At 39.7% G+C, this 288,358-nt stretch overlaps 1 protein-coding gene and 1 non-coding gene across 2 annotated transcripts; one reads left to right on the top strand and one right to left on the bottom strand.

Moving 5' to 3' along the window:
• Window positions 1–42,228: 42,228 nt before the first annotated feature.
• On the bottom strand, window positions 42,229–42,303 carry TRNAS-GGA (transfer RNA serine (anticodon GGA)). Its single transcript has one exon. It is a non-coding gene; the product is annotated as a tRNA-Ser (tRNA).
• Window positions 42,304–82,518: 40,215 nt separating this feature from the next.
• PEAK1 (pseudopodium enriched atypical kinase 1) lies at window positions 82,519–250,741 on the top strand. The gene is made up of 6 exons (XM_052659771.1): window positions 82,519–82,582; window positions 88,838–89,000; window positions 181,316–184,572; window positions 206,933–207,126; window positions 225,802–226,547; window positions 246,771–250,741. The coding sequence occupies exons 3-6, from the start codon at window positions 181,430–181,432 to the stop codon at window positions 247,926–247,928; spliced, it is 5,241 nt and encodes a 1,746-aa protein (XP_052515731.1). The 5' UTR covers window positions 82,519–82,582; window positions 88,838–89,000; window positions 181,316–181,429; the 3' UTR covers window positions 247,929–250,741.
• Window positions 250,742–288,358: the final 37,617 nt, after the last annotated feature.

Here is a 288,358-nt window from a genome sequence, read left to right as displayed (position 1 = left end):
GCCAAATCTTGTTGCCTTGTTCTAAAGGCAGTAGTGGTTTTGAAAGTGGTTTTGAGCAGAAACCTGTGTGGAGCCCAGTAGTGAGTTTAATGATCTTTTAATAAATCTACTAGACTTGATTGCCTCCAAGTTTATTCCTTCCTTTTGTTGTATGGCCAGAGGATTTCTTTAAAACCAAAATCATTATCACATCCCTGCTTGAAACTTTTTAGTGCTTCACACTTTTATTGAGATAAAGGCTGAACTCCTAACATGGCTTCAACATTGTTGAAGATCCTTTGTGCCCTGTTCTGGTCGTTGCTTACTTTTACTGTTAGTGAGCTCTGTTGTTGCCCTGACAAACAAGTCCTCTTTTCTACTTATGCAGCTTTGCATATGCTATAGGTCTGTCCTACTCCCCTTTCCTCATGAACAATCTCTAGTGTATTTACCAAACTCCTGTGCTACCCTTCAGTTGAGTCTGGCTCTTCGCGACCCTAAGGACTGTAGCCCACCAGGCTCCTCTGTCCATGGGATTCTCCAGGCAAGAATACTGGAGTGGGTTACCATGCTCTCCTCCAGGGGATCTTCCCAACACAAGGATCAAACCCACATCTCTTATGTCTCCTGCATTGGCAGGCAGGGTCTTTACCACTAGCACCACCTGGGAAGTCCCTACTCATCCTGTAAGTCTCTGTTAAAATATAGTCTGACAAGCCTTTCTTCACTTCCTAAGGAAGAATTCAGTCCTTCCCCTTCTATATTTCTGTTGTGATTTGTACACATTACTTTTATAGTACTTGTTGCCTTATGTAATAATTGCTTTTCTGTAAGCCATGCCCTCTGCTTCTAAAGGCAGGAGCTAATTTGATTCAGCGTGCTATTTCCTGTACTAATAGTGTGTAGTACACAATAAATGCTTAATAAATGTGTGCTGAATGAAGACTGTAATTAGTGGAACACATTGTGAGTTGCTCTAGAGGACTATGTTTGCAGTAAACTGCATAATGAAGGTGATTGAGAAATGGACTATTTCAATAATTGATCATACTGCATAACAGTCAATTTCAAATGATTGATTTTAGATAATTTTAAGGCAGAACAAAATGGACTGTACAGAATTTATCTGTATTAATCCATAAGATGCTTCAGCATGATCTTTCTGAATCGTGTGATCACTATTCCTAGCTAAGAAAGCTATGGGAATCAGTATTATCTGTACTGTTGCTTTTTCACAAGCTGGGGCCTTGTTTTTTCAATTGAATCTCTAACACATTTACTTAATGGTTTGTCTACCTAAAAAGTATACTATAATATTAGCACTAGGTAAAAGGGATTCAAAATTGTGTTATTATCAAATGTAGTTTTTAAAATGCTCAGAAGACAGACAAGCAACATACCTTAGAGTGTAAGCACAATCTCAGTTTATCAGAAGGCTTACTCTTCTACGTTCAGACTGTGCCTTTTGGATGACAGTCCTTGATGGGTCCAAGTGAAATGTTATGAACTGAACTAAGCTGTTAATGTGATGGTAGTCTCTGGCCATAACTATTTCAAGTGCTTGATCCCCACCCAAATTATGTTCTTCTCTTATTCATGGGAAAATAGTGTGAGTGACTGCTGCTCATTTGTATATTAATTTAATGATTCTCTTCTCTCCCTCACCCAAAAGGCAGTATTGCCAGTTATTAGTTGCAAAACTCAGAAATTACTTTGATGCACATGGTCCTTTATTTTCACATCCTTGAAAGTGGTTTTGAGCAGAAATCTGTTTGGAGCTCAGCTAACATGTTCTTATTTGTACAAGCGATCTGAAAACCATCATAAAGACTGAGCTCTGACCTCCTCCATTGCTGTGCCACGTCCTCTTTTAAACCTAGAAATCTTCCTTCAAAGCTTGATCTTTTTAAAAGCAAGAATTTGGAATATCAAGCAAATTTATATATATTTTAACAACGTTCAGAAACGTGTAAATGTGACTTACTTAGATGATGTATTTTCAATTGGCTCATCTCCATTGAGCCCTTTTAATCAGTTTCCCAGCCTGTCTGTCCCTTCAGCTGCATAATAATGCAATGTTTGTAACATGATTATTTTGCAGATGTGAATCATCTTTAAGTACAAGAGTTGATTGACCTAAGGGTTAACTACAAAATCTTACATAAAATAAAGAACAATTTATAGGATTGCTTAAGTAATTTTTAAGAATGTGAATATTGGAATCATTAATGATAGAAACAACATACTGCTTGATTATGATAAAATATTCAGCAACACACTAACCCAGCTGTCCTGTTTAAATAATCTATGAATAAACAGAATAAAAATAATTCTTGGTACTGTGCACTAGACCAATATCTACTGAGGTTTTAGTTTGGGATGTTTGTCAAAAAATTTGTCTTTGATTTGAGTATTTTAATGTTAAGAGGCTGATTCTGTTAAGTAGAAAATGGAAACATTTATGTCTTTGTAGTATGACTTTAAACATAATTATTAACTGAATATGACAGTGTGATTGCATGCTGAGACATAGTTTTTTCTGTTAGTCAAGTTATGAGTAAGAAAGACTCAGTCTCTGTTTTAAGAGAAGCGGTATTCAGTGTCCCAGGTTTTACACATGGTTCCATCATCACTAACTCACTGGCTGACTTTGGTGCTTTGGATTTTCTCATGAGGCAGATTAACTACCTCACAGTGAAGATCAATTAGATCTGGTTTGTGAAAGTGCCCTATAAAACATATGCCACCTTTAGTAGTTAACTAAGATTTTAGCCCCTTTTCTGCCTGCTTTTTAACTTCAGGCTGGTCATTCAAACTCCCTGAGCTTCTGTTTCTTTATAGGTAAAATACAAGAGTTTGGCCATTATATTCTGGAGGAGTACTATTTACATTGTATTCATCACTTACAACCTATAATTTATAATAATCTTTCTCTCTCTCTCTTTTTACATGTGCTTGCCCGTATTCATTTAATGGATATTGGGATTACCCTGTAAGACTGGATTCCTTTAATCTTCACCTGTTACATTTCATTTATTTTCCTCTCAATCTTGTGAAATTAGGTGATATTCTGATTTTACTGATAAGGAGAACTGAGGTTCAGTTTAGTGTTAGAGATGGGATTCCAGTCTCTGATGCCAGTGTTCTTTTTTTTTTACTAGCATGTAGCTTAGTGAAGACGCTTTGCCACATACATCATCTAGAGCAAGCTTTTGATCTCCATTATTTTTCTATTCTTATTTCTCAAAATGAATAGAGCCTTACCAAAATACTTTTATAGAGAGATGTGCCTATTCAATAGCAGTAAGCATAATTTGGCAATTTTTACATTATAGCACCATTAGAAAAAGTCTTGTTGGCATTATGCAACAGTGCAGTGTTATCTGGGAATCCTTCAGTGCTAGAAAATATAGTTTGTCTTTCAAATAAAATGAGTTCTATTTTAATACATGTATTTTATTTTTAAGACATAGCATTGTTTAATATTATGATGCTTGTAACTTATATCTGTGCTTTCTGTAGAAGGAAAACAGTCGATTTAATTACTTATGAAATGTTTTTGTTTTTAAAATCCTAATTTATGATTAGGATTAGATCTGGTTTGTGAAAGTACTCTATAAAACATATGCCACCTTTAGTAGTTAAGTAAACTTTGACTGTGTGGATCACAATAAAGTGTGGGAAATTCTGAAAGAGATGGGAATACCAGACCACCTGACCTGCCTCTTGAGAAACCTATATGCAGGTCAGGAAACAACAGTTAGAGCTGGACATGGACCAACAGGCTGGTTCCAAATAGGAAAAGGAGTATGTCAAGGCTGTATATTGTCATCCTGCTTATTTAACTTATATGCAGAGTACATCATGAGAAACGCTGGGCTGGAAGAAGCACAAGCTGGAATCAAGATTGCCAGGAGAAATATCAATAACCTCAGATATGCAGATGACACCACCCTTATGGCAGAAAGTGAAGAGGAACTAAAAAGCCTCTTGATCAAAGTGAAAGAGGAGAGTGAAAAAGTTGGCTTAAATCTCAACATTCAGAAAACGAAGATCATGGCATCTGGTCCCATCAGTTCATGGGAAATAGATGGGGAAACAGTGGAAACAGTGTCAGACTTTATTTTGGGGGGCTCCAAAATCACTGCAGATGGTGACGCAGCCATGAAATTAAAAGACGCTTATTCTTTGGAAGGAAAGTTATGACCAACCTACATAGCATATTGAAAAGCAGAGACATTACTTTGTCAACAAAGGTCCGTCTAGTCAAGGCTGTGGTTTTTCCAGTGGTCATGTATGGATGTGAGAGTTGGACTGTGAAGAAGGCTGAGCGCCGAAGAATTGATGCTTTTGAACTGTGGTGTTGGAGAAGACTCCTGAGAGTCCCATGGACTGCAAGGAGATCCAACCAGTCCATTCTAAAGGAGATTAGCCCTGGGATTTCTTTGGAAGGAATGATGCTAAAGCTGAAACTCCAGTACTTTGGCTACCTCATACGAAGACTTGACTCATTGGAAAAGACTCTGATGCTGGGAGGGATTGGGGGCAGGAGGAGAAGGGGACGACTGAGGATGAGATGGCTGGATGGCATCAATGATGGTTGTGAGTCTGAGTGAACTCCGGGAGCTGGTGATGGACAGGGAGGCCTGGCATGCTGCGATTCATGGGGTCGCAAAGAGTCAGACACGACTGAGCTACTGAACTGAACTGAACTGAACTGAGCTGAATTTGTGATTCTAGAAGGAGCATTACCCATGGCAATTTTCTCTAAAATTTCTATTTTAGGTGGGTTATGTTTTATCCTATCCATTGTTTATATTTAAATTTCAAAAAGTTCTCTGAACTATCTGAAATAAGTAGATCTGGCAGGGATTAGGAAAAGCATGTCCAGAAACATTCATTTCTGTCTAGAGTTCATATATGAGTTCTATGTTTTAACATGCCAGCATTCGATATTGATCTTACTTGGAGCCTTATTGCTCTTGCTGCTGCTGCTGCTGCTAAGTCGCTTCAGTGGTGTCCGACTCTATGCAGCCCCATAGACGGCAGCTCACCAGGCTTCCCCATCCCTGGGATTCTCCAGGCAAGAACACTGGAGTGGGTTGCCATGTCCTTCTCCAATGCATGAAAGTGAAAAGTGAAAGTGAAGTCGGTGACTGAAACACTGATTCAGCTAGGCCTCTGATGTTGATCCTTTCTGATTGAGAAACCTTTGCCCTTGGGACGTTCCTTAACTCATGTTTGTCTTCTTTTTGTATTGAAAGTTTCTGGGTGGTCATTACTAGTCCAAAAGAGAATTCCTATGAATAGCTCTTTGGTCACAGTTTTATTTTTATCTTCCCAAGTGATGGCTTTGAAATGACTGTGGCATTTTGAGGAGACCTTATCTGCTGCCATTCTTAACCCTATTTATGAAACTCTAGTCACATCAGCCTTCTTTTATGTTCTATAAAGTCAGTCTAGCTTCAGGGACTTCTGCGATTATCCCACTGTGGGGAATGGTTTTCCTCCAGACTTGCATGGCTTTATCTTTCTTGTCATTTAAGTCTCAGCTTAAATGTTCCTTCCTCAAAGAAGTTTTCCTTAATAACTCACTGAAAATTAGTGTTTCTCTAACATTGGGCTTCCCTGGTGGCTCAGAGGTTAAAGCATCTGCCTGCAATGCGGGAAACCCAGGTTCGTTCCCTGGGTCAGGAAGGTTCCCTGGGTCAGGAAGATCCCCTGGAGAAGGAAATGGCAACCCACTCCAGTATTCTTGCCTGGAGAATCCCATGGAGGGAGGAGCCTGGTGGGCTGCAGTCCATGGGGTCGCTAAGAGTCGGACACGACTGAGCGACTTCACAATTCACAACACTATTAAATGGCTTTATTTTCTTCTTAGTACCTAATGACTAGTTGATATTTATTTCTTGTATATTTCCTCTGATGGGGACAGAGATATTCTGTTTTATTTAATGCTGTATCCCCAGCACCTAGAACAGTGTCTGCCGTAGTAGTTATTCCAATAAATATTTTTTGAATGACCAAATGAATGCTTTTTCTATTGGCTATTTATAAAATTTTTTAAAAAACATTTTCCTCTTTTTTTCTTACCTTTCTTACCTTTTCTTACCTTTCTTTTTTTCTTACCCTTTTGGTAATCAGGAAGGTGCTAATTATTTTGCCATTAGTGTTTTTTTGCAATTAATATTTCTGTACATTTTATGTTTTTCTTTTCCTTTGCTGTTCTGTTCCCTAGTTAAATTCTTTCAGAAAGGAGAAAGCCTTCTAATTTTCAAACTCTGAGATATGACTATTTCGATTTATCTACTGCTTGTCAGGTGGGTGTCTGAGCTGGTGCAGCCTAGTCACAAAAGCAATTAACAGGTAGGAAAATTGGCTCCTAACAGCTGCTTCAGTCCTGCTTGAGTTGGCCTCTCCCCCAAGGGACTGTCACTGTCAACTTAGCAAAATGAAATTGCCTTCCCATAAACATTTTTTTTTCCCCAGGATTTTAGAACAGAAATAAATTCTTGCTTTATAAAATGAGTTAAAATGTGTCAACAGAATAGAACAGAGTAATGACCTGCTGGTGCAATTTGGGTTCTGAGGCATGGCAGCAACGTTTACTTTCAGAAGAGTTGACATTGAAACTGTAGCACTTTTAGTTCTATTGAAATGACTTTATTATGCCAAAAAGGTAGATTTAGTAACTTATTTATTGATGTTGGTGAAGAAAGAGACAATTCTATAAAATATAGTTTTTAACCCTCAACGCCTTGGTTTGTGGCATAGTTTTTGAGTCATTGCTCCTTCATTTAACTCTGTGGAAAGGAGAAGGTTTTATAAAGACTACAGCTTGATTTCCTTTCCAATTCACTCTGCTACTCTTAATTCATTCAGTATGGATTCTATTTGATCATTATAGACCTTAACCATTGTTATGTGCTGTAACCAATGGATCCATTTAAAAATGGATTTAAATGGGTTTTATATTATCAATATGCCAGTTCTGGGCTTTATATTGACATAAGCCTCAATGTTGGCAAATGTGACATTTGTTTCTTTTGTTTCTTTTTGATGACTCTTATTTGATATGATTTCCAATCTGAGCTAGTTGTGAAGTGTACTCCCCTTGAAAGTTGTCCTCTAATAATACTCCCTTTCTTTCCTTCCTGTTATACCACTGGCCTCTTTTGAAGCTAAAAGTATGTGTCATTAAACTCTGCTTTCGGTATTATCTTAGTTTTTAAGTGAATAAGATGTGCTTTTGTTACGTTGATATGCCAGTTCATGGTGTACCTTTTGGTGACTTTAGGATGGGGCCTGCTCACCAGAAACATCAACCATATAATTAGAGGGTTGGGACTTTGGGCCAATCTAACACCAAGATGGGCACTATAAAGGACAGAAATGGTATGGACCTAACAGAAGAAGATGTTAAGAGGTGGCAAGAATACACAGAAGAACTGTACAAAAATGATCTTCATGACTCAGATAACCACCATGGTGTGATCACTCAACTAGAGCCAGACATCCTGGAATACAAAGTCAAATGGGCCTTAGGAAGCATCACTACAAACAAAGTTAGTGGAGGTGATGGAATTCCACTTGAACTATTTCAAATCCTAAAAGATGATGTTGTGAAAGTGCTGCACTCAATATGCCAGCAAATTTGGAAAAGTCAGCAGTGACCACAGGACTGGAAAAGGTCAGTTTTCATTCCAGTCCCAAAGAAAGAATGTCAAAGAATGTTCAAACTACCACAAAATTGCACTCATCTCACACACTAGCAAAGTAATGCTCAAAATTCTCCAAGCCAGGTTTCAACAGTATGTGAACTGAGAACTTCCAGATGTTCAAGCTAGATTTAGAAAAGGCTGAAGAACCAGAGATCAAATTGCCAACATCCATTGGATCATAGAAAAAGCAAGAGAGTTCCAGAAAAATATCTACTTCTGCTTTATTGACTATGCAAAAGCCTTTGACTGTGTGGATCACAACAAACTTTGGAAAAGTCTTCAAGAGATGTTCCCACCTTACCTGCCACCAGACCACCTTACCTGACTCCTGAGAAATCTGGATGCAGGTCAAGAAGCAACAGTTAGAACTGGACATGGAACAATGGACTGGTTCCAAATTGAGAAAAGAGTATGTTAAGACTGTATGTTGTCATCTTGCTTATTTAACTTATATGTGGAGTACATCATGAGAAACGTTGAGCTGGATGAAGCACAAGCTGGAATCAAGATTGCTAGGAGAAATATCAATAACCTCAGATATGCAAATGATACCATTCTTATGGCAGAAAGCAAAGAGGAACTAAAGAACCTCCTGATGAAAGTTAAAGAGGAGAGTGAAAAAGCTGGCTTAAAACTCAACATTCAAAAAACGAAGTCATGGCATCCAGTCCTATCACTTCATGGCAAATAGATGGGGAAGCAGTGGAAACAGTGACAGACTTTATTTGGGGGGACTCCAGAATCACTGCAGATGATGACTGCAGCCATTAAATTAAAAAATATTTGCTCCTTGGAAGAAAAGCTATGACCAACCTAGACAGAATATTAAAAAGCAGAGACATTACTTTGCTGACAAAGGTCCATCTAGTTAAAAGCTATTGTTTTTCCAGTAGTCATGTAAGGATGTGAGAGTTGGACCATAAAGAAAGCTGAGCGCTAAAGAATTGATGCTTTTAAACTGTGGTGTTGGAGAAGACTCTTGAGAGTCCCTTGGACTCGAAGGAGATCAATCCAGTCAATCCTAAAGGAAATCAGTCCTGAATATTCATTGGAAGGACTGATGTTGAAACTGAAACTCCAGTACTTTGGCCACCTGATGTGAAGAATCGACTCTGTGGAAAAGACCCTAATGCTGGGAAAGATTGAAGGCAGGAGGAGAAGGGAATGACAGAGGATGAGATGGTTGGATGGCATCACCGACTCAATGGACATGAGTTTGAGCAAGCTCCAGGAGTTGGTGAAAGACAGGGAAGCCTAGTGTGCTGCAGTCTATGGGGTTGCAAAGAGTGAGCCACAACTGAGCGACTGAAGTGACGCCAAAGCTCAGTGGAGAATGTTGATTGGTGAAGACAGTTATATGTTGGGCGGATGATGCACCCTGACTCATAGGGAGAGGGCTTGGAAGCCCTTCATTCAGGGCCATCTCAGAGCTTTCCCTGTGTGTATTATTTATAAAAAACTATAACAATAAGTATAATGCTTTCCTGAGTTATGTCAGTTGTCTTAGCAAGTTATCAAACTGAGGCAGTCATAGGAATCTCTGAGTATGTGGCAAGTTGATTAGAAATGCAGATAGTCTGGAGATCCCTGAAGAGTGGCTGGCATCTAAAGTAAGTGCAGTCATATTTGGGATAATGCCCTTTGGTTTGTGGATACCAGACTAACTCTGAGTGGTTAGTGCTGGAATAGAATTACAGTACACTAATTTAAGGTTGAAACAGAATAGTGAGTGGTACATTTGTTACAGTTAATGAACCAATGTTGATAGATTATTATAAACTAAAGCCCAAAGTTTGCATTAGGATTCACTCTTTATGTTGTACACCTTCATGGGTTTTGACAAATTCATAATGTCATTGGTCTACCATTATCGTAGACCCATGGCAAATAAAATATTGCCTGCCAAATAAGCTGTTAACATTTTAGCCGATAAATATACAGATTATAGAATCATGGTAATTGAGACTCCTGTGAATCCCTCCTAGTCTCATCCCTCTCCCTGTCTCAGAAGTAATCAGTTTTAGGAATTTGATATTTTTCAAATCTAAGCATGTTTTTATAGTTTACTAAGTATTTTATGGGATTTTTACAAGTTTTTAAATTTCACATTAACAACACTACGTATATTACACTTATTTCATCAACTTGTTTATTTCAAAACTCAGCATTGTGTTTGCAATTTATGGGATTTTATTTTTACTATAGGAAAGAATATTTCTTTAATTAAAGATTCATTTAATGTTAAATAATTTGTTAACAGTTATAATTTTATATTGGCTTCCTGTATTAGTGTAAATAGACAGTACTGACCTGTGCATTACATTTTTCAACCCTCAAGAGGTTTACTGACTTGAATCTAAAAAGCTTTTTTTTTTGGCTGTATGTGTGAGGCTCTTAGAATTCAAACACAAATGACATTAGATCGTTGATATCATGTTCCACAGCTACCCTGTTAAAAATACTCAACAGAAGCCAGAAAGACGTAATTTAAAGTGAACTGCTAATTGGAGATCCTGCCTTTTATAGATTTCTTTCTGGGGAGTCTTTTTTTGTTGGTTTTTTAATGAAGAATGTAAGATCTTAGTTCCCTGACCTCAGATAAAATCAGCACACCCTGCAGTGAAAGTCCCTTTGGGGACTCTGTTTAAGTTGTGTGTTTCCTTTACTATGGGCTTCCCTGGTCTCTGTGGAAAAGAATCCACCTGCCATTGCAGGAAGTGGGGTTTTGATCGCTGGGTCAGAAAGATACCCTGGAGAAGGAATGGCATCCCACTTAAGTTTTCTTGCTTGGGAAATCCCGTGGACAGAGAAGCCTGGTGAGATATAGTCCATGATGCAGGAAAAGAGTTGGACATGACTTAGCAACCAAACAACACAACTATAATCATCAGTTCTAAAAGAGAACACTGTTTCTAGGATAAATCAAAAGGTCCCTACAATTCAAGGTAGAGGTAAAGCTATAGCTTTCTCCCCCAGCTTGAGAAAAGTTACCTTATTTTGTTTGGTGAATGTACAGTTGAACCTAGTTATTTATGCTGATGTATGCAGCAAGTTTCATCTAGTCAAAGCAGAAGCTGTCAGATCTTCGTAGAATTTTCTGTGACCTAAATTAAATCTGCATTACACAGGACTGCAGTCTTTAGAGAAGGCTATTCCCATTGTCTGCTATGTTAATTGTGCATGCTAACCTGTCACTGTTGATTTGGTTATTGTTGCTCATTTCACATCCTTTGGTGTATAGTTTGAGTTCAGTAGCAGAAAAAAGCTTGAACCCATACTATTTTGTACATTTGAAAAATAATGATATCCCTCTTCCTCAAGATCATTTATTATAGGTTCCAGAAAGCTATATAATTGCACTTCCAATCCAGATTGTTTTTTTATTGACATCCTGAAGAATCTATTATATTATAAAGCATCATTGTCAGATTCAGTTGTAATTTAATAAGAATAGACCAATATGCCAAGGGAAGTGATTTTTCAAAAGTTCTTGCTCAACTCCATTGCATGAAATGCTAAAATAGTTTCCTCCTCTTTGTTCATTTCAAAGATGAAGTGTGCTTCAGATTTTTTCTCCCTACCCCTTCTATTTAAGACTGTGTTTATATGGGTGCTATACCAATAAAGGCAATGGCATCCCACTCCAGTACTCTTGCCTGGAAAATCCCATGGACGGAGGGGCCTGGTAGGCTGCAGTCCATGGGGTTGCGAAGAGTCAGACACGACTGAGCGACTTCACTTTCACTTTTCACTTTTGGCAACCCACTCCAGTGTTCTTGCCTGGAGAATCCCAGGGACGGGGGAGCCTGGTGGGCTGCCATCTCTGGGGTTGCACAGAGTCGGACACGACTGAAGTGACTTAGCAGCATACCAATAAAGAGGTACTGAGAAGTGACTTTTTCCTACTGTGTTTTCTAAAGTTTATGTGATGCCATGGTTTTAGATGTTATTTCATTCACAGGATTTGGTCTATGGTAAATATTTTGTAACATGATTTCCATGACAGATGTGTAAATTAGAAATTGAGTTTGTGGAGATTTCCTGTGCTGGATTTATAGTGTTTGGAATGTTATCTTCAGGGTCTTCTATGGTCAGTATTGTACTCAGATTAATCTTGGGATGTTATAGACCTAGTAATTTCAGATAAATCATCAAATTCTCAGTTTGGTCATATAGTTACTTTAGATTATTGACTATAAAATCCTAATGATTATACTTTCTTGATTTTTAAAAAAATCAATATTTACTGAATTTTTTTCTAAAATATGTGAAATATTCTTGGCTCCTTTTAAAATAAATGATGTTAATTTTGTATAATCATACTTAGAACAGTTTTTGTTTACATGGAACTCTTATGATTATACTGGCTCAGTTGAGTTTATTTGGATTTCCTTTACTCCCCTATCTCTTTCCCAATGTTTAGGAGAAGAATAATGCTTCTCATGCTGGCATCCCAAGGGCTAGACCTGTATCTTGATTGGTTATTTTGTTGTCTTTATCGCACTTATTTCCCTATCTCTACTCATTTAGCTTCCTTTCATAAGTACCCACTCTAAGGTAGTTAGCATACATCTTTAGATATTTCTATATCTTTAGAAAATACGTAGTGTTTTCTGTGTATAAATTTATAATTTTTATAAATGACATTGGGCTATACATCTCATTTTATTTTTTTCTTTTTTCTTCTTTTTTCAAAGTTTAAACTTTTTATATTGTTTTTTTAAAAAATTCAGCCTTTCATTTAAATGATCTATCCTTGTGTTGCATATAATTCTGATTCCTTACTTCTAATTGTTGTACTCTATCATGTACATACTCTTATCTGTGACTACTATGTATCCATCTTACTTACACTCATCTATTGATGTTTATAGTTTATAAAATGTGTTAAAAGCATTCATGATATATTTACTTTTTGATCCAACAATTTTATTTTAAATACTTTATCCTAAAAAACTACTAAAGCTGTGCAAGAAGGTATATATTCAAGGATATTTGGTATATATGAGGATATAAAAGTATGTACAAAGATGTTTATGATATTATAAATTTAGAACAACAAAATTTAGAAACAACCTAAATATTCAAAGTAGAAAATTGAATATACTGTGGTCTATATCTATAATGGGATGTTATGTGAAAATTAGGAATGCTTTACCAGATAATAATAGTAAATGATAAAGGCTGAGTATAAATTTTAGGTATAGTCTGATCCCAGTTGCTCATGCAGTTATTCAGCCCTTCACTTACAAATAGTGACAGTCCAGACATTGTTTTAGAATTTAGAGGTAGAGTGCCGTGTGTGTGTGTGTGTGTGTGTGTGTGTGTGTGTGTGTGTGTGTGTGTGGCGGGGGCGGGGAGGGCAGGGGTGTGTGTGTCAGAAAACAGATTCTTTCTTTGCCGTCATAAAATTTGCAGTTTAGTCAGGAGAGGCAGAACCATAAACAAAAAATTTGTCAGTTGGCGATAGTGCTTTGGAGAAAAATACAACAGGGTAAAGGTAAATAGGAAATACCAAGGAAAAAGAGAAGGAATTTTGCTACTTTATATAAGGTGAGTCAGGGAAGTCTCTGAAAAGTGACATTTAAAAAAATTTTATTTGTTTTACTTTTGGCTGTGCTCAGTCTTCATTGCTGCTCGGGCTTTTCATTACTTGCAGCGAGCAGGGCCCACTCTCTGGTTTCGTTGCTCAGGCTTCTCATTGTGGTGGCTTCTCTTGTGGAGCCCAGGGACTCTAGAATGCGTGGGCTTCAGTAGTTGTGGTGCTCAGGCTTAGTTCTCTGAGGTATGTGAGATCTTCCTGGACCTAGGATTGAACCCACGTTTCCTGCACTGGCCGGCAAGTCTTTACCACTGAGCCACCAGGGAAGCCCCTCTGAAAAGTGACATTTGAATAGAGACCTGAAGAAAGCTAAGGAGAGAGAAAGCAAGGTTTTATCTGGGGCGGGGGGTCGGGAGGGAAATATTCTTGATGAAGGGAACTGCAGGTCCAAAGACTGCAGGCAGAGAGATGTATGTGTTCCAGCAAGAGCTTAGAGGTCAGTGGCTGAGTCAGATAAAGTGAAAATGAAAGTCACTCAGTTGTGTCCAACTCTTTGCAACCCCATGGACTATATAGTCATGGAATTCTCCAGGCCAGAATACTGGAGTGGGTAGTCGTTCCCTTCCTCAGAGGATCTTCGCTACCCAGGGATCAAACCCAGGTCTCCCGCATTGCAAGCGGATTCTTTACCAGCTGAGCCACAAGGGAAGCCCTGAGTCAGATAGACCAAGGGATAAAGTGTGTAGGAAATAAGGTAAGAGAAGTAGAGATTGGGGGTGAAAATGGAGGGCCATTGGAGTTATCTTATAGGTCATTATAAGCACTTTGGCCTTTATGATTCTAAGACGAGAAGTCATTGTAGGATGTTGAGCAGAGAAATGAAATTTGATTGACTTTTAAAATCATTTTGGCTGTTTTGTGTAGAATAGACTAGAGAGGAACCGTACTGGGAAAATGGAGTTAAGAGGCTATTGTAATAACCCGGACAACAGATGATAGTAGTTTGGACCAATGATGAGAAGAGGTTTGATTCTGGATTTGTAATGTACACCCACAAACACCTTTTTGAAAAAATAACTGTGTATGTGTTGATATATTAATATATATTTAATTATCTCTGATGGAGTTACTGATGACTTTTTCTTTATACACATCTGTGCTTTTCAAATTTTCTGTAACTATTTTATTTATTTATTTTTAATTTTATTTATATATTTTTTTATTGTGCTGGGTCTTAGTTGCTGTGCAGACTTTTCTTTAGTTGCGGAGAGTGGGAGCTACGCTCTCATCGTGGCCTCCAGGCTTCTCATTGCGGTGGCTTCTCTTGCTGTGTAACAAGGGCTCTAGGCAAGTGGGCTTCAGTAGCTGCTCCTGGGCTCTAGAGCATTGGCTTAGTTGCTTCACAGCATGTGGGATCTTCCCAGATCGGGGATCAAACCTGTGTCTCCTGAACTGGCAGGCGAATTCTTCGAGAATCTGCCTGCCAGTGCAGAAGACAGAAGAGACTTGGGTTCAATCCCTGGGTCAGGGAGATCCCCTGGGGGAGGAAATGGCAACCCACTCCAGTATTCTTGCCTGGAGAATCCCATGGGCAGAGGAGCCTGGTGGGCCTACAGGGTTGCAAAAAGTCGAACACAACTGAGCACACACATAGACACACACCAGGGAAGCCCCACTATTGCTTTTAAATCAGAGAAAAAAAGTTTAAAGCAACTTTTGTTTTTTCCCTGATTACACACATTTAAAAGTATTACACACATTTAAAAATTTGAGTTGTATTTTTTTCCTCTTACTGTTTGTCATTCCCTTCTGTCTGGTGATTCAGACAGTGAGCAGGCCCAGCCCTTAAATTAGAACCAGGATGTTAGTTAACTGACTAGTGAAATTGATTGAGGAAGGAAATTACAACTTTTTTCAAGCCTGGGCAGACTGTAGTCAGCATTTCCCCTGTCACCCTTGTTTTCCTTGGTGAAGTAAACTCTTAGAAGACGGCATTATTACGTTTTTTATAACTTTGGTGTGGCTGGGGTACATTTTTGCTTATATGTTCTGCTGTTTTTACATCATCACTGATGCAGAATAACCCAGTGACAGAAAACAGCAGTGTTAATCAACAGGATGGTCACATCTAGGTCATCCTAGCTAATGAGTGTGAGTTGTGTTGCTGATTTCCTGAAAATTATTTGTGCAAATCGTTAGAATGTACTGTGAGTTTTCTCCTCTGACTTATCTTTCTGATTTGCTTGATTTTATCAAATATTAGAACACTTGAAAACCAATTTACTCTAAACTAGGTAAAAGTTGTACTGATCTAGAACATGTTGATTTGCAGAGAGAAAAAAAAGACTGGAATTCAGTCTTGGTTATAACTGAGTGGTTTTTTTTTAATTGAAGTATAGTTGATTTACAGTGTTGTGTTAATTTCTGCTATATAGCAAAGTGATTCTGTTTATATATATATATATATATTCTTTTTATATTCTTTTCCATTATGGTTCCATTATGATTCCATATGGTTTATCACAGGATATTGAATATAGTTCTCTGTGCTGTAGAGTAGGTCCTTGTTGTTTATCTATTCTATATGTAATAGCTTACATCTGCTAGCCTTAACCTCCTACTCTATCCCTCACTCACTCACCTTCCCCTTGGCAACCCCTGGTCTGTTCTCTATGTCCATGAATCTGTTTCTGTTTTGTAGATGGATTCATTCATGTCATATTTTAGATTCCATGTATAAATAATATCATATGGTATGTGTCTTTCCCTTTCTGACTTCTCTTAGTATGATAGTCTCTAGTTGCATGGCTGAGTTCTTAAATGATAAATCAATAAAACTCTTATTACCTGGAAGCATAACTTGAGTTTCGTATTGCAGGAAAATAGTAGCCCTTGCTTTGTTGCTTTTTTATCCCTTGCTCTGATTGGCAATGTTTAGTCCTCTAACATTACCTGGAAAATGGAGATTTTGGCTTTTTGATCCGAGGAGCAAGTATCTTTCCAGATGATGCAAGGACCACAGTGGCCATGATAAAAGTTTCTTTTGCTTTGTATTTTGGTTTGAAATCACTGCTGCTAAGTCGCTTCAGTCATGTCCACCTCTGTGCGACCCCATGAACTGCAGCCTACCAGGCTCCTCCGTCCATGGGATTTTCCAGGCAAGAGTACTGGAGTGGGGTGCCATTGCCTTCTCCTGTAACTGCATAGTGATACGCCAATTCAACTTACTGCTATGGGGGAAAAACACCATTTTAATGAGACATGAAGACAAAGCACAAACCCGACTAGTAAATTGCAAATATGTAATGGCACTTGTTTTAAAAATAGCAAAATTACTTCATGGCCTGTTGGCTATACTTTAATAAAAAATAAGTATGTTTTTTTTCTTCTTTATAGAAAGAGAAATATCTTACATTTTAGATATGAAGAAATTTAATCTATGAACTATTGTTTTTGTAGTCTGAAAAACTGTCTATACCTCCTAGATCTTTGTATACCTATTAAGCAACATGATGGTAAATATTTTGCTATGTCTAACTTTTTTTTTTGTCTAATGGGCATGTTGGTTTTTTGGTTAAGTTTTCCAATGACCTAAAATTGGTATTCTTCTTGTTCCCTGAATGTTTAAGTGAGAATAATTCCTTTGCTTCAAAAACACCTATCTTCCCTAGTTTATGCTTTCTGAATTTCCTAATTACTTTTCTATGAATTTCGTGCGGTACTGTGGAAAGAAAATAGTCTGCCATCATTCAGACCCCCATGAATCCCAGCTCTGCCACTGAATAGCTCTCAGAGCCTTAGTTTCCTCATCAGTAAAACTATAATACAGATTTGTTGTCATATGTTGCTAGCTTTGTGCCTAGTGTGGTAATAGGTAGCCAGTAAATATTATTTGTTCTGTTTTCTTTATGTTTTTAATTTGGCTCCTGTATTGACTAAAACCTTTGATGGTTTTGTTACAATGTTAGAAAGCTTTTGTACAGAATACTGTACAAAAGAATGTCAGTTACTAAATTTGGTCTGCATGATGTTAGATCTTTAACCCAGGTGTTGCTTTTTTTCATTCTTTTTAAAGATGTTTAATGTGCAGTTGTGTAGTATATTTAAAACATGTAATTGTGCCAGATACCCTGCAAGTTCTCTGTGCTAGAAACTTTTTAAACATCGTCTCTAATCCCCACAACTGTTTAAGGTTTATACACTATTTTTTTCACTGAAGAGAAAGCTTAGGATCATACTTGGAAAAGTTTTTAAAATGTGTTTGTAATAATGGGCCTATCATTATGGATTAAAATCCATATGGTTTATTGTAAACTGATCTTCTGTTATTGGAAAGTGAAACTTCCATTATTAAACTAGAGTCATTTCCACTGGACTGCAGGGTAGTGGTTGTCAAGAAGCTGTTAGTTGTGGTATTAAAATGTCCTTGAGGTCATTGTGAACTGTTGGAGGGCTCTCTCCTTTTCCCATAAAGAAAAGGAAAGAAAGAGAAGTCACTCAGTTATGTCCAACTCTTTGCGACCCCGTGGACTGTAGCCTACCAGGCTCCTCTGTCCATGGGATTTTCCAGGCAAGAGTACTGGAGTGGGTTGCCATTTCCTTCTTTTCTCATAACCTGTTTATCAATTAATTCTTTTTTTTTAGATTTTATTGAAATATAGTTGATTTACAAAGTTTAAATTTCTGCTCTACAATAGAGTAACTCAACAATATATGTATATTCACGTATGTTCTTTTTTGTATTCTTTTCCAGTATGACTTATCATCGATACTGAATATACAGTAGGACTTTGTTGTTTATCCATCCTGTATATAACAGTTTGCATCTGCTAATCAACTCCTAGTCCTTTCCTTCCCCACCTCGCTCCTCCTTGGCGACCACAAATCTGTCCTCTATATTTGAGAGTCTGTTTTTGTTGGTAGGTATGTTCATTTGTGTTGTATTTTAAATTCCACATGTAAGTGATATTACATGGTATTTGTCTTTTTTTTTTTTACTTACTCTTCTTAGTATGATCATCTCTAGTTGCATCTATGCTGCTGCAAATGGCATTACTTCATTACTTTTAATGGCTGAGTAATGTTCCATTGTATATATGTACCACATCTTCTTTATCCATTTCTCTATCAGTGGACATTTAGGTTTTTTCCATATCTTGGCTCCTGTAAATAGTGCTACTGTGGACATAGTGAGGTGCATGTATCTTTTCAAATTAGAATTTTCTCTGGATATGTCCAGGAGTGGAATTGTTGGATCATATGGCAACTCTGCTTTTAGGTTTCTACGGAATCTCTACATACTGGTTTCCAGAGTGGCTACACCAATTTACATTCCCACCAGAAGTGTTAGAGGGTTCTCTTTTCTCCACATCTTCTCTAGCATTTATTATTGGTAGACTTTTTAATGATGGCCATTCTGACTGGTGTGAGGTGGTACCCCATTATTCTTTTGATTTGCATTTCTCTAATAATTAGTGACAGTGAGCATCCTTCCATGTGCCTGTTGGCCATCTGTATGTCCTCTTTGGAGAAATGTCTACTTGGGGCTTCTGCCTGTTTTTCAACTGGGTTGTTTATTTGTTTTGGAGGGGTTGTTATTGAATTATAGGAGCTGTTTGTATATTTTGGAAATTTAGCCCCTGTCTGCTACATCCTTTGCAGATATTTTCTCCTAGTCTGTAGGTTGTCTTTTCATTTTGTTTATGGTTTCCTTTGCTGTGTGAAAGCTTTCAAGTTTGATTAGGTCCCATTTGTTTGTTTTTGCTTTTATTCCTGATGCCTTGGCAGACCTAAGAAAACACTGATTTTATCTATATTTTCATATAGGAGTTACATATGGTCTTTTTTTTTTTTTTACTTTATTTTACTTTACAATACTGTATTGGTTTTGCCATACATTGACATGAATCCACCACGGGTGTACATGAGTTCCCAATCATGAACCCCTCTCCCACCTCCCACCCCATATCATCTTTCTGGATCATCCCCGTGCACCAGCCCCAAGCATCCTGTATCCTGTATCAAACATAGACTGGCAATTCGTTTCTTACATGATAGTATACATGTTTCAATGCCATTCTCCCAAATGATCCCACCCTCTCCTTCTCCCTCGGAGTCCAAAAGTCTGTTCTGCACATCTGTGTCTCTTTTGTACATATGGTCTTATATTTATGTCTTTAAGCATTTTGACTCTGTTTTTGTGTATGGTGTGAAGATGTGTCTTAGTGTCATTGGTTACATGTGCCTGTTCAACTTTCCCAGTTACACTTGCTAAAGAGATTGTCTTTGTCTTTGCCCCACTGTATATGCTTCTTTTGTTGATGATTAATTGTTCATGTGAAGTGAAGTCGCTAAGTCGTGTCCAACTCTTTGCGACCCCATGGACACCAGGCTCCTCCCTCCATGGGATTTTCTAGGCAAGAGTACTGGAGTGGGTTGCCATTTCCTTCTCCAGGGAACTTCCCGACCCAGGGATCAAACCCAGGTCTCCCACATTGTAGACAGATGCTTTCCGTCTGAGCCACCAGGGAATAGGTGTGTCAATTAATTCTTATATCTTCAGAGTATAAATATCTTCCTTAATTATCATCATTTTAACCTTTGACTTTTGTAGTGACATTATGTTTTTCCCACTTAAAACATATTCTTTTTAATGATTCTGATTATATCAAAAAGAATATCTAGTGTATTTTATTGATATAGTGGTTTAGTTTTTCAGGATTAACATAAAACAATTCAATCATAATTGATATTTAATTTTTTCTTGTTAAATAGGAATATTTAAGTATGGCCTTAGTGTATTTTGTAGTTATTGACATAATGTTTCACTTATGTTTAAAATTGGTCAGTTGTTGAACATATTTATATGTTATAAAAGGGAACTTGTTTAATAATTATCTGCCTCTTATTTACAAAGACTGTGAGTGTAAAAGAAATACAGACATGTTTTGAATACATTAGAGCCAAGTTTGAGTTTTTATCTGATTGGCATAGGAATTTATAATGATTCATTGGGTTGTTTCTGTATTTAACTGACTGGTTTCAATTTAGATGTACCCTTCTCCCAATATTGATTTGCTTAATTTAGAATAGTAATCTTATGAATGCAGGGAATAGTTTAACATCCAAATATTTGATTTTATAGTTATTAAAAAATGATTAAGCTATTCACCATTGTGTTGATAATCATTTGGGAATACTTTTTAGTAGAAAATCTTTGGTTCTTACTTCTAAAATTTGGTTGCTTATTTTTGGCCTTAATGACATTATTCATTTCTGTGGGAAACAGTGAGCCCTATAAGAAGTATTTGGATTTTTGTTGCATATTTTGAAAGTTTACATTAAATGATAGTTGAATATCATTATTATTGTAAAAAACATTCTTGGATGTAGTTTGTTATTAAATACATTTACTTGAGGTAAATAATCGTAGCACCCATTGGGATTATTTTGCTTACTAAACAATTTCTGAGAATTTTCAAAATACAGTGTACATAAAGTAGTTTATCTTCTGTCTACCTCTATCAAGAACTCATTTGTCACTGATAATTTTTTAAGTACATCCCAAATGACAAGCTGCTTCCTAAACAGAATAATATCAAGAATATACACTGTGAGTGATTCTATATTTTGGGGTAAATGAGATCAGTTCCAGAACCATCTTACTGTCTTAGGGAGTTGTCTTTCTACCATTACTAGGCAATTGGATTGGGAGCCAAGAATGATTTTTTTCCTTCTAGAGTGCCACCAGAAAATTTCTATGATGAGGGAAATTCCCTGTTAGACAATGCTGTCATCAGATGGAAAGTACAAATTGAAATAAAGAGAGAAGGAGTCTCAAAACAAAGCTTTCTAGCCCTGTGTTTCATTTATACCAGGAGGAAATGTAGATTAATCTTCATTCTAATGAAGTGGGTATAACTTTGTTTTGAAATGGTTCTGGCATTTATGTTTTTATTGGAAATACTTTGTGTCCTTCCTTTTATTTCTCTTAATTTAAAAGTTCTGTGTTTACTCATCTGTTTGAAAGATTGTTAAGACCAAAAGTAAGACCCAGAATACTGTAGTTTTTTATCACAAGAGAATAGTTGAAAGTGTTTGTTATCAATATTTTAGAGTCCCTTTATCAAAGTTAATAGGCCACTAATGATGAAGTTCATTATATCAGTCTCTAAAATCCAAAGATGAATCTGGGTGGGAGTAGGGCGGGGAAACAGGAGAAGGATGCTTAGATAGACAACTGAAATGGCTTAGCAAATGGGGAGATTTTATCTCTTATAGTCTGTGGAGAATATTTTGAGATCATATTTCTCTTAAAATTTAGAACATTTAATAGACAAATTTCTAACTGTATGGTATTAGATTTCTAAACTGTAGAAGTTAGGTACCGTCTATAGTCATAGTTTATTTTTGAAAAATTACAGTTATCTCCAGTTCTCTGTCCTATTTATACTATTATCTTCTATTTGTACCTATTTTTAAATCTTAATCCATTCTTCATAATGACTTCAGCTTCAAATAACTTAACATTTATGTTGATCATATTCATATCAAAGAATCTTGGTCACTAAAGGGAGAGAGATTTTAAAAGAGCAGTGAGAAAGATGCAGGTGGATTTCCAGATCCCAATTAGAAAAATCATCTTTAACTTATAAACCAAGAAAATTTCATCTGTATATTGTTGAAGGAAAATAGATCTAAAGACCTCACGAACATCTTTTTAAAATCACTTCCAAAATAGAAAGGTGGGATTTCCGCTTGAGAACTTTAATTAGCTGAGAGAATGTAGAGTTTATAAGGAGTTTAACTGCTTCTGGCTCTTCTGTGGCCCGGTCACTGCTCATTTATCCTCTCAATATAAAACCACATGACTCAAAACCACAATGAGGTACCACTTCACACCAGTCAGAATGTCTGCGATCCAAAAATCTGCAAGCAATAAATGCTGGAGAGGGTGTGGAGAAAAGGGAACCCTCCTACACTGTTGGTGGGAATGCAAACTAGTACAGCCACTTTGGAGAACAGTGTGGAGATTCCTTAAAAAACTGCAAATAGAACTACGTTATGACCCAGCGATCCCACTGCTGGGCATACACACCGAGGAAACCAGAATTGAAAGAGACACGTGTACCCCAATGTTCATCGCAGCACTGCTTATAATAGCCAGGACATGGAAACAACCTAGATGTCCATCAGCAGACGAATGGATAAGAAAGCTGTGGTACATATACACAATGGAGTATTACTCAGCCATTAAGAAGAATCCATTTGAATCAGTTCTGATGAGATGGATGAAACTGGAGCCGATTATACAGAGTGAAGTAAGCCAGAAAGAAAAACACCAATACAGTATACTAACACATATATATGGAATTTAGAAAGATGGCAGTGACGACCCTGTATGCAAGACAGCAAAAAAGACACAGATGTGTATAACGGACTTTTGGACTCAGAGGGAGAGGGAGAGGGTGGGATGATTTGAGAGAATGGAATTGTGACATGTATACTATCATGTAAGAATTGAATCGCCAGTCTATGTCCGACGCAGGATACAGCATGCTTGGGGCTGGTGCACGGTGATGACCCAGAGAGATGTTATGGGGAGGGAGGTGGGAGGGGGGTTCATGTTTGGGAATGCATGTACACCCATGGGGATTCATGTCAATGTATGGCAAAACCATACAGTATTGTAAAGTAAAATAAAGTAAAAATAAAAGACAAAAAAAAAAAACAAAAACCACATGACAACTCAGCTCCACCTGTTTGCTGTGGTCGCACTAAGGCAGGGGTTTTCCGAATGTATTCTAGCTGGGGTATTTTTTCCTCTTTTTTTTTTTTCATATTCAGATTTTACTCTACATAGAACTTAGGAACTGAATTCAATTTAATATATCACTGCTCTGTACCAAATTGCCTTGTAAACTCTAATGGGACAAATATTTTGAGATTCTTCTACATGGATTATGGGTACAATATTAGGAATTATTTTTAGACAGTATGGAAAATACACTGTGGATCCGTTTAATAATGCCTGTACTCAGCAAACATTTATTGAGCTCGTATTCCATAGCCAGGAACTAGGAGTATAGACATAAATAAGATGTGATTCCTGCCCTCGAGGAGGTCATTGTCTGCCTCTGAAGTCTTAAATTTTGACACAAAGAAATAAGAGACTCAACTAGCTAGTCTCCTGGATGTAAAAAATAATGAACTGCAGCGGCAAAACACAAGTTGTTGGATGCTGCTGTTCTGTTTTATTTAGTCTAGAAAAACCTGGAAAATAAAATTCTAGTAAACAATGGAGAGTTTTGCCATGATTATTAAATGTTTGGTAAACATTTCCCCAAGGCCTGCTATGTGCAAGCATCATGCTCAACACTAGGGATAGAAAATGTATGAGATAAAGTGTTTTATTCTAAATGAGGACAATGGAAGAGAAAATTACGTATACAGATAATTACAATATGGTAGGAGTAGGCAGTTTATTACCAAATTTTTTATTTATTAAATAAAACTGATTTATTAAATCAGTTTATTACCAAAAGATTTCTCTTGGTTGCGATGACAGTAGGGAATAAGGAGAGACTAAGATCAAGAAGTCAGAAGTCACTGCTGACTGAAGGAGGAAACCATTTTTACCTCGGAGAATCTTTCTAAAGCTTTTCTTGATTTTACATATGTGTCGGTGACAATTACCAAGAGAAAAATCAAAATATATCATAAAACGTGACAATATTTTTGTTACAAAGATGCATTTTGGTTATCATAATAAAACCTCATATTTTGGCCTTGCTTTGGAGTTGACCCTTTAAAGATGCTTTCTATTGGGAGCAACTTCCTATTTTGCAAATTTAAAAAAATGAAGAAAGAAAGAATAAAGCACTACCTCTAGTGATACTGCTAAAAATGACGATCAGTTTGCTTGGCTCTGATTGGGTACATCTGTAAATTTGGTGTTAGCAGGCCCAGAATGTTAGGACAGATTGTCCCATGGAGTAGAACAGCTATTTGAGAGGATGTAATGATGGACCATATTAGAAAACAGAGGTCTACAGGAGGTACACATCTGATATTTTTATTTTATTTCTCAGCTAGCTGAAGTGTTTGGTTTTACCTTTTCTTATTCTTTAAGACATCTTAAGAAACAATGAAATTCTTCAGAGAACCTTTTATCTCTGTGCTGTAGATCTGTTTATTAGCTGAAGTCTGTTCATTGGAAGGACTGTTGCTGAGGCTGAAACTCCAGTACTTTGGCCACCTCATGCGAAGAGTTGACTCACTGGAAAAGACCCTGATGCTGGGAGGGATTGGGGGCAGGAGGAGAAGGGGACGACAGAGGATGAAATGGCTGGATGGCATCACCAACTCGACGCACATGAGTTTGGGTGAATTCCGGGAGTTGGTGATGGACAGGGAGGCCTGGCGTGCTGCGATTCATGGGGTCGCAAAGAGTCGGACACGACTTAGCGACTGAACTGAACTGAACTGATTAGCTGAAGTGTATTTTTTCTTTAGTATCATGAGCTGCTCCTAAATTCTAGGTATTCATCAAAGTTTTCCTATCTGGCAGTGACAGCCAGTTTTGATTCCCTTTGCTTTCTTTAAATTTAGAATCTCTCAAAGTTAGTTATTAATATTAACTCTTCAGTTGTCAGAGATAATAGTTTTAGTTACTAAGTATAAACTTAATTTTCCTATTTGAGATTTTCTTTTTTATACTCCTTTTGAAATTGAAGTGTTTTTAGAACGCTCAAAAGATTTAAAGTCTTGAGCTTTATACTCAAGTGGTACTTGGGTATACTTTTTTCGTTTTGTTAACTGAGTTTGGGGCAAATTATTGCTCACTTTGTGTGTGCTAAAATTTCACCTGTTATAGGCCAAGAATAATTTCTCACCTTTTCTGTAAGAAGAGTGTGAAAGGTAAGACTAATTTATTTGCAGTGATAAAGTACCATTACTATTAGGTCATTAGATCAGAGTGCCTATTAAATTTCATAGTATTATCATAGTGATTATGATTACTGTTGCAGCTGGAGACAGTCTTCTCTAGAACATATTAGGCTGTTAGTCTTCTCAGTCTAGCACAAGGTTTGGCAAAGCTTTATTTTGAATTAAAATTTATAGTTTTGCCATTATTGAAGATTTTATAGAATATGGACTGCATTGTTAGGAGGTATCAACTTTGACTAACTGGCAGTGACTACCCAGAGTATCAGTTAACAGTTAGGAGGCTTCCAGGGGACATTTGGCAGAGAAGGCAGTGGCAACCCACTCCAGTACTCTTCCCTGGAAAATCCCATGGACGGAGGAGCCTGGTAGGCTGCAGTCCATGGGGTCGCACAGAGTCGGACATGACTGAAGTGACTTAGCAGCAGCAGCAGCAGGGGACATTTGGGAAAAAGTGGTCAGTTTAGTTCCATCACTCAGTCATGTCCAACTGTTTGCAACCCCATGGACTGCAGCATGCCAGGCTTCCCTGTCCATCACCAACTCCCAGAGCTTACTCAAACTCATGTCCATTGAGTCGGTGATGCATTCCAATCTTCTCATCCTGTCATCCCCTTCTCCTGCCTTCAGTCTTTCCCAGCATCAAGGTCTTTTCCAGTGGGTCAGTTCTTCACATCAGGTGGCCAAAGTATTGGAGCTTCAGCTTCAACATCAGTCCTTCCAGTGAATATTCAGGACTGATTTCCTTTAGGATTGACTGATTTGATCTCCTTGCAGTCCACGGGACTCTCAAGAGTCTTCTTCAACACCACAGTTAAAAAGCATCAATTCTTCGGCACTCAGCTTTCTTTATGGACCAACTCTCACATCCATACATGACTACTAGAAAAATCATAGCTTTGATTAGACAGACCTTTGTTGGCAAAGTAATGTATCTGCTTTTTAATATTCTGTCTAGATTGGTCATAGCTTTTCTTCCAAGGAGCAAACGTCTTTTAATTTCATGGTTACAGTCATCATCTGCAGTGATTTTGGAGCCCAAGAAAAAAGTCTGTTACTGTTTCCATTGTTTCCCCATCTATTTGCCATGAAGTGATGGAACTGGATCCCATGATCCTAGTTTTTTGAATGTTGAGTTTTAAGCTTTTTCACTCTCCTCTTTCACTTTGATTAAAAGGCTCTTTAATTTTTCTTCACTTTCTGCCGTAAGGGTGGTATCATCTGCATATTTGAGGTTATTGATATTTCTCCCTGCAATCTTGATTCCACCTTGTGCTTCATCCAGCCCAGCATTTCACATGATGTACTCTGCATATAAGTTAAATAAGCAGGGTTAACAATTAGGAGGCTTCCAGGGGAGATTTGGAAAGGAGTGGTACGATCTCATAATGTCTGATACGATCACACATTGGGAAGAGAGGGAGTGGGATTTGTGTTACCTATCCCATATGTTAGTCAAACCTATAAATGGTGGCTTAGAGTAGATATTTGTGTGTGTATTTGTCACTCAGTCATGTCCAACTGTTTATGACCCCATGGACTATAACCCCCAGGCTTCTCTGTCTATGGAATTCTCCAGACGAGAGAATACTAGAGTGGGTTGCCATTCCCTTCTCCAGAGAATCTTCCCAATGTAGGACTCAAACCCTAGTCTTTCACCCTGCAGCAGATTCTTTACCATCTGAGCCACCAGAGAAACCCCACTTAAAAAGTAATATGAATTACTCTTACCGTATCCCTTACCATATCTTACCATATCCCTTAGGAAATCATCCTCTCTTTGTTGAAATACCTCCAATGAGGAACTCCCTGCCTGCTTGAGATCCCATTCTGTTGTTGTACAGCTCTGCAATGTCATATTTCTTCCAATCCAGTTATTGCTCTGTGTATTGAATATTCCTAAAAACCTGATACAAAGGGTTTCAGGCAAGGGCAAATTATGAGGGGTTTGGTTTTGTTTTGGTATCATTTATCAACCTTTTTTTTTGGCCTATTTTAAAAACTTTTCATTTCAAATTGGTAAGCATTCACAAGTTGTCAAAGTAGTACAGAGTTCTTGTGTATTCTTCACCTAATTTTCCCCGATGGTTGCTGCTGCTGCTGCTGCTGCTAAGTCGCTTCAGTCGTGTCCGACTCTGTGCGACCGCATAGACGGCAGCCCACCAGGCTCCCCCGTCCCTGGGATTCTCCAGGTAAGAACACTGGAGTGGGTTGCCATTTCCTTCTCCAGTGTATGAAAGTGAAAAGTGAAAGTGAAGTTGCTTAGTCGTGTCTGACTCAGCAAACCCATGGTCTGCAGCCTACCAGGCTCCTCTGTCCATGGGATTTTCCAGGCAAGAGTACTGGAGTGGGTTGCCATTGCCTTCTCCGTTCCCCAATGGTAACTTCCTACAAAACTATAGGACTATAGCAAAACCAGGAAATTGATATCCATACAATCCATAAACCTTATTCAGATTTCATCAGTTTTACACGCATTTCTTTATGTGTGTATCCGGTTCTGTGCAATTTTATCTTGTGTAGCTTTGTCTAACTACCACTGTACCCCCAATATAGAACTGTTCCATAAGCCCAAAGAGCTCCCTCATACTACCACTTTATAGCCACACCCAGTCCTCTCCACCATCCCTAGTTCTGGCCCAGCGCTAATCTGCTGTCCCCCTCTGAAATTTTGTCATTTCAAGAATTTTGTGTAAATGACATATATAACCTTTGAGATTGACTTTTTTCACCCAGCCTAATTCCCCTGAGGTTATATCCAAGTTGTCATATGCCTCACTAGTTAACCCAGTTTTTAAAATTACTATTGATGTCTTCTTAGGGCCACAATAAATATTTGTCTATATCTATGACATTTGAAATATTATAAAAGTGATTAATTTAAACTTGTAGAGCTGTTAAGGCTTCCCAAGTGGCGCTAGTGGTAAAAAAAAACAACAACAACAAAAAAAACCCATCTGCTAATACAGGAGACATAAAATCATGTGGGTTCGATTCCTGGGGTGGGAAGATCCCCTGGAGGAGGACATGGCAACCTACTCCAGTGTTCTTGCCATGGAAATGTCATGAACAAAGGAGCCTAACGGGCTGCCGTCCATAGGGTTACAAAGAGCCAACACAACTGAAGCAACTTAACACACACACACACACATACACATGCACATGCACATGTAGGGATAGCTGTTAAATTCAAATTCAGTTGTTGCACAGTTGTTGTTGTTCAGTTGCTAAGTCATGTCTGATTCTTTGTGACCCCATGGACTGCATCATGCCAGGCTCCCCTGTCCTGCACTGTCTCCCAAAGTTTGCTCAAATTCATGTCCATTGAGTTGGTGATACTATCTAACTGTCTTGTCCTCTGCTGCCTCCTTCTCCTTTTGCCTTCAGTCTTTCTCAGCATCAGGATCTTTTCGAATGAGTCTGCTCTGTGCATCAGGTGCCAAATATTATAGCTTCAGCTTCAGCATCAGTCCTTGCAATGAATATTCAGGGTTGATTTCCTTTAGTATTGACTGGTTTGATCTTGAAGTCCAAGGGACTCTCAAGAGTCTTTTCCAGCACCACCATTAGAAAGCATCAATTCTTTGGAGCTCAGTCTTCTTTATGGTCCAACTCTTACATGCATACACAACAACTGGAAAAACCATAGCTCTGACTTAGACCTTTGTTGGCAAAGTGATGTCTCTGCTTTTTAATAGGCCATCTAGGTTTGTCATAGCTTTCTTTCCAAGGAGGAAGAGCCTTTTAATTTCATGGCTGTAGTCACTGTATGCAGTGATATTCTAGCCCAAGAAAATAAAATCTGTTACATCATACACGTGAAATTTCAGCTTTCACTATTTATTGTTAAACTGTTAGGGCTAGTAAGGAGTGCACGACTGTCAGGAGACACCATTCCTCTGACAGTGTTTAACCAGCCACATGTTCATATTTAACCTTTTATTGCCACTTCTTCTGTGGCTAGGGGCTCTCTACCTGAGTGGGTGATTATGTGGATGAAATGAGACATAGAACTCAAAAAATATAAAATTGTCCATTCCATAGCAAACAAAAATAAGTATGTAAGGTACAAATGTTAATAGTGGTTGTATTTGATATACAGAGATTGACAAGAGGTATATATTCTTAAAAAAGAACTTGTCTTTATTTTCCAACTTCTCCATAATGAATGCATTTATCTTTGTTTTTCTACTTATAAAAATATGCATGCTTATTAAAAATTGAAACATGACAGCTATATATGTTAGAATTTGAAAGTATACTTATATTTCTCACCCAAAGTTGTGTTTATTTTTTTATGTGCATCAAGTAAGCTTTAGTTATTACTATTAAAAATAAAAATTTCCTGTGTACATTGTTGTGCATCTTTCTTTTTTACTAGGGTATCTTGAACATTTTTCCTTATCTGTTCACATGATTTTAATAGTTACTTTGCTGTGTACATGTTCTGTTCTTCCATTTATTTAGTCACTCTTCTTTGAATGCCTGCTGTGCCCAAGGCACCATGCTGGGGAAATTGTGATGAATAATACATGAAACTTATATTTTAGAGGGAAGACAGACATTAATAATGATTAATTTTCTCAATTGATTATTTGATTAGGAATGTAATATGCACTAGGAAAAAGCAGTGTAGAAAGCCAAGTCCATGCCATCAGAGGGACTTAACCAGGTTTGGGAACCAAGGAGGACCTCTCAGATAATATAACTTTTGAGCTAAGATCTAAGGATGGCTATGTATGATAAGGACATGACTGATGAAGGAGTATGAGTAGACGTTAATGTATTTGTTATTTAATTAAAATAAAAAGAAAAGCCATAAAACTATTGGATGTGTGAATGCGCATGTTCATAGAGGAAAACAAACCTGGTAAAATATATTTCAAAGTGTTACTACTGTGGTGGTATTACAGGTACCATTTTTTTTAACAGAAAATTTTTAAGAGAAGCATTAGCTTTACTGAAAAATTGAGAAAATGGCGTAGAGTTCCCATGTACCCTACCCTCCACCACCAAAACACACAGACACACACATACACACACACACACAAACACAGTTTCCCCTATTAACATCTTAAAATAGTATGGGACATTCGTTCCAATTAATAAACCAGTATTGATACATTATTATTCACTACCCAGTGTTTAGTAAGGTTTTCTTAATTTTTACCTAATACACTTTTTCTGTTCCAGGAGCCCATCCAGGTTGCCACATTATGTTTAGTTTTCACTTCTCTTTAGACTATCGGCTAAGTTTCTCAGACTTCATTTTGATGTTCTTGATGGTTCTGAGGTATACTGGTATTTTGTAGAATGTCCCTCAGTTGGAATTTATCTGAGGTTTTTCTCATGATCTTACTGCAGTATAGGTTTTTGGGAGGAGACCACAGAGATAAAGTGCCATTCTCGTCACATCGTATCAAAAGTGCATATTATGAATGTGATTCAACCCTATTGATGTTACCCTTATCAGCTGGCTGAAGCAGTGTTTGTCAGGTTTCTCCACAGTAAAGTTATTTTGCCCCTCTCCTTTCCATATACTGCTTTTTACAAGGAAGTCTCTGTGCACAGCCTACATTTAGAGTCAGTTATGCTTTACTTCCTTGAGGGAAGAGTATCTACATAAATTACTTGGAATTCTTCTGCACAGAAGATTTATCTTTTCTCCTTCATTTGTTTATATATTCAATCGTGAGTATGAACTCATGGAGTTGTATTTTATGCTTTGGGTTTTAATTTAATATTACTTTATTTTATTGCCCAAATTGTTTAAGTTTTGAACCATTAAATTGGCTTTCAATTGCCTCTTGTGTGCCCCTTGGACATAGCCTCATTAACATGGTTTTGTTTATTTTCTAAGCACTTCCTTATTTTATGACACTGCAAGATGTTCCAGGCATTCTTGTGTATTTTCTGTCACAGACTTAGAATCAGCCATCTTTCCAAGGAGGCGTGCTTCCTTTTATTGGAGACTGGTGTTAGAAACCAGGTTTGGGGTGCTATCTTACTTTTCTCTTAATGTTTTTTTTTCCCGACTCTGGTTTTCTCTTTATCTCTTTTTTTTTGCCCTTAAAACCTTTGATAAAATAAGTATGAATTCTACCATGGCAAATTTAGATTGGCTCATTAAATATGTTTCCAACTACCTTCTCCCCCCTTCCTTCTCCTTTAGACATCTTTCAGCCAGGGTTGGCCATGTGACACAGCGCTGGACAGGGAGATGTCAGTACAAACATCCTGGGAAGGACTTTCTTTGCAAAACTGAAGCTCAGAACCTGAAGGGAGATATTTTTGGGCCCTTCAGCCTTCTTCCTGTCAGGGAAATGGAACCGATGCCTGGGTGTTGAGCATGAACATGAAAACAAATGCTACGGAATGCAATATAAGGAGAAGGAACCTTGTTCTATGATATCATGGCTTACTTAGGGTTGAACTATCCCTGGTCTGCCCAGCTCCAGACTACTTGTTACCTGAAAGAAAATAAACTCCTGTGTGTTTACCGTATCGTCATTTGGTTTGCCTGTAATTGCTACAGCTAAGCACACAGTCTTAGCCGATTCACATATCTGTTTGGTTGACAAAATTATTATTTATTCAAGACATATTTGTTGAGGACCTACCACATGTAAGCCCCCATAAATGGGGTGAAAAGAGAGGAGTTCTGTTGACATTATCCCGGTTCCCACTGAACCCAAATTTAATAATGGTATGTAGAATAGGATAATTATACCAGTAACTATGATGAAAGATGGAATATAGTAATATTTGTTATTTACTTGGTCACAGTTACTCATTGTCACTTTAATTTATCTTAATTCTGTTCCTTGTATCTGCAAGTGGTTTCACAGTTTACCTAGTTCCAAGACAGAAACAAGGATAGTCCTAATCTCTTCCTTTTCTCTAACTCTCCATACCCATTTGGTAACCACAGACTGTTTTCTTACCTTTTAAATATTTTTTGTCCCATTAAAAAAATTCCTTTGCTCCTCTATTAGTTCTGAACCTCATAAATTTCTGTCACACAGGTCACTATGACATGTCATACATAGTTGCCTTGTCCCCAGTTTACTTTGCAGTAGGGGTGGACGTGGCCCAGTGGGTGAGCTTTGTCCAGTTAGAGGCAGGAAAGCTGCTATGGGGGTACCACTGAGAGGGAGAGGGAGGCCAAGAAGCACCAGCATTTGTCCTCCTGAAGTCAGAGAGTAGAGGAAATGGCCGTGTAGGCGGTAATGAAGCTCCCTGCACTTCTGGCCTGCCAGTTCCTTCCAAGCTGTCCCCGAGAGTTGGCTGCATGCCCATTTGAACAGGTGGGCCAGCTAGGGCTGCCCCACTAGAATCCAGGATTTGACACACACACACCCCCATGTTCCCTTCACCCTAGTACAAAGAACATTCAGTGCCCCATTCTGGGACCAGAGATGCTGGACCCCTGGTTCACTCACCAGCCCTGAGGAGAAGGCTGAGATCCAGCTCTTAACACATTCTACTGGGAGGATCACCCGGATCCTCGCTGACCCAGCTCTTGGCTGTTAGAGCAGGACCTCTAGCCACCCCACTAAGGGTCTCATGCTAATGGTCACACAAAGAGATGCAGCCTGCCCTGCCCCTGTTACAACTTGGGAGGGCACTGCAGGGACCTGGACTGCAGCCAAGCTGAGGTTTGCACTGTCCACTAGCATATGTCAGCCAGGATCCGGGTGATCCTCCCAGTAGAATGTGTTAAGAGCTGGATCTCAGCCTTCTCCTCAGGGCTGGTGAGTGAACCAGGGGTCCAGGACAGGCTGAGGGCTCTGTGGGCACCAAGGCTGCCCAGTGGCTGGGCCCAGGACTTGGAGCATCAATAAACCTCTCCCCTACCCTCACCTGTGTGACTTAATGGCAGCGGAAGTCTCCATGGGTCACAGGCAGTTCCATGGAGGCCTCAGCAACTGCCATATGGACACTGCCATTGAGGTAACAGCTTTAACCAGCTTCACTCTTTCCATTCAAGTTTCAAAAATTGGTATAACTTAGATCAGTTGTCTACCCCTAAGAGGTGGCCAGAAGTCAGACTTAAGTTGCAAGGACATTGCATGTCATTACTTCAGGTCCACCTCTGTGGTTGGGGATATTCACAAAGAAGGGTAATTGTTCTAAGTTGAGAATTAACCTGATTGGTGTTTGCTACCTTGCCCTTTCTTGTCAGAACAGAAAACAACATTTGTTTGGGTGGAGCTTAACAGGAACATTATGACCTGACCTCAAGAACAAAGGCTCTGACACCAGAAGTTTGCAACAACTAACCACACCCTTCCCTCACCTTGCCTATAAAATGGCTTTGTGGACCGCTTTCAGGAAGTTCCGGAGTTTTTTAAGGCAAGAGCCACCCGTGGCTCTGCAGTAAACTCTTCTCTGCTCCAAACGCTGATGTTTTCGTATTGTTTGGCTTCACTGTGCATTGGACATATGGACTTGGGTTCAGTAACAATTTCTCCCCATATCACTGGCAAAGGAATCTTTCCAAAAGGCATATAAAATCTTGTTTCTGCCTTCAGTAAAATCATTTGTACAGTCTGTAGGTGAAATTTGATTCTTTTTTTCCCCTTGAAAGCCCTTTGGGATCTGACTTTGCCTGGCTGTTCATTTGCATCTTATGGCAGTGACCCAAACACAAAGGACACACCACCCACTGACTTCATCCTACACGTGTGACTAGTTCTGTCTTTAGTTTTCTTTGTCTTTATCTCAGAACATTAGTTCAAGCGGGAACTCTCATTATCTTTAATGCAGACCCCGGTTCAATCCCTGGGTCGGGAAGATCTCCTGGAGAAAGAAATGGCAACCCACGCCAGTATTCTTGCCTGGAAAATCCCATGGACTGAGGAGCCTGGTAGGCTATAGTCAGTTGTGGGGTTGCAAAGAGTCAGACATGACTGAGTGACTTCACTTTCACTTTCTTTCTTTAATGCCTTTAGTTCTTTAAGACTCAGAGCTGATGTTTTAGAAGACCTCTAATTCTCTCCCATCCCTCTCAAAAATCCCTGTACTCAACCTCTGTCATCACATTACTGGCTGTTATTCTTGAAATACTGTTGAATTCATCTACTTTCCATCACCATTACCACCGCTTTGTTTGTTCTAGACTACCATCATCATAACCTATTTCAGTGTTCTCTCAGATCAACTTTGGTAATTTGTAAAATAACATTCTTTGCCCAGTATCCAGTGATTTTTTCATACTCCGTATCTGATCATTATAACCATGTGCTTAAAACTCCTTCCCTGATTTCATAATGATCTAGGCTATGAAGTAAACCCTAATATCTCCTATAATGTACTGTATAGACTGGTTTCTGCAAACCTACTTCTCTAGCCTCACTTGTTTTCATTCTTTAAATATACTTTGCTCCCTTTCATCGTAGGGTCACACATGTCAGTCTCTTATCTGAAACATTTGTCACTTAGATCTCAGCCTTCCAGTCTCAATACTTTCTCAGGGTATCTCCACCCAGCTCTATGTCAGATTCCTTTGTTATGTGTTTCACTTACTCTGCCTTTTGCACAAACTTGTAGAATTGAGCAAGGTGGAGAGCATATAGTTGCATTTAATTTTCAACAATGATTATAGTTCCTTTCTTTATTCTGCATCCACCCTTCTAGAAACCTTCATTCCTTCTGTACAAACTACTCATTTCCCTTGTGTTGTATCTGGATTTCATGATCAATTCCTTAAATATGGCTCTTGTTGGAACTCAAGGTTCTTTTGCAGTTCTTTTACAGCCTGACCCATTTTTCTCTCCAATTTTTTACTTTTGGTTTATTCTGTTTTTCATGTTTTGGTAAGAAACTCATAAAGAAAGTTAGCAGTTGTTTGCTTGGTTCAGAGTAATATAAGCTCTACTTAAATGGGTGCTGTGAACAAGCTGGAGACATTACAAGGAATGACTCAGCCTGCATTCTGTTTCTTACTACTGTGACCCCCAGTACCATTAGAACTTTGTGTGATTTCGTGAACTACTGTCGGACATTCAGATTTGATCATGATTTAAACATATATTTCAAAATCACAGACTCAAGAGTTGAAAGAGGCTTTAGGGGTCATTTAGTTTTAGACCAACCACGTCTCTATTCAATGTCATTTGGGTTCTGAGTGTTCTTTCCTACCCATACACAAGAGATTGTCTTATATACAGTGAACTGAAACCTGCCTCAGTGACCATCCACCAGCTTTACTTAGCAGTGTTTGTGGTGTGACAACTCATGTATCTGAAGACAGCCATCATGTCCTCTGTAAGTAGTTTTTCTCCAGGAAGAATAGCCCCAGTTCCTCCTGTATCATGGCTTTAAAATTCTTTTATCATCTTATTTGAATTTATAAAATCTTTATTTTTGAGTGTTCTAGACTATTTACTACTCTATCCACTTCCCATTTGGAGAAGGAACTGGCTACCCACTCCATTATTCTTGCTTGGAGAATCACATGGACAGAGGAGCCTAGCGGGCTACAGTCCACGGGGTTGCAAAGAACCAGACACAACTGAGTGACTAACTTTCTACTTCCCATTAGTGTAAATAATAATGTGATTGCAAATAAAAACACGTTGATAGGTATTTATAGCAAATGCAAAATATACACAAATGCAAATGAGTTGAGAGGACCTATGAAATACAGTTTGGTGTTCAGCTTACAGATCAGAAAAAACTCTTTTTCCAAACTTCTTTTGGTGGATTAAATGGGGAGTGGAGACAGAGAACATTTGGGTGATAGAAATTGGTATAGGTGATGATTTGTCTGATGTATGATCACTTCTTTAGCTGTATTATACCATTACATTTGCATATCATCATCATTTTCAATCTGTGATCAGTTGCTCAGTTTCATAAATACAATGTATCCAACATTTTGCCACACCAGGCATGTAGACTGTTGTTTTTCTAGAACTAGAAAGGTGTGTGTATGAGGGAGTTGTTTGTTTATTTGTTTCCCTTGCTGAAAAACTCCCTTTCTATCATGAATTGTAACTTGTGCCTTAACATGTCATTCCTCTTGTCTGTGCAGAGATACGGATTTACCAGTTGCTGCCTGAATTAGGAGCATCAAAAGTAGGGTGGCAGCTGAACTTCCTGTGAACTGTACAGCCCTGAGGATAATTTGTCGGGATTTCTCTTTAACTTTTACTTTATCTTACTCTAGGATCAAACCCCCCACAGATGAGAGAATACACATGCACCTTGGTAACGGCACAAACTTGGCACCTCTCTGGTCTTTTGTCACTCAAGTGCTAAAATATTAATATCCAGTGAAAAGTATAAAATGACTTTATAGCTAATTATTTTATTTCTAGCAAAAGAAAGAAACATTCTCCTCCTCTTACATGATGTTTGTGTTCTTACTTGTACCCCTAATCTCAGACATTTCAAACCGAATTGATATCTTTCTTAAGTATAGTTTTTTTTGGATGATTTTTTGGTTTTGAGTTTTAAACAGTAAAACTTTTATATGATATCATCTTATTGGCTGGACTTTAAGCAGAAGTTGCAGTGTTAATAGCGTCTCCTCCAGTAATTCAGCTTCTTTTTTTCCTTCTCTCTCATTCTAATATTTGTTGAGTTGTATATGATCAGAAAAGGTCCTTGTGTAACATAAGCAGGCATTTAATTAAGGGGTAGTGTCTATGGTACCAGGGTATGTGAAGTGAAACAGAGATGCTTAATTAGCCACAAAAGCTATTTACTGCTTCGTAAACTTCAGTGTCATAAATATTATTACTGTTTTAGGACCTCAGAAAAGCAGTGAAATATCAAAACTGGTTTTCTTCTCTGCTATTAAAATAGTAAAGGTATTCCTCTAATAGAACTTTGTAATGAAGCTAATATTTGAAATATTAGCTAATACTTGAAATTTTTAAGAAGGGATTTAAATACAAATGAGGGGTATGCTGAAAATGAAGCATGAAGAAAAAAAAGGTTTTATCTCCAAACGCTGAAATTATGTTGAGGAATAAGTCACATCATATTGCCATGTATTTGTTGAACACCTACTGTGGGGCTTGGGCTAATGGATAGTTTGTATATATTATCTTTAATCTTTACACCAATCTTGTAAACTAGGTTGGTTCCAATTTTAGAATGAGGACATGGAAGTGCAAAGACATTGTCACACAGGTGTGTCTGATTATACCTGTACTCTCCATTACTTCAAACTGTTTTTTAGATTAAAGCTTATATTGAAATAGTTACTTTTAAACTTTAATTCTGCTAAATACCCAATAGTATACCCAAGAAGTTAAAAGCTGTGCAGTGTTAATTCTCAAACTTTTAACTTTTTATTGTTCCATATTCAACATTTATTAAGCAGCTACTATTTTCCTAACGCTTGCTAAGTATTATCAGAGCTGTAACCAAGTAAGAAGACTCAGTCTTCCCCCCTCAGAGTTTAGAAATGGATAAATAGTTCACCCTTATATACACAAAATTTCAAAGTAGAATCAAAGCGAGCAAAGTTCTTTTCTTCGGTGTTTTGTGACTGTTTGCTGGACCCCTCCAAAGTTTTATCCATCTTGAGGAAGGAGCTCCTAGTTTTGTTAAAATGCCTTGATAGATGGGAAACTGTGTGCAGTGAGAACCTGGAGAGGTAATTAGTAGAAGACCTCCTCAAGCAGCAAAGTTTTGTTTGTTTGTTTGTCTACTTACGCTCCCACCAGCAGAGTAGGAGTAAGTCTATTTCCCCACATGGGTTACAATGAACTTTTTTTTCTTTTGCTTTTTAAAACTTTATTTCAACATAACTATACTTACAGAAATATACTCATGGGTTAATAGAATGCAATTTGACTTAACCAACACAATTGGGATCCAAAACCTGGTACTTGGTTTGCTTCAAAGGAAAAAAGGATTTAGTCATAATTCAGATTTAACAAATTATCTGATTCTTGGTTTGAGTAGATTTGGAATCTACACGTAATATTAACTAGATCAGATAGCTTTTATATTTTCACATGTGTGTTCAGCGGACTTTTGAGCTACAGACTGTGGACCCAGGATCCTGACCGTGTTAAGAACAGGACAAATCCTGACAATATGTACAGAGTTCTGCCTCCTACCCTCCCCTCCCCCAGCTCCTGCTCTGTGGCAATGAATTTTTTTTTAAACTAGAAGATAATCGCTTTACAGTGTTGTATTAGTTTCTGCTGTGCAACAGTATCAATCAGCTATAAGTATACATATATCCCCTCCCTCTTGAACCTCCCTCCCACCCCTTCCATCCCACTCCTCTAGACTGTCACAGAGCACTGTGCTAAGCTCCCTATGTTGTACAGCAGCTTCCCACTGTCTGGCTTCCTTGGTAGCTCAGCTGGTAAAGAATCCCCTGCAATGCAGGAGATCCCGGTTCTCTTCCTGTGTCAGGAAGATCCTATGGAAATGGGATGGGCTAGGCTACCCACTTCAATATACTTGGGCTTCCCTGGTGGTTCATACAGTAAAGAATTGAGACTGGGTTTGGTCCCTGGGTTGGGAAGGTCCCCTGGAGAAAAGTATTCTTGCCTGGAGAATTCCATGGATGGCAGGCTATAGTCCATGGGGTCGGAAAGAGTCTGACTTTTGCTTTCACTTTCCCACTAGCTAGCTATTTTACACATGGTAGTGTATGTATGTTAGTTGCTACTCTCTCAATTCATGCCACCTTCCCCTCCCCCCACTGTGTCTACAAGTCCCTTTCTGTGTCTGCATCTCTATTCCAAGCAAGAGAGGTTTTACAGAAAGATTGTTGTTCTTGCGCCAAGACAGAGGAAACCTGGTTAGTACCGAATCTAAAGGAAAGCTTTTGTTAAGATTCTTACATTTTATTAATCCAAATGTTTATGTCTATCAGTTGCTTATACTACTCTTACTTTGTGGTTTACTGTGATTCTGTAGATCATTTATTCCAGTAACGTTTTCAAAAGGACCCCACGTTCTTTGTAAAAATATCAGCAATAGAAGCTAAAAAGTTTAGATTATTGATGTTTAAGAAAATTTACCAGTCATTGTGTCCAGTCCCCTCATATTGCACACGAAGAAGCCAAGGCCCAAATAAGCTGTGATGTGCTTAATGTCAGGTACTGTAAGCATCAGACCTGGGACTTGACTTGGCTTATAGTCGTGGTTTCCATCCTTAAGGTCTTGTTGAAAAATGCATGAAGGTTAGTAGTGGTTTAATACTTTAAAATAGTTTATATATTTTTTTAATTGTTTTTCTTCATTGGCTTAGGGAGAGAAGTAATTGAAGAAACATGAAGTAATGGAACTGTTCATGATGGAATATGGACAATAATTTATTTAGGTAAAGCATGTGGAACCTTTACTTCAGAAAGTTCATCTTTCTAAAGTGGTGTCATTTAAATTCTGAAGATGGTTATGTACATGCCATCTTTATAGTATATAATACAGTGTGACAGTGGTGAATTGACTAAAAAGCCTTATTGTGCGAGGTAACAGTGGCAATAGAACTTGTAAACTCAGATTTATTCACACATTCTTCCTTTAACTGGCCTTTTAACTGAAGTGAAATTGATGGGAAAAGCATGAAGTTATAGAGTTTGGAATTGGGTCGCTTTTGGTTGACTGTGATTATCATAATGTATTTCACCCTTGAAACTGAGCCTTGGATGACAGAGGAAGTCGGCTAAGACATAAGAAAATGCCAGAGAGACAAAATAACCTTCAGCTAGTCTATAAAAAAGAGTGATTAAGCAGTTCAAAATGTAAATGCCAGATTCTATCACACAGCCATTTCCTGGGATTTTAAATGATCATAACTGTTCTTTTTCTGAATCCGGGTGCACTTCAGTTCTGAATGGCATAAGAAAGTATTCTGGGTCTACTGTCAGCTTTCTTCTAGTTGCCTTACCCAGGAGATAGAATGTTCAGATAGAGCCAACTAATTTCTGAAAAACAATGCAAATGATGTAAGAGCAAAAGGATAAAAGATGTCCTCAGAATTTCCATAGTTAAATCCAAGGGAGGATTTAGACTTTTGAAGTATTTAAGAGGTCTTATTGATGCCATCACTTATGCCTTTAATCTCTGCCTGACTAGTTATTCCTTCTTCACTTTTCTTAAAAATACTCCAAAGCAGTTCAGGACCAGAAAAAGAAAATGACTGAGCAACAATGCTCATGTTAACTGCAGTTACAATTACAGCAAAGCAGATGGTGTCCTGCGTTTCACTCATCTATTATACTGGTGTATATATGTTTGCTGGTGAGAATAACCTTCAGTGTATGTAAAAATTTCTAAGTCCCTTTCATGTTCTAAAATTCTTACAAAGAACCTCATCTGTTACACAGTTCTGAGTCCTTCCATTTTCCATTTTATACTGCCCTATCAGTCATATTAATTTCCAGAAAACCTACATTAATTATCAATTTCTTTATCTTTTAGTGGCCCCTCACTTATATGTAATTGGGTACAAATCTGATTCTAACCACCTTTCCTACCCTCTTTACAAATCTTCCCCTCCAGCCAGTTTTGTTTATTTAACATCCTTCAGTTCTGCTATGTGTACTCTAAATAGTTTCATCCCCCAAATAAAATTTTGTAAAGTGATTTAATTTCTCTGGAGTTTAGTATCATCATCCTTATGAAAAAAATGACGGACTTAATGAACTTATACTTGTTTAGTGATTTCTAGTTTGCATACAGTTTTTCCATATATTGTAATTTCTTCTTTACAGTAACCCTTTAGATTAATGAGCACAGGAATTATACACATGTGCCAATAAGAAACCCCCAAGTCCAAGTAGATTAAGTGATTTATATGACCATTCTCAACTTTTTAATCTCAGAAAATACCATTTATAATAGACTCCGCTGAAATGAGATACTCATATGTAATTAAGAAAATACAGACAGAAAACTATACACTATTGATTTTTTTTAAAAAGCAAGTTGAAGAAGGTCTAAGAGAAATATTCTGTGTTCATGGATCGGAAGGTTCAATATTGTTAAATGACAACTTTTTTTTACAGTTGATCTATAAATATGTGACCCCAGTCAAAACCCTACCAAGCTATCTTATAAATATTAACATACTAATTCTAAAGTTTTAATGGAAAACAAAAGACCTAGTATAGCCAACACAGAACTGAAAATGAACAAAGTTGGAGTATTCACACTAGCTGATTTCAGGACTTAATGTAAAGCTACAGTAATCAAGACAATAGTATGGGCTAAAGAGTAGACATATAGAATAATACAACAGAAAGGAAATAAAAAATAAATCCACACAAGTATTGTCAACTGATTTTTGCCATGAAAGCAAGACAATTCAGTAGAGAAAGGATAGTCTCATCAATAAATGGTGCTGGAACAATTGGATATCCATATGAAAAAGAAGTGAACTCAGACACAGACCTTACAATTCATACAATAATTAACTCAGAATAGATCATAGACCTAAATGCAAAATGAAAAACTATAACAGTTATTAAAGAAAATATACGAGAAAATCTGTATGACCTTGGGTTTGGCAGTGTGTTTTAAAACACATTAGTAATACAATTCATGCAAGAAGAAAGTAGATAAAGGGGCATATTTAAAATAGAAAACTGTTCAATGAAAGATATGAATGAAGAAAATGAAAAGATAAGCCAGTGATGGGGAAAAAGTATTTGCAAAACACATCCGATAAAGAATTTGTATCCAAAATATAAAAGAAATCTTAAAACTCAACAGTAAGAAAATAATCAACTTTATTTAAAAATGAGCAAACATTTTGAAGAGATATTTCATCAAAGAAGATATACAGGTGGCAAATAAGCATATAATAAGATGTCCCACATCGTGTCATTAGGGAACTGCAAGTTGCAACAATACTGAGATTTCATTATATATCATATCATATCATTACATATTATTACATTATATATCTGTTAGAAGTGAAGTGAAGTGAAGTGAAGTCACTCAGTCATGTCCGACTCTTTGCGACCCCATGGACTGTAGCCTACCAGGCTCCTCCCTCCATGGGATTCTCCAGGCAAGAGTACTGGAGTGGGTTGCCATTTCCTTCTCCAGGGGATCTTCCCAACCCAGGGATCGAACCTGGGTCTCCTGCATTCCAGGCAGATGCTTTAACCTCTGAGCCACCAGTTAGAATGGTTAAAATCCAAAACACTGGCAAAACCAGATTATGGTTCTTAATGCCAGATTATGGCATTAAGAACTTCATTCATTGCTAGTGGGAATGCAAAATGATACAGCTACTTCGGAAAACAGTTTGACAGTTTCTTACAAAACTAAGAGTGTCTTACCATCCAAATTAGCAAGCACGCTCCCAGATATTTACCCAACTAATTTGAAAACTTATATCCACCAAACCTGCACACAAACATTTACAGCAGCTTTATTCATAATCTCCCCAAATGGGAAGCAACCAAGATGTCCTTCAGGAGGTGAATGGATAAACACCCATACAATGGAATGTTATTCAGTGATAGAAAGAATAAAGATATAAGGCCATGAAAAGGCATAGATAAATCTTAAATGCATATTGCTCAGTTATAAAAGCTGAAAATGCCACTTATACCATGTGAGTTTAGTTATATAGCATTCTGGGAAAAAGTTAAAAAAAAAAAAAGAGTGAGTGAAAACATCAGTAGTTGCAGAAGCCTGGGGGAGCAGGCAGTTGTGGAAAAATGAAGCACAGGGGCTTTTTTTAGGGCACCACAACTATTTTGTATGATAGTCTAAGGGTGAATATAAGATATTAAGCATTTGCCAAAATCTATAGAACTTTACAACAGAAAGAGTGGACCTTAACATATACAAAAATTTTAAAACTCACTTAAAATCTCAAAGATTCCATGATTAAATACAAAATGTGACAAAATTGCAAATAAATGAAACAATATTACTGAAGGGAGTGGAAGAAAAAAGTGCTACCCTATGTAACCTTTGAAATGAGTGGAACCTTTAGGACTAAAACACAAAAAGAACTATATACATAAGCACTGTACTTTAGTTGATAAAGTTCTATTACACAGAAGGTGGGATATGGAGTAAGAATTCTGAAACTGATATACATGAGTTGGAAGTCAGGTTTCTCACTGTCATAGTGTGCAGGTAAGCAAGGAGAAGAGGCTAGAACCATCTGTGTGGTAATGGATTAGAGCTGGAGACAATACGAGTTCATGTTTAACTTAACATAGATACAGATGGTTACATATAGAAATGGTTATACAGGCATGCCTTGTTTTATTGCAGTTCACAGATATTGCATTTTTTACGAATTGAAGGTTTGTGGCAACCTTGCATAAAGCAAGTCTGTAGGTACCACTTTTCCAACAGTGTTTGCTCATTTTGGGTCTCTGTGTTATTAATACTTTATGGTAATTCTTGATGTATTTCAAATCTTACACCAGAAAAAAGATGATGATTCTCTGAGGGCCTAGATGATGGTTAGCATTTTTTAGCAGTAAAAGTATTTTTTAAAATTAAGGTGTGTACATAATTTTTTAGATATGATACTTTTGTGCACTTAATAGACTACAGGGTAGTGTAAGCATAACTTTTAAGTGCATGGAAAACGAAAAAAAAAAATTGTGACTTTATTGCAGTATTTGCTTTCCTGTAGTGATCTGGAACTGAACCTACAATGTCTCTGAGGTATGCCTGTAGGTATTTGTATATGTCTCCATATATAGATAGGTGTAGATCTGTATCTGATTGCTCTGTCAGCTGAGAGGGCCTAGAAGCAATGAAACCCCAGTAGCAATGACCACACCTAGTGTGCAGATTTTGGTTTCTAATACCATTCTCCATTAAGAGGAATCAGGACTTTTTGGAGACGTGGTTGATTCTCCCATTGGGGTAGGAAATATACAGGATGAGTCTAGAGCATGTTGCAGTGGCAAAAAAAACCCCCAAAAAACAAAAACATAATGGCAGGTGTATACCAAAGGGAGAAAAGAGCCAGCTGAAAGATCTTCCAATGACCAAAGCTGTAACAGTTTGAGCAACAAAAAAAGTAGTATTAGGTTAACACCCCAAGTGGAAAGTAAATATCAATGCCTCCATAGTAATATAAGCAAATGGTTAATGTTGATCTTGAAGAAAACTAGACAATCCCCCATAGAAGAATTCTAAATGATTTGTTTAGCCCTCCCACCCTCAGTGAAGTGGGATGTAACTCCCCACTGCTTAAGTTGAGCTGCTCGTAGTAACTTCTCCAAAGAGCACAGCATGGAAAGGGTGACATTATAGTGCCAAAACCTGACAAAATGTAACTCCAGGTAATCATGGTTAACATCAACAATGATAAATCATGTTGATCGTATGTACCCCTGATAGGGTATCATACAAGTGACACTTTGGTTTCTCTCTCTCAAATACTTTATCTCAGTCTAACCGTGAGAAATCAAGTCACACAGAATATCTGACAAGTTATTCTCAAAACTGTAGAGTTCATTGTAGGAGGTTGAATGGTGATGCTCCTCAAAAGATGTGTCTGTGTCCTAAGCTCCATAACCCGTGAATGTGATTTTATTTGGTGAAAGAATCTTTGCAGATGTATTTAAGTAAGGAATTTGAGCTGAGATCATCCCAGATTTTCTGGGTGGATAATAAATCAAATGACATGTCCTAATAAGACACAGAGGAAAAGACACACATAGACCAGAGAATAAAGAGGCAGAGACTTTAAGTGAGTCATCCACAAACTGAGGGATGGCTTTAAGCCACAAGCAGGTAGAAGAGGCATGGAATGATTTTTCCTGAAGGCCTTCAGAGAGTTTGGCCCTGCCGAGACCTTGATTTCAGCATTTGTTTAGTTGCTCAGTTGTATCCGACTCTTTTACAAGCCCATGGACTCTACCTCACCAGGCACTTCTGTCCATGGGATTCTCCAGGCAAGAATACTGGAGTGGGTTGCCATTTAGGGCTTATGGCCTGTAAAACTATGAGAGAACAAATTTCTCTTTTTTTAAGATGTTAAGTGAAGTTGAAGTGAAGTCGCTCAGTCGTGTTCAACTCTGCGAGCCCATGGACTGTAGCCTACCAGGCTCCTCTGTCCATGGGATTTTCCAGGCAATAGTACTGGAGTGGATTGCCATTTCCTTCTCCAGGGAATCTCTCCGACTCAGGGATCGAACCCAGGTCTCCCGCATTGTAAACAGATGCTTTACCGTCTGAGCCACCAGGGAAGTCCATTTTAAGATGTTAAGTTTGTGTTAATTTGTTATAGCAGTCACAGGAAACTAATACAGTCATCAAAGACAAGAAAAGTTTGAGAAGTTGTCACAACCAAGAATAGCCTAAGGAGACATAACTACTTAAATGTAATATGATGTCTTGGATGGGATCCTGGAACAGAAAAGGGATAGCAGGAAAACTGAGAATATCCAAATAAAGTACGGACTTTAGTTAACAATATTCATGTTGGTTTGCTAATTTTGACAAGTGTCCCTTAGTAATATAGGGTATTAATAAGGGAAACTGCGTGGAGGACACATGAGAACTCCACTGTCTTCACAACTTCTCTATACATCTAAAGCTGCCCTAAAATAAACAATGTATTTAGAAAGAAAGAAAAAGGAAGAGGCAACTTTCCAGGGAATACAATGAACCCAGAATGTTCTACTCCCAGAAAAAGTGTTTCCTTACTGTTGTAAATATGTGCTGGGGGAAGTTTGCCTATTAACCGGACGCCTCTATTTCTTAAACAGAGCATGTAGTCAGCCTTGCTATTCAAGGCAGATGAGGCTACTGGGGAAACAGACCTATCCAGCTACAGAGGGAATCAGTGCAAGTCACCCATTCTAAAGAAAGTAGTCCTTTGGCTTTCTTATTGCTGTCTTTCTTTCCTTCCTGAATAATTCAGTCTGGGAGTCGTGAGACAGGACCTGGGAAGGTAGGTGTTTGTGCTGGGGTTTCTTGAAGAAATGGCTGATTCTAGGGCTACTGTAGAGAAAGAACATACCAAGATATGCTGGACACATCATCCTGTGCCAGAAAGTAAGGAATTGCTCATAGAGTGAGGGGTTGTAACTAAAGGATACAGAGGTCACCTTCAAGTGGCACTTGCTGGCTGATCTTGGAACACAATGAACACCAAAATAATAATCCTTATCAAATTATAGCCTACTGAATAAAATAGAAATTTATAGTGATGGAATAAATTAATGGAGAGAAGAAATGGAAATTCTGAAATACTGTGACTTTTTATTCCCCCCAAATTGCTGAAAATGTTCGTTCTCTCTTATGTTGCTAATTCAATATGTAATCACAAGTAAACCAACGATACATCATTGTTCCATATTTGTCTAGTTTAAAATTAGCTAGATAATTTCTAGATAGCTAGAATCTCTGACAGCAGTACAGTTGTTAAACTATTTTAAAATGGCTGAGTTGTCCTAAAAAGTTTAAATTGAAAACCTAAAACAGTAAAAATAACTGCCTCCTTGGAGACCATGTGTTTAATAGTACCTTAAAATTGTAAACTGTAGTGCTTATGTTCTTTGGATGATTGAAGTACCTGGAATATAGTAGGTTCAATAACTAGTTGCTGTGAAATGAATGTTGAATAATCTAAAAAGATTGGAAAAGACTGGCATTAATTTCTCATTGAGAAAAAAGAAATGTCTTTCCCATATTATTCAGTTCTTATTTTCTACTCAGTAGAGGATTTGGGATGTGATACAAATGAAAGGTACTCATGTTAATCTTGAATTGAAATCACACAGAGGGAAAAAACCTAATCGTTAAATAGCAAGATCAATTTCATTTTCTTTGCCACAATTTTTAAAAAATGTAGCATGCACCATAGCTGCAGTTCTCACTGCCCATTTTAAAAGAGACTTTTAAAATCTATTACCATTTAAAAACCTCTGTTACTAAGTCTATGATGCTGCCAGTGGCTGGTGGCAAACTAGAGAGTGATTGACATGGTATATTACCTAGTTTACTTTCTTAGGTCATAGGAGACATCCTTTCCAGCTCATAGTTTGTTTTTTGTTTTTTTTTTTTACATTGTTATATCCCTGTGGCTGCCAGGAAAATAGAAAATTCTATTTATAGCAGAATTCCTTCTTTGCAACTGGTTTTCTTTTTCCTCAAGCCATCCTCCCCGGCCCAACTCAAAGTCAATATTATGAAAAGATTGGTATATCTGAGCTTGTAAGATCTGAAATCTCTCTGCAGTCAGTCCATCCAGGTAAACAAATACCTTGGTTATAGGAAATGACAGTAATGTCATGTAATAATTTCCTGTAGGAGCTGAAATATAGGAAAATTTTTTCCTATAGGAGCTGAAATATAGGAAAATGTGAAGCAGTATCACTGAGACTTTTGAGGTAAAAATGTAATACATTTCTTCTTTTTTTCCATCCAATCCTCAGATTTCATGTGCCTACAGATTTTAAAGAGTTGCTAGACATTGCACTAAGCGAATCCCCTGTGAGAAATATTTTCACCTGCTTGACCGGGACTATTGACAGAGTGATTGATTTCCTCCAAGGAGAATGTGCTGTTACGTTAGCTGAAGTGACAAATGCTTTGGGGACATAGCATTGACAGATGTTAGTAACACATTCCTTTGCTATGTGGCTAACGGAAGTTTATAAGAGCATACATTTTTTATTGCAGCTTAGAGTGAGTTTGAAATTAGAATTTTTACTTCACTTACCATTTGAAGCAGTGGAAAATGTTGATTTTAAGTGCTTCTGTGAAATATGTGTTTTTTTCCTATGAATGGCAGAAGTACTTCTCCATAACATCCATCAAGTCAGCAGCTACTCCAAGGAGCATTCACATTCTGTGTGTATCCTGAGAATTTTAAGAGATACAAGTCATACTAAACTCTTCCAAATTCAGTTTGATATCCTAACTGGGAATGACAGTGGAACATAGTCTAGACCTTTCAAATCTGTGTTTTTCACAGCTGATTACTTCTGATTAAGTCCAATTTTGTCCATTTTAGACTAGGCCGGAATTTTGATCTTTGGTGTCAAAATATGACAATGGTTGGTCTCCTGGTGCGTTCTCTCTACAGCTGTACCTGAGTGAGCAGTACCTGGTACTTTAGGTCAAAGTTCAAAGTGTGTGTGTGTGTATGTAGGTCCATTCCTCCCTCTCTTCCTTTCTTCCCCTTGCTGCATTCCTTCCTTCCTTCCTTCTTCTTTTTATGTTTTCTTCTTCCAATGACATTTATATTTTCCTTGTTTCCCAATGGGTCATTTACACTTCCCTCTCCCCGACCCTCACCCTCCTTTTAATTTTTTCCATTTTTTTATTGTGCTAAAATACATTTAGCATAAAATGTACCATCTTAACCATCTTAGGTATACAAACAGTATTAAGTACATTCATAATATTGATGAACCATCACCATCACCCATCTCTGTAACTCTTTCCATTTTGTAAAGCTGAAACTCTTTACCCCGTAAATAATAACTCCCCATTCACCTTCCCTCACCCAGCCTCTGGCAACCATCTTTCCATTGCTTTCCAGTTCTGTATAACTGGAATCATAGAGTATTTGTCTTTTTGTGACTGGCTTACTTTACTTAGAGGAATGTCTTCAAGATTTACCCATGTTCTAACATGTTGCAGAATACCCTTCCTTTTAAAGGATGAATGATACTCCATTGTATGTATATACCTCATTTTATTTATGCATTCACCTGTCAGTGGATGCTTAGGTTGCCTTCTCATTTTTTCTTTTATTAGTAGTTTTGCTATGGGTGAGTATACAAATATCTTCTCAAGACCTTGCTTTCAATTTTTGGGGGTATGTACCCAGAAGAGGAATTGCTGGATAATATTCTAATTTTTGTGGAACCATACTGTTTTCCACAGCAGCTCATATCATTTGAAGTTCCCACCAATAGTGCCAAGGGTTCCATTTGCTCCACATCCTCACCAGCACTTGTTACTTCCTGTTTGTTTCTTCAATAGCAACCATCCTAATGAATGTGAGGTGGTGTCTCACTGTAGTTTTGATTGATTTTCATTTCCTAAATAAAGAGTAGTGTTTAATTTCTCTTGTGTGTATTGACCATTTATATACCTTTGGAAAAATGTATTCAAGTTCTTAGCCCATTTTTGAACCGAGTTGTTTGGTTTTGTTGTTGCTGAGTTTTGAGAGTTCTCTGTATATTCTGGAGATTAATCCTTTATCAAGTACATGATATGCACATATGCAGATACTTTTTCCCACTCAGAGGGTTGTCTTTTAACTCTGGGTAGTGTTTTGATGCACGAAATTTAAAAATTTTCACAAAGTCCAATTTGTTTATTTTTCCTTTGGTTGTCTGTGCCTTTGTTGTTATATCTAGAAATCACTGCAAGATCCAATGCTGTCAAACCTCTGCCCTATCTTCTACAAGTTGTATAGTTTCAGGTTTTACATTTAGATCTTTGGTCCATTTTGAGTTAATTTTTGTATACGGTGTTAGGTAAGGGTTGAATGTCATTCTTTTGCATGAGGGATATCCAGTTTTACCAGCATCATTTGTTGAAAATACTGTCGCTTCCCCATTGAATAGTCTTGGCACCCTTGTCAAAAATTGTTTGACCATGTATACAAAGGTTTATATTTATTGTGTTCCATTGGTCTTTTTGTCTTTTTTAATGCTAGTGCCATACTAGCATTGTCATAAATTTTAAAACCACAATGTATAAGTTCTCTTGCTTTGTTCTTGTTTATTCAAGATTGTTTTGGCTCTTCAGAGTCCCTTGAGAACTCATATGAATTTTAGAATGACTTTTTCTATTTCTGCAAAAATATTATTTGAGATATTGATAGAGATTGCACTGCATCTATAGATTGCTTTGAGTAGAATGGACATCTTAACACAACTAACTTTTCCAACCCATTAAGATGGGATGTGTTTCCATTTATTGAGTTATTGCTTATTTTCATTCAGTGATTTTTTTTTTTGTAGTTTTCAGTGTACAGGTGTTTCATCTCTTTGGTTAATTCCTATTTTATTCCTTTTGATAGTACCGTAAATGGAATTGGTTTTGTTTTTTTCTTTTCAGATTGTCCATTGTTAGTTTATAGAAATGCAATTGATTTTTTTTTTGTATGTGTTAACTTTTATTTCTTTCTCTTGCCTAAGTTACTCTAAGTAGAACTTCCAGTACTGTGTTGAATAGAAGTGGCAAAAGCTGACATCTTTCATTTATTCCTGATCTTAGAGAAAGAACTTTCAGTATTTTGCCATTTAGTATGTTGTTCCCTGTGAGGTTTTTTTGTATATTGCTTTTGTTATGTTGAGATTAATTTCCTTCTGTTTTTAGTTTGTTGAGTGTTTTTATCAAGAAAGAATGCTGAATTTTGTCATCTCCTTTTTCTACATTGATTAAGATCATATTTTTCCCCCCTTCATTCTATTAATGAGCCTCCCACCCCGTGGCTCAGCAGGTAAAGAATCCACATCAATCACTTGTCATATGTTGAATGGTCCTTGTGTTCTAGGAATAAATCTAACTTGGTCAAGATGTATCATCTGATTAATATGAATTCGGTTTGCTATTTTGTGGAGGATTTTTGTTTCAGTGTTCTTTTAAGAGAGATTGGTTTGTCATTTTCTTTTTTGTAGTGTCTTTGTCTAGCTTTGGTATTATGGTACTGCTGACTTTATAGATGAAGTTAGGAAGTATTCCCTCTAATTTGATTTTTAGGAAAAGTTTGAAAAGGACTAGTATTAGTTCTTATTTAAATGTTTGGTTGATTTCACCACTGAAGCCATCAGGCATAAGGCTTTTCTTTGTGGAGAAATTTTAAATTACTGATTCAATTTCTTTACTGTAGGTCTACTCATATTTTCTATTTCTTTGTGATTCAGTCTTGGTAGGTTTTATGTTTCTAGGAATTTGTCCATTTCAGGTATGTTATCTAATTTGTTCACAGTGCTTTTTTATAATCCCTTTTATTTCTGTAGAATTGGTACTAATGTCCCTACTTCCACCTCCCACCCCATGGCTCAGCAGATAAAGAATCCACCTTCAATCCAGGAGACACAGGAGATGCCGGTTCAATTCCTGGGTCAGGAAGATCCCCTGGAGAAGGAAATGGCAACTCACTCCAGTCTTCCTGCCTGGAAAATCCCATGGACAGAGGAGCCTTGTAGGCTCCAGTCCATGTGGTCCCAAAGAGTTGGACACGACTGATGACTAACTACAGTGTCCCCACTTCCGTTTCTGATTTTAGTAATTTGAGTCTTCTCTCTTTTTTCTTTGTTCATCTAGCTAAATGTTGGTCAGTTTTGTTGATCTTTTTAAAGAACTAGCTTTTGGGTTCATTGATTTTTCTTTTTTTCTCTACTTCATGTGTCTCTGCTCTAACCTTTATTATTTCCTTCCTTCTGCTAGATTTAGTTTTAGTTCTTTTTTTTTCAGTTGTAAAGTTAAGTTGTTAATTTGAGATCTTTTCTGTTTTTAAATGTAAGCATTTATAGCTATAAAAATTCCCTGCATTCCATGAGTTTGGATATGTTATGCTTTCATTTTCATTCATCTCTAAGGATATTCTAATTTTCCATGTGATTTTTTTTTTCTTTGATCCATTGGTTGTTGAAGTGTGTGTTAATTTCCACAAATTTGTGGATTTTCCAGTTTTACTTTTGTTGTTGGTTTTTAACTTCATTTGTGGCCTAAAGTATGGTCTCTTCTGGAAAATGTCCAATATACACTTGAGAAGAATATGTATGTATATTCTGTTATTGTTGGTTAGAGCATTCGGTATTTGTGAGATGCAGTTGGTTTATTGTGTTAAATCTTCTATTTCCTTTCTTACCTTCTGTCTGGTTGCTCCTGTCCATTATTATGAGTGGGATATTGAAATTTCCAACTATTATTATGTAATTGTCTATTTCACCTTTCGATTTTGTCATTTTTTTCGTCATATATTTTGATAGTCCATCAATAGGTGTTTAGTATTCATAATTGTATCTTTCCACTGTATTGAACCTTTTATTAAATATAATATGCTCTTCTTTAAGAGAAAATAGTATTTTAAAAAGCAATGAATCTTTAAGTTAATATACTTCCTCCTCCATCTGTAAAGTTAGATATTTTAAAAAGTTCTTAATTCTAAATGTATCACTTATAACTCTTGTATAAACATCGACAAATAATTTATTGTTTATATCAAGTACTTCAAAATTCTTATTGGAGAAGTATTCACTGTTGAAGTTTTAGCTGGTAAAGGTATTTTTGCAGATAAAACAGGAAGAGAAACATTGTGTTTCTCCCTGTTTAAAAATAAGAATCAAAGTTGTTGAAACTGGGTGAATGTAGCTGTTAAACATAAGCCCATTTTCACTGTTCTAACTAACATTTTGGTTTCTTATTAAAATAGATGTTCCTCCTGTAGACATAACTAACTGTACAGTAAGAAATCTGACCCACTGTTGGAATTTTTCAGTTCTGTTAATGACCTAATGATGCTTTATGCAGTGCTGTGCTGGAATTTAGTGGCCTACAATCTTGATGCAGTTTTTTTTTTTTTGTATTAAGATGAGTCAGTTTTCAGTATTAAATAATTCCATGGTAACCTACACAGAGAATAGTTTCTGCTTAAATGAATTAGGAAATGGTAAGCCTTTAATAATAATAAGCTTAAGGTATTTGAATGTTTGAAAAGTGAGAGTTAATTAAACAGACTTGTCAGAAGATTGTATTTTTCTTCAAAGCAGCTGTTGTCTCCAAATCCAATAAAAGTGAAGATGCAACAGTTCTTGCTATAATATTCCAAGGAGACTTTATTGACTTAGAACTGTCGTTTTTCTCTTCTTCAGTACTGACCACTGTTTTTTTGTTATGTTTATGCAATTCTTCTTATAATGTAATGTTCTTTTATATGAGGAAATATACAGCTTAATAAAAACCTGGAAAACAGGCCATTGAGGTTATAATTTATTAGACAGTTCTCAGCACCAGTGTTGCCTGTGTGTATGAGCTATAAGGTCACCTTAAGGGGTATTCTTTATAAGCTCAATCAGGGTTATTAAAGCCAGAGGAAAATTAATATTCAATGCTTCTACTGTTTTATGTCTCACTTGACTTAGAAGTGCTTTAGGACCTTGGCCTACTTTAGTACTATTCATTTGTTGGTAGTAATTATTAATTGATGCATTGGGATATGATGTCATCTGTTCTTGTTAACTAGTTTATTTTGTTTTTCATATCCTGCTTTGTGTGTATTATAGAATTGCATTGAGACACCAATTTTATTTTTATAAAGCCTTCTTTCTTTAATAGGTATAAATGTAAAGTACAGTTATTAGTTTACTTCCCTATAGTCATGAAAGAAGCGGGGCCAAGTCCAGAATCTCATCTACCCTTGGACTAATGCCCAATATCCATACTAGATATTGATAGTGTTTAATTTTTAATCAATACTATTGGTGTGCTGGATGGTGTATCACACTGCATATATTACATAAGAATTGTAAGTTTCCTCTCAAGACTTAACAGAACCACTTTTATAATGCATATGTTTATAGTGTTTTATATATTTTAGTATACATTCATATTATTTATATTTACTTTGTCCTCAGAACAGCCTTGGGAAATAAACATTATTATTTAGGTAAGCTGAGGTTCATCATGATTGAATGTTTTGCTTGTACAGAAATTCAGTTCTCTTCTTGTCTCCTTGTTAATCCTCTGTTTGGTTCTCTATAGAGAAAGCAATAATTATAAAATATTTCATGATTATAGATGTCAAGCTGCTGTAATACTAATAATCCCTTTTTGGTATAGCACTGGTTATTTTTAGAACACTTTTATTATATTACTTAACAAAAAAAGAAAATTAGGAAAGCAGAGTTTGTGTTACGATACTTGCCACTGTTTTCTTTATTAGACTCATTCGTTCATTAGATACAAAGAACCTATCTCTGTGCCAGGTACTGGATTGGTTGCTAAAGTACAAAAACAGTCTCTACCCTCAAGGAGACCAGGGTATTAAGACACTGTTGGATGGCCTACCAGCCATGGAGAATGTGATATTCTCACATGGCAAGTGTGATGCTGAGGCCACTGAAAAAAGCCTTTGTTTTTCCTATTAAAGAGGTAAAGGTGTGACTGACACTGTCCTTTTTCTTGCCTTGAATGCAGAAGTAATACCTACGTGTACAGCAAACATCTTTGAAGCAACAAATCAACACAATTAATGGAGCAAAAGAAAGAGCCTTGGTCTTTTTTTTTAATTTTTATTTTATATTGGGGTATAATTAGTTTATAATCCACAATATATATTTTTATTTTTTTATTTTTTTTTAATCCACAATATATATTTTTAAAACCATTATACAACTTAATAGAAAAGCAAACACACAACTCAATCAGAAAATGGAGAGAAGATCTGATTAGACATTTTTCCAAAGAAGATATTTGAATTCCAAGTACAGGAAAAGGTGCTCAACATCACTAATCATCAGGGAAATGCAAACCAAAACCATAGTAAAACATCACCCACACCTGTTAGCCATTACCAAAAACGAAGAAATAGCAAGTGTTGGCAAGAACATGGAGAAAAGGCATCCATTATGCACTGCTGGAGGAAATTTCAATTAGGTAGTTATTATGGAAAACAGTATGGCAATTCCTCAAAAAATTAAAACTAAAACTATCATATAACCTAGCAGTTCCACTTCTTGGTGTTTATCCAAAGGAAACAAAATCACTATTTTGAAAGTATGTCTGCATCCCAGTGTTCAATGCAGCATCATTTACAACAGCCAAGACTGTTGTAATGGAGACGAGAGATGAGATTTTTCTTTAAAGTGGCATGTATACAATTAAATATTATTCGATAACGGAAAGAAGGCAGTCCTGTCATTTGTAACTATATGAATGGATCTTCAGGGCATTATACTAAGTGAAGTCAGACAAAGACAAATACCAATACTGTATGATCTCACTTACATATGAAATCTGAAAAAAAAAAGTCAAAAACAAAAACATGAAACCAAAGCCATAGGTACAGAGAGGAGATTGATGGTAGCCAGAAGCAGTGGGTAAAATGTGTAAAGGAAGTCAAAAGCTGCAAATTTCCAATTATAAAATAAATAACTCATGGGGATGTAATATACAGAAAGGTGATTATAGTTAATATTACTCAATTTGAAAGATGCTAAGAGATTTTTTTTAAACCGGTTATCTTTTCAGTTCAGTTCAGCTGCTCAGTCGTGTCTGACTCTTTGTGACCCCATGAATCGCAGCACGCCAGGCCTCCCTGTCCATCACCAACTCCTGGAGTTCACTCAGACTCACGTCCATCAAGTCAGTGATGCCATCCAGCCATCTCATCCTCTGTGGTCCCCTTCTCCTCCTGCCCCCAATCCCTCTCAGCATCAGAGTCTTTTCCAATGAGTCAACTCTGCGCATGAGGTGGCCAAAGTACTGGAGTTTCAGCTTTAGCATCATCCTTCCAAAGAAATCCCAGGGCTAATCTCCTTTAGAATGGACTGGTTGGATCTCCTTGCAGTCCAAGGGACTCTCGGGAGTCTTCTCCAACACCACAGTTCAAAAGCATCAATTCTTCGGTGCTCAGCTTTCTTTTCTTTTTTTTTTTTTTTCAGCTTTCTTTTCTTTTTTTTTTTTTTTTTTTTCAGCTTTCTTCACAGTCCACCTCTCACATCCGTACATGACCACTGGAAAAACCATAGCCTTGACTAGACGGACCTTTGTTGGCAAAGTAATGTCTCTGCTTTTGAATATGCCATCTAGGTTGGTCATAACTTTTCTTCCAAGGAATAAGCATCTTTTAATTTCATGGCTGCAATCACCATCTGCAGTGATTTTGGAGCCCCCCAAAATAAAGTCTGACACTGTTTCCACTGTTTCCCCATCTATTTCCATGAAGTGATGGGACCAGATGCCATGATCTTCGTTTTCTGAATGTTGAGCCTTAAGCCAACTTTTTCACTCTCCTCTTTTACTTTCATCAAGAGGCTTTTTAGTTCCTCTTCACTTTCTGCCATAAGGGTGGTGTCATCTGCATATCTGAGGCTATTGATATTTCTCCCAGCAATCTTGATTCCAGCTTGTGCTTCTTCCAGCCCAGCATTTCTCATAATGTACTCTGCATAGAAGTTAAATAAGCAGGGTGATAATATATAGCCTTGATATACTCCTTTTCCTGTTTGGAACCAGTCTGTTGTTCCATGTCCAGCTCTAACTGTTGTTTCCTGACCTGCATATAGGTTTCTCAAGAGGCAGGTCAGGTGGTCGATTGGGTGTTAATTCTCCATTAGTCTATGAAAGGATTCGGGGTGCTCGGCCTGTATCATGGTCAGGAATGCAGAGTGTGCCTTCTTCAGTGGTACTCTCTTGGCTGCTCTTGTTTAAGATCCTTGTAAGAACAGCCACAGTTGAAAAGCACATAAGCTGCCAGCACCATAGAAAGGCCAGTGACACTCCCATTCTTCATGTTGAAATACTTGTTGTAATACCAGTAATAACCTCTTTGCAATATTCAAGCAATGCCTTTAGGGATGAAATCTCACATTAGTATCCAGCTTGGCAGCTCCCTTAATTTGACATCTAGGAGTTTCTTCTCCTTTAGTAGTACAGCTGACGCCATCTTGGAATCCTGGCCGTCTGCTCCAGTAGGAACTCTTCCCTGTTGAGCAAGGTTTAAGGCACACACAACAAAAAGCCTTTCCACGTTCTTCATAGGCTTCCTCACCACTATGAATTCTCTGATGCAGAAAAAGAGATGCATTTTTTCCAGATACAAGTGTTTTTCTGTCACTGATTATTTTATAACTTGAATCCAAATCTGTATTCCAGCTTGTTTCTTCCCCCACAACCATCCAGGGGTCTTTTCCTTGCTCCAATAACACAATTATGTCTGGTTTAGAAATGAAATGCCCCAGTGAGGCCAAGTTACTATAGTTCTCCATCATCCCATCTTGGTACGGTTTCTTCTGAAGAGGGTCAAATTCCCACTCATGAGGAAAGAACTGCGTAACCAACATCCCTAAATGTTACTGGCCCACGGGCCATGGCTTTAGATCTACAAGAGCTGGTCAGTCCTCAGAATTCCTTTACCAGAAAAAAAAAATAGAGTCCAGGAAACCCAGACTATCCCTCACAGACTCAGGCTGCCTCTGACACAGTTGTTTCCATGGCAGCCTACTCTTTTCTTGCTTAGATGGATGCTACTCACAAGCCATTGGCATCAAGGAGCAGGAAAAAACCCAAAGTGAAAGTCACCTGTTCCAGTGTAGGAAGTGCCATCTCAGAGCCTTGGTCTTTGATGAACATCTTGAGCCTCTGTACCAACCCTTGACTACCTATCTCTAGACTTCTTATGTGGGGGGAAAAAATCAATGCCCTATTTGTTTAAGTCACACATAAGTCAGGTTTTCAATTGTTGTTCAGTCCCTAAGTCATGTCCAACTCTTTGCAATCCCATGGATGGTGGCATGCCAGGCTCCTCTTTCCTTCACTATCTCCTGCAGTTTGCTCAGGTTCATGCCCATTGAGTTGGTGATGCCATCTAGCCATCTCATCCTCTGCTGCCCCTTCTCCTTTTGCCTTCCATCTTTCCCAGCATCAGGGTCTTTTCCATTGAGTCAGCCCTTCACATCAGGTGGCCAAAAGATTGGAGCTTCAGCTTCAGAATCATCCTTCCGATGAATATTCAGCATTGATTTCCTTTAGCATTGACTGGTTTGATCTCTTTGCAGAGCAAGGGACTCTCAAGAATCTCTAGCCCCACAGTTCGAAAGCATCAATTCTTTGGCACTCAGCCTTCTTTATGGTCCAACTCTCACATCTTTACATGACTACTGGAAAAACCATAACTTTGAACATACGGACCTTTGTCAGCAGTGATGTCTCTGGTTTTTAATATGCTATCTAGGTTTGTCATAGCTTTCCATCCAAGGAGCAAGTGGCTTTTCATTTTTTTCTAACTTTCCTTTAATGGATGTTTAACACGTACACTACAGTACACAGTGATACAATGAATTCGCATCACTACCCAGCTGTAATAGTTGTCATTATTTGACTAACCTTGTAAATTCTCACACTTTCTCTGTTAATAATTAGAACTTAAGGAATTCTGTAACAAAAGTATGTGAAAGTACTGTGGAAGCACAGACAAGACTGACTAACTTGGCCTGAGGTGGAGGGAGAGGCTTATCAGGAGAGATTTCACATAGGAAGTAACATCAGCAGAAAACTTAAGGGCAAGTAGAAAATGGAAGAAAGAGATTGCTAGTAAAATTTAAAGCATTTATAAAGGGCCTTTATGATACAGTCAAATAATGGGAAATAAATTGGTGTGGCTAGAATATAGAGTTTATTAGAGAAGAGTGTCAGTACGTGAGTTTAAAAACATGATTTGATGCCAAGTCATAAAACAACGTACATACCATACCAAGAATTCTCAGGGTCCTCTTACAGGTACCAGGAAATGAAGAGTGTAATTAGGTTTGGAAGAATAACACTGACGGTAATATCACCTGTGATTCTGGGGTAGAACACAGAGGAGACAGTACACTTTACCAATGGTCCAAATGATAGAAAGGGCTTCCCTGGTGACTCAGATGGTAAAGAATCCATCTGCAATGAGGACTGCAAAGACCTGGGTTCGATCCCTAGGTTGGGAAGAATCCCTGGAGGAAGGTATGGGAACCCACTCCAGTATTCTGCCTTGGAGAATCCCACAGACAGAGGAGCCTGGCAGGCTACAGTCCATGGGGTCACACAGAGTCGGACACAACTGAGCAACTAAACACAACAAATGATAGAAAGGCATTTAGTGATAATTGTAGTGGATTTGGGCAGGGGAGATAACTTTACAAGGTATTTCAGAGGAAGAATTAACATGATTTTTTCCCTGGATAGGATGTGGAAAAGAGAGTCAAAGTCATCATGACTTGAGGAGATAAGATGGTGCCATTATTGGAGAAGTAATATAGCAGAAGACAGGATTAAGCAAAGTGCAGAAGATGAGCTTGGTCTTTGAAGTCTGAAGTGCTGATAGAACGTTCAGGTGGAGGTATCCAGGGGGCCCAAAGGAAATATAGGCCTGAACCTTAGGACAGTTTCAAACCAGAGAGTCCCGTAACTTGTCTTTTCTGCCACATATTGCATTTGTCATATGTGTGTATGTTTACATACACATATATGTGGATATATATCCACATTTGATCCTCATTATTAGTGGATTCCATATTTGCAAATCCATCTACTTGCTAAGATTTATTTAAACTCCCAAATCAATATTTGTGCTGCCTTCACAACCATTTGCAGACATAGGCAGAGTGACAAAAAAATTGAAATGCCTGAGGTTTACATTCTCAGCTGAGGTTGACATCTTGCCCTCTTGTTTCAACTCTCATATTATAAAGAAGTGTCTTTTTTGCCATCTCCTTCTTGCCATGTTTTTCACATTTTTAATGCTTTCTTGGTGGGTGATTTCACTGATTAACTTGGCCTCTGGGTTCTGTGCAGAAGTACTGTGTAGTGTGCCTGAGCACAAGAAAGTTGTGATGTTTACTGATGGTGAAAATACGTGTGTTAGATAAGCGTTGTTCAGTCATGAGCTATACTCTTGGTCATGAGCTATACTCTTGGCCATGAGCTCGATTTTAATGAATCAACAGTATATATTAAATAAAGTATCTCTAAACAAGTACACATTAAAAGAAATTACATATTGATAGGTTGATAAAATGTTGTAAGCAGAGGCTTGTAGAAACTTAACCCTGTTTTCCATTTCCTAGAAGGGATGAAAGTATAGCATTCACCAGTTCAGTGTTGGCAAAAACTTTATAGAACATAACTACCGCACATTGCAAGAATCCACTGTGTGTGTGTGTGTGTGTGTGTGTGTGTAAATCTGCTACTCTTTTATGAATAATCCTTGCATGTGTACAGTTATTAGTCCCAATTTGTGCTTGAGATTATGATCCCAAGAAATATATCTCTCTTTTCCTGTTAAAAAAATAAATCCGTTTCAGAGAAAAACAGTTTGCTTTTGCAGATGGATGATTCCATATTCCCTCAGCCAGTAGGTCTTTCATAAGATGGAATAGTGCAGAAACGTAGGTGACACTGACAGAGTCTAAACAATCATCTGCAGCACGCTTGGGCATGACATGTTTGTCAGCATCATATTGGTAGGCTGCCAGTTTCTTTTATAGTGATGCTTTCTCTTCAGCAAACCAGCAACATTTCCAGTCCCTATTCTCTTAGAGAAGTTTGTTTTTACAGTGGTAGTCATGTGTGCGGGGATTTTTTAATCCAAGACTAGTGTTTGTGCATTCATATCTGTCAATTTGCTTAAATACCACAGCCCAAAAGAATTTTTAACCTTTCATTCATGAATGTTAGTTCATATCAGTAGGGGTGTTTTAAAATGACAGGTATGATGTGAGAGTGAGAATCATCTATATCTTCTGATATAACATCAGCATTATGTTGCAAATTCACATTCACCTTTGTGCCTCTCTTTTTAAATTGTCTGCAAAGCTGAAAGCAGGGAATTCGCATTTACAGTCAAGGACAAGAAAACATACAACTCCATGCAAATGAATGTTAAGCTCCCAAATACTTCTGTGCTTGTTTACATAAATCTGTTTCCTAATCACCTTTTCTCTTGGTATAGAAGATGTGCCAGGGGTTGTTATTACCTAATACAGATATACTGTCAAGTATGTAAAGTAACCAATCAGATGTCCACTTCGAGATGCTTCAGTTTGGGGTGGCTGGTTTACTTGTTCTATTTCTTCTTCTAATGTGATCCTCTTCTGACTGTTGCATGGTTATCGTATTAGGGTGAGTCTTACCTGTTTTTACTGCAAGCAGTAGATTTTGTGTCTTGAAGTACAGTTCAGAAATAACAGCATTTCTTTCCCTTCTTATTCTTGGTGATAACCTTAGTTTTTATTCTTCATGAGTCTACCTCATGCATCTGTTCTTCCTCTGTATTATAACTAGTGTATTTAAGTTTCAGGATTGATATTCTTGAATTCTGCATTCAGAAAGCAGGGTATTTACAGTTGAATTGTGTAATTCTGTGAATTGACTCTGTGAATTGATGTTGAGTTTTCTATATTTTCATTTGCCACTGCTGATTTGGAGCAACCTAATGTTCCAATATTAATGAGTATTTAAGGAGATTGACCAGCCCTTGAACTAACTGAAAGAAAGTCTCTGTTACCTTGTTGCAATTTCAGTGAACTATTGTGCTATATAGAGATATGTTATAATTTCAGGGTTTTATGTAGAGTTCTTCAGTACATGGTAACCAAGTGGGAATACCTTCTGAGACTTATAAAAATGCAAGAGATTAACTAAAAGATGAAAATATCTTTCTCAATATCTCCCTAATTGAAGTACAGGGTAGTATCTATAAATGGCAATTAAATCATATAGTTCCAGAGAAAACTGTTTAAAAATCTTTGGTGATTTATTGGTTGTGTCTCTAAATTATTTTATATTGATGGCTGCATTCATGAGTTTATATTAGCTGTTTATTATCCTCCAGTCTTTTCTTACATGTGTCTCCTTTAATGTGTCCATTTCCATCTCTGTTTTACTCACTCAAATACTTTAATTTCTTTTCTTCAACAATCTGTGAACAATCTCTCCTAGTATCCCCAGATCAAGACTTTTTCTAAAGAAGTACTGAGTACTTGCCCTTCTCACTGGCTTTGTATGTATAAATTGTTTGCTGTTTGTTATTAGTTTGCTTAGTTTCAGTTCAGTTTAACAAAAATCTCCCGAGTGCTTGTTGTGATGATGTGTGAGCTTAGTGGGGTAGGAAAATGTACTCTGGAGGCTTCCCAGAGAAGGTGATCCTGGACCTGAATCTGGAAGAACAAGTGAGAATTTCCTATTCGTGGAAGGAGCATAAGTTTATATTGGCTAAGAGAACAGCATGAAGTCTGACAAGTAGTTCAGTATGGCTATAGTGTGATGAAGTGGGAGATAGGAAAAGAAGATGAAGAGATAGGCTTGAGCCAAGTCATGGAGGGCTTTATGTGTCATACGTGGGCATTTGTTTTGTGGGTGAACTTGGACTTTATCCTTATCCTGTGAATAATAGCTTTTGAAGAGTTTGACTGGTGTGGCAGGATTTTCATTTTAGAGTGATCATTTTGATGGGAATACGGCAAATGACTTTGAGGTAGGGTAAGAGTGCATGCATAGAGGAGAGTAAACCAGATAGATTACTGATTCAGTCATATTGAGAGACAGTGCCCTGGATTTGGATACCATTAATAGGGGTGAAGTTGAGGACATAGACATGAAAAGTGTTTAGAGTAGAAATGAATCAGACATTTAAAGTAATTGGTGAAATGTGAGATTACTGTCAGACTTTGATTTGAGTGTCTAAGTGGCTGTGGTGCTGTTAATAACCATAGCAGGGAATTTAAAGAAGGAATAGATGTTAGGAAAAGTTTTTGATGTATTGTACCTATAGTACTTTCAAGTGGAAGCATATAGAAAGCAGAATGTAGGCATCTGATGCTCAGATGAAAGGTTAGGATTAGAGATATTCATGTGGGGATCCCTTCTGTCCTGGTTGGAGCACAGAGAATGTGGGTAGATGTGAAGTAGGCAAAAAGCTGAGCCCTAAGGGGAAAGGAATGGAGAAGAAACTGGCAACCCACTTCAGTATTTTTGCCTGGAAAATCCCATGGACAGAGGAGCCTGGCGGGCTACAATCCAAAGGGTCGCAAAGAGTCAGAAAGACTGAGCAGCTAAATAAGAAAGGGAAAAGGGAAAGAGGAACCCAAGGCAGAAACTGAGCAGGAAAAAGCTCGGTGTCTTTGCTTGAAAAGAGAGCACAGGAGAACAGCTTTATCCTTTTGTATCCTTGGTAAAACCTTGAATAATATAGATACTTTGTAAATGTTTGCTAGTTATTTTATTTAGCTGGAAAGCACCTCATTTACTTTGAGATTTTATTTTATCTTTTACCCAGTTCCGTGACTTGACAAGAAATATTTTAAAATTCATATCGTTTCATGAACACCTACTGTGTAGCTTGCTTCTGCTGCTGTGCTCAGTCATATCCAGCTCTTTGCGACCCCATGGACTGTAGCCCAACTATAATGCCAGGCTCCTCTGTCCGTGGGATTTTTCAGGCAAGAATACTGAAGTAGGTTGTCATTTCCTCCTCCAGGAGATATACCTAGGCACTGTGTTAAATATTTAATACATGTTATCGGATTTTATCCTTCAAATAATCCTACAAGGGTAGGTTTTATTATTTTTCCAATTTGTTTTGAAGAACTTGAGAATAAGAAAGATTTAGTGCCTTTGTCAACTTTTTCATGTGTCATGTAACTCCAGATTTCATTTTCTTAACCATCAATGATCTATTATGTGTTTAGGCCAAAAGATAATTTGAAAGTCTCCTGTTCTGGTTCCATTGTGATAATTATTCTGACCCAAAGGCACTGATTTATACTAAATTCTGCCTTGTCTGTCTTATGTAGATTAGTATGGTAGTTGGACATGTCTTTGTTCCTGAGTGCAATACGGCTTTACCTAATTCTTTTTATCTTTCTGGAGCACTGTTTCTTTATTAGTATTAGCAGTTTGCACTAGATGACTGCTAAATTGCTTAATGTTGTAAAATCCTTTAAGTCCATTATTTTGAAAAATTCAAAAACAGAAGTTGCTTAACATCTACTAACAGATTTTAGAGATCTACAGGATAATTACTGGGTTTCATGACTCAGCTAAAATTATATGTAAAATATGATGCATGTGTATGCCTTTTTCTGGGCATGCAATTCGTAGCTTTCATCAGATTCTCATAGTTGTGTATAATACCTCACCACTCACCCTTCACTCAAAAGATTAAGACATAAAGCTCTGGAAACATCTGTGCATACTGCTTTGTGCAGTCCTATCCTGACTAGTTAAGCCCTCTTTAACAAAGTATTGTTACTCATTGAAAGTAATGTTTGAGGTAAGGTTACTTTTTTAAGGGCTTCCCAAGTGGCTCAGACAGTAAGCAATCTGCCCACAGTGTGAGAGACTTGGGGTTTTTCTTAAGGCTATTTAAACATATTATTTTCTAAAGTAAAACACCCTTTGGATATTTTATCTATTAAAAAAAAGTCCATTAAATAGAATGAGTGTTGTGGTAAGTACTGCCTTATAGTAAATTTTAAAATGCTCAATTTTAAAGTATGAGTCAAATGACCTTCACTAACACACATTTCCCATGTTGCATCATCCTGTAGGAAAAGAATACTTGAGGCCCATTCCTAGGAAAGAAAAGGAAGCAATGACATAATACCTAGAGTTGGTGCCAGTTAAACTGGGTTTGTACTTTTTCTTTTCTTAGTGTAACACGTTTATTCTAATCTTCGGTCTCTCTCTCTTTTCAGTCTCTTCCTTTATTCTAGCAGCAGATCTTATAACTGTAAACTCTACCTTAGTGTGGAAGAGACAGAGATTAATAAGATATGCCCCTTTCTAGGGGTTTGTCATATCTGTGCATATGAACAACAGAATGATAAAAAACTAGATAAAAGTCACATTTCCAGATAAGAAGCTTGAGAGGTCTGGTAAATTGCTCAAGGTAAAAAGATAGTAGGTAGTCAGACCAGAATTCAAATTCAGATTTGTTGACTCCAAACCCCATATGCCTTCCATTTTGTCACACTGCTCCTCACTTTCACTTTTCACTTTCATTCATTGGAGAAGGAAATGGCAACCCACTCCAGTATTCTTGGCTAGAGAATCCCAGGGATGTGGAGCCTGGTTGGCTGCCATCTATGGGGTTGCAGAGAGTCGGACACGACTGAAGCAACTTAGCAGCAGCAGCAGCAGCAGCAGCAGCAGCAGTACGACTTCTTGTAACTGAAGTGGAGGGACCAGGACCCCATATATTTAATTTAATAAACATTTCTGATAAAGTAAAAGGAGAGGAAACATTCTCTATTCCCCTAAAGTTTAGGAAATTAGAGAAGGAAAATAATATTTGTACAGCACTTAGTATGTGCCAGGTACTGATATAGGGTCTTAACATGAGCTAGATCATTTCAGTTCAGTTCAGTTCAGTTGCTCAGTCATGTCTTAACTCTTTGCAGCCCCATAAACTACAGCATGCCAGGCCTCCCTGTCCATCAGCAATTCCCGGAGTTCACCCAAACTCATGTCCATCGAGTTGGTGATGCTATCCAGCCATCTCATCCTCTGTCATCCCCTTCTCCTCCTGCCCCCAATCCCTCTCAGCATCAGAGTCTTTTCCAATGTGTCAACTCTTTGCATGAGATGGCCAAAGTATTGGATATTCAGCTTCAGCATCAGTCCTTCCAAAGAACACCCAGAACTGATCTCCTTTAGAATGGACTGGTTGGATCTCCCTGCAGTCCAAGGGACTCTCAAGAGTCTTCTCCAACACCACAGTTCAAAAGCATCAGTTCTTTGGCACTCAGCTTTCTTCACAGTCCAACTCCCACATCCATACATGACCACTGGAAAAACCATAGCCTTGACTAGGCAGACTTTTGTTGGCAAAGTAATGTCTCTGCTTTTTAATATGCTATCTAGGTTGAGCATAACTTCCCTTCCAAGGAGTAAGTGTCTTTTAATTTCATGGCTGCAATCACTATCTGCAGTGATTTTGGAGCCCAAAAATATAAAGTCTGACACTGTTTCCACTGTTTCCCCATCTATTTCCCATGAAGTGATGGGACCAGATGCCATGATCTTTGTTTTCTGAATGTGGCGCTTTAAGCCAACTTTTTCACTCTCCTCTTTTACTTTCATCAAGAGGCTTTTTAGTTCCTCTTCACTTTCTGCCACAAGGGTGGTGTCATCTGCATATCTCCTGGCAATCTTGATTCCAGCTTGTGCTTCTTCCAGCCCAGCGTTTCTCATGATGTACTCTGCATAGAAGTTGAATAACCAGGGTGACAATATACAGCCTTGACGTACTCCTTTTCCTATTTGGAACCAGTCTGTTGTTCCATGTCCAGTTCTAACTGTTGCTTCCTGACCTGCATACAGGTTTCTCAAGAGACAGGTCAGGTGGTCTGTTATTCCCATCTCTTTCAGGATTTTCCACAGCCTATTGTGATGCACACAGTCAAAGGCTTTGGCATAGTCAATAAAGCAGAAATAGATGTTTTTCTGGAACTCTCTTGCTTTTTCCATGATCCAGCGGATGTTGGCAATTTGATCTCTGGTTCCTCTGCCTTTTCTAAAACCAGCTTGAACATCAGGGAGTTCACGGTTCACGTACTGCTGAAGTCTGGCATGGAGAATTTTGAGCATTACTTTACTAGCATGTGAAATGAGTGCAATTGTGCAGTAGTTTGAGCATTCTTTGGCATTGCCTTTCTTAGGGATTGGAATGAAAACTGACCTTTTCCAGTCCTGTGGCCACTGCTGAGTTTTCCAAATTTGCTGGCATATTGAGTACAGCACTTTCACACCATCATCTTCCAGGATTTGAAATAGCTCAACTGGAACTCCATCACTTCCTCTAGCTTTGTTCGTAGTGATGCTTTTTAAGACCCACTTGACTTCGCATTCCAGGATGTCTGGCTCCAGGTGAGTGATCACACCATCGTGATTATCTTGATCGTGAAGACCTTTTTTGTACAGTTCTTCTGTGTATTCTTGCCACCTCTTCTTAATATCTTCTGCTTCTGTTAGGTCCATACCATTTCTGTCTTTTATTGAGCCCATCTTTGCATGAAATGTTCCCTTGGTGTCTCTAATTTTCTTGAAGAGATCTCTAGTCTTTCCCATTCTGTTCTTTTCCTCTATTTCTTTGCATTGATCGCTGAGGAAGGCTTTCTTATTTCTCCTTGCTATTCTTTGGAACTCTGCATTCAGATGCTTATATCTTTCCTTTTCTCCTTTGCTTTTTGCTTCTCTTCTTTTCACAGCTATTTGTAAGGCCTCCCCGGAGAGCCATTTTGCTGTTTTGCATTTCTTTTTCTTGGGGATGATCTTGCTCTCTGTCTCCTGTACAATGTCACAAACCTCATTCCATAGTTCATCAGGCACTCTATCTATCAGATCTGGTCCCTTAAATCTATTTCTCACTTCCACTGTATAATCATAAGGAATTTGATTTAGGTCATACCTGAATGGTCTAGTGGTTTTCCCTACTTTCTTCAATTTAAGTCTGAATTTGGCAATAAGGAGTTCATGATCTGAGCCACAGTCAGCTCAGATCGAAAACAAGCTCCCAATCTTGTTTTTGCTGACTGTATAGAGCTTCTCCATCTTTGGCTGCAAAGAATATAATCAGTCTGATTTCGGTGTTGACCATCTGGTGATGTCTATGTGTAGAGTCTTCTCTTGTGTTGTTGGAAGAGGGTGTTTGCTATGACCAGTGCGTTCTCTTGGCAAAACTGTATTAGGCTTTGCTCTGCTTCATTCTGTATTCCAAGGCCAAATATGCCTGTTACTCCAGGTGTTTCTTGACTTCCTACTTTTGCATTCCAGTCCCCTGTAATGAAAAGGACATCTTTTTTGGGTGTTAGTTCTAAAAGGTTTTGTAGGTCTTCATAGAACCATTCAACTTCAGCTTCTTCAGCGTTATTGGTTGGGGCATAGCCTTGGATTACTGTGATATTGAATGGTTTGCCTTTCCGATGAACAGAGATCATTCTGTTGTTTTTGAGATTGCATCCAAGTACTGCATTTCGGACTCTTCTGTTGACCATGATGGCTACTCCATTTCTTCTGAGGGATTCCTGCCCACAGTAGTAGATATAATGGTCATCTGAGTTAAATTCACCCATTCCAGTCCATTTCAGTTTCCTGTCAATGTTCACTCTTGCCATCTCCTGTTTGACTACTTCCAATTTGCCTTGATTGATGGACCTAACATTCCAGGTTCCTATGCAGTATTGCTCTTACAGCATCGGACTTTGCTTCTATCACCAGTCACATCCACTCCTGGGTATTCTTTTTGCTTTGGTTCCATCCCTTCATTCTTTCTGGAGTTATTTCTCTGCTGATCTCCAGTAGCATATTGGGCACCTACCAACCTGGGCAGTTCCCCTTTCAGTATCCTATCATTTTGCCTTTTCATACTGTTCATGAGGCTCTCAAGGCAAGAATACTGAAGTGGTTTGCCATTCCCTTCTCCAGTGGACCACATTCTGTCAGACCTCTCCACCATGACCCACCCGTCTTGGGTGGCCCCACATGACATGGCTTAGTTTCATTGAGTTAGACAAGGCTGTGGTCTGTGTGATTAGATTGACTAGTTTTCTGTGATTATGGTTTGTGTGCCGGCCCTCTGATGCCTCTCGCAACACCTACCATCTTACTTGGGTTTCTCTTACCTTGGACGTGGGTTATCTCCTCACAACTGCCCCTCCTGACCTCTGATGTGGGGTTGCTCCTCCCGGCCGCTGCCCCTGGCCTCCGACGTAGGGTAGCTCCTCTCCTCTCCTCTCCGCCTGCTCCTCTTGGCCGCCACCCCTGACCTCGGACGTGGGGTAGCTCCTCTCGGCCACGTCTGTGAGGTCTGTCGCAGCCGGCACGCTTCTGCCGCGTGGTCTGTCGCGCGGACCTGAATTGCCCTGAATTGCCCTGAATCACGTAGCTAGTAAGAAACAAAAGCAGATTTGAAACTTTATTGTGAAAGGTTAGATAGGATTTACATCATACCTATTGACTTAAAATTGAATGTCACACAAATCAAGTGAATAGCTGGACAGTTTGATCTAAGCTCCTTTTGTGATTTGTGTCATTTCTCAGTTCATTTCTGTTCACTCACTCAGTCATGTCTGATTCTTTGCACCCCATGGACTGAAGCACACCAGGCTTCCCTGTCCATCACCAGTTTCTGGAGCTTGCTCAAACTCATGTCCATCGAGTCGGTGATGCCATCCAACCATCTCATCCTCTCTCATCCCCTTCTCCTGCCTTTAATCTTGCCCAGCATCAGGGTCTTTTCTAATGAGTCAGCCCTTTTCATCAGGTGGCCAAAGTATTGGAGCTTCAGCTTCAGCATCAGTCCTTCCAATGAATATTCATGACTGATTTCCTTTAGGATGGACTGGTTGTATCTCCTTGGAAGTCCAAGGACTCTCAAGAGTCTTCTCCAACACCACTATTTAAAAGCATCAATTCTTCAATGCTCAACTTTCTTTAATTGACTAGCTCTCACATCCATACATGACTACTGCCAAAACTATAGCTTTGACTATACAGACCTTTGTCAGCAAAGTAATGTCTCTGCTTTTTAACATGTTGTCTAGGTTGGTCATAGCTTTTCTTCCAAGGAGCAAGTGTCTTTTAATTTCATGGCTACACTCACCATCTGCAGTGATTTTGGAGCCCAAGAAAATAAAGTCTCTCACTGTTTCCATTGTTTCCCCATCTCTTTGCTGTGAAATCTTGGGAACAGATGCCATGATCTTCGTTTTTTGAATGTTTTAAGCCAGATTTTTCACTCTCCTCTCACTTTCTTCAAGAGGCTCTTTAGTTGCTCTTCGCTTTCTCCCATAAGAGTGGTGTCATCTGCATATCTGAGGTTATTGATATTTCTCCTGGCAAAAAAAAAGTGTCATTTGTAAACATTCTTAATTGGACTGTTAACATTTAAGTCATCTTCACCAAAGTAATATTTACATTTTCTTAATAAGCTTTCCATTACAGTTTGTAAAGGTAATTGTTGAAACTGTAGTGAAGACAGTTTAAATTCACAAAACAGTAAATGGCATCACATGATAGAAGGGATTTTGAGGTAAGAGTCTGATCTGTGTCCTTCCTGCTCCCAAATTTCCTACTGACTTGTGTTATCTACCAGTCTCTTAGTCTACTTTTGGACTCGTTTTGTGAGATGAGAGGGTTGAGTTAATTGTTCCCTAAGTCTCTTACAACTATGAAATTATTGCAAGAGTAAATAGATTTTTTAATGTGCTTCATATGTAAATATCAATGCACTTTTAGAGATGAGACATCTTTAGAGATCATCGAACTGAATCCTCCCATATGATAGATACAGAAACTGAGACCCTTATGTTTGTATGACACTTTAAACATCCAAAACTCTTTCACCTACCTTAATCTCATACAAGCTTCACCACAATCTTGTATCTTTATTGTACAAAAGAGCAATTGAATTGGTCTAGGGTCACATAGCTGAGCCTAAACTAAATAAATTGACTAAACCTAGAGTTTTCTTTTTTTTCTTGCTGTAGTGGGATTAATTATATCTTTGTAATGAAGTCTTACTGCAGGAAAAAGTGAGAATTTAGTGGTTTATGAAATAAATCCAAGCAGGAAAAACAAGCGTTTCCTAGTATAAATGTAGTAATGACAAGCAGTATAAATAGCAGGAACAAAGGGAGAAGGGAATGGCAAAAACTCAGATCTGCATAGATTTAATCTTTGTTTTCTTTCTTTCCTGGATGAGGAGTGGGTGTAATGGACTTTTAATACTTTTGTGTTTAACAGTAGTGTACTACTTGAATTGCTTTCTCCACAATGAAGTAATTCATAGAGAAACTGTACTTTATAATCAAATACTTAATTCTCCTAAAAGAAAAGGGCAGAACGAGAGGGTAACAGGTAGGAAGGCTAGGGGTCTCCAAATGGAGGATATAGGCTGCAGGTGTCAGACATTTTTTTATCTCTCTCTTAAGCAGCGGGAGGAAATAAACTACAGGTGTCAGACTTTTGGCTTCCTTGGTAGGTCAGTTGGTAAAGAATCCTCCTGCAATGTGGGAGACCCAGATTCAATTCCTGGGTTGGGAGGATCCCTTGGAGAAGGGATAGGCTATCCACTCCGGTACTCTGGCCTGGAGAATTCCATGGACTGTAGTCCATGGGGTCGCAAAGAGTCAGACATGACTGAGTGACTTTAAATGTAAAAAATAAACTATAAATTACCTAAGGAAAACTTAAGACAGTTAAGTCAAAAGGATATAAGGCAAATGAGCAAATAAATATGTGTGGGAAGCTAAATTTTACTGAAAATTATTTCATTATTTCACTGCCTTTAGTGATGTGAGCTCAGTTTTCTTTCCTATTTCCACTTGGTAGTTTTGGGAGCATTAACTGTCCCCATGCCAGTGATCTTGCTGTACAGATCAGTAGATTCCTTTACTTTGGTAGCTTTCTGTAAACAATATATATATATATATATATATAATTTTTTTTACATAATATATATATTTTAATTGGAAAAAATTATATTAAAACTAGTTTATGGATGTTAGTCATTATTCTTTTACAGTTCTGGTTCCCCAATTGTCCTTCCTTTAAAAGGAGGTAATTTTCTAGATTACATGGTGTGATGGTGCTTACTCTATGGATATGAAAATTTGGTCATTAATAAAATCTCTTTTTTTATTCTATGTTAAAGTTGTTAATAAACTGTATTTTCTAGAACTAATAAATGGAAGGAGAATCTTCCATATGTTTTATCAAATGAAGAAAACAATAAAGGATGTAATAGATGTACAACAAAATTTAAAGCAACATTAAATAAGATTTTACTTAAATTAGAAAAGAAAATGTTCTTCTTGAAAGCTTTTTTCCTTAGGAGTCTTTAATTTTAAAGATTCTCTTGTCCTGAGAGCTGACGTTTCTCCCACATGCCCTTTCCTACAGAGCTCCACCTTTTAGCTAACTCCCATTCTAATACCATCAGATCCGTGGTATTCAGGGAAATGGCATTTGAGGAAAACTTAAATTCTCAGTTTTGTATCTGACCTCAAAACATGTGCAAGGGTATTTTTCAACCATTGCTTTTAAGGTTCTTTAAAGGAAAAAAAAATGAAAAGACCACTTCAGAGTAGGTGATATTTAGTTTTGGTTTTGAGATATCTCTAGAACTAGTCTCCTAGAAACTTTAATCATCTGACATATATAGTTTTTTATTGAATTGTACCTATTATAATATGACTCTGTCTTGCTTACCCAGACTACAGCAAGTTTTAAGGACTACAATTAACTTCTCATTGGCCAGCTATGATTTAGTGGTCATAATAAAGTTATGTTTAGCTGAGGGCTTAGAATTTTTTTTAAGTGATTGGACTTTTTTTTTCCCTGTGATTTGTCAGTTTCCTTTGTTTGGCACTGGGGTTAAAGAGCCAGGCTTCCAGTCTGGTGCCTCATTCATTTTAAAACATTCTCTCAGTCCAGGAATGGTTGAGAAGACATGGGTTTACTCCATTAAGCTTTTTAATTTCTTAAACTACTTCTATAAGAAAATTGGGCTCCCCAGTGGCTTGATGGTAAAGAATCTGCCTGTAGTGGGGGAGCTACAGGAGGCATGGATTGGATCCCTTGGTTAGAAAGATCCCCTGGAGGGGGCATGGCAACCTTCTCTAGTATTCTTGCCTAGAGAATCCCATGGACAGAGGAGCCTGGCGGGCTGCAGTCCATGGAGTCGCAAAAAATCAGACACGAGTGAAGTGACTTAACACACCCATAAGGACATTATTGAAACACTTTTTTTTCAGCCTTGTTTAGAAATTTGGTAACAGTAAAAAACTGTTGTGCAACGATATTGATTCAATATTAATATAGATTTGCTTTCTTCTATGGAGTTTAGTTTCTGTATCAGGGTACTTTCTAAGAATAAGATAAGTTCTTATAGATGTATGGAAATTTGAGGAACTCTCAACTCCTTTTCAATGTCATCTTTAGTAAATCTGAGGATGGCAGTGAGGGAAATAGAGATATTGATTTGTGTGTGTGTGTGTGTATTTACATGTGTGATCTCAATACTGAGGAAATTCAATAAAGTAAAATTTGCATCTTCCTTAAAGGTTAACATAGCAGTGGAATTATAAGGAAATATTAATTAGCTTTCCTTTTCCAAATGTACTGCTGTTTAACAGTTATATGTACCTCAGGACTTATTTTATATTTTAGTATATATCTTAAAAGAAGTAAATGAACTGATACATATTTTTTTAAAAGAAATATAGGTAATAAAGGAGAGTTACAGAATCTGCTGGGCTATATTTGTATTATCAGTTCATCTGTAGTTGCTTGGTTATTTGGATTTATTAGAGAAAAACAGTTCAGTCAAGCAAGTATAGTTAATTGAATACTTGTTGGGATATATGTGTGCCAGTTTTATTTTTCTTATTTCTCAAAATGAGAAAATTGGATGATTTTTCTAAGTATTCAAGAATTATTTGTTGGCTATAACTATTGTTGAAATAAATAATCATTTGTTCTCTAGTCTTATTTCTTTTATGAAACTCCATCTCAAACAAAAAAGAAAGAATTAAACCAAAGGCCATTTGAGATTGCAACCAAGGTTTTCTATGAACACTAAATTTGGAATTAAAATTATGTGAGTCCTCTTGCTGGCTTTGCTCATTCTTGTATGGGAACAAAGCATTTCAATACAAGACTTACTAGTCTGCAGGTCTTCTACAGGAGATAAGAAGGAGTAAAAGACTTTGGGAACTCTGAATTTTCCATACAAGGTAAACAAAAAAAAGCGCATTATTGTATTGAGTAAAACCATTTAAAATGGCTTGCTTTCTCTTCTCCAGTAATGCCAATACCATATGTCTTATAAAATTAGAAATAGCAGGTGTCATTTTGCTAGCATGAATGCTGGTTCACAGACTTTAAAAGCAACCTATAGAGAAGGACTGATGTGATGAAGGGAGCACAAATCTTATATAGTCCATATAGTCTGAGGCCTGGTTATTACTAATAGGGGAGAGTCCTATCTAAAGGTCATCTAGTCAAAGCTAATAACTAAGATTAGGCATTGTGCTCAGTCACTCGGTCGTGTCCGACTCTTTGTGACCATGAGCAGTAGCCCACCAGGCTCCTCTATCCATGGGATTCTCCAGGCAAAATACTGGAGTGGATTGCCATTTCCTTCTCTGAAGTTAGACATTAACAGCCCATAAAAAGATCACAGAAATAACACCAGTAGTAGAGAATATTGAAACATAGCCCACACTGTCTGAAGTAGGATTATAGAATCCGCTTGAGTGCATGGATGTATTCTGTGCTCCTTATTAACTCTGAGATAAAACAAATTTAACAGAAGCATGAAATAGGAATAGGTTTTAGAATAGAAGTAAGCTTTGGAGATCATTTAATTATTTCATTTTTCAAAGAGAAACCAAGGGTTAGAAGGTAAATTACTCAGTACCAGCTAGGTAGCGGCAGTAGTAGGAGCTGAATACAGCTGACCTTGAATAAGGGGGTTGATCCAGGTATCATGTATAGTCTTCCCTCTGCATTTCCACTTCCTCCACAAATAGAGATTCAACCAACTATGGTGTAGTACTAAAAAATATTGTGTACTGAATTTAGTATTGAAAGATATCTGCATGTAAGCGGACCCATACCATTTAAACCCACATTGTTCAAGATTCAGCTGTACTCTTTTTCTGATCTATCAGTTATTGGAGATGGGAGTTGAAAAGCTGTGATGGGAGATGATGGTTTTTATTATCATTGTTTTAAATTTTTACATGCAGTAAAATTGACTCTTTAAAAATTAGTTCTGTGAGCTTTAACATATATACAGATTCATGTAAACTACTACTACAAACTGGTTACAGGTAGACCCATCATCCCAGAAAATCCTTCAGACTGTTTCGTTTTGTTCAAAAACTCTACCTACATTTAAACCCCTGACAACTACTGATCCATATGTACTTCATTACTTTAGTTTTGCCTATTCCAGAATGTTGCATAAATGGAACTATTCACAGTGAACTCTTTTGTGTGTGGCTTCTTTCCCTCAGCTTAATATTTTTGAGATTCATCCATGTTTTGTATATAAGTGATTTATTCTTTTTTAGTTGCTAAGTAGTGTTCTATTGTACAATTACATAACCATTTGTTTAGTCATTCATCTATTAATGAACATTTGAGTTGTTTCCAGGTTTTAGTTACACGTATTATAGAAAGCCTGATGCTGCTGCTGTTGTTTAGTTACTAAGTCGTGTCCAGCTCTTTGCAACCCCATGGGCTGTAGCCTGTCAGGCTCCTCTGTCCATGAAATTTTCCAGGCAAGAGTACTGGAGTTCATGGCCATTTCCTTCTTCAGGGGGTCTTCCCAACCCAGAAATAGAACCCACATCTCCTGCTTGACAGGAGGATTCTTTACCACTGTGCCATCTGGGAAGCCTAGAAACTCTGATAATGAACTCTTAAAGTATTCACAATGGTGGTTCACTTTATACTCTGAAATAATTACAAACTCACAGGAAGTTGTAAAGATAGTACCATGTAGAGATACCCTCTTTACCATTCACCCAGTTTCTATTAGTTACATCTAATATAATTGTAGAATAATAATATCAAAATCAAGAAACTGATATTGGTATAAAATGAGTAATAGTTCTTTGGCATTTTATCACATATGTAGATTCATATAACCAAGACTGCAATCTCACCAGAAAAACTTCCCTCCTTCTGCCCCTTTATAGTCACACACTCACACACATACACACACACATCCTCCTCTCAACTACCCTTCACTCCTTGCAACCACTAATCTGTTATTCGTCTCTATGGTTTTGTCATTTCAAGAATGTCATATACATGGTAGTAACCTACATGTCTGTCAACAGATGAACATACAAAGAAACTGTGGTACATATATACAATGAAATATTACTCAGCCACAAAAAGGAACAAATCTGAGTCTGTTCTTTTAAGGTGGATGAACCTAGAGATTGTTATGCAGAGTGAATTAAGTAAAAAAGAGAAAAATTATATATATTAACACATATATATATGTAATCTAGAAAAATGTTACTGATGAACCTATTTGCAAGGCAAGAATAGAGACACCGTCATAGAAAACAGACTTGTAGACACAGTGGAGGAAGGAGAGAGTGGGATGAATTGGGAAGTTGCTGTATAACACAGGGAGCTGAACCTGGTACTCTGTGCTAACCTAGAGGGGTGGGATGGGAAGGATGGGAGAGAGGTTCAAGAGGGAGGGGATATATGTATACCTGTAGCTAATTCACAGTGTTGTATGGCAGAACCAACCCAACATTGTAAAGCAATTATCCTCCGATTAAAAATAAATTTTAAAAATAGTAAAAAATGTCATATTGATGGAGTTATATAATATATAACCTTTGAGACTGGCTATTTTCATTTAGCATAATGCCCTTGAGATACACGCAAATTATACTGTGTTCATTCCTTTTTATTGCTGATTTAGTATTTCATAGTATTGATGTACCGCAATTTGTTTAACCATCCATTGTAGGACATTTTAGTTGCTTCCAGTTTGAGTCTGTTGCATCAATTAAGGTAGTTATTGATATGTTAGGACCTAAATCTGACATTTAATTTTTTGTATTCCGTTTGTTTCTTCTTTTCCATTTTTCTTTTCTTTTTCCTGTTTTTCTGTGCATTACTTGAATACTTTTTAGAATTCCATGTTGACCCACTGTGGTGTTTTTAACCGTCTTTCTTTGTATAACTTTTTCCTCATTGCTCTAGATATTACATTGTATAATTAGAACGCACCACAGTCTCCTGTATCATGCTACCTCTACCACTGCTACATTTTAGTACTGCAAGCAAAGTGTAGCATCCTTACCTGCCTTTGGTCCCTTTATTCTCCCTCATTTAATTGACTTAATATTTTCATATATAGGTTATATTATTTATAGGTAAATATTATATGCATGTGCACATAATTTTGTATCTACTTGTTTTAAATATTTTCTTTAATACATTGTGAACCATATCAGACAGTATTATAATCTTGGCCTAAACAATCAGACATAATTTGGAAGACAAGAGAAGAACTATTATTCATAGTATAACTAGTATCCATAGTTTTTTATTCTTTTGGCCTTCTTCCTGATGTTCCAAGATGTCATCTTTTTTCATTTCCTTTCAGTTTGGAGAACTTTCTTTATCCATTCTTTTAGGGCAAGTCAGCTAGCAATAAATTCTCTTAGCTTTCCTTTACCTAAGAATATCTTGATTTTCTCTTCATTCCTCAATGATATTTTTCTGGAGGAAAAATTCTGGGCTGACAGTTCTTTTTCTTTCAGCTCTTGAAAAAGATTGTGCCAGTTCCTTTTGGACTCTATGGCTTCTTATGAGAAATCCACTGATAGTCAAATTGGGTTTTCCCTGTAGGTAAAGGATCTTTTCTCTCTTGCTGCTTTTAAGATTTTTTTTCTTGTGTTTAGTTTTCAGAAGTTTGACTATGGTATGTCTTGTTGTGGATTTCTCTGAGTTTACTCTGAAGTTTGTTCAGCTTCTTGAATCTATAGGTTTATGTCTTTTGCCTATTTGGGGAAAATTTTTCAATCATATTTTTTCAAATAGTTTTTCAGCCTTGCTCTTTTTCGCCTCACTTCCAAGACTGTGATGACTTGAATATTTGAACTTTTGGTATAATTTCATGGTTCCCTGAGGCTCTGTTCATTTGCATTCATTCTATGTCCTTTATGTTATTTAGGATGGGTAACTTCTATTGTTTTATCTTTTTTAAAATTTATTTTAATTGGAGGCTATGTACTTTACAATTGTTTTATCTTTTAGTTACTGAGTTTTTTTCTTCTATCCTCTCCATTCTTTTGTTCAGCTCATCTATTGAATTTTTAATTTCAATTATTATAATTTCAGTTCTGTAATTTTATTCTTTGTATCTTCTATTTTTTATAATAATTTTATTCTTTGTATTTCTTTGCTAAGACCTTCTGTTTCTTAGACTTTCTATTTTTCTTTTCTTTCCAGTATGTTAGTCTCATTGAGTGGTTTTCAGTTAAAACCTGGACATTTATTTCATGAGACTTTACATTTTATTTCAGTTGAGCAGGCCTCTTTTGATAGTACTCTGACCAGATATTGCCAGCTAGAAATTTAAGTGCAGGGTACCACTTACCCTCCACTGACATTTGGGAGAAGACTGCTGTTATGTTTTAGTGGGAGTGGAAGTTCCAGCTCCCCACTAAGTCTCTAATGATACTAACTCTGCTGGGGAGATATCCACGAGGACAATTGTTGGGTTTTATGCTAAGTTTTGTTCAGCTTTGAAAGAAGATGTCAAGCTTTTTTAAAGTGAGGGTAAAAGTTTACATACCTGCGAGTAATGTCTGAACATTTCAGATATTTTAATTTTATCCTCTAGAACTTTCTAAAATAATGAAAACATTTTATATCAGCACTGTCCAGTACTGTAACCACTAGCCACGTGTGGTTGTTGAGCAGGTTAAATATGGCTAGTACATTTCAGCAAGTTAATTGTTTTACAATTTTATTCAGTTTATCAATTGAAATTTAAGTGACTGCACGTGGCTGTTGTATTAGAGAGTGCATGAAAGCAGCTCTACGTCTTCACCGGTATTTCAGGACCACAGCTGTGTATCCTTACCAGTATATCCGAATTCCTAAATTTAGCCATTTAATGAGTGTGAGCTGGTATCTTGTGGTTTTTATCATTTAATGTAATTACTGGCCACTTAGCTTTTCTAATGATGTTTTTAAAACAGAAGTTTTTAACTTTGATAGAGTATGGTTTATGAGGTGAAGTAAAGTATGGTTTACTATTTCCATATTTCTTTTTTTATATGGTTCATGCATTTGAATTTTTGCCCATCCTAAAGTAGTAAAAATAACTCTCCCTGTTTTCTTCTTGAAGCTTTGTAGTTTTACATTCTACTCTTAGGTTTATGATGTATTTTCATTTAGTCTTTTTACATATACAAAATCTTGTCACATAGAAGAAAAATTCATTTTTATTCCATATGAATATCCAGTTGATTCAGCAACATTTGTTGGAATTTTTTCTTCCTGCATTGAGTTACCATGGCACTTTTAAAAATTAATTGACCAAGTATTTTATAGTCTATTTTTGGATTTTCTGTTCGGTTCCAGTTTTCTATATGTTATCATTAGGCTTTTACCAAACTATGTGGATTGCTGCAATGTACCAAACTATATACCAAACTATGTGGATGTTAACTCCAGAAATCAGATATTGTCAGTGTTCATACTTTGTTCTTCATTTTTGGTTTTCATTTCTTATTTAATTCTACTGTGATAAGAGAGGAGAAGGCAATGGCACCCCACTCCAGTACTCTTGCCTGGAAAATCCCATGGGCGGAGGAGCCTGGTAGGCTGCAGTCCATGGGGTCGCAAAGAGTCAGACACGACTGAGCAACTTCATTTTCACTTTTCACTTTCACGCATTGGAGAAAGAAATGGCAACCCACTCCCGTGTTCTTGCCTGGAGAATCCCAGGGACGGGGGAGCCTGGTGGGCTGCCGTCTATGGGGTTGCACAGAGTTGGACACGACTGAAGCGACGCAGCAGCAGCAGCAGCAGCAGCAGTGATAAGAGAATGTACTATGTATAGTTTGTTTTTTTTTATTTGAATTTGTTAAGACTTACTCCTGGCTCAGCAGGTGGGCTCTCCTGGTAAATGTTTCATGGGCAGTATAAAAGTTTTTATTTTGTTGCTGTTGATTGGAATGTTCTATGAACATCAGTTCAGTTGAGAGTGCTGCTCAAGTGTTTGCTGGACTTTCAGTGTACCTGTTCTTTCAGGTACTGAGGGAGGAGTATTGATGTCTCCAACTGTTCTGGGTACTTGTTTGTTTCTCCCCTTAGGTCTATAAGTTTTTGTTCTGGTATTATGTACATACACATTTAGAATTATGCCTTCTTCCAAGTGAAGTGATCCCTTGATCATTATGAAATATCTCTCATTATCTCTGATGCTGTTTTTATTTTGTCTTCCATCTTCTCTGATATAAATGTGGCTATTTCTTAAGATCTTTGGTTTGCATGGTATATTTTCTATCCTATTATTTTTAAACTATTTCCTTATTTTAGTGTGAGACTCTCAGTGTATATTTAGTCTTGCTTTTTTCATGTCTTTTTATTGGAGAATTTAGATAATTTACATTTAAATGTATTTATTAATGTGGTCGGGTTTAAATCTACCATCTTGCCATTTGTTTTCTAATAACCATTTTTTTAATTAATTATACTTTTGGAATCCATTTAATTTTCTCTATTGTTTTATTCCTTTATTTGTTTATTTTGTTCTTCTCTTTATTTACTTATTTTAATAGTTGCTCTAGGATTTATAATATGCCTGTTATTCCATTCTATTATCAAATAATTTTATACCACTTTTTAAAAATAATGTAATACATTTAAGATAGTTATCTTCCTTTGTCTCACAGTCATCTTTTACTCTCTGAACTTCATTTTGGATAGATTATATTACTCTTCAAGTTCACTGATTTCTTTTTTTTCTGCCGTGAGTGCTTATTTTATCCAATGAAATTTTCATATATATATTATATATATATAAAACCAGTCCATCCTAAAGGAGATTAGTCCTGGGTGTTCATTGGAAGGACTGATGCTAAAGCTGAAACTCCAGTACTTTGGCCACCTCATGCGAAGGGTTGACTCATTAGAAAAGACCCTGATGCTAGGAGGGATTGAGGGCAGGAGGAGAAGGGGACGACAGAGGATGAGATGACTGGATGGCCTCACCAACTCAATGGACATGAGTTTAAGTGAACTCGGGGAGTTGGAGATGGACAGGGAGGCCTGGCGTGCTCCGATTCATGGGGTTGGAAAGAGTAGGACATGACTGAGCAACTGAACTGAACTGAACTGATATATATATATGTAATCTCTAGAAGTTCTCTTTGGGTATTTTGTAAAATATTTTAAAAATACTTCACTTTTCTCTTCACTATGTTCCTATTTTCGTTTATATGGTGCATACTCATAATGCCCCTTAAAAATGTCTTTACCTGTTAATTCTATCATGTCTGTCATTTCCGGTCTGTTGTGTTGACAGGTATTTTTCTGGTTATGGGCCACATTCTCATACTTCTTTGTGCATCCAGTAATTTCTAATTGAATGTCATATATTTGTGAATTTTACATGTTGAGTTTTTTATTTTTGTGGTATTCCTTTAAAGTGTATTAGATTTTTTTCTAGTAGGCATTTTAAATTGCTTATTCACTTGATCTTTCTAAGCTTCCAAGCTTCTTTCAGGAGGGTCTAGAGTAACTTTTATTCTAGGACTATTTTCCCCCCTGTTTCTGTATGTGGGCCTTCTGGGGTCATTTTTTAAAATTTAAATTTATTTATTTTAATTGGAGGCATTTTTAATAGCCAGGAATATTCAGTGAGGTTCATCCCCTCTTGCTGTAGGGGAACATGTTGAAATTTTGGCCCTGTGTCAGCTCTGAGAATTTTTTGTTTTAGAACTCCCTGGTAGCTTTTTTTCCTTAGAAGTTCTTCTTGGCTGGTCTCAAGAAATTTTACCCTTCTCATGTACAGGTTTTTATACAACTAAATATTCAAGGGAACCCTCATTTAAATTACTGGAACTCTTTCCCTGCTCTTTGGAACTCTACTCCATAAATTCTAGCTTCCTTGACCTCCTGGTACTGTTTTCTCTGTCTCCTTAAGTCAATAAGATTGCCAGGCTCTATTTTGGTTCTTTCTGCTATACTGGAGTTGCTTCCTGGCTGAGAGCCTTGGATGATGGTAGGGCTTGCCTTCTTTACTTCCCTTTTCGCAGGGACCATAAGTCCTACACTGCCTGTGTCTGAAAATAGTCCCCTCCTGTACTTTATACGGTGTTCTAGTTGTTTTCAGTGGGAGGATTATTCTGGACTGTTTACCTACTCAAGGCCTCAAAAGCAGAAGTTGAATCATTCTAGAATTAGTTTTAATGCTAAAACAGTTTATAAAATTCTGAAACTCTCAAGCAATTATTATTTTTTATATAACAACATTTTATTCACTTCTCAGAATTATTATAAATGATATTGTATCAACTGTTGAAACTATTAATTATTTTTCAATTCAGAGATTCCACTGCACACTTTAAATCAGAAGCTGACCCAAAGAAAATGATTTATCATGCCTAATAAATTTCATAAATCAGGAAAGTGGATTTTTGGGTATACAAAAATTCTCTCAATATTATGGCATAGTCATTTTAAATATAGGGCTGTTACTTAATATTTCACTAGAAACATGAAAGACTATTATACTGGGAGATAAGGACCAAAATGAACCATTTGATCTAGTATTTTAAAATGTAAATCCTATCATTGTAGAGCATAATCGTGTATTTTATATCAGGAAGTGGCAGATGTTGTCTGGGAACGGCCAGATAGCGTACGTTTTAGACTTTGTGGGCCATGCAGTCCTTGTTGCCACAGTTCAGCTCGCCCTTTGCAGTACGAAAGCAGCCACAGATGATGCATTTTTAAACGTGCTGGTTGTGTTCTGATAAAACTTCATCTATAGAAAATGAAATTTGAATTTCATGTAATTTTTACACCTCAAAATATTTTTATTCTTTTGATCTTTTTTCCCAGCTATTTTAACATGTAAAAACTACATTCTTGCCTTGCAGGTCATGCATAAATGGGTGGCTGGTCAGACTTGGCCCCTGACTCATAGCTTGACAGTCGCTGTGCTATACGATTAAAAAGCTCCCAGGTAAGCTGCAGAATACCTGTTGGACTGTTATGGTTTAATTCTTAGTAATACTTTTACTTAAACATTCTCTACTGTTAAAGGGCAAAGTAAATAAGATGGCACACTCCTGAGCCTGTAGGGCTTTGATAGATTTTTTAATGGCAAAGGTTATACCAGTGGTTCCTTAGTTAATGGAGAATTTGGGCTAATGCCTAGGTTACCGTACTGTCAAACTGGCACCTTTTCTCTTTTAAATTATGCAAGATTAAATTCATTCGTTCTTATTTTGTGTCAATATGCCTACCTTACTAACGTTTCAAGATTAGCATATATGTAACCTGAATTTAGTTATTTAGTGATGAAGTTGCCCTGTGCTCATAAACAAAAGGTCCCCCAGCATTATGTCATATTTTACTTAATGGTGTCCCCACTAACAGTCAGTTCAGTTCAGTCGCTCAGTTGTGTCCGACTCTTTGAGACCCCGTGTACTGCAGCACACCAGGCTTCTCTATCCATCACCAACTCCCGGAGTTTACTCAGACTCATGTCCATTGAGTCGGTGATGCCATCCAACAATTTCATCCTCTGTCGTCCCCTTCTCCTCCTGCCTTCAGTCTTTCCTAGCATCAGGGTCTTTTCAAATGAGTCACCTCTTTGCATCAGGTGGCCAGAGTATTGGACTTTCAGCTTCAAAATCAGCACTTCCAATGAATATTCAGGACTGATTTCCTTTAGGATGGACTGATTGGATCTCCTTGCAGTCCAAGGGACTCTCTTGAGTCTTCTCCAATTCCACAGTTCAAAAGCATCAATTCTTTGGTGCTCAGCTTTCTTTATAGTCCAACTCTCACATCCATACATGAAAAACCATAGCCTTGACTAGACAACTCTCACATCCATACATGGAAAAACCATAGCCTTGACTAGACGGACCTTTGTTGGCAACGTAATGTCTCTGCTTTTGGATATGCTATCTAGGTTGGTCATAACTTTTCTTCCAAGGAGTAAGCATCTTTTTATTTCATGGCTGCGATTACCATCTGCAGTGATTTTGGAGCCCAAAAAAGTAAAGTCTGCCACTGTTTCCACTGTTTCTCCATCTCTTTGCCATGAAGTGATGGAACCAGATGCCATGATCTTTGTTTTCTGAATGGTGAGCTTTAAGCCAACTTTTTCACTCTCCTCTTTCACGTTCATCAAAAAGCTCTTTAGTTCTTCTTCACTTTCTGCCATAAAGGTGGTGTCATCTGCATATCTGAGGTTATTGATATTTTTCCCAGCAATCTTGATTCCAGCTTGTGCTTCTTCCAGTTCAGCGTTTCTCATGATATACTCAGCATAGAAGTGAAATAAGCAGGGTGACAATATACAGCCTTGACGTACTCCTTTTCCTATTTGGAACCAGTCTGTTGTTCCATGTCCAGTTCTAACTGTTGCTTCCTGACCTGCATACAGAATTCTCAGGAGGCCTGCATACAGATTTCTCTGGTGACCTGGTATTCCCATCTCTTTCAGAATTTTCCACAGTTTATTGTGATCCACACAGTCAAAGGCTTTGGCATAGTCAATAAAGCAGAAATAGATGTTTTTCTGGAACTCTCTTGCTTTTTCCATGATCCAGCGGATGTTTGCAATTCAATCTCTGGTTCCTTTGCCTTTTCTAAAACCAGCTTGAACATCTGGAAGTTCACAGTTCACATATTGTTGAAGCCTGGCTTGGAGAATTTGGAGCATAACTTTGCTAGCATGTGTGATGAGTGCAATTGTGTGGTAGTTTGAGCATTCTTTGGCATTGCCTTTCTTTGGGATTGGAATGAAAACTGACCTTTTCCAGTCCTGTGGCCACTGCTGAGTTTTCCAAATTTGCTGGCATATTGAGTGCAGCACTTTCACAGCATCATCTTTCAGGATTTGAAATAGCTCAACTGGAATTCCATCACCTCCACTAGCTTTGTTCGTAGTGATGCTTCCTAAGGCCCACTTGACTTCACATTCCAGAATGTCTGGCTTTAGGTGAGTGATCACACCATCGTGATTATCTGGGTTGTGAAGATCTGTTTTTTACAGTTCTTCTGTGTATTCTTGCCACCTCTTCTTAATATCTTTGGCTTCTGTTAGGGCCATACCATTTCTGTCTTTTATTGAGCCCATCTTTGCATGAAATGGTCTCTTGGTGTCTCTGATTTTCTTGAAGAGATCTCTAGTCTTTCCCATTCTGTTGTTTTCCTCTATTTCTTTGCACTGATCGCTGAAGAAGGCTTTCTTATTTCTCCTTGCTATTCTTTGGAACTCTGCATTCAAATAGGTATATCTTTCCTTTTCTCCTTTGCTTTTCGCTTCTCTTCTTTTCACAGCTATTTGTAAGGTCTTCTTAGACAGCCAGTTTGCTTTTTCGCATTTCTTTTTCTCGGGGATGGTCTTGCTCTCTGTCTCCTGTACAATGTCACGAACCTCCGTCCATAGTTCATCAGGCACTCTGTCTCTCAGATCTAGTCGTTTAAATCTATTTCTCCCTTCCACTGTATAATCGTTAGGGATTTGATTTAGGTCATACCTGAATGGTCTAGTCATTTTCCCTACTCAAGATCTAGGGATTTTTCTTCTTCATAGTTTTGAGAATATACTTTTCCCTTCATTACCTTTGCTTCTTTATTGTCTTCCACGTATCCCTGTTAGCCAGTAAGCACACAAAATACATTTTAAAGCATAATCTCTTTTTTCCACCTAATGTAGCTTAGCGTGCTGGTCCAGTCCCCTCTTAGACTACTCAGAGTTTTTCTAATAGGTACAGCAGTATTGATACGTGCAGTGGATGGTTTTGTTCGGTTTTATATACAGTTATCCCTTGAATGATTGAAAGCAAAAGTGACAGTCGCTCAGTTGTGTCTGACTCTTTGCGACCCTATGGACTGTACCTTGCCAGGCTTCTCTGTCCATGGCTGATTCTCCAGGCAAGGATACTGGAGTGGGTATCCGTTTCCTTCTCCAGGGGATCTTTGCGACCCAGGGATCAAACATGGGTCTCCTGCATTGCACACAGATTCTTTACTGTCTGAACCACAAGGGAATCCTGTGAATGATTAAGAGTATTTTCCTTCGTTAAGGTTTATAATTGAAGTTGTTCTTTAGCAATGTGCAAAATCCAGTGCTGTCAAAGTTCTAGAAGAGAATTTAAGTATATGCTGCTGTTGCCTCAGTGAGTGGGTAGTAACATAGCTCCATATACCTTCAGGGAATACTTTTCATGTCTACATGTCTTCATGAAGCTTTCCCAACACTCTGGTACATCATCCAGGGGAGGGGAAAGCAGGGAATTCATTTCATTTTACATGCAGAGAGAGAATAATCTTTTCACTCAATTATAAAATAAGAATTGGTTCTGAAAGAAGCTTTGAAGTAATAGAAAATTGTCATCCAAAGAGAATTCATGTAGTAAGTTAAAAAAAAATAGGTTAAGAATTTTTAGTAATTGTTATTTTATTGTTGTTGTTACATAGGAGTCAATAGTTTTAAAATATGGCCAATTTTCACATGTATTTTGAGGGATATGGTACCTAAGAGATTTTTCTCAAAAATTCCTATTTCGTTATTTTGATAATTTAGGAACTTTCCCATGAGCATTATAAGTTTATTCCTGTCTTACAACATGTATGTCTTCCTATGTCTGGAAAATTCACCTCCTAAATTTTTCCATGTCTGGCTCATTTCAACCTGAGCATCATCTCTCCTGAGGGCCTTCCTTTATACACTGTCTCAAACAGCACCTCCACCTTCCCAGCCTGTAACACCCAGTTTTATTTTCTTCGATGTATTTATCACCATCTAAAATTAGTTTGTTCATTTACTGACTTCTCTCTCTGTATTAAAATGTTAGCTCTCTGAGAGGAGAAATCTTGCCTTCCCTATTGTCTGTCTATCTCTACTTCTTAGAACATTTCCTTTCATATAGTAGGCCTTAAGTGTAATTTATGTGGTTGGAAGGATGAATAAATGAAAGTATGCCTAAGGTGTGATTTGTAGGAATATCTGATAGGCTAATGTGTATAGTGAATCACCAAGAAGAAATACGAGTAACTTTACCCAAATTTATTTCACTATATAGAACTACTTTTTCTTTAAACATTTAGCTGTATCAGACGTCCACAGCAGACATTTTGGAAATGTGACTGATGTACTGATATATTCGGAGAAGGCAGTGGCACCCCACTCCAGTACTCTTGCCTGGAAAATCCCATGGACGGAGGAGCCTGGTAGGCTGCAGTCCATGGGGTCGCTAAGAGTCAGACACGACTGAGCGACTTCACTTTCACTTTTCACTTTCATGCTTTAGAGAAGGACATGGCAACCCACTCCAGTGTCTTCTTGCCTGGAGAATCCCAGGGACAGGGGAGCCTGGTGGGCTGCCATCTATGGTGTCGCACAGAATCGGACACGACTGAAGCGACTTAGCAGCAGCAGCAGTACTGATATATTAATTTTTTTCTTTTATATTATAATAATACCAAATTTATATGCAAATTATAAGAATGATACAGATAATTTTTCCTGAATGAGAGTGAGTTGCTGACATTATACAGCATCACCACTGAATACTCTAGAGTGCATTTCCTACAAAGACATTCTGCCACATAATCAGGATAAAATAATCACAATCAGGAATTCAATTGGTTGTTTGGTTACTACCATCTAACCTACAACCTACAATTGGTTGATTGGTTACTACCATCTAACATACAACCAGTTGTTCTGGAATTCAGTGGTGAACATCCCTAGAAAGGGGAGAGTAGGCACCCTCAAAATTTGCATGTCTTTCCTTTCAGATCTTTGGCTGATTACTTAGGTTCACATGTGGAGGAGACTCCATAGGGCCTAGTGGAAGGTAATAGCAGACATGAGAAGTTTTTGAGGGGATATTTCAAATTTGAAGTTTGAGTTCTACCAAACACAGCAGAATAAAGCATTCAGAAAAAGACTATTTCAAGGAATGTATGGTAGATTATAAGAGGGTAATAGATCACTGCATTAGGAAAGAGTAAGGCGTTGTAGGTTCTCATTTCAGTTTTGTCACTAACCAACACTTACCCATGGAAAATCACTTAACTTCTCTCACACAAAGTACTTTTCAAGGTTATCACTACTTGTATGTCTGTAAGTTCAATTTCTTTTCATACTCAAATTTCAAAATAAAATAGGCATTGATTGCATTTTTCTTCTTTAAAAACTCATAATGGAAACAAGAATAACTGATTTTGCCACTGTTTTTGTGATGCTGGGCTTTGAACAAACTCTGGGAAACAGTGAAAGAGGAAGCTGGCATCTTGCAGTCCATGGGGCTGTAGAGAGTCAGACATGACTTTAGTGCTATATATATATTTCTTGGTAATATTTCTGCTACATGACACTCATCATTGTTATACACCACTTGAAGTGATAGATATAAACACTGTAAGAATACTGGATATTGTTTTCATCATGAATAACCTAGCTATGTCAGAGTTAGATATTGTTTGATGTTGCACTAAAGTGTCCTTTTTAAAATGTGCCTTTGTTGTCTTAAAATCTATTGAAAGGTTCACTTCTACAGTATGTAAGTGCAATCTGGAATCATTTAAAAGTTTTCACATTATCTTTTTCTTTCTTAACTCTTCTAGTTATTTTCCTTGTATTTAGTGTTATAGAAAAAGCAAATGAGGAGTTGGGCCTGTTTAAACATACATGTAATAGGTGCTCTAGAGTCAGAAATAGATAGGAATTTATTATTTTAATCTTAAGTGATATTTTGTATGCCAAATTATAAATATATTTTATATTTAAACCTAAAGTAAAACTGTAAAATGGCTAGAGAAATTTTTGTAATTGGAGATTAATACACTTATATTTGACAGAGGCTGTATCAAAGTTGGATATTGTCACTTAGAATTGAATTTTTATGAAGGTGAAGTAGAATTTTATGTTTCGTATTCTTTTATTTGCAGCCAAAAATAGAAATATATGAAGATAATCAAATGAGTCTTGGAAAGCTGCAAATGCGTCAGTACTAGTTTGATTCATATAAGTTGCTTGATTCTTGGGTGTGTCATGGATAGTTCTTGAGTGTGTAAGATTCTATCCATGTCACTTCCTAAGTAAAGAAGTTACTTCCTAAACAAATATGTCCAATTTTAACTATTGAGTAAGGGTAAAATTAAGAATATCCTAAATGAAAGAAAATGTCCAATATATTTAAAACTAGTTTGCCTCTCCAGTTTAGCTCTATTTTGTGCTGTTCTCTTGCAGTAAACACCACTATCTTCAGAAAATAAGGAATGAGAGGCAAGGAAGAAAGGACATTCATTCATCTTGGAAGAACCCAAAGCACTTTGAAATTTAAAGGAATGTAATTATAGCTGCTAAAACCACCTTTGTCACCGAAATGGATGAAGTACTTCAAATTTAAATGGTAACCAGAATTCTCATATCATGTTTCCACCAAAAACTTTAGATCACTTGAAAGGATTTTTTTTTTAACTTTAAATATTTACCTTAACAAATACCAAAGTGCAGATAGCTGATAATTTTATAACTTATTTAGGATAGTTAGGATTTTATTTTCTCTTTAAATGCTTGACCCTGATATTAGCCAAAAGAATTGTTGTTTCTTCCCCCAGGTTATCAACTTCTTAACATAGAAACAGATAAGCTTATTTGAGTAAGAATATGGCATAGTATTAGTATACTTACAGGTCTATCCTTTGCCAAATATTTTTTCCTTTCATAAAAGCAACTCGGACAACATAAATGGTAATATTCTATCACATGTGAAATTGTTTTATAATCTTATTTTCTGAACTTTATTTCATATTGTTTTTTTAGTTTCCTTATGTGACATCTGGTCTCTTGATCTTTTTCCTTTCATATCTGACATCTTATTTTAATTTAATCTTTATTTTATCCTCTCCCCCTCCTCCTTCTCAGGAATTTAGGGTTATAAAAGACACCAGGTTTTAAGTATTCTGTCATTAAAAAAAAAAAAAAAGACACAAGGATCCAAAATGGAAAAGGAGAGAGAAGTTTGAAAAAATTGTAGAATTATTTCTTATTGTGAAATCACAGTGATTGTTACATTGTAAGTAGAGTGGAAAGCAATTATAGGAAGACTTAAAATTCTTTGTCAGTCTTCTCAAATCTCCTTGATCTTAGACCAAAATTGTTTCAACACATGTTTTGTAAAAACTCAAATGTTTGCAACTTTAATGGCATCCTAGTGAACAATTAGAACTTTTGTTCATTGGAAAAGTCTATTAATTTGGTTTTGAGGGATAACCGTTTGCGTACTTGAGTCATTGTGTCTTGGTAGTGAATGAACGCAGTTGAGCAAAACTAGGTCCTTACTGTGAAATCAGAACATGTGAAAAATCAAATATAGTCCTAATCAATGACTAATCCAAATGATTCTGAGGAGTGTAGGACCTATTATTTCAGGAAAATGATTTATATTGGTAAGTGTAACCCAGGATAAGTAGTATGTAAGGAATGTTCCCTGTGCTAACATTAACCTGGATAGGAAATACCTTAACACTGATTTTTTTAAATTCTCCAATTAATTGGTTAAACTTCTACTTATGGCATAGTTAGGAATTTCCATATGCTTGTCACTATCTCCCAGCGTTTAGCATTTTTAAAATATTGAGCAAATTCTTTCTAGTCCTCAACTATTAAAAAATTATACAAAGTTGAAGAAAGTAACTTTTGAAACGTAGCAAAACTTAAAGTGCTGAATATTCAGTTATACAAGGGAATAGTACATAGAAAGTCACTGGGGAATTCCCTGGAGGTCCAGTGCTTAGGACTCAGCACTTTCACTGCCCTGGGCCTGGGTTCTATCCCTGGTCAAGGACCCAAGATCCCGCAAGCCACGTGGTACAGCTAAAAGAAAAAAGAAAGTCAGCAAACTTCCATGTCTTCTCCACTAATCATCTAAGTTTTCTTTATCCATTTGATTGTATCTGATTCTATAACCTCATATAACCACAGCTTCATTAATGAACCCAAAACAAACAATATTGTCAAAGTTTTTATTGTGATACATTTACCACTCCTTACCAAATTTTATTTCCATTTAAATTCATCTCTCAGTGATTTGGAGGGCTTCCCTTGTGGGTCAGATGGTCATGAATGTGCCTATAATCCAGGAGACCCGAGCTCAATCTCTGGGTGGAGAAGATTCCCTGGAGAATGAAATGGCAACCCATTCCAGTATTCATGCCTGGAGAATTCCATGGACAGAGGAGCCTGCTGGGGTATAGTCCATGGGGTTGCAGAGTCAGACATGACTGAGCGACTAACCCTCCCTTTCACAGTGATTTTTGGTAACCATGGATAGGATCATTGAAATCCACAGGGAGTGGCTTTTTCTAATCAAATAATTTCACTTTTTTCACTACTAAATTTGTTTTTAAGGGTCATAGTATTCACTTCAGTTCAGTCGCTCAGTCGTGTCCAACTCTTTGCGACCCCATGAATCGCAGCACGCCAGGCCTGCCTGTCCATCTCAACTCCCGGAGTTCATTCAGACTCACGTCCATCGAGTCAGTGATGCCATCCAGCCATCTCATCCTCGGTCGTCCCCTTCTCCTCCTGCCCCCAGTCCCTTCCAGCATCACAGTCTTTTCCAATGAGTCAACTCTTCGCATGAGGTGGCCAAAGTACTGGAGTTTCAGCTTCAGCATCATTCCTTCCAAAGAAATCCCAGGGCTGATCTCCTTCAGAATGGACTGGTTGGATCTCTTTGCAGTCCAAGGGACTCTCAAGAGTCTTCTCCAACACCACAGTTCAAAAGCATCAATTCTTCGGCACTCAGCCTTCTTCACAGTCCAACTCTCACATCCATACATGACCACAGGAAAAACCATAGCCTTGACTAGACGGACCTTAGTCGGCAAAGTAATGTCTCTGCTTTTGAATATGCTATCTAGGTTGGTCATAACTTTTCTTCCAAGGAGTAAGCGTCTTTTAATTTCATGGCTGCAATCACTATCTGCAGTGATTTTGGAGCCCAAAAATATTAAGTCTGACATTGTTCCCACTGTTTCCCCATCTATTTCCCATGAAGTGACAGGACCGGATGCCATGATCTTCGTTTTCTGAATGGTGAGCTTTAAGCCAACTTTTTCACTCTCCTCTTTCACTTTCATCAAGAGGCTTTGAGTTCCTCTTCACTTTCTGCCATAAGGGTGGTGTCATCTGCATATCTGAGGTTATTGATATTTCTCCCAGCAATCTTGATTCCAGCTTGTGTTTCTTCCAGCCTAGCGTTTCTCATGATGTACTCTGCATATAAGTTAAATAAGGAGGGTGACAATATACAGCCTTGACGTACTCCTTTTCCTATTTGGAACCAGTCTGTCGTTCCATGTCCAGTTCTAACTGTTGCTTCCTGACCTGCATACAGATTTCTCAAGAGGCAGGTCAGGTGGTCTGGTATTCCCATTTCTCTCAGAATTTTCCACAGTTTATTGTGATCCACACAGTCAAAGGCTTTGGCATAGTCAAATTTTGAGCATTACGTTACTAGTGTGTGAGATGAGTGCAATTGTGCGGTAGTTTGAGCATTGTTTAGCATTGCCTTTCTTTGGGACTGGAATGAAAACTGACCTTTTAGAACTTGACCTCTCTACAAAATAAAAATATTGCCTTCATTCTCCCATCAAGTCCAGTTCAGAAGTCATGTAATTCACATGCAGGAGACTACCTGAATTACATATTACTTATTTTTTCTGGTCCCATCTAAGCTGAGTGCCTCCAGAATCCTAAATCTATTGTGGCTTTTGTTGAGGGAATGGAATCAGGCTTCTGACTGTGCAACTGACAGAACTAAATTAGAAATTCACATTTCTAACTGTACAAACTATCATGGCCACCCTGAGTAGGCTAAAATTTAAAAGATAATGTTCTAGCTATGTTATAGTTGAATTGAACACCCAGTTTTATCTAAGTTCATTAGCTTAAAATTATGATTCTTGGGGATAGAGTATATTCTTGCAGATGGTAAGACCACTGCAAATAATGTATCTATAAAGAATCTTAAACTCATAAAGCTTAATAGGCTTCTTTTAGGAAAACTGTCCTTATGGAGGGAAGCCTAGGTATAATTTGCCCAGACAAATAAGAATTTATCACAATAGTAATTAATGTGTACTGAGTGATTACCATACGTGAAGCATTGGGATTTGTGTTTAATATGCATTATCTGAGACTTCACCACTCTATTTGACATAAGTCATATTATTAAATATCTCCGTCCTACATATGAGGAAACCCATTCTCAGAGAAGTTATTTAAATTGCCCTGCATCAAGTTGCTAGTTCAATGTAGAGTCAGCTCCATAACCTGAACTCTTAACCAGGAGTTTATTCTAGTTTATAAACATTTAATACTTCAAAACTTCAACTTGTTAAAATTTTTATTTACCCAGTGGCAGATAAGGAGAGGTCTTATTAGCAGCATTCTCATTTCAGTTTTGTGAAATTATGTTCCTTAAGATACTGTTTTTCTTTTACAACATCCATTTTATTCTATCTGTGATTTCTCATTGTTCTGATTATGTTCTTAAAGTAGTAGTTATTATTTAATAGAAAAGATACTTGAAGGTGATATCATTAGACCCACATTTATCTGAGATAGAGACAGAGAACAGAGAAGGGAAACATAGGTGAGAAAAAAATGTAAAACTGGCCTGTTTATTCAGCTGTCCTCCCTTAAAGTCTTACGTGCCTTTCTCTTTATCCTAAGAACATTCTTCATTGTTTTTCAGTCTCAGTAGCTGATACTATTACTAAAAACAAAAATAGTAGTGAATTTGGAGACGAGCTCATCTTGAAGTTTTGTTTTATATTGGAGCATAGTTTATTAACAGTATAGTTTCAGGTGTACAGCAAAGTGATTCAGTTACACATATACATGTATCTGTTCTTTTTCAGGTTATTTTCCCGTTTACGTTATTACAGAATATTGATCAGAGTTTCCTGTGCTGTAGTACCTCCTTGTTGGTTATCTATTTCGATACAGTAGTGGCATACATTTTCTGTTAAATTCATATATAGTCTTTTTCAAATAGGTAGTTCTTATTCTAATCGTAGAAAACGTCCCTGATAGCTCAGTTGGTAAAGAATCCATCTGCAATGCAGGAGATCCCAGGTCAATTGCTGGGATGGGAAGATCCGCTGGAGAAGGGATAGATACCCACTCCAGTATTCTAGGGCTTCCCTTGTGGCCCAGCTGGTAAAGAATCTGCCCGCAATGCAGGAGACCTGGGTTCAGTCCCTGGGTTGGGAAGATCCCCTGGAGAAGGGAAAGGTGAAATAGTTTTTTCATGTCTTTTGCCCATTTTTGAATTGATTGTTTTAACTGTTGAGTTCTGAGAGTCCTTAAGTATTCTTACCCACTCCAGTATTCTGGGCTGGAGAATTCCTGGACTGTATACGCCATGGGGTTGTAAAGAGTCAGACAGGGCTGAGCACTTTCACTAAGTACATTAACCTGTTATCAAGGTTTAAGATGATAAAACTTATCAAGACTCAGCATATTAAAGATATCAGTTCAGTTCAGTTCAGTCACTCAATCATGTCCGACTCTTTGCGACCCCATGAATCACAGCACACCAGGCCTCCCTGTTCATCACCAACTCCCGGAGTTTACCCAAACTCATGTCCATCGAGTTGGTGATGCCATCCAGCCATCTCATCCTCTGTCGTCCCCTTCTCCTTCTGTCCCCAACCCTTCCCAGCATCAGAGTCTTTTCCAGTAAGTCAACTCTTCGCATGAGGTGGCCGAAGTATTGGAGTTTCAGCTTCAGCATCATTCCTTCCAATGAACACCCAGGACTGATCTCCTTTAGAATGAACTGGTTGGACCTCCTTGCAGTCCAAGGGACTCTCAAAAGTCTTCTCCAACACCACAGTTCAAAAGCATCAATTCTTTGGCGCTCAGCCTTCTTCACAGTCCAACTCTCACATCCATACATGACCACTGGGAAAACCATAGCCTTGACTAGACGGACCTTTGTTGACAAAGTAATGTCTCTGCTTTTGAATATGCTATCTAGGTTGGTCATAACTTTCCTTCCAAGGATTAAGTGTCTTTTAATTTCATGGCTGCAATCACCATCTGCAGTGATTTTGGAGCCCTAAAAAATAAAGTCTGACACTGTTTCCACTGTTTCCCCATCTATTTCCCATGAAGTTATGGGACTAGATGCCATGATCTTCGTTTTCTGAATGTTGAGCTTTAAGCCAACTTTTTCACTCTCCTCTTTCACTTTCAAGAGGCTTTTTAGTTCCTCTTCACTTTCTGCCATAAGGGTGGTGTCATCTGCATATCTGAGGTTATTGATATTTTTCCCAGCAGTCTTGATTCCAGCTTGTGCTTCTTTCAGCCCAGCGTTTCTCATGATGTACTCTGCATATAAGTTAAATAAGCAGGGTGACAGTATATAGCCTTGACATACTCCTTTTTCTATTTGGAACCAGTCTGTTGTTCCATGTCCAGTTCTAACTATTGCTTCCTGACCTGCATACAGATTTCTCAAGAGGCAGGTCAGGTGGTCTGGTATTTCCATCTCTTTCAGAATTTTCCACAGTTTATTGTGATGCACACAGTCAAAGGCTTTGGCATAGTCAATAAAGCAGAAATCAGTTGTCCCTAAATTGATGTATAGGCTTAAGTCAACTCCTAAAATCCTGGCAAAATTTTTAAAATTTATGTGGAAAGGCAAAGAAATTTGAACAGCTAAAATGACTTTGAAAAATAAGGAAATGGAAGGAACCACTCTACCTGATTGCAAAACTTACATGGCCACAATACTCAAGACTGGTATTAGCGTTAGGATAGACACATAAATCAGTAACAGAGTAGATAACCCAGAATAGCCCCACACAAGTATAGCTGGCTGATTTTTTTTTTTTTTTTTAATGAAAGTGTAAAGGCAATTCAATGGAGAATGGACTGTCTTTTTATCAAATAGTGCAGGAGCCGCATGGCGCTAGTGGTAAAGAATCCTCCTGTCTATACAGGAGACACAAGAGAGGCGGGTTCATCCCTGGGTCAGAAAGATCTCCTTTAGTAGGAAATGGCACCTCACTCCAGTATTCTTGCCTAGAAAATTCCATAGGCAGAGGAGCCTTGTGGGCTAGAGTCCAGGGGGCTGCAAAGAGCTGGACATGACTGAGCAACTGAGGACACTTGAATATTCATAGAAAAGAAAAGAAAGCCTAATTCTCACCTAAATTCTCAGCCTAAATTCTCACCTTATACGAAAATTAACTTAAAATGAATCATAGATTTAAATGTAAAACTAGAAAACTTTTTAGAAGTTTTATGTAGGAGAAAATCTTTTTTTGTTTTCTTGTTTTTAATTGGGGGGAAATTGCTTTACAGTGTTGTGTTGGTTTCTGCCATACAACACAAATCAGCTATAATTATGCATATATCTCCTCCCTCTTGAGTTTATCCTCTCCTCCTCCATCCCATCCCTCTGGGTCATCACAGAGCACCAGGATGGGTTCCCTGTGAGAAAATCTTCAGGATCTGGAGGTTAGTGAAGAATAGTTAGGACAGCAAAGCATAACCATAAAAGAAAGAAAAATGGATAAGTCAGGCTTGATCAAAATTTAAAACTCTTACTCTGTAGAAGACCTCATTAAAAGGATGAGAAGACAAAAGAGTCATATGTAGAATACTTAAGGACCCTCAAAACTCAACAGTTAAAACAATCAATTCAAAAATGGGCAAAAGACATGAAGAACTACTTCACCAAAGAGGATATACTCTTAATAGTAGTGGCAGAGAAGTGCATTGAAAAGATATTCAATATCACTTGCTATTAGGGAAATGAAAATTTATGCCATGGTTAGTTATCACTGTATACCTGTTAGAATAGCCAAAATAAAAAATAACAATGCTTAATACTGATGAGGATACAAAGAAACTAGATCTTTCACGTATTACTGGTAGGAATATGAAACAGAACAGGCACTGGAAAATAACTTGATAGTTTCTTTTAAAACTAAATGTACACTTACCAGCAATCCTACTGTTGGGCATTACACCCAGTAAAATGAGAACTTAGGTTCACACAAAAACATGTGCCTTATTGTTCATACCAGCTTTATTTGTAATAGCCATGGATTATACCAACCAACATGTCCTACAATAGGTAAATGGCTAAACAAACTGTGGTACATCCATACTATGGAGTACAATAACAGCAATAAAAAGGAATGATCTACTGATATATATCACAGCTTGGATGGATCTCAAGGACATAAGGCCACATGATGTGTGTGTGATTCCATTTATGTGACATTCTCAAAATGACACAATTATGATGATGGAGAACAGACATTTGTTGCCAGAGATTTGGGAAGATTGGGTGTGACTATAAAGAGATAGCACCAAGGAATATCTTTGCAGTGATGGAATAGTTTGTATCTTGATTATGATAGCTAGAGTAATCCACATGTGTCATGAAATAACATTGACTATACATCCATTATACCCATGTCAGTTTCCTGGTCTTGATATTGTATTATATTTATATAAGATGTGACTGTTGGGGCAAACTTTCAAGGGTGAATGGGGCTTCTCTGTACTATCTTTGCAACTTCCGGTAACTCTTCTGTTTCAAAATAAAAAGGTAAAAAAATAACCCTATTTTAATTAATATGTATGGTCCAGAAAATTCAGTCCTGTAAAATGCAACGTTATGCTGCTGCTGCTGCTGCTAAGTCACTTCATTCGTGTCCGACTCTGTGCGACCCCATAGACGTTATGCTACTTGTGGATTAGTGAAATGACTAGGTTGAGCTACACTAGAACCTAGTTAGAAGCTCTGAGGGTGTGGCTTTGAGCTCCAAATCTACCTCCACCCCCAACCTCCCCATCCCATCTGGTAGCAGTTGTCTGCTTTGGTTTTAATATTGCCAAGGGCATTTCTTATGGCTGGCTGGTGGACTCCCAGGACAATCCCATTGATTCAAAGAATCTCCCAGTTAACAACTGTTTCATGAGCCACACCTAGGGAGACTGATCCAAGAAAGTACTAGGAGTGCTGAGATCTACCCTCCTGCTTCCTTAGGTTCCTGGGAGGGATTGCTGGCTATTTTTTACCAGGTTCTCTCTCCCCTCCATTGTATCATACTATCCCTCTTCTACCATAGGAACTATAAACATCCTTATTTGAGAACAAGGTGTTGAATCGACTGTTACAGCTAAGTGCATATTATCCAAACATGTATATGATAAAATGTTCCCCTTTTTGTAAGTTTTCAGTCCAAGGTTTAGTGTATCTTATGTTTCTGAGATTTTGCTTATGAAGAGTGTTTTATGTCCTTTGTAAAAAGCTATTGAGCCAAGCTTGCAATAATATGAGGAAAAATAATAGAAGAACCAGAAAAGTTATGTTATCCTTGCTTTCTAAACTAAAGGGCATAAAATTTGAAATGATCTGCAGATTCTTTTGGAAAGAATATTAAGCAATCATCTGGGTTATACCCCTACCATATAGTGGGACGATCAACATATCTGACTGATGGAGTAATTCCATGCCATTTTACATACTGACTTCATTCATAATCATTTCATCACATATTTACTTGGGGAAGACAATATTTGCAATAGATAAAAAATTTGAATTTACTTTGCGCTAACATTAAGTTTAAGTGATTTGTGTATATTATCTCTCTCTTGGAGAAGGAAATGACAACCCACTCCAGTATTCTTGCCTGGAGAATCCCATGGACGGAGGAGCCTGGTGGGCTACAGTCCATGGGGTCGCTGTGAGGGTACATGGGATACAAAGAAGAGTAGATGCAGGTGCCGGCATCTGTCTCTCTAACAGAGCAGACAAACATGTAAGTAGCAGTGTTCAAGAGATTAATGGGAATATGAGGACAGAGCTGTGACAGTGCTTTTTCTGTTTGGGAAGGGTGAGGAAAGACTTCCCAAAGCACAAATGAATCCTACTGCTGAATGTTACTGGTTAATAGGATTTTACTACCAGGGAACAAGCTAGAGGAAAAGAGTATTCCTGTTCTAGGCAAAAGGAATAACATGTGCAGAGATTTACTTCCTTTAGAAGAAAAAAAGACATAGACTTTTAAAGTTGAAGAGGTTATCCAAGGTATTTTATTTTGACATACTTACTTCATATAAAATTAAATGGAAGCTCTTGAAGGTAAATCTATTTATCCAGTATTTCTCAGAAATTACAGTATCACTTGAAATATTCTTTGAAATACAAATGAACTATGTAGTTCAGAACACATTTTGGTCATTATATTACTCTATTCCACAAAAGAAGGTGCTTCCTTGTGTTTTCTTTGCTTAGAAATCTGCTTTACTTTCAAGCTAAAATGTAATTAGGTATTATTTCTATTTCTCTTAAAATTTTTTATTATTAAAAATTCTAACAATTCAGAAAAAATCGGAATAATATTAAAAACATCTTTATCTTACCACCAAGAATTAATTGAACGCTAACATTTCCACCCCCCCCCCTTTTTTTTTAAAGAAATAAAACAATTTAGGAACAATTGAAATCCTCTCTGTATCTTTCTCCAATCTTATTCTTGTCATCCTTTTCTGGAGAAAATGCTGTGAGGTTGGTGAATATATATTCTTATGTATGTACCCATAAACAACATGAAATGTAAATAATGATATAATAGATGTACTTTTTCCATCTTTCATGATGTGTGGTATTCATTTAAATGCATTTTTTCATATGAACTCAAAATAAAACATAGCACAGGTGAGTGGACAACATACTATAGTTAATAGTAGAGATTTCTCAAGCCTCTCCTGCCTTCCAGGATGGTCTCCACTCTGTCTATGGAGTGTGTTTCTTTAGATAAACCTTCTTTCACTTAAAAAAAAAATAGTGGGGATTTGCTGTTGTGTTATGATTTTGTCCTCCTGTGTTCTCTTCTTGATACCTAAAATACCACTGTCTTCTAGTTAATTCTGCGTTGTGTTTTGGAAGAATGTAATTCTTTCATTCCGTAGGTTTTCAAATGTATTTTCAAAGACTTTTGTTGGGAAAATAGTTATTTCTGTGGGCTTATATCTCTCACATTAGCTCTTTTAATTCTTCTCTACTGAGATCACTGTAGCAGAAGTACTCTGTAGTAGAGTCAGATGACCAAGAAATGACTATACCATGTGGTAGGAAGTCTCCCTTCACACATGTATTGCTGGCAAGACAACAATACTAGGTAGTAAGAAGTCAGTCATGATGTGTGGGGAGAGTTAGCCTCTGAAAATGCCATGACAAGACAATCCAGAAAGAGGATGTTTATCTGAACTTCTAAAAGAGCTTAGAAGTCCTTTTACCAAGGACCTGGCCATGGCATAAGGGATGATAGAGGAAGAGATAGAAATCTTATTGTGGGAGAAAGGATTGCTATGGGTGTTGAGAACACATTTTTTACCCTTTGATTCTTTGTACCAAGTGTAATTAGCAGTAAATGTTTTAAGTTCATGACACTCAGCTAGAATACCACTAAACATATGTGGCAATTGAAGAGCATGATAAATACAAAGCATCTTCTTGTTTCTGTTCCTCACCTTCTTATAAGGGTGAGAAACTAGAAATCTGCACAAATGCTTGTACTAGGCAAGCCAGTTAGTCCTAACCTCACTGGTGTTTTAATTCTGAATTAATGGTCCCCAAAGAAGGGAACAGTGAACTTCTTCAGTATTCTTGCCTTGAGAACCCCATGAACAGTATGAAAAGGCAAAATGATAGGATACTGAAAGAGGAACTCCCCAGGTCAGTAGGTGCCCAATATGCTACTGGAGATCAGTGGAGAAATAACTCCAGAAAGAATAAAGGGATGGAGCCAAATTTAAAACAATACCCAGCTGTGGATGTGACTGGTGAGAGAAGCAAGGTCTGATGCTGTAAAGAGCTATATTGCATAGGAACCTGGAATGTCAGGTCCATGAATCAAGGCAAATTGGAAGCGGTCAAACAAGAGATGGCAAGAGTGAACGTCGACATTCTAGGAATCAGCGAACTAAAATGGACCGGAATGGGTGAATTTAACTCAGATGACCATTATATCTACTACTGCGGGCAGGAATCCCTCGGAAGACATGGAGTAGCCATCATGGTCAATAGAAGAGTCCGAAATGCAGTACTTGGATGCAATCTCAAAAATGACAGAATGATCTCTGTTCGTCTCCAAGGCAAACCATTCAGTAACACAGTAATTCAAGTCTATGCCCCAACCAGTAACGCTGAAGAAGCTGAAGTTGAACGGTTCTATGAAGACCTACAAGACCTTTTAGAACTAACACCCAAAAAAGATGTCCTTTTCATTATAGGGGACTGGAATGCAAAAGTAGGAAGTCAAGAAACACCTGGAGCAACAGGCAAATTTGGCCTTGGAATGCGGAATGAAGCAGGGCAAAGACTAATAGAGTTTTGCCAAGAAAATGCACTGGTCATAGCAAACACCCTCTTCCAACAACACAAGAGGAGACTCTACACATGGACATCACCAGATGGTCAACACCGAAATCAGATTGATTATATTCTTTGCAGCCAAAGATGGAGAAACTCTATACAGTCAACAAAAACAAGACCAGGAGCTGACTGTGGCTCAAATCATGAACTCCTTATTACCAAATTCAGACTCAAATTGAAGAAAGTAGGGAAAACCGCTAGACCATTCAGGTATGACCTAAATCAAATCCCTTATGATTATATAGTGGAAGTGAGAAATAGATTTAAGGGCCTAGATCTGATAGATAGAGTGCCTGATGAACTATGGAATGAGGTTCGTGACATTGTACAGGAGACAGGGATCAAGACTATCCCCATGGGAAAGAAATGCTAAAAAGCAAAATGACTGTCTGGGGAGGCCTTACAAATAGCTGTGAGAAGAAGAGAGGCGAAAAGCAAAGAAGAAAAGGAAAGATATAAGCATCTGAATGCAGAGTTCCAAAGAATAGCAAGAAGAGATAAGAAAGCCTTCTTCAGCGATCAATGCAAAGAAATAGAGGAAAAGAACAGAATGGGAAAGACGAGAGATCTCTTCAAGAAAATTAGAGATACCAAGGGAACATTTCATGGAAAGATGGGCTCGATAAAGGACAGAAATGGTCTGGACCTAACAGAAGCAGAAGATATTAAGAAGAGATGGCAAGAATACACAGAAGAACTGTACAAAAAAAATCTTCATGACCCGGATAATCACGATGGTGTGATCACTCATCTAGAGCCAGACATCCTGGAATGTGAAGTCAAGTGGGCCTTAGAAAGCATCAGTACAAACAAAGCTAGTGGAGGTGATGGAGTTCCAGTAGAGGTATTTCAACTCCTGAAAGATGATGCTGTGAAAGTGCTGCACTCAATATGCCAGCAAATTTGGAAAACTCAGCAGTGGCCACAGGACTGGAAAAGGCCAGTTTTCATTCCAATCCCAAAAAAGGCAATGCCAAAGAATGCTCAAACTACCACACAATTGCACTCATCTCACATGCTAGTAAAGTAATGCTCAAAATTCTCCAAGCCAGGCTTCAGCAATATGTGAACTGTGAACTTCCTGATGTTCAAGCTGGTTTTAGAAAAGGCAGAGGAACCAGAGATCAAATTGCCAACATCCGCTGGATCATGGAAAAAGCAAGAGAGTTCCAGAAAAACATCTGAGAGTTCCAGAAAAACATCTATTTCTGCTTTATTGACTATGCCAAAGCCTTTGACTGTGTGGATCACAATAAACTGTGGAAAATTCTGAAAGAGATGGGAATACCAGACCACCTGACCTGCCTCTTGAGAAATCTGTATGCAGGTCAGGAAGCAACAGTTAGAACTGTGCATGAAACAACAGACTGGTTCCAAATAGGAAAAGGAGTACGTCAAGACTGTATATTGTCACCCTCCTTATTTAACTTCTATGCAGAGTATCTCATGAGAAACGCTGGACTGGAAGAAACACAAGCTGGAATCAAGATTGCTGGGAGAAATATCAATAACCGCAGATATGCAGATGACACCACCCTTATGGCAGAAAGTGAAGAGGAACTCAAAGCCTCTTGATGAAAGTGAAAGAGGAGAGTGAAAAAGGTGGCTTAAAGCTCAGCATTCAGAAAACAAAGATCATGGCATCTGGTCCCATAACTTCATGGGAAATAGATGGGGAAACAGTGGAAACAGTGTCAGACTTTATATTTTGGGGCTCCAAAATCACTGCAGATAGTGATTGCAGCCATGAAATTAAAAGGCACTTAATCCTTGGAAGAAAAGTTATGACCAACCTAGATAGCATATTCAAAAGCAGAGATATATTACTTTGCCGACTAAGGTCTGTCTAGTCAAGGCTATGGTTTTTCCAGTGGTCATGTATGGATGTGAGAGTTGGACTTGAAGAAGGCTGAGTGCCGAAGAATTGATGCTTTTGAAGTGTGGTGTTGGAGAAGACTCTTGAGAGTCCCTTGGACTGCAAAGAGATCCAACCAGTCCATTCTGAAGGAGATCAGGCCTGGGGTTTCTTTGGAAGGAATGATGCTAAAGCTGAAACTCTAGTACTTTGGCCACCTCATGCGAAGAGTTGACTCACTGGAAAAGACTCTGATGCTGGGAGGAATTGGGGGCAGGAGGAAGAGGGGGTGACAGAGGATGAGATGGCTGAATATCACTGACTTGATGGACGTGAGTCTGAGTGAACTCTGGGAGCTGGTGATGGACAGGGAGGCCTGGCATGCTGCGATTCATGGGGTCTCAAAGAGTCGGACATGACTGAGCGACTGAACTGAACTGAAGCAGTAGCAACAGAATAATGGCAGGGGCGGTGGGGATTAGTTTTTATCATTCCAGCTCGTACATTTTGAAGATTAACAATTCTGGCACATGGTCACAGGAGAGCTTATCTAAAAATACCAAATTGTATAAATGAAAGGAAACACTCATTCCCTAAGAAACTCATTCTTCTTGGAGTCAGGCCCAGCTTTTGTTTCCTTCTGTTGGTTTAACATATATAGGAAGGAAAACATGAAACATTCTGGTACTTTAGAACTCTCTGATGTTAAATAATGCACCATTGTATAACTAGTGCTAGAATACAGGTGAGTTTCACATGGGGAATGTTTAAAAGGAAAGAAGCTGCAGATTTGTGTGTGTGTGTGTGTGTGTGTGTGTGTGTACATATATGTGTGTGTATGTGTGTGTATGATCAATTGATTTTTTACAAGGTTAAAAAGCAGTCTAATGAAGAAAGATTAATCTTTCCAACAAATGATACTGGAACAGTACAAACAAAGCCAAAAAACACCCAGAAGCCCTTGCCTCGTAACTAAACATAGGCCTTGAAGATAAGTGAAAGAGAGGAGATGGTAAGAGACTCACTGTATAGAAATGAAGTAATAAAACTCCCATGAGAATAGAAATATCTAAATGGTAGAAGGAATAACTGGAAGACAAATCTTTTGAGTGAGAAGCATTATGTATTGTAGGAAATGTGTATATGTTATAGCTAAATATTCGTTTAACCCACTGGCTTATTAAGCATGCTACTATTCACAGAGCAATCTAACTGTGTTAGATTGGAGGGGTATTATAAAGACCCTTTGCGGGACTCGTATGTAAACAGTTACAGAACATGGTACGCGCTGTCATGGTGCCAGGGAAGCTCAGAGGAAGGGACTGGCTAATATGTACACTCATCCTGAATGGGCTTCCTTTGCCAACCAGCTGAGCACTGAGCACACGGAAGAATGTTAGTTGATCCACTGTCCTTTTGAGCACTTTGGGAAATTGTCCATTTGATAGCTAAAATCCAATAAGGGATCTCTTCCATCCAGTGCAATTTGAATCATGATAATTACCTCAGGCTGAAAGAATAGACAAAGTGAAGGAACCTGACGTGGTTTCCCTTTATTCTTCCTTTGAACTGTCATTTGATCACTTTTAAGTGGGTAGTCTTTCTCTTGCCTCCAGTTCTGTACAGTGTCTATCACACAAGGAAAGCAGCAAAGGAATTTTTTAAAGACTGCCAAAACTCTATAGAAATGAAAGAATGCCTTTTTTTTTTTTTTTTTTTTTTTTTTTTTACCTAAAGGAATCTTTGTGATACTCTATGCACAGACAAAGGGAAGTTGGAGTTGCATGTGATCACTTTGGCCAACCTTTTGTGGATTTTCTAAGGCACATTCTCTTGCTCTTTGAAGAATGCAACTTGTACTCACACTTTCCTGAAAGCAAGTACTACTTTTATTCTCCCCTAGTCTCTGTCACATAACAAGAGCGTTGGTGGAAATTACTTTTCCATAAAAAGAACTGTGCCACCTACTCTTCAAATGCCACTGATTAAGAAAATCATTGATTGATTTTCCCTAGGGAATAAATTAGGCTTTCCCCTGAGAGCGGAAAAAATAAATAATGGGATATAAAGAATGAAGTTTGCTGTGTGTTATGGGGAAAATGTTTATGCAGTTGCCATGGAAATAACATGTAGGCATTTAAACCAGGAGCTTATGATATCTCTGTATTTGCCAAATATAAATCAGATATGAGTTGCATTCATTCTTTTTCTTGGCTCACATTTAGTCTGACATGTGTGGTTATGTAAAATATGCTCCTGCTTTAGCATATTTGCTTAATATTTGCAGGAAATGTATAATACAAGAGGCTGCCATGTTTTAAGATCGTATAATTAAGGCACAGAAATAAAACTAAGGGAAGCAATTCTCAGTAAATGATTCCTAAAAACAAATAGTAACAATCAGAGTGCTTGAGGCTGGATTTTCCTGTGACATTCATAATTAACAAAGCTAATTAATTTTTTCTTAATGAAACATTCACAATATTGGACCTGATTAGTGCTAGCTAATTGTTTGTGAGTAATGTCAGATGCCAAGAATGCACAATTTGAGACTTTATTCTTATTTTAATGTATGTGATTTCATTTCACAAGTGGAATAAAACACAACAGCCAGTGTTTCTGAATTATGACACTTTTCTGTCACACGACATCAGTTAGCCTTCAATTTCATGCCTTCTAAGGGAGGCATAGAAATCTAGAGAGGGCATATATGAATTTTGAAGATACAGAAAATTTGATACAATTTTTCAGTGCTTGAACTTTTTTTTTTTTTTTACTAATTCCGAAGATAATACAGACAATGCAAACTGTACCAGAAGCCACTGCCTCTTATGAGGCACACAAACCAGAACAATAGGAAAACCTAAAAATGATTAGAATATGCTTCATTCATGGAAAATGGGGGGTACCCAATTAATTCTAATAACTCATCTTTTTATGTCAATTTTGCTACCCATTTCATAGCCCATAAGTTTATTATTTCCTCACTTAGATTTCCTCTAAGATATCATGTGCTTTGTAAGCAGATAGCCTAGAGGCCTAATGTCTTATTAAAACAGTAATTGCTTATATGGTCCAATAAATATAATAGTAATTTAATGAGGCCAAATATTTGCACAGATGGAGCAATAGGAAAGGGCTAATCAGGGAAAGTTTTTCAGAGGAAGTAAGTTTTGAGTCAAAATTCAAAGATCTGTCTGAGGGCATTTTAGCAGTATATATCTATTTTTAAAATATGTATATATATACCTATAAATTTTAAGGAGAAAAGATGTTTGCAAAGATTTAATTAGAAGTATATTACTCTCTCTCTTTGTATATATATATATGACACATGTATTGACTGCATTGTGTACAGCATGCTGTGGGATCTTAGTTCCCCGACCAGCAGTTGAACCCATGCCCCCTACAGTGAAAACACAGAATCTTAACCTCTGGACCACCAGGGAAGTGTCCCCCAAAATATTTTCTAATTTCCTCTGAATATTCCTTTTTGCATAGATTGTTTAGACAGTTTCTAGGTATTTGGATATTTTCCTATCATCCTTCTGTTTTTAATTTCTCTTTTTTATGGACAGGGAACATTCTTGATTTCTATTCTTTTAAATTTCTTGAGATTTCTTTCATGACCTAGGATATGGTATATCTTGGTAAATGTTTCATATAAAATTGAACAGAATGTATATGCTGCCTTTGTTGGATAAATATCTATAAATGTCAGATTCAGTTGGTTGATGGCCTTGTTTAGGTCTTCTGTGTCATTGCTGTTTGTTCATTGTTGTTTACTGAGAGAGAAGTGCTGAGATTACCAAATGTAATTGTAATTTATCTGTTTGTTTCTCCTTTCAGATCTGTCAGTTTTTGCTTCATGCATTTTGAATCTCTCTTGTTAGGTGCATACACATTTAAAATTGCTATGTCTTCTTGGCGAATTGACGTTTTTTAGTATATAAGGTTACTCTTCGTTCCTGTTAATTTTCTTTACCCTGAAGTCTCCTTTGATAATATAACCACTCCAGCTTTATGTTTATTAGTGGCTTCATGTCTATCTATCTTAAAAAAAATAAAAGTTTAATCTACCTGTAAAATTATATTTGAAGTGTGTTTCTTGTAAATACCAAATAATTGAGTCATGATTTTCCAGCTCCATTCTGATAATCTCTTTAATGTGTATACTATTTGCATTTAATGTAATTGACATATTTTAATTTTATTTATTTGTTTTTGGCTGCACTGAGTCTCGGTTCCTGTGTATGGGCTTTCTCTAGTTGCAGTGAGTGGGGACTACTGTCTAGTTGCTGTGTGTGGGCTTCTAACTGTGGCAGCTTCTCTTGTTGCAGAGCACAGCCTCTAGAGCACAGGCTCAGTAGTTGTGGTGTATGGGATTAGTTGCTCCACAGCATGTGGAATCTTCCCCAACTAGGAATCAAACCTGTGTCCCCTGCATTGGCAGGTGGATTTTTATCCACTGTACCACCAGGCAAGTCCTTCTTGCTGCTCTTGTTATTGTTCAGTCAGTCATGTCCAACTCTTTGTGACCCCATGGACTGAAACATGCCAAGCTTCCCTGTCCTTCACTATCTCCTGGAGTTTGCTCAAACTCATGTCCATTGAGTCTGTGATGCCATCCAACATCTTTCTTCTGTCGCCCCTTTTTCCTCCTGCCCTAATCTTTTCCAGCATCAGGGTCTTTTCCAATGAGTTGACTCTTTCCATCAGGTGGACAGAGTATTGGCATTTCAACTTCAGCATCAGTCTTTCCAATGAATATTCAAGGTTGATTTCCTTTAGGATTGACTGGTTTGATCTCCTTGCAGGCCAAGGGACTGTCAAGAGTCTTCTTCAACACCACACTTCAAAAGCATCAATTCGTGGTCCCTCAGCCTCCTTTATGGTCCAACTTTCACATCTGTACATGACTAGTGGAAAAACCATACCTTTGACTAGATGGACCTTTGTCAGCAAAGTGATGTCTCTGCTTTTTAATATGCTGTCTAGGTTTGTCATAGTTTTTCTTCCAAGGAGCAAGCGTCTTTTAATTTCATGGTTGCAGTCACCATCTGCAGTGATTTTGGAGCCCGAAAAAATAAAGTCTGTCACTGTTTCCATTATTTCCCAGTCTATTTGCCTTGAAGTGACGGGACTGGATGCCATGATCTTCGTTTCTTGAATGTTAAGTTTTAAGCCAACTTTTTAACTTACCTCTTTCACCTTCATCAAGAGGCTCCTTAGTTCCTCTTCACTTTCTGCCATAAGGGTGGTGTCATCTGCATATCTGAGGTTATTGATATTTCTCCTGGCAATCTTGATTCCAGCTTGTGCTTCATCCAGCCTGGCATTTTGCATGATGTACTTACTCCGTGTATAAGTTAAATAAGCAGGGTGGCAATATACAGTCTTGACGTACTCCTTTTCCAGTTTTGAACCAGTCCATTTTTCCATGTCTAGTTCCGTTGCTTCTTGACCTGCATACAGATTTCTCGGGAGGCAGGTAAGGTATTCCTTAAGGTATTCTGAAAGATGATATTCCCATCTTTCAGAATTTTCCAGCTTATTGTGATCCACACAGTCAAAGGCTTTAGTGTAGTCAATGAAGCAGAATTAGATGTTTTTCTGGAATTTTCTTGCTTTTTCTATGATCCAATGGATGTTGGCAATTTGATCTCTGGTTCCTCTGCCTTTTCTAAATCCATCTTGTACATCTGGAAGTTCTTGTTTCACTACGGTTGAAGCCTAGCTAGGGAAGTCCTAATTGACATATTTGAATTTAGGTGTACTGTTTATCTTCTGTTTGTTATCTGTTTTTTTAATATTTTTTTCTCTTTCCTAACTAATTTGAACATTTTCTGTTATTCTGCTTAACTTACCTATTATGTGTTTTACTCTATGTCTTTGTAGACACTCTTTTAAGGATTACAATGTACATACTAAACTTGTACAACCAGTATTTTGCTATTTCAAGTAAAATGTGGAAATCTTATCACCATAAAAATGACTTCATCTTTGCCCCCTTTAGGTTATGTTTCTTATATATTACACTACATGCAATGAAAACTCTATCAGACCATATAATTTTTTGCTTTCAGATGTCAAACATAAGGAATTCAAGAGGAAAGAATAGTCTGTTATGTTTATCTAGATTTTTACAGTTTCTCTTCCTCTTTCTTTATTCCTACTTATCCAAACTTCCTACTGATAGCTTCTCTCTGAACAACAGAAAAAGCGATTATTTTATAGCATGTCTGCTGGCAACCTTTTCTCTTGTTCTCATTCATCTAAAGCATCATATCTGACCTTTACACCTGAAGGACATTTTTGTTGAATGTAGAATCCTTAGTTGATAGTTCCGTTCTTTCAAGGCTTTAAAAATAATGTGTTACTTCCTGTTACTATTCTCTGCTGTTTCTGGTGAGAAATCTTAAGTCATTCTGGTTGATTCCCTAAAAGTATTGTTTTTCTTTGGCTAGTTTCTACTTTTGTTTCTTAGTTTTCATCAAGTGTGATTATGATATCCTGGGTTTAGATATCTTTGTGCTTATCCTTTACTAAATTCCCTGGGCTTTTTAAATCTGTAGCTTTGTATCTTTTGCCAAACTTGAGAAATTTTCAGACATTATTTCTTCTCCTGTATTTTTAGCACCATATTCTTTTTTTTTTTTTTCACAATTCAAAAATTTTTTTTAAATGGAGGAGAATTGTTTCACAATGTTGTTTTGGTTTCACAATGCCATACGACAATGTGAATCAGCCATAAGCATACATATGCCACCTCCCTCCTGAGCCTCCCTCGCATCTCCCACCCCATCCCACCCTCCAAGCTATCACAGAGCACACTGAGTTCCCTGTAGCACCATGCTCTTTTTTCTTTCCTTCTGAGCCTCCAGTAACATTGATGATAGGCCTTTGGTTATTTTTGGTCTCTGAAGCTGTCTTCTTTTTCTTTTCTGTTACTCAAATTTATTTCTGTCATTCAGATTGTATAATTTTTATTAACTATCCTCAAATTCATTGACTTTTTCCTTTATCATCGGCTGTTGAGCCTTCCCAGTGGATTTTTCCATTTAAAATGTTGTATTTTTCAATTCCAAAATTTCCATTTAGTTTTTCTTCATATCTTCTATCTCTTTTCTGTGACTTTCTAACTTTCCATTTGATTCAAAAGTTTCTACCATATGTATTTCACAAGTATTTTTTAATGGGTAATTAAATGTCTTTGTCAGATAACTTTACCATCTATGTCATCTTGACACTGGCATCTGTTGATTGTCTTTTCCTATGGGGTTCTTTATATGCCAGGTAATTTTGAATATCATGAACATTTTGAATAGTATGAGTCTCTGGACCGTCAGTTATTAATATGTTCAACCAATCTGCTGTTTTTATTCCTACAACATGCACTTGCCTACAGGTTCTGATACCTGATGCATGACATGATTTTTATTGTTTTCCCTCTTCTCCCTCCCTCTCTAGACACTTGGCTTTCAGTTTCTCTGGTCTGCTAATTCACTTCATTCTCTCACAAATATTTATTTAGTACTCACAGTGTGCTGAGCATGGTTCTAGGCACTGACTATTCATCCAGGGATAAAACAGACAAAAATGCCCATCTTCGTGGAACATATATTCTAGAAGAGGGGAATAAACATCAACAATGAGCCTAATTATTAAGTTGCATTAGACATTATTAGGTGTAAAGTAGATGTTAATGTTTTATGGATAAAAGTATAGTATGATAGATTGGAAGTAGTAGACAGGTCATGGAAATATTAAATATGTTAGTAAGGATAGGACTCATTGACAAGGGAATATTTGAGCAAGAAAAATGTGTATGTCCAACCAAAAGTTCTTGTAAGAGTAATTATATAGGAAACTAAACAGAACAGTATTTATATGATTACTGGTTATTTATCCCTCAAGTTATTTGCTCTTGTATTTTCCCAAGTGAAATAAAAGATAATTTTTTGTAATGCAACTATAATCAATTTCTTCTTGTAATTTCTAAATCTTTTTTTGCTGTGTGTGTCCTCTTTAAGCAAGACCCAGAATAGTCTTAATAACTTGTAATAAGAGGCATCAGAATTTTTTTCTTATTCATATATTTATTTTTATTGAGGTAAAATTGATATAACATAAAATTAACCATTTTAAGGTCATAATTCAATAGCATTTAGTACATTCGCAAGGTTGTATAACCACCACCTCTGTCAAGTTTCAAAACATTTTCATCAACCCCAAAAGAAATCCCTTATCCATTAAGCAGTCATTCTTTATTCCCCCTCTTCACCCAGCCCTTGTCAACTCCTAATCTGCTTTCTATCTGTATGGTTTTAACTATTCTTGATATTTCACATGAAAGTACTAATATATGTGATCTTATATATGTGACTTCTTTTACTTAGCATAATGTTTTTGAATTTCAACTACACTTGTAGCATGCATCAGTGCTTCATTCATTTTTATGGCTGAATAATATTCCATTGTACATTATGATCTGGGGCTTCCCAGGTGATGCTGGTGGTGAAGAACCCACCTGCCAGTGCAGGAGACATAAGAGACTCAGGTCTGATCCCTGAGTCAGGAAGATCCCCTGGAGAAGGAAATGGCAACCCACTCCTGTATTATTGCCTGGAGAATTCCCATGGACAGAGAAGCCTGGTAGGCTACAGTCCATAAGGTTGCAAAGACTCAGACATGACTGAAGCGACTTAGCATGCACTTATTTTTGTTTTGTTTATTCATTCTGCATTTTGTTTATTCATTCGTCAGTGGACACTTGCGTTGCTTCTACATTGAACATAATGCCGCTGTGAACATTCGTATTGAAACACAACATTCATATTTGTTTGAGTCCCTTTTCTCAGTTCTGAGTCGGACATGACTGAGCGACTGAACTGAACTGAACTGAATGGTAATTCTCGGTTTAAATTTTGAGGAACCATCACACTGTTTTCCATAGTAGCTGTACCATTTTACATTCCTGTCAGAAATTTACAAGATCCATATGCTCACCAATTCTAGGTTGTTGGGTTTTTTTTGTCTTTATGATTATGGCCATGCTAGTGGATTGAAGTGGTATCTTATGGTTTTGATTTGCATTTTACTTGTAACTAATGATGCTGAGTATCTTTTTGTTTACTTGTTGGCCATTTCTATATCATTTTTGGAGAAATGTATTCAAGTCCTGTGCTAATTTTTTAATTGAGTTGCTTTTGTTTCTGCTGTTGTGTTGTGAGAGTTCCTTATATATCCTAAATACAAATCTTTTATTAGATATGTGATTTGTAAATATTTTCTCCCATTCTGTAGTTTTTTTCATTTTCTTGATAGTATCTTTTGATGCACAAAAGATTTAAAAATCTTTTCTTTTATTTCTTACATTTTTTGGTATCATATCTAAGTATCCATTATCAAAGTCAAAATAATGAAACTTTCCCGTGTTTTCTTCTAAAAGCTTTATAGTTTTAGTGCTTGCATTTAGGTTGTTGATCCATTTTGAATTAATTTCTGTATATGATGTGAGGTAGGGATCCAACTTCATCCTTTTACATGTTGATAGTAGTTTTACCAGCACTGTTTGTTAAAGAAACTATTATTTAGCCCATTGAATGATCTTGGCACACTTGTCAAAACTCAGTTGACTACCAATGTATGGGTTTATTTCTGAACTCCTAATTCTGTTCTATTTGTCTGTTCTTATGCCAGTACCACACTATGTTGATTACTCTAGCTTTGTAATAAGTTTTGAACTGGAGAAGTGTGAATCTTTCCATTTTTTTCCATCCGAGTGTCTTGGTTATTCAGGGTCTCTTGAGATTCCATATGAATTTTATGATTAACTTGTCAATTTCTAAATAAAGGAAACAGGTTTTGATGGGGATTGCATTGAATCACAAGATCAACTTTGGGAATACTGATATCTTAACAATATTAAGTTTCCCAGTCCACGAACATGGAATGCTTTTTTATTTATTTAGGTTTCCTTTAATTTCTTTAATTAATGTTTTGTAGTTTTTAGTGTACAATCTTGCACTTCCTTGATTTTCTTCCTATTTTATTCTTTTTCATTCTATTGTAAATGGAATTGTTTTCTTGATATCATTTTCATGCTCATTTTTAGTGTTAGAAATACAAGTGACTTCTTTTTGTGTAGATCTTGTGTCTTGAAACTGCCAAATTCTTGTATTAGTTCTCATAGTTGTGTGTGTGTGTCTATTCTTTAGGATTTTCTACCTGTAAGATCTTCTTGTCTGTGAGTTACGTGTCATTTACTGTGTCTTTCACTCCCACTGTTAAGATATTAAAGTTCCCGGGACTTCCCTGGTTGTCCAGTGCCTAAGACTCCACACCCCCAATGCAGGGGAGCCCAGATTCAATCCTTGGTCATGGAACTAGATCCCACATGCCACAACCAAGAGTTTACATGATGCAACTAAAGATCCTGCCTGGCACAACTAAGCAAAACTAAGATACTAGAGTTCCAGTTATTCTACATTCTCTCCAGTATTTGGTGTTATTACACTGGATCACTTTCGCCATTCCAGTGAACTTGTGATGGTATTTTATTGAAATTTTAATTTGCTGTTCACTGGTGACTAACGACATTGAACACTTTTCCATATGTTTCTTGGCCATAGAATTTGTTTTTGAAAATCAGTGTCAGATAGTTTAAGATGTTATTGTCAAATTGACTATTAGTATTGATGTAGGTCTAATTTTACAGTAAAGATTTGAGAAATTAAGTCCTATTATGTAATATATATGAACATTAATAACTTCTGGACATTTAAACATTTTACAGAACAAGGAAAAATAATTTTCCTTTATTGTTGATATGGGAATAATCATAGCTATGATTGGGCATGGGTTAACACTTTTTAAAGAATTCAGTTAATATTACTTATTAAGTGGTACGTTATGCCAAGTGGCATACTTGTGCTTCTGAATGATACAGAGATAGAAATATACACATTTACTTGCACATCACTGTAAATCTGCAAATGGACATCACTGTGTTTGGCTAATATGTCTGAAAATGGAGTTGTCTCCAGCTGCTTGCTGTAATTTGGGTTGGATTGTTTCACGCATTAGAGACACTCAGTTCAGTTCAGTTCAGTCGCCCAGTCGGGTCCGACTCTTTGCAACCCCATGAATCACAGCATGCCAGGCCTCCTTGTCCATCACCAACTCCCGGAGTTCACTCAAACTCATGTCCATCAAGTCAGTGATCCCATCCAGCCATCTCATCCTCTGTCGTCCCCTTCTCCTCCTGCCCCCAATCTCTCCCAGCATCAGTCCTTGGCCAACTCTTTGCATGAGATGGCCAAAGTACTGGAGTTTCAGCTTCAGCATCATTCCTTCCAAAGAACACCCAGGGTTGATCTCCTTCAGAATGAACTGGTTGGATCTCCTTGCAGTCCAAGGGACTCTCAAGAGTCTTCTCCAACACCACACGTCAAAAGCATCAATTCTTTAGCGCTTAGCTTTCTTCACAGTCCAACTCTCACATCCATACATGACCACTGGAAAAACCATAGCCTTGACTAGATGGACTTTAGTTGGCAAAGTAATATCTCTGCTTTTGGATATGCTATCTAGGTTGGTCATAACTTTTCTTCCAAGGAGTAAGCGTTTTTTAAGTTGATGGCTGCAGTCACCATCTGCAGTGATTTTGGAGCCCCCCAAAATAAAGTCTGACACTGTTTCCACTGTTTTTCCATCTATTTCCCATGAAGTGATGGGACCAGATGCCATGATCTTTGTTTTCTGAATGTTGAGCTTTAAGCCAACTTTTTCACTCTCCTCTTTCACTTTCATCAGGAGGCTTTTTAGTTCCTCTTCACTTTCTGCCAAAGGGTGGTGTCATCTGCATATCTGAGGTTACTGCTATTTCTCCCGGCAATCTTGATTCCAGCTTGTGTTTCTTCCAGCCCAGCGTTTCTCATGATGTACTCTGCATGTAAGTTAAGTAAGCAGGGTGACAATATACAGCCTTGACGTACTCCTTTTCCTATTTGGAACCAGTCTGTTGTTCCATGTCCAGTTCTAACTGTTGCTTCCTGACCTGCATATACGTTTCTCAAGAGGCAGGTCAGGTGGTCTGGTATTCCCATCTCTTTCAGAATTTTCCAGTTTATTGTGATCTACATAGTCAAAGGCTTTGGCATAGTCAATAAAGCAGAAGTAGATGTTTTTCTGGAACTCTCTTCCTTTTTCCATGATCCAGCAATTAGAGACAGTAATTTTGGTTAATTTGTGGGTGCCACAGCTTTCTAGTTTTTCATTGCCTGCAATTTCAAAGTACTCGTCTGCTTCTCACAAAATACTTAAATGAGTACAGACAGAAACGTATAACCAGTTTGCCACTATTATAAGCTGCTGTTTTTACTCTCAGAAATTGAAATGTACGAATGAAGAATGGCTCAGAAACCTTGTAATAGCTTAGAGAGTTATCCTTTGAAAAGATATGCATTGAAATAAGAACATTAAAAGAGCCCAGGGGTACAATAAAATGTGGTAGGAACACTCTGTAAATCCCACAGTCTTAGTTTGGAATATCTGGAAATGATCGTAAACTCCTATAACAATTTTGTGACTTTTGGTATTAAATTTGTCATTTGTAAGATTTTAGCATATGAAGGGATATCTATTTTACTTGCTCTCTTTTTTAATGCCATGGGGTTTTGTCTGCTTACTTATAAACATATTTAGAAGAGCATAAATACATTTATTAGTCACTTGCTATTTGTCTTGCATGTTGCTAGTTTCTCTTCTTATATTATCTCTAATCGTTACCATAATCATGTAAATTCAATTTATAGATGGGAAACTAAGGCTCAAAAATTTGTTTCTTGCATAAAGTTAGAGACCACAGTAAGTGATAATTCTAATCCTAAAGCCTGTAGTTTTCCCACCATACCAATGGTTCTTGCCCCAACCCAGTTAAAATGGCATTTTTGTTGTTAGATTTTAATATGTTTAAACAGCTCCCCCAGATTAATAATGTTCATCAGGGGTTAGAAAACACTGGATAATGCCCTGTGTTTACTGTTAAGAGACCATACTTCAGTAGAAGAGAAAATATAGGAAAAAACATCTTCCTTTAAAAGTATGTACAATATTGTCCATTTATCTGTGCCACAACATATCTGTTAAAAACTTCCAGTGCATGGTGGTACACGGAGAACATGCTAAAGCCTCCCTTTGATACTCTTTATTCCTAATAGGTTTCCCTCCTTCCTTCTCCAAAAAAGACACAGTACTGATCAAACACAACTGTGAAAGGAAAACAAAAAGCAAAATTGGCAAAAACTCATGAAAAAAACCTTGAAAAGGGAATGGGAATGCAGATGAGGAAACACACACAGAAGTGGAATACTGTAAAGATGTGTGATCATAAGGCTGTGTTATGTCTAGCTTGCTGGACGCGCATACATATGGATCTACCTCTCCCAAACTTTGTTTCTCCTTGGTGTGTATGGTGCAAAATCAGACAATGTGGGTGCTTTAAAAGCCAAAGCAGGGGCTTCCCTGGTGGTCCAATGGTTAAGAATTCACCTTGCAGTGCAGGGGATGCTGCTTTGATAGCTGGTCCAGGAACTAAGATCCCACATGGCACGGAGCAGCTAAGCTAGCACACCGCAACTACTGAAACCCACTGGCTCTGCAACACGTGTACCGCAACTGCAGAGTCTGTGCACTGCAGTGAAAGAACCAGCATGACGCAGTGAAGATCCTGTGTGTCACATCTAAGACCCAATACAGCCAAATAAAGAAATAAAACACTTTTTAAAAGCCAAAGGAATTCCTCAATGTTGCCAATATCCAGAAAGGATAGGTAACCCCCCTCCCCAAATAGTAACTATCCATGTTCACTACCCAGTGAAAGATTTTGCCTTTCCTCTGAAAAAATGCTTCTGTAATCACATCAGTCACAGACTAACAAGATATCTCTAAATCCTAAATGAAGATGATCCCACAAGTCAATATCACAAAATATTTAAAGAAAACTAATACCATGGTGGAAGGTTCCAAACTATAAAATGGAAGACCTAATACCCAAGGAATCAGAGTTAATAGAACAAAACAGAACTTTAGAATAAATATATTCTCAGAGACATGCAAGATGATATTACATTTATTAGAAAAGAAAAAAAAATTTTAGAATCTTCCCCCTTTTAAAATTAATTTGTTTTTTATTGAAGGATAATTGCTTTACAGAATTTTGCTGTTTTCTGTAAATTTGAAAGCTTTTTGAAGTTAAAAACAGTTTAAAGAGAAAGACCATAAAATTGGGAAGAGAAAGGATAAATAGGGAGGCATAGAGTCATCCGTTCATCTCCATAAATGCTTAGAGAGATATATGGAATAACATTCAATTAATGTTAGCACTTTTCCTTTCTGAGTGATGGGATATTGGTTGGTTTGTTGCTTACTATTTTGTACTTTTGTATTACTAAACTTTTTATGGATGTATGTTTCATTCCATAAAAATTAAGTCACTTCATAAATTAAATTAATGAATTAAATAATTGACTTAAAGATTAAGAAAGAAATGATAAAACAATTCAAAGAAGATAAAGGTTCAAATTAATAAGGGTGAAATCAGAAATCAGCATGTTTTGATTGATTAAAACATCGATAACAGATTAATATTCATAAGTCTAGAAAAGAAAAGATACTAATCAATATTAGAAATTAAAAAATAAGCACAATTGAAGATACAGAGATTTGTAAAGTGGTAAGAACTGTATAAATGTGTATTAATGAAATGTGAAAGCCAAGATTCAGTGGGTAGTTTTTCAGAAATATGACTTATTCAGTCACATGAAATAGTAAAAACCTTAAGTTAACTAATAATTATGAGAAGGAATTGAAAAAAAAATTAAAGATTTGTCCCTACAATGGCCAAAGTTTTACAGGTGAGTTCTAGGAAACTTTTACAGACCTCCTATGTAAGCTTGCATGATGTATAAAAAGATAGGACCCTGCCCAATTGGTTTCATGATGATCCTGTGACACTAATACCCAAACGAAACAGGGAGGACACAGAAAAAAGAGAGAGAGAGCAAGAAGTCAGCGAGCAGGGGAGGTGGTGAGAGGGGAGGAAAAACTACAGGTCTATCTTATTTCTAGAGATAGGACTAAAAAAAATAAATAAGATATCAAAATGCTGAATTGTTTACTTAGTATTTACACTAAGAACGCAAAATGGACCAGCACTGTAAAATCTATCTGTATAACTTAGTTAGTTATTAGAGGAGGAAACTGTGCAGTCGTCTCAGTAGCACCCCTAAAAAGCATTCAGTAAAATGCAGAAGTGTGGTTTTGGCATAGGGAAAGACAACTATATCAATAACAGAGTAAAGATTCTGAGACAGACCCATATCTGTCTCAGGTATCTGTATATCTCCCAACTTAAATATAGAATACATGTGATACTTTAAATCGGTATATAAAGAATGGATTATTCAGTAAATGATGTGCGTTTAGGAAAATATATGAAAATTTTCATACCATTCACAAAAATAAGAATTAAATGTAGTAAAATTTTAAATATAAGAAATACTTTGCAAATGTTAGAAGAAAGTGTTTGTGACCATGAGGTACGGAAGGCCTTAAAATCAGCTATCAAGATCAAAAACCATTTTAAAAAAATAGATGGCTCACTTAGATATGGCAAAATAAAAACTTCTCTATGACAAAAGAACCTTTAAACAAATTAAGAAGCTAAATGCCAGACTTAAAACATTTCAAATGGATAAAAAAGCACAGTAATATATTCATAATACAAAAAAGGGAGGAAGAAATAGAAAAATGGGCAAAGAATATGATCAGGGAATTAAAAGAAAAGAAAATACCTAATAAACATTGGGAAAGATGTTCAATCTAATAGAAATGCAAGTTTTTAAAGATAATGAAATTGTTTTTATCTACTGGATTGGCAGAAGTTTTTTGTTTTTTGTTTTTTGTTTTTAATTGGTGTGTCCAGTGGTGGCAGGTATGTGGAGGAAAGGATATTCTCTTAGTAATTGTGGGCTTGTAAAATTGTTGAGTCATTATCTAGAAGAATTTGGCAGTATTTTGCATACTGTTTATAATTCATTAAAAAAAACTCTGAAATACATTCTTATTTAATCCTGAGGCTGGTACTTTGTCCTTATTTTACCTATCAAAAATGAACTTGGTAGGGCTGGAACTCTTACCCAAGTTTCCTGATACCAGTGCAGTGTTCTGTGTATTCCATGATTGTTCCTAGGGTGAAGGAATAGCATGAGCCAAAGTTTAGAGGTAGGTCAGTCCAGTCATCGCTGGGGCATGCAGTCTTACATGATTAAAGGACAGTTGAAGGAAATGCACTGAGAGATGGGACTGAAAATGTAAGATGAGTTGAAATCATGAAAAGCTTTGAATATCTTAACAAGGGAGTTAGGTTTTGTTCCATGAAAACTGAGGATCTCACCAGAGGTTTTAGAGCATTGACTAATAACAGTGTAAAGAGTGACTTACTTCACTTAGTTTGGTAATTGCGAGGTCTGCCCATGTTGCTGCAAATGACATTACTTCATTATTTTTATAACTGAGTAATATTCCATTGCATGCTATGCATGTTAAGTCGCTTCAGTTGTGTCCAACTCTATGCGACCCCATGGACAGCAGCCCACCAGGCTCCTCTGTCCACAGGATTGTCCAGGCAAGAATACTGGAGTAGGTTGCCATTTCCTTCTCCAATATTCCATTATATATATCTATCTTCTTTATCAATTCATCTGTCAGTGGGTATTTAGGTTGCTTCCATGTCTTGGCTGTTGTAAATAGTCCTGCAGTGAACATTGGGGTGCATGTATCTCTTTAAATTTGAGTTTTCTCTGGATATATACCTAGAAGTGGGATCCTAGATCATACAACTCTATTTTTAGCTTTTTAAGGCACCTCCATAGTGTTCTTCATAGTGACTGTACCAATTTACATTCTTAACAACAGTGTAGAAATGTTCGTTTTATTCCACATCTTTTCCAGTATTTATTGTCTGTGGACTTTTTAATGATGGCCTCTCTGACCGGTATGAGATGATGTTCATTGTAGTTTTGATTTACATTTCTCTAATAGTTAGCATTATTGAGCATCTTTTCATGTGCCTCTTGGCTATCTGTGTGTCTTCTTTAGAGAAAGGTCTAGTTAGATCTTATGCTTATTTTTTGATTGGGTTGTTTGTTTTACGATATTGAGCTGTATGAGCTTTTTGTATATTTTGGAAATTAATCCCGTGTCAGTTGCAGTCTTTGCAAGTATTTCTCCCATTGTATATAGTTTCCTTTGTTGTGCAAAGGTTTCAAGTTTAATTAGATCCCATTCATTTATTTGTATTTCTATTACTCTAGGAGGTAGATCCAAAAAGATATTGCTGTGATTTGTGTCAAAGAGTGTTCAGCCTATGTATTCTCTGAGAGTTTTATAGTATCTAGTCTTAACATTTAGGGCTTTAATTCATTCTGAATTTATTTTTGTATATGATGTTAGAGGATATTCTAATTTCATTCTTTTACATGTGGCTGTCTAGTTTTCCCAGCACCACTTAGTAAAGAAACTGTCTTTTCTCCACTGTATATTCTTACCTCCTTTGTGGTAGATTAATTGACCACAGTGGTGTGGCTTTATTTCTGGTTTTTCTATCCTGTTTTATTGATTTACACGTCTGTTTTTTGGCCAGTGCTATATTGTCTTTGATTGCTATAGCTTTGTCATATAGTCAGAGTCTGAAGTCAGAGAATCTGATTCCTCCAGATCCATTTTTCTTTCTCAAGATTGCTTTGGCTAATCCGGGTCTTCTGTGATTCCATACAAATTTTTAAAATTACTAAAAGGATCAGACACCATGATCAAGTGGGATTTATCTAAATGATGCAAAGACTTTTTCAGTATCCACAAATCAGTCAGTGTGATACACCACGTTAAGAAACTGAAGAAGAAAAGCCATGAGGTGCAGAAAAAGCTTTTGATAAAGTTCAACATCCGTTTATGATAGAAACTCTCCAGAAAGTGGGCATAGAGGGAACCTACCTCAGTGTAAGGCCATAATAGCAAACCTAGAGCTAACATCGTACTCTGTGGTGAAAAGCTGAAACTAGTTCCTCTAAGATCAGAAACAAGACAAGGAGATGCCCACTGTCACCACTTTTATTCAACATAGTATCGTAAGTCCTAGCCGCAGCAATCAGAGAAGAAAAAGAAAAGGAATCCAAATTGGAAAAGAAAACTGTCACTGCTCACAGATGACCTGATACTATATATAGAAAAGCCTAAAGATGCCACCAGAAAACTATAGAGCTCATAAATTAATTTGGTAAAGTTGCAGGATACAAAACCAGTACACAGAAATCTTGCATTTCTATACACTAACAAGAAAAAATAGAGAAATTAAAGAAACAATCCCATTTACCATCACATTAAAGAGAATAAAATACCTAGGAATCAACCTACCTAAGGAGGCAAAAGACTTGTATTCTGAAAACTATAAGACACTGATGAAAGAAATTGAAGACAACACAAACAGATGGAAAGATATACTGTGTTCTTGAATTAGAAGAATCAATGTTGATAAAATGACTGTACTACTCAAGGCAGTCTTCAGAATCGGTGCAATCTCTGTCAAGTTACCAACGGCATTTTTCACAGAACTAGAATAAAAAAAATTTAATTTGTATGAAAAGGGTACTCTTTTTGCAGAGTTTCGTTGTGGAGGGTAATACAGGAGTGCTGCAGTACCTAGTGAAGTGAAAGTGAAGTCGCTTAGTCGTGTCCGACTCTTTGCAACCTCATGGACTGTAGCCCACCAGGCTCCTCCGTCCATGGGATTCTCCAGGCAAGAATACTGGAGTGGGTTGCCATTTCCTTCTCCAGGGGATCTTCCTGACCCAGGGATTGAACCCAGGTCTCCCACATTGCAGGCAAATGCTTTAACCTCTGAGCCTCCCGGGAAGCCCTCAGGGAGACATAAATACAGGGAAGGTTGTTTTTTAAAATGAGTGGGATTGGACTTCCCTAGTGGTCCAGTGGTTAAGAATCTCCCTTGCAGTGCAGAGGACACGGCTTCAATTCCTGGTGCGGGATGCTCTCACACGCCATGGGGCAACTAAGCCCACATGCCACAGCTACTGAAGTCAGAGCACCCCAGAGTTCGTGCTCCACAACAAGGGAAGCCACCGCCATGAGGAGCCAACGTGCACTGCAGCTAGAGAGTAGCCCCCGTTTGCTGCAACTAGAGAAAAGTCGATATGCAGCAACAAAGACCCAGTGCAGCCAAAATAAATAAAAATGTAAAAATAAAATGAGTGGGATTGAGGCACATCCACATGCCAGTGGGAATTATCTGGACTGAAGAAATTGATGATATTGAGAAAAGATATTGCAGTAACAATCCTTGAGAAGTCACAAGTGGGTGAGATTCTGACCACAAGTGGAAGGGTTGGCTTTAAAGAGGGACACAAATCCTTTTTCCATTATTAGGGCAGTGAAGGTATGTGAAGTCAGATTGGTAGAATTAATAGGAAGATGAGATAGAATTCATCTATTTGGATCTATTTTCCCCCTCAAGTGACTTCCCTGGTGGCTCGGACAGTAAAGCATCTGCCTACAATGGAGGAGACTCAAGTTCAGTCCTTGGGTTGGGAAGATCTCCTGGAGAAGGAAATGGCAACCCACTCCAGTGTTCTTGCCTGGAAAATCCCATGGATGGAGGAACGTGGTAGGCTACTGTCCATGGGGTTGCAAAGAGTCAGACACGACTGAGCGACTTCATTTTCACTTTCATTCTCCCCTCAAGTATGAGGCAAGGTCATCAGTAGTAAGGGACTTGGGAAAGGGATGTCAGAGATTTAGGGAGACCAGAAAATTGTGAAATAGCTATCTCAAAGTGGCAAAGTAGGTATATAGAAAGAACTGATTTGGATTCTGTTTCTGACAGTGTTAAGTCCCCATTTGAGACTTGTAGTTATACATTAATACATTTTAAGTGAAAGCAGTCAACAAAGTTGTATGACTTTTCTCTGGTAGTCATCTACTCAGGCTAAGAGGGTTGAAAGAGGAAAGAAAGGACTTTGAGAGTGTTGCAAAGTTGAAAGCATAATTCTTCATGGAATTTATTCTGAGTGAGAGAGAAGTAAGAATACTCGTTACAACAAAAGGGTAATGGTTTTATATCTTGGTGAGATCCAAGAATTGTTGGAGTAAAGATCTACATTTTGAGCAAACATACCAGGTGAGATACGAGTCATGTAGATGTGGGCCACTCTTGAAGAAGCATTTACAATAGTTTTGAGTCATAATGGTTTTTAGAGAAAATACCTGTTTTTGTTCAAATTACATAGTATATCAGTTTAAACACAGGCAGAGATGCTTGTAAGAAAGTGAATTTATACATATGTGGTGTAGGAAGACATTAACCATTGATACCTTAGAAGGGAGTAGATTAATGGTCACAGAAAATGAGTGTAACATTGTTTTATTATGCATTTAGCTTTTAAAATATATTGTAAAATTGAACATCTGTTACATTGTATCTGCATGTGTTTAAATTTTTCTTGTAAATTAATTGTTCAGATAGTCAATTTCTATTTACTTCTGAAATTTTGAATCTACTTGTATATTTTAATTACAATATTTTATCCACATATGAAAATAAAATTATGCTCTAAAATTTTGTTATTGCAAGAAAATTCTGAATTTTAGTTTAATTTGGGCCGTTTTTCAAACTGAAGACGCTGTCTTTAATTCCCTTTGTTAGCCTAATTATGCACTTGCAAATTGTTCTCAGTAAAACTTGGCCTTTAGTTTTAGCTGCCTTCCTTTGCTTAGGAAGCCATTGCAGTTTTCCATTATTAAACTGAATCGGCACCTGTCTTGGAAGACTTGATGAAAAGTACACTTAGTAGTCTAAACGACTGGAATTCTTGTTTATTGAAGTGCACATACTTTATTGCTGAGCTTTGGTGGAAGAAATGTCATGAAATTTGTGATGGGTATTGGAATATTTCAAAATACCAAATTTATATTACAAGAAAGGTTAAAATTATTTTCCCCAAATCTATTCTTTGTTAATTACAACTATTTTATACTGAATTTGTGGGCACTTTTTCCCCAACTGCCTTATGTCATTATATATTTACTATAATTATTATATGCCTTTGAACAGGTACCTTATTAATATGTACACTGTTGAATGCTTTTTCTAACAGCTTCAGTCAACTGCCAAATGTTATTAATGGCCAGAACTAGGTGGGGCTAGAAGAATACAAACAAAATACAAAATGAGGTCCCAGATGTTAGGACACCTTTTAGATGTTTATATTTTGCCCATAATTTTGCTTTTCACTTCTCAGTAGTACTACATGTTGTAAACCAAATTATACTTCTTGTTTTAGAAATATATTTGCCACTTTGCTATTTCTGTGTTTTTGCTGTGCTGTTTCTTTTCTACCTTATTTCCAATTCTGTGTCATCTTTCCTCATTAACACTTGTCTCAAATGCTATCACCTACATGATAAGTACTTCCTTCATCCAATAAATACACTGTAGTGGCACTTATGTTTGCCCTGTTTTAAATATTAATATATTATATTTTATTCTGCCCCTTGCTTGAAATTAGCTCTTCGAGAGTAGTGTCTTATTTTACTGCTCTTTGTATACACCATGTCATACCTAGCATATAGTAGTCAGAAAATATTATATTATACATTGAATTAAAAAATCAGAAATAGCTATAGAAAAATAACATATGTGACAAAAGTGGTCAGGAGTCAAATACCTGTGATCATGAGAGAAGTGATCAATGCTGAGTTACTGAGAGGATCGCACTTGAGTTGAACCTCATACCTGAGGACCCTAAAGTAAAATCAATCAGAGCAGGTGCTATGGGAATGATACATTCCATTTAAAATGACAGTTTCCATAAATTGAATTAATATTGGGAGATTTGATAGTCTTTGACTTTCCCTGATTGCAGTAGAGTTACAACTTCTTCCATTTTATGAATGATATAGCCTTTTTACATAGTGAATATACTGGAAACCAAACCATGTCTAGTCCAGAAAATCCTCTTAGAGTAAGGATGTCAGTATGGGTGATAACTAGCCATCCTGTGAAAGGCCATAAATCCCAATGAAGTGATCTGTCTAATATTCCTTTCAAATACATTTGGGACTCTGGAGATTGTTTCCATTCCCAGAGTCTTGGCAGCTGATCTCTGCTGAATACTGCAGACTCCCTCAGAATGTTTTTGTAGGGGACTTGACTGGTTTTGAATGAGGAAGTAGGTTCTGGAGAGCTGCTGGAATGAAAATCACTGGAATAGTCTGATAAAAGGCTGAGCTTTCTATGTCCAGTACATCCTAAGTGATAGAGAAGCCACGTGGATAGTGCCCTCTGGCAGAGCCATGTCTCCTGGAGAGAGTAAAGCTGGTTTTGACTGTCAAATGGGTCATCTAAAACCACAGCCATCTTATCCTTTAGTGCCCAGGACCCTCAGTACCTGTAGGGGCTCATGAAAATGTTTTAAAGTCTTTTGAAATCCAAAGGAACAAATGAACAAAATGTTTTAAGACCCTGTTGCTGGCAAAAATTGAAGGCAAAAGGAGAAGGGGCGGCAGAGGATCAGATGGTTAGATAGCAACACCAACCCAATGAACATGAATTTGAGCAAACTCTGGGAGGTAGTGAAGGACAGGGAAGTCTGGTATGCTGCAGTCCATGGGGTTGCAAAGAGTCATGCATGACAGTGATTGAATACACATGCATTAATATATTTGTCTTCATACCAAAAGGGCAGTAAATACAATTTTTCACTTTTTTATGGTGGAAGGGCCATGAAGATAAAGTGTTCTGGGCCCATAAAATTCATAGTGCAGCATTGCCTGAGATGTACCCACTTCTCAAGTTTGGTGCTAGACTGCAAAAAAGCAGCAGCTTTGGCCAGATACGTGATATTTTAACCTACTTCTTTCTCTCTGCATCTTAGTGCTTCATCTGTCTAATGAGGAATATGGATCAAGCATACTGTGAGGGTCTTGCAGGTCAGACTTTATTCACTGAAGTCCTGCACCAGAAGTTCTGGAAAAGTTAAAAGGCCAAAGCAGGTTATCTAACATGACCTTATTATGAACTCAGGTCCTGTGAGAACCTGTGGACACAGAACAGACCGGGTAACCACCCTATATTTTTTGAGTCCAGTTAGAAGTACAAGTTCAAAATGATAAAAGCATGATTAGAATGCAACTGGTAAAAAATTAGAGGTAGTAAAGTGTCTTGTGTAAGTACTCAGTAAAAATGAATGTATAAAATAATGATGTATGTAAAATATTAGCCTATTTTCTTAAGAGAAATCTGCATTTAACAGAAAAAATATTAACCTGTGGGATTTTTTTCTTACTGATGCTCTACAGAACAATAGCAGAAAACATTTTGGAGATGGTTGTATCTAAACTATTTAAATCTATGGACTTCCCTGACAGTCCAGCACTCTGTTTCCAATGTAGAGGCTGTGGGTTTGATCCCTGATTAGGGACTAAGATCCCCATGTCATATTGAGGGGCCAAAAAAAGTACTTAAATCTCATTTCTACAAATTGTAAGCTTCTGAAGATTGTTGTTATTGTTCAGTTGCTAAGTCATGTTCAACTCTTTGCAACTCCGTGGACTGCAACACACCAGGCTCCCCTGTCTTTCACTATCTCCCAGAGTTTGCCCAAGTATCATGTCCATGGAGTCTGTGATGCCATCCAACCATCTCATTCGCTGTCACCCCCCTTTCCTCCTGCCCTCAATGTTTCCTAGCATCAGGGTCTTTTTCAATGAGTTGGTTCTTCACATTCAGGAAGCCAAAGTACTGGAGCTTCAACTTCAGCATCAGTCCTTCCAATGAATATTCAGGGTTGGTTTCCTTTAGGATTGACTGACTTGATCTCCTTGCTGTCCAAGGGACTCTCAAGAATCTTCTCCAGCACCACAATTTGAAAGCATCAATACTTGAGCATTCAGCCTTCTTTACAGTACAGTTCTCACATCCATACATGACTACTGGAAAAACAATGGCTTTGACTGGATGGATGGACCTCTCTGGTTTTTAATACACTGTCTAGGTTTGTCGTAGCTTTTCTTTCAAGGAGCAAGCGTCTTTTAATTTCTTGGCTGCAGTCACTGTCCACAGTGATTTTGGAGCCCAAGGGGGGGAAAAATCTGCCACTGTTTCCACTTTTCTACCATCTATTTGCCATGAAATGATGGAACCGGATACCATGATCTTTGTTTTTTGAATGTTGAGTTTTAAGGCAGCTTTTTCACTCCCCTCTTTCACCTTTATCAGGAGGCTCTTTAGTTTCTCTTCACTTTCTGAGATTAGAGTAGTATCATCTGCATATCTAAGGTTGTTGATATTTCGCCCAGCTTGTGATTCATCCAGGCTGGCATTTCACATGATGTACTTTGGCGCTAGTGGTAAAGGACTTAGGTTTTACAGGAAATGTAAGAGACACAAGTTTGACCTCTGGGTCGGGAAGATCCCCTGGAGGAGAGCATGGCAACCCACTCTAGTATTCTTGCCTGGAGAACCCCATGGACAGGGGAGCCTGGTGGGCTATAGTCCATAGGGTGTCAAAGAGTCAGACACTACTGAAGTGACTTAGCACACATGCACTCTGTGTATAAGTTAAATAAGCATTGTAACAATATACAGCTTTGACATACTCCTTTCCCAATTTGGAACCAGTCCATTTTTCCATGTCCGATCTTAACTGTTGCTTCTTGACCTGCGTACAACTTTCTCAGGAGACAGGTAAGGTGGTCTGGTACACCCATCTTTTTAAGAATTTCCACAGTTTGTTGTGATCCACACAGTCAAAGGCTTTAGTGTAGTCAATGAAGCAGAAGTAGATGTTTTTCTGGAATACCCTTGCTTTTTCCATGATCCAACAGTTTTTGGCAATTTGATCTCTGGTTCATCTGCCTTTTCTAAATCCAGCTTGTACATCTGGAATTTCTCATTCATGTACTGCTGAAGCCTAGCTTGAAGGATTTTGAGCATTATCTTTCTACCGAGTGAAATGAGCACAGTTGTACAGTAATTTGAACATTCTTTGGCATTCCTTTCTTAGGGATTGGAATGAAAACCGACCTTTTCCAGTCCTGTGGCCATTGCTGAGTTCTCCAAATTTGCTGGTATATTGAGTGCAGCACTTTGACAAATCATCTTTTAGGACTTGAAATAGATCAGCTGGAATTCTGTCACTTCCACTAGGTTTATTCATAGTAATGCTTCCTAAGGCCCACTTGACTTCACACTCCCAGGATATCTGGGTCTAGGTGAGTGACCATACATACCATCACAGTTATCAGGGTTTTTAAGACCTTTTTTGTATAGTTCTTCTGTGTATTCTTGCCACTTCTTTTTAATCTCTTCTGCTTCTGTTGGGTCCTTGCCATTTCTGTCCTTTATTGTGCCCGTCTTTGCGTGAAATGTTCCCTTGGTATCTCCAGTTTTCTTGAAGAGATCTAGTCTTTCCCATTCTCTTGTTTTCCTGTATTTCTTTGCATTGTTCACTTAAGAAGCCTTTCTTAGCTCTTTTTGTTCTCTGGAATCTGCATTCAACTGGGTATATTTCTCCTTTCTCTTTTGCTTTTCGCTTCTCTTCTTTTCTCAGTATTTGTAAGGCCTCCTCAGCCAACCACTTTGCCTTCTTACATTTCTTTTTTGGGGGCTGGTTTTGGCCTTCTTTGTAGCCAAAGATGGAGACACTCTATACAGTCGGGAAAAACAAAACCTGGAGCTGACTGTGGCTCAGATCATGAGCTCCTTATTGAAAAATTCAGGCTTCATTTAAAGAAAGTAGGGAAAGCCATAGGCCATTCAGGTATGACCTAAATCTGAAGATTAAGCCCAGAATAAAACTGTTATTGTCTGTTTATTGTATAAGGTTTTATCATTTTCTGTCTAATCCAAAATGTGTGCTGTATTAAGGTATTAGAACAATATTTCTCTAACTTCTACCTCTACTGTCTCTATGTTATTTATTTTTTGGATTTTGGTAGAAAATGGTCAATGCCTATTTGATGTTCCTCCTATAGTAAATGGGCCTCTGTATCAGTTATACTACTCCAACCTCCTTATTTGCTTACGGATAGCATACTGATAGAAAACAGGATGATTTAATGGATGCCTACAAAATGTATGATTAGAAAGGTTAATTTGCTGAAAAACAGGTATTACAGAATGACAAAGAATTTACTTTTAGATTGCCTTGGGTTTTTTTCCCAGTCTAGTCTTTTGATGTGCATCAGAAACACCTGTGCTACCTTTTTAAAAAAAAGTAAAAATCTTTTGGTGCCATCTCAGACCTGCTGGTTTAGGAACTATGAGGATGTAACCCATGCATCTGTATTTTGAAAAAGATCCCAGACTCTTGTGGCAGGCACTGAAGGTTGCGAACTTCTGACGTATAGTCAAATAGAAAGAAGCGTAGACTTCAGACTTAGATCTGACTCCGTAGTCCAGGTATGCCACAGTCTAGGTATATGAAGCAGGACGTAGGTCTATGACCAAATTACTTAATCTCTCAGAGTTTCAATTTCCTTATCTATAGGACTGGAATGGTAACACTTCAATAAGGTAGATGTGGGACTTAAAGGAGATAATAAAATTTCTTGACAGTAAGTGATAGCTGGTATTGTTATTCTAACTATTCTGAGTTATCCTCAGTTTTCCTCTTGACTTATGAAGAGCGAGATTTCTCTCACAATAGTTCTTTTTCTGCATCCAAAAAATATTTATGCAGAACTTCCTCCAGCTATCTTTTAATTAGACAGATTTACTTTGGGTTTTGCACTTTCCTCCAAGCTTGCCTTTGGACTACTTAGAAAAATAATAGAGAAAATTGGTAGCATCTTGGCTTTTAGCTTCCTTACCATCCTCTGGAGTAGCTTATTATTTTGGATCTAGTTTCAAAGTTATTCACTGTCTTGTTTTAAAAATAGGAATATTGGTTTATCTTGAACTTGGGACATAACCTTGTTAGTTCCAAAATCTTTAGAACAATGGGTTTTTGTTAATGAAATAACATGTGGATGCCTAATTCTTTGTATTGGCAACTCTGTCATCATATGTTTATATGGTTAATCTCTGTAGATCTGTAAATGATAATGTTTCAAATTTCTTTTGAAACATCTCAGGTAAATTTAACTGGTAATGTAATGGTGGAAAAACTCCAGAAGAAAAGAGAAGAGGAAAGAGAACGTCCTGTTCTGGATAGTGGTCTTTCTACATGTATAATATCACCCATATATTTTATTTTCAGTTGCCACAGACTTGACAGAATTAAGGGAAAGTATTGATTTCTCTTTTTGTTTCATAGTTCAGGATTGATCAAATACTCAGAGCACAGGGCTAAGCTTGAATATTTAATTTACACAAACTTTGCCTAGGATTGAACAAGACTATGACTAGCTGCCTTCTCTCGTGAAATGTATATCACAGTGCCTTCTAGCAAGGGGCTCCCCCTTTATTTACTTTGTTGGCTTCATCATATATAGAAAACTGAGTGTATTAAAAGTTATTTTGAATTTAAGAATTGCAAGTGCTGGAGCTACATACCATCATGCTTGGTGTAGCCTTCCAACTTGTTTTATTTCTAGGATTGCCATTAAGAGTAGTCTTCTGTTTACTATTTGATTTTGTGTGTGTGTGTGTGTGTGTGTGTGTGTGTATGTATGTATGAATCTCTGCTGAGATTCCACCATTGTTTATTTCTGAACCACAATACCATTTAGGAATATCTAACACCACCCTATTGTTGGGGTTTGTTGGGGTTTTCCATGAAATGTTACAAAAAACCCAAATGAAGTTTGGGACCAACCCTATAGTAAGTATGGAGAAGGAAATGGCACCCCACTCCAGTATTCTTGCCTGGAGAATCCTGTGGACGGAGGAGCCTGGTGGGCCGCTGTCCATGGGGTCACACAGAGTCGGACACGACTGAAGTGACTTAGCATAGCATTGTCAGACAAGGAAATGCACAAGCTACAGCAGATGAGGATATGAATAGACAAAAACCAGTTTAACCACCTGATACATTCAAAGATCTAAACAATCATCATAGTGTAACACCAGTCAATGAAACATTAAGTTGTCTACTATGTGTAGGCTTTATGTGAACATACCAAAGAAATGGACTGTCTCTGAGAACAATGTAGTTGGGAAAAATATCCAGAGATCCATAAATGTAATTGCAGGGTAACTCCGCACACCAAGCTCTTAACAGGGATCATGTAGTATAATATAATGCTTGAGAACATAAACTTTGAAACCAGATTGCCTGGGCTGAAATCCCAGCTCCTCTGCTAACTGTGTGACCCTGGTCAAGGACTCAAAAGTGCTTCATCGGTAAAGAGGAAATAGTAATCGATCTGAAGTATGGAGAGTTTTGAGACCCAAGTTAAGAAATGTGGCTTTGATAACACTGAGAAACAGGAATTCATGGTAATTTTTTGAACAGACAGGTTACATGATGAAATTAATTGAAGAACATTATTTTAATGAGTGTATATAGATGGGGTGAGAAGGCCTGGAGGCAAAGACAGCAGCTGGGAGAATGCCAGAACATTGTAAACATGAAAGGTGCAACTGCAGAAGTGGAAATAGGTGGGAAAGGCCAGAAATCACTGTGGAGGAAAAAACAACCAGATTTCATGATGGATTTGATGTGTTTTTAAATACCCCTCTCCCTACAAATGGCATAATTCAGCAAAAGCCTAGAAAATGCTGGTGTAGCAGCTCAGTGGAAATCTCCTGTAAGTGTTGGCGGAAATTATAAACTCTGGGGACTCCAGCTGGTAATGTGTGCATTCACTTACAGCTTCCTTTGCCCCTTTATACACTAGAGCACAACAGGAAATATTGGCTTATCCATTTAGGACCTGTCTCTATAGGAGATGCTTACTGAACTGAACACATTTGTTTAGAACTAATTGACCTTTCTAAAGCAGTGTTTTTTTAAGAGCTTACTCAAATTAGACAGACTTTAACCATCTGATAAGTCAGAGACAAATCAGTCCTCTATTAAACAAAGCCAACAATCTTGTTAAAGGAGAAAAGCAGCAAAGATGGAAGGTATCATCAGACAAAAGAATGCTGTATTAGTGAAACTGGCCAATCACGAAAATTTTATTATAATTTGAACATTGAATTTATTACTAATCTTTTCTTGTTTTTATGGTATTATCTGGGTGACGCAGTCTTTTTTGTTACAGGATATAAGAATGTTAGATTTATGAGATTATAAAGTAGAAGAATCTAGAATCAGAAATAACATAATGTCTTGGTATCCCGAAGGTAAGGTAAGGTAAGATGAAGTCGCTCAGTCATGTCTGACTCTTTGTGACCCCACGGACTGTCGCCTGCCAGCCTCTTCCATCCATGGGATTTTCCAGGCAAGAGTACTGGAGTAGGTTGCCATTTCCTTCTCCAGAGGATCTTCCCAACCCAGAGATTGAACCCAGGTCTCCCACGTTGTAGGCAGGCGCTTTACCATCTGAGCCACCAGGTATCTTTGACTGGATTTATTTCTCTTCAATTAGAGAGATTCTTGAAGTTAAAGGAGAAAAAAACCAATATTCCATCTAATTTTTAAGCTTTTTGAGGATTTTGACTCAGATTTTTAAATTTTGATGCTTAATAAAGAATAACCCTGATAAAAAGTAAGAATGTCGGTTTAAGAGAATTCCCTTAAATTATACTCAAAGCCATGGATTTTTGACTCAGAGGCAGTCTTTCTTGTCCCATGTGAGTACTTTATAAACATAACAGTTGTAAATTGAAAGTTTTTAAAAATCTCTCAAGTGAGGCTATTGTTTTCCCCTTTAACACATTGTGGTCTGGTCAGTTACTTCAAGCAGGTTGGTTTTAACTATGTGACAGATCTCCTGTTTTCAGTGAGGAGAAGGATCCATCAGTAATTTTATGTTTTTGTTTCTGTAACAGGACATTGATAATTTTATTTTATGACCAGTCAGTTCCTTAATGGGTTTAACTGTGTTCTCTGTGTAATCAGATGCATTTTACTCTTCCCACTAATCTTATTCGTTTGGGTTGTGGCTAGATGTGTTAAAAAAAAAAAGTCTATTTTTATGAGATCTTTTGTCTTGACAAATGAACTCATAAATCCTTTCAGTTAGCAATGGTATTAGAGACCACTATTGAAAGAGAAAATTGCATTTTGTAGGGTAATATGCAGGTCACTTGCCACTATAGTTAAATCAAGGAAAACCTTGAATTCAGGTGAGGACAGCTATTGCTTATAAATGCACTTCATTCCTGCAGGTCATATCGTGGCTCTTTGGCCCTTATCACTTTAAGGTAAAATCTTGACTAGGCATGTGCTATTGTTTAGACTTGGATGTTTGCTAAGATGAGTGGGTGAAAAGTGAGAGATGAAACTAAGCTCTTACCAGGTAGGAAACAAAGGGTGGAATAATGACTTTAAAATTTGCTGCAAAAGTGCTCTTAGCAAGTGAAGCAAAAGCTACTGTTCACAATTTACAAAATTACATTATGGAAATGCATAAAAATACTTATTTTTCCAGAAAGTATTGTTGGCCCTAGGCTAATTTCTACCTCTTTAGCTTTGAACGTAATTTAGTCATTATTGGATTAATTATAATTAAGATAATTGCTCTCAAGCTTTCATGAACATTCTAACCTTTTAAATCACTGATTTAGGAGGTCTGGAGTGGGGCCTGAGAGTCTACATTTCTAACAAGCCAACATGCATGCATGCATGCATGCCAAGTTGCTTCAGTCATATCCAACTCTGTGCAGCCTTATGGACTAAAACCTGCCAGGCTTCTCTGTCTATGGGATTCTCCAGGCAAGACTACTGGAGTGGATTGCCAAGCCTTTCTCTAAGGAATCTTCCCAACCCAGGTATCGAACCTGAGTTTCTTACATCCCCTGTATTGGCAGGCAGGTTCTTTACCACTAGTGTTACCTGGGAAACCTCAACAAGCCAACAAGTGATACCAATGCTGCAAGTTACTGGACCATATTTTGAGATATGGTTGTTTAGTCGCTAAGTCATGTCCAACTCTTTTGCAACCCCATGGACTATAGCCTGCCAGGCTCCTCTGTCCATGGGATTTCCTAGGCAAGAATACTGGAGTGGGTTGCCATTTCCTTCTCTAGGGGATCTTCCCAACCCAGGGATCAAACCCATGTCTCCTGCATTGGCAGATGGATTCTTTACTGCTGAGCCACCAGGGAAGGAGGAGTCTAAACAATTATTTTTATTACCTTCCTGCTATCGTCTTCCTGTGTTTGCCTCCTCTTGGCCTATAAGATCTAGCTGTCTGGGGGACTTCTTTGGTGGTCCAGTGGTTAAGACTCGGTGCTGCCCCTACAGGGGGCATGGATTCAAGCCCTGGTCAGGGAACTAAGATCCAGGCATGCTGTGCAGCGCTGCCAAAAGAAAAAAAATTAAAGCATTAAAAAAAAACAAAAGATAAGCTGTTTGCTGTTTATTTGACCACTTCAAACTATTTCAGAATGCTTAATGAACCTATGAGAAAAACAACTGCATTTGAAAGATATGTGCCTTTATTAATGGAAAGTCCATGCTTTGTCTCAGGCCATAGTGGTCTTTTGTTATTTCTTCTTGTAAAAAATTGAATCACTGAGAGGAGTCAACTAAGAAAGATTTTTCCATTTAATTATGGTTATATGAAGAGGGCATAGGTCTTGGAGTGGGGTCTGGACAGTGTGACCTTGGTCAGATTACTTAATTCATTAGTCTATAAAATGAAAATACTTACCTACATAAGGTCATTGTCATGGTTAGTGATAAGCAATAATGTAAATGAAGTATCTGGTATAGTACCTACGGTATGGTTAGCAGTTAATAATAAGCATCCCAGGCACTGAATGGGATGAGAAAAGCATTGAAAGCCATTTAATTTTCCCCTGGAGAAGGAAATGGTAACTACTCTAGTATTCTTGCCTGAAGAATTCTATGGCCAGCGGAGCTGAGCAGGCTGCAGTTCATGGGGTCACAAAGAGCTGGACACGACTGAGCGACTAAACAATAATTTTCTTTACATCCAGGATTTCATTAGCAATGTAGCTAACATGGAGGGGAAAAAAAAAAAACCTGAACTGTTTTCTGTTAAGGAAAATTAAAGGTTAAAATTATGTTTTAAAAAATTTTTGTTTCTGTTTTGCTTTATGTTTCTTAAAAAATAACTCATTTGATTTCTTTGGGAGACTTGGAGTCAAACCACTTTTCTGAATGACCATTAGATCCCCATGATTCAGAGAAGAAATAAAATTTTAGATTCTCAACCTATTTTGAATAAGAGAATTAATTCCATTCTCTCCTGACTTGTCTGAATTTTTGAGGCCAAGATATGCCCACATGGTGACATTCTCAAGGACTCTTCTGTGTCCTTTTCCTCATTATAATAGCGAGGAGAATCATCAGGAACAACACAGCTGGCATCTTGAGGAAAATGACATAAAATTGGCATTGCACGCTAAGCCTGGAAAAGCCAACAGTTGTTCAGTTACTAATCTTTTTAGGCAGAGCCTTTGATTTGGCCCAAAACTACTTCAGCTTACCATAGAAGTATTTTATTTGCTGCCAAATTTCCTCACTAACCTTAGTCTGAAACACAAGCATGTAGGCTATACTGGGGTGTGTTGGTTTTTTTTTTTCTTCCCCTTCATTTTGATTCCCTTTCCTCATTCACATTAGCTGGTTTCCTTATCCAGGGCATGAAATATTTGCCCAGTTAGGTGCTTCATAACACAGATTCTTTCTAACGGCACATGTTCCAGGATAACCCATTAGCTATGTTATATAATTGGGAACTCTAGGTTAGAGTATTCATCTGAAAGAAAATATTCTCTCAGTACCCCTGGGCTTAGATCTGTGCTATCATTTGTTTCACTTCAAAGCTAATTGAAATCAGCCAGCCTGTGTTTCAAAATATCTACACATATTACCAACCATCTGGCTGCTCACAAATGATGAAGACATTTAATATAAAACCTGGTTAATGCACTAGCCTCTCACCCCAGAACAAATCTTGCCTAGGACACGACAATAGAGGGCGCTCATTTGGGTCCCCAAACTCGTAACAATTTGATGTAATCCCTCCCAGGTGACTGACCATGTGATAAACATTCAGAATTATCTTTGTTGGAATCATTGAGAGCTGCAGTGACAGAGCAGAAGGTTTCTGTAGAGCCATCAGAGCAAGAATATCTAGAGTACATTGCTTGTGGGTAAAGGGCATATGAGACTTTTAAGTAACTTGATGTAATTCTTTTCTTTTATGAAAGTGATGTTGAGTGAAATACACCTGTAATCTTGTAGTAGAAAATTTGGAATATATACATGTTCATTTGACATTCTGTATTAGTCTTTCAATCTTTTTTGTTAGATTTATGTGCATTGTTTTTAGCAAAACTGGGATTATCCTGTATATAAGTAGTCTTTTGAAAACTAGTTATGTTTTATAGATACTTTTCAATGTCTTCAAGTAACCGTCTCTATTTCATTAACTGTATAATATTCTGTCATATTGCCATGCTATCTTAAGTTACTAACCTCCAATATTATGGGATATTTAAGTTGCCTCTCATTTCCCTGTCAGAAATAACACTGTACTGAACATCCTGTAGAAATTAATGTGCATGAAAATTAATAATTGAGCATAGCATTGCCTTCCTGTAGATAAATTCTTAGAAATTGCAAGATCCAAACACATGTAAGGATTTAATGTGCTTTTTTGTTTTTATCTTTATTCTTTGTATATTTGCGGATGTTTTACGTATGCCTTATCACCCTTGAAAAGACCTCTACTTCTTGGGGGGGGTTGGGAGGCCCATGCCCTGGACACGTATAATCTTAGTTCTCCTATCAGGGATCAAACCCATGCCCCCTGCAAAGGAAGCATAGAGTCTTAGCCACTTGGACCACCAGTGAAGTCCTTAGACGTGTATATTTTTTGCACTTTTCTTAGGTAGTGTGTAGAATACTCCACAGTCTAACCAACAGCTACGTTGGTTTTGGTTTTGGTTTTTACATTTTAGAGTAATGCAATAGATGATTTATTGATTTCTTAATGTTTAATTTGAATTTCTAGGAATTTTAGTGAGGTAACCTAGCCTATTGACAACACCATAATTATTTTTGCTGAGATGTCTCAAATAAATTTCTTATATATATATAACACTTATCAACTCTAGTCACAAATTAATAAAAGGAAAGTATTCTTTATTCAAGGAACACATTCTAGGTAGTAATAAATAACAGGATTAAAAGACATTACATTTGTTCTGCTGCCTTGAAGCTTTGAGTAAAAACTGTCATCTTTAAATCAAACATCTCAGTTCAGTTCAGTTCAGTCGCTCAGTCGTGTCCGACTCTTTGTGACCCCACAAATCGCAGCCGCCAGGCCTCCCTGTCCATCACCAGCTCCCAGAGTTCACCCAGACTCACGTCCATCAAGTCAGTGATGCCATCCACTCATCTCATCCTCTGTCGTCCCCTTCTCCTGCCCCCAATCCCTCCCAGCATCAGAGTCTTTTCCAATGAGTCAACTCTTCGCATGGGGTGGCCAAAGTACTGGAGTTTCAGCTTTAGCATCATTCCTCCCAAAGAAATCCCAGGCCTGATCTCCTTCAGAATGGACTGGTTCAATCTCCTTGCAGTCCAAGGGACTCTCAGGAGTTTTCTCCAACACCACAGTTCAAAAGCATCAATTCTTCAGCGCTCAGCAGTCTTCACAGTCCAACTCTCACGTGCATACATGACCACAGGAAAAACCATAGCCTTGACTAGACGGACCTTAGTTGGCAAAGTAATGTCTCTGCTTTTGAATATGCTATCTAGGTTGGTTATAACTTTTCTTCCAAGGAGTAAGCGTCTTTTAATTTCATGGCTGCAATCACCGTCTCAATGCAGAGTAAATTTTTGTTCATCAGCTCTCCAAAACCAAGCAAATTTTACTAAGATATTTGTCATCTTTTACCAAATTTCTCATGAAGAATTTTCTTTTCTCTAAAGAGCACAACTTTCCCCCTTTTTCCTACTAAATTAACCATGGCTATTTTTTCTTCTTTTCCCTTTCACATTTTGTTTTTAAAAAGCCCAACTGTATTTTGCTTTTGTGACTCTTAAATTGCTAGCATTTATAAATGTGTTAACTCTTGTAGAAGAGGGAGGGGGTGTTGATGTCTGTATACTCTATACTCATATATATATGAAGTATTTGCACATAAGTCAGAATTAAGTAATGATTATAATGACATTAAAGTACTGCTTACTAATAAATGAATTTTAATATATACCATTTGGAGAAGGAAATGGCAATCTACTCCAGTACTATTGCCTGGAAAATCCCACGGACAGAGGAGCTTGGTAGGCTACAGTCCATGGGGTCACAAAGAGTTGGACATGACTGAGCGACCATTAGAGCAGAAAACTATATTAGACCCACTGAATTGAGACTCTTAATTAGTTAATGAGGGTAAAATGCCTTGAAGGTGGAGTATCTTCTAAGTGCTATGTATTGTTTTAGTTGGAGTTTTATTCTTTTTGGTAGCAATGGCTTCAAAGTCAATTTCATTTTTACAGTATATCAATCAAAAAGAGGTTTTAATTCTTTTCCAGTCTTCCACTCAGACTCTTTGGCTATAGAAGTATTGATGAAACTATAGTATGGACAGTCCCATAACTGGGCTTTCATTAATGGCAATTTTACATGCTACTGATATGTGGATATGGGAAATGTTTGATTTTTATCTCCTACTGTATAGTTATATCCTGATAGAATGATAATCTACTATATGGTATCTGAAATATACTACAGTCTGTAATTATCTGTTTCTACTCTGTGAACCAGACTCATACATCTAAGAAATAATTTTACATTGATTTGCTTTTATAATAGTCCTCACTATTAAATAAATAATGAAAGGGGCACCTACTGCCTAATAATAGGAAAATTTACTCTTTTATGGTAATCCATATTATTGCTGAATTTTAGGGTCATCAATAAGTCATTTGCTATTTCATTTCTATTCTTTGCTTCCCTCTGCCAGTAGCCAAGTTAAGACCTCATTACCTTCCACCTGCACTACTAGAACTGCTTCCTTACTACTCTCCCTACTTCCCATCATTGCAGTTAATTTTAAACAGTACAGATAGATTAATCTTGGACTAAAATATAGATATGAGTATATTATCCTTCTGCCTAAAATGTATATTTTATTGGGTATACTCCTAGCTATAGCTAGCATTCGACAACTTACATGATTTAATCCTAACTTAATATTTCATCATTATTTCCCATCTCAGTGCATCTTTCCCATCTAGGCTTTCTTACCTACATACCTTTCCTTCAGTTCAGTTCAGTTCAGTCGCTCAGTCATGTCCAATTCTTTGCAACCCCATGAATCGCAGCACGCCAGGCCTCCCTGGTCCATCACCAACCCCCAGAGTTCAGACTCACATCCATCAAGTCAGTGATGCCATCCAGCCATCTCATCCTTTGTCATCCCCTTCTCCTCCCACCCCCAATCCCTCCCAGCATCAGAGTCTTTTCCAGTGAGTCAACTCTTCGCATGAGGTGGCCAAAGTACTGGAGTTTCAGCTTTAGCATCATTCCCTCCAAAGAAATCCCAGGGCTGATCTCCTTCAGAATGGACTGGTTGTATCTCCTTACAGTCCAAGGGACTCTCAGGAGTTTTCTCCAACACCACAGTTCAAAAGCGTCAATTCTTTGGCGCTCAGCCTTCTTCACAGACCAACTCTCACATCCATACATGACCACTGGAAAAACCATAGCCTTGACTAGACGGACCTTTGTTGGCAAAGTAATGTCTCTGCTTTTGAATATGCTGTCTAGGTTGGTCGTAACTTTTCTTCCAAGGAGTAAGCGTCTTTTAATTTCATGGCTGCAGTCACCATCTGCAGTGATTTTAGAGCCCCCAAAAATAAAGTCTGACACTGTTTCCACTGTTTCCCCATCTATTTCCCATGAGGTGATGGGACCGCATGCCATGATCTTTGTTTTCTGAATGTTGAGCTTTAAGCCGACTTTTTCACTTTGCACTTTCACTTTCATCAAGAGGCTTTTTAGTTCCTCTTCACTTTCTGCCATAAGGGTGGTGTCATCTGCATATCTGAGGTTACTGATATTTCTCCCAGCAATCTTGATTCCAGCTTGTGTTTCTTCCAGCCCAGTGTTTCTTCCAGCCCAGTGTTTCTCATGATGTACTCTGCATAGAAGTTAAATAAGCAGGGTGACAATATACAGCCTTGACATACTCCTTTTCCTATTTGGAACCAGTCTGTTGTTCCATGTCCAGTTCTAACTGTTGCTTCCTGACCTGCATATTAAATAGCTTAGAATGCCCTATACTTCTTTTTCCATACTACCCTCAGAAATAACCCATACTCATTTGGAGAAGAGAGACAAGGAGCTGTGCAACTAAGTCCCTTTCAGCTAGGGACTAAATGCAGTCTGTGCAGTGCAAAATGGATGGCAAAGATGCAGACAGAGAAAGACCTGAATCCTTTATGGTCTGGTATACCAGAAAAGAGAAAATGGGAAACTGGGAATGCAAAAGAGACAGTGGTTTGCAAGGGAAAGAGCCAGAAAGATCTCCAGATTTTTATCTGCTTACATCTCTGATTGACCTCTGAACCATACATGCCTAGAATAGACTCAGCCCAGCCCAACTAAGGACTTCCCAAGTGGCAGTAGTGGTAAAGAACCCACTTGCCAGTGCAGGAGACCTAAGAGATGCAGGTTTGATCCCTGGATCAAGAAGATCCCCTGGAGGAGAGCATGGCAATCCACTGCAGTATTCTTGTCTATAGAGTCCCCATGGACAGGGGAGCCTGGCAGGCTACAGTCCATAGGGTCACCAAGAGTCAGACATGACTTAAGCAACTTAGCACACAGCACATAGCCCAACTAAAATGAAAAGATCTCCTACAGTAGAAAAAATGTTTACAATTAGAGATTAACCCCCCACAGTTTTTTTAAAAATCACTAAAACAAAGAAATACTGGAGAAAAATAACAGACTTCATGTGTGTTAGTCGCTCAGTCGTGTCTTTGTGACCCCACGGACTGTAGCCCACCAGGCATTGTGTCCATGGAATTCTCTAGGCAAGAATACTGGAGTGGGTTGCCATTCCCTTCTCCAAAGGATCTTTCCAACCCCAGGATCAAACTGGGTCTCCTACATTGCAGGGGGATTCTTTACTGTCTGAGCCACCAGGGAAGCCCATGTATGTACATAACATACAAAGTACCAAGAAAATAAAATACTTTCTCAGGAGAAAAGATGATCTGTTGTTTCCAACATCAAGATGAACCAAGTGTTGGAATTAGTATACAAGGGTTTCAAGACAGCTATTATAACTATTATCAGTGAAGTGAAACAAAATATGCTTTCAGTGCATGAGAATCTAAACAGATGTTGGCAGTAAAACAGAAACAAAAAAAAGACCAAATGGAAATTCTGGAAATGAAAAGCAGTTGAGTGGACATGACAGAGGAAAGAGTAAGGGATTTCAAATCGATCAATATTAGTTATCTGAGGGGGAAAAAAAAGAAAGCTTATAGGGGAAATGAACAAAGCCTCAAAGGTCTGTTGGCTGGTGTTTAATATTTGGCTTCTCATCAGAAATCATTGAGGACAGAAAGAGTAGGATAGTATCTGGAAAAAAATGAACAGTCAACCTAGAATTCCATACCTAGCAAAAATATTATTCAAGAATGAAGGATGAACTTATTGTGGTGATCATTTTGCAATTATATACTTTATTCAAATATCAAATTACACTGTACACTTGAAACTAATATTATGTAAATTATACATCAATTTAATGAGTGAAAAAAGAATACAATTTTTAGATAAAAGAAAACAGAGAATTTGCTACCAAGAGACCTGCTCCACAAGAAATGTTAAAGAAAGTTCTTTAAGCTAGAGATAATAATTCTAGATGGAAGCATGAACATTCAGTAAAGAATAAGAACTCAGACATTCTAAATATATGGGCAATATTTCATTTCTCCAAACTCCCAGAATTCTTTATCTATAAATCTTGGGATACTTCTCATTTTCTATGTTTCTGTATTTTGTCATTTTATCTGCATACTTCAACTCCCCTAAAAAATAGGCTAATTTTGAAGTCGGTGGAAGCAGGGATCATTTTTAACTTTATCTTAGGTCCCACAGTCTGACTTTTGCATATCTTGTTATTTATTTTCCTTTTTCAAAAGCAATGGTAGAGCATCATTCCATTTAATGAAGGATTCCAGTTGAGTGGATTTCAGTCTTTTCTGATTGCAAACATATTGCTTTGGATATATGTTTGGCTTAGGGAATTGTGATCTCTCAAAATTTACTTTACTGACAAAATAATTTCTTTTTTGTTTAGACTCATAGCTTATGTGTTTCTTTAAAAAGTTTCTCAGTTGATAGACAAAAAAGATGATTTTTGCTTACACTAACCTCTAGGAGATACTACATGGGTCCTACGTATGGGATATCGGGTATAAACAACACAAATAACTCAATGGGGTTTTGAAAAAGCTAGAAATGTTCTTGGATTAGATGTTTCTCGTAAGAAGCCAGATGCATAATATTAAGTCCAAATTCATTGAAGACCATTTCCCAGGACCTTGTGGATAATATTGCCCTAGTTTGGAGAAGGCAATGGCACCCCACTCCAGTACTCTTCCCTGGAAAATCCCATCGACGGAGGAGCCTGGTAGGCTGCAGTCCATGGGGTCGCTGAGGGTCAGACATGACTGAGCGACTTCACTTTCACCTTTCACTTTCATGCATTAGAGAAGGAAATGGCAACCCACTCCAGTGTTCTTGCCTGGAGAATCCCAGGAACAGGGGAGCCTGGTGGGCTGTTGTCTATGGGGTCGCACAGAGTCGGACACGACTGAAGTGACTTAGCAGTAGCAGTAGCAGACAATCTATATGCAAATATAGAGTTTAGAGAAGGGAGCAGATAATGAAAATACCCCTTGTTTGGCTTCTGCCAAAGAGTAGCAGACTTTCAGAGTTGGGAATAAATAAATTTTACCAGATTCTTCATGAGTCTTAGATATGCTTATATCCTATATTATAGAGTTCAAGTGAAATCAACATATTTTACATGATGAAATTATAATTGATATTTATATTTTTAAAATTTAGGAGGCTGATTTATCTTTTTGCCCAAACTTAAGGCTATGTCACATCCCGATGTCAAGTAACTAAAGGCAAGGCCAATCTTTAATTTTCTCAAAAGGAGATTTGAATCCAAAGTACTTGGACAAGTAGTCATCTGAGGTCCACATTTCTATACCAAATATTCAGGAGATCATTGACTCTAAAGACATTATTAAAAGTAGGAGAAGTAATGAATAGGGAATCTTAGAGACTGAAAACCCTGGGCTGAAGTTCCAGCTCAACCACCTAATAGCTCTAATGATGTAACCTTGGAGGGATGTTCCCTTGCCCCAAGCCTATTTCTTCAGTCGTAAGAATGAAAATAAGAATTCTTTGTTCACATGTTTATTTTGAAAATTCAGTGGTTATATGTTTTGGTTCCTGTTACCTCTTCACACCGAATACTTATTACTTGCTTTCCCCTTATTCAATCATAAGAAAACATGAGAAAAAGGTGTTTGCTCCCACTTATAAAAAGTGTTTACACCCACTAGGATAAGGTACTCAATAATTATTAATGAATAAATGCTTTATGAAGAATTATTTTTAATAATTATCAGTGTTTAACCTCAAAAACGACAGAATGATCTCTGTTCATTTCCAAGGCAAACCATTCAATATCACAGTAATCCAAGTCTATGCCCCAACCAGTAACGCTGAAGAAGCTGAAGTTGAACGGTTCTATGAAGACCTACAAGACCTTTTAGAACTAACACCCAAGAAAGATGTCCTTTTCATTATAGGGGACTGGAATGCAAAAGTAGGGAGTCAAGCAACACCTGGAGTAACAGGCAAATTTGGCCTTGGAGTACGGAATGAAGCAGGGCAAAGACTAATAGAGTTTTGCCAAGAAAATGCACTGGTCATAGCAAACACCCTCTTCCAACAACACAAGAGAAGACTCTACACATGGACATCACCAGATGGTCAACACCGAAATCAGATTGATTATATTCTTTGCAGCCAAAGATGGAGAAGCTCTATACAGTCAACAAAAACAAGACCAGAAGCTGACTGGCTCCAATCATGAACTCCTTATTACCAAATTCAGACTGAAATTGAAGAAAGCAGGGAAAACTGCTAGACCATTCAGGTATGACCTAAATCAAATCCCTTATGATTATATAGTGGAAGTGAGAAATAGATTTAAGGACCTAGATCTGATAGAGTGCCTGATGAACTATGGAATGAGGTTCGTGACATTGTACAGGAGACAGGGATCAAGACCATCCCCATGGAAAAGAAATGCAAAAAACCAAAATGGCTGTCTGGGGAGGCCTTACAAATAGCTGTGAAAAGAAGAGAAGCGAAAAGCCAAGGAGAAAAGAAAAGATATAAGCATCTGAATGCAGAGTTCCAAAGAATAGCAAGAAGAGATAAGAAAGCCTTCTTCAGCGATCAATGCAAAGAAATAGAGGAAAAGAACAGAATGGGAAAGACGAGAGATCTCTTCAAGAAAATTAGAGATACCAAGGGAAGATTTCATGGAAAGATGGGCTCGATAAAGGACAGAAATGGTCTGGACCTAACAGAAGCAGAAGATATTAAGAAGAGGTGGCAAGAATACACAGAAGAACTGTACAGAAAAGATCTTTACTACCCGGATAATCACGATGGTGTGATCACTCATCTAGAGCCAGACATCCTGGAATGTGAAGTCAAGAGGGCCTTAGAAAGCATCAGTACAAACAAAGCTAGTGGAGGTGATGGAGTTCCAGTAGAGGTATTTCAACTCCTGAAAGATGATGCTGTGAAAGTGCTGCACTCAATATGCCAGCAAATTTGGAAAACTCAGCAGTGGCCGCAGAACTGGAAAAGGTCAGTTTTCATTCCAATCCCAAAGAAAGGCAATGCCAAAGAATGCTCAAACTACCGCACAATTGCACTCATCTCACATGCTAGTAAAGTAATGCTCAACATTCTCCAAGCTAGGCTTCAGCAATATGTGAACCATGAAATTCCTGATGTTCAAGCTCGTTTTAGAAAAGGCAGAGGAACCAGAGATCAAATTGCCAACATCCGCTGGATCATGGAAAAAGCAAGAGAGTTCCAGAAAAACATCTATCTCTGCTTTATTGACTATGCCAAAGCCTTTGACTGTGTGCATCACAATAAACTGTGGAAAATTCTGAAAGAGATGGGAATACCAGACCACCTGACCTGCCTCTTGAGAAATCTGTATGCAGGTCAGGAAGCAACAGTTAGAACTGGACATGGAACAACAGACTGGTTCCAAATAGGAAAAGGAGTACGTCAAGGCTGTATATTGTCACCCTGCTTATTTAACTTATATGCAGAATACATCATGAGAAATGTTGGACTGGAAGAAACACAAGCTGAAATCAAGATTGCCAGGAGAAATATCAGTAACCTCAGATATGCAGATGACACCACCCTTATGGCAGAAAGTGAAGAAGAACTAAAAAGCCTCTTGATGAAAGTAAAGTGGAGAGTGAAAAAGTCGGCTTAAAGCTCAACATTCAGAAAACAAAGATCATGGCATCCGGTCCCATCACTTCATGGGAAATAGATTGGGAAACAGTGGAAACAGTGTCAGATTTTATTGAGGGGGGCTCCAAAATCAATGCAGATGGTGATTGCAGCCATGTAATTAAAAGACGCTTACTCCTCGGAAGGAAAGTTATGACCAACCTAGATAGTATATTTAAAAGCAGAGACGTTACTTTGCCGACTAAAGTCCATCTAGTCAAGGCTATGGTTTTTCCAGTAGTCGTGTATGGATGTGAGAGTTGGACTTGAAGAAGGCTGAGTGCCAAAGAACTGATGCTTTTGAACTGTGGTGTTGGAGAAGACTCTTGAGAGTCCCTTGGACTGCAGGGAGATCCAGCCAGTCCATTCTGAAGCAGATCAGCCCTGGGATTTCTTTGGAAGGATTGATGCTAAAGCTGAAACTCCAGTACTTTGGCCACCTCATGCGAAGAGTTGACTCATTGGAAAAGACTCTGATGCTGGGAGGGATTGGGGGCAGGAGGAGAAGGGGACGACAAAGGATGAGATGGCTGGATGACATCACTGACTCGATGGACGTGAGTCTGGGTGAACTCCAGGAGTTGGTGATGGACAGGCAGGCCTGGCGTGCTGCGATTCATGGGGTCGCGAAGAGTCGGACACGACTGAGCGACTGAACTGAAGTGAAGATAAATTATGATCAAATATGTTTATAGTAATTCCTAGTAAATAGTGATTACAGCAATGGCAAGTTATTACATTATTTTGCCTGACATGTGTATGCTGAGGTGAATGTTTTTGCTGTTACTAAATCAACATCATTTAGCCAAAGTTGCATTTAACTCCATGGCATCTTACTGGAGCCATAGTATCTGCACTGCCCAGAATTTCATCCATATTTAATGTTGTATGGTGCATTAGGCCGCAGTATTTCTTTATTTGTGTAATATTCTTAAAACTTTGCTGCAGGTTCATTTTTAAAATCTATTGTTTTGAAACAGTTTATTAGATAAATTAAGCTTCCATGCCTTGAAAAGCAATGCAGTGCAGTACCGGGATCAGCAATTTAATGTATAAGGTTCAGGTCATAATAAGTTAAGCTTTGCCACCCACATAGTCTCTTTGCAACTGCTCAGCTCTGCCTTGGTATCAGAAAAACAGCTCAGACAATATATAAATGAAGGGTGTGCCTATGTTCCAATAAAATTTTATTTACAAAAAACAGGTGGCAGACCCGGTCTGACCCATGGGCCATAGTTTGTTAATCCCTACTGTAACAAAATAGTCTGCAGGTGGAAAACCCAGGAGGGAATCTGTCTCTGACATGAACTGGCTGAGTGTTGATAACAAACCAAATCCATTTAACTTCCTTGTAAATTCCTGTTTCTTAGTAAAATTAAAAGGTGAGACTGTGGTTATCTGTCTTTCTATCTTTAACTTTCTTATCTTTTGTCATCAAAAGTTTTCTGGTATGTAAGGCACCTTTGCCTGAAGGATTAAAAAAAAAAAACTAAAGATGAAAATCAGTGCTGAGTTATGACTTTATACTGGGTGTATAAACTAGATTTAAAACAAATTATACACTTATTTTGGAGAAGGCAATGGCACCCCATTCCAGTACTCTTGCCTTGAAAATCCCATGGGCGGAGGAACCTAGTATGCTGCAGTCCATGGGGTTGTGAAGAGTTGGACACGACTGAGTGACTTCACTTTTACTTTTCACTTTTCATGCATTGGAGAAGGAAATGGCAACCCACTCCAATGTTCTTGCCTGGGGAACCTGGTGGGCTTCCATCTATGGGGTCGCACAGAGTCGGACATGACTGAAGTGACTTAGCAGTAGCATACACGTATTTCTTCTTTACTTCCCTGGGGCTCAGATGGTAAAAGCATCTGCCTACAATGCAGGAGACACAGATTCAATCCCTGGGTCCGGAAGATCCCCTGGAGAAGGAAATGGTAACCCACTCCAGTACTCTTGCCTGGAAAATCCCATGGATGGAGGAACCAACCTTACAGTCTGTGAGAACAAACCAGTGATGTCTATATAATGATAGAAGCTTTAATGCTCATTGCTTGTGTATAGCACATGGAAACTATCAGTTGCATGTATTGAATAGATTTTGTAAAAACAATTGCATTATACTGCCTTAGTGTAATATAAGAAGTAGTAAACAAATAATTTTAAAAAAAAAACACTGAATAACACCCAGCACTTATCCTATATGATATCTGTTGCATCTAATAGTTGCTGATTTTAATCCTCAGTTTCCAGGGGAAATTAAAGTTCAGAAACATAAAAAAACTTACCCAAGAACACATAGTTAGGTTAATTGTCAGAGCTGAGATTGATCCCAGTACATTAGTTTTCTATTACTGTTCTAAGAAACTGCAGTGGACTTATTGGTTTAAAACATTAGTTTATGGTGGCTCAGACGGTAAAGAATCTGCCTGCAATACAGGAGACCCAGGTTCGATTCCTGGGTTGGGAAGATCCCCTGGAGAAGGAAATAGCAGGCCACTCCAGTATTCTTCCCTGGAGAATTCCATGGACTGAGGAGCCTGGCGGGCTACAGTCCATGGGGTTGCAAAAAGTCGGACATGACTGAGCAACTATGCAACAACAACAATTTATTATCTTAACAGTTCTGGAGATCAGAGGTCTAAAATTAGTCTCAGTGGTTTAGAATCATGTTTTTGTCAGGGTTGCAGTCCTTTTGAAGGAGAGTTCTCTACCTTTTCCAGGTTTTTTTTTTTTAGCATAATTGCTTTACAGTGTTGTGTTAGTTACTGCTGTACAACAAAGGGAGTCAGTTATATGTATACATATATCCCCTCCCTCTTGAACCTCCCTCCCACTCCCCATCCCACCTTCAGAGCACCGAGCTGAGCTCCCTGTGTTACACAGCAACTTCTCACTAGCTGTCTGTTTTACACATAGTGGCACTAGTGGTAAAGAACCTGCCTGCCAGTGTAGGAGACATAAGAGACATGGGTTCAGTCCCTGGGTTGGGAAGATCCCCTGGAGGAGGGCATTAGAAGCCACTCCACTGTCCTTGCCTGGAGAATCCCATGGACAGAGGAGCCTGGTGGGCTGCGGTCCACAGGGTCACAGAGTGTGAGTATATATATGTCAGCCCTCTTCTCCCGGTTCACCCCGCCACTCCCCTTCCTGCTCTGTGTCCATACGTCTGTTCTCCACATCTGCGTCTCTATTCCTGCCCTGCAAACAGGCTCATCTATACCAGCTTTCTAGATTGCACACATATGCTTTAATCTACAATATTTGTCTTTCTCTTTCTGATTTCACTCTGTATGACAGACTCTACATCCATCCATGTCACTACAGATAAAGGCTGCCTGCATTCCTTGCCTTGCAGCCCATTTCCTTCTTCAAAGCCATCAGTGGATGGTCAAGTCTTTGTCTTACCGTATCATTCAGTCTAACCCTTCTACCTCTCTCCTTCGCTTTTTTTTTTCATTGTTTTCTTGATAAACTTCGTATTTTTAATTAGAGAAGAATTACTTTACAGTTTTGTGATGCTTTCTGCCATATATCAACATGAATCAGCCATAGGTACACAAATGTCCCCTCCCTCCCACCTCCCTCCCCATCCCACCCCTCTGGGTTGTCACAGAGCACTGACTTTGGGTTCTGTGTGTCATACAGCAAATTCTCATTGGCTATCTGTTTTACATTTGGTAATGTATATGTTCAATGCTATTCTCTCGAATCATCCCACCCTCTCCTTCCCCCAAACGGTGTCCAAAAATCTGTCCTTTATGTCTGTCTCCTTTGCTGCCCTGCAAGTAGAGTCATTAGTACTATCTTTCTAGTACTGGATTCCACATATATGCATTAATATGTGATATTTGTCTTTCTCTTTCTGACTTACTTCCCTCTGTATAATAGGCTCTGGGTTCATCCACCTCATTGGAACTGATTCAAATGCATTCCTTTTTATGGCTGAGTAATATTCATGTGTATATGTACCACAACCTCTTTATCCATTCATCTGTTGATGGCCGTCTAGGTTGCTCCCATGACCTATTGCCTCTGTCAGCATTAGGGTACATGTGTCTTTTTCAGTTATGGTTTCCTCAGGGTATATGTCCAGTAGAGGAATTGCTGGGTCATAGGGTAGTTTTATTCCTAGTTTTTGAAGGAATCTCCATACTGTTCTCTATAGAAGTGAAGTAGCTCGGTGGTGTCCTTCTCTTTGTGACCCCATGGACTGTAGCCTACCATGCTCCTCCGTCCATGGGATTTTCCAGGCAAGAGTACTGGAGTGGGTTACCATTTCTTTCTCCAGAAAGTGAAAGTGAAAGTGAAGTCGTGTCTGACTCTTTGCGACCCCGTGGACTATAGCCTACCAGGTTTCTCTGTCCATGGGATTTTCCAGGCAAGGATACTGGAGTGGGTTGCTATTTCCTTCTCCAGAGGATCTTCCCAACCCAGGGATTGAACCTGGGTCTCCCGCCTTGTAGGCAGACGCTTTACCATCTGAGCCACCAGGGAAGACTATATCAATTTGTATTCCTACCAACAGAGCAAGAGGGGTTCCCTTTTTTCCATACCCTCTCCAGCATTTATTGTCTGTAGACCTTCACATCAGTAAAAATGGCTATCTCCTTCACACTTTTAAGGACCCTTGTCATTACTTTAGGCACACCCAGGAATCCTGAATAATCTCTTCTCAAGATCCTGATGTAATCACATCTGCATAGACCCTTTTACTATATAAGGTAACGTTTTCACAGGTTCTGGGGATTAGGCTGATGGGTATTTTAGCAAGGCCATTATTCTGCCTAACACACCCAGTGAAGAAAAATTTTTTCAAATAATTCCACTTTGTCCTCTCGGTATCCCACAGAAAGGAGAATGAATTATTGTCATCTCTTTGGGCAGATAAAGGATCCTGAGGCAGAAGTAATATGTAACTTTGCTGCAGTTTTATAATTAGTTAGCCTGCGGGGTATGGGGGGAGGGAGTATCTTTTAAGTCCCAATACAGAAGGCTTTCTACTGGATCATACATCCATAACATTTTTATCAGTATTAGGCATTTGATGCTAATATAGGTAAATTGCTTCCATGTCTCTAGATAATCAAACTTGAATTCAACCCAAATTAGACTTGATTCAATGCCCTTGCCATCTGTTAGCTTGTTTGATAGTTTCTGGTAAAAAAACGGGGTTGAGGGGGAATGCATCTTTTCCTAAAGGATAAAGAAATATGCTAAGGATAAAATGGATTCAGACGTTTGGCTTTTATTGGGTACTTTGAAAAATCTCTTTGCTAGTGTTTAGACTCAATGTTTAAGGGTTTATGGAAGTCTTGAACTTTCTATATCATCTAATATATATGTCACAAATAAAATTTTAAATATTAAAAAAGATAAAAGGGTTGTCATACAGTACAGTTTTTCTTTGAAAAAACTGACTTCAATTTAAGTAGTTGAATCTGTACTGTAAATTTACTTGCTAGTAAGTAGACACCTAATTCTTATTTTCAACAATAGTAGCAATAGAGAGGAGATAGTATTTTGAAAATGAGTAAAAATTAAATGGAACCCTTTATAGAAACTTTGTGAAGTGGCAATGGAGGAGGTAAAGGACATGTGTTATTTGATAATTGCTTATGAGTTGGTTTTTTAGGCCATTACTTCAGTTTTTCATCAGTTAATTCTCACAGATACATGTTTCTGTTTTTTCAAAACCAAATATTTTCACATACTTCACATATTAGACTTCAACTGTTCCATAATCCATCATTTTTTATTGTTTTATTTGATTTTTGTTATTCTAAATAGCACTTTGATTTTTGAGCCATTTTCCTAGCTTTTCTCCTTGGGCAGGAAGGACGATGCTTTTCTTCTGTACTGTTACCTGCAACTCATGGATCTCCTAGTTAACATAAACAGTTAAACTAATAAAGCAGGAAGGAAGGATGGACACAGTAGTTAACATTGACTGATAATCTTCACCTTGAGGAGAAGCTACTAGTCTGGCCAGTGTAAGTCCCATAGAAACAATACTGAGAAGGGGGATATCATTTTCCCAGAGCTTCTGGTGGCTCTTGCTAAGAGAGTGGCCAAGTACAGAGTGGAATGGGATATGCTGGTATCAAAAACTAGTAAAGTGTTTCATTGGTTATCAAGGAATATAGAAACCACGATTTAATAGAATCATATGGGACTTAGATGTGAGTCAGGACTGGGTTCATGTTTCAGCTTACTACTAAAGAGCTGTGCAGCATTGAGCAAAGAACTTACTAATCTCTTCAGTCCCTCACTTCATTTATTAAAATGGTCATTCCTGCCCCTCAAGATTATTGTATGAATTAGGGACATGACATATATAGTATTAGTAGTAGCCCAGTAAATAGGCATTAAAGGATAAAAATCAGTAGATTGCAGTTGGTGGGCTGAGTCATAGAAGAGTTTGCCTCCAGTTGGCTTTTTCTCACCGACTCTGGCTAGAAGGTCTCAGGGAATAGAACTGCACTCAGAGCCTTGCCTCTCATTTCAGAGTAGCACACCATTTGCAGCCCAGCCTGGTAAAAGGCAGGCCTGCACTGAGCCTGGGCTGAGGGGGGGCCCAGTGAGAGTCCTGAAAGGAAAACTGAAAGCGTAACTGGAAATGGAAAACGTAGTACTCCTTGTCAGAAACCCTCTGTCTTCCTTCTACATTCTCCTCTAGTACCCACCACACTGCCCTGGGTCTCTCTGTTATGGACCCCTGTTGTTGAAGAAAGGACTCCTTTCTGTCTAGCCAATCAATCAAACAACACCCTTTTGGAAAACAAAGTCTCATTTAAAAATTTTAAACTAAAAAAAAAAAAAGTATGTGCCAACGTATATAAACTCAAATTATTTTACTGCTACACCAATTTAGTTGTGGAAAATTTCCATGTTTTTTTTTTTTTAATTTCCATGCTTATAGTTAACCTTTAATTAAGTCTCTTTTTTTTTTTAAGCATTAAAGATATCTATGCCCTTGATTTTTTTTTTTAATTAAAAGACCTTTTTAAGAGCAATTTTTGGTTTCCGGCAATATTGCACAGAAAGTAAGGAGAGTTCACAAATACCTGCTCTCCATACATGAACACATCCTACCCCACCAAGATCTCATACTAATGTGGTACGTTCATTACAATCAATGAGCCAATGTTGATACATCATTATCAGCCAAAGCCCAGTGTTTACATTAGGATTCATCCTTTGTATCGTGCATTCTATAGATTGTGACAATCTACCATTAAACAACAGTTCCACTGCCCTGAAATTCCCTTGTGCTCCACCTGTTCATACTTCTCTCCCCGAAAACCCCTGGCAACCACTAATCTTTTTACTGTCTCCATAGTTTTGCCTTTTCCAGAATATCATATACTGGTCGAAATCATATACCCATATGAAATATTTTCAGATTGACTTTTTTCACTTAATAATGTGCATTTAAGATTCTTACATTATCTTCAGGGCTTGCCAGCTCATTTTTATCATGGAATAATATTCCATTTTATCAATGTACCACAGTTTATCCATTCACCTATTGAAAAATATCTTGATTGCTTTCAAATGTTAACAATTATGAATAAAGCCACGATAAACATTTGTGTGCATGTTGTATTGGATGTAAATTTTCAACTCTTTGGGGTAAACATCAAGAAGGATGATTGCTCAACATATGATTCGGAGCATCTTTTCACATACTCATTTGTTATCTGTATATCTTCTTTGGTGACTTATGTGTCTCTTCAGATCTTTTGCCCATTTTTTAGTTGAGTTGTCTGTTTTCTTACTGTTGTATTTCAAGAGTTCTTTGGATAGCAGTTCTTTTCAGATCTGTCTTTTGCAAATGTTTTCTTCCATTATGTGGATCTTTTCATTCTCTTGACATTGTTTTTCACTGAACAAATATTTTTAATATAATGAATTCCAATTTATCAATTTTTCCTTTCATGGATCGTGCCTGTGGTGTAGTATCTTAAAAAGTCATTACTAAACCCAAGGTCATCTAAATTTTTCCTGTGTTATCTTTGTCCAGATCCCCTCTCTCCCTCCCTTTCTTTCTTCCTTCCTTCCTTTTCTTTCATATGGATTTCTGGTTGTTTCAGTATCATTTGTGGAAATGACTGTATTTTCTCCATTGAATTGCATTTGCTTCTTTGTCAAAGACTGATTTACTGTATTTTTATGGATCTATTTCTGGACTTTCTCTTGTGTTCCACGAATTCATTTGTTCATTTACCAGTAACACACTATCTTGGTTATTGTAGCTTTATGTTGTTGCTGTTGTTGTTCAGTTGCCAGGTTGTGTCTGACTCTTTGCTACCCCGTGGACTGCAGCACACCAGTCCTCTCTGTCCCTCACCATCTCCTGAAGTCTGCCCAAGTTCATGTCCATTGCATCAGTGATGCCATCCAGCCATCTCATCCTCTGATGCCCTCTTCTTCTGCCCTCAATCTTTCCCAGCATCAGAAACTTTTCCAGTGAGTCACTGTTCACATCAGATGATAAATTACTGGAGTTTCAGCTTCAGCATCAGTCCTTCTATTGAGTATTCAGGACTGATTTCCTTTAGGATTGACTGGTTTGACCTCCTTGCTGTCCAAGGGACTCTCAGGAGTCTTCTCCAGCACCATAGCTCGAAGGCATCAATTCTTTGATGCCTTTATAGTTAGTGTTAAAGATGGGTAGTGTCAATCCTCGGATTTTCTTCTTCAAACTTGTGTTGGCTTTTCTGAGTTGTGCTCTTAATTTTAATTCCATAGACTATGTTATGTTATGCAGGTCTGGAATAAAACTTCATCATAGTATTCTACCTTAGCTACATATCCAAGGAGCAGTGTACATTATTTTCTTATATACTATTTTCCCCAGATTTTTATCATCCCCATATTTTGTATTACTCTAAAACCTGCTATTCAAAGAATGGTCTGTGTCTCCCAACCTACTAAATCAGAATCTGAATTTTATAAGACACACCAGTTCTTGGAAAGCACGTAAAGTTTAAGAAGCCCTACTATAAAAAAACAAGCTTTATCTAACTGTGAATATGACATAGTAGCTTCACATTTTACAAGTTGAAAGTCCCCTCATGATTCAAAAAGCACATTCAGGATGTAGAAGGTTTTTGTTTCTTCATTTATTTTGAGAGTCTGCTCATTTCAGATCTACTGCTCAGCCAATTAAAAGACAACAGATAAACTAACATTCTGAATATTATCTTTTCATTATTTTGGGGTTTATCATTGGGAAAAGCTAATTCAGTCCATTTTGACACTGATATATTGATAGAACTTCTCCAAGGAATTCCAGGCATCTTGGAGGTAGCTTGCCATACTGTTTGTTGTTCAGTCACTAAGTCATGTCTGACTCTTTGTGACTCTACAGACTGCAGCACACCAGGCTTTCCTGTCCTTCTCCATCTCCTGGAGCTTGCCCAAACTCATGTCCATTGAGTCTGTAATGCCATCAACCATCTCATCCTCTGTTGCTCGCTTCTCCTCCTGCCTTCAGTCTTTACCAGCATCAGGTGGTAAAGAATTGAGTCAGCTCTTTGCATCAGTGGCCAAAGTATTGAAGATTCAGCTTCAGCATCAGTCTTTCCAATGAAAATTCAGGGTTGATTTCCTTTAGGATTGACCGGTTTGATCTCCTTGCAGTCCAAAGGATTCTCAAGAGTCTTCTCTACACCACAGTTCAAAATTATTAATTCTTTGGCTCTCAGCCTTCTTTGTGGTCCAACTCTCACATCTATACATGACTACTGGAAAAACCATGTGGACCTTTGTTGGCAAAGTGATGTCTCTGCTTTTTAATGTGCTATCTAGCTTTGTCATAACTTTTCTTCCAAGGAGCAAGCGTCTTTTAATTTCATATCTGCAGTCACTGTCCACAGTAATTTTGGAGCCCAAGAAAATAAAATCTGTCACTGTTTCCACTTTTTCCCCATCTATTTGCCATGAAGTGTTGGGACCAGATGCCATGATCTTAGTTTTTTGAATGTTGAGTTTTAAGCCAGCTTTTTCACTTTCCTCTTTCACCTTCATCAAAAGGCTGTTTAGTTCCTCTTCACTTTCTACCATTAGAGTGGTATCATCTGCATATCTGAGGCTTTACTATTTCTTCCAGCCATCTTGATTCCAGCTTGTGATTCATCCAGCCTAGCATTTCTCATGATGTACTCTGCGTATAAGTTAAATAAGCAGGGTGACAATATACAGCCTTAACGTACTCGTTTACCAATTTGGAACCAGCCTGTTATTCCATGTCTGGTTCTAACTGTTGCTTCATGACCTTCATACAGATTTCTCAGGAGGCCAGTAAGGTGGTCTGGTGTTCCCACCTCTTTAAGAATTTTCCACAGTTCATTGTGATCCACACAGTCAAAGGCTTTAGTGTAGGCAGAGAAGCAGATGTTTTTCTGTAATTCTCTTGCTTTTTCTGTGATCCAACGAATGTTGGCAATTTGATCTCTGATTGCCATGTAGCCGGAGGTGTAAATGATACTTCAGAGTTTTATCTTAAAGACAGAAGCAGAAGTAGGATCCCCAACCCAGTATTAGATGTCAGACTTAGTCCCTGGTGGCTCAGTCAGTAAAGAATCTGCCTGCAATGCAGAAGACAGCCTTTAGTTCAGGAGATTCAATCCCTGGTCCGTTAAGATCCCCTGGAGAAGAAAATGGCAACCCACTCCAGTATTCTTGGAAATTCCCATGGACAGTGGAGCCAGGGGCTACAGTCTGTGGGGTTGTGAGAGTCAGACAGAACTCAGCTACTAAACCACCACCACCACTGAAACCACACCAGCTCCCTTTACGTATCTGACTTATTTTGTCACACTCGGTATTTACTTCAGACCTGATTTTGTTCCAAATCAAGTTAAGCTTTAATATTAATGAAGGCATAGGTATACAGTAAACAAAAAAATTCTGTAAAGCAATTATCTTTCAATTAAAAAATAAATAAAATTAAAAAAAGAAAATAAAAAATATTAATGCAGTCTTCTAGTTAGAGGTAGGTAATGAAAGCGGGTGCTTCGTTTCACACTAAGCTATTCATACCTCTATGTTCAAGAAGCATTGTGTTTTCTGCCTTTTTGCTTGGATTTGATTTATGGGGTAATTGTGCTCTTCATAATTTAACAATAAGTTTTTGGAGTTGTCCAAAAGTCATCTTAGTTTCTACCTAGGTTGGTATAAATCATTGCTTTCTCTCCATTTAGGCAGAATTCTGAATTTTCTAACATATTTCCTAAGTATTTGGACTAGGAATTGTGATTGGTTTTAATATCTTGTCTTCTTCAGTTTGTCTTGTCTCAGAACACAAGACTCTTAAATACTCTTAAGAACTTACTGCTGAACACTCTACCAAAATATTCTTCTATTTAAGGGGGGAAAAGTAGAACCAAAATTTGAAAACTAATAGAAAATACCAAAATTATTAATTAAAATAATAGAAAAGATTTTAATTACTGAACCATTGCACAGAAACCTCTTGATAAAAATGTTCATGTTATTTGGGACTCTTAATTATGTCTAAATTAATTAAATTCTGCTTGAATAATTAATTATTTCTACTTCTCACTTTTAGGCAAGAGCCCAGGGAAAGGAATAAAATTTAAATGGTCTTTGCCATTAGGAAGGCTTTTGTAGTCTATTACCTATATATTTTGTTGTTTCTATTTTCGGTTTACCCTCCCCATGAATTCTTTGGGGTAATATTCTGATTTTAAGCAATTACCTTGCCCTACACCATAAACAAATATAGATTTCCCAAAATTCTGACTTCTAGGCTTAGTTATAAGGTAAAGTATATTGTGTTTAATTTTAAAGGTATGCCCTAAGATCACATTGTCGACCATAATCTCAAAATTCCCCAAATATATTCATATTTAGACTTCTCTTCATCTAGGTTTCCCTTCCTGTTGATTTTTTAATGAGCATACCAAAATTCTCCCTGCTATTTGTTATTATTTGGGGAGGGAACTAACATTTGTCAGTGCTTGCTGTGAACAACATGACATACGTGTGTCCCAGTACCCCCTTTTCCTTCAAAATCTAGGTTTTTTGTATGCTTTCCTGCTTCCTTGCCTGATAAGCCTCTCAGGTTTTAGTGCCATCAGCAAATCAGAAACTAGTCTCTGTCTGTAAATGTAGAAAGATTTTGGGTATTTGCTGCCATTAGAATATATTTGGAAGTATGGTGATCCAAGAGACTATATATGGGCTTCCGTGGTGGCTCAGAGGTTAAAGCGTCTGCCTGCAATGCGGGAGACCCGGCTTCGATCCCTGGATCGGGAAGATCCTCTGGAGAAGGAAATGGCAACCCGCTCCAGTATTCTTGCCTGGAGAATCTCATGGACGGAGGAGCCTGGTAGGCTACAGTCCACAGGGTCGCAAAGAGTCAGACACGACTGACTTCACTTCACTTCAAGATAATATAAAAGGAAAGAGTGATGAGTAAGAAGAATTAAGAAAATAAATAGCTTTTAGGAGTTGTTTCTCTAACAAATATTTTACCAAATCATACTTTGAGAGCTCCCAATAGATTATATCTTTCTCTCCAATGCTAACAATATTTACCGAAAACCAGAACATGGAAATGTCACGTAGGATTTTCTTTTGCACTGTTTTATTCCCCGACCTAGCAATGCTACGTTTTTCACTACCACACAGACAGATTGGGGGAAAAGGTAGTTGGCTCAGGAGCTTCATTTGATCTATCTCTCACCTGTTTGTCCACTTAACAAATGACACTGATAAGCTTATAAAATTTTCTCTTTAGTAGAAAAATGGTAGATCTAATATTTAGCTGACTCTTGCCTACAGAGGTCAAATAGTTTATAGAGGAAGAGCAGGGCTCATAGGCTGCTTAGCATGAAATATCGAGTGATCTAGAGGGAACTGCAAGAATGATGGTATTGCTGCTGCAAATAATTGCAGGAGACGCTTGTGAGTATTGCACAGTAAATCTGCACCTTCCTTGTGTACTCATTTAAGGGGAAGCATCCTCCGGATGGAGCATCAGCAACACGTGTCTAATAGGTGGATTCATTTTAATATGCTCATTCATCGAATAGGCCTGATGAATTAGTGCATGTCACCATCTGGTACTTAGTGAGGCTATTCATTTTTAAAATGTTAAAATTGCAGGGAATGGTGCACACCAATTAAAATCCTTTTAACTGGATTGTGTTAGTATAAAGTATATGTGTAGGAAGACTTCATTGGAATTCAGCATGCATCTAAGGGTATACAAATCAGCCTGAAGTCAATTAGAACAAAGGAAGTCAAGAGAGGAGAAATTCAAGAAGAGCTATCTGTTCTTTTTCTGAATGTGTCTGCTCATTTATTGCTTTCTCTCTGTTTTTTGGTCTTCCAGGCATGCAGTTTTCTTGACTGTCCTCCAGCCTTTCTTTTCTTGTTTGTTTCTTTTTGGCTGCACTTGGTCCTCATTGCTGCACAGGCTTTTCTCTACTTGCTGAGGGCTGGAGCCACTCTCTAGTTGCAATGTACAGGCTTCTCACTGTGGTGGCTTCTCTCGTTGTGGAGCACAGGCTCTAGAGTGTGGGCTTCAGTAGCTGTGGCACACTGGCTCAGTGAGTAATTGTGGTTCCCAGGCTCTAGAGCGCAGGCTGAATAGTTGTGGCACACAGGCTTAGTTGCTCCAAGGCACTTAGTTGCTCAGAGATGGAACCCGTGTCTCCTGCATTCGCAGGTGGATTCTTTACCACTCAGCCACCAGGAAGCCCCCTCCCACCTTTTCTTTATTTTGGGTTCCCTTTCTCTCTCTCTCTCATCCTCCATTTTATCCCCATTTCCTCATCCTTTCCCCATCCCATTATTCTTCAGTTATGCATTAAAACAAAAGCATTGGATGAATAAAACCTAAGCTCTCTATGCAGAGAACATCATGAGAAACGCTGGGCTGGAAGAAGCACAAGCTGGAATCAAGATTGCCGGGAGAAATATCAATAACCTCAGATATGCAGATGATACCACCCTTTGGCAGAAAGTGAAGAGGAACTAAAAAGCCTCTTGATGAAAGAGGAGAGTGAAAAAGTTGCCTTAAAGCTCAACATTCAGAAAACGAAGATCATGGCATCTGGTTCCATTACTTCATGGGAAATAGATAGGGAAACAGTGGAAACAGTGTCAGACTTTATTTTCGGGGGGCTCCAAAATCACTGCAGATGGTGACTGCAGCCATGAAATTAAAAGATGCTTACTCCTTGGAAGGAAAGTTATGAGCAACCTAGATAGCATATTGAAAAGCAGAGACATTACTTTGCCAACAAAGGTCCGTCCAGTCAAGGATGGTTTTTTCAGTAGTTGTATATGGATGTGAGAGTTGGACTGTGAAGAAAGCTGAGTGCCAAAGAATTGATGCTTTTGAACTGTGGTGTGGGAGAAGACTCTTGAGAGTCCCTTGGACTGCAAGGAGATCCAACCAGTCCATTCTGAAGGAGATCAACCCTGAGATTTCTTTGGAAGGAATGATGCTAAAGCTGAAACTCCAGTACTTTGGCCACCTCATGAGTTGACTCATCGGAAAAGACTCTGATGCTGGGAGCGGTTGGGGGCGGGAGGAGAAGGGGACAACAGAGGATGAGATGGCCAGATGGCATCACCGACTCGATGGACATGAATTTGAGTGAACTCAGGGAGTTGGTGATGGACAGGGAGACCTGGCATGCTAGGATTCATGGGGTCGCAAAGAGTCGGACATGACTGAGTGACTGAACTGACTGAACTGAACTGAAGCTCTCTATGTCCTAGAGCTATAATGAGTTCTAGTTGGCCAAATTTTTCTGGATAACTGTGAGTCTGAGCTCTTTAAACATTACAGGGCTTTTAGTTACAATTATCATTTGGTGCTTATGTGACCTACATTTGCACTACAAGGAGATCAAACCAGTCAATCCTAAAGGAAATCAACCCTGAATATTCACTGGAAGGACTAATGCTGAATCTGAAGCTCCAATACTATTCCCCACCTGATGTGAAGAACTAACTCATTGGAAAAGACCCCGATGCTGGGAAAGATTGAGGGCAGGAGAAGAAGGGGAAGACAGAGGATGAGATGGTTGGATGGCATCACCGACTCAATGGACATGAGTTTGAGCAAGCTCCAGGAGATGGTGAAGGACAGAGAAGCCTGGCATGCTGTAATTCATGGGGTCGCTAAGAATCAGACATGACTGAGCAACTGAACAATGATGACAACACTAAGATTTGGGGTGCTTTTCCTTTCTTCTATCTTTGTTTATTCCCCAAGTTTGCTATAATAGGTATTTATTTTATAATTGAATAAATAAACTTGTAAATAATAAAACCATTTATATAAAAATCTTTCTAAAATATATTTTAAACTGCTGTTTTCCCCCCTTTTGAAATACAGGATACCAAACATAGTTTAACATTTTCTTGATATCTTGCTATAATTAGTATCAGTGTCAATCACAGTGCTATTCTGGAAAATTTGGTGATGCTGTTAAGGGATATAGGGGCTTGTTTGCCCCACACTGAAATGCTGTTTGAGGTCTTAAATTTGGGGGGGGAGTATTATTATTATTTTTTTGCTGTCAGCAATCACTTGTCACTTGCCACTTCTGTCTGAATTCTTCTGTCCCCTTATAAGTTATCTTGATCTCTGATAATAAAACATCATTTATTCATCTGTTCAATAAATATAAAGTACCAAAACTATGTAAGAAATGTCTCCTGTCTTCAAGGAGCTAAGTGTAGTGAGTGAGAGAGAGAGAAAGTTGTATTCAAACAGTCATAAATACCATAGAATGGGAAATTTGAGGAGGAAACAGTTAATTCTTTAAGAGGATGATCCACAGCTTCACAGGGGAGTTGGCATTTGACTGAAGCATCAAAAGTTTTATAGAATTTTTGAACAGTTGTTATATGGTAGACATATAGAAGATGATTTTTTTAAAGGGTAAGACAGTATCTGATCACAGAAGAGCATTATACTCTAAAGAGTTCAAATGGATTGTATAGACATCTGAGAACCAGTCTTGATTTTATGAAGAAATCGGTAAAGTGGTAAAGATTAGTTTTTTAGAGGAATTAGGAGACAACAGAATACCATCTCAGTATTTCAAAGAGGAATAAAATCCAGCACTTAACCTGGCATTGATTGTATATCATATGAGAAGAACGAGGAGAGGGGTCAAGCTGACCTAGTGTAAATGCCTATGGAAGTTGTGATCCCATTAATTGTTATAGTGCTCAGAAAAAGATGGAGCATATTTTGGAGGAAAGATAACTAATTTTGTGTAGAGTGGTCTAACAGATAGTTGGAAGCTGAAGTCTGAAACTTCAGAGCACAAGAATAAGAAGTGGGGATTCTGGGAAGATATTGCACTCATATGTTTGGGAATAGACAAGGTTACAGAAGAGATGATTAGAAAGAAAGTCTTTTGTAAAGAGTGATAATGGAAAGGGCATCTTTTTGAAAGTGCAGTAGGGTACGCATAGCTCCATTCAAATAAATTAACATTGTTATCTCAGTGAATTCATAGTAAAGTGGATAGGGAGTGTACAAATCAAGGGCAATGTGAGAGAGTTATACTTCACCACTCATAAGTAGAGCATTCATCATTATTTCTGTACAAAAATACTGGCCTGAGTTGATCAAGTTAAATTGGTGTGCAAACGGAAGAGTCTAGAAGTGAGACCTGAAGGCTTTTTCCTTCTTTTTGTCTGGTTTTCAACTATGCCCTGAATAGGTAATCTTGCCAGATTAACTATGTCCATAGACAAGAGTTGTTTCTTATACATGAGAAATACTTTTAATTGTTTGAGGTTGTTGAAGGACTGATAAAGAATCCACCTGCAGTGCATGAGACCTGGGTTCGATCCCTGGGTTGGGAAGATCCCCTGGAGAAGGGAAAGGCTATTCACTCCAGTATTCTAGCCTAGAGAATTCCATGGACTGTATAGTCCGTGGGGTTGCAAAGAGTTGGATACAACTGAGCCACTTTCACTTTCACTTTCAAGAACTCTGACTACAAGTCATTTCTTTCATTGTTAACTTTGTTTGAATGGGGAATTTACTGGTGGTCCAGTGGTTAGGACTTAAGTGCAGTCACTGCTGTGGGCCCAGGGGTTCAATTCCTGGTCAGGGAACTAAGATCCCACGAGCTGTGTGGCATGGCAAAAATATATATATATATTAATGATTTAAATTGGCACTTTAACTAAAACTTGCATTTATATAATTTTGAATTGGTAGTAAAGTTTAGAAACAATTTAAAAGATATTCATGTTATCAAACATCATGTTCATTGTGTTGTATGTGTCTGTGTATCAATGTATGTACAAGTCATCTGTATACAGGAAAAAGACTTGGAAGGGTATATAGTAAGCTTTTTGGTTTGGGCTTTTGTTTGTTCGTGTATCTGTATTTTCTGATTGTTTTCATAACATAAGGAATTAAGTTATTTCTCATTAAAAAAAAAAAGGATAGGATAAAGGCCAGGAGGCCTAGGGAGTTTGACAACTTGTATAAATGTATATCTAATTAGTAATGGCCTTTAGCTTTGTTCACTTGCACCTCTGAAAGCTCAGTTGATAAGTAGATTGTTATGATAGGAATGGAAATGCTACCCAGTACTCTGGCAACCACAAGGACCAGGAGCCCAATACCTGTTTAGGAATGGCTAGCATCCTACCTGCCACTTTACATCCAGAGAAGCATTGGCTGTCTATAGTGGTCCAGTGTTACACACCACAGGCATGTATGTTCACTGATAAGGAGATTAAAGACCTAGAATACTTTTGAGAGCCGTTCAGCTTTTCTTCTTTCTGATTGTGATCCTCTCAATATAAATATTAACATCTAACAAATACCCTAGAGTCCAAGCTTTTGTTGTTTTCTTGAGACCAGCGCTGGAGGAAACCTGTTGGCATATGTTCATGCCTACCTGGACAATGTGAATCCTCTGACCACAGTTGACATCCTTCATAATCCATCTCTGGTCTCATCACTTCACTTCCTCAGCCCAAGTTTTATTTTTCTGCCTTTTGTCTATGGTAAAATAAAGGTAACCAGAAAATTATCACTTTGCCTTTCTCTTTCCTTCCCACATCTATGTCAGCATCCTGAATCTTTTGTATTACTCTCACTAAACTGTTTGCACTCAACATTTAGAGTAAGGTTTATATAAGAAAACAGCAATTAAAGTATTTTTAATGGAAAAAATTTTAGATATGGACTACTTGGCTTTAGGCTGTTATTTTCATTCAAACATCAGTTTTCTCATTTTCCACAGTTGAAGTAGTACAATTGTTGCTAACTTCACTGTCTACACTTCTCAGTGTGCCTCTGGGAAAGTCATCCTGGGTCTTCATCTAGGGAGACCCCAGAGTCATCTTAAGTCACTGTCCCTCTCTCCTAATGTCCTGCTGGCTGATATGTACTGTTTATTTGGCCTCTCATATTAGCCCCTGCCCATTAATTCCAACTGCCCACATTAGTTTGGGGCCTTACCTGGTATGGTATTACGAAAGTTGAACCAACCACATTTCCTCCAGCCTTGCCTCTTATCAGTATATCCTGTCCATATCCACCTGAATTCTTAAAGCATAGTAATATTGTATTACCCTATTGCTCGGCAACTCCTTCCTGATAAAATCTGAGAGCATCTCTTGAAAATAATGCAAAACACAGGTCCAAAATAGGATGCTAAAGTTTCTTTGCAAATCAGTTGATTCAGAACTTGGAGTGCATTTTCCTTGTAGAAATAATACATGGTAGGTTTACAAAATAGCCAAAACTTTCAACTCAAGCATCCATAATTGAAGCCTCCCAGTTTAGTTAACAGTGTTTCCACCTGGAATGTCAAGATGCAGTCTAAATATGTGTAGAAGGTATGGAGGAGGTCATTTCCCTTCCTATCCTGCATTGGATATAGAGATTTAATAAAGGAAGAGATTTAATAAATAAAGGAAGAAAGAACTAATATTTATTAAGTGCATATTATTTATCAGTCTCTGTTAGGCACTTTACATATTTTATCTTTTTTGAGACACAGCTGGCATTTAACATTGTGTAAATTTAAGGTATGCAGTGTGTTGATTTGATACATTTATATATTACAATATGATTACCACCATAGCATACCATAGAATTAGCTCACCCCACTATCACATCATATAATTATCATTTCTTTTTTGTGGTAGAACATTTAAGACCTAGTCTCTTAGCAACTTTGAAGTATGTAATACAGTATTGTTGACTATAATCAGTATGCTCTGAATTAGACCCCCAAAACTTACTCATCTTCTAAGTATAACTACATCTCCCAATTCTCCTATCCTTCAGTCCCTGATAACCACCATTTGGGTTTCCCAGCCAGCTCAGTGGTAAAAAAAAAACAAAACAAAAAAAAACCCCACCTTCCATGCAGGAGATGCAGGTTCAATCCCTGGGTCAGGAAGATCCCTGGAGAAGGAAATGGCAACCCACTTCAGGATTCTCACCTGGGAAATCCTATGGACAGAAGAGCCTGGCAAGCTCCATCGGGTCACAAAAGAGTCAGACATGACTTAGTGACTAAACAGCAACAGCAACCACCATTTTACTCTGTTTCTATGAGATTGGGTGTTTTCCGGGTTTTTTAGATTGTACATGTAAGTGATATAGTACTTGTCTTTTCTGTCTGACTTATCCCACTTAGCATAACACCTCAAGGTCTATCCATGTTGTCACAAATGGCAGGATTCCTTCCTTCTCATGGCTGAGTAATATGTTGTATATACAACATCTTTGGCTATTCATCCACTGATGGTCTTGTAAGTTGTTTCCATTTCTTGTCTATTGTAAATAATGCTGCAGTAAATGTGAGAGTACAGGTATCTTTTCAGTAAATTGTTTTCATTTCCTTCGGATGTATACCCAAGAAGTGGAATTGCTGGGTCATATTTGCAGTCCTATTTTTTTTTAATTTTGAGGAACCTCCATACTATTTTGCATAGTGGCCTCACCAACTTACATTCCCATCAGTGGCACAGGAATTCCCTTTTTTCCACATCCTCATCAATACTTTTATCTCTTGTCTTCTTAATGATTGCCATAGCAGATGTGAGATGATATCTCACTGTGGTTTTGATTTGCATTTCCTAATGACTAGTGACGTTGAGCATCTTTTCATATACTGGTTGGTCATTTGGATGTCTTCTTGGAAAAACATCTGTTCAGTTCTTCTGCCTATTTTTACATCATATTTTTTATCTTTCTGTTATTGAGTTGTATGAGTTCTTTATATATTTAGATATTAACCCCTTGGGCTTCCCAGATGGTGCTAGTGGTAAAAAAAAAAAAAAACCACCTGGTAAAGTGGGTAAACTGGGTAAAGAACCAATGCAGGAGACCCAGGAGACATGGGTTTGACCCCTGGGTCAAGAAGATCCTCTGGAGGAGGGCATGGCAACCCACTCTGGTATTCTTGCCTGGAGAATCCCTTGGACAGAGGAGCCTAACAGGCTACAGTCCACAGGGTCACAAAGAGTTGGACATGCCTGAAGCGACCTAGCATACACCCATGCATTAACCCCTTATCCAGTATATTGTTTGCATATATTTTCTCCCATTCTGTAACTTATTTTTTCATTTTATTGATTTCTTTTGCTGTACAGAAGCTTGTTAGTGTGATGTAGTTCCACTTGTCAATTCTTGTACCTTTGACGTCATATCCAAAAAACTGTTGCCAAGACCAGTGTCAAAGAGCTTTTTCCCTGTGTTTTCTTCTAGAAGTTTAACAGTTTCAGGTCTTATGTTCAAGTCTTCAATCCATTTTGAATTGATTTTTTTGTCTGTTGTCTAAGATGGGGGTCCAGTTTCATTCTTTTGGCATGTGGCTGTCCAGTTTTCCCAGCACTATCTATTGACAAGACTGTCCTTTCTCCGTTGTATTATTCTTGGCTCCTTTGTTATAAACTAATTGGCCATATATTCCTGGGCTTATTTCAGGGCTCTCTGTTCCATTTGTCAATATGTCTGTTTTTACTTTTTCAGTTACTACAGTTTTGCAGTATACTTTGACATCAAAACACGTGATGCCCCCGCCTTTTTCTTTCTCAGGATTGCTTTGGCTATTCAGGGGCTTTTGTGTTTCTATACAGATTTTAGGGATCTTCTTTTTTTTTTTTTTCTGTGAAAAGAAAATGCCATTAGAATTTTAACAGGGACTACATTGAGTCAGAAGGTAAGAGATTAACTTGTTATTTTGAAATCAGTTGTGTTTCTACACACTAACAATGAAATATCTGAAAAATAAAACAATCCCATTTATGATGGTATCAAAGACAATAAAATACTTAGGAGTAATTTTAACCAAGTGAAAGTGAAAGATTTGTACAATGAGACAATATTTTGTTGAAAGAAACTGAAGACAACACAAATGGAAAAATATACTGTGTTTGTGGATTAGAAGAATTAATATTGTTAAAATGTCCTAACTACGCAAAGCCATCTATAGATTCAGCACAATCCCTGTATATGTTAACTTAATTCATTTTAACAACAGTTCTGTGAGGTAGGTGATTATTATACTCCTTTAACAGATGCTTAGCAAATTAATAATGTAAATGAGATCAGAAAAGGAATGATTACCTGACATAGAATATTGTTTTTAAGCACTGCTTTTCAAACTTCAGTAACTTATAGGCTCCTTTTAACTGATTTTAAAGCTACAGTCTTTTAGTATTGAGGTACATTATTATTATAATTTTACTTAAATGTGAACAAATATAAAATTAGGTATAAATTCTTTATGCTTATATTTCTTATGTAGCTATAAACTAAAACAAATTTAAAAGTGAAGTACCCCAAGAAAAAAGCCTGTAAAACTAATGAAATTCATATTAACCACACTGTTTTTATACAATAGATGATATTGTGGTGAAACAATTGCTGTTCACAATGCGAATATGGAGCTGCCTGCAACCCCACTGATTTTTTTGGCAGCTTTCATTACCATTGGCTCTCTTCTTCTGCCACACTTCTTTCCAGAATGTTGAAAATTCAGGACTGGTTCAATGTCCAGTGACTGCACCATGATGTCATTTTGGTCTTTTCTTAGTGGAACTGTGTCATTTACGTATTAAGTAAACCTCTTCTTTTCTCATTATTCCTAACAATCAAAGTAGTGTGCTTGAAACAAGCTCAGGTTAGAAAAACAAATATATATGTATATTTGTAATACAGTTACAAATCATGATGCTGTGCTTAGTTAATAAGTGGTCATTGTAGTGTTCCATTCTATGTTTGCTTTAGATTGTAAACTTTGGTTTCAGTTCAATAGAGCGGCTGTTTTGGAGTACTCACCAGTTCAGGCTTCCCTGGTGGCTCAGAGGTTAAAGCATCTGCCTGCAATGCAGGAGACCTGGGTTCGATCCCTGGGTCGGGAAGATCCCCGGGAGAAGGAAATGGCAACCCACTCCAGTATTCTTGCCTGGAGAATCCCATGGACAGAGGAGCCTGGTGGGCTACAGTCCACGGGGTCGCAAAGAGTCGGACACAACTGAGTGACTTCACTTTCACTTTCACCGGTTCAGTTCAGTTCAGTCGCTCAGTTATGTCCGACTCTTTGTGACCCCATGAATCACAGCACGCCAGGCCTCCCTGTCCATCACCACCTCCCGGAGTTCACTCAAACTCACATCCATCGAGTACGTGATGCCATCCAGCCAGCTCATCCTCTGTCATCCCCTTCTCCTCCTGCCCCCAATCCCTCCCAGCATCTTCTCTTTTGCTTTTCTCCAAAAGCATCAATTCTTCGGTGCTCAGCTTTCTTCACAGTCCAACTCTCGCATCCATACATGACCACTGGAAAAACCATAGCCTTGACGAGACAGACCTTTGTTGGCAATGTCTCTGGTTTTCAATATGCTATTTAGGTTGGTCATAACGTTTCTTCCAAGGAGCAAGCGTCTTTTAATTTCATGGCTGCAGTCACCATCTGCAGTGATTTTGGAGCCCCCCAAAATAAAGTCTGACACTGTTTCCACTGTTTCCCCATCTATTTCCCATGAAATGATGGGACCAGATGCCATGATCTTCGTTTTCTGAATGTTGAGCTCATACACCCTTGAAAATGCATCCTGGATCCCAGGTTGATACTCTTAATGTATTTTAAGCCATTATTTATTTATGTGGTTGTTCAGTTGCTAAGTTGTGTCTGACTCTGTGACCCCATGGACTGCTGCATGCCAGGCCTCCCTGTCCCTCACCATCTCCTGGAGTTTGCCCAAGTTCATATCCATTTAATCAGTGATGCCATCCAACCATCTCATCCTCTGCCACCCTCTTCTCCTTCTGCCTTCAATCTTTCCCAGCATCAGAGTCTTTTCCAGTGAGTCGGCTGTTTGCATCAGGTGGAGCTTCAGCTTCAGCATCAGTCCTTCCAATGAGTATTCAGGGTTGATTTTCCTTAGGATTGACTGATTTCATATATACTTATTAGAATAATCCTCCAAATACTTCTAACAGGAAAGACTGTTAAGCTAATTTATTGTGATAACTCTTTGAAAGCAGTAAATTTATATTTCTTTAAAGTATTGTATAACTCAGACTTTCATTAATTTAGAAGTACTTTTTCTCTTTAGAATTTCAAGTTATAAATGTCTTATGGAATGTACTGTTACTCTGTCCTGTAACTTGGAAGGTAAATTTTAGTTTGACTGGAAAAATAATGCCTCCTACCAAATTTTCAAGTCATGCAAGACAACAAAGAATAAAGCCTCCAGAAATGGTGAAGCATGATAACAAAGGACATTTTCGCTTCCCCTGATTATGTTGTTGTAAGCATTCAAGTGGGATTTCTCTCAAAATAATCGACTCTTTCTTGGGTCTCTTTCCTTCCCAACCTCTTTCTCCCCTCCTTTTCTTCTTTCTCTTACCTTTGACTCTTTCACTTCCTCATTCTCTCTCTTTGTTATTCCCTTCTTTCAAACCAGAGATCACCTATCTTTTCACATCTCAATTAGTCTGCAGTCTTGCTTTCTTCATTTGACAGTTGACAGCAGTGGAGAATATAGTAAGGCGCTTCTAACAGCGTCTCACCAATTGCTCTCAATCAGCCACTTCATCGACCCTTCCAAATAAGGACGGTTCCTGACTCAGGCTGGGCTAGATGAAAGAGCATACTTAATTTGCCTCAGAATATTCACTCCAATACTCTGAAGTACAAAAAGAGAAAAAAAAAAAAAAAAGGCACCACGTTTGGGGCAGCCCAGGTAGCTATTTGGCTCTTAGTTTTACTCCTAACTTGCTCTGCAGTGAGTACGTGCACCCTGCAATCTCAGGAGTGAGCTGGGGATGGTGGGGGTGTGCCTGCTTCTAACACTGCTTTGCTCAAGATGGAATTGCACCATGGTAAGCAGTGCTGCTGTTGCTGAGTGAACTGTTTTTCAGGCACCACCATGCTTACATTTAAAGCAGCCTCCAGATACCATAGGTAGCTGAGCTCTACCATTTACATGTACATGCACTCATCCATTCTGGCTCTGGCATGTAAGCTATGTGACCTTGGACAAGTCTCAGTTTCTTTATCAGTGAGGTGGTGCTATACACATCATAGAGTTTTATGAGAATTAAGAGTTTTCATGGGTAAAGAGCTTTAAATGGTGCCCAGCATTAGCTGGCTAAAATTGCTTTTATTCAGGAAGCACTTATTTAGTATCTGCTATATTCCAAGCAATCCAAGAGATCAAGAGATGAAAAAGACACAGCCCTGCCTTCTGGGGACCTGTATAATATAACATGGTCTTGCAATAAAGGTATTTAGGGAGTTAGGTAAAGCTTCATCACAGGTAAATTTTGAAGTGGGTCTTGAAGGGTAAACAGGCTGTTGCCAAATGGAACGACATTAGAGAATACACATTCCAAGCAGAGAGAATCATTTGTGAGTAGAGTAAAACTGAAAAATACTGTGGAGTCCTTGACTGTTATTAGGTAACATTTTCACCTGCTCTCTGATGCCTACCTTCTTACATAGGGGTCTGAAGTGGGTTCAGTGAACATTTTGGAAATTATAATCTTATAACTAGCTGTTACCTAATTTATAATAATAATTATTATTACTATTATTTAACTGGTTCAGCAAAGAATTTGAACTGAACAATGTGTCGGGGCCTTAGCAGTGCCTCTTTACAGCATCTGCTGTTGCACAATTCTTATCCTGAGATGACCACCACGTGACAGGAACAGTAAATTGTTAGAAAAAAACTGGTGGTTAGAACAACTGGAAGTGGGTGGTCTTCCTCCTTTCAGCACAGCTTTTTAGTTAAGTTTTCTAAATTAAGTAGGTCTTACCTTGGCTTCTTCTTTAGACAGAAGAACCTTAAGTCTTAAGATCTTGCCTATTCTTACCATTAGCAAAGAAGTGTGATTTTTTTTTGCTCCTTTGTGCAAATCTCAAATTAAGAAGGTTCCTTTTATTCATGGAATTTCCATTTATGTGCCAAATTCAAGCTGTGTTTTATCTCCTACAAAGCCTTTTCCTGCAGCTTTGCTTTCACTTCCTCTCCCCACCCTTGTAGTCATACACTGAAGGGTTTGGCAGCTGGTTGAGGTATCGGTCAGCATTTTTCACTGTGGAAGGAGGAAACGTTGGAAACAGTGACGTGGGGATACTTATCACATTTTCCTTTCCTTTTTTATCTAAGTGACCCACTCCTTCCATTACAAAAGCCTAATGAGAACCTTGGCTTGTAAATTTTACTTTAGTAGCCTGGAGCTGGACTACAGTAATGTGTTGGATGACATATAAGCAATAGTTTCTCAGTGAAGAGTATCCTTAAAAGCCCATGTAAAACAGTGAGAATTCTTGATTCTGCCCCTTTGACAGTATGACAGGTTTTATGAAGAGCAATAATGGGCTCTGGGAGTCACAGGATTGGGGAAGGAGCTGAGCAGTCCTTTCTACATCCTCATTTATTAACAGATTCTCCTTGGATGCCTTTAGGAAATACTCTGCTTAGGGTATTTAATATACCACCAGGACGCCCTCACCTTCTTCACTGACTTGGAAATTCCATCTAGCTTGAGGAGCTCTGACTCTTTCTGTGGGCCTGTCTATTCCAACTTTGAGATCCTGTGTGGATTTGGCTGTCTTGTATCAAATCTTGAAACAGTTGGACTATAAGCAAACTAATTATGTCATTGACTGTATAGCAGTAGAGAGAGTAAAAAACAGTAATAGATTCTTTAAAAGCTGTCATGACTAGAAGTGAAATAAGCTACCCGTGAACAGCTTCATCTATAGCCTGGAGGGTTTTGGCATTGAAAACTGTCAAATATTAAATCAGATTTTAGATCATGGAATCCTGGCTAGCTCCTAGGGGCAACTTCAGCCATTACACTTTCTCATTGAGCATTTCATCTGCAGGATTTGCTTTGAAATTATAAGGGATGTGGAGGCCAATGAGTTTTTCCTTATCCAACGTTCCATTTGATACTCCATAGCTGACCTGTTTTGGCAAATAAATAGAAGACACCAGGGTAGACTGTCATATATCCTTGCTTAAGTGCTTCAGGAGACACATTTTTTATTTCTCAAGCATGACTTTGGTGGCTAGAGTTTCCCATTTTGGAGGTGTCAGTGTTGAGCAGACAAAGCTGCTAGTTATTGATTGCCATTGAAGTCATTTCACAAAGGCAGTAAAGCCCAAGGACTGCTCTTTGGATAGAGCTACAACTAGTGTAGCTTCTCTTTCTAAGAGCCTGTTATAAGTTAAAATAGTTTTGACAGTGTCTTTAAGCGCACATCTTTGTCTCCAAACATAATTAGTGTTGAAAAATGAAACCCTCATAGTTAAGGCTTTGTGACTTAGACAGCAGCTCCATCTGGTGCTAGCTAAAGGTGTTTGCTTGGTTCATCTCTTGGTTTTATAAGATTGAATACAGATGTACATAGAACTTAGAATGCCAAATCCAAGGCTTCAGTTTTATTGATGGGTTTCTACTGCACACAGCACTGACATAAGCTGATTGTGTTCCTGGTGAATCTCATTTGTCTATCCTGTTGATAATGTGATAGCTGCTAATCAGCTCAGCAGCATCTCTTGACTGAATTAACTTATGTGCACTCAAAATGCAGAATTATTTTTACTATCTGTCTACCAGCCTTGGAAAAAGAAAATATACTCTGCTACTTACAAAGAGAAAATTTAATCCCTCTCTTTCATCAGTGGGTTTAACTTGGTTAACAAGATATTAGCCTGGGATGCCTTATTCTTTGTCATCAGTACCACATAGGCTAAGTAGACAGGAATTTTTTTTTTTTTTTTTGGAATTTTTTTTTTTTAAGATTCTTGATAACTGAAAGGAACGTCCACAAACTGCTAATAGAAGTCACTTCTGAATAATAGGATTATGCATGATTTCATTTTCTTTATGCTTTTCTGAGTTTTCACAATGAGCATACATAAGAAAAAAACAAATAGTTTATATTACAAAAGAAAAAAGTAATTTAAAAACAGAACATCCTATAGGTAGCTATAGCCTTGAGTTGCTGTTCTCAGTCTTTCTCATTCATTTGTGTGGCCTTTTCTGGGCTTCAGTTTCCCTTGTCAATAAAAGAGAAGAATTGAACTAAGGGCCTGCTCAATTTTAACATTCTAAGGTTTGTAATTATTAATATCTACCCCCTTTTTTTCTCTTTTCAGCTTCTCACACTCCCCTGTGTCTGTTTCCAGTATTTGTAGTCAACATGATCTAGTTTTTGCCGTACTAAAATAAGGAAATCCTTTCAAGACCCCCTCCCCCATACTCCCAGCTCTTTCTTTCTTCTACCTCCCACTTAAACTTTGCCAAAAAGTTATCTAAAATTACTCTCTCTCATCCCTCTTCGACTCACCACAGTCTGCTTTCCATCCCTGCCACTGCACCAGAATAATCTGGGCTGAGATCACCAGTGAGCTCACAGTGCCAAGTCCAGTAGGCACATTCAAGTTCTCATTCTCTGTTACCTCTCAGCAGCATTTGAAGTACACACAATGAAATCTTATCTGGCTTCTATATCATTACACTTAGGGCTGTTATTTTTTAGTTTACTTTGGGGGATATCCTCTTCTCCCTGGTTCACCCACCAAGGCTACCTCCCAAGATCACTCTGTTTTCTTTTTAGCCTAGCTATTCCTGTGCTAGTAGTACCCAAACAAAAAAGAACAGCAGAATTCCCTTGTGTCCCAGACTTCTAAATTCAACTGCTTGCTCTGTAGTATGCAGGCTAACAAAATATGGACTCGTAATCTTTCCTCCAAATGTTATACCTCCTCCAGAATCATCCGTCTCAATAAATGGCCCCACAAATCACTTGAATACATAAACCTAAAACCTCAATGTCTAAAATCCAGGGTTTCATCATATACTTTTATCCACTTTCCCTGAAGCTACATTCTCATACAGGTCCTTGCCATATCTTATTTTGCCCACAACTGCTCTTTAAATAGTCTCCTGGCCTCTTGGCCTCTTGTACTATTCTCCCCCAGTCCATTCTCTATACAGCAGCCAGAACTGTCTTTTATTTTTTTAAGTCAGATTTATTGAGGTTTGATTTATATATAGTAAAATGCCTTTTTTTTTAAAGTATACAGTTCTATGAGTTGTGACAAATGCATGCAAGCATATAACCACCACCATACAATATTTGGATTGTTTTCAGTTTTTACCTGTCAACCTTAACATACAGTGTTTAGTGTAAACACAAGTTTTCATACCTGGAAATGTAATCGCTGGGTTACCTGGGAAGTTTATGTTTAACTTTATAACAAACTGCCAAACTGTTTTCTGAAGTGACTGAACTATTAGCATTCCCACTAGCACTGGTAAGAATCTCAATTGCTCCCATATGACATCCTCCTTAACCCCAGTTTTTGGTTTTAACTTATTTTAATTATTCTAATAGATGTATGGCAGTACTTACTGTAGTTTTAATTTGTATTTCTGTATGACTAATGATATTTAACATCTTTCCCATGTTTATATGCAATCCATTTACCTTCGGTGGAGTATCTGCTCAAATCTTTTGCATTTATTTTTATTGGATTTGTTTTCTTGAATTTTGAAAGTTCTTTGTATATTCTGGATACAAAGTCCTTTGTTAAATTTGAACATTGCAAAAAAATTCTTATCTGTGGCTTGTCTTTTCATTCTCTTACCAGTATCTCTTATCAACACTAAATTATCAGTTTTTTCGCTATGGATCATGCATTTAGTGTTGTATCTAAGAACTCTTCTTATACCAAAGTTGCAAAGAATTTTTCCTATATTTGCTTTCAAAAGTTCTGTAGCTTTACATTTTATACTTAAATCTGTGATCCCTTTTGAATTCATTTTTGTGTGTGAGATGTGACTATGAATTAAGGTTCATTTTTTTGCCTATGGATATCCAGTTTTTCTAGCACATTTGTTGAAAGGTATCCTTTTCATTTTTATCAAAAATCAATTAACTATATTTGTGTGGATCTATTTCTGGTCTCAGTTCTCTTCTATGTCTGTTCTGATCTATATCCAGGATCAGTAACCTTTTTCTTTAAAGAACCAAATCATAAATATTTTAGGTTTTGCAGGTGAAAAAGCAGAAACCAAGATATTATTATGTAGGCACTTGTATAACAAGAAAGAAAATACATTTCCATGAATTACGTTACAAAATTCAAAATGCAAAAATTGAGGATAGTTTCTTTTTTTTTGTAAGACAGCTCTACTTAATAAGAAGAATGGAATTTTGTTTTAGGAGAGGCATAAATAGTTTGTGCTAAGATCAACAATGATTAATTTTGCTTCATTCAGGTTCAGAATTAGTGTTTCCTGTCATCAAAGTTGATTACAAATATTTATTTATTGATGCATATTTGTAATGAAATTTCACATGTTTTTATCTTTGAAAATGTTTTTCATACAAGTGATTCATGTGGCAGTGGAAATGAAGTGTAGGGAGTGCTGAAAAGTACTGCAAAGTGATGAGGGTGCTACATGGTCTGTCATAACTACTCAGTTCTCCATTGTAGCACAAAAACCACCGTCAGTACAGTTCAGTCCGGTCAATCAATCGTGTCCAACTCTTTGCAACCCCATGGACTGAAGCACGCCAGGCTTCCCTATCCATCACCAACTCCCACAGCTTGTTCAAACTCATGGCCATTGAGAGTGTGATGCCATCCAACCATCTTATCCTCTGTCGTCCCCTTCTCCTCCTGTCTTCAATCTTTCCCAGCATCGGGGTCTTTTCCAATGAGTCAGTTCTTCACAGGTGGCCAAATATTGAAGCTTCAACATCAGTCCTTCTAATGAATATTCAGGACTGATTTCCTTTAGGATTGATTGATTTGATTTCCTTGCAGTCCAAGAGACTCTGAGGAGTCTTCTCCAACGCCACAGTTCAAAAGCACCAATTCTTTGGCGCTCAGCTTTCTTTATGGTCCAGGTCTCATATCATACGTGACTACTGGGAAAACCATAGCTTTGACTAGATGGACATTTGTCGGCAAAGTAATATGCTTTTTATATGCTTTTTAATATACTGTCTAGGTTGGTCATAGCTTTTCTTCCAAGGGGCAAAGGTCTTTTAATTTCATGGCTGCAGTCACTATCTGCAATGATTTTGAAGCCCAAGAAAATAAAGCCTGTCACTGTTTCCATTGTTTCCCCATCTATTTGCCATGAAGTGATGGGACATGCCATGATCTTCGTTTTTTTGAATGTTAAGTTTTAAGCCAGCTTTTTCACTCTCCTCTTTCACTTTCATCAAGAGGCTTTTTAGTTCCTCTTCACTTTCTGCCATAAGGGTAGACAATATGCAAACAATTGGACCTGGCTATGTGCCAATAAATTCTGAAAGAGATGGGCATACCAGACCACCTGACCTGCCTCTTGAGAAATCTGTATGCAGGCCAGGAAGCAACAGTTAGAACTGGACATGGAACAACAGACTGGTTCCAAATAGGAAAAGGAGTATGTCAAGGCTGTTATATTGTCACCCTGCTTATTTAACTTATATGCAGAGTACATCATGAGAAACGCTGGGCTGGAAGAAGCACAAGCTGGAATCAAGATTGCCGGGAGAAATATCAGTAACCTCAGATATGCAGATGACACCACCTGTATGGCAGAAAGTGAAGAGGAACTAAAAAGCCTCTTGATGAAAGTGAAAGAGGAGAGTGAAAAAGTTGGCTTAAAGCTCAACATTCAGAAAACAAAGATCATGGCATCTGGTCCCATCACTTCATGGGAAATAAATGGGGAAACAGTGGAAACAATGTCAGACTTTATTTTTGGGGGCTCCAGAATCACTGCAGATGGTGATTGCAGCCATGAAATTAAAAGACACTTACTCCTTGGAAGAAAAGTTATGACCAACCTAGAGAGTATATTCAAAAGCAGAGACATTACTTTGCCGACTAAGGTCCATCTAGTCAAGGCTATGGTTTTTCCAGTAGTCGTGTATGGATGTGAGAGTTGGACTGTGAAGAAGGCTGAGCGCCAAAGAATTGATGCTTTTGAACTGTGGTGTTGGAGAAGACTCTTGAGAGTCCCTTGGACTGCAAGGAGATCCAACCAGTCCATTCTGAAGGAGATCAACCCTGGGATTTCTTTGAAAAGAATGATGCTGAAGCTGAAACTCCAGTACTTTGGTCACCTCATGCAAAGAGTTGACTCATTGGAAAAGACTGATGCTGGGAGGGATTGGGGGCAGGAGGAGAAGGGGACGACAGAGGATGAGATGGCTGGATGGCATCACTGACTCGATGGACGTGAGTCTGGGTGAACTCCGGGAGTTGGTCATGGACAGGGTGGCCTGGCCTGCTGCGATTCATGGGGTCGCAAAGAGTCGAACAGACTGAGCAACTGAACTGAACTGATGTGCCAATAAAACTTCATTTATGGGCACTGAAATCTGAATTTCATATAGTTTTGACTTGTCACAAAATAATTCTTTTTAATTTTTTTCAACCAGTTAACAATTTTAAAAACATCTTTAGCTTACGAGCATACAAAAACATGCAGTAGACTAGATTTGCCCTATGGGTTGTAATTTGTTTATCCCATTTCTCTTATCTGTACATATTTCTATCCTTTTGCCAGTTCTACCTTGTCAGGATTACTATAGCTTAAAAGTCTTAAAATCCGGTAATATGAGTCCTGCATATTTTGTTCTTTTCTAAAATTATTTCTGGCTATTTTAGTTTCTTGGCCTTCCTATATACATTTTAGAATCAACTTGATGATTTCTACAAAAAATCCTCTCAGATTTTGGTTGGAATTACATTGAATCTGCAGAGGAACTTGGGGAGAATCGACATCTTAACAACACTGAGAGAACTTGATGTATTTCTTTATTTATTTAGAGCTTTGATCTCTTTAATCAGTCTTTTAGTTTTTTGCATTTAGATTTTGCACATACCATATTAGACTTATACCTAAGTATTTCAGGTTTTTTGGTCAAAGCTGTCTTTTTTAAATGTAGATTATGTCATCTTGTTTCCTTGTTTTAAACCCTCTGCTGGGTTCCCACTGCCCTTAGGAAACTCTATACTTTAAAAGGCTATACCCTCCTACACTGTTGGTGGGAATGCAAACTAGTACAGCCACTATGGAGAACAGTGTGGAGATTCCTTAAAAAATTGCAAATAGAACTCCCTTATGACCCAGCAATCCCACTGCTGGGCATACACACCGAGGAAACCAGAATTGAAAGAGACACATGTACCCCAATGTTCATCGCAGCACTGTTTATAATAGCCAGGACATGGAAACAACCTAGATGTCCATCAGCAGATGAATGGATAAGAAAGCTGTGGTACATATACACAATGGAGTATTACTCAGCCGTTAAAAAGAATTCATTTGAATCAGTTCTGATGAGATGGACGAAACTGGAGCCGATTATACAGAGTGAAGTAAGCCAGAAAGAAAAACACCAATACAGTATACTAACACATATATACGGAATTTAGAAAGATGGCAATGACGACCCTGGATGCAAGACAGGAAAAAGACGCAGCTGTCTATAACGGACTTTTGGACTCAGAGGGAGAGGGAGAGGGTGGGATGATATGGGAGAATGGCATTCTATCATGTATACTATCATGTAAGAATTGAATCGCTAGTCTATGTCTGACGCAGGATACAGCATGCTTGGGGCTGGTGCATGGGGATGACCCACAGAGATGTTATGGGGAGGGAGGTGGGAGGGGGGTTCATGTTTGGGAACACATGTAAGAATTAAAGATTTTAAAATTAAAAAAAAAAAATAATAATAATAAAAAAAAAAAAAAAAAAGGCTATAAAAGGCCCCATGTGATCTGGACCCTGCTCTCTTTCTCAGCCTAATTTTATGCCTTTCTTCCCCTTGCTCAAAAAGTTTCAGTCTAAGAATACCAAGAAGTAGTTTTATCAACTAAAGTATATAACTTCCAGAACATTTTAAAGAGTAAATAAATACTTTCAAACAAACACTTGAAAATATATTTTAACTTTATTGAAAAAAGACATTCCATGATCTCCAGCAAAGAATGAACTTAGATTCTGGCCAAGTCATTGGACTCTCTGTGTGGAATTCTTTCATCTTTGTCTGCATTTCTTCCACTGAGGCAGAGTGCTCTGTGAGTGTTGTTTACAAGGGATGTAGCTTTGTATATATTAGCTAAAAAAATGTTCTTTCCTTTCTTATAAATGTGCTGAAACTTGACGAAAGGCTGTGTTTCTGACAAACCAAAGACACTGGTCGCTGTCATTGTCCATGAATGAAGTTAAACTTTCCAGCTATTAAAATAGTTCTTACATGTACATGCCCACTGCCAGCTTTATTATAATATCCAAAGTGGAAATGTAAGATTGTAGTAGGAAGGTTTGTAGCACTGTGCCAAAGAGAGAGACAAGAGAGAGAGACAGAGCCACAAGATTTTTTTTTTTAAGATAAGCCTCAAACTAGCACATTTAATCAACCAGTGTTTATCCAGCTCCTTGCTATTGTTGTTTAGTTGCTAAGTTGTGTCTTAACTCTCTGTGAGCCCATGGTATGTAGCCCACTAGGCTCCTCTGTCCATGGAATTTCCCAGGAAGAATACTGGAGTGGGTTGCTATTTCTTCTCCAGGGGATCTTCCTGACCCAGGGATCAAACCTGTGTCTCCTGTTTTGGCAGGCAGATTCTTTACCACTGAACCACCAGGGAAGCTCATCCAACTCCTTACATTAGACATATAGAAATGAATAAGATATAGCCCAGGCTTTAAAAAGTTCAAAAACTAGTGAGAAAATAGACAATTAAAAGTGAAAGTGCTTGTTCATGGAGATATGTCTAAGTGACTTTGATGGTACCAAGGAGAAATGAGTAGCCCAGTGGGATTTAGAGTTTGAAAAGACTAGTTGATTTTTAAGACATAAGGTTAGAAGGGAGGCAAGGACTATATCCTAAATACCTAAGAGGCTTGTATTTCATCCTGTAACTCAGAGGTTCCAACACCTCAGTGTACATAGAATTACCTGGAGACCTTGTTTAAAGATCAGATTCCTAGACTCTTCCCTAAGAGACTGACTTTGGGTGTTTCCCCAGGTGGTTCTTACCCATCTTGCAACCCCTATCTGACATTTTTGGAGCCAATGCATTAGGTAATATTGAACCACAGAATAGTTAAGCTAGGTAATATGGTGATCATATTAGCATTATAGAAAAAAATCTGATAATAGTAGAGAATGGTGGAGTCACTTGAGAATTCACTAAATGCAAATTCTGATGCAGTAAGACTGGGATTGAACTTTAGATACTACATTTCTAACAACCTTCAAGATGATGCTGATACTGCTCTACTAAGGACCACAGTTTGAGTAACAAAGGTAGAGAGGTTAGATTGGGATGGGGTGAGGCTGCTGGCATGGAGATCAGTTAACAACCTATTGCAGGAATCTAGGCAAAAGATGGTGAGTATCTGAACTACCAGCAGTGTCTGGTAATAGGAAGGGGTGCCAGTGAAATGTAATAGATAAAGTTGGCAAGACTAATTTACAGCAGGATTTAGGATGTGTAGTTAGACATGAGGGGAGAGGTGTCAAGAATGATCTGAAGGTTGAAGCTTAGCTATCTAGGTAGATGATAGTGACAGTAGCTGAATTAGGATAAAGACAGAGGAAGAAGGTGGCCTGGAGGGTAGAGGAGGGCTGGTTAGAGTATAAAAGCATCTTAACAGTTGAGAAAATAGGTGGCCAAACGATTAGTCCTGGATGCATTGTGTTTGAGGAGTCTATGAGGTATCCAAACATAAAGGGTAGGCAGAAGAAGAGGAACCCACAATGGACTAAGAAGTTTTAGGTTGGAGGATAACAGAAAGAATGGTTTCATTTCCAGGAGGGGAAGCTCACATATCACTGTCACAGAGACATCAAATGAAATATTATATACACTTGGTTCAGTGAGAATGCATAAAATTATGGTTTAAAAACTAGCATTTCAAAATGCTAATTAACTAAAGAGAGTTCATAAAGTGCCCAAATTGGTTTATTTCTCAGTCTTTTGATTTAAGGAAAGTTGGAGCCAATATTTTCTAATTATTCATCATAATAAATGTCATAGTACCTTTTCCATTCAGATTTTCTTCTTCTCTCCCCCTTCCACCATCAGGTTGATCACACTTAGAAGAGCTGCTAAGGAACACAGGAGAGGTGAAAACTAACAGATGAAAGTTTTGCCATGCACTGAAAGGAGAGCATTGTCTGTGAAGTTCTATTTTTAAAAATGTCTGCTTGTAATACCTTTACTGAACACGTTTGGAAACCTGGTGAATGCAAGAACTGTTTTAAACCTAAAAGTTTACACCAGCTACCCCCAGACCCTGAGAAGGCACCCATCACCCATGGCAATAAAACTAATGCCAACCACAGTAACAACCACCGTATCAGGAACACTGGAAACTTCCGGCCTCCTGTGGCTAAAAAACCCACTATCGCTGTGAAGCCCACTATGATGGTGGCAGATGGGCAAAGTGTGTGTGGTGAGCTTAGTATACAAGAACACTGTGAGAATAAACCTGTCGTCATAGGATGGAACCGAAACAGGATGGCCTTGAATCAGAAACCACTTAATAATAATAATGAAGATGATGTTGAAGGATTTAGCCATGTCCCTAAGCCTTATGGGAATAACGATAGCGCAAAGAAGATTTCAAATAACAATAATGGACTAACTGAGGTGTTAAAGGAGATAGCAGGCTTGGATACCACCCCTCAAATAAAAGAAAATGAGACTAACTCCAGAGAGACATTCTTAGGAAGAATAAATGATTGCTATAAACGATCCCTGGAAAGAAAGCTTCCACCAAGTTGCATGATGGGCGGGATGAAGGATACTCAGGGCAAGCATGTTATTCTGAGTGGGAGCACAGAAGTGATCAGTAATGAAGGGGGTCGATTCTGTTACCCAGAGTTTTCTAGTGGTGAAGAGAGTGAGGAAGATGTGCTTTTGAGTAACATGGAGGAGGAGCATGAGAGCTGGGATGAGAGTGATGAAGAACTGCTGGCCATGGAGATTCGCATGAGAGGGCAACCTCGTTTTGCCAACTTTCGGGCAAACACTTTGTCTCCTGTGCGATTCTTTGTGGACAAAAAATGGAATACCGTCCCCCTGCGAAATAAATCTCTGCAGAGAATCTGTGCTGTAGACTATGATGACAGTTATGATGAAATCCTGAATGGTTATGAAGAGAATTCTGTGGTCTCCTATGGACCAGGAAGCACTCAGAGCATGGTGTCATCTGACTCCACATCCCCAGATTCCTCTTTAACAGAAGAATCACGTTCTGAGACAGCCAGCAGTTTATCCCAGAAGATCTGTAATGGGGGAATTGCTCCTGGTAACCCGGGAGATTCTAAGGACGTAAAGGAAAGTGAGCCCAATTTTGAAAGCCTCTCTGGTAATGATCAGGAGAAGGATTCCTCACAAGCCTCTAAAAGCTCAGTAAAAGTTCCAGAGACACACAAAGCAGTCCTTGCTCTCCGATTAGAAGAGAAGGATGGCAAGATTGCTGTACAGACTGAGAAGCCAGAAAGTAAAGCCTCTACAGATATTGCTGGGCAAGCAGTAACCATAAACCTTGTTCCTGTGGAAGAGCAAGCAAAGCCCTACCGAGTTGTGAATCTGGAACAGCCTTTGTGCAAGCCGTATACGGTCGTGGATGTGTCAGCAGCCATGGCCAGTGAGCACCTTGAGGGCCATGCTAACAGTCCCAAGACTAAAAGTTCATCTTCTACTCCAAACTCTCCGGTGACATCACCTGCATTGACATCAGGACACATAAGTGCCCATTTCCAAAAATCCAGCGCCATCCGCTACCAGGAAGTATGGACTTCCAGCACCAGTCCACGACAGAAGATACCTAAGGTTGAATTAATCAGCAGTGGGACTGGACCGAATGTCCCTCCAAGGAAAATCTGTCACAAATCAGCACCTACTTCACCCACAGCTACAAATGTTTCCTCCAAAACCATCCCTGTGAAGTCACCCAATTTGTCTGAAATAAAATTTAACAGTTATAACAATGCCGGTATGCCACCTTTTCCAATTATCATTCATGATGAGCCAACTTATGCTCGGAGTTCCAAAAATGCTATCAAAGTTCCCATTGTAATCAATCCAAATGCGTATGACAATCTAGCCATTTACAAGAGTTTTCTCGGAACCAGTGGAGAACTTTCAGTGAAGGAAAAAACCACAAGTGTAATAAGCCACACTTACGAAGAAATAGAGACTGAAAGCAAAGCGTCTGATAACACTACTGGCAAACCCACCGAATGTCCCCAAGCTAAAGGGTTTTCAAACAGCACAGAGCGCAAAAGGGGCTCAGTGGCTCAGAAGGTTCAGGAGTTTAACAGCTGTCTTAATAGAAGTCAGTCTTCACCACAGAGAAGCTACAGTTCCAACCACAGCTCCCCAACAAAGCTCCAGAGAACCACTCAAGAACCTGTGGCCAAAACAGAAAGCACTCAGGAGCTTCAGGTGGTGGGCAGTAGCAGTAGCACCCGAGAGAAAGCGAGCACCGTGCTTTCTCAGATTGTGGCTTCTATCCAGCCCCCGCAGTCTCCTCCAGAAATGCCCCAGTCTGGCCCTAAAGCTTGCAGTGTGGAAGAGCTTTATGCAGTTCCTCCTGATGCCGGTGCTGCTAAGACTACACCCAAGGGTACACCAGTGCGCCCCAAATCTCTCTTCATGTCCCAGCCCAGCACCGAGGCTGAAGCACCTCAGACCACAGAAAGTCCTACCACCAAAGCACAGAAAGATCCACTCACAAAGCCAGTCACCACCCCTCCCTCCAAATTAGTGACGAACCCCCAAAGTGATCCACCAGCCCCTTTTCCCCCACCACGCTCGACTTCCTCCCCTTACCACGCAAGTAACCTTTTGCAGAGGCATTTCACCAACTGGACCAAGCCAACCAGCCCGACCAGGTCAACGGAAGCTGAATCAGTTTTGCACTCTGAAGGCAGCAGGCGGGCAGCTGACGCAAAACCTAAACGCTGGATCTCATTTAAAAGTTTCTTCCGCCGTCGGAAAACAGACGAGGAAGACGACAAAGAGAAAGACCGGGAGAAAGGGAAACTGGTGGGCCTGGATGGCACAGTCATCCACATGCTGCCACCTCCTCCAGTTCAGCGCCATCACTGGTTCACAGAGGCAAAAGGAGACCCCAACGAGAAGCCAGCCATTGTCTTCATGTACAGGTGCGACCCTGCCCAAGGCCAGCTCAGCATGGATCAGAGCAAAGCCAGGGCAGAGCAGTCAGCAGTCACAGAGAAGGGTGGAGCAGAGGAGGGGTCACTACAGGACTCAGAGAAGAAGAAAAGGAGTCATTCATCTCCATCACAGATTCCTAAGAAAATTCTCAGGTATGTAAAATTGACTTGTGGAATATAGGAATTTTTTAAAACATATTTTCAGTTGCTGAGTTTTTTGCATCTTTAAGGTTGTACGAGAGCTATTTTTGTTTTGTAAATACCACTCAGTGGCCATCATCTATCTTTATAACTGCATTCCAAGAGTAGAATATTATTAAAATGATTGTATTGCATTGGACAAGTTTTATGGCCCTGGATCTTTAGCTAAAGTAGCCTGCTGCATTCTGGTAAATGCAGAGGAATTTTAACATAGAAAAACCAATTTGTAACACTTTACTAGCAATAAATAATATGTTACTTTGAAATGCTATGGTAGTATGAGGAAGAAACAAGATCAAATGAATAAATGGTGATACAATTCTTTACTTCACTGTAAGTGAAATCACTCTTTAAGCAATTTGTTTTTTTGGCTTTCATTAAGATGTTATGTCTATATGGATTATTTTTTAGGGGAATATTTGTTGTTTTTATTTCTATCTCTTTCTGTCCTATTTCATGTGTCGTGGAAAGGTTGGGGAAACGGCAAGCAGTTTATAGTTTTTTAACATGTAGGCGAAATAAGAGAAGTTAGTTTTTGAGATTGAGACCAAGTGGTATAACTCTCAATCCAACTAGGCAAACTGCACACGCATACCAGTTATCTAAGCATCAGTTTGCTTTAATACTTAAATACCTGTCTGTTGATCACCTACCCTTTATAAGTCATATCCCAAATATTTATATCAAATCCTTGTAATAGCCCTATAAGCTGAAAATCAGAGAAATTAAGAATTGGCCAGATTCACTCAGCTAGCAGTTGTCAGAGCCCAGAATTCAAACCCTGATCTGTCTCACTCTACAATTTTTATTCTTCCTATAATGTGGCATTGTTAATGTACATAGAATCAAACGAAATTTTTATACTTTCACTTGTAATCACTCACATAAACATTTATGTTTAGGAAGTGTATGGTTTTTTTCTTTCTCATTTGTATTTTAAGCAAACTGAATGTACTTCCAATAAGAATAAGGAACTGCTATCCAGGTTTGTAACAAATGGGATGATTTCCTTGTATCCCCTGCCCTTTTTACTCTTACAAAGATACGCCCTGAGTATTCCATTCATCTGATTCTGAGTCTTCCTGCCTCTTGATTTACAGTGAGCCTTCTCTCCCAGGTCTGGCTTTCTCCCAGCAAAGACAGAAAACTCTGGTTCAGGACAGAGTCTCTCATCAGCTTTTCTTTAGAAAAATGTAAATAAAAATCAGCCTTTAATGCCTTCATTTCTTCTAGCAAAATGCCAGGAAATTTTATATATATTCTTTGCTAAAATAAGCTTTTTATACATGCCTGCAACTAGTTGTCAAAATGCTAAGAAGTTACTATTTTCCTCAAATCCATGTAATAACAAAGCAAGTAGAATAAGGGTAATACATCCCTGTGAAGAATAGTCTTGTCATTGGTAGCTGAAAGTAAATGATAGAATATTGTACTCCAGTAGTAATAAAACACATGTATTGCAGGTTGCTGTTTCATTTAGAAAAGAAGCAATTTAAACAGTACATGGCTGGAGTTACCTATGACAGAATGGCAGATGGTTCATGAAAATCAATAAATGTCTTTACTCCTCATTAAGTATGGTTGTGGTGTGTTTATCCACATCCTGGAAGGCAGAGTCAAGGAATAATTTGGCTTCTGTTTGGTGAAATGAGATTCTTTACTTCGGCTGCCTGGCCACCATATGTGGGGGTGAGGGTTGCCTGGACCCTTGGCATGGCAGACCTCTTGCTAAACAGCTTATATTGTCAAAGGTTTGCTTGCATATAGGCCAATCATAACTTCTACAATGTATTAGTTCTTTATAGGTCAGTCAGTCAGTCAGTTCAGTTGCTCAGTCATGTCCGACTCTTTGCGACCCCATGAATCACAGCACACCAGGCCTCCCTGTCCATCACCAACTCCCAGAGTTCACTCAGACTCACGTCCATCGAGTCAGTGATGTCATCCAGCCATCTCATCCTCAGTCGTCCCCTTCTCCTTCTGCCCCCAAGCCCTCCCAGCATCAGAGTCTTTTCCAATGAGTCAACTCTTCCCATGAGGTGGCCAAAGTACTGGAGTTTCAGCTTTAGTATCATTCCTTCCAAAGAAATCCCAGGCCTGATCTCCTTCAGAATGGACTGGTTGGATCTCCTTGCAGTCCAAGAGACTCTCAAGAGTCTTCTCCAATACCACATTTCAAAAGCATCAATTCTTCGGCGCTCAGCTTCTTCACAGTCCAACTCTCACGTCCATACATGACCACAGGAAAAACCATAGCCTTGACTAGATGGACCTTAGTCGGCAAAGTAATGTCTCTGCTTTTGAATATGCTCTCTAGGTTGGTCATAACTTTCCTTCCGAGGAGTAAGCGTCTTTTAATTTCATGGCTGCAGTTACCATCTGCAGTGATTTTGGAGCCCAAAAAAATAAAGTCTGACACTGTCTCCACTGTTTCCCCATCTATTTCCCATGGAGTGATGGGACTGGACAGGTAGCATCCACTTATCCAAAAGATACAGCGCATTTACCGCACTGGTTGTCAGGTTTAACCATACATCTCAATAACTGGAGGACTATTGAAACACAAATTGTCGGCCCAGGCCCCCAGAGTTTTTGATTTGATAGGTCTGAGTTGGGTCCTTCTAACAAATTCCCAAGTGATGGTGATGATACTCATCCTGGGGCCATACTTTGAGAACCACTGGTCTTCCTCCCATTTTCAAGATATGTACTATAGTTTAAATAAAGGAATTTTGAGGCATTAAGCTTTTCTTAGATGCACACTGGAATTTTCACATTTCATAATCTCCCAGACTAAGTAGAAAAAGAGGTATGAGTGTTAAACAGGTTTTTTCTAAAAAAAACTTTGGAGAGTTTAAAACTTCAATACTCATGTTGAAAAATATACACCATTTGCTTTTTCAGTAATTATTTCATTTACTTGGATACACCATTAGTATTTACTTGAAGCAACTTTGAGAGGAAAAACATTACTGTCAAATGTCAACATTTGTGTTTCCAGCTTGATGGCAATGTGATCATTAAATTACCATCCCACGGCTGGGAACACATTGCTGGAAGAAATGAAAATGCAAGTTTTTCTATAAGTAAATGAAGATTCCAAATCTAAATGGCACATAAAGAATAAAAAATACTGTACCAAAGGCCAAACCCTAGGCTCTGAAAGATGAAAGACTTTGTAGAGCCTTGCATTATGAGTTGAGATTTTTTACTAAGTTCATTTATTTGACTGTTCAAGGGACATAAGTTAAATATCTGAACTGTGCTGTCTATGTGCCATAGGGATAAACAGGGGTAAAGATTACCACACTGCTGAAATAGTGGGCGTGGGTTTGACTTCAGCTTCAGCTGTCTGTCTGGACCTTCAGTCTGTAATTAATTTGGGGATATAATAGTAACATGTAAAAGACTTAGCACAGGGTCTGGCACATAGTAGGTGCTTAAAAATATTCTTAGACCCTCTGCCCTCAATGTGATAAATGCTAAACAATGTATGCTCAGAATGGCACAGAAGCACAAAAACCAGAGTGATTAAATCAGCTTAAAAGACATGAAGTCAGCTTCTCAGAAATGAAATACAAACCAGATATTAAATGACAAATGAGATTTTGCCAGCTGGCTGACGAAGACACTGTAGGCAAAGGAACAATATATGCAAAGTCACAGAGATGATGATGGCAAACAGAAGCAGGACAGGTGACTGGAAAAGAATAATGAATAAAGCAGTGGTTCTTCAGATGTGGTGCATGCAAGGTCAAATAGTGACCATGAAAAAGTCACCATTTTCATAATAATACCAAGACATTATTTGTCTTTTTCAGTATGTTGACATTTGCACTGAAGATGCAAAAATGATAATGGGTAAAACTGCTTAGACCTGTGCGAATCAAAACCGTGGCACCATATGGCACCAGTAGTTTTAGAAAAACAAAGATCAGTTTTACTTAAGAATGTCCTTGATGAGGTAGTACATCGTATTAAATCTCAACCCTTGAGTATATATCTGTTAAAAAATTCTGTGTGATAAAATGAAAAGTACACAGAAAGTCCTTATGCTGCATACCAAAGTATGGTTGTCTCAAGGAAAACCACTTGCTAAATAGTTGAAGTTTCAAAATTTGAATTACAAAGCTGAACTAGCCTCTTTTTTATGGACCATCTTAAAAGAACAAGTGGCAGACCAGCTGTGGTATTCAGAATTGGGTGTTTGGCAGATATTTTCTTAAGAATGAGCATAGTGAGCCTATTACTTCAAGGAAAACAACTGACAGTATTTCTCATCCGTGATAAAATTCATGCTTTCACACAAAAATAAGAATTTTTGAAAACTTGTATCTGCTACCATGACAGCCTCATAATAGTTAAGCATTTTTTTCTGATGCGATTGCTGGTGGCATTAGCAAAAAAGATTTTTTAAATTATATAATGAAATGTGTCAACATTTGGAAGATCCACATAACTCAGTGAACCAATTACTTCCAAATGATCCCATTTAGGATGTTACAGAATTATGCAAGAGTAAAAGATCCATTGAAACTGCAAGTTAAACCAATGAATTTAATGTAACTGAGGACAAAAAGTTCACTGATACGGTGTGAGATTCCGTAATACAAGTAACTTTTAAGCAACTATCACTTAACCAAGGTCCGGTATAGTACCAAAGAAGAATATCCAAGATTATCTAGATGACTATTAATGCTCCCTTGCCACCTACATACATGGATGTGACCAGATATTTTTCATATACTTCAACCAGAGCAACATATCAGAACAGATTGAATGCAGAGGCATATGTGAGAATTCAGTGGTCTTCTATAAAGCCATAATATTAAAGAGGTTTGGAAAAAATGTATTATTTTGGTTAATATTTAAAGGTTTACTGTTTTTAAATGAATTAATCATTTTTTAATTTTTCAGTTTTAATTTCTAATAAATGTCAATAGCTGTAATCCACATAAACAAAGAGCCCTTACAGTTCTCAATAACTTTAAAGAGAACCAAAAGTTTGAGAACTGCTAAGAAAGACTGTGAAGAGCCTTGCATATTACATTGAAATGTTTGGCCTTTATGTTATAGATTTTGTAGCAGAAACAGCTTTCAAGGGGGAAAGTAGAGTGATCTAAAAACTCTTCTGGCAGTAGTATTAAAGGTGAGTCGGAAGTAGAAAATGTTGGTGACAGCAATACCAGTCAAATTTTGGCTCAATAATGTATCCATAGTCATCATTTCTATCCAGCTAGTCTGGATCAAGAGAAATTAATTTAGTGGTTAGTCAGGTCTGTGACCAGGTTTTTAGAAGCACTAGCTTACCTACCATCTGTGCAACTTTTTGGTATCCATAGCATGTCCATAATATTGTGTAGTGAGAAAAATGAATCACTGAAGTCAGACAAAGATTTGAATTCGAACTGTGCCACTTGTAATTGTGTGACTTTTGACTTCACCTCTCTGAGCTGAAGTTCCCCAGCATGTACCATAGTGATGATAATACCTACCTTAAAGAGACATCACAAGGACAAAATAGGTATCTGTAAAGTATACAATACCTAGCAATATCAGTTGACTTCTTTACAAATTATGCTTAGGATATCAGAATTTAAGATAATTTTTGCTTAATGTTTTTCTCCAGCATTCTATTCTTAGAATAAATAGCCAAGTGCTCTTTCTTAAATGTAAGCCCAGTCATATCCCCACACTGAAGGCCCTATATATGTGACCTCTGTCTACCTGATTAATCTTACTTACCCTCTTCCTCATGTACCTCTGGTTATTCTGGCTTTCTTTCTGAGCGTCTTATTTAAAATGTTGACTGTGAAATAGTTACCTCAGTACCACCTTTAATGGAGGACCACTTTTAATCCCAAATTTATTTACATCTCTCCATCTCTGTTTCTACCACTTATAATGGAGACCATAAATAAAATAGTTCCTTTCGATTTCTTTCTTGCTTGCTTGCTTTGGCCACACTGCACAACCTGTGGGATCTTAGTTCCCCAACCAAAGTTTAACCCGGGCCCTCGGCAGTGACTGCACGAGTCCTAACGAGTCCCTGAACCACTAGGAAATGCCCCTTATTCTATTTTAAACTTTTTATGAAAGAAAATTCTAAACACACACAAAGGTAGATTCATAAAATGAACCACCACTTACCCTAAAAGCACACAACAGTTACCAATTTACGGCCAATCTTGTTTCACCCAGACCTCATCCCATTCCCCCCATTATTTTGAAGCAAATATCAGGCATCATGTCATTTGTAAATATTTCAATATGTATCTCTAAAAGATAAAGGGTTTTTTTTTCTCCTTGTAACCATGTGCCAAAAGAATTACTTAAACTTTTAGTGGCTAACCCCTAGCTAAACATCATCTGGTATCAAGATTTTAAATATTATGTATATTCTTTTGACTCCTACATTTATATCTCCATTTCTGATCTCTTCCCCTGTGATTCACGTGAAAGTGAAAGTCACTCAGTCATGTCTGACTCTTTGCAACTCCCTGCACTATTACAGTCCATGGAATTTTCCAGGCCAGAATACTGAAGTGAGTAGCCTTTCCCTTCTCCAGGGGATTTTCCCAACCTACAGGTATCCATTTGATATCTCCACTTAAACAACTGGACATCTCAAATGAAATGTGTCCAAAACAGAACTCTTGATTTTTCCCTACAAATCTATTCTCCCCCAAGCCTTGCCTTGCTAAACAGTCCCACCATCCATCTAGTTGCTCAGATTAGAAAACTAGGAGTCATCTTTGATTCTTCTATTCCTCTCATCCCCTACATCCAAAATATCACCAAGTGTTGTGACTCAACCTCCAAAACATATCACAAATCTATTTCCTTTCTCCATCTCCGCTTCTACCATGCTTGTCCAAGTCACCATTTCTCTCACCTGGCCTACTAAAGTGTTTTCTTAATTGATCTACCTGCCTAATCTCTCACCCCTTTTAATCTAATTTCTCTGGAACAGCCATGTATTCTTTTTTTTTCTTTTTTTTTAATGTATTTATTAGAGGATAATTGCTTTACAATATCATGTTGGTTTCTGTATATCAACATGAATCAGTCACAGGTATACATATGTCCCCTCCTCCTGACTCCCACCCTATCTCACCCCTTTAGGTTGTCACAGAGCACAGAGTTTGAGCTCCCTGCATCACACAGCAAATTACCACTGTTTATCTGTTTTACAATGGCACCCCACTCCAGTACTCTTGCCTGGAAAATCCCATGGACGGAGGAGCCTGGTGGGCTGCAGTCCATGGGGTCGCTAAGAGTCAGACACGACTGAGCAACTTCACTTCCACTTTTCATTTTCATGCATTAGAGAAGGAAATGGCAACCCAGTCCAGTGTTCTTGCCTGGAGAATCCCAGGGACGGGGGAGCCTGGTGGGCTGCCGTCTATGGGGTCGCACAGAGTCGGACACAACTGAAGCGACTTAGCGGCAGCAGCAATGTATATGTATCAGTGCTACTCTCTCGAGTTGTCCCACCCTCTCCTTCCCCCACTGTGTGCACAAGTCTGTTCCCTATGTCTTCATCTCCACTGCTGCCCTACAAATAGCTTCATCTGTACCATCTTTCTAGATTCCAGGTATATGCATTAATATGTGATATTTATCTTTCTCTTTCTGACTTATTTCACTCTGTATAATAGTCTCTAGGTTCATCCACCTCATTAGTACTGACTCAAATGCATTTCTTTCTATGGCTGAGTAATATTCCTTAGTATATATTTTTTTAATGCAAATTGCATTGTTTCAGCACAGTGAAAGAAGTCCCTACATAATCTGACCTCTAACTACTGGTATAACCTGTCTCTTACTCACCACATTGCTCATGAACTTCTCCCAATAGGAGTTTTCTTTCTGTTCTTCAAACATGCCAAGCCTAATTCCCTTTTTATCAGCTGTTCACTCTGTTTGGTGTGCTTCTTTCAGATCTTGGCATGGCTGGTTCCTTGTCATTTAGCTCTCAAGTTAAATGTCACTCCTTCAGAAAATTCTTCACTGGCTACTCAATCATAAAAAACTGCCCTCACCCTCAGTCACTCCCAATCACATCACGTCATCTTTTTTTAGTTTAGATTTATTCACATGTTTATCACTTTAAAAAACTCTTCCATCTTTATTTCATTCTTCCTTTCTGGATTCAATTTACTTCCTCCCAAGGAATCCCCTTTTAGTAGTCTTTTCCATAAACTGGTAATAAGTTCTTGATTATTGACTGAAATTGTTATTTATTCCATGATTGATAGATAGTATCTATTGCCAGTCACATACATGTTTTTAAAAATTTAGCTCAAGGGACTTCCTGGTGGTTCAGTTGTTAAGACTCTGTGCTTCCACTGCAGGGGTTGTTTGTTGCTGTTGTTTAGTTGCTAAGTCACATCCATCTCTGCGACCCCATGGACTGTAGCCCACTGAGCTCCTCTGTCCATGGAATTTCCCAGGCAAGAATGCTAGAGTAGATAGCCATTCCCTTCTCCAGGGGATCTTCCTGACCCGGGGATCAAACCTGCGTCTCCTACTTGGCAGGCAGATTCTTTACCACTGTGCCACCTGAAAAGTCCCCTACTGCACAGAGCACAGGTTCAGTCCCTGGTTGGGGACCTAAGATTCTGTGCTGCTAAGAGTCCATACTGTGCTGCTCAGCCCATGAAAGAAACAAAAATTAGCTTAAAATTTTTCTTTCTAATCAATTAGAAAAACAATCAATGACTGAGAAAATAATGATAACTTGCCTAAAATAACTATAACACTCTCAACTGAAGTTAAGGATACCATTTGCCCCCTGAAATGGCCTCTTGAACTTTTGTTACTGAACTCAAGCTTGCTCTGCTTGTTGCATGCGGAGCCAGTGAATCCAAGAAACGAGGTGTTGAAGCAAGCAATATAACTTTATTTGGAAAGCTGGCTGACCGAGAAGATGGAAGACTAATATCTCAAAATAACCATCTTGTCGGGGACTGGATACCAGGTTCTTTTATGGATCAAAGATGGGGGGAGATAAGGAAACAAAGTAAAAAGACCATTTGATCCTTGCAGATATCTCCTAGGATGGCAAACCTTAGGCAGGGGGATGTGTTAGTTTCTTGCAGTCATTTACAGGTAGCCAGGGTCAAATGATCTCTCAGTAAGCTAAAAAAGACACTTCAGTTTAAGGGTCAGACAGAGGGGACAGGGTTCACTGAAGCAGGCCATTATGTATGATTATAATAACAAAAGTGGCAAAAAAGAAAAAAACAAGGGTTAAAGTCAAATAAACAAATCCAGCATAGAAGAGTCAAAATTGACTCTTCCCTATTACACTTTGACTAACCTTTCTAGCTCCACCAGCCCTGAAGATCATGTTCCTAATTAGCAAACACCCCTATCATGTACTCTTGGATACCATGTAAGTCCAGTTTCTCTGGGAGTCCCAGAACAGTTCAGGAATCCAGCTCTGCCTCGTATTGCTGGGATTTTATCCAAACTGCAGGAGCTTCCATTTTGGACAAGCAGATTAGGTTTGGCACACCTTTGCTCTCCTAGAAATGCTAGTCATCTATATACACCTTCTTATACCCTTCCAAGACCTTTTTGACCTTCTTAAGAGTCCTTAGAATTCAGCTATATTCCTCGATAATGCAGAAGTCAATCCTTAGAGGCCCTCTAATCCACTCCAAGGTTCAGGGGTATAGATCAGGAAATGGCAAACTATGAACTGTGGGCCACATCCAACCTTCTACCTGTTTCTATAAATAAAGTTTGATTGAAAAACAGCCACACTCATTTTTTTACATATCTACAGCTGCTTTTGCACCATAATAGCAGGGTTGTGTGTGTGTGTGTGTTAGTTACTCAGTCATATCCGACTGTTTGCAACCCCATTAACTATAGCTCGCCAGGCTTCTTTGTCCATGGAATTCTCTAGGCAAGAATACTAGAGTGGGTTGCCATTTCCGTTTCCAAAAGCAGGGTTGAATAGTTGCAAAAGGCACACATGGACTGTAAAGTCTAAACTATTTACTATTTGACCCTTCATAGCAAAGTTTTTGGACCCCTGGACTGAACTATAATATCTGATTTGTCTGTAGTCATCAGGCATGCTGGTGGCCTGGTGGCCATTCTGGCCAAATGCTAGACATGTTTGCTGCTCACTGAAGTAACCAGGGTCTGAGTCTCTTAATATATGTATGTATATGCACATGGAGTATGGACAGAGAAGTTCAAATACTTCCTAGATTATGATACAATGTGATGTCCTTCTCTGGAAAATTCAGCTAGAAGCTTGAATTTTTTTTTTAATGTTTATGCTCCAGTTATCTCTCTCTCTCTTTTGATATGGACAATCTTTTTTTAAAAAAAATTTTAAACACTTTTTTAAATTGAAGAATAGTTGATTTACATTGTATTAGTTTCAGGTGTGTTCCAGTTATGTCTTAATTTCCATTATCTCTACTCTTTGCTAAGAGAACTTGTCAAAGTCATCTTTTCCTGCTTAGGACCAAACTGGCCTTGAAGACCAAGTTCCTATTTCTCATAAAGAAAAAAACTGGAGACAGAAGCTGAAAGTAATTGCTTGTTCTCCTGATCATGTTCTTTGCTCTAAAGAAACTTCTGGACTGTCAGCATTTATAAACATCACATCTGCATTTGCTGACCTATTGTTCCTGAAGTTTAGATGAGTTCATAAGTCCTTACTATTGAATTTTTCAATAATCCTCTTTTAGAGAAATGGATGAATATCTCATTTTATTGTAATCAAAGAATGATACAGGATGGTTGTAGGGTGGTCTTCAGAGAGCTTTATGTTCCTTTCCCTTTAGGGAGGTGATTAAAAATCCAGAGGATTAAATTGACTTGTTTTGAGTCTCATAATGAACGTAGTCCAAAGCGAAGACTCAAACTGAAAATTCCCCTGTTTGTCAGGTCAGCTTTGTTTCCTTGTTCGCCTAATGATTCTGAAGTCAAATATTAGTATCTTATTATATAATTCTCAATTTTCATTCATGTTATCTCAGTTGTGCCAGTATCTCTGATAGTGCATTCTTCCTATTTTATTGGAAACTGAAAACAGAGAGGCTCATTGATAGTCCCAGGACCACTCTGCAAGTAGGTGGCAGAGCCAGACTCTGACTTCAGAGATTTTTGGCCTCTGAGTACCTTTTGCTGCAATCTTTGGGTGATTATTGAGTCTGCTGGAGTCTATCATGTCCTTTATAAAGTCAGCCTGAGTGCAAGAAGGCATGCTGTGACCACTAAGGGCCACAGTGAGGTGTACTGATGCACTGACTTCAAGCAGTCTTGAAGTACTCAACATTGGCACAGTTGTTCACTCTCTTCAAAGCACTTCATGTGAATTTCCTAGTTAATATACACTCCTGTAAATGTCACTACACCCATTTTATAGATGAATAATGGGAGACAGGGACAGACTAGCACTGGTGGCAGGGCTGAAATTAAATCTGAGTTTCTAATTTCTTGGCCTGTATTCAGACCTCTAGGCCAGTTTTCAGTCAGTGATTACTTAATATAACTGCAGTCGAGTATTGATTAGAGTCATCAGGTGATATTTAAAGGTTTAATTCCAGGACAAGCAGTTTATCCTCATATGGTGCCTTTATAATGGTGATTTGTTAGTAGCAGGATGAAGGACTTGCCTGGAAAAAAGCAAAGTGATGACAGTGGAGCATGCTGATCAGCTCCCCACAGCAACTCCTAGTTATCATGGAGGGAAACAGCATCAGGAATCAGCCACTGGCCTTTTCGTGCTGCTGGTGCATGGAGAAGCTCCATTCTTCACCAGGGGAGATACCCTGTTCCTCTGCCTTCCAAACTGTGGAGAGGAACCCCCTCCCTTTGGATGCTCCTCATTGGAACCTGTCCCAGTCCCGTCCTCCATAGTGATACTGGCAGAAATTTTGCTGGGAGCCATGTGGACACAGATCCTGGTGCCATTTTCTGGTGCCCTGCTGCCCAGACCCCTCCTGATTGGGTTTATTCAACACCCATTTACTGAGTGCTTTCTGGGATCCTCAGTTCTTGCTGCCTTAGCTTGGGCTCCATAACAACATCCCCCCAGACAGTTGACTTAAACAGCAAAGATTTGTTTTCTCACAGTTCTGGAGGCCGGAAGTCCAAGATTAAGGTTCCAGCCTATTTGGTTTCTGGTGGGGGCTCTCTTTCTGACTTGATGACTACTTTCTCACTGTGTCCTCCCTTTCCTCCTTAATAGGTACAGAGAGAGAAACCAAACTCTCTGGTGCCTCTTCTTAAAAGGACACAAATCCTCTCTAACAGGGTTAGGGTGCCCTATTCTTATGACCTCATTTAATATTAATTATTTCCTTAGCAGCCCTCATCTCCAACTGCAGCCACACCAAGGTTTAGGGTTTCCACATATGAATTTGGAGGAGATACAAACAGTTTATAACATCTGCCATGGGTGTTCAGGGAAGGAAGTGTCCTCATGGACAATAAGACATCATGGGTAATTGAGATTTGAATAGTCTCAATTACTGGCTGAGTTTGGAATAGATGGAAAGAAGAAGGCAGGCAGCTCTAAGAGGGGAAAGCAGGTACACAGAGATAAAGAATATGGTGTGTCCAATGTACGATGTCCATACATTGTCTGAAGTTGGAGGATTGGGTCTCAGAAAGTTTGAAAGAAAGATGAAAACCTATGTTGCAACCTCATAGTGAAGGGCTTTGAAGTCCTACAGGTGGTCTGGACCTGACCTCAACACAGGACCTATGGCTGATGTAGAACAGAGGAATAGCAGAATGAAAGAGAGATTTTAAGAAGAGTCCCCTGCAGGGTGAGTAGAAAGTACAGGTGCTGTGGTCTGTCTTGGAGCAGCTTTTTCAGCCAAAGGGGCCTGGCTTTTGTGTTCACCTCTGACCTCTGGGTTGTTGTGTGGTTTTTTTTGACCTCTGTTAATGTGAAGAACTGAGATAGTGCTACATGTTGGGAGACTTGACTTACTGCTGGTGTCACAGGTGCCATTTCCTGTGTTCAGAGTGGTCTTCAGCCAACCAGCCCTTCTAATAAAAATCAGAAATGTCATACTAGGCTGTATCCTCATTTCCTAACATGTTGCAAGTTTGTATAATTGCACTCGAAGAATAAACCTCAAAAGATAAGGATTGGTCCCAAAGCACTCCCTCCCTTTTTTAATAGCCTGTTATGAATCTCTCACCTGTGACTACTTAAATTATTTTATTTTCCCTGTTCAGCCATATCACTTCTGAGCAATGATGCTCCTTTACTAAAAATTTTCCTCCTCACTTCTTACATTTTACTCCTTTTATACTTAATTTCCTGCTCCTCTCTGCAGAGAGGGAGGCAATGAAAAACAGCTTCTTAAATTGTGGCCCTAGGATTAACTGCTCAGAATCATGTGGGGTGTTTGTATAAATGCAGATTTCTGGGTCAAACCCCAGAGCTGTAAAATCAGTCCCTCATGGTGGGGGGCCGGAAATCTGCATCTTTTACAAGCAATTCTTAGCCATGTTAATAACAATCGGCACAGTATGTTAGAACATAGGCTTTGAAGTTATTCAGACCTGGATTTGAATCCTGCTTTCACCACTTATTCCCTGGTGGCTCAGTGGTAAAGAACCCACTGGAGATCTGGGTTCCATCCCTGGGTCGCGAAGATCCCCTGGAGAAGGAAAGGGCAACCCAGTATTCTTGCCTGGAGAATCCCCATGGACAGAGGAGCCTGGCAGGCTACAATCCATGGAGTCAGGAGTCAGACACGACTGAGCGATTTTCACTTCCATTTTTCAGCACTTATTAGCTCTGTCATCTGAATCTGGGACAAGTTACTTGAGCTCTGCTTCTTAGCTTCCTCACCCATAAACTGAGAGGCAGAATTTGTTTAGAGCACAGACTAGAGCTGAAATGTCAGGTTTGAACCTCAGCTCCACCAGGTGCTAGCTGTGTTACCTGAGGCAGATAACTAAATCACTCTTGGCTTAATATTTCTTCATTTGTAAAACAGAAATAATCACCTGTATGACTTAAAAGGATTGATGTTAAATGTTAGAAAGGAGGGCAAGGGAAGGGATTTTCATATCCCTGGAATACATTTGGCAATATGTGGAGACTATTTGGTTGTCACAACTGGGGAAGCAGAGAGTGACTCCAATACCTATGGGTTAGAGAGAGGGTAAGAGATGTTAGTGTGAACCTACTATGCACAAACAGCCCTCCACTACCAAGAACTACTTGGACAGAATATCAACAGTGCCACTTTGAGAAACATGACTTAGAATAGGGACATAGTAAGTACCGTGTAAGTTTCGGCTGCTCTTATCATTCGCTGTTATGGGAATAACAACTCTTACTCAGAGGATTACTGTAGGAGATACATATTTTAAGCCCACAGTATCTAGCAGTCCACAGGTGTAGACGTTAGTGGTAGGGGTTAATATTAGGAAGCCAAATATCTATAAACACAGTCTTTCACACACTAGAACAGCTCCCATTAAAAAAAATCTTTTTGCCATGTAAATAATAACTTTGTTTAGAATGTTTCAAAAGAAGGCAGCTGTAATCATTAATACCCTACATTTCAATGATAGCTTCTTTCTCTTCAAAACCCTTTTATCTCTTCATAATCAAGCATTTATTGTTGAATCTTCACAGTGCACCAGGCTTACCTAATAGTACCAGTGTGGTAGCAAGAACACGTTAGAGTTGCATAGTATTGAATTCAGATCCTGACTCTATCACCTGAGTGCACACATAACCATTTTGGTGGTGTTGTTAAGTCACTAAGTCATGTCCGACTCTCTAGCCTACCCTAAGACAGTTCATTTCACTTTTTTCAGTCTCAGTTTCCCCATGTGTAAAGTGAGAAATAATCACCTTTACCTCTTGAGGTGTTCCTGTGAGTTAAACCAAAAAGTGTGCAGCTTGTACTGGGTAGCATTGGAGTAGGGCCTGAGAAGTGCTGGTTCCCGTTCCCTCCTGACATCCATCCTGCTAGTGAGCCAGCTGTGTTCTGGAGAGTGTAGGGTACATAATCATCTCACTCCTCTGACTCAAAGGGCAAATGGGCAGTTGAGGGAGATAAGAGGAAAATGGGGAAAACGTACAGTGACTTGCTTCTCCAGTGCTTCTGGGCATGTGGGAAAAGTCCAGGACCCAGAGATGGCTGTTCCATATCCTCCTTAGGTTAGTCCTGTTGAGGGGCCTATGGGTATTTTCTTCTAACACCTTGTCTCCCCAGAAAACAAACATCAATATCCAAACCCCTTCTTTAGAAGTGAGCTAAGGCCAAATGGTGATGCTGCAAAGCTCCTACCACACCTCTGTTATTGAGAAGTGAAGTGAAGTGAAGTCGCTCAGTCATGTCCTACTCTTTGCAACCCCGTGGACTGTAGCCTACCAGACTTCTCTGTCCATGGGATTCTCCAGGCAAGAGTACTGGAGTGGTTTGCCATATCCTTCTCCAGGGGATCTTCCCAACCTAGGGATCGAACCCAGGTCTCCTGCATTGCGGGCAGACGCTTTAACCTCTGAGCCACCAGCTTAAGCTGGTTATTGAGAACGGCAGCCCTATTTTATTGTGCTTTTCCGAGATTAACTTATCTTTTCTGTTAATTTGTACAGGTGCCATTCTGACTTTGTATTTCATAGGATTTTAAAACTGTAATTTTTCTTACTATTATGAAGGTGACAGTGATGTACTGTGGCCTGTGTTCTTATCTACTTTGCTGTCTTACAGTCTGGTGCCTTGAAGACACTTTTAATTTGCTATTCACATTTGTTAAAGAAAAAAAAAGGTGAAACTGTGCAGTGTCTGGAAATTAGAGTCTATTTAAGACCTTGCACATGGCTGCCAATCTTCCCCATCCCAAGACCTAGCCACTTTATTCACACCAGGAGGAGTTACCTTCGTCTGACCAGACTAGGTTGGACATATTAGCAAGAATTCATCAGATCTCAGTTAAAGGTTAGTCTCAGTTCAAGATAAGAAGTTTGAAGTTTTTCAGTTAAAGACTACAGAAGGCTTAGTGGAAAATTGGAGACACTAAGATAGTGATCAGTGGATGCAACACTTTTCTACCTGAGAATGCCAGTACTTGGGAAGTGTAGCAAAATCAAGTTGATGACCTGAAAACTAAGATAAGATTGAGAAATGTCATATTGGTGGGGGGTCCTAGAGGCAGAAAGACAGGAAGAAATGGAGTTCCCCCCACCTCTTTCAATAGATAAAGAGTATGGGATTCAATAACTTTGAGCTTTCCTCCTCATGTCGATTCACATCCCATTTCTGCAAAGGTCCATCATCCCCAGCAACTCCAGAAATAAGCAGCTTTGGAAACCAGTAATAAAACTATGAAATGCTGTTTCTGATGTGCTTTGATCGGATTTTTAGGGGTAAAAAGAGGTTGTAAAAATCACACATTTCCTTATTGGGTGTCTTGGGCAACAAAAGACAGATACAGCTACTGAAGAAAGCTGGCAAATGGGAATCGAGGATACCATTTGCCCCAAAAGGCAGATGGTCTCTACAGAAGTCTGATTTCATTTACTGTCCCTTCTGAAGCTGAATGAAAGCGGTTGAATTTGAAGATAAAATTGAACTGAAATTGTGGAAATACTTCGATACATAAAGGCCTTTAATCTGTTCTAATGTGCCATTTGATTTGCCTCTTTAAAAAGTATATTCAGACATTAACAGAATTTCTACAAAAATGTGTCTTGAACAAACTTGCCGGAAAAAAAAAAAAAAAAGGATTATTTCATCTGATGGTGTAATGATTAATCCTACCACCTGGGTAAGCCAAGTGAGCTTCCCGCAGGAGATTGCTTCTGCAGCTTTGAATTATGTATGAATATTGCAGACTGATGAATCCCTTACCAAGGGATTCATTTATATTACAGACAAATCTGTAACAATGTTACCATTTCCTTTGAACACTTTAAGTTCATCCTCCACTTTCAGAAAATGAGATGTGTCTTTGTGGAGATTGCAACATGATTTTTCTAAGTGTCAGGTCAGACATTGTTATTGCTGTTCAGGAGCTCAGTCCTGTCAGACTCTACAACCCCATGGACTGCAGCACACCAGGCTTCCCTGTGCTTCACTATCTCCCAGAGTTTGCTCAAATTCATGTCCATTGAGTCAGTGATGCTATCTAACCATCTCATCCTCTGCTACTCTCTTCTCCTTTTGTCCTCAATCTTTCCCAGCATCAGAGTCTTTTCCAATGAGTCAGTTCTTCACATCAGGTGGCCAAAGTGTTAGAGCTACAGCTTCAGCATCAGTCCTTGCAATGAATATTCAGGGTTGATTTCCTTTAGGATGGACTTGGTTTGATCTCCTTGCTGTCCAAGGCACTCTCAGGAGTTTTCTCCAGCACCTCAATTCAGAAGCATCAATTCTTCAGCCCTGATTCAGTCTTCTTTATGGTCCAACTCTCACATTTATACATGACTACTGGAAAAACCATAACTTTGACTAGATGGACCTTTGTCGGCAAAGTGATGTCTCTGCTTTTTAATACGCTATCTAGGCTTGTCATAGCTTTTCTTCCAAGGAGCAAGCATCTTTTAATTTCATGGCTGCAGTAATTTTGGAGCCCAAGAAAATAAAATCTGTCACTGCTTCTACTTTTTCCCCATCTATTTGCAATGAAATACTGGGACTGGATGCCATGATCTTAGTCAGCATGTTTAATTTTAAGCCAGTTTTTTCACTCTCATCTTTCACCCTCATCAAGAGACTCTTTAGTTCCTCTTTACTTTCTGCCATGAGAGTGGTATCATCTGCATATCTGAGGTTGTTGATATTTCTTTTGGCAATCTTGATTCCAGCTTGTGAGTCATCCAGCCCAACATTTCACATGATGTATTCTGCATATAAGTTAAATAAACAAAGTGACTATATACAGACATTACCAAATCTCAATTGAAAACTAGTCACTATTGAAAAGTTGGTCAGAGTTTGAGGTACAAGGAAATGTGTGTTATCTTCCATCCTGAAAGCGAAACAAATGCTGAGGGTCCAGTAAAAGAGCAGGCAGAGTCAGGGTTTGACCCACCCTGGTGATCAAGGATCTAGATGTCAACACCACAGTTACTGCAGACACCCTCTATTGCATTAGAGAACTAGGGATTTTCAACAGGAATTTAAATAGCAAGAATAGAAGAGCCTTAACTTCTTCTCTGTGGGTGATTGATCAGTTAATATTTCTATTCTATAATAATGATTATCAACTTGTACTTATCCTGAAAACTAGTTACCTTCATCATTATTTGCTACTTTCAAGACATACTAAGATATACTCTTATTAGAAATCCTAGTACATTTCTTGTAATTTCATTTTAAAGAATTTTTTTACCATCCATCTCATGGATGAAATAGGGGAAATTTTCATTTTTTTCTTTATCTCCCTCCTGATGTTATCATCTAGTTTACACAGAAGATCAAAGTAATAGGGAAACAGAACCTGGATTCTCCGATTCCTGTTCTGGTATTTTCTCCATTACACTGAACATTTCCCAGTGAAATGTCAGTGGTGAACCACTTTGTTAGAAGAAAAAAACCTGTATTTGAAAAGCATCATATTACTATTTTCAAGGGTTTCCTGATTTTATATCTAAATATGAAACATTAAAAAAAATCAATGGTCAAAAATTATATTCCCTTATAACATTAATATGCCTAAGATAAATTAAGTATAAAATTTTACTTCCTTTTTTCTTGCTGAACAATTTGTCCATTTATACATAGTGACTGACTCCAGGATTCTTGCCTGGAAAATCCCATGGATAGAGGAGCCTGGCGGGCTACAGTCCATAGAGTCATAAAGAGTCGAACACGAATGAAGTGACTTAGCACACGTGCACGCACATAGTGACTGAATCACCTCCTCTGATGCTGTTCTTGACTCTTTTTCATTTTTTAGTCACAGCATGTTATCACGTCTAAGCTTGAACTCTCAAAACTCTCCCTTTCCCTTTTTTCCTCTCTTTTATCGTTTTCCTCAAGCATCAAGACATAACATATCATTGATGCATTTTTAAAATTCTTCCTCTTAGACACTGCTGTCACTGTAGATGTAGATTAAATGTCTTAGCATCCATTTGTAAATCTATGTGATTTAACTTTCACCCGCTCCTTGCACAATTCTTTATAGTTGACAGTTGATTTAATTGGTGATTTAATATACCAGTGCACTTATTTAAAATGTGCTTGTGAAAACTGACCTTTGTGTAGAATATAGGTTGTGCTGCTCAGGTTCTCAAAGAGTTAATAAAACTAGCATTCACTTTGCTGAGCTTCCCGAAGGTAATTTGGCTCATTTCCCAGACCAAACCCCTAAGGTAAAGGTCAAAGTGCAATGGATTATATTAAGGTGCAGAATTCGAGCCTCTTATATCTTGCCCAACTTGTAGTCCTCCAGAACTCAGTGGGAGCTATGGTTCATCAGAGCTTCAGAACATGATTAACAGACTGAAGAAGGCCCTGTAGAATTTCCTTTAATGGGGAGTTGTATGAGTGAGTACAGTGGGTGAGTCTTTAATATTTCTTGCCTTTTAGCATCTGTATTGTGTTTTGAGAACCCTTTTTGAGTACAGAGCCATGTTTCATGTATGTGGAAACAGGCCCAGGGAATTCCTCATGGTTTAATAGCAGTAACTTTTGTAGTTTTTACAATAGGCTTAATAGAAATAGCCCATTCCCCAGGAGGAAAATAGACAAGCAAGGGTGGAGTCGTGGCTTTTTAACTGGGCTTCACCAGTCATTCTTGACAAATGGAAAAGAGAGATTGGGGAAAGAAAGAAAAAAGGCAAGAGCAAGGCTGCAGAGATTAGGAACCTAAAAACACCTTTCTAGTAAGCTCTCAAGTTGACTCTAGAGTAAGAAGAGAGTGTCGGGAGGTTTAATGTTTTTCCTGCCAAAGGGGGATGATATATTTTAATCATTTTATTGCTTTGAAATTAAAAATGGCTTATATTAACTGTTGCCCAGAGAAGATCATTTTCCCCCTCCTGAAGTGCATTGATAACTACTCAGTGACCTACAATCTTGATACTAAGTGACATCTGGAGAAGGAAATGGCAACCCACTCCAGTTTTCTTTCCTGGAGAATCCCATGGATAGATGAGCCTGACAGGCTATACAGTCCATGGGGTCACAAGAGTTGGACACGACTTAGCAACTAAACCACCACCACCAAGTGACATCTGAGAGTGACTCAGAAGTGTCTCTTTGCTTTTCTTCACTAATGTATGGAAGTAGAGCCCCTTTGCCATCTTGATTTTATGACTTTCAATATTATGCTCCATACTGGCTTTGTTTTGGGTTGATAACCTACAGCAGCCCAGTAGGTTAATAAGAGGCAGCATGCTTTACCATTTGAGCTCCTCTTTACATGAACCCTCCTGTTGACTGCTAGTGAACCAAAGCCTTCCCACCTCACCCCATCCACAGGAGCCAGATCCCATAATGGTATCTCCCACTCATTGCTTACTCGCAAGATAGAGAGACCTCTGTGTCTGCCAGCTTTGGAAGAGTACTTTTGAAGTTGTATATCCAGCAGACTTCCCTGGGAAAGGAAATGGCAACCCACTCCAGAATTCTTGCCAGGAAGATCGCCGAGCAGAGGAGCATGGCGAGCAGTCCATGAGGCTGCAAAGAGTCAGACATGACTGAGCGACCAACACACACTGTATCCCGTAGACTTAAAGGCTTATTTTCTTGCACATGCATAATTTCCATAATGAAAGATTGATAAGAAAGTGCTCTTCCTTCAGATCTGCTCCTTCAAGTCCACAGGTGATATATGTTCTGATGACACATGATCAAACCAAGTACCTCTTTTAAAGAAACTTGTAAATGTCACCATGACTCACTGCCATTTGAAATTCCAGAAATAACATATAACAGTGTATAAGATGTGTCCTTTCCTTCTTTCTCTTTGCCTATTAAAAAGAAAAAACAGGAAGAAAAGCTGGGGAGTATGTGACAGTCTAGGAATACTTTTAGTAGAACCAGAAACTATTAAATGTGCCTGATTTTGAATTTGTTTCATTGACCAGCCCAATGAGATTTTCTAACTAGGGCAGTTTTCTCCACCAGCTTTTAATAACCATTCCACCCCCTTGTACTTTATAGCAACAGAGTTGACAGTTCAGATAGGCTAAGATGTGGGGAAGACTAGAAGAGCTAGCTATAAGCGAATGAGCAAGCAGCAGAGAAACAAGATTGGAGAAACAAAAAGCATTATGGATGACCATCCTCTGGTGTGTGGCCAGCGGCACGCTTCAGATTCATGTTAGTAGACAAGATTAGCTCGAGTACAGACCTTTCTTTTCCATTTGCCTTGCCTGCTGCATGCATACAGGCAAATGTTGATGCATCAGTGTCCTCCTGGCAAAAAGGCTTCCTGGCCTCAGTTTACAGAATGTAATTGCTTCACTTCCTTATTTAAATCTCAGCTTTATTCCTGATCCTTTACTAAATAGTTGCATAAATAACTTTAGTGTGGAATAAAATAAATACTATAAAGTATTTCATATTTGTTATAGTATTATAGCACAGTCCACCCTATTAATTTGTGTGTTCCATATTCATGGATTCAACCAACTGCAGGTTTGAAAATATTACAGGGAAAAAATTCCAGAAATTTCCAAAAATCAAAACTTGAATTTACCATGCACTGGTAACTATTTACATGGCATTTGCATTGTCTTTACAGCTATTTGCATCACATTTACATTGCATTGGGTATTAGAAGTAATCTAGGGGTGATTTAACATATATGGAATTGTGTATTTGTATATAATACAAATACTGCAGCCATGTTGTATAAAGGACTTGAGCATCTGTGGGTTTTGATTTCCTGTGGAGAGTCCTAGAACCCGTCCCCTGAAGATACATACCAAGGGATGACTGTACTGTAGTATGGTAAACATAGTAAATATGTTAAATACTTTCTTAAATACTTGGGTATATTTGTCTTCAACTAGTTAAGCATTCATTTCCCTCTATCCCCATTATCGCTAACCTCCTACATACAAGAAGTTCCCTTCCTTACCTGTTATTCTCAGACTTCCCTCTGAGCTTCCTGTACCTCCCCCACCAAGCTGAATTCTCAGTTAGTATGGATCGGGATAGATAGACATATCAGCCTGAGTAAAAGGCTGCCTTATCTTCAGACAAGTATGTTGGGGCTTACAACCCATTGCTGTGACTATAGGGCCAGTTATTTACATTTACGGCAAGTATGTGCCTTCCATAAATCTAAATCTTAGTAGAGACCTTTGAAGCCAGTGTGGTGATGGTCTGATCTGTTTCAGTCACGTGACCCACGAAGTGACAGACGATTTTTCTCCTCGGGATCCAAGAACTGTTGTTGTGAAGCAAGATGGCGGGGGCGGCACTTCAGTCACACCAGCATTGCACCTACCTGAACTGGAAAGAGAAGAGGAAAAAGAAGACATTTCAGATCCTATGGACCTGAATCCCTGTAGTGCAACATACAGCAATTTAGGTAAGTGCAAATGTCATATAAGTACTATTTATTTATTTATTTATTTTCACAGCAGTGCTATTTATTTATTTATTTATTTATTTATTTTTACTTTATTTTACTTTACAATGCTGTATTGGCTTTGGCATACATTGACATGAATCCGCCACGGGTGTACATGAGCTCCCAAACCTGAACCCCCCTCCCATCTCCCACCCCACATCATCTCTCTGGATCATCCCCGTGCACCAACCCCAAGCATCCTGCATCCTGCATCAAACATAGACTGGCAATTCGTTTCTTACATGATAGTATACATGTTTCAATGCCATTCTCCCAAATCATCCCACCCTCTCCCTCTCCCTCAGAGTCCAAAAGTCTGCTCTACACATCTGTGTACAATGGAGTACACAGCCATTAAAAAGAATACATTTGAATCAGTTCTAATGATATGGATGAAACTGGAGCCAATTATACAGAGTGAAGTAAGCCAGAAAGAAAAACACCAATACAGTATACTAACACATATATATGGAATTTAAAAAGATGGTAATGATGACCCTGTATGCGAGACAGCAATATAAGTAGTATTTAAACTTCACCTTTTTATGTACCAGCCAAATGCCATTATTTCCCTAGCGAGATGATTTTTATTGTTCCATGGTGTGAAAGTTGGAAATTGGAGTTATAAATTTTAACTTACATCAGAAAAAGTCGTATGTTTAATATGTACTAGGCATGTATTAAACACATTACTATGAGTTCTGTGCCATGCACTAAGAGTTTAACATGGTCCCTGCCGTGAGAGACTCACCTGGCGGGAGAGAGATTAGTTATTGACTTCAGTATAATAGGATAAGTGCAGTGATAGAGAATACACACAGAATATTTTTTGTATTACATTGGGGAGAGTGTCAAAAGATGCCTTCCTGGAGATACTTCCTTATTGAGCTGATTGACAGAGGGAGAGAAGAGCGTTCCAACCAGTGGCAGCAACCTGAGCAAAAGGAGATGTGAAACAGCTTGGAACATGTGGACATCACAGCCATTTAACGTAGCTGAAGTGTGCACTGGAGAGTTAGACAAGGCTGTGCATTTCAGGCTAAAACCTAAGTTTTGGGGTTTTGGCTGTTTGTGGTATTGAATTATTAAAAGGTTTTAAGCAGAGGAATGACATGACTAGATTTGTGGTTTAGAACATCCACGGCAGTCTGCCATGTGAGGGTGGATTAGAGGTGAATTATTTGGTAGCAGAAAATCTGGTAGTTGGGTACTATTGCAGGACCACAGAAAAGGATGAGAAAGAAAGGCCTCAACTAAGATAATGAGAAGGGGAACAGTGGACAGATTTAAGAGATATTTGAGAGGTAAAATACCCTGGTAGTTACCTGGATGTGAATGATATAAAGAATCTATAATATATCCCAGATTTCTTACTTGGTGCTAGTGGACTCAAAGAGGTAAGATCCCAATTATTGGAGGTGTTTAGGCAGAGCCTGAGGGATCATCTTTCAGAGATGCAGTGAAGGAGAATCCTGCACTACAAAGAGGGTTGAACTAAGTTATCTCTAATGTACCTGTTAATGCAAAGATTCTTCCACTTTGAAATCATCTTCACTCTTCTTTCTTGAGTGCCCAGTGACTTCTGATCACACTTTCCCCCTTCCTTGAGTGTCACAGAGTTTCCTTCCTTCTGAAAAGCAAAGCCTGGGGCTGGACAAGGACTTCTTAGTACTCTCCTCCCACGAAGTCAGGAGAGCTGAGTAGCATGAGCTCGACTGCCACGTGCACGGCACTAGTGAGATTCTTGTGGGCTACTGGCCAATTCTTCTATCTAGTTTCTCACCTCCTTTCTTTGTCTTTTTTCTCTAGCAGGTTCTTGTAAGGAAAAATCATTCTAAGATCAGCTAGTATACTTGGAAATAAGGGCATCTTAAGAAGACCGAAAGGTTAGATAAAACTAGGCGAAATGCTCTACTGTGTCCTTTCGGGAAACTCAAATCATAACAACCCACATGCAGCTGAAAATGCATTCCATAAGGAGAAGACTTCCATTCTAAGTTCCCGAAGTATTCTGTGATTTGTGGTTGGGGGAGAGTACACTCTTTCAGTTTACCCAAGCAACCATCTTGGATACCATCTTCTAGTGGGAATAGATTTTATAGTCACAGAGCTTAGTAAACTTTTCCCTTTCTTTTACATTTTATGAAACATATTAAAAAAATGAGAATTTTATTTTTTATTTACTATATACCCTCAGCATATATATCAGGAATTACAGTTCAGACCTTCTTACTGCACCAAAATTTCTTTCATGATGTCCTCAGTAAATATATGCAAACTTTTACTGATTGTATGTTATCTTATGGAATCTTTTCTTTAAAAATATCCATTAGCCCACATCAGTTAAAGTTAACTATTTTACCTTATTATCTTCTCAGTTATATAGACTTTTAGAAAAATAGAGCATTACTTTCATGAATATGCCAAGTGCCTTACATATATTAACTCATTTAATCCTCACAACAACCTTGGGAGTTATTATCTCCATTTTTCAGATGAAGAAAGTACATCAGAGTATATTACTCATAGAACCAGTAAGGACTGAATCAAGATTGGAACCCAGTTTGTCTATATTACTAGACTAAAATGAGTGTAAACACTAAATTCTTGAAAGATGCTGAAAGGCTGCAAGTGTTTCCATTTTTAAGTCATCTGCTTTGAGAGACAAACTTTAAGACATTTTTTGTAAAAGATTTGATTAGAGTACAAAAATACTAAGTTACAGATGCCCCATCAGAAAAATAACTTTCTTTCTACCTGTTGCTTTACTTTTAAAAGTATGTGATGCTTATAAAATGTTGCCTAGCCTTCCTTAAGTACTTAAGTGGCAATGCTTGACTCCATAGGATATGGTACATGGTTTTACTATGTAAGTACAATAATAACTGAATAATAGATAGAGTTGGCTCCATCAGTTCTACAAACTGGTAGGGTTTTTGTTGTTGTTGTTGTTGTTGTTGTTGTGTTGGTATTGCAAGTTTTCCTAATGTAACAGTATTTTAGGTGGCATCTGGAACTTACCTTTTTTAATATTTTCAGTAAGTCATTTGCATGAAGTTTTAAACTATCCCTTGGAGTAATTTCTTAGGATTTAATGCCTTGATAGCTTTAAAGAAAAAAAAGAACTTATGTGTTTTAAGACCAAAAGGAAACAAAACTTCTTAATGTAATAACTTCACATCCTTTTAAAGATTCTAGAATCACTCCCCAAACACATTCTTTCTTTCTTGTTTTTTCCTTCTTTCTTAGTCTTCTTCTTTAAAAAAAAAAAAAAATGAATCAGAGAACATATGATCTGATGTAAGAAACTGACAGAGGGAAGTTAAGGATTACTGTAATGTTTTGCTGTGGAATTTATTTCTGAAAACTGCATTGTTAAAAGTAGGCTTAGGAAGCAGTGTTGTGTTTGGTTTTTTTTTTTTTTCTTAGTAGGAAAAAACATAGGTTTGGGGGAATCAGACAAATTTGGGCTCTTATGACAGCTGTATCGCTGCCTGCCTGCATGACTGTGGGTCAGTTATTTACCATCCTTGAGCTTCAATTTCCTCATCTGACATGAGAGAATTAGTAGCATCTGCTTTGTAGGGCTGATGGCAAAAGAAGTGCTTGGTTCATAGAAGAGCTTAATAATTGTCAAGTTCCCTTATTTCTACCCCAAAATATACTGCTGCTTTCATTTGTCAATATGTTTGATGTGCTAGCCAGAAAATGTAGAATAAAGTAGAAATAATCTTAAATGTTTGTTAGAAATGTTGACTAAACGGAGCAACAAAATGTAAGTCCAAAAAGCTGTGAGCTGCCTGTGCAACTGATGACTGAGAGAGTGAAACGTAATGAGGAGACAGGACCCCCAAGGTGGCCAGCAGGCACCAGAGGAGATATGACAGAAAACAGCAATGTACTGTGACAGGCCCAGTGCCCCAAGGTCTGCTAGTTGTGGCGAAACAGAGGGACAGGCAGACAGAGAAGGAAAAATATCGTATAACATCCCTTATATGTGGAATCTAAAAAGAAATGATACAAATGAACTTATTTACAAAACAGAAACAGACTTAGAGAATGAGCTTCCGGTTGCCAGAGGGTAGGGATGAATGGGGGAAAGGGTAATTTGGGAGTCTGGAATGGACACCTTCACATGCTGTATTTAAAGTGGATAACGAACAAGGACCTGCTGTTTAACACATGGATTCTACTCAGTGTTATTTGGCAGCCTGGATGGGAGGGGAGTTTGGGGGAGAATGGATACACGTATATATATGGGTGAGCCCCTTTGCTATACTCAAAAAGCTTAAAAAAAAACAAAAGGGACATGGTTTGAACTTGTTTTGTACTTCTCACATTTCTTAGATAGTTCTGAAAACTAATAAGTCAAACAACAACAACAACAACAACGAAAAAGTGGACTGGAGTAGGCCTTGATTGTTGTTGTTGATGTTTAGTCACTAAGTCATGTCCAACTGTTTTGTGACCCCATGGACTGTAGCCCACCAGGCTCCTCCGTCCATGGGATTTCCCAGGCAAGAACACTGGAGTGGGTTGCCATTTCCTTCTCCAGGGGATCTTCCTGACCCAGGGATTGAACCCGTGTCTCCTGCATTGGCAGGCAGTTTCTTTACCAGAGTCACCTGGGAAGCCCAGGCCCTGATTACCCTACTTCAGACTCTCCCCCTAGACCTCCACCCTTGGGACAGCTTCCTTTCTCCACGGTTGTATAACAAGAACTGTTGTGCTTCAACCATTCCTACAAAAAGCTACTGACTTATGCAAACCGTTCATTTGTTTTTTCGTCTCAGAGATCCTTCTCCAGGATTAATTCAGCTGCCTTTTTTTCTCCTTAACATAAATAAAGCAACCTTTATTTTGTTTATAACTGGGTTAATTATTAGATTTTAGAGCTTTACTGTACAGTATGGTAGCCCCTAGCCACAGATGGCTATTTAAAATTAAATTCATTAAAATATAGATAAAAATTCAGTTCCTCAGTCTCATAACAACATTTCCAGTGCTCAATAGCCACATGTGGCTAGTAGTTACTGTATTCAGCATGCGGATACAGAACGTTTTTATCTTCACAGGAAGTTTGACTGGACAGCACTGATTTAAAGAATTTGTTATTTTGCGGATCTGTATTGTGTTCTGCAGGCACAAAAATCATGATTGGCTTTTATGCACTCGACAGGTCCTTAGGGAGGTTGCCCTTGCAAAGTGATGGTTTTCCTCTGGGTGACAGTGACATGAGCTCACTGAACACACTCTGATCTATAACACCTGAATACCCCAAGCTGACTTTAGCAGGGCATCTGCCATTCAGAATGATTTCCTGAAGAAGTGATAGAGAGTTTTTTTTTAATCAGACCTTCAACATTTCCACCATGTTTCTTATATCTATCTCAGAGTGTCTAGAAGAATTATCACTACATTTTTATGTGGCGCACTTGGCTTCTTTATCAGCCCACTAAAATCAGGAGCTTGTAATGACTTCTACTCTGCTGGAAATTAGTTGGTGACTTTAGCTCTCCTTCGCTCACTTTGTAGCCAAGTACTCTAGACATTACTTTTTTAGGGAGATCCTCCCAGTCTCCCTTTACCGGACAGAGTGTGGCCTGTTCCTCCTCCTTTGTGCCTACAACCTAACACATTATCTAAAACACACAGAAGGTGCTAGGAACACGTTTGAATGAATGTGTCAAAAATGACTTGGCATTTGATTTTGTAAGATTCATGTTATAGAAATTGAGCTCTCCTGAGGAAAGTTCATATAGGAAAATTTCAAGTCCTAGTTTATATGTTCCATTTATCAGCTAGCTCTTTTTTCTAAAATGAGACTCAAGCAGGGGTTTCCCAGTTAAGGAATTATGTAAGCCGTACCTCAGTTTGGGGCTTCTCTGATAGCTTAGTTGGTAAAGAATCTACCTGCAATGCTGGAGACCCCGGTTCAATTCCTGGGTCAGGAAGATCCACTGGAGATGGGATAGGCTACCCAATCCTGTATTCTTGGGCTTCCCTTGTGGCTCAGCTGGTAAAGAATCCGCCTGCAATGCAGGAGACCTGGGTTTGATCCCTGGGTTGGGAATATCCCCTGGAGAAGGGAAAGACTACCCACTCCAGTACTCTGGTCTGGAGAATTCCATGGACTGTATAGTCCATGGGGTCGAAAAGAGTTGGACATGACTAAGCAACTTTCACTTTCATGCCTCAGTTTCCTTTCCATGTGAAACTGTTCATGTTCCTCATCTGACTTACCTAGACCATCTTCTTAAGGCTGCACCTATCAAACACTGAAAGAAAACACTTAAAAGGCTTCTATCCCCAGAAATTCCTTTGGCAATGTATTGACCATCAGTGTGAAATTTTAAAGGTTAGTTATACTTAAAGGAACGTCATTGCATCGCCAGCCTTGTGGTACATGCGTGCCTGCTCAGTAGCTCAGTTGTGTCCAACTCTTTGTGACTTCATGGACTGTAGCCCACCAGGCTCCTCTGTTCATGGAATTTTCCAGGCAAGAATACTGGGGTGGGTTGCCATTTCCTACTCCACTTGATGTTGTAATTATGGAGTAATGTCATCATAAATGGCAGCTTTAAAAAAAATCATTCTGAGGAATATATTACCATTCATTCATTTATTCAACTAATAATTATTGAGGCATAACAAATAATTCTGTGGGCCAGACATTATGCCACATAATACAAAGTTAATTATTTGAACCAAAGATTAAAGAATTGCACATTTTTAGATTATCTGGATATTTTTTTAAAAGTGAGAGTGACAGCTTTGAACATTTGTTTGTGCATTTGTTGTACTTCCTAAAAATGTAATTATCTCTATTTAAAAAGAACCATAGGCTGTGTTCCTATCTTTTAAGTTGGCTGCATTCACAATTTAAAAATAGTTTCCCATGTGTACTGGAATTTGTTGGCAGAGTACAATATTTAAATTACATAGATAACTTACCCCCAAATAAATAATCTCTTGTTCTTGGAGAGGTTCTCACTAATGCAAGCTTTAAAAAACTGAGTCTGTCAGCTGCTACACCACTGACATTCTTTTAAAGTGGTCCTTGCACCACATTATTTGAAGCGAAGCCTGAGCCTGAAGTGATCTTGAAGCTTTGTTTTATCATTTGGCATGAAGTTGATGTCCCCTGTGGTTTGCCAGCTGGTGCCTACATTTAACGGTGCTGGAACCTAGCACAGTGGTCATGCCCAGGTAGCTTAGGACCCTTCCTCCTAAGCTGCTGAGGCCTCCTGCCAGGGGGTCATGCAATGAGTGCTGGAGCCAGTCGAGGAGGGGCCGCTCATCTGACAAGGCTGGTGTCCAGTGTGTGTGGCATCTATTTCCAGTGCCCCTTTCCCAGTTTAGTGATGACCATCTCTTCTGTTGTCCTCTCCCTTCCTGTTCTCATCAGTGTTGTTTGTCATGAGCCCTGGGAAAAGATTCAGGATGAAGCCTGAAATTACAGTTTAAGTAGAAAAATATATTCCACTTATTTTGGCTTTAGCACTTTCATTTGCTGAGTGCCAGCCGTCTCCTGGGAACCAGGCGAGGCACTGGGAATACTAGTGCATATTTAAAGGGTCAATGAAAGCCCCTGCCTGGGATGGTCTCAGAGAAGGTCACTAGTTTTAAGCTCAAAAGAGTAGCTATTTGCCAGACTAACAACAAGGGAGAACATTCCACGCAGAAGGAAGAGTATGCGCAAAGGCCTGAAGCTTGATAGAAAAATGAATGGTTAACTACAAGTACTTAATTAAAGGTAGCTGAAGTGCAGAGTGAAGGAGGCAGAGTTGGCAAAATGGGGCAGAGTGGAAAAGCAGGGCCAAATCATAAATGGTATGTATGTATCACAATGAGTGTATCTTTTCCGACAGGAGATGGAGAGCCGCGTGATCAGGATTTCTTAAAGATCATTCTGGAAGCTACTTACAGGATGACTGGAGGCAGGGAGACTGACCAGGAGACCATGACATTCCTGTCTTACTGGGATAAGGAGCTAATTGTACTCATAAACACACTGTCTCTGTCTAAATGGGTCATTCTTAAGTGCCTTTAATCCCTGGCACCCTGAGATGATAGTCATTGTCAGGTTTTAAGCAGACATTTGTTGTGATTTTTCCCAAGTGTGTCTTCAAATGATGGTGCCTTCCAGTAGATCTCTATAGATGTAATTATTATTTTGAGTTTTTCACTGTATAATCATCTTTAAAATGTTGATGTTTAGAGATAATAGCTTTCTTATTTCTTTTCTATTGTTAAACCAATTGTCTAAGTTTTTAGAGCCCATATCAATTATTTTCCTTCCTGGGGAGTTTTAAACATCCTTTTTGCTTCTTTGAAGTAGTGTCAGTAAATTATTGCTTTTTAATCCATCTTTCATCATTTGCTTTTCAGAAAGTGATATAAGGCCTTATTTTTCTGTCTGAAGACATTTTTAAGTGAAGAAGAAGTATAAAGATAGAGTTTAGAAAGGAAAAGAAAAGGAAGGAAAAAGAAAGGAACGTAGGGATTGAGCATGATTTAGTCAAACATATTTGTCCAAAAGAACATTTTAGTCTATAGCAAGGCAAGATTTAGAACACATTCTTCTTTGTTTTTTTTTTTTCTGTTTAGAGAGCTGGCATGCCACAAAAATGTAGAGTATGTGATGTGATATCAAGCCTGCTGAAAGCTGAGCTTAGTGTCTGGTCCCAGAGGCTTGAGAAGAATGTACAGGATTAAAAGTTTAAAATAAAAACAGCTAAGATACCAAGCTTTTAAAACATTGACCCAAATGATTGGAATTCAGTTAGGAGAACTTGTTCTTCTCAGAAGAAAAAAAAAAACTTAGGACACTTTCAGACTTGGGCAAGTGCCTTGACCTTGCCTGGGCTGTAAAATGTTCACGGTTTCATTTGGAATGCAAATGTTTCTGATTCCCATGTGGAAATCTTAGCTCCCAGGAGATCATGTCCCACTGTTTGGAGAGAGAAGCCACTATTAATTATCTTTATTTCCTTGCTGCCTTGGCTGCCCATTTTCATTTTGGAATGATGACCAACTCTGTTGACACCGTCTTTCAGTCTGGCAGCTGTTTCCTGCACACCTGCTGCGTGTCTCACACAGCACCAGAGGTTCCAAAGGAATGTAAAAAAAAAAAAAAATACACACAATATAAAAAGCTAAAAATGCTATCATAAAGTGAAAAGTGGTAAGAGAACACAGAGGAAGAAGTGATGGCTCCCAACTTGGGGGTGGGGACTAGAGAGGAGGGGTGGCTTCAGAAGAGATGGGGCTCCCTTGGTGGCTCAGATGGGAAAGAGTCTGTCTGTACCATCGGAAGATCCCCTGGAGGAGGGCATGGCAACTCACTCCAGTGTTCTTGCCTGGAGAATCTCCATGGACAGAGAAGCCTGGTGGGCTGCAGTCCATGGGGTCACAAAGAGTCAGACACGACCGAGTGCCTAACACTTTCACTTTCACTTTAGGATGGAAGAACACCTTTTTACTAAGGCAGAGGTACAGAAGTAAAAACAGGGAACCTATTAAAAGAATAGGAATTAAGTGATTCTTATGGGAGGTTTGATGAGAAATAGTGGCAGATAAGACTGATAGCCTTGCCCAACTTCCTGAAGAGTTCGGACTTTATTCTGCAGGTGGTGGGAAGTGGCATGATCAGCCCTCTTGCACCTCCTCTGATAAGCGTGCAAGAGCTGCTGATGGTGTTAGACCTTGCCTCACCTGTCAGTTCTGAGGTCATTTAAAAGAAAAGGAAAAAGAAAGCACTTTTGGAATCCTTCATTCTTTCTGTTTTCAAGACTGTTCTTATTTAGAAAAAAATGGAAAGAAAATGGCCATCCCATAAAGATTCTCACGGGAAGGAATGAGAATAGGTTCATGTTCTAGGTTTTGTTTTTTGTTCATTATTAATTCATTCCTTCCATTCCCCCCTCAGCCAGACTCTTTGCTTTGTCCTGGGCTATAAATGAGCCAAGTATCTGCCCTCAATGATTACACCCATGGGGAATTCATATAGGGACACAAGTCAAGTATTCTAAGTGCTTAAGACAGAAATGTTCACATAATACATCTGAGGTCCCCAGGAAGGAGAGGTCAATTTTGCAATTTTGAAGTGGAGTAAGAAACATTCCTCAGAGGCAGAACGTTTAAAGATGAGTGGAGAGAGAAACCATTCCTGGAAGAGGGTCAATAAGAGAACAGACACAGAGCATGAAGTAGCCAAGAGTGCTGGAGAAACCACAAGCAGTTTGGTAGCTCCGATTTAGGACACGCGGGAAAATGCTGTGAGAGAAACAGAACAACCAGGGCTGGGTCAGAAGAGGCTTTCTTTCTGTGCTGCAGCCACAAAACTGCATCCTCGGGACCAAGTCCAAATTCTCAAGGACAGAACTTTTGAAGTACAGGAGGAATGCCATGATCAGACTTGGTGTTTGAATAAAGTCTCTAATGGTTTGTGTGGTGAAGGAAGAAAAACTGGAGACAGTGGTTTCAGAAGACTGCCACAGTAGTCAGGCCAGGAAGATAAGCTGCTGGTGTAGTTCACCGCTTCTAACCTCCTGCATCTTCTGAGTCAGCAAATGGAAAATGAAGATTTGTTACAAAGCCTATTTCTGTCATCTTGTAAATAAACTATAGTTCTGACTTCACACATTAGCTGAGGCAAAATAGGGCTGGGACAGCACCAGGAGGGAGGCCTCACCATCACAGGAAGCGTTCAATAAATGCCAAGCCCCTACATCTTTTGTGATGTTAAGAGCACAGATTAACGGGAAGATATGACTGAAAACTGAATTTATGATGATTTCTAAGACTGAATTGTTGATTTGCTTTAATATTTAGATACAACTTATATACCATAAAATTCACCCTTTTTGAGTGTACAGTTCAATGAGTTTTAGTTTATTAATAGAATTATACAACCACTTTTCAGGTACCCTATCTATCATATCTAGTCCCTTAAATCTATCTCTCACTTCCACTGTATAATCATAGGGATTTGATTTAGGTCATACCTGAATGGTCTAGTTGTTTTCCCTACTTTCTTCAATTTCAGTCTGAATTTGGCAATAAGGAGTTCATAATCTGAGCCACAGTCAGCTCCTGGTCTTGTTTTTGTTGACTGTATAGAGATTCTGCATCTTTGGCTGCAAAGAATATAATCAGTCTGATTTCGGTGTTAACCATCTGGTGATGTCCATGTGTAGAGTCTTCTCTTGTGTTGTTGGAAGAGGGCGTTTGCTATGACCAGTGCATTTTCCTGGCACAATTGCACTCATCTCACACGCTAGTAAAGTAATGCTCAAAATTCTCCAAGCCAGGCTTCAGCAATACATGAACCATGAACTTCCTGATGTTCAAGCTGGTTTTAGAAAAGGCAGAGGAACCAGAGATCAAATTGCCAACATCCTCTGGATCATCGAAAAAGCAAGAGAGTTCCAGAAAAACATCTATTTCTGCTTTATTGGCTATGCCAAAGCCTTTGACTGTGTGGATCACAATAAACTGTGGAAAATTCTGAAAGAGATGGGAATACCAGAGCACCTGACCTGCTTCTTGAGAAATCTATATGCCTGTCAGGAAGCAGCAGTTAGAACTGGACATGGAAAAACAGACTGGTTCCAAATAGGAAAAGGAGGACATCAAGGTTGTATACTGTCACTGTGCTTATTTAACTTATATGCAGAGGACATCATGAGAACTCTGGGCTGGAAGAAGCACAAGCTGGAATCAAGATTGCTGGGAAAAATATCAATAACCTCAGATATTCAGATGACACCACCCTTATGACAGAAAGCAAAGAGGAACTAAAAAGCCTCTTGATGAAAGTGAAAGAGGAGAGTGAAAAAGTTGGCTTAAAGCTCAACATTCAGAAAATGAAGATCATGGCATCCAGTCCCATCACTTCATGGGAAATAGATGGGGAAACAGTGGAAACAGTGTCAGACTTTATTTTTCTGGGTTCCAAAATCACTGCAGATGGTGACTGCAGCCATGAAATTAAAAGACACTTACTCCTTGGAAGAAAAGTTATGACCAACCTAGATAGCATATTCAAAAGCAGAGACATTACTTTGCCGACTAAGGTCCGTCTAGTCAAGGCTATGGTTTTTCCTGTGGTCATGTATGGATGTGAGAGTTGGACTGTGAAGAAGGCTGAGCACCGAAGAATTGATGCTTTTGAACTGTGGTGTTGGAGAAGACTCTTGAGAGTCCCTTGGACTGCAAGGAGATCCAATCAGTCCATCCTAAAGGAGACCAGCCCTGGGATTTCTCTGGAGGGAATGATGCTGAAGCTGTAACTCCAGTACTTTGGTCACCTCATGAGAAGAGTTAACTCATTGGAAAAGACTCTGATGCTGGGAGGGATTGGGGGCCGAAGAAGAAGGGGACGACCAAGGATGAGATGGCTGGATGTCATCACTGACTCGATGGACATGAGTCTGAGTGAACTCCAGGATTTGGTGATGGACAGGGAGGCCTGGCGTGCTGCGATTCATGGGGTCGCAAAGAGTCAGACACGACTGAGCGACTGAACTGAACTGACTGATACAACCAGTGCTGCTGCTGCTGCAGCTAAGTCGCTTCAGTCGTGTCCAACTCTGTGAGACCCCATAGACGGTAGCCCACCAGGCTTCCCCGTCCCTGGGATTCTCCAGGCAAGAACACTGGAGTGGATTGCCATTTCCTTCTCCAGTGCATGAAAGTGAAAAGTGAAAAGTGAAAGTGAAGTCACTCAGTCGTGTCCGACTCTTTGTGACCCCATGGACTGCAGCCTACCAGGCTCCTCCACCCATGGGATTTTCCAGGCAAGCATACTGGAGTGGGGTGCCATTGCCTTCTCCATACAACCACTACCAGTATCTAATTCCAAAACATTTTCATCACCCCAAACACAATTGTTGCTATTTAGTGGCTAAGTGTTGTCTGACTCTTTTGCAACCCTGTGGACTGTACCCTGCCAGGTTCCTCTGTCCATTGGATTTCCCAGGCAAGAATTCTGGAGTGTGTTACCCATACCCTTCTCCAGAGGATCTTCCCAACCCAGGGATTGAACCTGCCCCTCCTACTCTGGCAGGTGGATTCTTTACCATTGAGCCACCTGGGAAGCCTGCCCCAAACAGAAATCCATTAACAGTTGTTTCCATTCTCCCTTTCCCCTGGCTGTGGCAACCACTAATTTGCTTTCTATCTCTATGGATTTATGTGTTTCTAAATATATCATATGATATATGGTCTTCTATTACTGGGTTCTCTCACTTAGCATAATGTTTCTAAGGTTCATACAGATTGTAGCACACATCAGGGCTTAATTTCTTTTATGGCTGAATAATATGAAGGACAAGCTGGAATCAAGATTGCTGGGAGAAATATCAATAACCTCACATATGCAGATGATACCGCCCTTATGGCTGAAAGTGAAGAGGAACTGAAGAGCCTCTTGATAAAGTAAAAGAGGAGAGTGAAAAAGCTGGCTTAAACCTCAACATTCAAAAAATTAAGATCATGGCATCTGATCCCATCACTTCATGGCAAATAGCTTGGGAAACAATGGAAACAGTGAGAGACTATTCTGTTGGGCTCCAAAATCACTGCAGGTGGTGACTGCAGATATGAAATTAAAAGATGCTTGCTCCTTGGGAGAAAAACTATGACCAACACAGACAACATTTTAAAAAGCAGAGGCATTACTTTGCCAACAAAGTTCCATCTAGTCAAAGCTATGGTTTTCCAGTGTTTATGTATGGATGTGAGAGTTGGACTGTAAAGAAGGCTGAGTGCTGAAGAATTGATGCTTTTGAACTGTGGTGTTGGAGAAGACTCTTGAGAGTCCCTTGGACTTCAAGGAGATCAGACTAGTCAATTCTTAAGGAAATCAGTCCTGACTGTTCATTGGAAGGACTGATGCTGAACCTGAAACTCCAATACTTTGGCCACTTAATGCAAAGAACTGACTCATTGGAAAAGACCCTGATGCTAGGAAAGATTGAAGGCAGGAGGAAAGGGGATGACAGAGGATGAGATGGTTGGATGGCATCACCGACTCAATGGACATGAGTTTGAGCAAGCTGTGGAAGTTGGTGATGGACAGGGAAGCTTGGCATGCTGCAGTCCACGGGGACACAAAGAGTCGGACACGACTAAGTGACTGAACTGAACTGAATATTATGTTGTGTGGCTATGCTACATTTTGTTTATCCGTTCATCGGTTGATGCACATCTGAGTTGTTTCCACTTTGGGGCTTTTGTATGCAAATGTTGCCATGAACATTTGCATATAAGTTCTGTGTGGACATATGTTTTCATTTCTCTCAGATATATCCCTAGGATTAGAAATGCTGGATCATGTGTAACTGTTTTACTTTCTGAATAACTAACAAACCATTTTCATGGTTGCACCATTTAGATTCCCGCTAGCAATGTATGAAGGTTTGAATTTCTCCATATCTTTACTGATACTTGTCCATCTATTTTATTAAAGCTAGCTTAGTGGATATAAAGTGATGTCTTGTGGTTTTGGTTTGCATTTACCTAGTGAGAAATGCTGAGCATCTTTATACATGCCTTTTGACTATTTGTATATCTCCTTTGGAGTAATGTCTATGCAGATGCTTTGCCTGCTTTTTTTAAAGAATGTTTATTTAGTTGGCTGCTTTCAGTCTTAGTTGCATAATGTGGGATCGTCTGTTGCAATGCATGGGCTTAGTTGCTCCGTGGCATGTGGGATCTTGGTTCCCCAACCAGGGATTGAACTCACATCCCTTTCATTGCAAGGCAGATTCTCAACCACTGGCCCACCAGAGTCAAAGTCCCACTTTGACCACTTTTAATGGATTCTCTATCTTTTCATTGTTAGAGTTATTGATAAATTCTGGATACAAGTCTCTTATTGGATGTATGATTAGCTTGTGTTCTCTCCTATTCTAAGGGTTATGTTTTCACTTTTTTAAAATTGACCTTTGAAGCACAAAAGTTTTTCATTTTTATGAATTCCAATTTATTGATTTTTGGTTACTTGTGCTGTAGGTATTTTATTTAAGAAATAATTGCCTAGTCTAAAAACTTTACTCCTATGTTTTCTTCTAGGAGTTTGATAGATTTAGTTTTTAACATTTAGATCTTTCATATATTTTGAGTTAATTTTGTGTATACTATAATGTAAGGGTTCAACTTCATTCTTTTGCATGTGGATACCAAGTTGTCCCAGCACCATTTATTGAAAAGTCTCTCTTTCCCTATTGAATTGTCTTGGTATCCTTGTTGAAAATCAGTTAACTGTAAATGTAAGAGTTTATTTCTGGACTCTCAATTCTATTCCATCCACCTGTATTTCTATTCTTATGCTGGCCCCGTAGTTTTTGGTTGTTGTAGTTGTGAAGTACATTTTGAAGTTGGGAAATGTAGGTTCTTTATTCTGTTTTTCAAGATTTGAGTGGGGAGAGGGCCTCCTCTAGATCTTATGTGATTCCATATGAATTTTAGGATTGTTCTGTCAATTTCTGCCAGAAAGCTAGCTGGGGTTTTGATGTGGATGACATTAAATTTTCAGAGGAAAACTTTGAGGAATATTTCCATCTTAACATATGTTCTGATCCATGAACATAAATTTATTTTTATTTATTTAGATCATTTATGTCTTTCATCAAAGTTTTTAGTGCCCAAGTAATTTTAGTGTACAAGTCTTACACTTACTTTGCTAAATATTTTTCTAAATATTTTTTAATGATATTATAAATGCAGTTGTTTTCTTCATTTAACTTTGGGATTATTCATTGCTAGTGTATGGAAATACAGTTGAGTTTTTATATTGATCATAAGTCCTACAATCTTGCTGAACTGGTATATTAGTTCTCATTTTTCTGTGGACTCTTTAGGGTTTCCTGTGTACAAGATTATGTCATCTGTGAATAGAGATAGTTTTATTTCTTTTCCAATCTGGATGTTTTTATTTCTTTTTTTTTTTATTTTTTTTTTTCGTAATTTCCCTGTCTAGGTTCTCCAGTACCATGTAGAATAGAAGAAACAAGAATGGGGATCTTTGTTTTGTTTCTGATCTTAGTCGGGGAAAACCTAGGCTTTTACCATTAAGTACGATTTAGCTCTTGGTTTTTCATAGGCGCCTTGTATCAGAACAAGGATGAGCCCTTCTTTTTCCAGCCTTTTCAGTGTTTTTATCTTGATAAATATTGGATTTTATGAAATTCTTTTTCTTCTCCCATTGAGCTGACCATGTAAGGTTTTTTCCTCCTCTCTTTATTTTATTTACATTATATATGACATGGATTGGTTTTTAGATATTAAACCAACCTTGCATTTCTGGGATAAATCCAAATTTGTTGTGGTGTCTTATCCTTTTTATATGTTGCTTGATTGAGTTTGCTAGTATTTTGTGAGGATTTCTGCATCTAGTAATAAGGGATATTAGTGTATTGGTTTCTTTCTCTTATTTTGTTATATAGGTAATATTGGCCTATCATAGATTTCAAGTTGGTAAGTATTCCTTCCACTTCTATTTACTGGAAAAGTTAATGAAAGATTGGTTTTAATACTTCGTTAAACATTTGGTAGAATTCATCAGTGAAGCCGATATGGTCCTAGACTTTTCTTTGTGGGAATTTCATAAATTTCTAATTCAATATCTTCACTTGATATAGGTACCTATTACAGTTTTGCCTGTTTTTCTCTTTTAGCCCTAAATATTTATTCCTTTAGTCATTCAAGAAATATTTATTAAACATCTATTATAATTAGGCCCTGTTTCTTAACATAAAGGGTACAACAATGAGTAAAACAAATGTCCTGGCCCTCTTAGAGCTTTGCATTCTCATATTCCTTCTCTCTCTCTGTCTCATGCTGTCTGTATATACATATTTTTTTATATGTAATGTAGCTGTATTCTTTGTAAAAGAATATTGCTACATGCCATTTGTGGGGAGAGAGGGTTCTTAGGGTTGCTTATATATTGTCATAGTTTATATAAACTCTTTAAGTGTTCTTGAAGTGGATTGCATGCATGGGAAATGGAGTATAGTGTTATTATAATCACAGTTTATATTGGTGCTTCCCCTTGGCATTGCTACAAGGACATGATATTTAATAAAAACAAACCACCATCCTTATTCATTATCATCCTCAAGACCTTCCAATGACTTCTGCTCAGTCTGATCAGTAGTAACAGCATAGTTTCCTAGGCCTGATATAATAAAGTACCACAGACTGGGGGCTTAAAACAAGAGAAATTTATTCTCCTGTAGTTCTGGCAGCTTGGAGCTGAAATTAAGATGTTACCAAGGCCGTGTTCCCTCTGAGATTCTGGGTAGACTCCTCCCTTATTTCTTCTTAGCATCTGGTGGTGGCCATCAATCCTTAGCATCCCTGGCTTGCAACTGCATTACTCCAAGCAATGCCTCTGTGACGGCATGGTGTTCTCCCTGTGTCTTCATGTGACATTTTCCCCTTCTTATAAGGACACCAGCCGTATTGGACTGAGGCCTACCTTAATGACTTCATTAAGAAGTCATTGGATGCTTGATTAGCTTAACTTGATTACCTCTACAAAGACTATTTTTGAATAAGGTCATATTTAGAAGTACCATAAGTATATTTTAGGGGAGAGGATGTAATTCCACCCATAATAGAGCATTATGCTTTAACTCTGAAATATTGAGTGACTATTTCATTTTAATAACATTACTAATTTTAATAACTTTTATTAAAATTTCATGGTATATTTCTAAGTCTTTAAAAAAAATAATGCCCCATCCTCATTATAAGGCCTGAAGGTATCACTGATTCATACGATACATGTTTTATCTTCTAAGCATAAATTCTGGAAAGGAAACAAAGGTGATTTAGTTCTGTAACTGGAGCTTGTTGTCAGAGAAGTTCAAATGTAGCATCTCCCAAATCACAGTTTATATTCCCCCCCAAACAAAACAGAATCATGTAAGAGTTTGTGGGTGATGTTTGAAACAGCAGTTGCCTGCTCATACACATGGTTTCCCTTACCACAATCTCAGAGATCTTTATACATAGACCAGTTTCAGTGGTGCCAGAAGCCATCTCTGTAGGGAAATGAAATAGCATGGTTTATGAAACTGTGTTTGTTTGTTTTGGATGGAGATACAATACAATATAACTTTGGAACAAAGTTAAAAGAATAGAATAGTATCATCTGAGCACCAATCTAGCGGTCTCATTTGCTAATCCAGCTTGTTTTTAGTAATGCTCCCAAGTATTGCTTTTTAACCTGCAAATGTTATCATCTCTCTTCTGTCACAGTACAGTTCTTTGAGTGTCTGTCACTCCTTAGTACTCTAGTGTGGTGAATACAGCATTCTTGGGGCCAGGAGTGGAGAATCTGGGTTCCTTCTTGAAAACAAAACCCATCGCCCTGTTCCTATGGCAAGGAAATACTGAGACATTGTTCACATTTGTTGCTCCCATTAGGTCTTGAATTCTACCTTTAAATTTAGCTGTTTGTTCTTTGTTTTCTCTTACCGTTTTTGAATTAAGGTGTTGACTTCTTAAATTCTTACTACTACATTTATTTCTGTTTAAGTTTCAATTATGTAACCAGAACAAAAATTTTATTTAATTATTCTTTTTTTCTTCTTTCTTTATTTTAAAACAATCCAGGACAATCTAGAGCAGCCATGATACCTCCCAAGCATCCACGGCAGCCTAAGGGAGCTTTGGATGATGCCATCGCCTTTGGCGGGAAAACAGACCAAGACGCACCTAACGCTTTGCAGCCAACACCACCTCCACTGCCAAAGAAAATGATCATAAGAGCCAATACAGAGCCACTCTCCAAAGACCTCCAAAAGTCCCTGGAAACTACCCTTTGTGTCATGGCTAATCCCACCTACGACATCGACCCCAGCTGGGATGCCAGCAGTGCTGGCTCCTCGGTCAGCTATGAACTCAAGGGACTGGATGCTGAGTCTTATGACTCCTTGGAGAGACCTTTGCACAAGGAGAGACGTGTGCCCTCAGCAGCAAACAGCATCTCCAGCCTAACGACTCTCAGTATTAAGGATAGGTTTTCCAACAGCACAGAGTCCCTGTCCAGCCGGCGGGGTCCCTCTGGTAGACAGGGCCGGAGTATCCAGAAGCCACAGAGACAAGCACTTTATCGAGGACTTGAGAATCGTGAAGAAGTGGTGGGTAAAATCCGAAGCCTGCATACAGATGCCTTGAAGAAACTGGCTGTTAAATGTGAAGACCTCTTCATGGCTGGGCAGAAAGACCAACTCCGTTTTGGGGTAGACAGCTGGTCAGACTTCAGGCTGACCAGTGACAAGCCATGCTGTGAAGCCGGTGATGCAGTTTACTATACAGCTTCATACGCAAAAGATCCACTTAATAACTATGCAGTCAAGGTAAGAAAATATTGTAAATCTGATTCTAATCCTCTCCAACACGCTATTATTGAGATGGGTGTGTGTTTTTTCCCCTTTTCTTCATTCAGCAAAAACTTATTAAGTATCTGCCTTACACCAGATGTTGTAATAGAAGAGGCCTTAACTTATTATCTAGAGGAGAAAACAGATTTATGGGGACAGACTTACAGCACAGTATACTGAATGCTAAGGTAGAAGTTAACAGAATTCTTTGGGAGCTTAGAAGGACCTTAACCCAGACTCTTGATGCTAAAAAATTCTTCTTAAAGTAGGTAATACTTGAGTGGGATTGTTTGCAAAGACTTCCTGTACAAATGAGGTCTATTATGTGCCTTTCACCCTCTATGTTTCTGTCTTTATTCCCTAGCAAATAAGAGACCCTTGTTTATCTCTGCTTTCTAACTCCTCTGCTTCTGAGAGAAATGTTTTTATAGAGGAAGGTAATCAATATTTGTTGATGTACAAGGAACTTTTTCGTGTTACATAATTTAATCTTCACATCAAGTTCATGGGGTTAAGATCTATGTATCCATTTGACAGGTGAGAATAAAGCTTAGGGTCACACAGCTAGCAATTAGTAAAGCTAGGATTTAAACAGGTCTCTCTGGCCCCATAGCCTACACTTTTCCTGTTATGTCATATCAATTTCTTAAATGTGTATCACCCATTCCAGACAGCTCGCTTATTTAAGAAGGCTAAAACTCTTAGCATCAAGAATTCTTGAGCAATTGCATTCACTGTAACAGTAAGCCATAGGCTTCATCAGTATAATAACTGAAGCATGGACTTTGAAATCCCAAAGATCTAGATCAAATCCTAACTCCTCCACTTAGCTCTGTCACAAATTACTCCTCTGAGTGTCAGTTTCCTCAGCTTTAGAAAGGAATAATAATCGTACCCATCTTATGGGGCTGTTTGGCTGCAAGAAAACAAAATACTTAGTGATTGGTATTCACTTCTTTCACTATCCCTTAGCTTCTTCCCTATATTGCTAGTGAAAGTGAAGTCGCTCAGTCGTGTTCGACTCTTTGTGACTCCATGTACTGTAGCCTGTCAGGCTCCTCCATCCATGGGATTTTCCAGGCAAGAGTGCTGGAGTGGATTGCCATTTCCTTCTCCAGGGGATCTTCCCGACCCAGGAATCGAACCCAGGTCTCCCACATTGCAGGCAGCCGCTTTACCGTCTGAGCCACCAGGACAGCAACAATCTTTTGAGCCTCAATTTCCTCCTCTTTCAGATGTTTACAACAATGATGACCAATCTACTTTGTGGGATTGAGATTAGGATCAAGTGAGATAATGCATGTGAAAGAGTTTATAAAAGCATAAATCTCTATGTAAATGTAACGTTGATTCACCCTTTGCATAGTCCCTTTTTCCAGATTCTATTCACTGGTTCAAAACTAATTAACATACCTAAATGACTTGTACATGTTAATTTGGCTCGATAGACCAGATGGCATCTTAGTAAATTAATGGAGGAGGTAAACGATTGGCCTTACCTGTCTTTCAAGACAGAACATATATTTGGACCAGACCTTCAGCTGACTGCTCTCTGCACTTGCAGCACCTAAGCCACTTCAGTCTCTGGTGGTACTGAGAGTGACCTTGTGCCCAGCCCACACTTCTTAAACCGAGGGATAAACTGCAGAGAGAGAATCTAAATTCAAGTTAATACATTACTGTTGAGTCAAAAAAGGCATGTTGAGATTCTGTGTAGTGTTCAAGAGCCATTACGCTAGTTGGAGTTATGGGACCTCATCTGTCTCGGGCCTGTATTACTACAGGATCGCCAGTGCAGGATGAATGCCTATTTCAGAAAGGAACATTGAACTATCTGTTCTTTCAAAACAACTGAGAAGTAGGGCTTGACTAACTTTATGTATTATTGCTGTGCAATCTTGTCTCTTTCCCAAATCAATGGCCTGCTATTGATTTCTTTGCTTGTAATGATGCAAAAGCAATCTCCAAAGAACAGGTGGCAAGTGGTTATATACTGAGAGTTGTTGGCAGGTTTGGGAAAGGATGTTTTACACTAAATGGTGAATATAAATGTCTATTTGAAGACCCTCTAGGCATTTCTAGAAGTACCCAGTTGATAGTACAACCTTAAAGGAATAAGCTACTAGGATGCTGTGAGCCCTACCTTTGCAGAAATAAACAAAAAAGATTAGCGGTTGGCTCATCAACTTTTTACTGTTTGTCTTCTTAAAATTATCCCTTTCCATACTAATGAAATTCGAGTGACCAGGCAGGTATAACTCTCTCTCTCTTTTTTAATTGATGTATAGTTGATTTACAATGTGTTAATTCCTGCTATACAGCAAGATGACTCAGTTATACATATGTATACATTTTTTAATATTGTTTTCTGCTGTGGTTTATCCCAGGATGTTGAATATAGTTCCCTGTGCTATATAGTAGGACCTTGTTGTCCATCCATTCCATATGTAATACTTTGCATCTACTAACCCCAAACTCCCAGTCTGTCCCTCCCCCACTCCACCCCTATACACCACCCCCCCACAACTGCAAGTCTGTTCTCTATGTCTGTTAAAGAGACTAAAAGGTCTTTTAAAATGTTACAAAAGGAAGTTGGTGCTGGAATTTAATAATTTGAAAGTCAAAGGATACTGCTCCTTAAATACCACTGCTCCTTAAATGCCAAATCCACTGTGGTGACAGAGTATTAAGATCTTAACTTTGGGTGTTGTCTTAGTTTGCTCAGGCTGCCATAACAAAATATTAAGAATGGATGACTTAACCAACATAAATTTATTTTCTCACAGTTGTGAATGCCGGAAAGTCCAAGATCAAGATTCCAACTGATTTAGTTTCTAGTGAGGGCTCTCTTTCTGCCTTGCAGATGGCTGCCTTCTTTCCAACTCCTCACATGGCTCAGGGGATTGGAGCTCTTTAGTGTCCCTTCTTGTGTGTGCTAAGTCGCTTCAGTCATGTCCAACTCTGACCCTGTGGACTGTAGCCCACCAGGCTCCTTTGTCCATGGGACTCTCCTGCTGTGTCCTCCTCCAAGGGATCTTCCTGACCAGGGATCGAACCCACATCTCTTATGTCTCCTGCATTGGTAGACAGGTTCTTTACCACTAGGGCCACCCGTGTCTCTTCTTATATGGACACTAATCCATATCAAGGCCCCACCCTTTTACTCTCAGTTAACCCTAATTACCTCTTTACAGGTCCTATCTCCAAATACTGTTAACACTGGAGGTTAACACATCAACATATGAATTTGAAGGTTCTTGATTCAGTCTATAGCATTCTGCCCCTGACCCCCCAAAAAATTCATGTTCTTATCACATGCAAAATATGTTCAATCCATCCTAACAGCCCCGTAGGTAACTCATTCTAGCATCAACTCTAAAGTCCAAAGTCTCATCTAAATATCATAGAAATCAGATACGTGTAAAACTCAAGGTCTGATAAATCCTGAGGCAAATTGCCTCCCCAACTATAAACCTATGAAATTAGTCAAGTTATATGCTCCCAGAATACAGTGGTGGGCAAGCATGGGATAGACTGTCCCATTCTAAAAGGGAGAAATCAGAAGGAAGGAGGGGATGATGGGTTCCAGCAAGTCTAAAATCTTGCAAGACAAATTCCATTAGATATTAAGGCTCCAGAACAATCCTCTTGGACTCAGTACTCTGTCTTTCAGGCCCACTGAGGTGACAGAATCACCCGTGTCTCTGCTGGGGACCCTGGTCCTTTGGGTCTTTGTAAGGACCCACCCACATGACTGCCAGGGCAGCCTACCCCTGAGGCACTGGGCAGGTTCGTCCTGGCCTTCCCAATCTGGAGAGGCAGCCCGGCCCTTCAAAACCAAGCAGGAACCAGCCTTGCTTCTGGGCCTGCGGTGGGAGTAGCAGCCCTGTGGTGATCCCTGCAACACCTTTTCAGGGTCATTCTTCCTTCTCCTTAAAGAACAGTGCATGCTCACAGCTAAGTAGCTCTATGATCCACTCCTGGAGAATCCATTAGCCCTCCTTCATTCCACCCAGCTTTCTCTGTCCCTTTAGTTCAAGCTGACAGTACTTTGCCGGTGTAACCCCATCTCTATTTCTGGCTTCTGCTGAGATGGCTGATTAAGTCCACGAGTCACAGTCTGTCTCCTTATCACATGGCTGTTCTGCGACACCCTTAATATTCTCTTTAGAACAAGTTTTCTCATTTTTTGTGGTGTGGGTAGGCTGTGAGTTTTCTAAATCTTCAAGTTGTGGTTCCTTGTTGCTTAGCAGTTCCTTCCTCAACTCTTTCTCCCTCTGCACTTCACTATAAGCAGTCAAAAGACAGCAAGTTGTTCCTTTAATACTTTGTCTCTCAGCTAAATATTCAGTTTCATTGCTCACAAGTTTTGCCTTAACAAAATGCTGGAACAGAGTTTAGCCAAGCTCTTTGCCATTTTTTAAGAAATCTCACCTTTTTTCCTAGTTTCTAGTAAATGTTCCTCATTTCTGAGACCTCACCAGAATCGCCCTTAATGTCCATATCTCTAGCAACAGTCTGTTCATACATTTCTAGGCTTTTTCTATCATGGCTTTTAAAACTCTTTCAGCTTCTACCCAATTCCAAAGCCACTTCTTTCTGCGTTTTGGGGTACTGCTTACAGCAGTACCCTACTTCTCAGCAACAAAATCTTAGTCTGCTCGGGCCGCCATAATAAAATACCATAGACTGGATGTATTTTCTCCTAGGTTGGGAGATTGGAAAGGAAGACTGTCTTCCTGGCGTGTTGCTGGGCCCTTCTGTCTGCACTTGGGAGGGTGGGGGAGGGAGTATGTCACATTGGCTGTTGGGGCTTTACCATGTGAGTCTTAAGAAGACACAGTTCAGTTCATAGCTTTATTCTGTTTTTCATTCAGTGTGACTATCTTTATGATGTTCCTTGGTCTTAAACTAAAAGATATCACAACATCGAATAAAGGGAAACAGTCAGCTAATGTGAGTCCAGATTCTCTATCCGTCATTGTGTATACCCAAGCAAGTCATATAACCTTTCTTGATTTTCACTGCCCTGCCTACCTCATGAGATTGTTATAGGTATATGTGTTTATGTAATGAAACTGTTTTTGTAAATTATGAAGTTATATAAAATATAATAATGCGTTAGTGTTGTTAACAATAATGGAAAATTATTTCTCAACATTCTTTTGGTCATTCATTATTATTCTTCATTAATATTAGGCATTATACTACTAAGTCGCTTCAGTCGTGTCCGACTCTGTGTGACCCCATAGACCGCAGCCCACCAGGTTACCCCGTCCCTGGGATTCTCCAGGCAAGAACACTGGAGTGGGTTGCCATTTCCTTCTCCAATGCATAAAAGTGAAAAGTCAAAGTGAAGTCGCTCAGTCGTCTCCGACTCTTAGCGATCCCATGGACTGCAGCCCACCAGGCTCCTCCATCCATGGGATTTTCCAGGCAAGAGTACTGGAGTGGGGTGCCATTGCCTTCTCCTAGCCTGAGCATATTTTAATAGGCTCTGCACTTAGATATTTTCTTTCTCATTCCTTCAAAGTCATAAACATCTTTCCTTAAAATTATGAGAAAAAGCTACTAAGTGTAACAGTCCTTCAGAATTTTAGTATTGCCAAAAATTGGAAACAAACCAAGTGCCTGATATTAAGGAAACAATGTAATAAATTATGGTATATTAGCCCGATGGAATGTTTTCAGCTATTAAAAATGTTATTATAAAGATTATTTAAAATCATGGAAAACATTTTTTTACATTGATTAAGTATCACATTAAAATAGCAGAATACCAAATACTGTAACCATAACTTAAAAAAAGAATTGACCTACAAAATGGTAATATACAAATGATTTCTGTGTTAGAGTAGTAATGATTATGGACAGTTTTTATTTTGTTTAAAAAATGATGTCATAATGTCTCTTCAGTGAAAAAACTAAGGAATTGAAGATTATGGATTATTTGAAAGTGAGCTTCTTGAAGTCACAGGTGTCCTTACTTATTATCTCTGTAGTCCCATCCTCTGAACACAAATTATAACTAACTCCTGCTTCATGCTACCCAACTTTGCACTCATTAGTTCCTCTCTTTGGACTGCTCTTCTGGGAAGAGCATTGTCTGTACAGGTAACCTATTTCAGAATCACCTGTGGGATCCTCATTAAAAATGTGCTTACTTTGATCCCATCTCACACCTACAGAATCAGCATTTCTGGAAGTGAGGCCTGGGCAGCTACACTGTTAGCAAGCACCTTCAGGTGGTCCCTCCACAAAATTTCAGGACTGTTGATACAGCGGTTAAGAATTTAGATTGTTGTCAGAAAGACTTGTGTTTAAATTTGTACTTTGGCTATTTTATGAGCTGTGTTACCTTGGCCCAGTTACTTGCCTCTTCTAAGCCCATTGTCTTTACTTGTAAAATGGAGAAAATACTGCATTCTCCCTAAAGCCATTGTGAAAAATCACAAGAGTCAGTTGTACCTGGAGATGTATATAGTACTCAGAGCATCATTTGACACAAAGTAAGCTTTCAGTAAATGGTAGCTACTCATTCCACCACTCCCTTCTCATGTACCTAGAAAACTCCCCATTCAATCATGTCCTGCTCTTTGCCACCCCATTGACTGTAACTCACCAGGCTCCTCTGTCCATGGAATTCTCCAGGCAAGAATACTGGAGTGGGTAGCCATTCCTTTCCCCAGGGGATCTTCCCGACCCAGGGATCGAACCTGTATCTTCTATATTGCAGACAGACTCTTTACCATCTGAGCCACTGGGGAAGCCCAGAAAACTCCTATATTTTCTTAAAGAATCCAGCTCTGTGAATTTTTTTCTCTGATCTTCTGAGAATATGCTGATGGCTCCTCTCTGCATACCCACGCTATACACAGTGGATTTCTCTACCACTGTTCTGTCATGCTACAGTTCTACAGTACTGTGCTGTGCTATGCTAAGTCCCTTCAGGCATGTCTCTTTGCAACCCTATGGTTCCTCTGTCCATGGGGTTCTCCAGGCAAGAATACTGGACTGGGTTGCTGTGCCCTCCTCCAGGGGATCTTCCCTACCCAGGGATTGAACCTGCATCTCTTATGTTGCCTGCATTTGCAGGTAGGTTCTTTGCCACTCATGCCACCTGAGAAGCCCATTTGATACTACCATTACCCAATTAAAGTAACATGCCTCCCCTCCCCACTGGTATACTTGAGCTTCCTTGTGGCAGGGAACATGGCTTGCGAATCCACATATCTTTATTATATTATTAATCTAATATCCTTAGCATTAGACAGCATTATATACTAATATAATGTTGCATACATAGTGGGCATTCAATAAATATTTCTTGACCTTTTGGCAAACATTGACTGTATAAAACATTGTAATATCTGCATGCGTTTACAGAAACACATATGAATAAGGCAAAAGCCTTGCCCTCAAAGAGCATGTATTCCAGTGGGAAAGACAAAGGCATAAGTAACTGTTAAATCAGACATTATAGTAAAGGTTAAGAGTGGTGTGAAGATGTAAAGATAAAGATTAATAAATGAAAGAAGTCATTTTAACATTGTTAAATCTCAGGGCCAATAAAAAAAGGGCCTCTAGGGTCTACTTCACATTATTCTTAGGGTTAAATACAGTATATGGAGAAAATAGTGGAAAATGGAGCTGGGAAGATTTGGTACCAAATTTAGAGGCTTAGATTGATGAGCTTAAGAGGTTAGCCTTTATTTTGTGTTTTGTGGGAAACCATTAAGGATTTTTAAACAGAGAGATAACATAAGATTAATGATTTTAGAGATGAATGGTTTTAAAAATAAACTGTGGTGGAAAAGTTCAGAAGCATTGGAAGCAGGGGAGCCAGTCATTATGCTACTGCAACAGTCCAGGCAAGTGATGATGAGATCTTGCAATAAGGCCATCCAAAAAAGGGACAGGTGGTGAAGGAGCCAAGGCAGGCAGTTGGCCATCTCTGGTGAGTGCCTGGTAGGATGGTGTAGGATGTCTGGTGTAGGATGAGGGCACTGATGCTAAGATTTCACGAAGGAGCAACCCCAGGAGGATGCTGATGCCGTTAACTGGAATATGAATCAGAAAAGCCAGAAAGATGAGCTCTCTGTGAGTCCCTGCCCCTGGGACAGCCAGGTCAAGAGAAAATGTGTAGCCAGATAAAAATGTGAGTTTGGTACTCAGAAGAGAGGTCAAGGTTACCTAGTGCTCTCATCAACTTGATTTAGTTCAAACCGGGAAAGTATGATATTGTAGTGGTAGAGTCTGCATATTGGGAAAAGGCCCACACAGCTAAGTGACCTAGAGCAGGAGAATTTGAAAGGGATATAACAAAGGACAAGAACCCACAGATCAGAGTTGAAGATTCAGGAAAGTTTGAGCAATATAAGGAGAAGGCAGGAGCTGAATCTTTGGTAAACCTCAAAAGAAAAAAAAAATACAGTCTTGGTAGCAGTGGAAGTGGATATCAAATGCAGTGAGTTAGGGAAGTGTGGAACAGGGAGGCTCAGGAGACAGTGAGCACAGTGCATTTTTAAGAGCTTTTGTGAAGAAAACACCACATTGATTCCTAGACAGTAGTTAACCTTCAGCTCCTGTTTGTGTCATTCATGTCTCCTTTTATCCCCTCATCACCATTTGGTGAGCCACCATGCAGTAGATTGGACCGTCTGTCTCTGTGGCTGCATGTTGGCTGGCCTCCAGCCCTTAACTTCCCTGTTCTAAATAAAATCCACTTTACTTTTGCCACCTTTCAAAGAATCTGGGTAGCCACTGAACAAACACGTAATCTTCAAAGTACACTCATCAACTTTCAAAGGGCAGGCCTTCATCGTTCCAAACAGGAAGAACCTGAGAACAGAGAGGAACAACTGCTTTTATATATCGTCATCAACTTTTATGGCAGGCTGCCTCTTCATTCCTGCATGGAACTTGTCCTATTAGATCATACCTGAGTCAGTGGATTGGCCCTGCTGTTCCTCCGTGTTATCCTTGAGTGGACAAATGACAGCTTTTTGCCTAGAAGCAGGGTGGACAGTTGGTAAAATTATGGCTCAGTGTCCATAGGACATTCTTTTTTCACTGTTGTTATCAGATCATTTTATAACAAATGCTGCTATGTGAGACCACATGAGAAATTGATGAAATTACTTTGAGGAAGGCAATGAAAATCTTTTGTAAGCAAAAGTATACATTTCTGACTTATTTTTCCAGCACTTCCAACTCTGTAGTAGTAGGTATCTTCTTTTTTTAAAGTCGTCCTGGTCTTTGTTCTCACAGAGAGAGCGCAGAAAACTCAGTGAAGGTGTTCACTTCCCTATTACAGCAGTGGAGCAGCTTCTTTTCTTCCAGCTATGCCAAGAATCTTGTTTAAAGCTTGTAATAAAGTAGAAGTGAACTGTGGAGACCAACATCTTTTATTGCATTTTGACTCTGGAGTCTCCATTGATCTCATTGGGGTGGTTGCTGAGAAAGCAAGACAGTAAATGAAAAAGCATTAATAGGAATAACGGGGATTGGTAGGAATTTACAACTAGTTCAGACTATAGGATCAGGCAGTTAATTGCTGGCTTAGTGACAAGGAACCAACTATAGAGAGGAAACCATTTTCATTTTCATAAGTGTTAATGTTAGTCACTCAGTTGTGCCCGATTCTTCACGACCCCATGGACTGCAGCCCACCAGGCTCCTCTGTCCATGAGATTTTCCAGGCAAGCATACTTGAGTGGGTTGCCGTTTCCTCCTCCAAGGTATCTTCCCACCCCAGGGACTGAACCCGGGTCTCCTGCACTGCAGGCAGATTCTTTACCGAGTGAGCTACAAGGGAAGCCCAATTTTTATTTTCATAAAATAAGCCCATTATTTCATTTTCATAATGCAACACAAATGTGCCCAACGTTGGACCTTCCCAGAAAGTGACTGATCAGCAGCCAGCTCTACAGACTCATAGCCACCCTAGGTCAGTGTCCACTATATTTCACTGCTGAATGCATACAGAAGTGCCTTAAAGTCTCTACTGGAAATTGGTTTCAAAAGGAGAGATTTGGGGGTACTCATGTAAACCAAGAATCAAAATGAACTGTCTAGTGGGAGAAGAGCCACAGCTTTAATTAATGAAGTGAGACGACACAGCTGAGAATTATAAATTGGGATTCAAATTAATAGAATTCCTAATCTGGGTCCTCAGCAGGTTGTTCAACTGGTTTGTGCCTCAGTTTCTCCAGTGTGATCATCCTGGGTGTCACCTGGTCAGCCTAAATTACTGGGCTCAGGAACACACAAGAATTTCTTTTGCTCCATATGCTGAGTGGGAGCATAAAAAGAATTCAGTGAGTACAAATCACAAGTGAAATAGTGAAATACGATACAGTTGCCTTCTCGAATTTCTTTTCTAGACTCCAAAATATTGGGGGGGGCGGGGTGGGCATGTGAACATTTTTATAGCAAGTCAAGCTGTAAAATACCTGGCCTACCTGACAGGTCTCATAGCAGATTTCTACAGCATGGAGTTCTGATTCCTGGGGGCCCAGACAGTATTTATATAGTAAACACTTAATCCATTTTGAATATGATTGTAACAGCATTGAGCATGTATGGTCTTAGCTCTGTAGCAGCAAGTAAGGCCGTACTCCTTCTGGACAGATCAAAGAATTGAGATCTATCAGTGATCAGTCTGTATTCTCAGAGTGAGGTCATACCAAGTAATGAATATCAATTTAGAATTTGCAGCTTTTCATTCTTCGCCCTTTCCCATATGCTGTTGTGCTTTGGGGTAATGTGACAGAATAGCACAGATGGTATAGTGTGTGTGCAATCGTCAGCATGTATCATTTTTGTCCCTCTGCCATTCATTCCCCACAACATCGTCTCACTTAAGGTTCACTGAGGTCCTGTAAAGTGCGCAGAGCAAGCTGGAAATGGGAATCCCTGCTGATAAAGTGGAAGTCAGCTGAAGGCACACTAGGCCAACTGGGCCCATAATTGAAAAATAAAAGCTAATGTAGAATATTTTTGAAGAGTCTTGTATTTTATACATATCGCTTCCTTTGGAGAAAAGAGAAAATTGAACGGAATGACAAAGAGCAGTATTGTTTTGTGTGGGTTTGTACAGCACAAAACCCCTGAGCCTCCAGGGCAGCCTGGACTCAGCAGACAGCCCCCATTGTTCAGATATGACTCATTTGTGTAGTCAGGTCATGAGCATTTATTACCCAGATTTGTCTGCCCTTGCCCCCTCCCCATCAGCTTGCCAGCTTCCATCTGTTTTATAAGAGTTAATCATATATTCTAGCTGTTCTGAGTAAATAAGCCTTATGGCTACACCAGGTCAGATGTCACCATTCTCAGTATTTGTGTAGCCACACTGAACGTGCACTAGGTGCCTGACTCTGTGCTGGGCCCTAAAGATAAAAATATCTGCTCTTAAGACAGACAAAAAATGTGGCAGCTGTAATAATAGAGACATGTACATGAGGTGTAGCTAAGCACAGAAAGGAGATTCAGGCATTTAGCACTTTCTGTCTTTGACACACATGACACATGTGAGGACTTTAAAGAAAGAAATAGGTGGACATCCCTCAGGCAGATGAGGGGAGAAGAGGCGCCTCAATCAGAGAGAGCCCTGGAGGGTAGGACTAGGGTGCTGGCTGCAGGGAGTTCAGTGTGGCAAAAGTAGGAGACGGGGGAGAAATAAGCCTCGCAAGGGAAGCCAGGCCAGGACTTTATCCTCTGGAGATAATGGGGAACCCTTAGGAAGTTTATTTGATTTTTTTTTTAAAGATGGCTCTTGTGGCTACGTAAAAGGTATATTTGAGGGAAATCACATGGGAGTCGAGGAGACCAGTTGGAAATCTTTGGTAGCAGACCAGCAAGTGATAATGGTAGCCATCGAGATGGAGAAAAGAGGAGAATTTGAAAGCATATGGGAACAAAATCAGTCAAAGCTGGTGATTAACGAGATGCAGGAAATGAGGATGGAGGAGAAACCCAGAGTGAATTTGATAACTCATCTAGATGCTGGGGCAGATAACAGGGCCATTCACCAAAAGTGGGCATACTAGAACAGGAAATTCGGTGGGGAAAAGTTCGGGTTTGGTTACGTTGACTTTAAGGCATCTATCTATAGGATGGGACATATATGGAGAGAAATCAAGTAGGCCTTTGTATAGATAAGTCCGAAGCTCAGAGATAAGTTTGGATCGCAAATGTAGATGTGGAAGTCAGCAGTATATCACGATGGTTGAAGCCATGAGCTTCCTGAAGGGAGAGTGTCAGTGAGAAAAGAGAGCAGACCCCTCAAACACCAGCATTTCAGGGAGCCTTTGGGAGGAAGGGTCGAGTAAGTAAGAGGTGATAATACCACTCCCCATTCAACAACTGATTTATTCCACAGCCATCCAGTTTTGCCAAATGTCCACCATCCCCCCTCCCCATCTTCCTACTTCATTGCCTTAAGCTGAGTCAGTACTGAAAGGGTGGAAAGTGTACACCTTCATTATAGGTCCCGGGCATCATGGGCATTCTGACAGTGTCAGTAGCATTAGACACATAACCTTGTCTTCTCTGTCCCAGCTGCTTTTAGTGAGGCTTTACAGTCAAAGCCCCACACAGTCTACTTTTTTAAAGTTAGCTATCTAGCTAGATTAAGATTGTTATAGCAGACATAAATGCTCTATAAAGGCAAGTTTGCCTCAACGGTATGCAGAGTAGTTGCCAGGAGCAACACAGAAAATGAGCTCCTGAGTTGAAATGAATGTTTGGAATTAAACTTCCCAGGTTGTGTGCGGGGAATCCATTGTCAGCCCTGTTTCCCCACTAAGATCAGGCTTGTGTGAGGGTTATGGGCTTTGACTCAGGTCTCAGAAGGTCTCAGAAGAGATTAACTTGGCTCTGATTCTGGAAGCATGTTTTCCACTGTGTCTGGGGGCTCTGGCCTGCTGCTTCAGGATGCCGTGTTCTCCAGACAGGAAGTCCTTGAGGAGCCGTACTTTTTTGAATGCTCAATTGATGAGAGTCAATCTTTCTCCTCTCCTTCTCTGTTCTCGCTCATCTTGATTAACTCAGACAAGCACGTAGTTTCCCCCAAGCTCTTTTTTTGTGACAGTGTATTGTCCACGTTTGTGGGTGTGGAACTATCAGCTGACTGGCTCTCCTTTTTGATGTTCTTCTGGCTTTCTTTGGGAGAAGTAGCTTGTGAGAGGGCAAGCAGGCAAAGGTCAGTGTGCCCAGGATGGGCGTCCCCTGCTGCTTGTGCTCCCCACGCGAAGCCTTCCCTCTGCATGAACGAGGCATTGCCACTTCCGTGGAACCAAGAACGTGTCCGTAAGGAGACCGATAGCGTGTTCGGAGGTTCGGCCTTCTCCAGCCTGGTTTTTGTTCTCTTGCTGAGGTTTCCATGCAGGTGACTCGTGGATCTTGATGTCGCAGCTCCCTCTAGCGTCACCGTGGCTCGGGCTCTCCGAGGGCTTTTCTTCCCATTCAGAAAATGTACACGATACAGTCTGCCAAAATCGGCAGCATTTTAAATAGGTTTTCCCATACATAGTGAAAACAAATATGAGATGATTTCTCTCCCATTACAAAAGGGAATCTTACATGAAGATATGGGACCATTCCAGCTCCAGTTTAGTTCCTATTTCAGAATTTTGTGGAGCCAAGGAGTCCTGTGGAAATCATTCTTCTTGGGGAGTGGAAGCTTGGATTTCAGTTGAAGCCAGCTACCCTCTGTAAGGAAGGAATGTGAATTTCTTGCAAGAAAGGTAAATGAAAATGGGAGGCCAAGAAGCTACTTTGATCTCTGCAGAAGAGAAAATACTGAGTGAGAGAAGAAGGAAAAAACAACAAGCAGCAGGAAGACCCCTCTCCATTTGTTCTGGAAAGAGTGGCTTGTTTTCTGAAATGACTTTTGAACTAGAAATTCATCTCTGAAGCCAAGTCATTTTGAGGTCTTTTTTAAACCAAAGGAGTCAAGTTATTAATATTTGAAAAATGGCTACTTTGTGGTGAATAGAATAATATAACACTCCTACCTAAATTAACATCATCGCAGCCTCCATAATAAAGATTTATGAGATACTCATCATATGAAAAACCCTGTTATGGACATCTCCATAGGTCTGTGTTTTGGTTGTAACTGTTTTCTTAGTTATGAGCTAATTAAAAGCACTAGTATTTTGTTTTCTTCTTTCATACTCCAGTCTTCTCCCTTTTTCCTTTGCCCTTACAACTAGAGTGACCAGTTATTCTTCAGCCTGTCTCCATATTATAAGGTGAAGAGATAAGGAAGTGCCAGCTCCTCAGCGTGGCTCTCTAAGCAGACTGTTTTCCTTCAGAGTATCCAAACTGACTGAACAATTTATCATTTCTTCTTCATAAATCACTTTGAACCTTTATCTCAAGTTGATCTGTGAAGCCAAACATAAATTCTTGTCGTAGTATCCATGTTCTTATCTACTCACAAAACTCTGAGATAGCTTCTAAAATTGTGTGTGGGGGTGTGTGTGGAGTGTGTATAGATACAGTTAGAATAGAAGTAACAATTAGAATATCTTCTCTGCTTTTAATGGCAAGCCACGAGGTGGCAAGTTTTTTTCTGTGCAACTTGGCACAGTGAAAACTACAGTTTGGCTAAACAGTTCTCTTCCTTAGTCTTAGACTGGCCCATCTTAAATCAGAATATAGTGCTGATCTAGACTTGTTGGTCGGGGCTGACCTGGCATGGAGGTGGGAAACCTTAATGGTCCCTGTTTAGCCACCCTCTGCCAAACCTGTCATCAGAGAGCCTCACTGCTGGAGCATGTAGCTCTCAGACCCCAAAGAAAGATGAAATTTTCTGACTTGCTCTCTGAAAAAATGGGCTGCTGCTGCTACTAAGTTGCTTCAGTGATGTCCGACTCTGTGCGACCCCATAGATGGCAGCCCACCAGGCTCCCCCGTCCCTGGGATTCTCCATGCAAGAACCCTGGAGTGGGTTGCCATTTCCTTCTCCAATGCATGAAAGTGAAAAGTGAAAGTGAAGTCGTTCAGTTGTGTCCGACTCTTCGTGACCCCATGGACTGCAGCCTACCAGGCTCCTCTGTGCATGGGATTTCCCAAGCAAGAGTACTAGAGTCGGGTGTCATTGCCTTCTCCAGAAAAAATGTGAGGATTCTATAATGCATCAGTTTTTAACATTTACAAGTTGTCATTGTTTTAGTCATTATGAATGTTACATTTGTACAGCTTAGTAGTTTACAGGGGTTTCCCTGATGACTCAGACAGTAAAGAATCCACCTGCAATGAGGGAGACCTGGGTTTGATTCCTGGATCAGGAAGATCCCCTGGAGGAGGGCAAGGCAACGCACTCCAGTATCCTTTTCTGGAGAACCCCATGGACAGAGTAGCCTGGCAGACTACAGTCCATGGGGTCGCAAAGACTCAGACATGACTGAGCGACCAAGCACAGCACAGCACAGCACAGCACAGCAGCAGTAGTTAACAATTAAGCTCTACCTACTTGATCTCATTGGATTCTCACAACTGCCCTGTGAATAGGTCTCAGTATTCTTCACATTGTCTCCTTTACTTAGAAAGACTGGGACCCAGAGAAATTAAGAGAAATGACCAAGGTTACACAGCTGGTAGCAGGCTAAATGCTAGGCCTTTCAAGTCCTTGGCAAGTTTCCCTTCTATAGGGTGACAGAGTTTAACTACAGTCTCATTCAGCCAGACTCAGTGGTATTTGACTGGCTTTTCAAAGGCTGAGGAGTTGGGACCTTTGAACTTCCATTCTAGCGGGCAGTGTGATACTGAGCAAATTATTCAAACTGGAATGTGTCATGTCCTAGATCTAACTCCCATACAACTAAATGATGACTAGTATAAGGTTTTTAAATACCTAGTGGCATATAAATATGAAATATTGCCAACAGTACAGTATAGAAAGAATTCATGTTGTGATTGATGAGCATCAGGATTATATATTATACTGCATGTGCTGAGACTTAGAAAGCTTTCCAAAGATAATGCTTTGTGAAAGATATATGTTTGAACTTGAACTCAGCCTGGGGATATCTCTATTTCAAGACCAGAAGTTTGCATAAAGAAGAAATGCCAAAAACTGATGAAGTTCGTGGTAGAAGACAAAGAACCTTTTTTTCACATCTCTCTCATGTGTGCATGTACGTCTGCTTGTGTGTGTGTGTGTGTGTGTCATTGACCACTGTAATAAATATGTATAAATACAATGAAAGAGAGAGGGATATTCCTCTCCTTCAGACTCCTTTGCCACAGCTCCTTTTTTAAAAGCATCTATTTTGATAGCAATCAGAGCCTGCTGCTTCCCAGAACCGAGCATCCATCAGCATCCTCCTAAGGAAATGTACATTTTTCTTTGTAGATAGAGAAGGCCAGAAAAGCTTTTCCAAATTTGCTCTTCTGTGTCACCACAATAAACCAGCAAATTGTAGCCGCTGCAGAGCACCTGTTGCTGGGAGGCTTTGGTGTCTGTGAGGTGCAGCAGCGTGCTCCCGCCAAGGAGGAAAAGTGGCAAGTTTGTTCTTGGTTCCCAGGGTCCTGGAGAAGCTGTCCGGACCAGGCTGTTACAATCTATGAATAGCGTTGGAGACTCAGCCTTCCGTTGTCAGGTTCTCATATCGTATCATGAGGATAATCCTTTTAGGGGTGATTTTTATTTATTTATTGCTTTTCTAACCCTTTAAGACTAGAAATACAATAGTTGTTTGAGGATGTAGAACTCTTGGCTAATGTTTTTCTTCAAAAAACTCTTCCTTGATCCATAACCACTTAATAACATTCTTTTTGAGAGGCCTTATTGCTTGAATATTGACCTGTTAAGAGAAAATGTACACACGTCATTTTGAAGCATGGTTGTCTCGGTTTATGCTCAGTGGTGTCATCGCTGGGTCATATGGTAGTTCTGTTTTTAGTTTTTTAAAGGACTTACCTACTGTTCTCCACAGTGACTGTGTCAGTTTACATTCCCACCAGCAGTGCAAGAGAGTTCTCTTTTCTTCGCATCCTCTCTAGCATTTATTGTTTGTGTATTTTTAATCTACGCCATTGTTCAGTGTAGGCAGGGTTGCAGCACTGTTTGCAGTAGCCAGGGCACAGAAACAACCTAAGTGTCCAGTGACGGATGAGTGGATGAAGAAGATGTGCTGCATTTCTACAATGGGATATTACTCGGCCGTAAAAAGGAACAGAGTTGGGTCATTTGTAGAGATGTGGATGGACCTAGAGTCTGCCATACAGAGTGAAGAAATCAGAAAGAGAAAAACAAATGTTGTATATTAACCCATATGTGTGGGATCTAGGAAAATGATATTGTTGTTCAGTCACTAAGTCGTGTCCAACTCTTTTGTGACCCCGTTTGCTGTAGCCCACGAGGCTCCTTTATCCATGGGATTTCCCAGACAAGAATACTGGAGTGGATTGCCATTTCTTTCTCCAGGGGATCTTCCTGACCCAGGGATGAAACCCACGTCTCCTGAATTGCAGGTGGATCCTTTACCACTGAGCCGCCTGGGAAACAATAGAAAAATGACAGATGAAACTATTTTCAGGGCAGGAATAGATAACAGATATAGAAAACAGGCATGTGGTCACGGGTGGGAAAGGGACAGGAGGGGCAAACTGGGAGTTAAGGTTGACATACAATATACATTCAGTCATGTTCGACTGTTTGCAACCCCATGGGCTGTAACCTGCCAGCGTCCTCTGTCCATGGAATTTTCCAGACAAGAATACTGAGTGGGTAGCCATTCCCTTCAGGGGATATTCCCAACCCAGGGATCGAACCTAGGTCTCCTGCAGGGCAGGCAGTTTCTTTACTATCTGAGCCATGAGGGAAGTCCAATAATATACACTACTGTGTGTAAAATAAATAACCAGTGGAAAGCTGCTATAAAGTACAGGGAGCTCAGCTCAGTGCTCTGTGATGATCTAGAAGGGTGGGATAGAGGGATTGGGGGGAGGGAGGTCCAAAAGGGAGGGGACATATGTATATATACAGCTGATTCACTTCATTGTACAGCAAAAATTAATATACCATTGTAAAGCAGTTATACTCTAATTTTTTTTTTTAATAAAATGAACCACCAGTGTCTCAAATGGAGGAAAATAGGCAAAGGATATGAAGAAATAGGGATCTTCCCTCATAGCTCAGTTGGTAAAGAATCCGCCTGCAATGTAGGAAACCCCAGTTCAATTCCTAGGTTGGGAAGATCTGCTGATAGGCTACCCACTCCAGTATTCTTAGGCTTCCCTTGTGGCTCAGCTGATAAAGAATCCGCCTGCAATGCAGGAGACCTGGGTTCAATCCCTGGGTTGGGAAGATCCCCTGGAGAAGGGAAAGGCTACCCAATCCAGTGTTCTGGCCTGGAGAATTCCGTGGACTGTATAGTCCATGGGGTCACAAAGAGTCAGACATGACTGAGCGACTTTCACTTCACTTCACTTCATGAAGAAACAGTTAATGGTAATGAAAGGGGGGAAATTACAGTGGACCCTTAAAGATGTGAAGAGGTGCTCAATAACTCATTAAAAATAGTATCTCCAGAGATACTTTTCTTCACTTATCAGATCAGCAGAGATAAAGCTTGGAAACATCATCGGCTGGCAAGAATGGGAAGAGAACAAGCTCCCCACCCACTGCCCCACCCACCACCACCCCCCTGCACCACTGGCTGATGTGTAAACTGACTCAAGTTGATAGAGGCAATTTGGTAACATTTATCAAACATCTAAATACAGATCCCTTTGACTCTCACTTCCCCTTCTGGAAACTTATCCTACAGGTATCCTCATACACAGCAATATGAGGATGTATAAGGCTTTTCACTGCAACCTTGTCTGTAGCTGGAAAGGCCCTGAATGTCTGCCAGTAGAGAGGGGTAACTGAACTCTGTATGTCCATGCACTGGAATGTATGTCGCTATAAAAAAAACAAACTATTAATAGTATGCTATCTATGGAACAGTTTCAAGACATGTTAAGTAATAAAACCTGGGTACAGATTGTTGTTCAAAAAGAAAAGAGAGAAAATGTAAAACTTAGACTTCTGCCATTGAAATGCCAGTTTTGCTCCAACTAGATGAGACCAACGATTCTCTCAAACTTTCTTCTTTATCCTGCCAGTGACCCATGAGTGCCTGAGTTGTGACCATCACAATGACACTCACTGAAAAGTTAGGAAGACTCATAGTTTACCTGGTCAATTCTATGTCAGTCTCCTGACCAGTGATATAAGGTATTCTGGCCTATGTTATAAGCTATTTATTGAGCTGCTGTGTAAGTCTTGGCTATAAAGCTCCACAGAAAGAAAGCATAAATGAAAAATGACTTTTTGTTTTTCAGTTTTCTAGATGAGGGGCAAGATAGAGTGGAAGGAGGAAGCTTTGGTGTTGGACAGACTTAGATTTGTAAACTAGTGGCCCTGCGTTTGTGTTTTTTGTTTTTGTTTTTTAAATTCTTAAGTCCTCAGCCTACTTTGGGCTTCCCAGATGGCTCAGCAGTGAAGAATCTGCCTGCAATGCAGGAGACACAGGTTTGATCCCTGCGTTGGGAAGATCCCCTGGAGGATGAAATGGCAACCCACTCCAGTATTCTTGCCTGGAGAATTCCACAGACAGAGGACCCTGGCGGGCTACAGTCCATGGGGTCACAAAGAGTTGGATATGACTGAGCAACTGACCGTGCACACACACACAGCCTATTTAAAGAGCTGGTGTAAGGACTAGAGGGCTCCCCTGTTGGCTCAGCGCTAAAGAGGCCACCTGCAATGCAGCAGCCGCAGGAGAGGCAAGTTTGATCCCTGGGTGGGGAAGATTCCCTGGAGGAGGGCATGGCAACCCACTCCAGTATTCTTTCCTGGAGAATCCCATGAACAGAGGAGGCTGGCGGGCTACAGTCCATAGGGTCGCAAAGATTCGGACACAACTGAAGCAACTTAGCACACACGTACACATAAGGACTAGAGGTAATACACATTATGGATTAAGCATGAAGACACTGTTTCTTGAAACTCAACACAGGGTCACCAAAACCCTTTCTGGAAAACTCAACTCTAATGCTGTATCTTCACTGCAACACTATTGCTGTCGCTACTCCAGACTCCTACCAGTCACCTTGTAGTTAACCCCTCTTTACGAATCATGAGCCTTGTTATGATAGTGTGCATTTTAAATTGTGTTCTTTGCTTTCTTCCTTCAGATCTGTAAGAGCAAAGCTAAAGAATCACAGCAATATTATCACAGCTTGGCTATCCGGCAGAGTCTGGCTGTCCACTTTAACATCCAGCAGGACTGCGGTCACTTCCTTGCTGAAGTTCCTAAGCGCCTGCTTCCCTGGGAGGATCCTGATGCCCCCGAAGAGGAAGAGGATGACATGGAAGCAACAGAAGAGGTGAAAGAAGCTGATGGGAAGGGCCCAGACCTGAGCTCTGAAGCAGAGTCGTCCCACAAAGAAAGCCAGGCAGTCGTCAGCAGGAAGCAGAGAAGCCACGTTGTGGTCATCACCAGAGAGGTTCCCTGTCTCACAGTGGCCGACTTTGTGCGAGACTCCCTGGCACAGCATGGGAAAAGCCCGGATGCATACGAGAGGCAAGTGTGTCTGCTGCTTCTGCAGCTGTGCTCGGGCCTGGAGCACCTCAAACCCTACCATGTCACCCACTGCGATCTGCGTCTGGAGAACCTGCTGCTCGTCCACTACCAGCCTGGGGGGCCCACCCAGGGCCTGGGGCCTGCAGAGCCCAGCCCCACCCCGTCCTGTCCCACGAGGCTCATCGTCAGCAACTTCTCCCAGGCCAAGCAGAAGAGCCATTTGGTAGATCCTGAGATCCTCCGGGACCAGTCCCGCCTCGCCCCGGAGATCATCACGGCCACGCAATATAAAAAGTGCGACGAGTTCCAGACAGGCATCCTCATCTATGAAATGCTGCACCTGCCCAACCCCTTCGATGAGAACCCAGAGCTGAAGGAGAAGGAGTACACTCGGGCCGACCTGCCCCGCATCCCGCTCCGCTCCCCCTATTCCCGGGGCCTGCAGCAGCTGGCCAGCTGCCTCCTAAATCCCAACCCTTCTGAGCGGATCCTCATTTCAGATGCCAAAGGCATCCTCCAGTGTCTGCTCTGGGGCCCCCGGGAAGATCTCTTCCAGACTTTCACCGCCTCCCCCAGCCCTGCTCACAGGAACACCCTGCTCCAGAACTGGCTGGACATCAAGCGCACACTGCTCATGATCAAGTTTGCCGAGAAGTCCCTGGACCGGGAGGGTGGCATCAGCCTAGAGGACTGGCTTTGTGCTCAGTATCTGGCTTTTGCCACTCCGGACTCTCTCAGCTGTGTTGTGAAAATCCTGCAGCCCCGTTAATATGTCCCAGTCACTGGTCTTACTTCATGTGTCACCTTCTTCAAGTTGCCCACACGCTTCCCCCTCCTGGTATTCATACAGAATTCAAGGAAAGAAGAGAGACAAGCCTTCCCTCCCCATCCAAGTCCAGTGAGACGCTGAGTCCATCTTAACATTAGGGAAAGTCAGCCGCACATATATGCAGCTGCCATTCATGGGAACACCTTCCGCCCTAACTGTCCCCAAGTGCAGGAAATATGAAGATGCATCCTTGAAGTGACAGCTCCTCTGGTTTGAACTCCATGAGCTGGGTCAAGTTCCTCCGGAACTCTGTCTTTTTAACATCATGTATTTATTCTCACTAGCAATAGACAGATTTAACCAGTACTTACCATCATCTACTAAACTTTCACAACAGACTTTTTTCCTTTAAAGGATCAATACTGGGCCCTCTTACCAGGCAGAACTGCCATCCTTAGCATCAGCCCAGTTTTGGTTCTGGGAATTACATCCTTTGTTCTAGCAGAGGGTAGAAGGACAAGAAGAGAGAATCCTTCCTTAGGGTCATGCACCCATTTGGTTTCCATTATCAGTAAGTGTGTGCACTGTGTGGGGGACGGCCCTAAGTCTCCCCTCGTGCTGCCACTGCCTGAATCTCCTTCACCTTGGTTCTGTCCCCACTTGCCAGTGAAGTTTGGGTGTATCAGCCCATGACAGAGCTGACCCAAGGTGGTGTCACCAGGGCCCCAGGAGGGCAGAGTGCAGATCTTACAAATAACTAGCAGGACATAACAAGATGGCGTTCCTGCACGTGCAGTTCTCTAGGGGCCATCAGGGGAACAGAGTTTAAAGGACCGTTCTTTGATTACTGTCAGAGCTGTCAGCCTCGGCAGCCAGGGCTACCAGTACCCAGATCACAGTTTTCCCCTGAGCCGTAATTGGCCAGCCTCCTTATATCAGCAGCCAGTGTTAACTAGTCTACCAAATGCTGTAGACAATAGCTCTGCATGGAAATGGCTGTCCTTTGAGCCGTAACAACTCCCTCAAGGGCACAGTGTGGCTGGCTGTTAGGATGGCCAGAAGGCAGAGGAAGGGGAGAAGGCCGCTGACGAGACCGCCGACCTCTGCCTTGCAATGCCCACGTTGTCTAGAGAGACTGCCTCCCAGCTGCCCAGGCACATTGCTCCCGGTGACTCAGAAACACCACTGAGGGCAGCTCATGGGGAGTTTGGATTGCTGAGGTGGGTGGCCGAGAGCACCCTGCCTGGGGTCTGTGCTCCTCTCCTATGGATACATGTGCAATTTTTGTATGTATTTTTTTTAGCTGTATATACAGTGTTTATGTTGCAACTTCACCTGAAGCAATATCCACAGAATATCCCCTTCTTCCCTTGGCACATATTTGCGCTGAGACGAGTGTCGCTTCCACCCACAGTGTGTGTGTGTGTGTGTGTGTGTTATTCAAAACTGTGAGTATCTGTTCTGTTTACTTCAACTTTGAAATCCCAAGAGTCACTCAGACAGTGTGAGTGTGTGTACACGTGTATACCCATGTGTGTGCACATGCCTGCTGGAAGTAGAGGCCAGGCCTCTGGGGGAGCAACCTGTGGCAGGGTTGATAGACACATCCTCTGCCTGGTGGGCAAGATGGCCCTGGGCCCCGCATCAGCTGATGCAGAGCTTGTTAAAGCCAAGCCTGATTGTGCAGTATTATTTAGATAGCACGTTAGTGGCCTTTTGGTAATTTCTAAACTTTTAACATTATTAACCACCTTTCATGTGATTCACCTATATCAAAGAGGATCAAGAAAGGAGAAGAATGTATTTTATCGTGCTCTTCTTTGCTTCACTTTCTTCTTTTCTGAGAGAATGGGAGTCATGAGGCCCATCTGGGGGATGCCCTGTCCTCCCGGCCAGCAGGTCAGGACTTCCAGGGAGGAGAGCTGGTTGGCCCACACAGAGTCCTGTCTCCTCTGGCCAGAGACAAGGCTCTGCCCCTGGGAACGGCCACAGGATGGCGTGCCGCTGCAGGCCAGCAGCCCGCTCTCTCGGTGTCCTGCAACCTGGCCCCACTTTGCCTAGCAGGCTTTAGTAGGTTGCCCTTAGCTAACCCATGGGCACATAACCCCCTGCCCAGTTATACACTGAAGTGGCAGCGCAGAGACCACTACCCTGTCCACCAGCACGCCCCCTCAGCAGCCTGCTCTCCGTGGTTTGCACATTGAGGCGCTTTCTCAATGTCACTCTCATGCTGCCTAGCCCGTGTGAATTTGAATGTTGACTATTTAATGCAGTTTCATATTTAATGAAGAATGTTTTCTGGTCCCTTTATTTGTTTTCTAGGTATCCTTCACCACCACCACCCTCCTTTTTTTCTCCTGTTTCTGTTTTGGCTTGGATCCAGTCTTCTTCATTTTAACTTGATAGTATTATAAGCACGGACACCCTCCACTACCATTATCTTATAGCACTGGCAAACCGAGCACCTTTTCACATTAGATGTGTTTAGTACTGTTTTCATAGTCGGACTTGTTAAGGGCAAAAGATGAATGCCAGCTATTCAGGAAGGGACTCGGGCTGCTCTGAGATCGGTGGCTGGATTAATAGTTCTCTGAGTGAGGGCCAAAGGACGTAAGGTGGGGAAGGACGAAAGTGTTACAGGTGAGAACAGAATAGGCAAGATAACCCTATTTCTAGGCAAGAGGTATTGTCAGACAGTCCTCCAAACATTTTTCCAAAATGATGAAGTTCAGTCTCATATTAACACAAATATTTTGCATTTCCATTTTAATTGTAGCAGAAACTTTGAATTCATTCATCAACTGCAAAGAAATCCTGCCCTCAGACATACATATTTATACATATTATATATATATATATATATATATATATATATGAGTTTTGGATTGTGACTAGTATAGCACTTTAAGTTTTCTCAAGTAACATCAAGTTATTGTCTTCAATACGGATTGGATTTTTTCTCTTCTTTTGAAGTCTGTACTATAGATTCTTCCATGTATATTGAGAATTTGAACAATTAAGCCGCTATTGGAACTTTTCCTTAAGCCACATGAGCAAGAATAATCTCTCGTACACTTTTAGGTAAACAGGACAATGGCTGGAGTAGCCAAGACCAAGACTGAATGTACAGCAGAGTGCCTTGTTAGCGTGCTAACCTCGTCTGGGAGGAAAGAAATTAGATGTTCCACGGAAAGGAGGGGGGCTGTGAAAGGGCTCCCTTGCTCGCCTGAGAGCCCTTGGCGCACTAGCATGATGCCAAGGAGCTAATTCATCCAGAATAACAGCAAGATGGTGGAAAGAGCAGTTGCAACCCATGGCATCAACAACAAAAGAATGGTGAAGGACGTCCACCTACCCATAGGCTAAGTCAGAATTGGAAGCCAGGAGTATGGCAGTGGGTTTTAAGTTTTGCCCTCAGAAGATAAACCGGCTGAGATACACAGGGGAGCACTGCACTCGCATTCCCTAGTCTGCTGATGTTGAGGGCCCAAAAGTAAAATCTGTTGGTTGGAATTTTACTGTCACTGGGGGCCAGTTGTGCTTCCAAACTCAGTCCAAGTTTGTGAACTTAGAAAACTAAACCAAGAGATCTGAGCCTCTGGAAATATTAATGATAATCCTGGGAATTAGACTACCTAAAATAGTATTTTAAAGTGTCTAGCATTATAAAATATCCATGAAAGATCTTTGGGGCCTACTAAACAGTAGGACATAGAAGGATTGCACTCCACTTCTCACATTCGAATTAAGAATACTTTGGTGCTAGGAAATTACCTGACTTAGTTTTGCTGATAGGAGTTTTCCCTAGATGTTACCAGCAGCAATCTGAAAAAAATATGGGTTAGTTCCAGAAACTGGGATGAGCTTAGGATACTGCGCTGTATTCCAAGTGATTCTAGATGTATAAATAAGGTATGAACATACTTGGGATGGGCAGGGAGTAACTTGACTTCCTGGGCTAACTCTGACATGTTTTTTTAATTCCCCTTACTAGTTGACAAGGAGTAAAAATTCTGGTTCAGCCTAATGACTGAACAGGATGGCTGCCCGTGAAAGCAGGTGGTTAGTTTTACCTCATTGAAGCCCATATTCTCAAAGGCCCAAAGTGCTGCGCCAAGACAAATCCAAGTGCCACTCTTGCTCAACTGTGTGCCGCAGCCTGTGCTGACGGCAGCACCAAACGTGGGGGTTCCACGGACCAAAACCGATGCCATTAGGGAAGCCACGAGTGGTGCCACGCAAGATTCTAGACAGAGATTATACCAAAGAAACCAAGCCTCTTTGTCCTGATGTTTTTTAGGTGATGAGGCTGAGTTATGACAGACGCCATGGGAAGAGAATTCACATGCATTCCCACATCCAGGTATTCCACTGATCAAGTAAACCATCCTCAAAAAAGCACCTATTTTTTTAAAAACAAGTCCATTTTGTGTATTGGGGGTGGGGGGAGATGATGCTAATGAAAACCTTGGGAAGATTATAAATTCCCCAGCGTTTCAGGAGAAGGAACTATCCCCTCTCCCATTGACATGATTGTGACAATCACCCAAACTTCAGCTTGGGAACATCATATCCCTGTAATACTGAAAGCTGAGGGATTTTTTTTTTTGTTTGTTTGTTTTTTTTTTTTTTTAAGAGATGTGGTAGTTTCAATAGGTTTGTTTAAAAAAAAACTCTTGGGAAATTTCTTTTAAAAAATCTAGTATTTTTTATAAACCGAGGTGTTCACCACTCATCACCACCATTTTAATATTTATAAGTGCCCAGAAAGTACAAGGTGCTATACAGCTGTTACACACCCTCTCTCCGCAGCTGTTTGAAATTAGAGTAGGTTTTTGCGTCAGCCAATGCAGAAGCTTTTCCCCTTTTCCCCGGGCGGGCTGCAGGGACTTGCATCCGGGACATCCCGTCAGGTGTTTCCCACGCCGCAGCATTTATTCCAGCTTCTCACTTTTCCCCATCCGTTTGCCTCCACTTTTATTTTTTAAATCAAGAAAGTTTCAGGGAATCAAAAGAGGTCGGACATTTTTTAACCTAGCAGAAGTACAGAGTCATATATTTTGCTACAAATATTATATTATGGAAAATCCGCTTTGCCCGTGTAGTGTGTGGAAAGTGTGTGTGTCCGCGCTCCCGATAACTTGAATGTTGAACCAGCCCTATGGCTTCAGGGTAGCATTTTTGAAAGATAAACCACACTGCTTCAGGAAATTTGCTCCGAATAACTACTTGGTTATCCCTTCCCTTAGCAGTTTTAAAAGGTGTTACATGCGAACACACCGGGATGGGATTTTTCCGTTGATAACGCCGGGCATTTTGGTATGAGATGAGGGCAGAAGCAAGATGTTGTCCTTTCAGTGGTTTGAATCATGGCAGTCCTCATTCCGCTCTCTCATTCCCCACTGGCTCTGCCCATGCTCGCTTTTTGAAAATCTTGTTTCTTTTGTTCTTTCCTGGAGCTTCACCTCTCTACTTAACATATTTTAGAGCTGTAGAAACCTACCAACGAAAGGTCCCCTCTGTCACCAGGTGGCGCCGCCCTTTGGTTTGCTGTGGTACTTTGCTGTGTTCTCTGTGGCATCATGTTACTGTGTAAATAAATTCATTTTCATATCCAGTAAAAGCAGACAAGCTCTTGTCCTTTCAGCTTCTCTCCACACTGACGTGCCGCGGACATGGTTACATCTTAACTCGCAGGAGGTATGCCTTCTCAGATGCTCCTCCCTGCTGACCTGGACTTGTTTTCAATTCATTCCCTCCCTGAACTGAGAAAACCAGAAGGGCAAGTGAAGGCCTTCAGCTTTCCCCCAGAGCTCAGAGGGCTGCAGGTTTGCTGTGTGAGATCGCCCCCTAGTGACCAGTCACTATATAGAGGTCCTGTTAGTCGCCCAGTGGTGTCCGTCTCTTTGGGACCTCATGGACTGCAGCAGCCCAGGCCTCTCTCTGTCCCTCACCATCTCCCGAAGTTTGCCCAAGTTCATGTCTGTTGCATCGGTAATGCCATCCAGCTATCTCATCCTCTGACGCCCTGGGTTTGTTTAAAAGGTCCTGGGTTTATTTAAACGGTTTGGTTAGCTGGCTGAGGCTGAGCCTCTCAGTGGCCATCTCAGAGCTCTGCAGACAATATGAGCAGAGCAGGACCGTGTACAGCGTCACCTGCTGCAGAATTCACATCCTTTGCCTGTTCCTAAAGGTACACGGTCACACACTGGGTCCTCACAAAGGCAGACAAGCTAATGAGCAGATGCTTCCATAGCAGACAAAGGAGGCCTCCTGGCTCAGGCAGGACGAGTCCACAGTGGGCAGAGGCAGTGACAGCTGCCACGTCATTGGAGTAGAATGGATGAAAGTGCAAACATGTAGACTCTGAATTTAGAGCAGATTTTAGAGCTCTTAACCCTTTACCGTGGACACTGTTTCCAGCCCAGTGTTTCTGCTTCTCTCCACCAGCAAGCATTCTAGAACTTTCAGACATAATATTTAAGGGATATTCCAGAAAAGTTATATCCAGACTCAAGTTATATATTGCTGAGGAGGAAAAACTGTACTGATGTGGGCCTCAGAGCTCCCTGTGTTGCCTGGGCCTGGGAGGAAGGGTCAAGAGGATAAAGCTGAGAGACAACTCCCTGGGACATAGGCTCAGCTTCTGGACAGGAGCTCAGGGAAATTAGCTTCCTTGTTGTGAACCGACTTCTGGAGGGAGAGAACCAAAGAAAGAGACAGTTGGAGCTGAGAGGTCTCAACATTTTAGAGAGGGAACACAGTACGCTTGGGTGGGTGTCCAGTGCTCTGCTGGAGAGTGGCCAACTGGGGCCCCTGAAAGATACGGGCTTGGGTGGTGAGGGTTCAGGGTTGCCCAAGTCAGGCTCCAAAGCGGGTGGAGCAAGGCCACAAATGGGATCCCTCTGACTTTTGGTATGACTGGAGAGAGATCCTGTTACCCCTTAAGCACCTTGCCCAGCATGGGATCCATTCCTAAGAGTTCTGTCAGTGGGCCCTTAGGAAGACCACTCTTCCCTTTGATTCTGGGTTGTCCAGAGGTGATGGACCACTGACATTTGAATGGGGCCTTTGGCTTCTCTGGTGGCTCAAATGGTAAAGAATCTGCCTGCAATGCAGGAGACCCAGGTTCAATCACCTAGGTCGGGAAGATCCCCTGGAGGAGGGCATGGCAACCTACTCCAGTGTTCTTGCATGGAGAATCCCATGGACAGAGGAGCCTGGTGGGCTACAGTCCATGGGGTCACAAAGAATCAGATACAAATGAGTGACTAACACTTTAACTTTTCTTTGGCTTCCACATGCCTGGGAGCTGACTTCTTTCAACTCAGGTCATAAAGAATCTTGAGTTCTTTCCTACCTGGGATTTACTGGTACGAGAAGCTCTCTGGGTGCCTGGCACAGGGTGTGCACTCTGTGAGCTCTCTGCTCTTCTCCAAGACTCAGCTAATTATGCATCCTTGTAAGAGAGCCCATGCTCTACAAGGGAAGGGACTTCATTAGTGCCTCAGGAGCCAAGGGCTGCAGTTGGCGGCTCACAGCTGAAACTTAAAAACTGGATTGCATACAGGGCGGAGGGGGAGGTATCTTGGTTGCCAAGATCCAGTTCTCTCAAATGTGCAAACCTCTGAGTGGAAACAGGCTGCCTGGACACAACTCCTGACCTCCTGGAGATGTTAGGTAACTCTCTCTCCACGCACACATATCCCAACTAACTGCTCGCTTACCCTCTGAAGGTACGAGGAAGCAACCGAAAGGCTGAGCATTACTGGTCACCAGTCCCAGCTGGAGAATCTAAGCAGGGCTCCTGGGTGCTGGAGAATGTGCTTGGTGAGGGGAACCTAGGGTCCCAGGAATAGAGGGGCACCGAATCTCTGTCAGGGGGCCGCAGAGCTCTTGCTCCCTGGAGCAATCACCTCACACTTGGGCTGGAGTCCTGGAACCAGGGGTCGGAAGTTGGGCAGAGTGAAAACCTGCAAGCCTGTGGCTCGCCATCTGTTCCTCCTCTCCCCGCAAGTGCCTCTTCTCCCTGCAGCGCACTCCACCGCACACCCAGGGGCACACCCGAAACCACCCCAGTCCCGCTGCCCCGGCCTTCCCTGCCCAAGCCACTCACCCCCCCTGATGCCGAGGACAGAGCCCACTGTGTGTCGGGCTCTGCAGGCCTCCCTGCTCAGGCTTGGAGCAGCCCAGCTTCCCCCACTGACTTCTTTCTCCTCAAACTCCTGACCCTGCGCCTTTCCCATGCACTCTGGGCAACTGGCCTGGGTGCTGTTCAGAGAGCCCTGAACTAGTGCCAGTGGGAGCAAGCTTCATTCCACCGCCATCCGAGGAGATGGCGCCATTTTGCCCATTTCAGGATTTGAACACGGATCTGTGTGCCTTGTCAGTGCTTTTTCCTAGGAGTTCCAAAGAGATCAAGAAAGAGTTTCTTGGGATTGAACTAGCTTAGTTTATCCTCACAACATCTCTATGAAGTAGGTTCTAGAATTATCCCATTTCACCCACGAGAAGACAAGCCAGAGGTTTTATTTGCCCCTAATCCCTAGTGAGGGAACTAGGATTTGTCCTCAAGACAGTCTGGCTCTTCCTCGCAGCTTTCAGAACTCATGGCCTTCCTCCCTGACCCCTTCAACCCCTCAGAATCGTCAGTGGCCTCCTGGTGCCCAGAGAAGACAACCCAACTGCAGAGCCCAAGTCCCGCCCCCTGGCCATGCGTTTTGCTAAGCAGACCTCCACACCCTGCTAGGCTGGTCTCTCTGCTGCTCAAACACACTGGAGATTTCCCTGCCCACACTGTGCCTGTCCTTACCTCCCCATTCTGCGGGCCCCCATTCAGTCAAGAAGCTTCTGGGGTGACTCCCACTGGAAGTGTTCTTTCATCCATCTGAAATCGCCAGCCTGCGGTCCAATCCGGCGCGCAGCCTGGTGTGCACGTCCTGCTCCTCACTCCGCCTGCTCCTCTCATCGGCCTAGCAGCAGGAGGGGCAAGAACAGCACTGCGCCTGCGGCTCCTGCCTGCAGGTCCTGGGCCAGGTTTCCCCACTTCTAATCCTCACTCCAGCCCTCTGACCCCCACTGCACATGAAGAAATCTTAAATCAGAGTGGGTGAGAAATTTCTCCAAGCCTGCACAGCTGGATGCCAACAGCCAACTCATTGGAAGAGACCCTGATGCTGGGAAAGGAGAAGAGGGCAGCAGAGGATGAGATGGTTGGATAGCATCACTGATTCAATGAACATGAACTTGAGCAAACTCCAGGAGATGGTGAGGGATAGGGAGGCCTGCTGTGCTGCAGTCCATGGCGTCACAAAGAGTTAGACATGACAGCAACTGGACAACAAGCACAGCCAGTAAGTATGAGGGCTGACATTCGAACCCAGCCCGGCTGCCTCGGAAGTCAGTTCTCTTCCCACCACATCACAAGTCCTAGCCTGTTTCTGTGCCAAGGGAAAGCTCTGAGTCCTACAGTCATTCATGCCAATGATGACAGACTGGGGCAGACTAGGAAGCCTTCCTGAAACAAGCAAAGTGGGGAATGGCGGGGGTGGGTGGGGAGGGAAGCAAGTCCAGAGGGGCGCGCCAGGCTGAGCAGTCAGATCCCAGTTCCTTCCAGAAGGGGCTGGCCAAGAAGGGGGTGTCACCTGAGGAGGAGGCACTGGCCGCCTTCTGAGGCCTCCCACTCAAGAGGGCGCAGAGCAGCCTCGCCTCCCCTCACCCCGCTCCACAGGGGGAGAGGGGCAAAACCTGCCAAATCAGCACAGCCCAGCTCCACCCAGCCAGCAGTTGCTACTATGGGGCCCTCCTAGGACGGCTTCGGGGATGGAAAAGGTAACTGGGCGACCACCACTCACCGTAGAGGTAACATAGAGGCAGTTTGGCAACTTTCTCCTCCTTTTTCTTCTTTTTCGTGTGTGTGGGTGGGGGGTGTGGGGGTGGAGGTAACCTACTTTCCATTCACCCACCCTCTCCATTCCCTCCCTATCATGTTATCTAGATTGTAAAGTGCTCAACCCTTTGCCAGATCTTTGTGCAAATACACACAAACCATACACATACACCTGTACAATACTCTGCAAACTGCTTTTCTCACTTAAGACTGACCCAATAGACATCACAATCATAGCACTTCTCAAAAGGCAGCTTCTCTCACTAAAAATGATAGCATTATATAACATTGTTGTTGTTTAATTGCTAAGTCGTGTCCAACTCTAAGACCCCATGGACTGTAGCCTACCAGGCTCCTCTTTCCATGGAATTTTCCAGGCAAGAATTCTGGAGTGGGTTGCCATTTCCTTCTGCAGGGAATCTTCTCAATGCAGGGATCAAACCTGCATCTCCTGCACTGATAGACATTGGCAGGCAGATTCTTACTGCTGAGCCACCAGGGAAACCAATTATATAACATACATATATGTAAATATATTATTTTTATCATTATTTCCACTTCTCTGGACATCTAGCCACATACTTGTAGGGATGGTTAAACAGTGAAACATGAGAAATTACAAAGCTCTCTCAAGAACTATAATAGAAGTTGCATAGATACAGAGTTGAACCCCCAGGCTGGGTAGAAGAACCATGTTATCTTCTCAAATATTTCATTGAATTTTAAATCTCAATGGGTTATTGTTGTTGTTTTTTTTCTTTTTGACCTTTACAGAATGGTTCGAGTCACTTGGAAGAACAAATATGTGAAAGAAACCCACAAATTGTTGAAACTGAGAAGCTATTTAAGTATATGAAAAAGCTATCATCAACAAAACAGTGTAATAGAGATACAAGAAAAAACAGGTCAGTATAACAGAATAGGTAACTTAAAAACAAAGCTTATTATCTATAAAAAAATGTGATATAGGATAAGTTAGACATTACTATATGGGAGGGAAAGAAAGTCTTATCCAATAAGATGTCAATCAGTTAGCTCTGTGGAAAATAATTAATCTGCACACTGTAAACCCAAAGAAACCCAAGCAGATCAAAGAGCTACATGGCACAAAGGAAAGGAAAAATGAAAAGAAATCCTAGGAACTAGAAAGAAAGCTAAGTCAATACCTGTTTTATCTCTTGTTGATAGGGGACTTTCTAACTTAAAAAGCAATAGAAGGCATGTGAAAGGGAAAGATCAATAGGTTTGACTACATAAAGATGATAACCCTTCATCCACTGAAAACATTAGAAACAAAACTGAAAGGTAAATAACCAGGCAGAAAAACCATTTCAACAAATATAATGGACATAGGGTTAAAATCCTGTTACAAAGGGCTCATGCAACCATTAAGAACATAAAATGCCAATGGAGAGATGAGAACAGACAAGTCAGAGAAGAATCAGAAGAATACAAATGCTTAACCTTTCTAGAAATAAGAGAAAAGAAAAACTAAGAACCTAAAAACCCTTTTAATAGCATTTTCTGGTTATAAATGTGATGTACATTTACAGTAGAAAATCTGGAGGATAAAATTGACCCACTGGGTCACCATCCAGAAGAGACCAATACTGACGTTTGCTGTGTATCCTGCAAGTGTTGCTTCCTCTGCCTTTTTATTTTTAGTTTGAATCCTATTGTTGGCTTCCCATTTTCTGCCTATCAGGTTAACAAAGCTCTTTTTAAAGCTTGTACTCAGTGCTGATGACAGTGTATGAAGTTCAGACAACGTAGGTGCAACTGATTTTGAGGGGAAGGGACTTAGCTCATCCTGTCCTTTTCCTGAGGCCACAGCTGAGCAGGGATGTTGGGCCAGTTGTGACCCCAGGAGCCATGTAGAAACTGCAAATCTCCAAGACCAGAGCACCAGAGTCTCCAGGGGGCTTTTCAAAAGGACAGACTCTGGGGCCCCACCCAAGTCTGATGCAGAGGCCTCCCTCTCCCCAGGGTCCCACGGTTATTTGGAGCTTGCCACCGGCCTCTCTGCCCTGAGTCTGGCTGCCTGGGTTTGAATCCACACTTCACCTCTAGTTAACTATGGTCCTCAGGCACACTCAGAGCCTTGGTTTCAATGGAGAGTGCCAGCTTGCAGGGTCATTGTGAGGATTAAGTCTATCAGAGGTGTTTAGCCCACTGCCTGGCAGTAGCATGTACTCATACTATTTTGTTAGCTCAAAAGAGCAAACTCCAACTATTTGCTTTCTGTTTTTATTACTCAGGACCTGTCAAGGGATTTTTGCTGAACAAAGGCAATGTGAATTCAAATCTCTGCCTCATGAGAGTCAGAAAACTGTTCACAGCTTTCAAATGGCAGTTTCTCCAGCTTTCCAAATATCTCCTGGCTAAGTTTCAGAAAGCCCTGCTAACTGTCCTTTCTCTACACCTCCTGCCTGTTCAAGGCAACACAGCACACTGGAGGCAGAAAGCATCCCTCTCCCCTGACAAGGGGCTCAGCCCAGATCCTGCCGGCCCTGCCTGTCCCATCCTTGCTTCTCCACAGAGCCACATCAGGGCTGTCATTCCGGCTCCCCTTACGACCGACAACTGGGCCTTGGCATAATAAATGCTCCGGTCGAATGTACTTTATTTTGGGAAAAGTCATTAAACCACTTTTGTGGAAACATTTAATTGAATTAGATTGTTTTCTGATTGTAATAAATGTTAATTAATTGAGTGGGCCGGGTGTCCTTGGATCAGGCTGGCTTCTCTTGGTTTAATTAGGAGGAGAGTGCAAACTTACTTCTTTTTGTCATAAGCCTGAGGTTTAAATTTATCTTTTGTGCTAATAAAGTAATCAGGCAGGTACAAGGAGCAGATTATTTTTTATATCTGAAATTTAATAGCCTGCTTCACTCACAGGCCTCTGCTTGGCATCATCGGGGCATGACCTAGTTCCCTTGTCTTGGCTTAATGAGGTTTATCCATTTCTTTGGGGAAAAGAAAGAAATATTAACTTCTGTGAAAGTCCTTTTGTTTCCCAATAATACCAGTCACCTGGTTCCAAGGGGACAAAGTTGCTAACAGGAGAGGCAGGTGGTCTGTAAGGCACTAAGAACCAGCCCACCCCCCAAATTTTTGTTCACCCCTAGAGTAGGCAGGCAGACCTGGGAAGTTCCAGAAACTCAGAACAGCTCAGAGATCCAGGCAGCTTCCTCATTATAGTGGAGAAGGAAATGGCAACCCACTCCAGTATTCTTACCTGGAGAATCCCACGGACGGAGGAACTTGGGGGGCTACAGTCCACGGGTCGCAAACAGTCGGACATGACTGAGCAACTTCACTTTCCTCATTATAGAGATCCTGAGACTGCAACCCAGAGAGGGAAGGAACATGCCCAAGGCCACACAGCATGGCCCTGGTATAGTAACGTCCGTAGACCAGAGAATCCTTAATAACAAATTCAGTTTGGGTCAACTAAACTGACACAAGCCAGACCCTGGGTTAGCAGTGAGGGTAGATAGGCCCAAGGAGTTTGCACAATAGTAAAATATAAACTGGCATAGAGGTCACACAGCATTGAAGGTAGTATTAAACACTAGGCACACTGTCTCAGACTTGGGGAGGAAGGGCAGTCTGGAAGCCTCCAGAAGGTGTGTTAGCATTAGGTTTCGAAGGATAAATAGAAGTACGCCAGGTAGACAAAGTATGGTGAAGAGCATTCCAGACAAAGGAGTGTCTGCACACCGAGAGCCCCAGGAAGCTTTCAGAGTCTCAGATTTGAGCTGGAGAAAACCCCTCTTTCTGTCTGCTGCAGTAGGGAAGGGTTCAGAGGGGGAGTCTATGGGCGGGGAGAACCAGGTGAGGGAGGCTAGGAGAGCCTCAGCTCAACTCATTGCCATGAAAATGGAAGAGCAGGGCTAGATCATGAATATTTAAGAAGCAGAGTCAATGTCTCCTGGCTTGGTCAGGTGTCCTGAGGAAACCCTGGGAGGGAGCAGATGAGGAGGATGGAGAGGTGACACCTGCCCTTTCGGACAAACTCCCTGGCTACTGAACGGTTGTGCTTCCTCCGAATGGGTCTGTAAGATGGCAACAGCAGCAGCCGCTTGCAGCTAGCAGCTTCCTTTAGCCAGATACCATTACTCGTGCTTTGCCTACATAATGCATTTCCTCTTCAGTGTAACCCTGCCAGGTGGATCCTGTTCTTACCCTCATTTTTCCAGTGAGAAAGGAGAGGAGCCGTGACTCGCCCAAGGTCACTGAACTCCAGAAGTAGGAGAGCAAGTGGCAGCTCCCCACACTGAGCCCAACCTACCCTGGTTAGTTGTGCTCCATATTCAAATGGGGCCTTACTGACTTTCTACCCCAAAGTATCCCTAATAGGTGACCAGAGTCTAGGTTTTCCTTTGAGGAGGCAAAAGACCTTACCAGCACCAAACATCATTCCCCAGGGGCACCAGGGCTGACCCAGGCATCTTGCCCACTCCCTCATTCGTGCCCAGGCTCTTCTTGCTGGAAAGAGGAGGTGAGCAGGGCTGGGCTTCCCTCTTTCTTAAAGGCCCCCAGTATAGCAAGAAGGGCCTGGGTTCAAGCACGCTTTGCTCCATGTAACCCTGGACAAGTCGCTCTTCCTCCCCAAGCCTCAGTGACCCCATGTCTGCCCCTGCCCCCAGGGTTGCATGGGGTCTCTAGGGTCCCAGCACACAGTGTGACTGCAGCCACCCCAGCCTTGCTCTTGGCTCCCTTCAGGCTGAGGGGGTCTGAGGACATAGAGCCACCTTGCAAATGGTGTCCTCACAGGTGCAGCCTCTAAGCCCAGAAACCGGACCCCAGGCCTGCCACCCAGGAATCAAGTCCGCTGCCAGCGGACCCTCTTTTTTCAGTAACCTTCAGCAACCCTTCAGTAGTCGGTTGGCCAGGAACCTCAGCAGCACACACCTTCCCTCTTCACTCACCACCCTGACTCTGCCTGTCAGGATTCCGTTCACCCTTCCAGGCCTCAGTCTGCCTGCCTCCTCTCCAACTCCACGGGGCCTCTCCCTACCTGCTCTATGCCCCTTCTGGCCCACCTGCCGCTGGGTACTTGTCTGATGCTAGCAAGCTCCCAGGGTGGACCCAGGGCTCTAAATCACCCCCAGGGCCTGCCAGAGTCATTCCTGCAGGAGGGACAGCTCAGGGTTGTGGATGGATGGAGACAGGATAGAATTTGGCAAATTCCCCTACCCACCCTCCCTATCACACGTATACACGTGTGCATACACGTATGCTGTCACACATATGCACACATGTACGCTGTCTGGCCCACACTCCCATTTTGTGGTCACACTGGCCTTCCCTCTAGCTCTGTCCCCTGTGCCTGGGGCCTCTCCCCACTCCCTCCTGCTCCTCACTGGGCTACCCCAGATGCTTCTCTGAGCCCTGGTAAGTAATTCTACTCCACGTTTCTCACTGGGACACACCTTGACTTTGGGGCAAGGCCAGGCCCTCGGCAAGGTGCCACTGCACACCACTGTGGCCCTGTCCCTAGGGAAACACAAGGAAAGTGGCTTGGGAGCTAGTCATTGACAGGCTCCAGGAAACTCCCCCCAAATCCAAGGAGAAAGCCAACCGAGATCCTTCCCAGTGCGGCCAGGAAAGGGGGCCGTGAAACTGAGATTAGGAAGGTTTCCCCTCCTGCTTCCTGCTTCCTAGAAAACAAAGCAGCAGAGCCAACTGGGTCCCGACTGATGGGTTTCGTGCCACCCCCCCTCCCCTCCTGCAGGACAGACCAGCTGTTAGCACCAGATTAATGACCACGATTAAAAGCAAAATGCCCTTGCCACGGCCCACTGTCCTCCCACACCTGTGAGTCCAGAAGCTGAGCTCTAAGCCCTGGGAATGGAAGATTTGTAATGAAATCAGACAGGCCTCTTCACCGCTGATGGTATCAGGGCCCAGGGGAGATGCAGACTTATTTCCTAATCTCCTGTGGAGCATCTGTCAGCCCCGCCACACAGCAATGTCATTCCCGCGCCCAGCAAGGACCTTGCACGGGGCTGGCTGTCCGCCGCCTGCCAGGCCACCTCCCCAGCCTCTCCTCCAGCCCCTTCTCTTTGCCTGGGCTCTGGCTGAATGGACATTCACACACACGCGCGTGCGCACACACATGCACACACACAGCCTGGTTCATTCATAAAGTGTCTGCTCTGTCCCTTTTGCATTGACAGAAGAAAGAGAAAAATGAGAACATCTCTATAGCAGTGTTGTGTGCGCGCGTGCTAAGTCGCTTCAGTCGTGTCTGACCCTTTCATAGCCCGCCAGGCTCTTGGAATGTCCATGGGATTTCCCAGGCCAGAATACTGGAGTGGGTTGCCATGCCCTTCTCCAGGGGATCTTCCTGACCCAGCGGTTGAACTTGCATCTGTTACATCTCCTGCATTGGCAGGTGGGTTCTTTACCACTTGGGCCACCTGGGAAGCCGCTATAGCAGTGTTAGAAAACAGTAAAGGTACTGTTGACAAATGAGTCATTCTGCAGGCTTTCTAGAAGCTGAGAAGTAGATGAGAACAAGCAAAATGAGAAGCCCACCGGTGCAGCACAGCCCATGACCTACCCAGACTGGGGACCGGTTCTCCCACCAGCGAGCTTCTGGGTGGCAGGGCTGAGCAGAGGGGCAGAAGGAGGCCTTGGGAGCTGGATGCTCAGGCTTCACCAGTTAGGACTGCATGCTGAGTCAGTGAGGGGTGTGCGAGGCTCACACAAGACAGAGAGGACAGGGCCCCACAATTACCACAGACGAAAGCAAGGGGGATCTTGGTAGCAGTGGCAGCTCCCGCCATGCCAGAAACTTCTCTACTGCTATTGGCTATTACAGCCTAGTCCCTTGTGGACACCTGAGGCCCTGCTGGCAGAAGCTGTAGGACTGGGTGGGTGGGGAGCAGGGAGAGTGGCCTGGACTCCTCTGGAACAGGCCACAGAGACCTGTCCCGCCCCTGCCCCAACCTCGTGGTATGGGCAGAACTCCATGAGACCCAGGATGTCAGGCACAAGCAATCCTGTGGCTGCTGCCCCCACATGGCCATTTGCTCCCAGTTTCTGCACTTGGAAGGGAACAGTTCCTGCCCATACCTCCCCAGCAAGTCTCAAATAAGGCCAGGAAACCTTGTGTCCCACACCCTCCTTTTGATATTCATAGTAGGTCTTAGGCATCCAAGGTTCTGAGAGGTCTTATAGTCACTTTTATTCTATTTTACATTCAGCACAGTTACTATGTGCAGTCTCGTGAATTTTGACAAAAGATCACACCCACATAACCCACAGTCTTATCATTTGTACAACACTAACACTTTCATCACCCCAGGAAGTCCCCTCACTCCCCTGGCCCGTCACCTCTACCCCCACCCCAAGGGCAGCTGATCTATAATAATAGATTAGTTTTGCCTGTTCTGAAGATTCGTGTTTATGGATTCTTACACAATATCTGCTCCTTTGTGTCTGGTTTCTTTCACTCCATGTATTATCTGTAATATTCACCTACGTTACTGCATGTGTCTGAGGTTCATCACTTTTAATGGTTGAGGACTCTTCCATGGTAAGATACAGATTTATTACAATGTGTTTATCTATTTTCCTGTTGGTAAATATTTAGAGTTTTCCGATTTTTGCTTGAACAAAGCTGCTATGAGTACTTCTCTGTACTAGACTCTGTGTGAACACGTTTCACCTTTTTCCTGGATGGTTTTACCTGGAAGTGGAATTTTGAGGTGCATGCAAACCTCTAAACTGCTTTACAGAGTACTAGCCTACACTCCCCCTGAAATGTATAGGAGTTTCTGGGGCTCCATGTCCTCTATATCCTCACTGTTATTTGGTGTTATTTCGTCAGTAAAATAAAAAAATATTTCAACTCATCATTTATCACACTTACCGAACCACTGAACGTTTTTCTCGTGATCCCTTTTGATATCCCATGGAGGCAGTGTGCAGTAGAATGCTTGGAGGAAAAAGATCTAGACTTCCAGTTATAAATAGGAGGAGTCAAAACATTAGCTATAATAATAAAGAACAAGAGGAGAAAGAGATGCTCAGAAGAGGAGACAAAGGCACAAAATCAGAACAGGCCTCCAGTGGAAAGGAGTGAGTTCAGTAAATAGGAGATAACTTTGGGACTTCCCTGGTGGTACAGTGGATAAGAATCCACCTGCCAGTGGCGAGGATGGGGACCTGATCCCTGGTCTGGGAAGATCCCACGTGCCACAACTACAGAAGCCTGCTTTCTCTGGGGCCGGTGAGCCACAACTACTGAGCCCGCGTGCTGCAACTTCTAAAGCCCACTGCCTAGAGCCTGTGCTCTGCGACGAGAGAAGCCGCCGCAAGAAGGCCATGCTCCGCAACAGAGAACAGCCCCCACTGCTCACAACTGGAGAACGCCTGTGTGCAGCAAGACCCAGGGTAACCAAATAGATACAATTAAAAATACTAATAATTTGAGAAAACGTCTGAGCCACATTTTTTTGAGAGATTTGAAGGATTTCACACAGATAAAACTGGAGCAGGCTATTACGAAGGAGAAAGAGAATTCAGAAATGACTAACATGTTTGCCAAATGAAGGTCACTTTGAAGTGAAGTCAAAGTCGCTCAGTTGTGTCCAATTCTTTGTGACCCCATGGATTATGCAGTCCATGGAATTCTCCAGGCCGGAATACTAGAGTGGGTAGCCGTTCCCTTCTCCAGGGGATCTTCCCAACCCAGGGATTGAACCCAGGTCTCCTGCATTGCAGGCAGATTCTACCAGCTGAGCCACAAGGGAAGCCCTATACTCCAATACATTGATGAAATAAACAGTTCATAAACACAAATCTTCAACTACAATTGTTTTTAATAGATAGTAGCTCTGAAGGTCACTTTCAGTTCAGTTCAGTTCAGTTCAGTTGCTCAGTTGTGTCTGACTCTTTGTGACCCCATGAATCGTAGCATGCCAGGCCTCCCTGTCCATCATCAACTCCCGGAGTTCACCCAAACTTATGTCCATCGAGTCAGTGATGCCATCCAGCCATCTCATCCTCTGCTGTCCCCTTCTCCTCCTGCCCCCAATCCCTCCCAGCATCAGAGTCTTTTCCAATGAGTCAACTCTTTGCATGAGGTGGCCAAAGTACTGGAGTTTCAGCTTCAGCATCAGTCCTTCCAATGAACACCCAGGGCTGATCTCCTTTAGGATGGACTGGTTGGATCCCCTGCAGTCCAAGGGACTCTCAAGAGTCTTCTCCAACACCACAGTTCAAAAGCATCAATTCTTCGGTGCTCAGCTTTCTTCACAGTCCAACTCTCACATCCATACTCTTTAAAGGAGAATTCTGAAAATGCAAAAAGGGATGTGGTGAGAGAGAGCAAAGAGCTCAAGAAAGGGGAAAACATTCCTTAAGTAAGGAAAGATTTGAATTTATATTTGAAAAAGCACAGTACATCTCAGCAAAAACTTGATAAAGAACAATCAAGACCAACAGCAGTCAGTCCTGGCTTTTCAGCAGACTAATTAAAGAAAAATTAAGACTTCAAAAAAAGGACAGAAGTGATAGGAGAATTTAGTTTAAGGTAAAGATGGTATTTTAAATCAGAGAGGAAAATGCCGTTTAATAAACGGTTTTGGTATAACTCACCATGCATCTTAAAAAAAAAAAAAAACCAAGGATAGCTTTCCATGTTACTTCCTCTCCTAAAATTCCAAATGGATCTTAATTGTAACAATGAAATTATAAAAATAATAAAAGAAAATCTGTATATTAGCTAAGGTGCTGTAATGGGTAAATTCCAAAAATATCACGTGCTTAGCACAATAGTTTAGTTTTTGCTCATGTGAAGTCCAACTGGAAAGGGTAGAGTGAGATGGGGATTTTGCTGCCCACAGTTTTCCCAAGACCCAGGATGAAAGAAGCACTGTCATCTTCAACAAGTGAGCTCCCAGGTTGCTCTGAGCATTGATTCCATCTGTCAGTCAGACAATGAGAGATGATTATGCATGAGAAAGCACACACATCCAAGACAAGAAAGATAAGTGGGAATAACCTTTGAAACTGAGGGAATTTAAAAATTATAAGATGTTTCTCTGCATAACTCTATGCAAATAACTTTGAAATATCTAGTTGAAATATTGATTTTCTAGGAATACATTATTTATTAAAACTGACCCCAGAAGAGAGAAAAAGTCTAAATAGATAAATCTACTAAAAGAAGTAGAGAAAGTTGTTAAAGAGCTAATCCCTAAAAAAGATTTCAGAGGGGAGTTCTACAAAGCCGAAGGAACAGACATTCTCAATCCTCATTAAATTATTCCAGGGAATAGAAAATAATAAGCCCATGAAGGGGGAGTAGGGAATTATCCAGCCAATGACTATGGAAGCTCAGGTTGCCTGGTAACAAGCTGAATGTCCACTGAAAGCTACCCTTATCTCAACAGTCAAAGTTCAATTTTCCACCAGCCTGCCAGATGCCAGCAGTTAGTATTCTAGACAGCTCTCTGAGAAGCTGGCATCAAAACTTAGTCTGGACATCTGGGCTCCTCAGTTATGAAAATCTTTCTTAAGCCAATTTAAGCTGAGTATCCATCTCTTACAAAAGACATGTCTTATTCAGTGGGTAAACCATATTCTATTCAATTCTTAATGTAAATAAGAAATGATACATTGAAATACATTTGATGTAATTTAAAGATGAGTCCTAATAATATGGCTGAGCGCCAAAGAACTGATGCTTTCGAACTGTAGTGCTGGAAAAGCCTTAGACAGCAAGGAGATGAAACCAGTCCATCCTAAAGGAAATCAACCCTGAATATTCACTGGAAGGACTGATGCCAATACTTTGGCCACCTGATGCGAAGAGCTGACACACCAGAAAAGACCCTGATGCTAGGAAAGATTGAGGGCCAGAGAAGAGGGGACAGAGGATGAGATGGTTGGATGGCATCTCCAACTCAATGGACATGAGTTTGAGAAAACTCCAGGAGATAGTGAAGGACAGGGAAGCCTGGCGTGCTGCAGTTCACGGGGTTGCAAAGAGTCGGACACAACTCAGCAACTGAACAACAACTAATAGTAATATGGATATGACATGGAAGTTAAAAACACAAGAGGAAAAACAAGTAATAGTCAAGGCTTTGTCAACCCAACAAAATTCATAAAAGGGGAAAAAGAAAATATTGAGAAAGAATAATTAACAGAAAACATGAAATTGAATGACAGGAAGAGCAAACAGTTTATTGTTACAGTACACCTGTGACTCACACTTAAGTTTCTTTACTGGGCACACACACACACACACACATTCTTCTACACAGTCATACCCACAAATCCAGTTATAGACCAGTCAGTTACAAAATACTCACTTATAACAAAATAACAAAGATTAGCATGAAAGGTCTGGCAAAGATAATCCAGGCAAAAGCTGACAAAGCAACGTAGGATATGTTCATATCAGACAAAGTAGAATTCAAGACAAGACACATTAAGCAAGATAAATAATATAAATTTTCTTCAAATAAAAAGTATAGTCTGCCAGGAAGATGTGAAATAAAAAAGAACTTCAACCAAACCATAGGCATAGTGGAAGGGTTTATCATAACCTAAAATCAAATTGAGTAAAGAGAAGGTTTGACTATCAAATTTAACAAGCTTCATGTGTAGCCCAAGGGTAAACTGTTTTATTTTCAGATCCTTATAGAACAAAAATAAAAATTTACCACATAACACACAGGCCACAAAAATCTCAGAAACCAAAAAGGAGAAATCAGATGAGGCACACTCCCTGCTCATAACGTAATAAATCTAGAAGTTACCAACAAAAAAAATAAGGTCTTCACCTCAAGTCTAACCACTTGGAAATTTTCAAATATTCCTCTAACTCAGTTCTCAGTTCAATTCAGTCATGTTCGACTCTTTGCGACCCCATGGACTGCAGCACACCAGGCCTTGTCCATCACCATCTCCCGGAGTTTACTCAAACTCATGTCCATCGAGTTGGTGGTTCCTCTAACTAGCTCAAATTAAACTGAAAAAATTTTTAAATCTGATGACAAAATGCCTGAAAGGGCTAACAGTATCTCACACCAAAACCTAAATACTCTGACTGAAGATTTCCTCAGAGCAGTCATAGTCTTAAACTTTTTTGTGTAAAGTCAATGTCTCATTCCCTGCACAAAGTTATTCTGAGTGCCTGCTATAGGCCAGCACAGCTCTAGGTGCTGAGGGTAGGTCGGTGACCGAAAGAGAAAGGTTTCTCTGTGGAGCTTACAGGCAAGCAGATAACTGTTAGGATGGTTTTTTAGAATATCCTGAATGTTCAATTCGAGAAGCTGGAAAGGTATAATAAAATACTCTAAGGAAAGTAGGAGAGAGGAATACAGAAAGTGTAAAAAATTAATGAAAGAAAAATCAAACAGAATTGATAAAATTAAGATCTGATCAGACTGCTAGGTTGACTAAGAAGAAAAGAGACAAATCATGAAAAAGTATCCTTAGAAATGGCAAAGGGAATGATACAGAGACGATTATACGGATTTTGCACAAATGACATGTATAATACAATGTCAAAACTTTTTTGAAAACAGGTGAATTAGAAAGCTATTATGGATAAAATGGAAACAGTACTAGAAATACATAAATTACCTAAGTTGACTCAATAAGCGGTGGAATGACTGAGGGGTCCAATACCTATAGAAGAAAGTGAAAAGATTGTTCAGGATCTAATCACCAAAAACACACAAATACCTAAATGATTTCAAAGTAGAATCTGACAGTGGTGCTGATGAACCTATTTGCAGGGCAGCAATAGAGATGCAGACATAGAGAACAGACACAGCTGGGGGGAAGGAGATGGTGGGACGAGTTGAGAGAATAGCATGGAAACATACACATTACATACATTACCGTAGGTAAAACAGACAAAAAGTGGAAATTTGCTGTGTGACACCGAGAGCTCAGCCCAGTGCTCTGTGACAACCTAGAGGGGTGTGATGGGGAAGGAGACGGGAGGGAGGTTCAGGAGGGAGGGGGCATATGTATACCTGTGGCTGATTCGTGTTGATGTATGGCAGAAACCAGCACAATATTATAAAGCAAATATCCTCCAATAAAAATAAATAAATAAATAATCCACAAAGTGGCCCTCAGAGGCAGTAGGAAGGCCCTGCTGGGGCTGGATTCAAGGCCTGCCTGCCATGGATGCTGAATGTTACTGAATGATCTTTCTACATCTCTTGAGATGATTGTATAATTTTTCTTGTTTGTTTCATAAATATAGTGAGTTATATTCACTGAATTTGTAACATTAAATCAAAATTTCATAATCAAAAAGAAGTAGAGGCTAACAAAATTTCGAGGACTGATATTTTTACTTAATATGTAGAACATAATGATGGAAAGAGACTCTTTGGCAAAGCTGGCATACCAAAATCTGATACATAAAAAAAAAAAACCACTGGAATTATAATTACAGGACTTTAGATGCACAAAGAATGAGAAGGCTCAGGCACAAACTGCCCGGAAGGAGTGTTACAACTGGAGGCACTATGTGGGTTCACTTGAGCATATGCGTGGCCTGTCACCCAAACCCAGCTGCGGGGACATCTCATATACTGTGGTCCTGCCCTCCCATCACTTCTTACATCTATAATTTCATGGAGTATTTCCTATAGCCAGTTGACCGGGGAGTAAAAGAACCAAGCAGAGTTTACACACAGCTTGTCCACTGAAAGTGGACTCCTGTGGTCCTGCTGTCCCATTCAGAGGTGGCCCCAGAAGAAGATGGGGAAGAGAAATCTTATCAAGGGCAAAATTTAAAACATTGTATCTTATTGGTCACTTTCCTTGAAGGTAAGATGGCCCGAGGAACAGATCTCCATTGGATCCTGAGCAGTTAATGGTCTAGCCAAATGATCAGGGGCTTGGAAAGAACAAGAGTGGAGATTGGTGACCACGTGGTCTGGGAAAGATAATGTGGATAGAGCTGTCAGAACTGACCCAGAGGCAGAGCCTACTGTGTCTCACGTATGCTCTCCAAAATGCCCTTCGTGTGGAGGAAGTTCTCAATAACCAGGTGGACACAATCACCCACCCAGTGGGTGAACTGATGTCTATCAACTTCTTTCCCCAGCTATTCCTGGTCCTGCTCAGGAATAAAGTGGCTTTGGAGGCAGGAACAGAGACCACCTGGTCGAGTAGGTGGTCTACCAGCCGTTCCAAAGCTGAGGCAGCCACTGCTGCTGACAAGGGCCTAACTGTCAGCAGTAGGGACCAAGTCTGCAAGTCTGATATCATACTACAGTGGAGAGGAACAGTCGACTCTATGATAGCAAGTCGCTTATATTGGACTCCTTCCATCATGGAGGAACAGTGATTTGTCCACATTGGAATAAATATGGATATTGGAGCTGAATAGATATTTTCTTTCCTTCATGCTTCCATCAGGACTGACATCAGTGAACTTCATAAATACCATCAGAACAACCCATACAATACTGCTTCTGCCCAAAAACTCACTGTACAGCCAAAGAATGAAGCCATGGGCCCATGGTCATGGGATTCATAGGTCTTATCATACACAGGAGAGCTGGCCCAAGAGAAGACTAGAGCAGACAGTTAAAGGATCAGTCACAGTACCCTGGTAGACAACACTCTGTGAGTTTGGGTTACTGTCCTCTAGGATGTGGTGTATGAGCTCAACAAGCAACCAACTTATAGTGATCGGTTTACAGCAATCCTGGAACCAAAGCATGAATGTGGGCGTGGCACGTGTCGCCACTCCACCAAATAATCTCCTTTCAAAAAATTTGCTTTTTGTTTCCACATCTCTACACCTGCTGGTTTAGAGGTTTTGATACGCAAAGGAGCACAGCTTCTATCTGGAAACACACAATGGTTCCACTGAATAGGAAGTGAATACTGCCAACCAGCCATCAGGGGCTCTCATGCCAGTGGATGAACAGGCCCAAGGGAGATCGTGGTGTTAGCTGGAATGATTGATTTACAAGTGTGCTGTCCAACACTGTAGCCACTAGCCACCTGTGGCTATTATATTTAAATTTAATTTCAACTAAATTAGAAATTCAGTTTCTTCAGTCACACTAGCCACATTTTAAGGGGTCACTATCCATACATGGCTATGTGTGTGTTGCTCAGTCATGTCAGACTCTTTGCAGCCCAGGGATGGTAGCCATCCAGGCTCCTCGGTCCATAGGATTCTCCAGGCAAGAATGCTGGAGTGGGCTGCTGTACCCTCTTCCAGGGGATCTTTTCAACCCAGGGACTGAACCCACATCTCCTGTGTCTCCTGAATTGGAAGGCAGATTCTTTACTACTGAGCCACCTGGCTATAACATATGGCTATTGGCTACCATTTTACCCAGAGAAGATGTGGAACAGGTCCATCATTACAGGAAGTTCTACTGGACAGCACTGATTGAGAGTACTAACGGGTACTAAAGGGTAACGGGGAGGTCATTACAATAGTACATGAAGCAATGAGGGTGACGCTCAGGGACCCTCTGCTCTCCCTGCTAGTACTGCCATGCATAGCCTCCAGTATGGGAGCAAGATTACAACAGAGATGTTAGGCAAGACCACTAGGCCCAGACCCCTCAGGAATGACGGCCTAGGCCGCTCTGACACATGGCCTCGAATCCCTGCCAGATGAGGTGTTGGCCAAAGGCAAAGTCATCACGTAATAAATGGTAGAGGAAGAAGGTTATACACCTGAGTCAAGACACATAGCCCCGTATTCTCTACCCATATTTTATTTGTATACTTTAATGAATTTCTTTTGTATTTCCCTTTAGTCCATGCTTATATATATTGTTTGCAGAGTATTGAGATAGAATTGGGACAGAATCAGAGAAGGAATGGACCTTGCCCAGAACTTGGAGTTGTTCAGAGTAACTGATAAGACAGTGAAGATATTTTCAGTTTGCCAGATTGGATTTTTTTTTTTTTTTTTTTTTTTGCACTTCAGCATGGAAAGAAGTCTGAATTCTAGTAGGACTTGGTTGGTTTTGTTGGCTTCCCAGAGTGTGGCTCTTCCAATAGTTTTCCAGTGTTAAAGTAGAGTTGGTTTTTGTTGTTTGCAAACAAAGCCTCTGACTGGTACAGAAATATAAATATCGACAAGGAATAGACCACATGGCTATTTGCAGATGACATGCTTGTCTTCCTAGAAATTCCTAGAGAATAAGCAGAAGAATAAATAAAGAAAAGAAAAAAACTACATGAAATAATTTACTGTGGTGACCAGATACAGAATTGCTTTTGTATTTATCAGCTTCATTTGGAAGGAAATGTGATCTTTAAAATTTTTTGATATAAAATAAAACCAGACCCAGAGGCCTTGAATGTCAGACCGTTTTGTCCTGAAGGTGCTGAGGAGCCAGAGAAGGTGTGAGAGAAGTGAGGCCTGTGTTAGGAAGCCAAACACAGGAGTGTGTGGGACGGTGGGAGCTCCCTGGGCCAGGCCTGATCTTCCCGCGATGTGCCTGCTGCTGCTGCTGCTGCTGCTGCTGCTGTTGCTGCCCGAAGCGGGGGCTGGGGATGGCTCAGATGGAGAGCCGCACGCTGCAGTGCACTCCGGTGGGGCCCATGAGGCACAAAGGGCTGGAGAGAGCAAGGAGGGGGAATGTGAGTCCATGCAGCCCCCCAGGCCACAGCATATCCAAGTTTTGTGAAGCCCTAAGCTTATACAGCCTCAGATATGCAGATGATACCATTCTCATGGCAGAAAGTGAAGAGGAACAAAGAGCCTTTTGATGAAGGTGAAAGAGGAGAGTGAAAAAGCTGGCTTAAAATTCAACATTCAAAAAATTAAGATCCTGGCATCCAGTCCCATCACTTCATGGCAAATAGATGGGGGGAAATGTGGAAACAGTGGCAGGTTTTGCTTTCTTGGGTTCTAAAATCACTGCGGACAATGACTGCAGCCATGAAATTAAAAGACACTTGCTCATTGGAAGAAAAGCCAAGACAGACCTAGGGAGAATATTAAAAAGCAGATACACCACTTTGCCGACAAAGCTTTGTCTAGTCAAAGCTTATCGTTTTTCCAGCAGTCGGGGACAGACGTGAAAGTTGAACCATAAAGAAGGCTGAGCGCAGAATTGATGCTTTCCAACTGTGATGCTGCAGAAGACTCTTGAGAGTCCCTTGGACTGCAAGATCAAACAAGTCAATCCTAAAGGAAATAACTGGAATGACTGATGCTGAAGCTGAAACTCCAATATTTTGGCCACCTAATGCGAAGAGTTGACTCAATGTAAAAGACCCTGATGGATGCTGGGAAAGATTGAAGGAACAAGGCAAAGAGCACAGAAGGGGTTGAGACGGTTGGATGGCATCACCAACTCAATGAACATGAACTTGAACAAACCCCGAGAGATACTGGAAGACAGGGAAGCCTGGCATGCTGCAGTCCATATGGTCACAAAGAGTGGGACATGACTGAGCGGCTGAACAACAGAGCTTATACAATTGGAGGCCTTCTAAAAGGAAAACTAATGCAAATTATAAGTACAAAATCAGGGACAAACATGAATAGTTACTTAGAATGAGAAAAGAAATCAAAACAACCTACAGACAACAAAAGCTGATCTACCACAAATATCACAAAATCCCCCCACAGAGCATAATATTTTTAATATTCTATATTTTTTATGTGCCTAGCACATCTTTTAATACCTTGTTTTCCTTGACTTTTGGCTACATACCTTTTGATGGCCTCTTCATATGACAATAGTATATAGTGTACGGCATTTCCTATAAGGAAAACAGAAAGATAATTCAGTGTGTCCCCTGCTGTGGTAGACAATTTGTGATTTTATTAATAGTTTAGGGAGGTTTCTTTCAGTTTCACATCTTGTTGGTAAAGTTTAAATTTTTAGGATTGTTTTCAAATTGGGGGAAACTTCTATCCCACTTCTTTTATACACTAGCTGTAAGCTTTCAGGGTAAGGATCCATCTTAAGAACTCTAAACTGATGGCTCGTTACCCAGAGCAATTCCGATGCATTCGCAAATTGCTACTACATTGCTTTGAGCTACACAATTGTGTAATGAAATTTCTCTTATGCTCCATACACTGTACTTATTGATGAGCGTGTGTAGGAGTTTTGTCATTGCAATCCTCATTTCTCTAGGCTGTCTCGTTGTATTGGTAGCAATTTTGTGTGCCACTTCATCTGGAACTTCCAGGCCTCATCAGGACACAATGCATTAGTTATGTGATGCATTAATCAGCCCAAAATGTGATTCCATATATTGGGATGAGTAAAACATGCAACTTCACACACAGAAGCACCCCTTGTTTGTAGGACTGCTACAGTGCTCAAGTCCTACAGACAACTGACTTCTGATACGTTTTATTTTGCATGAATCCCATTAAAGAGAAACAAAATGTATAGTACATTTAGAATTGTATATGTGGCATTACTGAGTATATTCTTCAACAGGAGGGATTTCCATTTTGACTGGGCATCCATGAGAAATGAATCTATTCTCTGGTGGTGGAAGAATTTTCCCCAAACTAGTTTCTGGCTCTGTACCCTTCACACTTTGTTCCTCCTCCACAACCTTCCAGGGCTGGGTGTAGACACATCCATGTTTCACTATGGCCTCTGGGCTGCATCTTCCTGTCCTGATAACGAGTGAGTCCACGTGGTGGACATTGGTGGTTAGAAGAATTATTGCCAGAATGACTAGCAATATACAGAAGTGACTATACACAGAAGTGACTATAAACTACATAAATAAATCCACTAAATCAAATAAATTGTATCTCAGACTCAGCTTCCCCTTAACCAGATCCCAAAGATGCCAATGGCCGTACAACATCATCCAACCCGAGCAGAAGTATGACAGAGACCTTACGGTGGAAGGGATAGTGCTCTTAACTGAAACATTTCACTTTTATAAGTTTCACAGAAACATTTATGACCATGTAAATGCATTGCTGGGCTGCCTCCCAGGGCTTTGGAGGAAGCCTGTGTAAATGAGCTTAATTAACATCACAGAATAGCTTCCTTCAGGAGCTGAGGGACCAGGGAACAGTCCCATTAATCATTCCTCTCACCAAAAAAGCACACCACAGTCCACACAACACCCCTCAGGCTCACGCCTTCATCTTTCCTCACTGCCACCTCTCAGGCAGACACTATCGGGCCCGGTCCACAGATGAGAAACGGACGCCAAGAAGGGAAGGACCTTTGGCCACCGTCACGCAGTTGGCAGGTGATGGAGCCCAGCTGTTGTGGCCCAGTCCAGAGCTCAGGCGCTGCACCAGTTCCTGAACTCTCATTTGTCCCCTAGTCATCCTGACAGAAGGCCAAGGACGGGGTCGTACCTCTATTTTTATGGAGGTGGGAGCCTTCATAATCACTCCTCATACGCACACTGACAGGACAGTTGACAGGACACTTTCATGCTCAGGAGTTTATTTAACTCGCAGCAGTCTGCAGAGTGTTATCCTCATTTTTCAGTAGAGGTTCATGGACATCACATGGCCTGATGAAGGCCCAAATGCAAGGCTATAGGAGCAGGGGCACTGGAAACCAGGTCTCCCCACTCCCAGTTCAAGGCTCTTTTCACCCCCCTTTGCTTGTTTCCTCTTTTGAGACCAAAGGGACCTCAGAGCATCATCTAGCCCAAATCCGCTTGTCCCACAAATGAGAAGCTGAAGCCCAGAGAGAAGGGACTTGCCCAGGTCACACAGGAAGCGGGCAGAAGCTCCTAACCGGTCTGGTTTGTCTCTCTGCTTCTTTTCTCCAGGCGCGGTAGAGCCATCGTCTGCCCCTCCTAGGACAGCCTACTGCCTGTTGCCTCTTTAACCTCTGGGTCTTCAGGCAACAGCCATGCCAAGCGAGCCTATCGCTGCAGTCCTGCCCAAATCCCTCTTCTCTGAAACTTGTCTCTAACCACAGCCCCTATTGAACAGGGAGAAGAGGCTCAGGCAGCCATGTTTGTGCTGAGTAACCCCCCATCCGGTCTTGAGCAAACCTAGACTGAGTCCAGCTCTGGTCCTGGTGCTTGAATAGGTGGGAAGTCTAAGTGATGGAAAAGAAGCCAGACAGAAACAAGTGCAAAGCTCCCTGGCAGAAAGGCAGAAGCGAGAGTAAGAGATAACCCACTGTCCCATAAGTTTCCCTATCACATGATTCCTAGTACTACTGGGTCCAGGTTATTTTTCTGTATGATACATTAGCACACTTTCACCTCGGAGTCTGGTAAGTGGGTTTTTGCACCATGCATTTCAGACATTATAGAATTAGTTTTTAAGCAAGTTTAATGGGTAATACCTTCCTTCATATGGTTCACAAGTCAAAACAAAAAGGCATGCATTCTGAAGTTGTGCTTCCACCCCTGTCCCTATACACCCAACGCCTTAGCCTCAGAGGTAACCGCTTTTGTAATTTCTGGTATATCTTTTACAGCTTTCTTTATACAGATATAAGCAAATGTGAATATATACTTCTTACTCCCCAATTCTCTTCCTTAGGCCAAGGTAGCATACTATATATATTGTTCTGTATTGCTTTTTTCAGTTAATCGTCCTGGCAATCATTGTATATCGTAAAGTGATACAATTGTTTTGTTTACCACCAAAGCCATAGTTTACACACTCTGTGTGCTGTACACTTTGGGCAAGTATATAATGGCATGTATCCACCATTACTGTATCACACAGAGTAGTTTCACTGCCTCAAAAAGCCACTGTTCTTAAGACGACATAGTAGATGCAGAGCCAGGATTTCTCTCTAAGACATTTGACCCCGAGACCAGGCTTCTTCCACTGATTGGAGCAGCGCTGTCTCCACTCTGGTATTAGAAATGAACAGCTTTCACACTGGTTCTTTACTCTCTCTTCTACCCTCCGTGCAACAGACTGGGGGTGTTCACAAAGCCGGGCCCAAAAGATGGAAAAGAGCAATTTTCCTGCAGTGTGAGGCATGGGAGGCAATACTTGTCTGTTTCTGTCCGCATGCACACACCAGGGCACAGCTAGCAAGGTCAGTAGGTCTTACGAGAGTCAATGGGGCTGTCTTTGACTTCAGTGTTCCAGCATCTTCATGTGTGGCGGCCTTAATACCACCAGAATCGCATATGATAGGAGCTCCTAGCCCAGGAAGAGCCACACTGTTCAACCTACAGACGTACTAAGGTCCTCCCCAGGTCATGGGATAAAGAGACACATAAGAAACAGGGGCTTATCGCAGTCTATCAGGACCCAGTGTGGCAAGTGGTTTTGAAACAGAACAGGACACTCCTGAGGCTTCCCTGGTGGCTCAGTGGTAAAGAATCCGCCTGCCAGGGCAGGAGACACAGGTTCAATCCCTGGGTTGGGAAGATCCCCTGGAGAAGGAAATGGCAACCCATACCAGTATTCTTGCCTGGGAGATCTCATGGACAGAGGAGCCTGGCAGACAATAGTCCATGGGGTCGCAACAAGTTGGCCAGGACTTAGTGAGGAAACGACAACAAAGGACCCTATTGTCCTTGTCCCTATGTCCTCTATCTGCTTTTTGTCTGTGAAAAAACTTTAGCCAAAGAATAAGTTTAATCAGAGAAGCAAGAAAATGCAGAAACAAAGGAAAACCGTTAAAGGAGACAAAATAATAACGTAGTCATTAATAGCCACCTTTAATTCCTTCTCAAGGGCTATAGATAATATTCTGAGCCATGTCCTGTAAACTGTCTTATGGATACTGAAACCCCCACCAGGTAGAGAAATTAACATGATAACTGACTGTAGCCATGATATAAGCTGCCACAAGTCTAAGAATTGGTCTCAAGGAAATGGAAACAAACCAACCCTGGAACTGAAGATTAACTGTACTTAAAACAATCAAGATGACACCGGTCAGACCAGCAGTGCGACTGTCAGAGCTGACTGTGCTGTTTCTGCATGTAGCCTCCTCCTTCTCTCTGATTCTCGGGTGGTGGATGGGCAGAGGGAATCAGCCTCTGTACAGCGGTTGGGCCCCTCCACCCCAAGGTTGCCAGCCTCCAAAATAAAGCAAGCTTTCCTTTCCACCAACCTGGCCTCTTCGTTGGCTTATGAGCAGCAAGTAGCCAGACCTGTGTTCAGTAACAGTTTAATGGAAGCATGCATGGGGGGAGAGGGAGTTGTCAGCATTCAGGGAAGAGGATTTACCCCAGCTTGAGGGGGTAGATCAGAAAGATTTTTTTGGGGGGTTGCCTGAGCTGAATTTTGAAGAGTAAACAGTCCTTCAAGGTAAAGCTGGATGAGAGTGGGCATTCCAGTTCACATGTGTAACATATTCAAAGGCCAGGAGGGGAGTGAGGACAAGGCCGTTTTTGAAAACTGTTAAGTAGCTCAGTGTGTCCTGAGCCTCAGCCAAGGGCTTTGTTACAAAGAGTCATTCAGCCAAGCTGGGACTTTGGTCTCTATTCAGTAGACAATGAGAATTATTAAAATCCTTTAAGTGAAGGTAAGGCCTGGTCAGAGTTGCATTTTAGAAAGGTCATTCTGGGAGATGTCTTGTTCTAAATGGTGTCTAGAGAGCAGCCCCCATTACGGCCTTCTGCACTTCTCACCAGAAAAGCACAAAAATGCCAAACAATTTTGAAAATCAAAACTGACAGACAATCAATTACTAGCATCTGAAAGGCAAAACAATCGCTTGCCTGTGCTTCAACTAGGAAACAAAGCAATCCATTCGCATAAATAAAGACAGAAATACACTTAATTCTCCTGCAGTCAGAGATCCAAGCTATCTAACAACTAGAAAATTGGGCAGCTGCCCCTGGCTGTAAATGGGATGGTTTTTTTTCTTTTTTTTGAGATATCAGCACACTGTTCTTAAATTCCTGTCCTTCTTGCACCTACCTTTCTGCAACTAAATGAAGTTGCAACCCGAAAATAACAAAAGGAGAGAGGGTAGGGCAGCCTGAGGCTGGCACTTAGCCTCCTGAAGGTGAAGAGTCTCAAGGTAAAGCACTGAGGTGGGAAAAAGGATGGAGGGGGAGACCCGGTGGTGATCCAGGACACTGCTTTTCACAAACTCCATTGATCCAGAACAGGAGACCAGACAACGGGAACAGAAGAGGATCCCTTTCCCTCATAGAAAAAGAAGCTAGAGAAAGAATAGAAAACTGAGCTCAAGCGAAGTAGAAGGAAGGAAATACCAAGACCAAAAATGAATGAAATAGGAAAACAAATGATAGAGAAAAACAATCAACTAATTTATTCATTAAATTTAGCAATGTTGCTGGAAACATTGTCTTTATGCAACTACCAATACTTCTACTAACCAGTTACCAGTACTAACCAGCTACAATTTATGAAATTCAAGAAAAAGACAATTCACAAGGCCATCAAAAAGGCAACAAATATCTAGGAACAAATCTAATGAAAAGTGTATAAGACTATACACATTACTGAGAGAAATGAACGAAGACCTGAATAAAGGAAGGGCGGGAAATACCATACTCATGGATTGGAAGATTCAAGAATATTCACAGATATATCAGTCTCAATAACCTAAAAACTAAAGGCAACCCAAATGTTCTTCAACAAAAGAATGCATTGTTTCATCTTGACATAATCATACAACTGAATGTATTTAGTGCTGAGAATGAATAAATTACTGCTACTGGCAGCAACATGGATGAATCCCATAAACATAGCGTGGAGTGAAGGAAGCTAAACTCAGAAGAGTACATATAATATGATTGTATTTATAAAATGTTAAAAAACAGACAAAACTACTCTATGGTGTCAGAAGTCATGATAATAGGAGATACTGATCAAGAAGGGCTATGAGAGAAGATTTCTGATGCTGGTAATCCTCTGTTTCTTGACCTGGGTGGTGATTTCACAAGTGTGTTCATTCTGTTAAAATCAAGCTGGGCTTTGTGCATTTTTCTGAATGCATGCTTTCATTCAGTAAAAATTTTAATAAAAATGAGATAATTTAGGAAAAGAAAACTTGTGATATAAAGAACTTATAAGGCTTCTCAAATGCCGTGATCCAGTCGAATTCTGTGTCATATGTGGACCCTGCTGCTCAGTAGAGCTGAGCACTTTACTTACTCATGTATTCAATTCTCTGCAGTTAAACAGTGCTCTTTGGAGTAGGTGTTATTCTTAACACTCACCCCACCCGCTTTCGAAGAGACTGCAAAAATCTGAATGAAAATATCAGCAAATATCACTCCTCATTTTACAGATGAGGAAACGGGCCCAGGGAGTTTAAAGTAACTTCTCCAAGGTCACATAATGACTGAGGGGTAAGAACCAAGAGCCAGTCTGAGCAGTCTGGTCCCAGGATCCACGTTTCTTGTCACCTCACTGAATCAGCTTGTCAGCTGTTTCTGCTCTGTTCCAGTCCTCTCTCAGTTCCTGGAAAAGTGTTTCTCAGGCTCCATAATTCATCCCACAATTCGTGTGGTATCTTTGCCATGTTTGATGACACTGAAAACAATAATGATTCCTATTGTGTTTCCGCACTTGCCCATAATGGACAAACTTTTTAAGAGCTTGGAACACTGTGCCAGGAAACCAGCTGAACAAAAAGGCTTCTGTATTTTTGTCAGTAGAAGCAGAGTTGTGAAGGGCAGCATAATGTGCGTGTTCACTGCCAAGAAACTTGCATAATGATTTTCCGCATCTTTAAATCTCTGAATCCATTAAGGCTCTCTAATTGGTATTGAGTAATACATCACGTGAATGGCAAGCATTATTCACATCTATCCCCTTGCTTCTCTTCATATAATCTTTTATCTAGGAAATGTTAGATTGTCTCAGTTATCTACGCATAAAACAGTTGGAATCCTCAGTGCATTCTCAGCTATGTGAAATGTAAAAATGTAGAGACAATTTTTTAAGGAAATATACCAAATTATTAACAGTGGTTATCTCAGAATCATAACTTTTGGGGTTTTTTGTGGGGTTTTTTTGTTTTTGTATTCTCAAATTTTCTGCATTGACTATATATCATCTTTGAAATAACAATTTTAAAATTAGCTTAAAGTATATAATTTTTTATATTGTTAAATAACTGCAATTATGTCAACATATGTATGTAGTAAAAGACTGGAAGAAATTACTCATGATTTATTTTGTTCTGGATGTAGAGCAATGAGTTTTTGTCTTCCTTCTACTCTATGAAATTTTCTAAATTTTTTTAATGGTCATTCTATCAGTCAAGATTCTTGAATGGGGATCCTTCCAAATAGGTAAGGGGTTCAAATGTGGGAAAACTAAAAAAAAAAACCCACAAATGTTTGCTACAAGCAGATATTGTTGCTCTCTATCTATATATCTACACTCAGTCGCTGTTGTATCCGACTCTTTGCGACCCTGTGGACTGTAGCCCGCCAGGCTCCTCTGTCCATAGGATTCTCCAGGCAAGAATACTGGAGTGGGTTGCCAAGTTCTCCTCCAGGGGATCTTCCTAACCCAGGGATCGAACCCGAGTCTCTCTCTCGTATCTCCTGCATTGGCAGGCAGGTTCTTTACCACTAGCGCCACCTGGGAGGCCCTATATATCTGTATCTACATTTTTTTCTCCTATGTCCCAAATGGGGCTGTAGAGCTGGTCTAATAAAGACACTAATCACTATAAGCAGACACAGTTTTTACAGTGCAAAAAATAAATATATCGTTTCCTTTTTTGGTAAAACATAGCCACTTTGTGTCATACAATGTAAAATCAGAGTGCATTTTTCTTTATGTGGTGTAGATTAAGAAACAGGGTTGATTGGGGAAAGTTATCAGCTGAGAGTAAGAGAAGACATGCGTGTCCCAGCCTCCCCTCGCCCCCTGTATAGAGGGGCCACAGTCAGGTGCAGCGGGACACACAGTGGGTCTGCATTTCTGGGGATGAACCTCAGCCCCTCATTTGCTCTTTTTCTACTTTACCAGGGGATAAAATCTGGCTGCTTGAGCATAGGGCAGTCAGAATTTAGGATGCCAGGAGTTATCCAGAGGCTGGTTTTCCAGAAGGAAGGATTCTCCCATTGGGTGGAAGTGGTCAGTGAGGGAGAGTGGGAGTCATGAGGTCCAGGACTTGGCCTGGGTAAGGTGATAGGTGTGCTGCTCACTGATCTAAGAAACACGGGCAGAGGAGGGGCAGGTTCAGGGAAGCAGTGAGTTCAGTTTGGGACACGAGGAGTCCAGAGAATATATGTCACCACCAGACAAGATCAGGTCCCCATTATACACTCTCATAGCACCCTGAACCTTTAAATTGCACACAGGAGATGCAGATTCGATCCCTGGTTCAAGAAGATCCCCTGGAGGAGGGCATGGCAACCCACTTCAGTATTCTTGCCTGGGAAGTCCCATGGACAGATTAGCCTGGCGGGCTACAGTCCATGGGTTTACAAAGAGTCGGACACAACTGAAGCGACTGAGGGTGCATGCATCCCAACTGCAATCAGTCAATCATGGCATCATTAGCACGGAACCCCCCTTCTGGATTGTGAGCTCCCTAAGGTCTTTGCCCAGGCCACTACTGTACCCCCAGCACTTGACACAGGGTCAGGCGCAGAGCAGGAAACTAGTAGATATGTGCTGAATGGATTAAAGAATATGACCCAGAGAGATGTTATGGGGAGGGAGGTGGGAGGGGGGTTCATGTTTGGGAACACATGTACACCCGTGGTGGATTCATGTCAATGTATGGCAAAACCAATATAGTATTGTAAAGTAAAATAAAGTAAAAATTAAAATAAAAAAAAAAAGAATATACCTGGAGCCAGGCAGCAGGCTGTTGGGTACATGGATAGGAAACTGAAAGGTCTAGGAGGAAACTCTAGATTCAGGAAAGCTGTGCACTTGGGTGGGACCTGAACCCAAGGCACTGGGTCAGATGGCTCAGGTCAGGTGAGAAAAATCCGAGAGCCTAAGTCAAAGTCCTAGGAAATGCCATCATCCAAGAGGGCTCAGGAAGAAGAGCGGCTGGAGAGGAGGTGGAGAACTCAGTGGGAAGGGGGTGGAGAATTCTCTAGTGGTCCAGTGGTAAGTCCACTGATGGATTCAAGTTGTGTCCACTTCTCATCTATTGTAAATAATGCTGCAGAAAATGTGGAAGTGGGCTTCCCAGTGGCACTAGTGGTAAAGAACCCACTTGACAACGCAGGAGACATAGAGACACGGGTTCGATCCCTGGGTTGGGAAGATCCCCTGGAGGAGGACAAGGGAGGAGCCTGACAGGCTACAGCTCATTGGGTTGCAAAGAGTCAGACATGACTGAAGCGACTTAGCACACGTGCACAAGTGGTTAAGACTCCATACTTTCATTGCAGGGGGCACGGGTTGGATCCCTGCTCAGGAAACTAAGTCCCACATGCCACAAGGTGCAGCCAAACAGAGAGAGAGGAGGGTATTCTGGAAGCTACGGGAGGAGAAATATTTAAACAAAGAGAAGTCAGTGGAGTCAAATACTGCTGAGAGGCCTTGTGAGATGAACACCACCAATGCTTATGAAGCCCTTGGGTGCCAGGCACTGTTCTGACAGCTCTATGTGTCTTAACTTGCTTAGTTCTCACAAGGTGGGGACTATCATCATGATCTTCCCCCCTTCCCCAAGACGAGGGTACTGAGACACAGAGACATCACCGAGCTAGTAAGCGGGAAGGCTACAGTTTGAACCCAGGCTCTCTGGTCTCCAAGCCTGTGCTCTTCCCTGTTACAGACACTGCCCCAGAAGAGGGGAACAGATGGGACATTGGGAACACTGGCAATTTTAGTGACACTGTAGGGTAAAACCACAAGGCAGTGAGTGAAAAAAAAAAAAAAAAAAGTGAGTTGGAAGCAAGAGAGTACAGACCAGCAGGCCAGCCCTTAACTACAAAGTGTGGTCTGACTGTGTCACCTGGGGGCTCATTAGACATGAAGAATCTTGGGCCCAGCCCCATCTTCTGAAACAGACCCTGCAATTAACAAGTTCCTCAGGTGATTCACATGCATGCTGAAGTCTCATCGAGCTGATCTTTCAGAACTAGATGAGCTTTCAGGAACTTTGATGGACAGAAGAGAGAAACAAAAATGCAGTTTTTCCTTTTTGGTTGGAGAGACTGAAGCAGGTTGTAAATTTAGAACAGCGGTTTGCAACCCTGACCGCACATTGAAAACATGTGGTGTGCTGAGGCCAATGCCCAGAATAAAGTCTGGTGGTCCAGGTGATCCTAATATGAGGAGCGTGGTAGGGAGACTCACACAAGGGATCAAAGTAAGGAAGGACATGATGGAGGTGCAGGTGCCAGGGAATTAAGGCCTCCTCAGGTAACTGGGACCCACTCCAGTGTTCTTGCCTGGAGAATCCCAGGGACGGCAGAGCCTGGTGGGCTGCCATCTGTGGGGTCGCACAGAGTCAGACATGACTGAAGCGACTCAGCAGCAGCAGCAGGTAACTGGGAAGATTTGAGGCTGAAAGAAATGCAAAGAAGATGTTTGGGGAAGGAAGAAAAGCATCACACTGAAGCCGAGAGAAACATTTTAGAGTATGGGGACCAGCAAGGAATAGACTATCAAACCTAACAGGATTAATTGATTGATTGACTTCTTACATTTTAACTGGGATGTGATGTAGCAAGAATGGTGCTTTTAAAACTGAAGTCAGAGGGTGTTCCTAGCCTGCTCAAAACCTTGCAGTATCTTTCCATCACATATGACTTACGAGGCCCTTGGTGATCTGCCTTTGCTGACTGCATTCTCTGCTTTCCACTGACCTCCTGCCCACTAGGCTCTTTAACGTGCTTTTTCCTACTGATCCCATTTCTGCCTCAGGGCCCTTGTACTTACTATTCCCATCTTTGGTTCTTCCTCTAAATATGTTCTTCCTCTAAATATTCACACAGCCTGCTCCCTAACTTCAGCTGGGTCTCCTTCCATGTCCTCTCAGAGGACTTCTCTCATCACTCGCTATGCCTTTCCTCTGAATTCTTTTCTTTTTAAAATATTTATTTTAATTTTTAATTGGGCTATAGTTGCTTTTCAGTGTTGTGTTGGTTTCTACTGTACAACAACATATATCAGCTATATATCCTCTCCCTTTTGAGCCTCCCTCACACCCACCCACATCACACCCCTCTAGGTCATCACAGAGCACCAGAGCTGAGCTCCCTGTGCTAAACAGCTGCTTCCCGCTAGCTAGCTGTTTTACACACGGTGACCTGCCTCTTGAGAAACCTGTATGCAGGGCAGGGAGCAACAGTTAGAACTGAGCATGGAACAACAGACTGGTTTCAAATAGGAAAAGGAGTACGTCAAGGCTGTATATTGTCACCCTGCTTATTTAACTTATATGCAAAGTACATCATGAGAAACGCTGGGCTGGAGGAAGCACAAGCTGGAATCAAGATTGCTGGGAGAAATATCGATAACTTCAGATATGCAGATGACACCACCCTTATGGCAGAAAGTGAAGAAGAACTAAAAAGCCTCTTGATGAAAGTGAAAGAGGAGAGTGAAAAAGTTGGCTTGAAGCTCAACATTCAGAAAACGAAGATCATGGCATCTGGTCCCATCACTTCATGGCAAATAGATGGGGAAATAGGCTGACTTTATTTTTCTGGGCTCCAAAATCACTGCAGATGGTGACTGCAGCCATGAAATTAAAAGACGCTTACTCCTTGGAAGGAAAGTTATGACCAACCTAGACAGCATATTAAAAAGCAGAGACATTACTTTGCCAACAAAAGTCTGTCTAGTCAAGGCTATGGTTTTTCCAGTAGTCATGTACAGATGTGAGAGTTGGACTATAAAGAAAGCTGAGTGCCAAAGAACTGATGCTTTTGAAGTGTGGTGTTGAAGAAGACTCTTGAGAGTCCCTTGGACTGCAAGGAGATCCAACCAGTCCATCCTAAAGGAGATCAGTCCTAGGTGTTCATTGGTAGGACTGATTTTGCAGCTGAAACTCCAATACTTTGGCCACCTGATGCGAAGAGCTGATTCATTTGAAAAGACCTGATGCTGGGAAAGATTGGGGGCAGGAAGGAGAAGGGGACAACAGAGGATGAGATGGTTGGTGGTGTTACTGACTCAATGGACATGGTTTTGGGTGGACTCCGGGAGTTGGTGATGGAAGGGAGGCCTTGCGTACTGCGGTTCATACGACTGAGCGACTGAACTGAACTAAGAGTATATATGTCAATGCTACTTTCTGAATTATTTTCTATGACTATTCAATATCATGTCATAAACCTACCTGCCTATTTGTTTAAGATCTACCTCCTCTACCAGAAAGTGAGCTCCATGGGGGCAAGGATTTGTCTTGCTCACTGTTAAATACTCACCACCTAGAACTGTGAGGCACAGAGGTGGTACTTGCAAAAGGTTTAATGAATGAATAGCTGCCTGCTGCTGCTGGTGCTAATCAATAAAAGTTTGAGATGAAAAGGTGTTGCTAAGAGTGCCTGGAGCAGGTGATTAGCTAGGGAGACTGTAGAGAACGAGATGATTAAGGACAAGCAAATGGGCATCTTTAAGGAGGGCATGCAGGGTTGTAATGGCAGGTAAGACAGTAAACACTTTTGTGTGTGGCTGAGAATGTGGTGTCTGCCCTACACCACCTACTCTCTGTGTGGCTCT

The sequence above is a fragment of the Budorcas taxicolor genome, chromosome 21, assembly GCF_023091745.1.
Source record: "Budorcas taxicolor isolate Tak-1 chromosome 21, Takin1.1, whole genome shotgun sequence".
NCBI classification, from domain to species: Eukaryota; Metazoa; Chordata; class Mammalia; order Artiodactyla; family Bovidae; genus Budorcas; species Budorcas taxicolor.
The sequence above is the reverse complement of the archived record's forward strand: the minus strand, read 5'-3'. Positions and strand labels throughout refer to the sequence as shown.

Bases quoted from the DNA above. Each gene is read 5' to 3' on its own strand.
- PEAK1 (XM_052659771.1), top strand. From the start codon at position 181,430: ATGTCTGCTTGTAATACCTTTACTGAACACGTTTGGAAACCTGGTGAA. The intron at 184,573-206,932 runs GTATGTAAAATT...GATCTGTTTCAG, and splicing joins ATTCCTAAGAAAATTCTCAG to TCACGTGACCCACGAAGTGA. The intron at 226,548-246,770 runs GTAAGAAAATAT...TTCTTCCTTCAG, and splicing joins TTAATAACTATGCAGTCAAG to ATCTGTAAGAGCAAAGCTAA.